Below are 288358 nucleotides of genomic sequence, written 5' to 3'. Positions count from 1 at the left end.
CCCATTCCCTAACAAGTCAGCGCGTGTGAGCGGCGGACCCGATGTCCGCCAGTCACTCGCGAGCTCCCTGTGGAGAGGGGAAAAAGGCAGGCGGCTGATGTAAACAAAGCCGCCTTTCATTCTCCCTGATCTAACTGCAGAGATCATACAATCCTGCTATGTAGGATCGTATGTCTCTGTGGTTACATCACTAGCCACACCCCTTTACAGTTAGAAGCACGCCCCGAAGGACACACTTAACCCCTCCTTCTCCAATAAAGTTAACCCCTTCCCTGCCAGTGTTATTTTTACAGTAACAGTGCATATGTATTGCACTGATTACTGTAGTAATGTCACTGGTACCCTCAAAAATGTCAGTCAAGGGTCCGATCTGTCTGCCGCAATGTCGCAGTCCCGCAAAAAAAATCGCAGATCGCCGCCATTACTCGTTAAAAAAAAAAAAAAACACCAAAGATGACAGAAATCTTTCCCTTAGTTAGTAAACTCAATAACTTTTGCGCAAACCAATCAAAATACGCTTATTGCGTTTTTTTTTTTTTTACCAAACATATGTAGCAGAAAACAAATTGGCCTGTTATTAAAAAATTTTGATTTTTACATTTTTTGGGGGGGAATTTCATATAAAAAAAAATTTGAAAAATATTGTTATTTTTTCAAAATTGTCGCTCTTTTTTTGTTTATAGCGCAAAAAGTAAAAATCGCACAGGTGATCAAATACCACTAAAAGAAAGCTCTGTTTGTGGGGAAAAAAGGATTCATTTGGGCACAGCGTCGAACGACCGCGCAATTGTCCGTTAAAGTCATGCAGTGCCGAATCGCAAAATAGGGCCTGGTCAGGAAGGGGGTAAAATCTTCCGGGGCTTAGGTGGTTAAAAGAATTGAACAATGTATGAAATAAAATTGGACTTAAAGGGGTTGTAAAGTCTGAAGGTTTTTTATCCTAATGCATTCTATGCATTAATATAAAAAGCCTTCTGTGTGCAGCAGCCCCCCTAACACTTACCTGAGGTCCCTCTCTGTCCAGCGAGGTTCCACAAGTGTCTCAGCTGTCCAAGATTCGCCCTCCTGATTGGCTGCCGCTGCTACCAATCAAAGTCAGCTAGCCAATCAGGAGAGAAAGGAGCGGGCTCCATGTCTGAATGGACATCAGGAGCTGTGACTCAGCTCGGGTGCCCCCATAGCAAGCTGCTTGCTGTGGGGGCACTGAACAGGAGGGAGGGGCCAGGAGCACTGAAGAGGGACCAGAGAAGAGGAGGATCCAGGAACAGAGCAGGTAAGTATAACCTGTTTGCTATTTTTATATGACTTTACAATCACTTTAAGTTGTGTGTCACAAGCTAAGTAGTTGTCATAGGTTTCTATCAATCAAGTATTTAGGAATATAAAGATAACTCTATGTAGTCCTTTTTTTTTTTTTTTTTTTTTTTTCAATAATCTGTTCCCTCTAATTTGACACTGATGCAAATATATTTTCTCTTTCGTTCATCGACGGACACTTCGCTCTATTAATCATAACTACTGGGTTTAATTGCCTCCTCCAGGAGTAGGACTAAGCAGAAAAAAAACACCCGGCTACACCCATAGGCCATCCTCAGCTGGTATATGACTCCCCCCCCCCCCCCCCCCCTCTCTCTGCTCTAGGTAGTCAGTTTTTAATCTGTCTAGTCAGGAGTAAGGACCTAGGTTCCCGGCTGGCCATAGTCTGACTGGTCTCCAGCTGTCAGCCATGTTTGTGTAGCCTGATTATGTCACAGGGGACATTTTCCCTTAGTCCAGGAGACGCTGGAGATGACTGAAAGCCTTGTGGGGATGCCAAAGCTCCTCCTGTTCCTCCTCAGTTTCCTCTTCCTGTGCCTGGGACATTTGAGTAGGGATGGCGTCCATAGTGATGCTGGGTTCGAATTCTCGGCGCTCCAAGCCAAGCTTTTGCGCTAGAGCCTGGGGGGGTGAGCAGATCCCCGCCGCTTATGTTGAATTAGCGGACCAGTTGGTCCATAGGCTGCAGCTTTGGATATAGCTCCTGTGCTGTCCAAGCTTTGTTTCAGCGGTGGGGATTAGAAGCGTTCTGTGGCTTAAGGGTTGGTCTGCAGACCAAGCCTATAAAAAAGCTCTCATTGATCTGCTCTTTCAAGGCGATTGCTTGTTTAGGGCTACCCTGGATGACCTCATTAAGGGTATCACAGGGGGGGGGGGGGGGGGTGGGGAGAGTACCTTTCTGCTATAGTCTAGGAAAGGAAGGAACCTTGTCGCAGACGGCGGGGGCCCCCCTCCTCAGACCTTAGAAAATTATTTTGTGCTTCTGGGACAGAGAATAAGGGAAATAGATCTTTCAAATCATCCCTGAGAGGTTCCAAGCATCCTTGGTCTGGTAAGCCTAGAGCTAGCTTCTCCAGACCTGCAGATAAGACCCTTTCAGCATGAATGTCTGTCCTCACCGATTATTGGGGTGGGGGGACATCTTCGCTGGTTTTCCGCCTTGTGGACCTCCTTCATGAGCGTCAAGGTGATCCACGAAATTATTCTCTTGGGGGTACCCAGAAAGGACGACAAAGCTTGTCCTTTTCAGTTTTTTTAGGTCCTGAGTCTCCTGGAATTAATTCCTGCAAAGGCTCAGTTGATGTCCAAACTACCTAAGGTCCCCCCTTCCCCTGTCCAGGGAATTGATTTACCTAGGTCTGATTTTTGTTTTCTGACCGGGATGGTCCTTCCTCTGGACATACTTCAGGAACCACAGGCCATGATTCACCGGCTGCTGTCACACAGATAGTTGTCTTTCCAAGTTTGCATACAGGTTCTGAGTTTGGTGGTATCCATCTTTGTGACAGTTCTGTTTGCATAATCCTACATGCAGCTCCTTTAGCAGGTTTGGCTCCACAGGAGGATACCGAGGTTCGTGGCGAGATCACGGGTTCATCTGGCATACGCCGCAGGCGTCCAAGGGCCACGGTGAGGCCAGTACCATCCTCGCTTCAGGCTTCTTTCGTACTTCCTGCGAGGAATCAAGGACGAGGATCTTCCAATCAGTCTGGTGGCCCTAAACGTCCCTTCAGGGCTTCCTCTCAGAGAAGATCAGTTTTCCCAAGGGCTGATCTACCATCCTGCTTTACAGTCGCTGGTTTTATTGGCATAGCTATTGAAAGCCAGGTACTGAGGGATAGAGGTCTGTCTAGATCGGTGATCCCTACTATGGTGAAGGCAAGAAAGTCGTTTTCCTGCAAGATATGCCATTGTACGTGCAAAGGGTACATTTCTTGGTGTGAGTCAATTGGCGCTCATCCTCGATCCTTTTCTGTGGCTTCGATCTTAACCTTTCTTCAACAGGGCGTTGATCAGAATATGGCCTTGAGTACCATTAAGGGCCAGATGTCTGCCCTGGCAATCTTCTTTCAGCGACCCCTAGCCACGCACTCTTTAGTTCGTACCTTCATTCGGGGGGTTCGACATGTGGCTCCACCGGTACAATCTCTTTTGCTGCCATGGGATTTAAATTTAGTACTTTCGGTTCTCCAGAAACCTCCATTTGAGAATATTTGGGAGATTCCCTTGCCTACGTTCTCCCAGAAGGTGACATTCTTGGTGGCTATTACCTCGGCTCACAGGATATCAGAATTGACGGCATTATCCTGTCAAAGTCCCGCTTTAGTGGGTCCTTGGATAAAAAGTGGTTCTTCGTCCCTAGGTGTATCTGGCAGCTACTGAGTCCTTTCGGAGGTCAGACTCGCTTTTTGTCTTTATGGACGAACCAAGGAAAGGGCTGGCCGCTTCTTTGGCTACCATCTCCAGGTGTATCAGGCAGACAGTGACTCAGGCCTATTCCATTAAAGGTCAGGTTCCAATTTACCCTGTCACAGCACATTCTACCTGGGCGCTGACTACTTCTTGGGCCTTCTGTCATCAGGCAGATACTTTGGCATCTTTTTGCCAAAAAATTTTGCAGGCGCTGTTTAAGAGGGGCTGTTCCCTCTTGAGGGGTGTTTTTCTTTTAAACTTTTTTTTTTTCAGGTGGGGCTCCTGTGATTCAGTTAAGGCTCCTGTGTCCTGGATAAGGGCTCTTATGTTCAGCCTTGAGTTATTTTCCCCACCCCTCATTTTCCTTTTGGCACTGATTTTGGACGTCCCAGTAGTTATGCTTTATGGAGGGCTGTGTCCGTCGATGAACGAAAGAGAAAATGGGATTTTTGTACTTACTGTAAAATCCATTTCTCTGAGTTCATCGACGGACATAGCACCCACCCCTCTATGGAGTTCTGATACTTCTAATACTGCTAGCTACTAAACTGATTACCTAGAGCAGAGAGAGGGATTATACACCAGCTGAGGACGGCCCATGAGCGTAGCCAGGGGTTTTTTGTTCTGCCCAGTCCTACTCCTGGAGGAGGCAATATAACCCAGTAGTTATGTTTTTATGGAATGCTGTGTCCATTGATTAATTCTGAGAAATTGATTTTACGGTAAGTACAAAAATCTAATTTTTTTTTTTTTTTTTTTAAAGCCGGAGAAGTATACATCTTTTCAGCAATCTTCTGGGGAATTTTATAGGTATTAACATATAGTTCTGCTAAAATAATACTGATTGTTGAAGCAACAGTAGTGTAAATCTGCAGAAAACATCCTATGTTTCACTGTAAAGGTATCACTGATAAGCTGTATTGAAGAAATAAAATTTACACCAAGTAAAGTAATGAGAACAGTGCATTAGATGGTATTTATCAAACCCCAGCGCATTGGATTTAACTGTACATTTAGCAGCACTGTTGTTCGTATGAAATACTGTATCCTATTATATGCCTTCTACAGAATCCTACCAATCTAGCTAATGAGTAACTGTCATAAGCTTCTAATCTAAGAAATCAGTATGCATCTTAGAAAAGAAGCTAACTTTGGTCTGTTAATTCATATACCAGTTACATCAAAGCCTTCATGTGTAATGGACAAATATGGCTGTCTTTGTGTACATCTATAGTTGCAAACTAATATTTTTATGAACACATATTGATAAGATTATTTTCATTAAGTTGATTTCTTTTATATATAAAGTATTATCAAAATACTTTAAAATTCCTTAAAGGAGTGCTTTTCCATACACAGGTGGTCTGGCCGTAATCATCGTGAGAAAATTGGAGTTCATGTGTTTTTTGACCAAGTGCTGAACATGGAGCCATACTGTAGAGGTCCACTATCTCCATCAGATCCTGGGACTTATCTTTATGACCTCTCTGCAGTGGTGATGCATCATGGCAAAGGATTTGGTTCTGGCCACTACACAGCATATTGCTACAACACAGAGGGTGGTAAGTTTAACAGTTTAATTGCTTATAATGCTGGCACCTAAATGTTTATAGTCTTGTTTTATAAAACTGTTACTTAAAGAGGAAGTAAACCCTCCTCTGCAACTTTTACCTATAGGTAAGCCTATGATAAGGCTTACCTATAGGTACTGTAAATATCTCCTAAACATGCACCATTTAGGAGATATTTACCTTACATGCAGCCAGTGACGTCACTGGCGCATGCGCTCTGAAGGAACGGCCGCTGGTGCCATTCCTTCAGAGTCCCGTGCCGTGACCATCGGCTCGCGCGTGCGTGACGTCACCGCGGCTCCAGCCAATCAAATGGCCGGATGCCGCGATCCCGGAAGACAGGCGACTGGACATGTCGCTCATCATACAGGTAAGCGGACGGCACGGCGGGGCTCGTTCTAAGGTAAGTATTTCATAATGAGCTAGTATGCGATGCATACTAGCTCATTATATGTTTCTCTTTCAGGTCGAAAAAAAAAAAATGTTTGTATGGGTTTACAACCTCTTTAAGTAGGAGTGAATTTCTTCTTTTATCCTTTGTTTATTTTGAGACACAGCACTCTACATTTGGGTGTCCAATCTGTGGCCGAAGACGGCTATGAATGCAGCCCAACACAAAACTGTGAACTTAAAAATGATGATTTTTTTTTTTTTTTTTTTTTGGGGGGGGGGGGTGATTTTTTTGTAAAAATGCATTAATACTTGGCAAACACATGTGGCCAAAGAAAAATTTTGCAAGGTCTCTTTACTGGATTTTTATAAGTTTTATCTTCCTAAAGAAAAATATCCCAGTCTTCACGATCACACCTTGTCATCAGTTTTCGGCAGCCCCTCTATATTTGTGAGCAATTATTTTCAAGGTTGAAGCACAAGAAGGGGCAAAATTAGAACCAAAATATCTGATGAGCACCATAGTAATTAATTTAGAATTACAACTACATCCATTCAACCAGATATTGATGCATTCATTTATCAAAAACTGTGTCAAATATCGCACTCGTTTTGTTGCCCTCTTTTACTTTGATAATAAAAATATTTAAACAATTAAGTTTTATTACTCTTTATCTACATCAGTACATTATCTATATAGAAATTATATATCTTATGATCTGCCTGACTTCTTCTGCTCACCTGCTATCCTGGATTTTATGTGTGGCCCAAGACAATTCCTCTACTTTCAATGTGGCCCAGGAAGGTCAAAGGGTTGGACACCCATGCTCTACATCGGGGGTCTTCAAACTATGGCCCTCCAGTTGTTCAGGAACTACAATTCCTATCATGCCTAGTCATATCTGTGAATGTCAGAGTTTTACAATGCCTCATGGGATGTGTAGTTCCGCAACAGCTGGAGCGCCGTAGTTTGAGGATCCCTGCTCTACATGTTTGTACAAAACCACATTCAATAAACAGCACTTTATTGTATTTGGCAATACCAGACACAACATAAATTTCAATTGCAAGCTACCTAGATTCATTTAGAAACAAAACCTCCCTATATGGAACGTGCCCTTAGATGAACAAAAAAAAAATGCACCTTTTGGTAACACGAGTTGATTTACTAAAACTGGAGAGTGCAAAATCTGGTGCAGCTCTTCAGAGAAACCAGTCCACTTTCAGGTTTATTGTCAAAGCTTATCTCCAGTTTTAAAAAATCAACCCCACAGTGTCTTACAGCTGCATGTGCAGCACCTTTTGGTATGACATTTAATTACTGAAGATGTCAAAACACCTGTAAAATTTGGCCTAGTAGTTTTAAAAGCTTGCTACAATATTTGTTTAGTCCTTTATAGGTGTGTTACTAGAATTTTGGCACAGGCACAAACAAATTCCAGTCATAGTGGCACATTGACCAAAAAAAATTATTTGGCTGCATAGTGCCACATAGTGGGCATAGAAAGATGGTTCCTATTGGTAGGAGTGGCTTAAGGGGTAGAGGTTAAACAGAACCTGAGCCTATTTGCTGTATACCCTGCGCACACATTCTGCAGAACCTACAAAATACTCCTTAACCACTTAAGCCCCGGAAGATTTTTACCCCCCTTCCTGACCAGGCCCTATTTTGTGATTCGGCACTGCGTGAATTTAACGGACAATTGCGCGGTCGTGCAAAGCTGTACCTAAACTAATTTGACGTCCTTTTTTTCCTACAAACAGAGCTTTCTTTTGGTGGTATTTGATCACCTGTGCGATTTTTTTTTTTTTATTTATTTTCTTTTTGATCATGCGCTATAAACAAAAAAAGAGCGACAATTTTGCAAAAATAATATTTTTCACATTTTTTTATATGAAATTCCCCCCAAAAAAATGTAAAAATCAAAATTTTTTTAACATTTTTGGCCAATTTGTTTTCTGCCACATAAGCGTACTTGATTGGTTTGCGCAAAAGTTATTGCGTTTACTAACTAAGGGAAAGATTTTTGTCTTTTTTGTTGTTTTTGTTTTTTTTAACAAGTAATGGCGGCGATCTGCAATTTTTTTTTTTTTTTTTTGCGGGACTGCGACATTGCGGCGGACAGATCGGACCCTTGACTGACATTTTTGACACTTTTGGGGGTACCAGTGACATTACTACAGTAATCAGTGCTATACACATGCACTGTTACTGTAAAAATGACACTGACAGGGAAGGGGTTAACTTTATTGGAGAAGGAGGGGTTAAGTGTGTCCCTAGGGGCGTGCTTCTAACTGTTAAGGGATGTGGCTTGTTGTGTGACTACAGAGATATACGATCCTGCATAGCAGGACCGTATGATCTCTGCACTTACACAAGGGAGAATGACAGGTGGCTTTGTTTACATTAGCTGCCTGCCTTTCTCCCTCTGTAACGGACTACCGTGAGTGACCGGCGGACATCGGGTCCGCCGGGCACATGCGCGGGGGTGTCCGTGAATGAGCGGGGGCGGGAGCCTATTGGCTCGCAGGCGAGTGACGTACCCATACATCACTTTGCCTGCACAGGGCTGACCGCCGCAGTATATGTACTTGCGGCGGTCGGCAATCGGTTAATTACTGTGCCACAAGCAATAGTCTCGCAGTCACCCAAAGCTCAGAACAAAAGATCCTTTTTATTTCAAAGAAGAAAAAAATCTCTTCAATAACATGCTTTTCTGCACATAAAATATAGATATGGCGCTAATCCTTTTTGGCTGAGCCTAATATAATGGAGATCCTCATTAAAATACCTGGACTATTTTGAAACTGGCATCTTTTAAGACCTATAGGGCTTTATTTACTAAGAGAAAATCCACTGTGTACTACAATTGCACTTGGAAGTGCACTCCAAGTGCAGTCACTATAGATCTGAGGGGGACATGCAAGGAAAATAAAAAAAATATTTTTGATTGCATATGATTGGATGATAAAAATCAACATAGCTTCCCCTCATTTCAGAGCTTCCCATCAGATCTACTGAGACTGCACTTCCAAGTGAACTTGCAGTGCACAGTGGATTTGCCTTAGTAAATCAACCTCATAGTGTAGAGGACACAGCAAGACTCTGCAGTTTATAACATATGCAAAACCAAACTAAATAAATTCCCAGCTCAACTTACCAACCAGCCTGCAAGCAAGCAAAATATCCTGTCCCAACAGTATGAGTTAAACTGGTTTAATTTGCACACATTTGTAAATACATGTGTAAGCTGCAGAACCCCGTCAAGGCACCCCAGTATTTTTTGTAGTCCTAACTCATGCATTGTACTAGCACATGCATTGTAATGGATAGTACAAACAAAAAACAAAGAAAGGGCGCACCAGCCTAGCGCATTATCCTCAGTAAGGCTTTATTTAATGCAAAATAAAAATGTCTACTCACAAACAAGTGATGTAAACCAGCATGTCGGATTTAAATGTGAAAGTCCATAGTAACAGAGTCCACAGTCTTTGATGAAATGACGGCTGACACATTTCGAGGCATTGCCTGTTCCTCGGAGGCTCTGAGGAAGAGGCAATGCCTCTTAACGTGTCAACTGTCATTTCATCAAAGACTGTGGACTCTGTTACTTTGGACTCCGACATTTGAATCTGACATGCTGGTTTACATCACTTGTTTGTGAGTAGACCTTTTTATTTTGCATTAAATAAAGCCTTACTGAGGATAATGCGCTAGGCTGGTGCGCCCTTTCTTTGTTTTTTGTTTGTAGTATTTTGTTGACCACCCCGGTCCTAGAGGGCAGCAAAGCCTAGCCATTGGGGATGCCAAGTATGAGTCCTGTGATAGGACTGGTCTGGGAGCCCTGTTTCTGAGCACAGGAGAAAGGTGCTAAGCATTGCAAATTTCTTTTGGAGCAATTGTAATGGATAGGCAGAGGGCAGGTTAGCCTGGGGGGAGCCCACCCTTAAAAAAACAGGGATGCACTGGACCCCCAGCATATAGCACCATGGCAGCAAAGGTGTCCAGTGCGTACAAACGGTCACTGCCCTCACCTATAACTGGTCTTTGCAGCAAGAAGCACATGGAAGGGCAATGCATGCATAACAAAACCAAGGAAAATCCAAGTTAAACTTACCGACCAGCCTGCAACCAACCAAATTATCCTGTTGAACCATATGCATTAAAATCAGGGGTTTAGTTTACACACATACGCAAATATATGCGTAAGTTACAAAGCCCCGTCAAGTCACCCCAGTATTTTTTGTAGTCCTAACTCCAAATTTTGAGAGCCTCCACCGTGAAAGCACATGTATTTTAATGGATAGGCAGAGGACAGGTGAGCCTGGAGGGAGCCCACCCCTCCTTAAAGGCACAGGGGTGCACTGGACACCAAGCATTTAGCACCATGGCAACAAAAGTGTCCAGTGTGTCCCCTCACCAATATTTGCAGATGTGTGCAAACTAAACCCTGTTTTTAATGCATACTGTTAGCCAAGATAATTTGGTTGGTTGCAGGCTGGTCAGTAGGCTGAGCTGGGTATTTCTTTGGTTTTTGTTTTGCATGCGTTGCCCTTCCATATGCACCTTGCTGCAAAGGCCAGTTTTAGGTGAGGGCAGTGGCCATTTGTTTGTACAGTTAACATCATAGCAGAGTGCAGTAGTCAAAAGAAAGTGCCCCTTACGATGGTGGTCAGTGATGATCGCCCCTTAAATGTTAGTGGCTAGTGCTCCCTTAAGGCTAAACATTGAGCAGATGTGATGAACACAAAAGAATGCAGCTCTGTAATCAATAATGCATTTTTAGGTTAATTTTAAAATACAGGCAATGTAAATCCCTTATTTTTATGTGCTTGCTATGAGTCTCTTGCAATCTACTGTACAGTCTAAGCAGCAGAGCTCAGAAAGGTGGAGGCAGAAGTCACACAAGGAGCCAGTTGCACATACTGTAGTGCAAAGCGCATACTGATAGGAAGAGAGAGCAGAGTGGCAAAGAGAAGAGCTTTATTGAGGTCCAAACTGAACAGAGACCGCTCCAGGTGAGATGGTATCAGGTGCTGGTCGGATCCGTAATCCAGAAACTGTTAGATCAAGAAGAAAGTGACCGCACTCCGAAATGAAAATCAAACAGGAGTGTATTTATTCCACATCAAAAATAGGCATCAAAACTTCAAACTGTGAGACATAGGACAATAGGTAGACGCATTTTACGACTAAGACTGTCGCTTACTCATTACCAAGGTGTGTTGCTCCTCTGTTCACTGTCCCGTCACATAGTGGGGGTGGTGAGGAGACCTGCAAATGAAGGTATATTGCACCAAAGCCCCTTACCTGTAAATCCTAGAACTGAATGGACCGAAATACAAGTCCTATGACGTAGAATTGAACCAAAAAGAGTGATCATCCCTAAGCAACTGCTGTCTGCACGCAGCCCAAACCAGCTGCTCAAAGTCCATGATGATTTTCAGCACTGACCAGTTAACCACAACACATGATTCTCAGCAATGACCAATTGCTCACGCGACATAATCCACAACACATGTATGTTTTAGTCCTTCCACCTGCATAGTATACAGAGAAATTGTAACTTTCTCTTTCACTTCCGAAGGATTCTGCTGCTGTAGAAAAGCACACACAACTATTCTCAGCTATCCCCCACTGTCTACACTATGTCTTCTTCAGCTCTGTCATAGTATGCAAACGACACCAGTTGATTAGTCGCTTTTTTATATATGAGACACATTTGAATGGCGATTTTTCTGCCAATTGCAGTGAACGAACTAAACAGTGTACTCTTGTTTTTTCCTTGTAGGGTTCTGGGTTCATTGTAATGACTCCAAACTGAACATGTGCTCTGTCGAGGAGGTGTGCAGGACACAAGCATACATCCTTTTCTACACCCAGAGGAGTAAGCCACAGAGTGGAGTACAAAACAGCAACAAGCCGAGTGATGCAGGAATTCCTGATCTCTTTTTCTCACCTCAGGCTCCATCCAGTACAGAGGAGAGCAACAGGCAGATCATCATACCCTGACACCACTAGCACTAGAAAAAATCCTGGCTTTTTTCCTTTTTTGGGGGGGGGGGGGGGGAGGGGGTGTTTTTAAATATGTAGACTGGTTCTTAGCTGTGTTTTTTATCATCTTGTAAGAGTAGCACCAGAAGACTTACAGTGTGACCAGTAGGTCCTCCTATAGGAACTTGGCATATGGCTCCAATGTGTGTCTGCATGGCAGGGAAATGGCACCATCCTTCAAACTGTCTTTAGAGCAGAGTTTATTTCTAAAGATCTAGGGTTGTTTAACTTTGTATTGTTAAAACTTGCTTTTTTTATCCCTAGAATTTACAGGATATAGAATGGAGCCTCTCGAGCATTCATCAATGTGAGGGGTGTTGTGCTAGACTTTTAATTAAATTATTAGCATCTATAGTGATTATGTGGGGTAGCATTCAATGCCTGTGAAAATGTCTGCTTCATAGCAGATGCTGGTCTTTTAAAATCCAAAACCTCTCCATTATGATGGATTTTTATTTGGCTATATCACAGTTCATGATATGCTTCATAAATCATACCAAGTACAAGTTTTTCAATGTAACATGCAGCAAATTATACCCAGTTAAAGCCTGTTTAGTGCCTTCATGCTGGCATCAGGATGATGGCATCTATCATAAACATTGCTCAAAAATATCAAATCTTCTAGGAAAACTGCCATTAGGGAAAATGTGTAAAACATCATGGGCATAAAATGCAGACATGACCAGTACACACCATTTTCACTGAGAACTGAGCAATTGCATGACCACTGCCACCTTCTGGAGGCTCCCAAACTTCTTCTGCAATAGAGTTGGGCTCAGGCGTGTTTGGATTCCCACATGCCCGATCCCGCCAGGAAGCTGACTCTGCACTCTGCTAATCACCGGCAGTGAGACATTTCCTGATCTGCCGCTGCACAGATCGGGAAATGTCCCAGTGTCGGCTTCTTGGCAGGATCAGGCACCTGGGGACTCCAACACGCCCAAGCCCATCTATACTTTCCGCAATATCGAGTCGACCAGCCCCCATTTCACAATGCATTGCTCTGCGAAGTCCTGGTATTTACAACCCAAGTTGAAAAGAGGGCATGCATAGGACTTTTAGAAAGTCTGTATTTGCATGCTGATTGTTTTGGGTTTCTGGAAGTGGCCTAGAGTGCCAGGGAAAAGACTTGAAGTATGAAATACCACCTTAAGTGCCTGCACTTTTATGCCCTTGTTTTACACTCCCCTTAATTCTTTCTAGTGAAATCTTCAAGAAATTCAGAAGTCCTGATCACATTTGATAAAACAATGTGTGGAAAGTTTAAAACTTTTAACTGGCAGAGCAATGTCAGATGGGCACAAAACTATTTTATTCGCTTGCATTTTATTTTTATTTTTTTGCTATTAAGGCCCTATTTACCCATGTACATGCGCCTTAGGTGCAATGCAGTAAAAAATTCCTGATTGCTGCACCTTTCACATGCTTTTTTCAAAAAGCACATATAGAGATCAGTGCTAATGCACCTAAAGTGCCCTGCACAGATGTGAACCCAGCCTTAGTGGCCCTTTCATGTGGGAACCTTCGGTTTCCGATCAGTAGGGGATCTGTCAGCTGATCCCCTGCTGATCAGAGCGGGGCGGAAGACAGGTCCATGTCTGCTCAGTTTCTTTGCTCTATCGGCAACTGGGAGTAAATGGCAAAGTCCAAAAGTCTGTGTACACCCAGCTCTCTCCGATCTTGGCTACCCAAACAGAAGAGGACACTCAGTCCTCCTCCATTGCTGGAGGGCCTGATCAGATTTAGAGGTAGGTGAGTTTAAACAGACAGTCCATTTACATCCGCCGATCCATAGGAATGCAGGAACCTTCCGATCAGTGCCACCTGAAAGGGCCCTTAATCATGTAACATGCTGCCAGATAAAAATGTTGGATGACTGTTTTTGTAAACGTGTAGCATACTGTCCTAGAAACATGAAATGTCACGTTTTTGCTTTCTTCTTTTTTTTTTTTTTTTCATTTAGATGTGTTTATCTGTGTTAAGATGTGTGAAATTGCCTCGAATGGAGCTTTTATCATTTTTTTCCCTTACCACATGCAATTTGATTGTTCTGTATAATAATACAAGTGCATGGGTGCTGCAAACCTTAAACCAGCCATGTCCAAACTATGGCCCTCCATCTGTTCACAAACTACAATTCCCATCATGCCTAGCTATATCTGTGAATGTCAGATTTACAATGCTTCATGGGAATTGTAGTTCCTGAACAGATGGAGGGCCGTAGTTTGGACACCCCTGCCTTAAACAGTCAGCTGGCTGGATCAAATAGAAGGGTTTATGCCTATTGGCAACATTGGGCTGCCAGGGATGAGCCAGATGTTCTGGAGCTGAAGTACAAGTACTAAATTTGTGCTCACAAACCTAGAAGATCTTACAAGAACATGTTTTGTTCTAGTAGTGGATACTTTCCTTGTTAGTATTTTACTTCTTACATCATGAGGAATCCCCTGCTTTGTGTGTGGACATAGCTGGTATGCTTCTACACAATTGTCCTAACAAATGACACATTGGGCAAGCAGTAAGAAGCTAAGCAAGTAGCACATTGAAGAAATGAAAGGATTGGAAATGTGTGTTGTTTTTTTATTATTATTTTCAGGCAGCGAACACATTTTAAAATCATGTCAAAGAGGCATTGGTTGTTCTTTTTATGACTAGAATTTAATTTAATTATTTTTATTAGTCAGATGTGAATCTCGTACAACAGGAGTCCGATTTCTGTTTGTAAAGTAGTAGACTTATTAGGCAACAGTACTGAGTTCCTCAGTATTGTGTGTTTAAGAAGTTTCTGTTCCTCTTCCTGTTGTCTGGCACTCTGTTTTTAGTGGCTTTTTTTTTAAGCAATCTAAGCCTATGTTTTAAATGTAGAGTTTTGTTCAACTTCACCCCCATTTTCTTAAGCTAGAGAGGCAGCTGAACTCAGGGGCTAAAGCCATCTCTCCAAAGCCTCTGTTTGCTATGCTTTGTGCAGACAAGATGGTGGTTAATATACAGTGAATTCAATTTTAAGCCTAACTCGACCCAATTTTTAATCTGTTAAAAAGTTCAAGGGAGCTCCGTGTTCCTGTCACTGCTCTCTTCACCTGCCAAACTCAGGAGTCAGTCCACACCCAAGTCCCATACGTGCTGGCACAAAATGTATTCATTTTTATTTTGTACAATATTGACCCAAATCTTCAAAGCTTAATAAATATCTGGAGTCTGGTATATTTTGATCTGCATGTTTTGTTTTTAGATTTGTAAAGGTTTTGCTATAACATATTCAAGATTACGGTTTAGTGGAACACTGTGGGCAGTGTTAAAAAAAAAAAAAAAAAACTGGTATGATTCAACATCTTTCCTTATTACTTTCCTTTGTTACTCTATGGACTTCTGACAGCCAGTGGTCCCTTCATCTTCTGTCTGTCACTGGAATGTAGGCAGGCACTTATGTGTCATTGCATACAATGCAGGAGCAGCATGGGATATGTCTGAGGAGGACTGGTTTAATGCCGTAGCAGCATGGGATATGTCTGAGGAGGACTGGTTTTCACAAAACTGAAATGGTTCACTGCCTAACACAGATTTAGGCTTTGATCAGTTACCAATTCACTTTAAACTTCAGCATGCTCAATTAAAGTGTTACTAAACTCAGGACCCTGCTTTCACTAGATCTGGTCTCCCATAGTACACATAAAATGGAAATGCAGATACTTTAGTAAATATAAACTGCCTTTTCTCATCAGCAGTATATAGCAGTGTTGTGACTCTTATTAGTGTCTGGCTGAGTACTGGTTAAAGCTTGTAGGAGATGTTTTCATTCTCCTCTGACTATTCTATGAGGCTGCATGACTCTGGACAGTGCTGATTGGGCCTGTGCTGATCACATGCACCCTCCCCCCCCCCCCCCCAAAAAAAGAAGAAAAGTCTAGCATACGCACCAAACTGAGTATGCAGAGTGCCCCAAAGGCTCTGTCTGTACTAACAGCGGATGGATTGAGGACAGTAAAAGAAGGGGAGTATCAGAGAAGACAGGATCAAACAGTCTTTGTACACAATGCGGAGGATTTACCCCTTAGGTTCCACAGTGAGTATAACAAACTTGCTTTACTATGTATACAGTCTGATTTTACTGTTGTGGGTTTAGTAACACTGTAAGCTTTGACAAGGAAACATAGAAACTAATTGGTTACTTACTATGCACAGCTGCACCAGTTTCTGTATTCACCAGTTTTAGTAAATCTCTCCCACTGTGTCTAATGTGAAATGTTAAGATCCAAGCTCATCATAAACTTAAAAGGGTGTTCCAATTTTACATACATGTACCCACCGCTTGCCGACCGCCTCAAGTACATATCAGCCCCCTGCAGGCAAAGTGACATATGGGTACGTCACTCGCCTGCAAGCCAATAGGGGGCAAGCGCACGCCGCTGGAGGCGCGCTCCCGCTCGTTCACTGTGATCCCAGCGCGTGTGACCGGCAGACCCGATGTCCGCCGGTCACTCGCGATCGTCCGTTACAGAGGGAGAAAGGCAGGCGGCTAATGTAAACAAAGCCGCCTGTCATTCTCCCTTGTGTAAGTGCAGAGATCATACGGTCCTGCTATGTAGGATCGTATATCTCTGTAGTTACACAACAAGCCACATCCCTTCACAGTTAGAAGTACGCCCCTAGGGACACACTTAACCCCTCCTTCTCCAATAAAGTTAACCCCTTCCCTGCCAGTGTCATTTTTACAGTAACCGTGCATATGTATAGCACTGGTTACTGTAGTAATGTCACTGGTACCCCCCAAAAGTGTCAAAAATGTCAGTCAAGGGTCCGAAATGTCCGCCGCAATGTCGCAATCCCGCAAAAAAAATCGCAGATCGCCGCCATTACTCGTTAATAAAAATGACAAAAATCTTTCCCTTAGTAAACGCAATAACTTTTGCGCAAACCAATCAAAATATGCTTATTGCGATTTTTTTTTTTTTTTTTTTTTTTTTTTTTTTTTTTTTTACCAAACATATGTAGCAGAAAACAAATTGGCCTAAAATGTTTAAAAATTTAGATTTTTACATTTTTTTGGGGGAATTTTATATAAAAAATGTGAAAAATATTATTTTTGCAAAATTGTCGCTCTTTTTTTGTTTATATCGCATGATCAAAAAATCACACAGGTGATCAAATACCACCAAAAAAAAGCTCTGTTTGTGGGAGAAAAAAAGGACGTCAAATTTGTTTGGTACAGTGTCGCACGACCGCGCAATTGTCCGTTAAAATCACACAGTGCCGAATCGCAAAATAGAGCCTGGTCAGGAAGGGGGTAAAATCTTCCGGGGCTTAAGTGGTTAAGGCTTGTCAGTTGGCTGCAAGTATATAAAATTGGTTCTACTGAGTGTAAATGTACAGTAGATGGAATGCAGAGGGAGGATCGCGGAAAGCACCTCCAGTGACGGCTTGTTTGAAGAAAACAGCCCTTGGATGCAGTTCCCTGCTGCCTATAGACCGGAAAATCGACAAGCAGCATGTCTTTGGCAACCACTCTCCTGGCAGCATGGCATTACTTTGGACAAAGATGTGTATTTATAATTCTTTGTTACAGCTCAGGTCTAACCTTGTTAAAGCCGAGTCCTACAACCAAAACCAAGTACCCGCTCCCCCCCCCCCCCCCCCCCACAAAAGGTGCCAAATGGGGCAGCAGAGGGGTTGGGGAGGCAGACAAGCGGAGTGGGTAGAGCTCCGCTTTAAATCCTCTGTTCTAATATTTGTATTGCAGAGATACTAGCTCACTTTATTTCATCCTTTTTTTTTTTAAAGAGGTTACAAGCACCTTTTCTCTTCTTCACTGATCCAATAGTTCTGTTCTTGAAAGTGGAGTTATATGACTCATCAATTTTAACTGACCTGAATGACAGATGCACTCAGAGTTTTTTTTTTTTTTGTTTTCTTTTTAGATAAAAACCTGTTCTTGGACGATGTTGATCATTATTTACTGCTGCTCACACAAGTACACAGATTGCAATGGGAAGTGTATATATTGTTTACCACTAATTGGTGAAGGTGTCATTGGAAGATCAATGTGCAGTTGTTTTTAGAACAATCATAGAATTTATATGCATTATTGCAGGGTGTAAATGAATGCTAAACTACTGTGGAAAACTTCAAAGACCACTTTGTATTGGAGAAACTGTAGGGACTGATGAGGGGAATCAGGTCAGAGGCTAGCTGGTGTTCATAGGTAATCTATGGTACATATATATTTGCCAGCACACCATGGATCTTGCAAAAGCAGTCCAAAAGCTTTATTGCAAAAAAGATCACATCAAAAACAGTGCAACGTTTCAGAGCCACGCAGGACCCATTCGTCAGGCATGTGATGATCACATGCCTGACAAAGGGGTCATGCATGGCTCCGAAACGTTGCACTGTTTTTGATGTGATCTTTTTTGCAATAAAGCTTTTGGACTGCTTTTGCAAGATCCATGGTGTGCTGACGAATATGTATATACCGTATATACTCGAGTATAAGCCGACCCGAGTATAAGCCGAGGCCCCTACTTTTACCACAAAAAGATGGGAAAAATGATTGACTTGAGTATAAGCCTAGGGTGAGAATGCAGGGCGGCGGGCATGGTACAGGAGAATGCAGGGTACTGGCATGGTACAGGAGAATGCAGGGTACTGGCATGGTACAGGAGAATGCAGGGTACTGGCATGGTACAGGAGAATGCATGGTACTGGCATGGTACAGGAGAATGCAGGGTGACTGGCATGGTACAGGAGAATGCAGGGTGACTGGCATGGTACAGGAGAATGCAGGGTGACTGGCATGGTACAGGAGAATGCAGGGTGGCTGGCATGGTGCAGGAGAATGCAGGGTGGCTGGCATGGTACAGGAGAATGCAGGGTGGCTGGCATGGTACAGGAGAATGCAGGGTGGCTGGCATGGTACAGGAGAATGCAGGGTAGTGGCATGGTACAGGAGAATGCAGGGTAACTGGCATGGTACAAGAGGATCCGGGGTTGTGGGCATACTACAGGAGATGCAGTGCTGTGGGCATGGTACATGTGGACCATGCCCGCAGCACTGCATCCCTTGTAGTATGCCCGCAGCCCTGCATAATGGCAGGTAGTGCAGCTGTTTCACTTACCTGTTCCAGAGGCGCCTTCATTTTAAAAATGGCACCGACACGTCATTGCGCACGCGCCGCCGGCGCTCGTATACTTTCGGCTATTCCCGGCCTCTCCCGAACGGCGGCGGCGTGTGCGCAATGACATGTATGCGCCGGGCGGCGCCATTTTTAAAGCTTAAGCATGTCGGATCGGCCAGGGACTTTTTTTTTTTTCTTGACTCGAGTATAAGCCAAGGGGGACGTTTTCAGCACAAAAAAATGTGCTGAAAAACTCCGGCTTATACTCGAGTATATACGGTACCTGTGATAGATCCAGTGTCCAGCTGGTGATGGCTTCAGCACCCAATATATATGTGCCTATATCCAGGAAGGTGTGCGATGGAAATATGAACTTTACTTTATCATAGGTAATCTATCCCTGTACAAATTTATCAGCTGATAACGTCCTGTGCTCCAATTTTATAAGTTACTTTGTTCCCAACTGTCTTTGGGAACTACAGGACTCCTGCCCTCTATTTCAGATAGGGTTATGTTGTGTTATATAGTGACAATGCTGTTTCTCCACAGATACATTATGACGCGTGAGCATATCACCCTAGGACACAAAATGTGTTTCTGTCCTGATTACCGGATAAAATGCCATGAATCCTAATGGCACTCGCATGCACTGGGAAACCACACTTCACTTGTGGTTCCTGTGCGGGCTGCCAATTTATAAATGGTGCAGGGACCTTTTCCCTGTGTTTTCAGGAGGCACAGCAGCCTATTCAAATAAATAGTCTGCAGTGTATGCACAAAACAAGGCTCGCAGAGCCGATAAAGTGTGAACCAGGCCTTGTGCAGCACTCCAAAATTGTAAATCAACAAAACCTATAAATAAGCTGGTGTTACTGATAAGCAGTGAATAATGCATAAAAGCACAAATTAGATAATTTATGCTTAAATAAAACCTTGCGAATAATCTACAAATGCATACAAAACTAATTGGAAATAATTGTGAAAATAAGCCTGAGTTCACACCTTTACGTGTTGTGCAGGCTGCGTTTGCACGGGCACAGCAGTCCATTCATGTGAATAGGCTGCCGTGCCTCACAAAATGTAGGGAAAAGGTCCCTGCACTTTTCTAGAAATCGCAGCTCGCAGGGGAACCACACTACAGAGCGATTCCCTGTTGGGGTGCAATTTCTAGTGCGGGTTGCTTGCGTTTTTGTGTGTGGATGGTTGCAGCTGCTGGACAGAGTGCGGGTCCCGAAGTGCCTTCCAACCGCAAAAGTGTGAACTGAGCCTAAAACCTTAAAGTGATTGTAAGGTTTTCTTAAAAACATATTAACTATTTGGGGACCGCCCCATGCACATTTATAGCGATGGGGCGGCCGCTCTGCGCTGGATCACATACATGTACGTGATCTGGCATTTCTAAATGGGGGACGTGCACCCGTTGCACCCCCCCCCCCCCCCATACATTCTGTGATTCACTACAGCACAAGTCGGTTAGCACATCCTGGCCAATGATTTATGGGTAAGACCTGCTGAATGGCTTAGCGAATCACAGTACAGAGCCCTGTGTTTAAGAACAACATAGGGCTCTGTACAGGAAGTAATGATGATTTTTTTTTTTTTTTTAATCCGCTACTTCTACTAGTAAGGGTAGCGCATATCGTACACATTACACTTGTTAGGCACACGGTTAACCCTATCATTGCCCTAGATGTTAACCTCTGCCCAGCCAGTGTCATTAGTACAGTGACTGTGTATAGTATTAGCACTGATCACTGTATTGGTGTCAGTTTCAGTTAGTCAGTTCCCATTCAGTGTCAACATCAGATTGCCCACCATCAAGGTCCCAAAAAAATGAATAAAATTCCACTATATATATAATCATAGTTTGTGGTAGGGATGCACCGAAATGAGAATTCTGGGCCGAAACCGAAAATGCAGGATGCCCTTGGCTGAAAACCGAAACCGAAAAGGACTCTTCCCCCCAAATTATATTAAAATAGATAGAACAGGGGCATACGCCAGAAACAGGCAGCGACGTACACCTGTAGCTGCCACCCTGTCGCAGTATATGTACTGTGACAGGTTGGCAAGTGGTTAATTTAATTAACAATGGTATTTGTATTATGCAGCATGAGGGGGTTAATGTATTGCCACTGCTGGTCACTGATGCATTCGTGACCGACCAGTGGCAGTGTTAATTAACACTGGTTGCACTGCTACTGGTTGCACTAATGCAGCACAAAGGGGTAAATTAACTGCCACTGGTCGGTCACTAATGCATCAGTGACCAGCAGTGGCAATACCTTAACCCCCTCATGCTGCATAATACAAATACCATTGGTAACCTCGCCTCAGCCCCCCCAACCTGTCTCAGCCCCCCCAAACCTGCCTCAGCGCTCCCCCCACCTGCCTCAGCGCCCCTCTCCACCGCAATGATGCAATCTCCTTACTTGTCGGCACCTCCATGTCACAGGCAGGCAAACTCTCCGCTCCTCCTGTGTCCTTCCTTTCAAAAGTTCCGCCTCTGGCCGGCGGCCCGCCTCCCGTGGATGTCACTACTACGACTATGTGTATGAATGAACTAACACCCCGGGCGGGCGAGCGGCCGCTAATAGCTATAACTATGCGAACCCTTCACTTCCCTATCAGGCGGGTATCTCTGCTGACAGGCGGGAGGCGGGTCGCTGGCCAGAGGTGGGACTTTTGAAACCTGCGCTGCGCCCGCGGCGGCCATCATTAATATCGGCATCTTTAACCCATTTTCGGCTGAAATGGAATAGGCCCATTTTCGGCCGAAAATTTCGGTTGCCGAAATTTCGGTGCACCACTAGTTTGTGGACATTACAACTTTCACGCAAACCAATCAATATACTCTTATTGGGATTTTTTTTTTTTTTTATCAAAGACGTAGTAGAATACATTTTAGCCTAAATTTATGAAGCCATTCGATTTTTTTTTTTTTTTTTTTTTTTTTTTTTTTTTTTTTATTGGATAGGTTTCATAGCAGAAAGCAAAAAAATATTGTTTTTTTTTTTTTTTGTTTTTTCAAAAATTTCAGTCTTTTTTTCGTTTACATACAAAAGAAAGCTTTGTGAAAAAAAAATTATATAAATTTTGTTTGGATACAGTGTTGCATGATTGTGCAATTGCGAACCAAGATGTGTATGAGCCCCTCAGGCTGTATGGGAATTAAGTCCTGTGCCCACCACTGTGAGTGCTGGCCAAGAAGGGAGCTTGTCTGTGCTTCAGGCAATGGTACAGAGTAAGAGGTGTCCCGCACATTAAGTCAAAGCTTGCTGTGTGATAGTGAATGGCAGTCTTAGCTTGGCCACACTCCAACGCATTTCACTTCACCCACCGGAGCTTACTTATAGGTATTAAGTCTCCAGGTGATAGGGGGCGATTAAATGCATCGGCCCCACTCAGTGAAAGAATGAATGAAAGCGATTGTGAAGGGCTGGTCATAGAGGTTGTGTGTTTAAGGAAGTGCATACACAGAGCAACCATAGAAGATCTGATTGCAAGGAGGTTTCAAATGGCTAGCCTCTTGCAAAGCGTAATCAAAGAAACAAATGTGCAGGAGTTTGATAATAGGGCTAAAATGCAAATCTACTTCCCCAGCCCCCTCCCCAAAATTGTTTAATAATTTATCTCATGAAAAACATTGAGAAATCTACTGAAAAAATCCTAATGAATAAAGATAACCTTATAGGGCTATTTACGAATGTCTACACAAAATTGAAATTAAATGAATAGAATGAATTAAAGGGAAACTCTGCAAGACACTGTTTTTGAGAATAATGTAATACAAAAGAAGGGGCAGACATTAGGAATAATGAAATGTTGATCAAACTTCAAACATCACAAAGCAAAAGAACCTAGTTATATCCAGGAGAACGGAAAAAAGGAGAGATTGCATAACAAGGGTAATGGATATTATAGAGGAAGTGAACGTATAATCAATATATTGTCAAGACTCTTGAATAAAGAGAGAAAGGGGTACTGGAAAATCAGATATTGGTGACTCTGAATACAAAATTATGGAAACTTTTCATATCAATGTGAGATCCCATTCATAGTTTCTCTAGGGATGCGAGTATCAAGCTTACCTCCCTCCTACAAAGGAGGGAGAAATGATCGCTCCCCACAAGGAGGGCAATTGACCCTCTCCACAATCTGTGCTTTGAAAGAATGTATATTTTGATGATGGAATTGGTTGAAATGTCTAGCTATAATAGATTTTATTTGTTTGTTCTAATGTCTGAAAAGTGATCCCTCATTCTGTCAATCAGTCTTCTACTTGTTCTTCCGACATACTGGATATTGTATGTGATCTGATATGACAAACCTAGTATGGCAATTAACTAGTTGTGCAATAGTTAGGGCAAAACCATCGGAACAAGAGATGACAGTATGAGGGTCACCTAGGTGGCTACAACTCAAACATCTTGGCGCTCCACATCTGTACATGCCTGTGGTGTTGAGCCATGTACGTGTTGGTGGATTGAAAACATATGCACAAGGAGACACATATTTAACACCCTGACTTATAACCTTCCTATAGGAATCATCAATGTATAGAATTGGGGGATTTTTGAAAATAATGCGTTTTATGTCTTGGAATTGTGAGCTGTATTGTGTGGGGAAATAAATGGGCAAATTAGTAGTTCTGACCTGCTTGTGGAGGTTAATTTGTCAAAAGATCACTCTTGTTTGAACTCCTGGCATGGAGAGGGGCCTGTTTAATGCATGCTCTGTTGTAACCCTGATCACAGATTCTCTGTTCAAGTAAAGCAGCCTCTCTCTATCAAAACCGCCAGGCTTGAGCATTCCCTCTAACCCGGATGAATTGCCCCCCGTGGGATAGCCCCAATAGTATGGGGGGGAAGTGACAACTAGACACGTGAAGAAGTGTGTTTATGGAGGTGGACTTTCTAAACACACATACCGTAACTATACTGTTCTGGAATGGTTACGGCATGACATGGGAGGTCAAGATAATTGATCCTAACAAGGTGTTCTTCTGAAGTGAACCTCAAGTTTAGGAACTCCGTCCTGGGTGCACTGCGGTCAATAATGAAGACCGGGTCATCAGTGTATCAAAAATATGCCATGATGGAATCCCTAAATGGGTTGTTTACATTGTTAATATATTGTTCTAACCACCAGCCCATATATAGGTTAGCGTAGGTGTTTCTGTATATACCATTTCTCATTGAATAGAAAATAGTTGTGATGTAAAAGATGCACCTTCTAAGATAAACTACTTGAGTTCAGATGAATACTCAATACCTATGTGTATAGGTCCATATGACGTTTTAATGATTGTAGACCAAGATTGTGGAGTATGCTGGAGTAAAGGCATTTGACATCGCAGGTTAACCATTTTTTTGTCTTCGTCCCATGGAAACCCTACAAACTCATGTATGATGTGTTTGAGTGTCCCATAGATGAGAAGGTATTCTGGAGACTAAGGCCTCATGCACACAAGGCATTAGAAAAACCAAGCTGCAGAGCCACTGCTAACGCCAGGAAAAAGAGGCTTTTAAAACATGCTTTTAGTAGCTTTATCCATTGACATTAATGCACGTTTAGCAACGTTAGCTTTTAACAGCGTTTTTCTGCCTATATTCAAAATCAATGTTTGCCTATGAGCCGTCTTTGATAGGCTTTCAGCCCATTGATTTGAATAGAATTCGCATCCTGATCCGACTTGTGTTGTGACTTGCACTCTGAGGATCTTGAGGGGGAACTCCACGCCACTCCACTTGCAGTCTGAGGATCTTGAGGGGGAACTCCACGCCAAAATGGGGAAAAAACCGGAGTGGGGTCCCCCCCCCCCAGGTTCCAAACCAGGCCCTTCAGATCTGGTATGGATTTTGAGTGAAGCCCCATGCAAAAAAAAAAACAGCGTGGGGTCCCCCTCAAGATTCGACCCTTATACGAGCATGCAGGTCAGGAAAAGGGAAGGGGATGAGCGAGCAGCACCACCCCCTCCTGGACCATACCAGGCCACACACCCTCAACATGGGGTGGGTTCTTCGGAGCAGGGGGGACTCTGCACCCCCCCACCCCTTAGCACCTTGTCCTCATGTTGATAAAGGCCAAGGGCCTCTTCCTGACACCCCTGGGCGGTGGTTGTGGGGGTCTGCGGGCAGGGGGCTTATCGGAATCTGGACGGCCTCTGTAACAAGGGGGGCCCCCAAGATCCAGGACCCCCTCCCTATGTGAATGAGTATGGGGGTACACTGTACCCCTACCCATTCACCCCAAGAAAGGCAGTGTAGTGGAAATGACGAGACGGTTTTGAGAAGTCCTTTATTAAAAATCTTCCTCCGATCTTCTTCCTCCGGGCTTTTCTTTCTGTTCTTCTTTCTCCGGTCTTCTCCCTCTGGTCCTCCAATGATGTCTCCCGTGACACTTCTTACATAGCCATTGTCACCCGGAGACCCCGCCCCCCTGGTTTCATCTGACGATGCATGGTGACACAAGTGGGTGGGGTCTCTGGGGGACATCACCGGATGGCCACGCACCCATGGCTATATAAGAAGCTGCAAAGAGTGGAGCTGGGATCATCACAGGAGACATCGTTGGAAGAGGGCCGGAGGGAGAAGACTGGAGAAAGAAGAATTGGGGGAAAAGATCGGAAGAAGATTTTTAATGGAGGACTTCTCAAAATCATCTCGTCATTATTTCCACTACACTGCCTTTATGGGGTGAATGTGTAGGGGTACATTGTGCCCCATACTCATTCACATAGGGAGGGGGTCTGGGATCTGGGGGCCCCCTTGTTACAGGGGGCATCCAGATACCGATAAGCCCCCTGTCCGCAGACCCACACATCCACCACCCAGGGTTGTCGGGAAGAGTCCCTTGCCCTCATCAACATTGGGGACAAGGTGCTGTGGGGTGGGGGGGTGCAGAGCCCCCCTGCTCCAAAGCACCTACCCCCCCATGTTAAGGGCGTGTGGCCTGGTATGGTCCAGGAGGGGGTGGGGCCGCTCGCTCGCCTGACCTGCCGGGCTGCATGCTCAGATAAGGGTCTCGTATGGATTTTGGGAGGGACCCCACACTGTGTTTTTTTTTTTTTCATGGGACTCCCCTCAAAATCCATACCAGACCCGAAGGGTCTGGTTTGGAACCTGGAGGGGACCCCCCTAGCCGTTTTCTTTTTTTTTTTTTTTTCCATTTTGCAGTGGAGTTCCCCCTCAAGATCGTCAGAGCGCGAGACGGATCATCCTGATCCGACTTGGATGCGACTTCCATATAAATCAGTGTGCTCCCATAGGGAACCATTGATTTTCACATAAAAAAAAAAAGTATAACGTGGCTCAACGCTGTATAAGCAACGTTATGCAACATTAAGCAGCCTTTAGCAGCATCAGATGTTTTTACAGCTCTAACGCTGGTCCTCAGAACGCACTGGCCCTGGGTTTTTTTTTTTTTTTTTTTGCAGCTTAAAAAAGCCTATGCCACTTACAGCTGCAAAATGTCTGTGTGTGCATGAGGCCAAAAGATTACATAGTTACATAGTTAGTGAGGTTGAAAAAAGACATCAGTCCATCCAGTTCAACCTATGATGTGTGTGTGTGTGTGTTTGCTTTTAACCGTACATTGTATACCCCTGTATGTTGTGGTCTTTAAGGTGTCCATCTAATAGTTTTTTGAAACTATCAATGCTCCCTGCTGATACGACTGCTTGTGGAAGAGAATTCCACATCCTTACCGCTCTTACAGTGAAGAACCCCTTACGCACTTTAAGGTTAAACCTCCTTTCCTCTAGTTGTGAGTGGCCACGTGTCTTATTGTATCTCCTTTCTCTGAATAGTTTGTTCCTTATGCTAGGGTCACCAGTACAGTATTTGTACATTGATATCATATCCCCCCTCAATCGTCTCTTCTCCAGAGAGAATAGGTTCAGTGCTTGTAGTCTTTCCTCATAGCTGATGTCCTCCATTCCCCTAATTATTTTTGTTGCCCTTCTCTGGACTTTCTCCAGTTCCAGCACATCCTTGCTGAGGACCGGTGCCCAGAACTGGACAGCATACTCCAGATGTGGCCGGACCAGAGTCTTGTATAGTGGGAGAATAATCTCTTTATTTCTGGAGTGAATCCCCTTTTTTATACATCCCAGTATTCTGTTGGCTTTGCTTGCGGCGGCTTGGCATTGCATGCCACTGCCAAGCCTGTTGTCTACCAGTACCCCCAAGTCCTTTTCCATCCTAGACTCACCCAGAGGTCCCCCCCCCCTAGTGAGTAGCTTGCTTTCTGGTTTCTGGCCCCCAAGTGCATTACTTTACATTTTTCAACATTAAATCTCATCTGCCATGTAGTTGCCCACCCCGTTATTTTGTTCAGGTCCGCTTGCAAGGTTTCCACATCCTGCATAGAAGATATTGGCATGCCTAGTTCAGTATCATCCGCAAATACTGAGATTGTACTCGATATCCCCTCCTCTAGATCATTTATGAATAAATTAAACAGGATTGGTCCCAGGACAGAACCCTGGGGGACCCCACTTTCCACACCCGCCCAATCCGAGTACTCCCCATTAATCACCACCCTCTGTACTCTCCCCTGGAGCCAGTTCTCTATCCAGGTACTCACCTTATGGTCCATACCTACCTTCCTTAGTTTGTACAGTAAGCGTTTGTGGGGAACGGTGTCAAAGGCCTTTGCAAAGTCCAGATACACCACATCCACAGGCTTTCCTTTATCTAGGTGGCAGCTCACTTCATCGTAGAAGGTTAATAGATTGGTTTGGCATGAACGATTTTTCATGAATCTGTGCTGATTACTACTTATAATACCGTTTTCATTACTAAAGTCTTGTATGTGGTCCCTTAACATCCCCTCCAAAATTTTGCAGACTGCTGATGTTAGGCTGACCGGCCTATAGTTCCCCGGGATATATCTCGGCCCCTTTTTAAATATTGGTACCACGTTGGCTTTTTTCCAATCAGCTGGCACCATACCCGTCTGTAAACTATCCTTAGAGATCAAGAATAATGGTCTGGCAATCACCTGGCTGAGCTCATTAAGAACCCTCGGGTGCAAGCCATCTGGTCCCAGGGATTTATTTATGTTAAGTTTCTCTAGTTTAGCTCTAAGTCTATCCTCTGTTAGCCATGGCGGCACTTCCTGAGGTGTATTATTTAGTTCGGCCTTACAAGCTAGGTTCGTGTAGCCCCCCGATTCCCCCGATAACAACATGGAGGGGCATTTTTAAGCTGCAAAAAAAAAAAAACATCTGACGCTCCTAAAAGCAGCTGCAAAAATGCCCTGTGTGTATGAGGCCTAAGAGTTGCAACAAGGTATCCATGAGATTACCAAGTATTTCACATAGGGAACCATTACTGGCCACAATGGGCCTGCCTTGGAGTGGGGTGTTTTGTGTGTGTCGTAGGTAAATGGAGAAAAATGTTTGCAACAGGCTGTGGAGGTATCAAGTTGTTGGCTTCAGTACGGCTCAGGATCCCCAACGAAAACTGCCTCATTGATAATAAATACTAAAGTGTTGATGGGGGTATTTATGTTGTTGGCTAGGGTCACAAGCTCACGCGTGACAGCTTTTTGTAAGGAATCGAACTGTGTACCCCTTGTGTGTATGCGGTTATCCACTTAAGCCCCGGAAGATTTTACCCCATTCCTGACCAGGGCCTATTTTGCGATTCAGCACTGCGTGACTTTAACGGACAATTGCACGGTCGTGCGACGCTGTACCTAAACAAATTTGACGTCCTTTTTTCCCCACAAACAGAGCTTTCTTTTGGTGGTATTTGATCACCTGTGCAATTTTTTTTTTTTTTTTATCATGCACTATAAACAAAAAAAGAGCATCAATTTTGAAAAAATAGCAATATTTTTCACATTTTTTTATATGAAATTCCCCAAAAAAATGTAAAAATCTAATTTTTTTAACATTTTAGGCCAATTTGTTTTACGCTACATATGTTTGGTAAAAAAAATTGCAAAAAGCGTATTTTGATTGGTTTGGGCAAAAGTTATTGCGTTTACTAGCTAAGGGAATGATTTTTGTCATTTTTGTTTTTAACGAGTAATGGCAGCGATCTGCGATTTTTTTTTTTTTTTTTTTTTTTTTTTTTTTTTTTTTTTTGCGGGACTGCGAAATTGCGGCGGACAGATCGGACCCTTGACTGAAATTTCTGACACTTTTGGGGTTTCCAGTGACGTTACTACAGTAATCAGTGCTATACATATGCACTGTTACTGTAAAAATGACACTGGCAGTGAAGGTGTTAACCTTTTTTGAGAGGGAGGGGTTAAGTGTGTCCCTAGGGGCATGATTCTAACTGTGATTGGATGTGGCTTGACGTGTAAGAACAGAGATCAACGGTCCTACATAGTAGAACCGTATGATCTCCATTCTTACACAGGGAAGAATGACAGGCGGCTTTGTGTACATTAGCTGCCTGCCTTTCTTCCGGTGTAACGGACGATCGCGAGTGCCCGGCGGGGTCCGTGACCGAGCGGGAGCGCACCTTCAGCGGCGCGCGCTCGCTCCCTAGAGCCTCAGGCTAGCGACGTAACCCTACGTCGCTTTGCCTGTGAGGGACTGACCGCCGCAGTAAATAGTCGTGCGGCGGTCGGCAAGTGGTTGAAGTCGGATTTACGTTTATCACTAGATTGTCCAGTGGGGTAATTTTTTCATTAATATGGATACCTGAGTATCCTGAAATGTCTAAAGTGCTCATATCGTTAAATAAACAAAAATCCTGAAAATCCAAATTTGAAGGTGAAGATGCAGAGTGAAAAGAGGATGTGTTGAGTGAAGAAATTTGCAAATGGGAGTTCAGAATATGTTTCTTCAAAGTGAGACGCAAGCAAAATTTGTTAACTAAAGTAGAAAATAAAGCAAAGTTAGTGCACAGTGCAAAATTCAATCCTCGGGATGAAACTTCTAATACTTCTTGTGATAAATTCTGATTTGGGAGATTCAGAACATTTGTGGTTTGAGAAGATGCGATCAAACTGCACCAGCGACATTTCTTAGCTCTCCTTGTTTTCTTATTTCAAAAAATTACAGTGTAAAGGGACCCATACCCCTGAGTAATATATATAACACAAAATAGAAAAGATGGGAGGAGAAGGATCAATTAGGAACACAAATTTAACTAAAATATAATTTTATTGTACATATTAAAACAATGCACAGGAATGGTTACCCATGTCTAACAAAACTAAAAACAACAAACATTTAAGAATCGCATTGTAGAAATACTTCCCAACACGGGAGTGCTGATAACTTATATCCGAAGATGGCGTGAGAGTCTCAGGAGGAGCATGGTCGAAAGGTCCCAAGCAAGCTGACGCGTTTCACACAAGGCTTCCTCAGGGCCAGAGAGACCAGAACAGACCAATATTTCCGATGCGACTCAAATAATGGCAGGCAAGGCAGAATGCATAGTGATGATGAAAATATTCCAAGACCAATAATGGTATAATATTGTATAAATGCCCAGGATATCAACAATAATTCCGTAGGGAAGAATACATGTGTACGTATCCATATTCATATTCAGGGCCTAACTGGCTACTTCATATATAATAATGATGACCTGCGGCCAAGATACATGGGAACATCCCATACTATAGGCTATAACTGCAGATTACATATATCAGACATGAGGCAGGTAACGCTTACAATAAGTCCCAGCTAGTCCATATAAACGCCAGGCAACAGCAAGCCTGCAGCATGTCCCAAATCTACATGCCTGCCTCGGCAAGTATTTCTACAATGCGATTCTTATATGTTTGTTGTTTTTAGTTTTGTCAGACATGGGTAGCCATTCCTATGCATTGTTTTAATATGTACAATAAAATTATATTTTAGTTAAATTTGTGTTCCTAATTGATCCTTCTCCTCCCACTGGCCCGTAAAGCCCCATCTTTTCTATTTTGTGTTATATATTTCCTTATTTGTGACTACTTGTCACCGTCCCTTTCCCTTTGGGGGTTCCTGACTTTTATGACACCTCTGAGTCACCATCATCAGAAAAGGTGTCCCCAAGTTTCTGTTTTTTTTTTTTCTCATGGCCACTTGTAGTTGATGTTAATGAGGGGATTGAAGTTTCCTCCTCCGTGTCAGAAAAGCTGACTCTTTTGGGTGTGCTAGTGTTCTCCTAGAGAGTGTTGGTTAAAGGTTGATCACTTGTATACTATTCCTTCACTGCAGTTTTGTCTCTAAGGAACTTAGATCTTTTTATCTGTAACCTCCTCTTCCAGGGTGCTGTCTATGCTGTTGGTAAGTTATTTTAATTTAAAGTCTGGTAAGTGATGAAGTTTTTCCAGGTCCTGTTGTGTTTTGTTTATTTCAGATTAAGGCTCCTTTCACACACTCAGTCCGTTGGACGGAGTCCGTTTTTCTCAGCGGGGAATCGAGCCGCCGATCCCCCGCTGAGCAGCAGGAGGACAGCTGTGTCTCCGTGCTGTGTGCGGAGACACAGCTGTCAGTTCCCCATGCATCTCTATGGGGGAAATCGGATGGGAACGGACCGTTTGTCCGTTCTCATCCGATGCCATCTGATCCGATCCACTGGACGGATGGAAAATAGGGTTTCCATCCGTCCAGATTTGACGGATCGGGTCGGATGTCAGCGGACATGTCTCCGCTGACATCCGATGCCCCATAGGAATGCATGGGGGACCGTTCAGATCCGCCAAAAAAACGGACAGGCGGATCTGAACGGTCCGTCTGTGTGAAAGGGGCCTTACGAGTTTCCTTGAATTGAGTCTCAGTCCTCTGGAGCCCTTCATTTAACCACTCAAAGTCCAGGCCTTTTTCAGTCATTTGTTGTTTACAAGTAAAAATCTGTATTTTTTGCTAGAAAATTACTTGGAATCCCCAAACATTATATATATTTTTTTAGCAGAGACCCTAGAGAATAAAATGGTGGTTGTTGCAATATTTTGTTACTCTATTTGCGCAGCGGTCTTGCAAACGCAATTTGTTTGGAAAAAGAACACTTTTTAATGAATTTTTAAAAAACAAAACTGTAAAGTTAGCCCAATTTTTTGTATAATGTGAAAGATGATGTTACACCAAAGTAAATGGATACCTAACATGTCATGCTTTAAAATTGCGCATGCTTATGGAATGAAGACAAACTACAGTACTTAAAAATCTCCATAGGTTACAGTTTTAGAGTTAGAGTAATAATTCTAGCACTAGACCTCCTCTAACGATCGTGCCAATACCTCACATGTGTGGTTTGAACACTGTTTACATTTGTGGGCTCGACTTACATATGCATTTGCTACTGCGCACGAGGACAGAGGAATGGGGTGCTTTAAATTTTTTTATTTATTTTACTTTTTATTCTTACACTGTCCCTTTTCATTTTTTTTTTTTATCACTTTTATTGCTGTCACAAGCAATGTAAACATCCCTTGTGACAGTAATAGGCAGTGACAGGTACTCTTTATGGAGGGATCTGGGGTCTATAAGACCCCCAAACCCTTCTTCTGCACTTGAAAGCATTTAAAATGTCAAGATCTGCATTTTTTTTTGATTACCTAAAATAAGTTTTAAAACTGGCAACTTTAGGACTCCAGTAAACCGGAAGTGGCGTTGCTTCCGGGTTACTACTGCCAAGACCCAATCAAAGCCGGTTCTGGCTTTGTTCGGGGTCTCCAGCCAGCCGGAAATGTCCAAAACTTGTGATAATCAAAGTTCAACATTGATACTCTGATCAGCATTAGAAACATTAATTATCTTATCAGTAAACCATTATCAGGACACAGGGAGTAGGTCATCATGACTGCAGCTTAAACAAACGCTAGCCAGTGTTGACTTTACAAGCTGTGGACTTGTGGAAAATTATTTTGTGTAATATTACAGAGCATATAGGAGAACAAAAAATAGTTTAACCCCTTAATTCCCACAGGTACGTGATTTTGCAGCAAGTGGCTAGAAAACTAGTCCACTGGGATCTGAAGTCTGCATCTTCTAGCTCCAAGGAGGGAAATTTCTTTATCCTAAATCCCCTGGGGATTCTTTTTTCTTTGAAATATTCCCCCAGAGATGCTGCACCCCACCAAAACCAAGTTTCAGCCAACATAAGTCTCTTGAGTTTATGAAAGATTGAGTGTCTCGTGGTCACCTGTCTGTTCCGTTGAAAACCACTGTTCTGCTTTTATTGGCTCTTTACAGATAGTCTAGTAGAGGGTCTATTGGTGTTTGGTGGTACTGTCAAAAAAAAGCGACTGCAAAATATTGGTGTGAAATAACAAAACAATGTAAAGCAGTGACCTAACCATATGATATTATATAGAAAAAGCAAAATCTAGAAATAATACATTTATAAATTATAGTAAATCATAAATCTAAAAAACTCTGACTGGGAACAACCTTGTTCAAGGCTCAGTCCTGGGTCCAACCTTGTTCAATTTATTCATAAACAGCATTGAGGTCGGGGTCAGTAGTTCAATAGCAGTTTTTGCAGATGACACAAAATTGGGCAGGGCAATAACCGCACAGCATGAAGCAGATATCCTACAGGATGACCTGGACAAAATAACGGAGTGGGCAACGACTTGGCAAATGAGGTTTAACGTAGAGAAGTGTAAGGTTTTGCACTTGGGGACTAGAAACATAAAAGCACAATACACGTTAGGAGGGGAACCCTTGGGGGAATCAAAAATGGAGAAGGATCTGGGAGTCTTGGTTGATGATAGACTAGGCAACAGCATGCAATGTCAAGCGGCAGCTGCCAAGGCTAGCAGAATATTAGCATGCATAAAGAAAGGGATGTATTCCAGAGATAAGACTATAATCCTTCCACTTTATAAAACTCTGGTCCAGTATTCTGTCCAGTTCTGGTCGCCAGTCCTCAGAAGGGATGTGTTGGAGCTGGAGAAAGTCCAGAGAAGGGCAACTAAACTAATTAGGGGATTGGAGGACCTTGATTATGAAGAGCGTCTGCAATTGCTTGATTTATTCTCCCTGGAGAAGAGACGCCTGAGGGGGGACATGATAGCAATTTTTAAATATCTCAATGGGGATCTCAGCTTAGAAAAAAAGCTGTTTAGTCGAAGGGATTGCATGAGGACTCGGGGCATACAATGCGATTAGAGGAGAACCGTTTTAACCTCAGGCAACGTGGGGGGTTCTTTACTGTTAGGGCTACAAGATTGTGGAATTCTCTACCACAAGAGGTGGTTTCTGCGGGAAGTATGGTGGCTTTCAAAAGACTATTGGACGTGCATCTCAAGGATCAGAACATTCAGGGGTATGTGAGATGATTACAGCCACACACACCTACACAGGTTGAACTGGATGGACTATTGTCTTTATTCAACCTCACCTACTATGTAACTATGTAACCTCCCCCATTCTCCTTTTTTGTCAAGATCTACACCCGAAAGACCGTGATGTTGCGATAAGTCCCTACCTGCTGACTGTGTAAGTGTCTGTCTAGGTTCAGCCTCTCCCAGGCGCAGTCCCACATCCTAGGTTGCTAAATGCACCAACAAGGTGGGGAGCCCCATCTGGTGGTCTTTTGGGGCTGAGGAGTTCACTAACAAGAGATGTCAGAACCTCCGTGTTTGGTTGCTGGAGTCCATAATGCATGTATTTTCTCTGCACACCTGAGCTGGTGTTTGACTGCTGGAGTTCATGATGCATGTGTTTCTCTGCACACCTGAGCTGGTGTTTGGTTGCTGCAGTCCATGATGCATGTGTTTCTCTGCACACCTGTACTAAATTCTGCTGCTGGTGTTAGTGCTGTATTTTCTTTTCTCCTACAGGTACAGTATGTGCTTTCCCTTTTTTTCTTTTCCTCCCTTGTCTCTTTATTAGGCTTTGTCATATTTTTTTTTTTTTTTTTTTGTGGGAGCAATTTGGGTTTTTGCCTTTTTGTCTGCAGTTTTTTCCTTTCATCTGTGGCTTTTCCTGTGACCAGTGTGCAAGCTCCACCCAGTCCAGGTTGTGGGGCTATTTCCAGTCTCAGGGCTGGCTATGGCATCCATGCGTGCACTGTGCAGAGGGCCTCGCGTGGCAGCCATCTTTGCTATGTCATGTCCAGGTTCTCACATTGCTGAGGTGTTTTTTGCACTCGAAACATCTTCTGTTTTCCTTGCTTATGCTGCAGGCGAAGAGGGAGGGGAGGGAGGTGATTCAGGCAAGTCTATGATTTGTTTCTTTCTGAGTCTCCTGTTTTTTCATTTGTGTGCAGTGCTGACATTCTTGCTCCAATAGGAACTTTTTGACACGTAGCCAAGACCTCCATGTGCTCAGGTAGGGACCATCAGTCTGGTAAGTAATGAGAGGAAAAAGAATGCCTTTCCATGAGTGTGGCCTTCGTGTTTTGGTGCAACCTAGCCTGCTCTCGCGCTTGCTTAAGGTCAAGCAAAAAGAGTGTTTCTATGTCATGACAAGTCCAGTGTGGACAACGGCTCACCCAGCCCCACAGTGAAAGTTACAAGTGAGTGTCAGTATTCCTCCTCACCCGAGCACTAACAGCGTCAAAAGGGCATTAAGTGCTGGGCCTGCGGCGCGGAGCTATTACCAGACTAATATGTTTGTGGTTATTGCAGCAGAGACATCTCTATGGACAAAAGGTACTGTAAGCCAGCAAGTCATATCCATTCCGGGGCAAGTAGTTAGTGAATCTAGGAGTTTTCCAGCCACTTATGCATGTGGACTCCGAGTACAACTTCAAGGATGCAGCCCTGCAGATGATTTCAGTGCATCACATTTAGCCCTTCTAAGAAGGCCCTGAGCCCATTACAACCATCTTTGTTCCCAGGGCACCTTTATCTAAGCCATTCACCCCTGGCTTAAATCTGGCTACACCAGAGATAGAAGAGGGTTGTCCATCCTCCTTAAAGAGGCTAAGCAGGTTTTGAGTGTCTCTTGCATCCAGTCATTCATTAGGGTGGTTGAGCAGGCCCAGAATAGAATGACCCAGATGACTGCCTTCTAAGTCAGAACATACTTCACATTTTTAAGGCACGGCCTTCCATAATCCCCAAAGAATGGAAGGCTGAGAAGGCTGATTAACCACTTGCCAACCAGTTGCCGTAGTTTCCCTGCTGCAGGTAAGCTCTATTACGTGAAAAGACATACCTGTACGACGCTTCGTGTAACAGATAGTGGGGGCCCAATTGGCCAGAGGGGGAGCCAATCAGCGGGCGTCCCAACGGCCATCCACAATTGCCGCCCCATGGAGATAGAACAGTGGTCTGTAAACTAGGCAGACCAATGATCTGTCAGAGATGAACACAGGGATCCTGTGTTCCTCCTATTTAGGAACACAGGTCTCTGTGTTCATCCAGTGAGTTCAATCCCTATACAGTTTAAAAGCACTCCCTAGGACCACACTTAACCCTTTGATTGCCCCTGGTGTTAACCCCTTCCCTGCCAGTGTCAGTACAGCAACTGCATATTTTTAGCACTGATTACTGTATTAGTGTCACTGGTCCCCTGAAAAGTATCAGGTATATTATCTGTCTGCCGCAATGTCGCAGTCCTGTTAAAAATTGCTGATCACCGCCATTACTAGTAAAAAAATAAATGAATAAAAATAACATTTTATCCCCTAGTTTTTAGACGCAATAACTTTTGCGCAAACCAGTCAATATACACTTATTGGGATTTTTTTTACCAAAAATATGTGACAAAATACATATTGCCCTAAATTGATGAAAAAATTTGAGTTTTTAATTTTCTTTATTGGGAATGTTTTATAGCAGAAAGTAAAAAATATTGTGTTTTTTTTTTTTTTTTTTTTTTTAAGATTTTTTTTCTTTTTTTGTTTATTTGTTTATAACCACAGAGGTGATCAAATACTACCAAAAGAAAGCTCTATTTGTGGGAAAAAAAGGACATCAATTTTATTTTGGTACAGCGTTGCACGACAGCGCAGTTATCAGTTAAAGTAACACAGTGCCGTACCACAAAAAATGGTTAAAGAGGAGTGGCAGTAGTGATCATGGGATTTTTGACTTAACATAAAATCCATTTCTCCGATGTTCATTGATGGACACAGCACTTCATCTTCTTGACCATAGGGTTATACTGCCCCCTACAGGATTAGGACACTAGGCAGAGAAAAAAGCTTGAGCACACCTATGGGGCAGTCCCTGGGAGTATACTCCCACTTCCTGCTATAGGTATTCAGTTTTGTAACCAGCAGTGTCCGAAGAAACAAACCCAACTCCATAGAGGGGCTGGTGCTGTGTCTGTCAATAAATATCAGAGAAATTGATTTTATGGCAAGTCAAAAATCCCATTTTCTCTTTCGTTCATTGACGGACACAACACTTCATCTTTTTGACCGTAGGAACGTCCCAAAGCATTGTCAAACATGAGGGGTGGGAACAGCAGAACAAAACAACTTCCCCAAGGCTAAACCTAGCCAACCAGGTAATTTGGAGCTTAAATGTCACCAACTGGAGCTCACCTGCAAAAATCACCCTCAAAGTCCTCTAAACAGCAGCCTGCAAAACTTTGCAGCCAAAGGAAGCATCCACAGATGCCAACACTTCCACTTTATAAAACTTTGTTAATGTGTGTACAGACGACCAAGTGGCCTCCTTGCAAACCTGCATCACTGACGCCTTGTGATGAAAATCCCAGGAGGCACTAAGCACCTGTGAGTAGAGTGCGCCCTGGGAAAGGAGGAACCTGACCCTTAATAGAATAAATCTGAACCACAGTCTGTCTGATCCATCTGGAAATGCTTGCAGCAGAGACAGCCAGTCCTTTGCGAGGTCCACCTGTGAGGAAAAACGCTGAGGCAGACTTCCGTAAAGACACTGTAGCTGCCAGATACACCCTTATTGCCCGAAAGGAGTGCAATGCAACTTCCTTAGGATGCTTAGGCTTGGGACACAGGGAGGGCAACACAATGTCTTAATTTAGATGAAAATCAGAGATGACCTTTGGAAGGAACGACGGACATGGACGAAGAACCACCATATCCTTCTGAACCTCCGGGTAAGGTGAATGACAAGACAGCGCCTGTAAAGAAGGATGAAAGATTGGCACTTGGGACAGCAGATCTTCCCTGAGAGGACGTCTCCAAGGAGCATCGGCGACCAGCTGTACCAGATCGGCGTACCAAGACCAGCGAGGTCAGTCTGGAGCCACTAGAATGACCGCAATCCCTTCTGCCTCAATCAATCCTGCGTAGGAGTCTCGGTAGAAGCTGAAGAGGAGGAAAGGCATAAATCAGATGATACTGACTCCAAGGAGCCACTAGCTTGTCTGTAGCGTCAGCTTGAGGATCCCGAGACCGTGCCACAAACCTGTGAACTTTTCGGGAGTACCCCACCAGAGACACAACTGATGAATCACCTCCAGATGAAGTGACCATTCTCCCTGGTCTAACGCCTGTCGACTGAGATAATCCGCTTATTAATTCTTCACCCCTGGAATGTGTACAACAGAGAGGGCTGGAAAGATCATTCTGCCCCACTTAGAACTTCCCGAGCCGCCAGGACACTTCTTGCGCCCCCTTGGTGATTGACATAGGCCACAGCCATGGCATTGTCCGATTTAATCTGTACAGGACACCCCTGGAGACGACGTGTCCAATGATCCAGACAAAGTCTGATCGCTCAATGCTCCAGTACATTGATTGGTAGCCTGGACTCTTCCAGAGACAAGACCCCTTGGACACACTCTGTGCCGAGGACGCCTCCCCATCCGGATAGGCTGGCATCCGTGGTGACAACCGTCCAGTGGAACTGGAGCAATCAACCCTTGTCAACCCTTGTCTTGCACTGCGCCATAGAGATCCTTCAAGCGATCTGAGCACAGGTGCCGGTTGGCAGGGAACAACCCTTCCAGAGGATATGATCAAAACTCGATCTTGCAGCTGGAGTGAATGACTTTGTGGACCCACTTGTCCTGCATCAGGGAGGTCCAGGAAAACAGCGAAGATGTCCTCCCACCCCAGAAACGGGTGAGGGCGCCCCTTCATGCGGAGGAATGTTTGTCCTCAGGTCTGGCAGGACCCGCTTGTGGTTTGCCTGACCAAGACTTCCTTACCCTTGGAAGCCTGTGGAAGAAGAGTACTCTTTCCCCCTGTGAGGCCTTTCCCAAGGAAGCTCCAAACAGGCGATCCCCCATGAATGGAAGATTCGGACAAGGCCTTTTTAGAAGCCTGGTCCGCAGACCAGCATTTCAGCCAGGTAATGCGCCACAGGACCATTGCTGAGACAGACTGTCTAGAAAGCAGGGGAGCAGCATCCAAAGAGGCATCACAGACAAACTGTAGCCCTTGGACCAACTGATACGCCAGCTCCACAAAGGCAGGGGGGAGTGGTTTCTCTTCCAGGTCATGGCGTAGAATTTTAGCCCATTCAGTCAGCTTGTGACACTAGGGCAATAGTAAATACCGGCCTAAGTGCTGACCCAGCCACAGTGAACATATGACGGGTCAAGGCCTCCGACCGCCTATCAGCTGGGTCTGAGAAGACCAGGGACTCTTCAACTGGAATTACCTGGAAACTGGGGAGTCCACTACAGGAGGTACCCTCCATTTTTTAAGGAGGGACTCCTCGTAAGGGTACTGCATTCCAAAATGCTTAGGGATTGCAAAGGTGTGTTTTGGGCACCCCCACTGTCAAACAATATTGTCAAAGAAGGCGGGAAAGGGGAACACCCTCGCTGCATTTGAGGTCCTGTGGGTGGCAAAAGTGACCCGCACCGCTGATACTGCGTTAGTCGCATCTTCCATATGCAAAATTTCCCGTGCTGATACAATTAGTGCATCCACTAGCGCCATTTCATGTGGGACTAGAGGACCAGAGGAATCATCCTTACTATCCGAGGGTAGTGGATAACTTGCGTCTGCAACGGCCGAATCAGACTCTGGATCTGAGGAGACAGAAGAAGCAGGTGAAGGTGGGGGTGCTTTTTGCTAGCCCGTTTTGCCCAGGACCAAATCTACTTTGGACACCAAAGACTCCAGGACCACCATTAGTGCAGATAGTTGTTGGGCCCCTGAGGACCCGCAGCCTCTGAGAGGGGGTCAGGTGGTGAAACGTGCTCCATGAATGAAGAGGGGAACCCACAAAAAGGTGTAAAACACTGCAAAAGGGACACCCCACCGCGCTATGGCACTATAAGGCCCAGCACAGAGCACTACCGCTGTAATAGCAGGAAGAGGGAGGGAAAGCCCCACAATAGCACTCACCACACTGGTTAGGTACTCACAGCCTGAAGTATTTGCACACCATGCGGCGATCAGGAAGAGTAACATCGCTGTATCAGCACTTGAGGCCGACCGTTAAATCACCGCCCATCTGACTTCAAAAACATGGCTGCCGATATTTGCAATGGGGAAACCATAGGAAAATGGCCGCCGAGGCTACGCAAACATGGCAGCCGATCTGTAGCACATAAGGCTACAAGAAAATGGCGGCACCATGCGGTTCCTGGGGGCCCCGGGGGAGGACCCCCAAGCACAAAAAAACAACCCACAACAGGAGGGGGTCCCCAACAGACCCATCCCCCTGTCGAGGAACGATCGTTTGATTGTGTCGGTGTGTTCCCCCCAACCCCATTGCCAGTGCAACACCCTGTGTAACTTAAAAAGGTATTTCCGCCCCAGGGGGGGGGTGTTGGCAGATGGGGGGCACAGGCTGCAACAGACCACTGAGACAGGGGGGAACGCAAACTTGAAGGAAGGGCAGCCCGGGTGTCCGACCCATGCCAGGGAGGGGCCCACGTCCACCCCAAAATCCACCAGGAGCAGAGGGGGGACAGCTACTTGCCACACCAGGAACAGGGTGGGCACCGCTCCGGACAGGACACCACTCCATCGTAATGTGGGTGCTGTCGGACAGGAGGAAACGCTGCGACTCAGGCGGAAGGCAGTTCATATGCGCCCTCGCAGGCCAGTACCTGTTCAGAGGGGCTATGTTGCGGCCGACCTAGCACAGAGCTGCAGTCTGCATGCGCTTGCTGGCCGGACTGGGGGGACCCTTAGGATCTAATTTATTCAGTGCGTCGACCAGTCGGGCACTTGATTGTAGATTCTCACAGGAACAAAACAATAAAAGGAAGAAAAAATTATATTTAAAAATATCCCAGAGATCCCAGCAAGGAACTAGGTCCTTACTTCTGACTAGGCAAAAAAGAACTGAAGAGAGCAGTATACCCTACGGTCAAGAAGATGGAGTGTTGTGTCTGTCAATGAACGAAAGAGAAATGAAGTTTTACATAAGTAAACAGCAGCAAAACTATACCCTATCCCGGAGGGAAGTGTCGATTCTCTGGTAAAAAGAATAGCATTGCATGGAGCTAACGCACTTCACGCACTTTACAGCACTGAACCCTACTGCAAAGGTATGGAAGCTATCATTATGCATTTTGTCAGGATTGTTATTCTTCCCAGGGAAGATTCAGTTCCTGTTGGCTGTATCAACCATCGATGAATTGATGGATATCTGAGAGATTCATGGTGGGAGGCAGAGGGGTGCTTGTAAGCCAGTGATTGCAGGATTTTGTGGCAATACCTTTTGAGAGTTGAGGTCTCCATCATCTGTGAATCACTAAAAAAAAGCAGATTATTAGTGCTCTTGGTGAGTTTAAGTGCTCGGCAAATGTTGTGGATGAAGTAGCATTTGTTGTTATCAGTGTTCCCCTAAGGCAGTGTTGCATTCAGTGACAATGAAGAAGGTGTTAAAGCCCAGCACAGTCCTTGGTCAACAAACCTGTCCTCAGGCAGGGTGGTCGTAAGTGCCTGTCTGATGACAAATTATTCCCTCTGAATAGAAGTTTTGACTATTCCAGGAGACCCACCACTGCTCAACCTTGGATGTCCTCAGTTTGCTGTGCAGATGGATGATGCTCGCAGTCAGCTCCTTTTCAAGCACTTCATCTCCTACTTGGGTCTGGTTGATGGGAGACCTGCCTTGGCTAGTGTGGTGAGGGTCATGGTGGTTGATTGTGCGCAAAGATAGTAAAGCCTTTTTTTTTTTTTTTTTTGGCCCCCATGGGTGCCTTCTACAGTAAAACTCTGTTACATCAATATTATACGACTGCAATGGGGAATGATTGGAAGTCCTCCCTCAGAGAGATTTACAGGCTTTTATTCTCCTCTGTGTCTTCTGCAAAAAAGACTGGTGCTGAATTTAAAGAAACTGAGTCTCGATGGTAGATGGACTTTTTCATTTCAGTTTGTGTGTCTTCCTTTCAGGGCTCTCCACCTCACTGATGACCTTTTATGGAAGTCCTAATCTCTGTGTAGCCCCTCTGAGGCAATGGGGTTGCTTCAAGTCCATCATTACTTGGATGGTATTCTACTGTTGGCTCAGAGTCCAGATGACCTACTAGTTCAAAAAGGGATTCTTCTGGCAAGCCTGAGAAATTTTAGCTAGATAGGTGTCAAGATATTTGGAGCAGACCTGGCTAGTCATCGATATGGAGGCCCAGTTCAACGCTCAAGTGAGTATTTTTTCCTCCTCCTTTGAATAGGCCATGCAGTTGTCAGCTTCCCAATGCAAGGGTCGCCTTGAAACAATGTCTTGCATCCCTTTGCTACCTTGGATTCTCTGGATGTTCCAAATTTCCTTTTTGCTACGCAAAAGTGCTTCTCCTGCACGCGTGCCTCTGGTGATGGGTATGTCAGGGGACCCTGACTTGATCCAGTAAAGTCGGTTCATTATCTGGGATCATTGTCACCACTGATGCCAGTACTTGGTTCCCAATGAATGGGTCTTTAATTGGAGGATCTTGCCCATATAACTAGTATGGGGCCACCCTCTGCTGAGTCTGTTTTCATCACCATCCAGTCACAAAGTGCCTCTTTTTCTACCCTCACCCGTTGGTAAAGAAAGTGAATGCCCTCACCCACCCAAGAAATATTCACCCAGCAGATGCTTTTTCTCTACTGCCTTTGGGCATGAAGTTTCAGGGGAGACTGTTGTCTGAGGGCCCTTTCTGTGATAGCAAGCATGCCAACACTGTGATAGAAAGCATGCCAGTTGGCCCGCAGGCCTTGGGTTTGCCTTAGCCATGGGACCTAGACAGGACAAAGCAATTCAGCTTCCAATGTTTCCATGTTTCCCCAACACCTGTCCTACGATGGACTGGAAATTTGAGGGGGAAAGATTTGGAAGTGGTTTAATCCTGGCAAGGTTTCAGAAAGGACATAGACTAATTTAGTTACATACATAGTTATATAGTAGGTGAGGTTGAATAAAGACAATAGTCCATCCAGTTCAACCTGTTTAGGTGTGTGTGGCCGTACTCATCTCACATACCCCTGAATGTTCTGATCTTTGAGATGTACGTCTAAGAGTCTTTTGAAAGCCACCATACTTCCCGCAGAAACCACCTCTTGTGGTAGAAAATTCCACAATCTTGTAGCCCTAACGGTAAAGAACCCCCCACGTTGCCTGAGGTTAAAACGCTTCTCCTCTAATCGCATTGTTCGCCCTCGAGTCCTCATGCAATCCCTCTGATTGAATAGCTTTTTTTCTATGCCGAGATCACCATTGAGATATTTATAAATTGCAATCATGTCCCCTCTCATAATTAAGGTCCTCCAATCCCCTAATTAGTTTAGTTGCCCTTCTCTGGACTCTCTCCAGCTCCAACACATCCCTCCTGAGGACTGGCGACCAGAACTGGACAGAATACTCCAGATGTGGGCGGACCAGAGTTTTGTAAAGTGGAAGGATTATAGTTTTATCTCTGGAATACATCCCTTTCTTTATGCATGCTAATATTCTGCTGGCTTTGGCAGCTGCCGCTTGACATTGCATGCTATTGCCTAGTCTATCCTCTACCAAGACTCCCAGATTTTTCTCCATCTTTGGTTCCCCCCCCTAAAGTATTGTGCTTTTATGTTTTTAGTCCCCAAGTGCAAAACCTTACACTTCTCCACATTAAACCTCATTTGCCATGTTGTCGTTGCCCACTCTGTTATTTTATCCAGGTCATTCTGTAGGATATCTGCTTCATGCTGTGCAGCTATTGCCCTGCCCAATTTTGTGTCCTCTGCAAAAACCGATATAGAACTACTGATCCCGATCTCAATGCTGTTTATGAATAAATTGAACAAGGTTGGTCCCAGGACTGAGCCTTGGGGGACCCCGCTTACCACCTCAGACCAGTCTGAGTATGCGCTGTTTATTACCACCCTTTGGACACGCCCTTTTAGCCAGTTCCGTATCCAAGAGCAAACCCTGCGGTCGATGCCTGCAGACCTTATTTTATAAATTAAGCGCTTGTGGGGAACTGTATCAAACGCCTTAGCGAAATCCATGTACACCACATCCACTGGTCTCCCCCTATCTAGCTCACAGCTCACCTCCTCGTAGAATGTTAAGAGATTGGTCTGACAAGAACGCCGATTTGTAAACCCGTGCTGATTACTGCTGATGATGTTGTTGTCTTTAGCAAACTCTACGATATAGTCCCTTATCATCCCTTCCAGAAGTTTACCTACTATCGATGTCAGACTAAAAGGCCTATAATTTCCTGGGACATGCCTCTGCCCTTTTTTGAATATCGGTATCACTTTAGCTTTCCTCCAATCCCCTGGTACATTTCCTGTCATAATACTGTCCGCAAAGATCAGGAACGGTGGTCTAGATATAATCTTACTGAGTTCTTTGAGTACTCTCGGATGTACGCCATCCGGGCCTGGTGATTTATTTGTGTTAATTTTATCCAGCCTTTCCCTGATTTTACCCTCTGTTAGCCATAGCGGCAAGTCCTGTTTATTACTACTAACCATACAGTCATGGTCAGTGTACCCCTCCTTTTCCTGTGTAAAGACTGACGAGAAAAAAGCGTTCAGCACTGTTGCTTTTTCAGTGTCCTCTGTAACCAATCCCCTCATCATCGTTTAATTATGTGTGCAATATGCTCTCCCCTAGCTTTTTTTTGTGCTGTTGATATATTTAAAGAATTTCTTTGGATTCTTTTTACTATCCTCCGCTATTTGTCTCTCAAAGTTGATTTTAGCCATTTTGATTTCGTATTTACTTTTTCTTATTTGCCTCCTTGTATTGCTCGAAAGCCGATACTGTGCCCCCTGATTTATATTTCTTGAAGGCCATTTTTTTCCCCCTAATAAGTTTTTTAACATTACGGTTTAGCCAGCCAGGTTTGGCTTTGTCTCTTCTAAATTTATTTCCCATAGGAATGCACTGCAAGATGCATTTGTTTAATATGTTCCAGAAGCATTCCCATTTTTCCTCCGTGGTCAGTGTTCCCAGGGTTTGGTCCCAGTTTACCCTTTCCATCATTGAGCACAATTTTGGAAAGTTTGCCCTTCTGAAGTTTAGGGTTCTTATGTTCCCCACTTGCCTTGTTATATTGTTATTTACGCTAAATGTGATCATCTTGTGATCGCTAGAGCCCAGGTTGTCCTGGACTCCCACCTCCAGACTCCAAAGTCTAGAAAAGATTCACAGCCTGAGCAGAATTGTGATCCTTGTAACCCGGAGGTTGTGGAGTTGCTATCAATTCTTCACATGGATCTGGATTTGGACCTCAGCTTAGTTCCTTAGGGGCTTAAATTTCAGCCATTTCCGTTTTTTACTAGAGAAAATGAGCATGTAAGTTGCCAGGGGAATGCTTCACAGAGTCGTACCTTAAGCCTGGCCCTGAGGTGGAATATTGTTCCCCAGAAGGTTGTTATTCTGGTCCCGGATTTTCTTGCCAGGACTCTGCATCATCAGAAAGCAGTCCTCAGTGGTACATCACTCGAGAAGCAGTGTCCCTCAATAACTTGAAGGGGCAGAGTATCAGATTGGTAAGCACTTGGAGCTACAGAGTACTTCATCTTATTCCTTCTGGATAAGTTGGGGCCTATGCCTCTTGAGCACCTTTGTTCCCAGGGCGGCTTCTGTTTTCATCTTACAAAGTGGTGGTTCCATCCTTACCTAAACTATACTGGATGTACCAAGTGTCTAAAATGCTTACCTTCGAACAGCTTCCTAGTTCTGGCATTTGCCTATGGAGACATATGCAAGGTGGCAGGCTGTTTGGCGCAGTGCACCTGCTTCAGGGGCTACAGTGAAGATCCAGGGGCTTGTACATCAATGGATGTCAACAGAATGACGGTCCAGGCTTTCATCTCCATTTTTTTTTTTTTTTTTTTTAAATAATCTTTATTTAACATATTTATAACAGTACAAATACATACAGAGCAAAGGTAGAAACCAAACAAAGTTCCAGACAGTAGAAACAGAAAAGAGGCACAATTGGCTTACATTACAACCTGGATGTAAAATGATAAACATGAATATCCACAAGAGGGTAATTTTTGTCTTTGTGGGGAGTGTGCCATTTTGGCCAAACAAAGAAAAAAAACCTCAAGACATTGTCAGTCACAGCTATTCGGCAGAACCCCCACAGGGGAATCGGCTAGCCGGCCAGACATAATGGAGACCCAAGGGAACTAAATACTAAGACATCTACACCATAACGAGTATTAGAAGAAAACGGTGAGAAAAGCCTCCGTAGAAAAAAGAAGAAAGAAAAAGGAGGGGAAGAAGAATAGCATCCATTGGAGCTAGCCAGGGAAAGAAAGACAGATGGGAGGAAGGGAAGGAGAGGGAACAGACAGAGGGAGACCTGGAAAGGATATGGATCCTAAGGAGAAGGCATCCTGGCAGGGAGACACGTCGCCCAATATCAGTCAGAGGCCCTAAACAGAGAAACCACAGACTACACATCTGGGATCTCGTCCAAATAATACATCCACCCAGTCCAAGTGTCCCTAAAGCGTTCCTGCTTACCCTGTGAGGTCAGAACCCATCGTTCGCCTCCATCACTAAGTTAACCTCCCTCTTCCATTCGGACAACGTAGGGCAGGTAGACCGGCGCCAATGCCTTGGTATCAGACACTTGGCTGCATTCAGCAGGAATGGTAGGACACTGCGCTTGTAACGCTTAATAGATGAGTGTGTGTCGTGAAACAAGTATTGTAATGGAGTGCGTTCAGGGGGAGTGAGTGATAACTTCGTTACCCAGTGATGTATAGAGTCCCAAAAGGGCTGCAGCAGATGACACTTCTACCATATATGGAGGAACGTGCCCACTTGTCTGCAGCCCCTCCAGCAATGGGGATCCGAGCCTGGGAAAATACGGCCAATTTTGCAGGGGTCCTATACCAACGAGCCATAAACTTGTAGGCAGATTCCTGTATTCTGATACTAATGGATGAGACATGGGTCAAGCGAAAGATTCGAAGCAGCTGCGGGGGGGGTGAAGTCCACCCCCAGCTCTCTCTCCCATTCCCGTACATAGTAAGGGGGCTTGCCGGAAACCGTGCTCAAAATCAATTTGTACATATGGGCAGTAGATGTCGGGAGTCCGGGGGATCCACAAACCACCTCTCCAATACCGAGAGTTGATCAATCGATCGGGGGGCAGTCGGAAGCTTAGCTAAAAAGTCACTCAATTGTCTAACGCCAGTCGGACATCAGAAAATCCCCGAAGCGGTCTCGTAAAGTCGTCAAGGACAAAAAGCTGCCCGTAGGAGCAAACTTGCCACAGTATGTCTTGCCATCCGCACCCCAGGAGCGGAAAAAGCGGACATCCTCACCCGGGGAGAACCAGGGAAACCCACCCAGGGGCGCTAAGGGGGACACGCCCAAGGAAAAATCATTGGTCGCGTTAAGGCCATCCCAAACATGAAGAGTCGCCCTCGTCAATGGTGAAGTCCATTCAGAGAGCCCTCGATCACTCTTCGGAATCCATGGACCCCCGGCTAAATTCCGTCCCGCCAACGTTTTCTCTAAGGGGACCCAGGGTTTAGTCGTAGTGTCGTGCGCCCATTTCAACATGCGAACCAAGGCCATCACTTTATAGTATAGAGCAATGTCTGGGAGACCCACCCCGCCATCCGCCTTCGTTCTCTGAAGGATAGAGTAGGCCAATTGAGGGCTCTTCTCTCTCCAAATGAACTTTAGAAAAGCCAGACGCAGGCGTTTGAAAAAAAGTACTGGCAGATGCATAGGAACCGTATTGAACAGGTATATCAACCGAGGGAGAATAGTCATTTCAGAACATTGATGCGGCCAAATCACATAATGGAGTGAGACGCCCAAGATTCCAGATCTAGGTGGATGCGTGTGAGCAAGTCCCTAAAATTCTTGTCGTACAGTATTTTCAAGTCAGGGGAAATGTTCACCCCCAAATAAGGAAGGTAGCCCTCCCGCCAGCTAAAGCTGAAAGATCGTTGCAGTGTCTCTGACATACCCGGGGGTATATGAATGGGTAGCAATTCAGACTTGTCATAATTGATCTTGAAGTTGGAAAGTTTGCCAAAAAAGTCCAACTCACGCACCAATACCGGGAGAGAGAGCTGAGGCTGTGAAACATAAAACAACAGGTCATCGGCATAAGCTGATAACTTGTGTTCTATAGAACCCACCATGACTCCAGCAATATCAGAGGCAGCCCTCACTCTCCTCAAGAAGGGTTCCAGGGCGAAGAAGAGGGGTGACAAGGGACACCCCTATCAGGTGCCATTAAAAATAGGAAAGGGGTCCGACAACAACCAGTTCACCCTGACCCTAGCACTCGGGCCATGATATAGAGCCAAGATCCACCCCAACATGCGTGTCCCAAGCCCCAAAGAGTGGAGGACCTCCGACAGATAGGGCCAGGCAACCCTGTCGAAGGCCTTCTCCGCATCCCAGGAGAGGACCAAACATGGACTCCTATCTGGGCCGTGCTGTGCCCAGTGAAGAGCTCGGATGGTATTGTCATGAGCCTCTCCTAGGGGCATAAAGCCCGCCTGGTCAGGGTGGATTAAGGCTGCAACATGGTCCTGCAATCGCAGTGCCATAACTTTGGCCAAAATCTTGGTGTGAGTATTGAGGAGAGAGATAGGCCTGTAACTGGCACAGTGCTGGGGGTCTTTACCTGGTTTAGGTAACACCACGATGTGGGCCATCAGTGCCTCTGGGGGGGACGGGGTTGCTCAGCAGAAACTGCATTAAAGTAGGTGCACATCTGGGTACCAAGGACAGGGAGCAGGGCCTTATAATATTGATTTGTGAAACCGTCCGGGCCCGGACTTTTGCCCGAGGGCAGGCTTGATACCACCCTGCTCACCTCGTCCGCCAGGACCCCATCAGGGAGCCGGGGGAGGCGGAGTCCGTCACATACGATTGGATATCAAGCAACCGACTCCCCCCCCCCTGAGGAGGGAAGATGGTATAGGGATTCATAAAATTGCTGGAAGCACTTGGCGATCCGGGGGGAGCTAACTAACTTCCCCTCGGGGTCTCCAAGGCATGGACATGACGTGCCTCAGTACGCTTATGCAGCATATGGGCCAACAAGTGTCCACACTCCTTACCGTGGTCGTAAGGAAATGTAACTTATCCCGTGCACACTGTTCCAAACAAGACGTCAGGGCACCCCGTAGCGCCTCCAGGGACTGTGCATCCTCCGGGGCCAGGGTGCGTTTGTTTGATTTCCAGATCGTGGATCTGTTCCAACAGATCAGAGATCTCTTGCTGACGTTGCCGCTTCAAACGGGAACCATGTGAAATAAGAACCCCCCTGATCACTGCCTTGTGGCCCTCCCAAACTGCGGACGGGGAGACCTCCGAAGAGGAGTTGAGCTCAAAGTAAGAGCGCACCTCCTCAGTGACCTGTCCCAAAATTGAGGGATCATCCAAAAGTTTTTCATTAAGACGCCACGTCCGGGTCACACGGTGAGCACCAGGGGGCGTAAAGGACAAAGAGACCGGGGAGTGATCAGAGAGGGTGATCGATCCTATTGAAGCGGCACGTACAGAATCCAAGTGGAACTGATCAACCATGAGCAAATCCAGCCTAGAATACATATCATGAACCTTGGAATAGTAACTGTAGTCCTTGACCCCTGGGTTGAAGATCCGCCAACAATCCACCAAATGTAGGGCCCTGAACAACCTCCGGAGGTGCCTCTGAGCCCGAAAAGAAAGAGGAGAGCAACCCGAAGAGGAATCCAGGGCGGGGTCAAGAACCACATTAAAGTCCCCCCCCCCCCCCCCGAGAATAACTATACCTTCCCTAAAACCCTTCAGTTTGGTGAGGGTGGAGGACAGAAAAGAGACCGTTCTAGAGATTGGGGACGTAAAGGTTAGCAAAAGTATACATATGGCCGTAAACGGTACCCTTCAAAAAAAGGAAACGACCCTCGGGGTCCATAAGGGTGTCAGACAGCACAAAAGGACACTGTTTAGGAATAGCAATGGCTACACCTCTGGCCTTAGCAATTGGGGACACACTGTGAAACCACTGAGAAAACATCTGGGTAGGCAAACGAGGAGTAGATGAAGCAGTGAAGTGTGTCTCCTGGAGGTAAAAAACATCAGGACGTAAATGACGCAGTTCCTGCCACATCCGTCCCCGTTTATTAGGAGAACATAGCCCTTGCACGTTATACGAGGTCACATTTAACACATCAGCCATAATGAAGCATGAGAGAACGTAGGTGTACACTCAAATAATTGGGCAAGCAGATTTCCCAGCACCAAGTAGCAAGCCGGGCGAGTGAATCTCCAAGATACATTGCTCCACTCACCTGCCATAGGTCCAAAGCCTCCAGGAAACCAGATGAGGAAAAAAAGGGGGGAGAGGGACATAGAAAAAACGAGAAAAAAGAAAAAGGTCCGGGTTAAAGAAGAAACCCAGAAGGAGGAGACAAAAACCGTCTCCACTATGGAGGAACATCCCAGAAGGATGCTCCACTGTAGCCACAAAAAAACAGGCTACTCCAAAAAACAAAACCATCGAGGTCACAAAAAAAAACCCTCGGGGCCGCCTACTGTGGGGTTGTGACTGAGCCGCCAGGGAGAGGAGCAATGCATCCCCGAGCCTATAACAGTGATAACAGATTTAACAAGACCTGCAGCATGTCCGGGGGAGACCCAGGGCCGCAAAGAACCCTGAGTCTGCCCCAGACCGCAAGGGGAGTCCCCTTGCAGGGAAACCAGCATAACTAAAAGCAAAACAAATCAAGGATATAGTGCAAACACCACCGAAGTGGTATATGGACATGTCCGAGCACCCCTATAGCAATAAAAGGGGGGGGCCTCCATTCGGAAAGACCCCAATAGAAGCAAGGAAAGGTCAGTCTGGCTGGGAGGACGTGTGGAACCACGGCGTGAGCCTCTCCAATGTCCACCCGTTTTAGGGGTGACCTGCTGCCACCGTTCAGGACGTTGCGGGAGCGGTATTTTGCTCTGCAGTCTCCAATCGGGAAAATCCGTCAGGGGAACATCAAATGCGGCACAAAAGCGCTGGAGATCATCCTTGATCCTCAGGACAGCCGACTTGCTATTCCTAGATGCAGTGAGGCGGAAGGGAAATCCCCACCGGTTAAGAACTTGATGGGAGCGCAGTGTATCCAGTAAGGGGCGCAGGGAGCGCCGTTGCATGAGTGTCCGATGAGACAGGTCAGGGAACAAGGAAAGCTGGGCTCCATCAAAATCAATGACAGGCATAGGTCTAGCTGCTTTCATAATGGCCTCCTTCAGAGCATATTTATGAAGCTTGCAAATAACATCCCTGGGGGGCTCCCCATCTTGTGGCTGAGGGAGTAGGGCCCTGTGCGCCCTGTCAATCTCTATGACATCCGGTGCCATGTCCCCCAGGATCTGGCGGAATATGCCCTGTACAGAGGGGCTTCAGGGAGACCCCTAATGCGGATGTTCTGATGCCTGTCCCTGTTCTCATATTTATCAAGCTGGTCCATAAGTGTGGTTAGGACAGTGTCATGAGTAAATGCGGTCTCCTGAAATGAGGAAAGGGAGTGTACAAGCTCATCCTGACCGCTTTCCAGGGAAGCCACCCTATGTCCCAAGGCCTCAGTATCTGCCTGCATCCCACCTCCATTTTAATTTAGTTTGATTTATACATTTTAGCCCTCCCTGTTTAGCTCATTATTTATCATATGTATGCTGGCATCAGGAAAAAGGAAAATTGTATATATATTGTGACAGGAAGTCAGGTAAATCCTGTGGGTGTTGTCACAGACAGGAGATACATTTCTGCCTTGTTTAGACAGTTCACCAATTACTACCAGGTCCCGGCTGCGGAGGTAGCCAGAAAGGTTTAGGATGTTGGAAAGCTTCAGCTATTCAGAATGAGGCAATTAAGGCCTCTATAAGTTATCCAGAGGATGACTACTGATTGCTGCATCCTGAGGCTTTTTGCGTTAAGGAGAGCAGTGAGCTGAGAAAGACTTCTGAAGGTGAGGTGATTTGACTTTTTCTGTGTGAAAAGAAAAACAAATAGACTATTGGTTTTCTGCTGTATGACCAGCAGTGTCTGCCCAGCAGTAGGTTGTGACAGACTCCATAGGAAGGTTCCTGTGTTGTGAAGGTAGACGCTCCAAGTGGCCAGGGTTTATTTTATGTTTTGTTTGATTTATGCTGTTTGGATGCTTGCACTTGTTTCCAGCAAATTGGAAGAATAAACCATAGACCGTTGTTTTCAACCACTCCTCGGCTGTCTCTCTGTGTAGCGAACCTACCCAGGGGGTCACCCACACCCGCTACCGAGCCAACCCCTTACACATGGTGGAGTATGCAGGCAGATAAAGTAAAACCAAAATGGAGGAGATACTGAGACAACTGGCTATAGCAAATGCAAATCCACAGCAGACATATGCGGGTTTTCAGCGGAGCCTTGCAGCTCAACATCAGGCTCACCAAGAGAGCATTGAAGACTTGGAACAGAGACACCAGCAGCAAATGGAGGCCATAGTGAAACAGCTTCAGAGACAGCAGACCGAGGCTGGGAGTCAGGCCAGTAACATACCGACTTTTCGGGTAAGCCACTTATTGCCAAAGATGACTGCAGATGATGACCCTGAGATGTTTCTGACCACGTTTGAAAGAACAGCGGAGAAAGAGAGTTGGCCTAAAGAACAGTGGGCTGGACTAGTGGCCCCCCTATTATCTGGAGAAGCCCAAAGGGCATATTTTGATTTGGAGCTTGCAGATGCAAAAAACTATGATCGATTAAAAGAGGAAATATTGGCACGTTTTGGGGTAACCTTGGATGTCCGTGCTCAGCAGGTCCACAATTGGAGTTATCAGCTGAGGAAGCCACCTCAGTCGCAGATGTATGACCTCATCCATTTGGCTAGGAAATGGCTGCAGCCAGAAATTCTGTCCGGACCAAAAATTTTGGAGCGAGCAGTCATGGACAAATTTCTTAGGTCTCTTTCTAACACCCTGCAGAAATGGGTGAGCCATGGTGGTCCGGAAACCGCAGACAAACTAGTAGACCTGGTCAAAAGGTACCTAACAGAGAATTTTACCTCTTTCCCCAGAGACTCACAGACTTTTCACCCCAAGACCAGTCCCTCCCCACCTAGAGGTAAGACTGCATCAAGGGATGGGGGTGGAGAGAGGGACCAAAGAGCAACTAGAGGTATTATCGGGACTACTGATAATGTTTGGCGAGAGAGGCCTGGAAGACCCATCCCACAGGAGAGGACCAGAAGGATGATTTGTTACCATTGCCGGGAAGAGGGACATGTAGCAGCGGTTTGCCCAGCTGGTGATGAACCCATGCAGTGTGACTTTCTGATAGAGAGACGACAGTCCCTTTTTGCAACCACATGCACTGCAGTAAAGGGGAATGAGAAATCTTTATATAGAATGTGCTTAGATGGTAAAGATGTTGTGGTATTGTTGGATTCAGGTAGCCTGCTCACCTTAGTGAAAAGTGATCTAGTGGTGGGAAAAACCTTACATCCTAGGAAAATGGCTGTAGTTTGTGTACATGGGGACACTCGAGAATATCCGGTGACTATGGTTTCAGTTGAAACCTCCCTCGGTAACGTGTCACCAAGTGGGTTTAGTTCCCAAACTGCCACATGACGCCATTATGGGAAGGGATTTCCCAAAGTTCTGGGATTGCCCAGATTCCCCAGTAGGTGGTTCTTCTGAACCTGAAACATCTACTCCAGAATCCTCTAACTGGGAGGATTCTCCTGAGTTTCCATTCTCAGTCTTAGCAGGGGAAACACCAGTCCCTAGGGAGGAGCCTGCTACCTCAGAAGAGGAACAGCGGCCGATGGGGTTTGATGACCTCGAGGTGCACAGAGAAAATTTGATCACTGAGCAATTGAGGGACCCCACATTGCTAAGAGCCCGGGAGAATGTAGTGAAGATAGATGGGGAGTTAGTTAACCCTGACGAGAGGATTGCCCTCCCTTCATTATTGAAAGGGATCTGTTATATCGAGTGTCGCAGAGGATAGAGGACACCCTTGAGCAACTGGTAGTGCCTAAACCGTACCGCAATATGGTTTTGGAACTGGCCCATGGGCACATTCTTGGGGGACATTTGGAAACAGAAAAAACCCGGGAGAGAATCACCCAGAGGTTTTATTGGCCTGGGATCACTAAGGAAGTGGAATTGTACTGCTCTTCCTGTCCAGTGTGTCAGATTACTGCACCCACGCCACATTTCCGCAGTCCGTTGGTACCCCTGCCCATTGTCAAGGTCCCTTTTGAGAGGATCGCCATGGATTTGGTTGGCCCCTTACTGAAGTCCACTAGAGGGCACCAGCACATCTTGGTGATAATGGACTATGTCACCCGTTACCCAGAAGCGATTCCTCTCCGAAATACCTCTGCTAAAACCATTGCCAAAGAGCTATTTCAGGTCTTCAGCCGTGTGGGTCTTCCTAAGGAAGTCCTAACTGACCAGGGCACCCCGTTTATGTCTAGGGTGACCAGAGAACTTTGTAAACTCCTGAAAGTGACCCAATTATGTACATCAGTATATCACCTTCAAACAAACGGGTTAGTGGAGAGGTTTAATAAACATTTAAAACAAATGTTGAGGAAGGTGGTGGATAAAGATGGAAAGAATTGGGATTATCTGCTCCTTTATCTGATGTTTGCCATAAGAGAGGTTCCCCAATCATCCACAGGGTTCTCTCCGTTTGAGCTACTGTATGGGAGGCACCCCCGGGGCCTATTGGACATTGCCAGGGAAACATGGGAGAGTGAGAGTTCCACTCATCGAAGTGTGATTGAACATGTGGCACAAATGCAAGATAGAATTGCCCAAGTGATGCCGATTGTGAAGGTACATTTAACCCAAGTCCAGTTGGCTCAACAAAAGATTTACAATCGTGGGGCCCAGGTCCGTTCTTTTGCACCTGGTGATAGGGTGTTGGTGCTGGTCCCCATGGTCGAAAGTAAATTCCTAGCCAAATGGCAGGGTCCCTATGAAGTGTTGGAGAGAATGGGGGTGGTGAATTATAAAATTAGCCAACCGCGAAGACGAAAACCTAAACAGCTCTATCACGTGAACTTGTTGAAACCATGGAAGGATAGAGATTCCTTGGTCGCTAAGACTACCCGATTTTCTGCTCCATTTAACCTGGCGGTCCCTAAAGTTGGGATAGCGGAGACTCTGTCCAAAACTCAGCAACAGGAGGTTAAAGAATTTGTGCTCCGTAATAGGGAGAAGTTTTCAGACCTGCCAGGTTTGGTCTCCGGAGTTAAACATGACATTATCACCACACCAGGGGATAAGGTCAAGTTAAAGCCTTATAGAATTCCAGAAGCCTGGCGAGAGGCAATTCGACAGGAAGTAAAAAAAATGCTTGAGCTGGGGGGTGATAGAAGAGTCAAATATAGATTGGTCCAGTCCCATTGTCTTAGTGCCTAAACCAGATGGAAGTTGGCGGTTTTGTAATGACTTTCGCCACCTGAATAAAATCACTAAGTTTGACACCTATCCTATGCCCCGCATAGATGAACTGATTGATCGCCTAGGCACTGCCAGGTACATGACGACGTTGGACCTGACCAAGGGTTATTGGCAAATTCCTCTCTCGGGGTCAGCCAGGGAAAAAATAGCATTTGTAACTCCAGACGGATCTTTCCAATATCGGAGGATGCCTTTTGTGTTACAGAATGCTCCCGCCACATGTCAACGCACCATGGATAAGACCCTTTGGCCTCATCGAGCCTATGCTGCTGCATACCTCGATGACGTGGTCATCCACAGTGAGGATTGGGACTCGCACTTACCAAAAGTTCAGGCTGTGTTGGATTCCATCTGGAAAGCCGGGTTTACAGCCAATCCGAAAAAATATACCCTTGGGCAAGAAGAGGCGAAGTATCTGGGGTATACCATTGGAAGAGGTCTAATCAAGCCCCAAATAAACAAAGTTGAGGCTATTCAGGATTGGCCACGTCCCACCAACAAGAAACAGGTTCGTGCATTTTTGGGGATCGCAGGTTATTATCACCGTTTTATTCCCCATTTTGCCTCACAGGCTGCTTCCCTGACCAATTTGACCAAAGGGAAGGAGTCTGTCATGATCAAATGGACTCCCCAAGCAGAAACAGCTTTTCAGGCTTTAAAACAGGCCTTATGTAGTCAGCCAGTTTTAAATTCGCCTGATTTTTCACGGGACTTTGTGGTTCAGACAGATGCGTCAAATGTGGGTTTAGGAGCTGTACTGTCCCAGATTATCAAGGGGGAAGAACACCCTGTTATGTACCTCAGCCGAAAGTTGAAGGCCCATGAGGAGAATTATGCCACCATTGAGAAAGAGTGTTTGGCGGTGAAATGGGCTTTGGATTCTCTCTGGTACTACCCAGAGAGGGTAGACAGTTTGAACTGGTGACGGATCATGCCCCTTTAAAGTGGATGGCACAGAACAAGGAGACCAATAGGAGAATAAATAGGTGGTTCCTGGCCCTTCAGTAATTTAGTTTTGTGGTAACGCATCGCCCCGGTGTTCAAATAGGGAATGCAGATGGTTTGTCCCGAGTGCATACGTGTCTGGCAACCTGTGTCCCAACCCTAGGGTTGAAACAAGAGGGGGGGTATGTGATAGAAAGTAAGGTAAATCTGTGGGTGTTGTCACGGACGGGAGATACATTTCTGCCTTGTTTAGACAATTCACCAATTACTATCAGGTGTCGGCTGCGAAGGTAGCCAGAAAGGTTTAGGACGTTGGAAAGCTTCAGCTATTCAGAATGAGGCAATTAAGGCCTCTATAAGTTATCCAGAGTAAGACTACTGATTGCTGCATCCTGAGGCTTTTTGCGTTAAGGAGAGCAGTTTGATGGCGTCCATTCAGGGGTATTCCCTTTATCGCAGAGATAGAGAGGGTAAAAAAGGGGGAGGGGTATGTTTGTATATTAAGAACAGTATACAGGTAAATATGAGGGATGATATTAATAATGGAGCTATGGACGAAGCAGAATCCCTATGGGTAGAGCTTCAAAGGAAAGGCACGGTGGGGAAGGTAATATTGGGCGTATGCTATAGGCCCCCAAACCAGAGGGAGGAGGGTGAGGTGGACCTCATGTTACAGATAGGATTGGCAGCAAGGATGGGAAATGTCATTATAATGGGGGACTTTAATTATCCTGATATAGACTGGGCAGAAGGAACCGCGCATTCAGCCAAGGCTCGGCAGTTCCTAAATGTTTTGCAGGACAATTTCATGGGTCAGATGGTGAATGCACCGACAAGAAACAATGCGGTACTTGACCTACTGATTACCAACAATACAGACCTGCTCACGGATATAGAAATACGGGACAACTTAGGGAACAGTGACCATAGGTCAATTGGTTTCAGTATTAATTACAGTAATAGGAAACACAAGGGTAATATAAGGACACTGAATTTCAAAAGAGCCAATTTCCCTAAACTGCGCTCGCTGCTAGAAAATATCAATTGGGATAGAACCCTGGGAACAAAGAACACGGAGGAAAAATGGGAGTGCTTCAAGAGCATACTTAACAAGGGGGTGGACCAGTGCATTCCACAGGGAAATAAATTTAAAAGAGCAAAACTAAACCCTGGGTGGCTAAACTCCAACATAAAAATGTATATTAGAGCTAAAGAAAAGGCCTTCAAAAAATACAAGACTGAGGGGTCATTGGCAGCATTTAAGCATTACAAAGAGTGTAATAAGAAATGTAAAGATGAAATCAGGGCGGCTAAAATAGAACACGAGAGACATATAGCGGAGGAGAGTAAAAAGAACCCCAAGAAATTCTTTAAGTATATAAACAGTAAGAAAGCGAGGCCAGAACACATTGGCCCCATAAAAGATGATAAAGGAAAAATGGCCACTGAGGACAGAGAAAAGGCGGAAGTGTTAAATAATTTCTTTTCTTCAGTCTTCACAAAGGAATCGGGGGGCTACACGAACCCCGCTTGTAAGGCCGAACTAAATAATACACCTCAGGAAGTGCCGCCATGGCTAACAGAGGATAGACTTAGAGCTAAACTAGAGAAACTTAACATAAATAAATCCCCGGGACCGGATGGCTTGCACCCAAGGGTTCTAAATGAGCTCAGTCAGGTGATTGCCAGACCATTATTCTTGATCTTTAAGGATAGTTTACAGACGGGTATGGTGCCAGCTGATTGGAAAAAAGCCAACGTGGTACCAATATTTAAAAAGGGGCCGAGATATATCCCGGGTAACTATAGGCCGGTCAGCCTAACATCTGTAGTCTGCAAAATTTTGGAGGGGATGATAAGGGACCACATACAAGACTTTAGTAATGAAAACGGTATTATAAGTAGTAATCAGCATGGATTCATGAAAAATCGTTCATGCCAAACCAATCTATTAACCTTCTACGATGAAGTGAGCTGCCACTTAGATAAAGGTAAGCCTGTGGATGTGGTGTATCTGGACTTTGCAAAGGCCTTTGACACCGTTCCCCACAAACGCTTACTGTACAAACTAAGGAAGGTAGGTATGGACCATAAGGTGAGTACCTGGATAGAGAACTGGCTCCAGGGGAGAGTACAGAGGGTGGTGATTAATGGGGAGTACTCGGATTGGGCGGGTGTGGAAAGTGGGGTCCCCCAGGGTTCTGTCCTGGGACCAATCCTGTTTAATTTATTCATAAATGATCTAGAGGAGGGGATATCTAGTACAATCTCAGTATTTGCAGATGATACTAAATTAGGCATGCCAATATCTTCTATGCAGGATGTGGAAATCTTGCAAGCAGACCTGAACAAAATAACGGGGTGGGCAACTACATGGCAGATGAGATTTAATGTAGAAAAATGTAAAGTAATGCACTTGGGGGCCAGAAACCAGAAAGCAAGCTACTCACTAGGGGGGGAACCTCTGGGTGAGTCTAGGATGGAAAGGGACCTGGGGGTACTGGTAGACAACAGGCTTGGAAGTGGCATGCAATGCCAAGCCGCTGCAAGCAAAGCTAACAGAATACTGGGTTGTATAAAAAAGGGGATTCACTCCAGAAATAAAGAGATTATTCTTCCACTCTACAAGACTCTGGTCCGGCCACATCTGGAGTATGCTGTCCAGTTCTGGGCACCGGTCCTCAGGAAGGATGTGCTGGAACTGGAGAAAGTCCAGAGAAGGGCAACAAAAATAATTAGGGGAATGGAGGACATCGGCTATGAGGAAAGACTACATGCACTGAACCTATTCTCTCTGGAGAAGAGACGCTTGAGGGGGGATATGATATCAATGTACAAATACTGTACTGGCGACCCTAGCATAAGGAACAAACTATTTAGAGTAAGGGAATACAATAAGACACGTGGCCACTCACTAAAACTAGAGGAAAGGCGGTTTAACCTTAAAGTGCGTAAGGGGTTCTTCACTGTAAGAGCGGTAAGGATGTGGAATTCTCTTCCGCAAGCAGTCGTATCAGCGGGGAGCATTGATAGTTTCAAAAAACTATTGGATGGACACCTTAAAGACCACAACATACAGGGGTATACAATGTACGGTTAAAAGCAAACACACACACATAGGTTGAACTGGATGGACTTGTGTCTTTTTTCAGCCTCACTAACTATGTAACTATGTAACTATGTAACAGTGAGCTGAGAAAGACTTCTGAAGGTGAGGTGGTGTTGACTTTTTCTGTGTGAAAAGAAAAACAAATAGACTATTGGTTTTCTGCTGTATGACCAGCAGTAGGTTGTGACAGACTCCATAGGTAGGTTTCTGTGTTGTGAAGGTAGACGCCCCAAGTGGCCAGGGTTTATTTTATGTTTTGTTTGATTTATGCTGTTTGGATGCTTGCACTTGTTTCCAGCAAATTGGAAGAATAAACCATAGACCGTTGTTTTCAACCACTCCTCGGCTGTCTCTCTGTGTAGCGAACCCACCCAGGGGGTTTCCCAAATCCGCTACCGAGCCAACCCCCTTACAATATAAATTTCTCCTGAATGTGTGACACTCTACACGAAGCAAGTTAAAAGTGAAAAACCACAGTACTTTATTCATCAGTTAAAAACAACCAGGCAAGGGTTAAACGGCACTGGATCACAATAACAGATTGGATGTCAGGCTGAGCCTGTCTACTTGCCCCACAGCTGCCAGATCACAAAGAGGGGACGTAGTGTGCCGTGAATGTCATCTGCAACAGCACTCAGCTGTATCATAGAAGCAGAGCGGCATGTAGTCCTGATGGTAGGATGGAATTCAACCAGCGTGGGACACGATGTAACCAATGGAGGCGCCGGTGATGACATCAGTCGCCTTCGCCCAGGAGGCAAGCTTCAGCCGGGACCAGCTGTCAGTGAAAAGCAACCTGGAAGAAGAATGGTCCCATCACCATAACGACATATTTCGCGCCTCCGCATCTTGTCAAAGTCAGGTGACGGGATGGACCGATCTGTCTAATTTATAGGACATGGGGGACGGCCAAATTGAGCTGTATATTCTCCTCTATGTGAAACTGCACAGCTGTGGGTAAAGACAATGGGAGGCTTCCTGGCACAGTAATGGAAACCATTAAAGAGACATCCTGTAAATACTGACTAAATAGTATATACAAAGATTAGGCAATAAAAAATAAGATAAAAAAATATTAATAATTGAAAGCATTTTAAAAAATCAAAAAAAATGAATAAATATATATACAGGGAGTGCAGAATTATTAGGCAAATGAGTATTTTGACCACATCACCCTCTTTATGCATGTTGTCTTACTCCAAGCTGTATAGGCTCGAAGGCCTACTACCAATTAAGCATATTAGGTGATGTGCATCTCTGTAATGAGAAGGGGTGTGGTCTAATGACATCAACACCCTATATCAGGTGTGCATAATTATTAGGCAACTTCCTTTCCTTGGGCAAAATGGGTCAAAAGAAGGACTTGACAGGCTCATAAAAGTCAAAAATAGTGAGATATCTTGCAGAGGGATGCAGCACTCTTAAAATTGCAAAGCTTCTGAAGCGTAATCATCAAACAATCAAGCATTTCATTCAAAATAGTCAACAGGGTCTCAATAAGCGTGTGGAAAAACCAAGGCGCAAAATAACAGCCCATGAACTGAGAAAAGTCAAGCGTGCAGCTGCCAGGATGCCACTTGCCACCAGTTTGGCCATATTTCAGAGCTGCCCAAAAGCACAAGGTGTGCAATACTCAGAGACATGGCCAAGGTAAGAAAGGCTGAAAGACGACCACCACTGAACAAGACACACAAGCTGAAACGTCAAGACTAGGCCAAGAAATATCTCAAGACTGATTTTTCAAAGGTTTTATTGACTGATGAAATGAGAGTGAGTCTTGATGGGCCAGATGGATGGGCCCGTGGCTGGATTGGTAAAGGGCAGAGAGCTCCAGTCCGACTCCGACGCCAGCAAGGTGGAGGTGGAGTACTGGTTTGGGCTGGTATCATCAAAGATGAGCTTGTGGGGCCTTTTCGGGTTGAGGATGGAGTCAAGCTCAACTCCCAGTCCTACTGCCAGTTTCTAGAAGACACCTTCTTCAAGCAGTGGTACAGGAAGAAGTCTGCATCCTTCAAGAAAAACATGATTTTCATGCAGGACAATGCTCCATCACACGCGTCCAAGTACTCCACAGCGTGGCTGGCAAGAAAGGGTATAAAAGAAGAAAAGCTAATGACATGGCCTCCTTGTTCACCTGATCTGAACCCCATTGAGAACCTGTGGTCCATCATCAAATGTGAGATTTACAAGGAGGGAAAACAGTACACCTCTCTGAACAGTGTCTGGGAGGCTGTGGTTGCTGCTGCACACAATGTTGATGGTGAACAGATCAAAACACTGACAGAATCCATGGATGGCAGGCTTTTGAGTGTCCTTGCAAAGAAAGTTGGCTATATTGGTCACTGATTTGTTTTTGTTTTGTTTTTTAATGTCAGAAATGTATATTTGTGAATGTTGAGATGTTATATTGGTTTCACTGGTAAAAATAAATAATTGAAATGGGTATACTGTATCTTTGATTTTTGTTAAGTTGCCTAATAATTATGCACAGTAATAGTCACCTGCACACACAGATATCCCCCTAAAATAGCTAAAACTAAAAACGACTTCCAAAAATAGTCAGGGTCACTTGATAAGGGATCAAAGTCCTTCAAGGCCCCCTTGGGTGGCTCCAAGCGACCCTGGTCTGGCAAACAAAAATAGAAATCGTGTTTCTCCAGACCTGCGAATAAGACCCCTTCGGCCTGAAGGTGCGCCCTCATTCGTATCTGGGGTGGGGGGACGTCCTTGCCAGTTCCCGGACCTGTGGCTGTCTCGGATACAAGATAAGTGGGAAACCGGCTGATGCCGCCCGACGTTTTGGATAGTGTGTACTAGGCATAATGGTAGCCCCCCCCCAACAGTCCCAAGGAACATGGTCATTTGGGGAAGCCAAGTTTCCCATCAACTTTTTGGCGCTGAAGAGCGATCAGGTTGACCCTGCAGAACTGGACCCCTCTTCTAAAGGGGCACCCTATCAGGGTGTAGTCAGAAAATGCAAAGGTCTACATCAACCATCAAGGGGGTCATCAGGAGTCTGGCTACCAGATCATCGCACTGTCAACGATATCTATGGGCCACCTCACAAGAGTGGACAAATGCGAAGTGGATTATTGTAGCCATCATCGCCTGGATTAAGGGGAACAGGCCCTTCACCCAGATTTCTATTGGCTATGTTAAAAATGGGGGATCCCGGATGTGAACAGCATGCAGTGTCAAGCGGCAGCTTCCAAAGCCAACAGAATATTAGCATGCATAAAGAAAGGGATGCATTCCAGAGATAAGACTATAATCCTTCCACTTTATAAAACTCTGGTCCGACCGCATCTGGAGTATTCCGTCCAGTTCTGGTCGCCAGTCCTCAGGAGGGATGTGTTGGAGCTGGAGAGAGTCCAGAGAAGGGCAACTAAACTAATTAGGGGATTGGAGGACCTTGACTATGAAGAGCGTCTACAATCGCTTGATTTATTCTCCCTGGAGAAGAGACGTCTGAGGGGGGACATGATAGCAATTTATAAATATCTTAATGGGGATCCCAGCTTAGAAAAAAAGCTGTTCATTCGAAGGGATTGCATGAGGACTCGAGGGCATACAATGCGATTAGAGGAGAAGCGTTTTAACCTCAGGCAACGCGGGGGGTTCTTTACTGTTAGGGCAACAAGATTGTGGAATTCTCTACCACAAGAGGTGGTTTCTGCGGGTAGTATGGTGGCTTTCAAAAGACTCTTAGACTTACATCTCAAGGATCAGAACATTCAGGGGTGTGGGAGATGATTGCGGCCACGCATACCTGCGCAGGTTGAGCTGGATGGACTATTGTCTTTGTTCAACCTCACCTACTATGTATGTAACTATGTATGAATAGGCTAGCCTACAGCTTTTAACAACAAACTACTTTTTATCAATATTAAAATGTGTGATCGTGCTGCTTCAAAATCAAGGTATAAAAAACTAGAAAGCGACAAGAAAAAATGGCTAAATAGGTGTTTCATATATATATATATATATATAAAGTGCCAGTGCAAAATAAATCCATAAACAATTGTTGCCTATGACCTATGTGTGAGCTGTGTGGAGCCCTCTTGGAGAGGGAATTTTATCGTTCTTAAAGGAACCTAAACACCAGAGTTTGGTCCATCAGATTGATTTGCGTTTATGCGTTGTTGACCCTTAGGAGTTTATAATGGAGGTGAGCTTGCACTTCACCTGGTGAAAGGAGCACAAGTGGAAAATTGTCATTACACTGTGGTGTCACCCCTTTGAAGCACCATATCAAATAGACACTTTTTTGATTGCACAAGCTATAAGAAGTTTTATTATTTATATATATATATATATATATATATATATATGAAACACTTACCTAGTCATTTTTTTCTGTAATTTTTACCTTGATTTAGAAGTAGCTCGATCACACATTTTAATATTGATTTATTGCGGATGTAGGAACACATTTGGTGATCGCAGCAGCTGCACCCTGTAATTTCCTAATTTCTACCAATAGGTGGCAGCATGCTACTACCACATTCATAAACAAACTACTTTTGTTGCCCAAACCAAGCTCTAGCCTCAGTTGCCTCGATAATTCCCTGTTTTCAGTTCAGGATAATTTATTCCTTATCCCTCCAGTGCAAATCGTACCTTGTCTGCTCAAGAAAACAGAGCAAAAGAGGACAATGGTAATTCTAAATGCACCATTACAAGAGCCTACATTCTCAGAGAGAAATCTCTCTATTCAACCTGATCAGTGGTTGTTTCATGGGCATTTCAGGACCAAGCCTTGGTAATCTAGTTGTGGCCACCACCTGGTCTTCATATTTTTTAAATTTTACCCACCATTGTTGCCCACCCTTCCTATTCTTTGTTTGGTGTATGAATATTCAAGCCAGCATTCTGTACTGTAAAATAAGAGGAAGTTTGACTTACCTGTAGATCAATATCTTTAAATGCAGTACATTACAGGATCAAGGCTACCCTTCCTTACACTCTTTTTTTTTTTTTTCATTGCTTGCTAAAAAAAACAAAAAGACTCACGGAGTACTCCAGCAATGCATCCACTCCACGGCTGAGTCTTAAGGCATCTTGACTGGGAGGTGAGAGATGACATAACTTCTGCCGTTAAGATCCTGCCTGCTTGCAATTTGTACACTTTTTTAATTTTAACAAAGAATTTAACTGCTGGTACATTTCATGCAGGAGCTGCAGTCAGTACTCTGTCCTGGCAACTGAACCAACCAGCTAGGGTGGGAAGCACTAGGCATTTAAAGCGGAGTTCCAGCCATTTCACTCACCTGTCCAACGGTCCAGCGATGCGGCCGCCCGAAGCCTCCATCCTCTCCCTCGACACCGGCATCACTGCTGTGGGCACCCGGCTGTGACAGTTTGCGGCTTCACAGCCGGGTACGCACTGCGCATGCGCGAGTTGCGCTATGCGCCGTGATTGGCCGGCAATCTTCTGGGACCTTTGACATGTCCCAGAAGATTGCAGGGAGGGAGGGGGAGAGGAGAACTTCCACTCAGGGCGCCGCGGCTCTCCGAGCGGAAGTGGGAGCGGGTACCTGTCAAAACTAGGTACCCGCTCCCCCCCCCAAAAAATGACATGCCAAATGTGGCATGTCAGGGGGTTAGGACCACCTAAAGCGGAAGTTCTACTTTTGGTATGCCCTGCTTTTCAGAAGAAATCTTTAGAGTTGTAATGGAAGGGGTTGGAATTAACATTGTATACAGCCATAAAAAAAAAGTACAATTGGAATGTGGAAATTGTTTACTTTTTTTTAACATATTAGAAACATTAGACCTTCAGTATTTTTTTTTTTTTTTAAAAAGATGATCTACTTAAATAAAAAAAGTTTAACAGCAGCAAAAACACATTTATGTGCATTCCCGCATCTGCCAATAATACATTCTACTGGGCTGAATTCTGGTCATTAGAGTGCATTAACGTAGGAACGCACCTAGCTTTGGTGTGTTTAGGTGCTTTTGAGCAATTTTTTTTTATGCTCAATCGCTCCTCTTCTAAATGCAAAAGTGGTGTTTTTTTTCCCCTATATCTAAACTCCTATGTGTGCATGGACACATAGGTTAACATGGACAGGCAGGAAAAAGAAAAAAAAAAAAAAAGGTCAAACGCCTGTAAAAGCAGCATTTATGAGCTCAGGTGTGCATGAGGACGTAACTCCATTGTTGATTCAATCCACAGCACCTTGGCCTGGTCTGTAGCCTTGCTAAAATGTTCTTTTGGGACAGCAAAAGCTTTTTCCTAACATACTTTCCATATCAATTAATTTAGTGAAATCTTCTAATTGCAGATCCAACCACTTTGATATCAACTGTTGCACAAGTTACCTGTAGATCCTCCGATTACACTTTTGCACACATCCTTTAACCTTCCTAGCGGTATTCCCGAGTGTGGCTCGGGGGTTAAAATTCAGTGCCAAAAGCGGTAACCCCGAGCCACACTCGGGGTACCGCTAGGAAGATCGCTGGATCCTGTAAGATAGGGTACTCCCCTTGTCCCTGGGATCCAGCGATGTATCCCGGCAGTGTGCGGCGGCCGGATCTTCCTCCCAATGCTCTGTGCCCCGGCTTCCGTCTCCTGCGACGTGACGCTCGCAGGGGGGTGGAACCGGCGGCAAATTCAAATAGTAAAACACACCAAACACAAAATAAAATAAATTCACGTTAGTTTGCCACCCAGTGCCCTTTCCTGCAGTTTTACTGCACTTTTATATATATATATATATATATATATATATATATATATATATATATATATATATATATATATATATATATACACAGTGCTTTGCAAAAGTATTCGGCCCCCTTGAACTTTGCGACCTTTTGCCACATTTCAGGCTTCAAACATAAAGATATAAAACTATCATTTTTTGTGAAGAATCAACAAGTGGGACACAATCATGAAGTGGAACGAAATTTATTGGATATTTCAAACTTTGTTAACAAATAAAAAACGGAAAAATTGGGCGTGCAAAATTATTCAGCCCCTTTACTTTGTGCAGCAAACTCGCTCCAGAAGTTCAGTGAGGATCTCTGAATGATCCAATGTTGACCTAAATGACTAATGATGATAAATAGAATCCACCTGTGTGTAATCAAGTCTCCGTATAAATGCACCTGCACTGTGATAGTCTCAGAGGTCCGTTTAAAGCACAGAGAGCACAGTAAAAAAAAAATCATATGTAAATAGTTGGTTTGGGCTGCTCATTCTCAAGAATTACATGCAAAATAATGATACCGCTTTCAGCGCCTAAAATCGGAAACAATCATACCGCCAGGGAGGTTAAAATCAAATGTTTAGCTCTTAGGCTAAGTTCACATGTAGGCGTTTTTGGGGAGTTTTTCTTCTCTAGGATCAGCTTAAAAAACGCTCAACAAGACAAATCCTATTCATTTCAATAGCCCCTGTTCACATCTGAGCGTTTTGACGTTTTAAGCAAAACCCCCAACGCTCAAAAAAGTAGATGAGCTTCTTTTTGGGCAGATTACAGGCATTTTTATTTTTTTCCATTGGTTACTAGTCAACCTAAAAACGCCTGAAAAAACGCCCATAAAAACGCCTGTAAATAGCAACGCCAACATGTGAACGTAGCTTTAGACTGAGTTTGCTGGGCCAGCCATTCTAGTACAAACTAGCAGCTATTTTAAGTCTACACCATTTGCAGATTACTTTGCTTACAGTGGAATAATGAGTTTCACATAATTTGGTGATCATTTTAAAACCCTTGCCAGACTCAACCTTCTTTCTGAGGGTTTTAGAGAGCTATATTGATCTTGATATACAGTGATACCTTGGTTCACGTACAATTCGGTTCACGAAAAGAAAAGTTCATAAAAATATGCTCCGGTTCACGAACAGGAGCCGCGGCCATTTTAATGCTATTTCCAGGCTGTCACATGGTCGTGACTTCCTGTAGGAAGATCGTGAAGAGAAGAAGAGACACAGAAAGAAGTACTGTGAAGAAACTTTTTGATTTTTGGTGTACTTTTTAGCACATACAGTACTGTACAATACTGTATTGTATTTCACAGCCTCCCACCTGCCTTCCTCCATGCCAGAATTCATCTCAAGCAAGGTTAGTGTTCTCTCTTTATACATTACTATTCTGTACTAATGTGTATTGTAATTTGTTTCATATTTATGTGCGTCAAAAACCAAAAAAAAAGGGCAGAACGGATTAACCGGATTTACATTGAACCCTATGGGAAAATGTGCCTCAGTTCATGAATTAAGTTAGTGAACCGAGGTATCACTGTATCTCTTTGGTTTGAAATAGAATTTCACTTGACTGTAAATATTTTGTTTTGGGCCATTCAGGAGAAGCCTTGTATTTTTGGCAATGAATACAAGGCTTCCTTTTATTGGCCAAGGTGGAAATTGTATCATCCACCCACCTCTCCACGTGCGCTAATCAGAGGAAGCTTTGTATTCATTCATAAAAATACAAGGCTTCTCCTGATCAAAAGAGGAGCATTCAGTCCATCTCATTAATTCCATGAGCAGATGAGAAGTCACCAAAATTGTGACCCATACACAGCCCTGCTTAATCTATGTAACTAATGCTACTACAGTATTATTACAGCACACAGAGCGGACGCATAATTAGGTAATGAAAATAGTCTGTCAGGGCCAATTAGGCCCAAACTTTTTGAAGTCAAATTAAACCTGCAATTTTGCTTTTAATAGGACAGGTTCCATCCCGCAAAGGAGGTTACAATTTATTTTTTTGCACTTAATATACACAGATTCTAGCTTCATGCATTTTTGTTACTATATATTTAAAAATATATATAAATACACACACAATGTAAATTTTATTTGCAGTTTGTTCTAATATAATCACTTTTATCTATCTGTTGGCCACTGTTTCAATGAAGATCTAATGTTCGCCTGTTCAACAATGTTGAAGAAAAAAAAAATCTATTTTCCACCTGCCTGTAACTTTACTCTGCAATTCAAAGCCATATGACAGGAGTGGAACACAATTAAACATTGAGGTCACTTGGACCTTTTGTTGAGGATACTGTGAGTGACTTCATACCAACAATATTTGCACAGGGCTTCCATCTTGTACATTTTTTCTGGCATTTTGAACACCTTAGGTTGAGACTTATATAAGAAAATAATTAAGCAAAGCAACACTGATTGGATAAATCATGAATAGGGCTGCAACTAATAAATTTTTTCATAATCATTAGTTGGCCGATTATGGTTTTGATCGGATAAAAATCTCAAAAAAAAAAAAAAAGATCGGTGTATAATTTAGATAATATTCTTGAATATTTATATGCAGTGATGAATATAAATATCCAGCTATAGAGCTGGATATTGAATCCACTCTGAGACAGATAAATGTATGATTAGAGGTTTAAATATGGTACATAGACTCAGAGATCAACATTTTTAAAATTTGAAAAGACCTTAAACACTGTTTTGCAAATTTTCAGACTGGATTGTTATAGAATATTCATGACAGACTCCCTCATAATAGGGAGGTAGCTTTATATAAGCTCCCTGCACCTGCTGTCACTTTTGCTGGCCATACACCAACAAATTTTTCTTTAGAAAGTTTTTAAGAACATTCATCCGATTTTCTAACCATTAGTGGGGTCCATTCGGTGTTCATTGTCAACTACAGTGACAGGAAAATTCGAAGGAGCAGAATAGAAAACTTCCCGATCAAATGAATCTTCAAATAGCGTATGTGGTTTTTGCTCAGAAGTTATATTCATTTTAAAATGGAATGTTAAAAGCAAGTGGAATTTTCAAACATTCGCCCATTCAACGAATAAACAAATATTCATACAAATATCCAAAAATCAATATATGTTTGAGCAGCATAAGACAACTAGTGGCAGCAGCATGCTTTTTTTGTTTTTCTCACCTGTAATAATGGGGTTTAAAAAAAAAAAAAAAAACCCTTCATAGTACAAAAACAGCAGATAATCACACATGTTTATGTATATAATAAATATGCCCAAAAGTCGGATATGCAGGGTACTTTAACTGGGAGTCAGACATGAAGCTATATGAAGGGTGGAAAATAACATTTTTATATTATAGTACTAAAAGCTGAGATTTTTTTCCATGGATATAATCATTTTAAATATAATGGACAGTACTGGTAAACTTTTACTTTACTTTTAATTGCAATGCCTTATATCAGCCCTCAAATTTTCAACTCGCCTGCTCGCATTTTGCGAGTGATAAATGATTGCGGGCGAGAGAGAAGAGGAAAGGCGGCTGGATAATCAGAGCGGGGATTGCTGCACTGTAACATCTTTCATTTGAATTGCCGGGCGCTCAGCTTCACAGGTAGTCCCGCCTCCTGGCTCGGCTAGTTTGATAGACAGAACACTGCCGGAACGTGTGACGTCTATCATAGGAGCCGAGCCAGGAGGCGGGACTACGTGTGAAGCTGAGCGCCCAGCAATTCAAATGAAAGATGTTAGAGCACAGCGATTCCCGCTCTGATTATCCGGCCGCTTTTCCTCTTCCTCTCTCTTCCCCTGCACAGGCGAGGCTGCATTGAGGGGCACAGGCGAGACTGCATTGAGGGGCACAGGCGAGGTTGCATTGAGGAGCACAGGCGAGGCCGCATTGATGGACACTGATCAGGCTGCATTGAGGGGCACACGTTAGGCCGCATTGAGAGGCACAGGTGAGGCCCCATTGATGGACACAGGTGAGACGACATTGATGGGCACTGATCAGGCTGCATTGATGGGCACTTGTGAGGGGGCATTGATGAGACTCCATTGATGGGCACAGGTGAGGCTGCATTCATAGGCACTAGTGAGGATGCACTGATAAAGTTGTTATTATTTATTTGTGCAACTTCTGCATTTATGCAAAAACATTTAACAGTGTCTTTTTATAAATTCATTTTTTGAGGGCACATTTAGGGGCAGGGTAGGGGTTAGGTGGGGCAACTGGTGGCGAGTAACCCTTAAGGCCTGGCTAGTAGCTCAGGACTTGAAATTTTGAGCCCTGCCTTATATCACCTCTAGTCTATCAGCCTCCAGCTTCTCTGGGTTCAGATGCGGATCTTCCCTGCACCGAGCCCTTAGTGATTGTAAACTTTGGATCTTTTTTTTTTTTTTTTTTAACAACAAACTTGTCATACTTACCCCCTCTGTGTAATGGTTTTGCACACAGCAGCACTGATTCTCCTCTTCTGGCTCCTCCTGCCTTCACAGTGCCCCTATAGGAATCAGCATTAGGAAGTCCTTCTTAATGCAGGTTTTTAGTCCTGTTTTTTTCCACATTTTTATGGGATAGGGCCCCCATCTCCATATTCACTGGGGGAAGTGTACGTTGATGTCTGCCCAATCGCACCTGCCTTGGGTAAGGTTTCTATGGGGATCATGCTCATTTGGGGATATTTACCCTTGTCGTACCATACATTTTTGCCATTATTTGTATTTACAATGTACTTAATCATTGCATGTGCATTTTTTATTGATATCTTTAGTGTACGTCCACATCCAGTGTTTATGGTACCATCAAGCCTTTAAAATTTCCTTCTATATATAGATTAGGACGTAGGTACCTTCATTTAAAATCAGACACCTTAGATTTTCATTAGTTTAAACCGTAATCATGAAATCACATTACAAATAAGAGTGTTTTTTTCAGTATCCTTTTTGACTACATTTTTTTCTTCACACTCTCACCTTTTGTGCACCAAATTAGCCTCATTATAGTTGTATTAAAAACAGACAAAGAAGCGTATGTTTGTGGAATATATTCTACAATTCAGTTTATAGATTGTAAAATTAACTTTACTTAAAAAAAAAAAAAAAAATAAGTAGCGTCATTTATTCAGTTAAGGGTATGTTGATCCCCTTTAGAAGTAAAAAAAAAAAAAAAAAATTAAATACAATATGCCAAGGTCTTCACTGATGTTCCAATTCTGCCAGTACCACAACAACCAGTCCATCTCACTATTGCCATCCTGGCAGCCCATACACAAACGTATTTGATAGCCATGGAACTGCAAAGTAGGGAATCATGGAATTGCAATTGGGATGCAACACCTGCAGAAAAAAAAAATATGAATAGATATTAAAATTGCCTTTGAACTCTTTAAACTACAATTTTTACACAATATAATCCTGGTGTATCAAGTGGATGTGGATTTTGAAAACAGTATATTTTAAGATTGTTTTTCCTTTCAATATCGGTCATGAAATGCACCAAGTCATCCAATTTACGCATCACATACCACAAGTATAAAGATTGCTGTGTTGCAAGAATCAAGCTTAACCAGGAAAGAGAAACTAGAAATCATTGTAAATCAGAAGATTGGTCTCAATACATCTCCAAATAATATACAATGGCACAATTTCATATTGTAGAAGCTATGGTAGTTCTAGTATGAGAATGTAATTCTATTAGAGAGATTATTCTCCTAAGTGTGGCAGGGGAGGGGGGGAATGATAAACTGACCAACTGCCTACCAACTACCAAATGGAGCTGCAGAGCATTTGCTTGGGTGGGAAATGATGTGCAGGAAGCAGAAGCTCTATAACTCAGGGAAAATGAACTCTGCTAATGGGGGGCTGAGAATCTGCTTGCTGCTTGACCCATTACTGGGACCTGTGAGGCAAGTATGAGATGTGGTGGGTGTATATGCACGGAGGTGAATAGTGTGGGATGACCAGTGTATTAGTGTTAATGGCAGTGTCCCTTGTGCGGGGTGCCGGCTGAGTGGTGTGGTGCAGAGTGACACATGCACCTTGCACAATGCCAAATGTATTATAATAAACACTGCTATGTAGCCAGTTTATTGAAAGCATGATGTGGTCTGTTGAACGTATTACAGCACAGAAGGTTCCGTTTAAAAAGCCTAAAGCTACAATGATTCATTTCTTTTGCCACTGAGCGATAGAACAACTTGTTGCTGATCTCCTTAGCAACACATTGATTTCCATCAATCACTGCTGCAAATGATAATGCTGACTGTTAGATCTCTTAATAACAGAGATTAAATTACCAGTGCAGCACTAGTCTAAGTGCCGGTTCACACTGAAGCGGCACGACTTCGGGGGCGACCTGTGAAGTCGCGTGCACCGTGACTTCGGCACGACTTGCACGGACTTGATAAAATGAATGTCTATGCAAGTTGCTCCAGGTCGCCCCCAAGTAGTACAGGACCCTTTTTCTAAGTCGGAGCGACTTGTGTCGCTCCTATTAGAACGGTTCCTGTAGCAGTCAATGGACCGCGACGGTGCGTGACTTGTCAGGCTGACCAAGTCGCCTGACAAGTCGTACTAGTGTGAATGGAGACTTAATGTTTAAACTGCATTTACCATATTTTAAATTTAAAGGGAAATGGTCACCTGCCCATTTAAAGGAAAGTGACCATGCTTCCAGATAGCCCACCGACTCAAGCTTCCTTGCCATCTCCTCAATGCAGAAGGCTACCCTGAGCAAGTGCCATTGCTGGAGCTTACCCTTGTAAATATTAATGACCTCAACCCCAAATGTGGTGACCGAGCTTCTGTATAGCAATTGGCCACTTAGGCCAAGCCTTGACACATGGGGGAGGTCACATGCTTCTCTGTATAAAAGCCCCAGCAAGTGCTTTACTGTCAGGCATCACTGAAACTGTAAATAATAAAGAAAGAGCAGCGATTCTGGAAGTGTCATACACCTCATAAAAAAGAGTTAACTATTTGGTACCCCGCACATTTTAAATGAACAATGTTGGCCTAGAATTCTCTATATGTATCTTAGGCCCCTTTCAGACGGGCTTTCTGATCAGGACCGGCTGTCCGTTTTTCAGGCGGACCTGATCAGACACTCCATGCACCCCTATTGGGCAGCGGATGTCAGCAGTGACATGTCCGCTGACACCTGCAGCTATCCAATCCTATCCTGTACGTGAAACTCATATGGATGGTAACTCGATTCTCCAACCGTCTGGGAGGACAGACAGGGGGTCCGTTTTCATCCAATGTCCCCATAGAGGAGAGCGGGGCTCTGACAGGTCTGTCTCAACACAGTGAGCGGAGACAGACCTGTTATCTGCCTGGCTCAGCGGATCGATCTCCCGCTGAGCAAAGCAGAGTGCGCCGGGCGGAAACCCCATGTCAAAGAGCCCTTTCACACTTGTGCGACGACTTGGAACTGCAAAATCTCATAACAAGTTGTACTCCATGATTTCCAATGAGTACCACTCATTTCTATGCGACTTCAAGTCGTTACCAATTCAAAGTAGTCCCTGCACTACTTTGGTCTGACTTTAAATGCGTTTTGAGGTCCATTGACCTCAATATTACACAGGCATTGCTTCAAGTCCAGGCAAAATTGCGACAAAAAGTCACAGCAAAATTGCACAACTTTTAGGTTGCATAAGTGTGAATGGGGCCTTAAAGTAGACCTTTAGGCCCCTTTCACACATACGGATTGTTCATTTCATCAGTTCAGTTACGTCAAAATGGATGAAGTGTTCATCAGTTTTTCATCCGTTTTTTTTAATCATCCATTTACATCCATTTTACTATAGAGATGCATTGATGTCCGTTTTTCATCCGTCAACAGATGGATGAAAAACGGATAAACGGACCTGTGTGTGAAAGGGGCCTTAGTCTTAAAAGAGATATTTCCTCCTTACAACCCAGCCACTCCTTCAACAGTGGTGGTCAGTGGGGAGAATGCTGTCGTCCCCCACCACCGTACTGTGGCGATCGGTGGGAAGAATGCCCCACCCTCCAGTGGGGAGAATGCACCCAACACCATCCTATCCCCCCCTTCCAATGGCGGTCGGTGGGGAGAATGAAACTGCAGCCATGACCATTTTATAACCACTGAACAAATGCATCTGCACAAAGATGCAAATACATGAACCTGGCTTTAGAAGCTCTGAAAATCATCCCTTGTTCACACTTGAGTGTGAGTGTAGCTGGACGATTTACAGGTGATTTTGCACAAACAACCTATAGTAAGTACAGGAGCCTAGTCGTGTATTTTTCGCCCCATAGACTTTGAAATTGGTGCGCCTGAGAAAGGCATGTAAAGAGGGGTTTTTCAGGTGCTCCCTTTATTAAACCCTTGTACTAGTGAAGAAAATGAAGAATTATCATTTATAAACCTGATCAATTGATGTTTATTATTCGCCTCAATGCTCTCGTTTTAGAAGAAAAAAAAAAAAAAAAAAAAAAAAAAAAAAAAAACACAGATTATCCTAGTTACCACAGTTATACCTAAAGGATATCTCCCTTGCCTTGAAGCCACCCTTATGTACACGCACCTAGCACTACGGAGGTACACAAACCTTCAGCAGGCCTGATTGAGTTAAGTGCGAATTGACAAACATATTTAACCACTTCCAGCAGAGGCCAATTCTGGCATTTCTCTCCTACATGTAAAAATTATCTTTTGCTGTTAGAAAATAACTCGACCCCCCCCCAAACATATTTTTTTTCTTTAGCAAAGAATAAAATGGTGGTCGTTGCACTTTATGTCACACAGTATTTGTGCCACAAAAAGATTTTTTTAATTGCAATATTTTGGGAGAAAATTCACTTTAATGAATTTGAATGCAAAAAAAAAAAAAAACACTATATAACCCATTTTTTTGGTAAAATATAAAAATATATTGTTCCAACAAGTAATTGAGCACTCTCGTGGAATGGTGCCAAATTACTGTACTTAAAATTCTCCATAGGCGATTTTTTTTCCTTAACCACTTGCCGACCGCCGCAAGTACATATACTGCGGCGGTCAGCCCCTCACAGGCAAAGTAACGTATGGGTACGTCACTAGCCTGTGAGGCTTCTGGGGAGCAAGCGCGCGCCGCCGGAGGCGTGCTCCCGCTCGGTCACGGACCCCCCACCCCCCGCGCGTGTAACCCGAAGTTCGCCGAGCACTCACGATCGTCCGTGACAGCGGGAGAAAGGCAGGCGGCTGATGTAATCAAGCCGCCTGTCATTCTCCCCTGTGTAGGAATAGTGATCATACGGTTCTACTATGTAGGACCGTTGATCACTGTTCCTACAGCTCAAGCCACAGCCAATCACAGTTAGAATCATGCCCCTAGGGACACACACCACCCCTCCCTCTCAAAAAAAAGTTAACTCCTTCACTACCAGTGTCATTTTACAGTAACCGTGCATATGTATAGCACTAGGAGGTGCACCGAAATTTCGGCCACCGATAATTTCGGCCGAAAATGTGAGTATCCAGTTTCGGCCGATAAGGGGTTAAGGATGCCGAAAATGTATGGCCGCTGATATCAGTTAAAAGTGAGTCCTTCACTTCCCTGTCATTTGCGGGTATGTGTGCTGACTGCTGCGATCCTATGCTGGTTACATCGGCGCTTCATTGTGAGCTACAGTGTTTGCTAGACGGCCAGCCGATTGCCGTCTAGCAACAAGTGACATCTCGGGGGGGAAAGGGACTCGGAATGCAAAGGATCTTATCCTCCTCCGCGCCTAATGCTGACTCGTTGCACCCACCTCCTCCCTTCCTGTGCTCTTCGCTGTAGAAGAAGGTAATGTGGATGTCTGCTGCTGTCTGTAGTTAGAACGGATCATAAATCACAGCCTAGAGTCAGTCTCTCTCTCTCTCTAAATGGAATGTTACGTTTTGACTGCAGAAACACTTTGCAACATTCTCTCTCTCTCCTTAAGTTTTGACTGCAGATACACATTGTATACACTTTGTAACATACATCAAATCTGTGAAAAAGGCACTGTATGTTAAAGCTTTACTCCAACCAAACCTTATTACTGTTGGGGAAATTTCCCTGACTTTCTGTCCTGGTGACATACACAGAGTCGTAGTAGTGACATCACCGGGAGGCGGCACTTTTGAAAGGAAGGACACGAGAGGAGCGGAGAGGTGCCGACAAGTAAGGACATTGCATCATTGAGCTGGGGGGGCTGAGGCGAGGTTACCAATGATATTTGTATTATGCAGCATGAGGGGGTTAATGTATTGGTCACTGATGCATTAGTGACCGACCAGTGGCACTTAATTAACCCCTTTGTGCTGCATTAGTGCAACCAGTGTTAATTAACGCTGATACTGGTTGCACTAACGCAGCACAAAGGGGTTAATTAACTGCCACTGGTCGGTCACTAATGCATCAGTGACCAGCAGTGACAATACATTAACCCCCTCATGCTGCATAATACAAATATCATTAGTAATTAAATTAACCACTTGCCAACCCGTCACAGTACATATACTACATACTAGCTACAGGTATACATCGCTGCCTGTTTCTGTCGTATGCCCCTGTTCTATCTATTTTAAAATCATTTGGGGGGAAAAAGTCATTTTCGGTTTTCGGCCCAAAATTTTCATTTCGGTGCATCCCTATATAGCACTGATTACTGTAGAAATGTCACTGGTAACCCCAAAAGTGTCAAAAATGTCAGTCAAAGGTCCGATCTGTCCGCCCCAATTTTGCAGTCCCGCAAAAAAAAAAAAAAAAAAAAAAAGATCGCCGCCATTACGCGTTAAAAAAAAACCAACAAAAATGACAAAAATCTTTCCCTTTGTTAGTAAACGCGATAACTTTTGCGCAAACCAAACAAAATACGCTTTTTGCGATTTTTTTTAACAAACATATGTAGCATAAAACAAATTGGCTGAAAATGTTAAAAAATTTTGTTTTACATTTTTTTTGGGGAATTTCATATAAAAAAAATGTGAAAAATATTGTTATTTTTGCAAAATTGACGCTCTTTTTTTGTTTATAGCGCATGATCAAAAAAAAAAAAAAAAAAAAAAAAAAAAAAAATCGCACAGATCAAATACCACCAAAAAAAAGCACCGTTTGTGGGAAAAAAAAAAAAAGACGTCAAATTCGTTTAGGTACAGCGTCGCACGACCGTGCAATTGTCCGTTAAAGTCACGTAGTGCCGAATCGCAAAATACCCCCTGGTCAGGAAGGGGGTAAAATCTTCCGGGGCTTAAGTGGTTAAAAGCAGAATTCAATTGTGGGGTTTTTTTTTTGTTTTTTTTATTAGTCCCCGTTCACACTGGGGCGACCTGTGAGGCGACCTGTTCGCCTCACAGGTCGCCTTCCATAGGGAAGCTGCGGACCCGTTCTAATAGGAGCGACGCAAGTCGCTCCGACTTAGAAAAAGGGTCCGGAGCTTCTTTGGGGCGACCCGGAGCGACCGTCATAGACTTCAATGTTAGTGGTTAAACTCAGTCCCATTCTATGAGCTGGGTTTTATAAACAGTGCTATTACACAAGTGGTAAAAAAATAAAAAAACACACCTTTTAACTAGTGCAGCTAGTAGTATTGTTCTAGAGGGAAAGGGGTTAATTTATCTTTACCCAAAAACTGCCTATGCAGATAAGGGGTGTCTGTAGATTAACTGCTTGCCGACCGCCGCAAGTAGATTTACTGCGGCGGTCAGCCCCTGCCAGGCAGAGTGACGTTAATTAACGTCACTAGCCTGGGAGGGTCTGGGGAGCGAGCGCGCGCCCGCGGAGGCGCGCTCCCGCTCCCGCGCGGTCACGCACCCCCCCGCGCGTGTGACCAGCGGACCCGATGTCCGCCGGCCACTCGGCGATCGTCGGGGGAGAGGGAGAATGTCAGGCAGCTTGTGTAAACAAGCTGCCTGTCATTCTCCTCGCTGTAAAGACACTGATTACATGGATCTAGTATGTAGATCTGTTGATCAGTGTCCTTACAGCTAGAGCCACAGCCAATCACAGTAGAAAGCACGCCCCTAGGGACACACACAGCCCCTCCCTCCCAAATAAAGTTAACCCCTTCACTGCCAGTGTATTTTTACAGTAACAGTGCATATGTATAGCACTGATTACTGTAGAAATGTCACTGGTAACCCCAAAAGTGTCAAAAATGTCAGTCAAGGGTCCGATCTGTCCGCCGCAATGTCGCAGTACCGCAAAAAAAAAAATCGCAGATCGCCGCCATTACGCGTTAAAAAAAAAAAACAACAAAAATGACAAAAATCTTTCCCTTTGTTAGTAAACGCGATAACTTTTGCGCAAACCAATTAAAATACGCTTTTTGCGATTTTTTTTACCAAACATAGGTAGGATAAAACAAATTGGCCAAAAATGTTAAAAAATTTTGATTTTTACATTTTTTTTTGGGGGAATTTCATATAAAAAAATGTGAAAAATATTGCTATTTTTGCAAAATTGTCGCTCTTTTTTTGTTTATAGCGCGTGATCAAAAAATCGCACAGGTGATCAAATACCACCAAAAGAAAGCTCTGTTTGTGGGAAAAAAAGGACGTCAAAATCGTTTAGGTACAGCGTCGCACGACCGCGCAATTGTCCGTTAAAGTCACGCAGTGCCGAATCGCAAAATACCCCCTGGTCTTTTAGCAGGAAAATCCTCCGGGGCTTAAGTGGTTAAAATTGTGTAACTCTGACTAAAGTTAAACAATACCCTTGCTATATGTGTAGGCCATTTATGTAAGTCATGAAGCCTGACTGGAATACTCAAAGGATGTTGCTAAGTGATACCTCACCATCATTACAGGAGTGAGCTCTCAAACGCTGAGCTCAGAGTTACTGGACCAGGGGAGAGAGAGCATGTGAGTGGGGTTGATTTAGAGAAAGAGCTCACCCCTGTAATGGTGGAGGTGAACAGTAATAGCTAGGCCTTACTTCACAAAACCCTGTCTTCCAGACAGGCTTCATGAGGTACGTAAATGGCCTACAGCGGGGCTCAACAAATCCCAGACACCAGGTCACCATGGCGACTAGAAATTGCATCCTGGCGCCTGGACTTTTGTCAGTGACAGGTGCTTCAGCTACTATTACAGGGCGGGCTGCAGTATAACACCATCATGGGGAATGCGATTAGCGGCAGCAGCGAGGATGAAGACAACCCGGGGGTGGAGCAGGAAGAAAAGCGAGCATTCAGCAGAGTGTGGTTTAGCTGGGGATCCCCAGAAGCCCGTCATCTGCGCTGCTGCTGCCGCCCTCCCCCAGAGTATTGCTGAAGCTAGTGGGATTCCCAGTGGCAAGTCATCCGCGCTGCTCCTGTTGCCAGCCTCCCCCAGGGTATTGCTGGAGCAGGCCGAGGGAGGCAGCGGCCCAGCTAAGGCCTTTCCTGGCACCAAGCGCCCTTCTCTAGTAGCGTGGTAGTTAAAAGTGGCTAATGGAAAAAGAAAGAGCAGATGCTGGGAGCGGAGCCGCTGCCCATGCCATGCAGGCCAGGGGCCTGAGGGAGCTGGCCATCCCTCCTCTACTGCAGAGAGGAGAGAAGTACCTGAGCTCTGATATCTGGGGAAAATTAGGAGATTAATGCAGCTCCTAATGAGAAGAAAGGGGGTTATCTCCCAGGTAAGATATTATGATGGGGGGGGGTTGGTGAGAAGTGCTATTACCTAAATCATGCCATCTGGGGGGGGGGGGGGGTAAGGAGAGGACTGACAGGTGCTGATGTTCTGTGCCAAGGGGGGCAGCTCCACCTGTGCCTTCCCCTGGCCGTGCCTGCGCACCTGAGATCTCCTCCCTGCCCCTTCTGCGCTTTATACACAGCACATAATACCTGGGGCACCAATTATATAAACAGTGTACAGTATACACCAAGAAAAAAAAAAGGCTGTGGGCAGTCAATCACAGGCTCAAGCCTATAACCAGCAGTTTCTTTTCATTCAACCTAGTGGGCTGGAAAAAAAACTGAGGAGCTTTAGCTTGCTGTACTATCTGATAGTGCAGCGATCTTCCCACTGAGCTATTGTGTTCTCCCTTCCCCCCGGACACATCGTTCTGCGCTCTCAGCAATTTTTTAGGGGAAGGTGAACCAACCCTGTAAAGTCTAGGAGGCCAATATGGGTGATCTGCAAGTTAACTAAAGCGGACCTCCAACCAAAAGGGTAAGCTTACTCCCTCCAAGGCCACATTGTGACAGGTACCTGTTCTGACTTTTACCTGCAGTCTTCTGAGACACATCACAGGTCCCAGAAGGACCTATTCACAAGGCACAGGCTGGACGGGTGAGTGTCCTTGTATTAAAAGTCAGCAGTTACAGTATTTGTAGCTGCTGACTTTTAATTTTGGGGGGCTGGAGCTCCTTTTTAACTTTTTCCAGCTTCATGTAACAGGCAAAACTGTCAGGTGTGAACAGGCTAATTGAGAATAATGGGATTCTTCAACCCCAGCACTGTCAGGCTGCAGGAATCTAAGGGGGGGGGAGCTCTGGTGTGAGATAGAGGTCAGCCACACAGCTAAAACAACAATCAACTACAGATCACATGACAGGATGTCAGCCCTCCCATGGGGCACACTCTTACCTGCCATTGCTGGTCCTCTATACGCCCGGCTGTGGAGCCATCAAGTCAATATCAGCCATGTTTCTAGCCACCCAGACTCCAGCTGCAAACAGGCCGAGGTTCACAAGGAGATTCCTGCCAAGAGAAGACATGTTGACATTATCCCTAGCGCCTCGCGCAGGCTCTGTCCTGACACACCTGTTTACAAACGCGCACATTCATACCGGCGAAAGTCATTTTTGTCGGTGATAAAGCGGCACATTCCACGAATCCATCCACGGTTACCTCCACCCGGACTGCCAGCTCCCCTCTCCACATTACTGGCCGCCATGCTGTCCAGACAAGGACTTCCAGGTGACCTGACTGTGTACTTCCGTCCTTGCCGCAGAGGACACACACTTCCGCTTCCTCCCCTCACCACGACTGGAGTCTTCTGCCCATGCGCACAAAGCTGATTCTGACTTGCGCTGTGAGGTATTTGCTTAGAAATGCCTTACACCACAAAGCAGAATATTGCATTCGGTGGGAGGTGTATATATTTATAGTGACCTTTGCTGAAAATCTCCTCTAGCTTTCCCGTACACACACTGCCTGCTGGCTTCCCATTGTGTTCATTTATTCATTGCTGTAGACATATATAGAACAGACTACTTTCTTTCAAATTATTTATTTATTATTATTATACAGGATTTATATAGCGCCAACAGTTTGCGCAGCGCTTAAGACCCCATTCAGAATAGCGCGACTTGTCAGGTGACTTGTCAGCCTGACAAGTCGCGCTCGGTCATTCGCCATTGATTAGCACAGGACCCGTTCTAATAGGAGCGACACAAGTCGCTCCGACTTAGAAAAAGGGTCCTGTACTACTTTGGGGCGACCTGGGAGCGACTTGCATTGACTTCCATTATGTGAAGTCCCTGCAAGTCGCGCCGAAGTGCCCCTCGAAGTCGGATCGCCTCAGTGTGAACCGCCTCTCACAGTGTGGGGAAGACAATACAGTTACAGTACAATTCAAAACAGGAGGAATCAGAGGGCCCTGCTCGTTAGAGCTTACAATCTAAAAAGTAAGGCACATAAACAACACATTACTGGACCGTCAATACGGTTCGAAGAACAACAATAGAAAGAAAACAACCAAAGTTATAACATGTAACATCATGGCATACAATTCAGATACGAGAAATAAGTATTACCAACATCAATATGTAGTCCAACGGACTGAGTTAGGTTTCTTTCACACAGGCGGACCGTTCAGATCCGCCTGTCCGTTTTTTTTTTTGGCGGATCTGAACGGTCCCCTCATGCATCCCTATGGGTCATCGGATGTAAGCGGAGACATGTCCAATGACATCCGATCCGATCCGTCAAAACTGGATGGATGGAAACCCTATTTTTCATCCGTCCAGCGGATCGGATCAGGTGGGAACGGACGGACGATCCGTTCCCATCCGATTCCCCCATAGCAATGCATGGGGAACTGACAGCTGTGTCTCCGCACACAGCGCGGAGACACAGCTGTCATTCTCCTGCTCAGCAGGGGATCGGCGGATCGATCCCCCGCTGAGATAAACGGAGTCCGTCCGACGGACGGACAGTGTGAAAGGGGCCTTAAGAGCGGGTAGCAAGGATCATAGTGCAGTCATGTGTTGCTATACAAAAAGGGCTCAAGTCAGAGCCGAGCTATGGGGTTTTCTTGTAGTGGGGGACCGGAGGAAGGGGAAAGGAGGGGGAGAGGAAAAAAGGGCCGGGTCGTGGAACAGGAGAGAAGGGGAGAATAAGGGGAAAGAAGGTGACCGGTGAGGGGTACCAAACCATGGGCTCAATCTTCAGGAGCCCTCCCATGCAGAGCCTGTCCCTCATCCGAGAAGGCAAAAATTTTCCAGCAATCCCAAGTCTTGGAGTATATTTCCCTCCTGCCCTGCGAAGATAACACCAGGTCCTCATATGTGTTGATCACCTTCACTTTGTTTAACCACTAAGAAATCGAGGGTGGCACTGAATCCTTCCAATGGAGGCTGATGCAGGCCTTGGCAGTATTAAGGAGATGGTCGGAGTACAGATTTTTTATAGTGTTTGAGTGGGAATACGAGAACAGTGCAGTAGAAAAAAGGCCAGATCATCTGGGATGGGAAAGTCTGTCATCTTTTGGGAGATTCTCTGTACCTCCTTCCAAAGTTTTCGAAGTTTGGGGCAGTCCCAGAACATACGGAGTAACGTGCCCTGTTCCCTTTGACACCGCCAGCACTTATCTGAAGCTTCGGGAAAGAAGCGCTTAAGTCTAGTGGGAGTATAGTACCAGTGCATGAGTAACTTGTAGTTAGGAAAAAAAATGAGAAATATATGGTTGGAAGGACCAAACCATTATTTCACAAAAAATATGGACTTTTGGGGGCACATGGTAGAATGAACCAAAGCGACTCACAATTGATTTTATTACAAAGAAATTAAAATAGTGAAGAACAAAGAGGGGAAACAACATTTAAAAATAACCCAGACAGTTTGTTAGCCCACTATGTAACAAGTCAAGTATTTCCTTGTCAGTCTAAACCACTTGTTCTTTCGAACATAGTGGGCTAACAAACTGTCTGGGTTATTTTTAGATGTTGTTTCCCCTCTTTGTGTTGTATATGTCAATCGAGTGAGGATTGTCTTTGTTCTTCACTTTTTTCATTTTAATTTTGATTTCTTTGTAATAAAATTATATTTTTTTATCAATTGTGAGTCGCTTTGGTTCATTCTACCATGTGCCCCCGAAAGTCCATATTTTTTGTAAAATAATGGTTTGGTCCTTCCAACCATATATTTCTCATTTTTTTCCTCAATGTTATTATTTGGATGATGGCACTTGTTGGGTAGTTTCATTTCTTTTCTTATTAACTTGTAGTTAGCTTCCTGTATAGGGGTAAATATAGAGGATCGAAGCGCTAGGTGGATAATATTAATTTTTTGGGCTGAGGAGAATGTCCTATTCAGCTCGCGCTCTCATTTCAACAGGCCCAGGACTACAAAGTCCTCCGGGGAGGCGTGGAAAGGAGGGAGTACATCTGAGAGAGTGCGTTGGGAAGAGGGTCACCCCCCCAGAGTAAGTCTTTAAAAGACATGCAGGGCCTACCAAATAACGAGGGTGAGCCCAGGCCACATAGGAAATGCGTAAGCTGGAGCGCCTGCCAACGAGCAAGGGCAAAGGGTCCCCGAGGGTCTGTCAGGAGTGAGAGGGAGGGCCACGCATTGGAGAAAAGAAAATTTGAAGCCTGGAAGCAGCCCCTCTCCATTAGGTCCTGGAACCTACCCCTCTCGCATCCCGGGGGAAAGGCTGGGTTGCCCAGGATGGGGAACATGGGCGAGTGTGGAGGCAATAAGCCCCGTCTGGAGAGAGCAGCGGCACAAGTCCGGAGGGTAGGTCCAATAAATGGGTGCTGTTTTACTTTTCCAGGAGGGCCCGGAAGCATCACGGAGCTCTGGGGAGAAAGACCGGGAAGAGAGAGAGTTCCAGGTCGTCCATAGTTTTAATCGCTCATGTCTACACCAGTTCCCCCACCTGTTAAGTTGGGCTGCCTGGTAGTACCTCAGGGTAGAACGGACTACTTTCATTCAATCCAATCATAGCTACAGAAAAGCCTTTTTTTTTTTCTTTTTTTTTTTAGTAGTGGTGAGGGATTAGAACCCCTGTCAGGTTTTGAATGCTGTGTCCTCAATAGGTAGATTGTTCCTAATTTTTATGGGCAGCCTACTGACAGGAATGGTACTAACTGATTGGAGAAAAGCCAATGTGGCACTAATATTTAAAAAAGGGCCGAGATGTATCCCTGGAAACTTCAATAACATCAATAGTCTGCAATGCTATTGGAGGGGATAAGGGACTATATACAAGATTTTAGTAATGAAAACGGTATCATTAGTAGTAATCAGCATGGATTCATGAAGAATCCTTCTTGCCAGACCAATCTATTAACCTTCTATGAAGAAGTGAGCAGCCATCTAGATAAAGGAAAGCCTGTGGATGTGGTATATCTGAATTTTGGAAAGGCCTTTGACACCGTTCCCCACAAACGCTTACTGTAAAAACGAAGGTACATAGGTATGGACCATAGGGTGAGAACCTGAATCGAAAACTGGCTTCAGGGGTGAGTCGAAAGGGTGGTGATAAATGGGGGGTACTCAGAATGGTCTGGTGTGGAAAGTGGGTCCCCCCAACTTGGGAGTCGGGACCAATTCTGTTTAATTTATTCATAAACGATCTAGAGCAGGGATCCTCAAACTACGGCCTTCCAGCTGTTGCTATACATCCCATGAGGCATTGTAAAACTCTGACATTCTAGGACATGACTAGGCATGATGGCAATTGTAGCCCTGGCACAACTGGAGGGCCATAGTTTGAAGACCCCTGATCTAGAGGATGGGATAAACATCTCAATTCAGTATTTGCAGATGATACAAAGCTAATCAGGGCCATAACTTCTACACAGTATTTGGAAACCTTACAAGAAAACCTGAACAAAATAATGGGGTGGGGATCTACATGGCAATTGAGGTTTAATGTTGGAAAATGTAAGGTAATGCATTTGGGTGCCAGAAATACGAGCGCAAGTTACTCACTAGGAGAGGAACCTTTGGGGGAATCTAAGATGAAAAAGGACCTGGGGGTCCTAGTAGACGACACGCTTAGGAATAGCATGCAATGCCAAGCTGCTGCAAGCAAAGCCAACAGAATACTGGCATGTATAAAAACAAGCAGATTCACTTCAGAGATAAAACGATAATTCTCCCACTCTATAAGACTCTGGTCTGGCTGCATCTCGAGTATGCGGTCCAGTTCTGGGCACCGGTCCACAGGAAGGATGTGCTGGAACTGGAGTGAGTCCAGAGAAGGGCAACAAAGCTTATAAAGGGAATGCAGGATTTCAGCTATGAGGAAAGACTACAAGCATTGAACTTATTCTCTCTGGAGAAGAGACGCTTGAGAGGGGATATGATATCAATGTACAAATACCATACTGGCGACCCTAGCATAGGGAACAAACTTTTCGGCAAAAGGGAATATAAAAAGGACATTCGACCATTCACTAAAATTAGAAGAGAAATGGTTTAACCTTAAACTGTGTAAAGGGTTCTTTACCGTCAGAGCGGTAAGGATGTAGAATTCTCTTTCACAAGCAGTGGTATTAGCAGGGAACATTGATAGTTTCAAAATACTATTAGATGGGCACCTTTGACCACAACATTTATTCGTTATTTTTTTTTTTTTTAAAGAAACTTTACAATCACTTTAAAGGCTAAATCCACATTTTGGAATAAAAATGGTTGTAAGACTAGAAGTTTTTTTTTTTTACCTTAATGCTTTCTCTGCATTAAAATGTTACTGAACCCAGGACCCTGCATTCACTATATCTGGCCTCTCAGTACACAGAAAGAACATGAGAATGCAATTATTTTAGTAAATATAAACTGCTAAATATCTTTTCTCATAAGCAGCATATAGCAGTCTTGTGACTTCTTGAAGTGTCTGGTTAAAGCTTGTAGGAGGAGTTTTCATTCTCCCCCATTATTGTCCTATGAGGATTCAGGACCCCTGACCCTCTGTCTGGACAGTGCTGATTGGCACTGTGCTGATCACATGCACCCTTCCAAGAAAAAGCTCTCTAGCAATACCAAACTGAGCATGTGCAGAGTGACTCTAAATCATGGGTCTCCAACCTTTTGGCTTCTCTGAGCCACAATGAGTGTAGAGAAATTTTTTTCGGGCCGCATATAAAATATATACTATAGCTAATTTAACACAACTAGAGGATAATTACATGGAATCAGTATACAGAGGCTTACTTCTTCTGAGAGATAATAAAGGAACATTCTAACCACCATGACCACTTCAGTGATTTGAAGTGGCCATGGTGGTAGGAGTCAGAAACACTGCACATGCTCGACCCCCTCCCCTCCGAGGCAGCCTCTGCCTACCGTTAGTTGGAAGTTGCTGTGGCCATGCCCGACCTGACTTTCTTCCTCCCCAGCAAAAAAAAAAATAAATTGCCAGGGGGCAGTGGGCCTCATTGCCTGCGGTTCCTGGCCGCAGGTTGGACATGCCTGCTCTAAAGGCTTTGTTCTATTAGCAGATGGATTGGGGACTGTGAAAGAAGGGATCAGAGAAGACAGGATGAAACAGCCTTTTTTACACAATGCATATGATTAACCCCTTAGGTTCCACAGTGAGTATAACAAGCATGCTTTACTGCATATTCAGACTGATTTTACCATCGTGGGTTTAGTAACACTTTAAGGTAAAAACCCTTCTATGAACAGAATCCCTCCAAATTCTCCCTAAATACTTACCTAAGCCCGATCTCGATCCTGCTCTGTGTTCAAGAGCAGTGGCTAACTCTGCTCTCTCTCTCCTCACTGGGTATGGAGGCAGCAACGACAACCTGTAAGGAGAGAGCAAGGGTGGAGCCCAGCAACACTGTGTGTGCCTATAAACAAACACAGCGTGGCTCAGGATCCGGCCCGCATTAGTGTCTTCATAGCAAGCATCTTGCTATTGGGGCACTGAGCAGGGAGGAGGAGCCAGGAGCGCCGATAGTGGACCCCAAGAGAGGAGGAAACCATTGCACAGAGCAGGTAAGTATAACATGTATATTATTTAAAGAAAAAAACTACTTTCATAAACAGCTTTATTAAATACACCCATATTGATTAATAAAAATGTATTTAGAAAGTTTGAAAATCCCTAATCTACTTTGGGCTGAAATCCTCAGTGCTAACTGCCCCTCCTCAGTAAGCCCAATAGATTTGAATGAGGCATGCTCCAACCATCTTTGGCCTTGGAGAACAGTCATTTTTTAGTCCATGGGTCACCAAACTTTATAAACAAAAGGCCTGTTTACTGTCCTTCAGACTTAAGGGGGGCCAGACTGTGGCCAGCGGGAGTAGACAATGCTTCAGGCTTAGTGATTAGTGGGAGAAAAAAAAAATACACAGCGCCTGTGGTCAGTAGGAGTGGAAGGTAGGAAGGATAGTGCCCCATTGCTGGTGACAGTTGCAGGTATTAGGCCCCCTTGTTGGTGTCAGTGAAAGGATTGGTGCCTCATTGTTGGTGTCAGTGGGAGGAATAGCACCTTATATAAGGGGGAGAACAGTGCCCCAAGGGCCAGAAAAAGGCAAGCAAAGGGCTGCATCCGTCCCGCAGGCCGCAGTTTGGAGACCACTGTTCTAGTCAATAATGGCTTACTGCGCAGGCATAGCCAGCCAGACAACAATTTCGGCCTAGAGCTGGCTACTGCTGTTAGGCTGAGGTCATTTAGCAGTCAGGCGGGGGGGTTTCTAAATTAAATTAGGAAAACTAAGGTCGGTAGACTAGTGCACTTTCTAGAAGGAAGGACTTGTCTTTGGTACATCCCTTCTAAACACGTGTCACAAGGTTTCCCAACATGGATCCAGCACATTATAAAGTGCTAATATATTTCACATATTCAATTATATCATGTTTACAGTGCATATAACCCCCCCCCCCCCAAAGAAAAAAAAAGGAAACTGTTATTAGATTTTTCATAGACAAAGAAAACAGGAGCATAGCATGTACATAGAAAGAACATGTAACACATGTCCACATAGCACATCATTTGAAAACAGGATTGTACCAACCAATCATACATCATATGTCTGGTTATCACATGCCTAATAATCACATACACTGAATGTGCCCTCTTAGTGCCAACCTGTATTTTAGACTGTAAATCCAGTCAAGGGGACCAAAGTTTTTCAAATTTCTTCAGACATTCACAAGCCTCATATGTCAACTTCTATATGGAAATTATTTGGTTAGTAACTCCGAGCCATTCATTCAAGATGATAGGGACCTGTAAATTCGATTGAATTGCTATAAGTTTAACCACTTGCCGACCGCTCACTCGACCTCTACTGTGGCAAAGTGGTTAGTTCCCGTCCAGCGACGTAGACCTACGTCGCTGGACTCCTCCCCTTGTGGGCGTCGCACGCCGCCGGAGGTTCGCTCCTGCTGTATTCAGTCACATCGGGAGTCGGGGAATCGAGTTTGGAGATCCGCCCGCTTGTGTAAACAAACCGGGCGGATCTCCTAAGTGACATACAGCAGGACCTGCGATCTGTCCCTGTGTCACTCAGTCACCTCCCCCCACACACGCTAGTAAGCACCAGGCATACATTAACCCCTTCCCTGCCAGTGTCATTTTTACAGTAACAGTGCATATTTATAGCACTGATTACTGCAGTAATGTCACTGGTACCCCAAAAAGTGTCAAAAATGTCAGTCAAGGGTCCGATCTGTCCGCTGCAATGTCGCAGTCCCGCAAAAAAAAAAATCGCAGATCGCCGCATTACTCTTTAAAAAAAAAACACCAAAAATGACAGAAATCTTTCCCTTAGTTAGTAAACGCAATAACTTTTGCGCAAACCAATCAAAATACGCTTATTGTGATTTTTTTACCAAACATAGGTAGCAGAAAACAAATTGGCCAAAAATTAAAAAAAATTTAGATTTTTACATTTTTTTGGGGGGAATTTCATATAAAAAAAATGTGAAAATATTGTTATTTTTTCAAAATTTACGCTCTTTTTTTGATTATAGCACAAAAAGTAAAAATCACAAAGGTGATCAAATACCACCAAAAGAAAGTCCTGTTTGTGGGAAAAAAAGGACGTAAATTTTGTTTGGGTACGGCGTCGCACGACCGCGCAATTGTCAGTTAAAGTCGCACAGTGCCGAATCGCAAAAAGTGGCCTGGACGTAAGACAGCAAAATCCTCCGATGGTAAAGTGGTTAAAAAACAATCATTATACAGCTGCAAGAAGTATGTGGACCCTTTGGAATGATATGGATTTCTTCACAAATTGGTCATAAAATGTGATCTGATCATCATCTAAGTCACAACAATAGACAATCACCGTCTGCTTAAACTAATAACACACAAAGAATGAAATGTTGCCATGTTTTTATTGAACACACCATGTAAACATTTACAGTGCATGTGGAAAAAGTATGTGAACCCTTGGATTTAATAACTGGTTGAACCTCCTTTGGCAGCAATAACTTCAACCAAACATTTCCTGTAGTTGCAGATCAGATGTGCACAACGGTCAGGAGTAATTCTTGACCATTCCTCTTTACAGAACTGTTTCAGTTCAGCAATATTCTTGGGATGTCTGGTGTGAATCGCGCTTCTTGAGGTCATGCCACAGCATCTCAATCGGGTTGAGGTCAGGACTCTGACTGGGCCACTTCAGAAGGTGCATTTTCTTCTGTTTAAGCCATTCTGTTGTTGATTTACTTCTATGCTTTGGGTCATTGTCCTGTTGCAACACCCATCTTCTGTTGAGCTTCAACTGGTAGACAGATTGCCTTAAGTTCTCCTGCAAAATGTCTTGATAAACTTGGGAATTAATTTTTCCTTCGATGATAGCAATCTGTCCAGGCCCTGACACAGCAAAGCAGCCCCAAACCATGATGTCCCCACCACCATTCTTCACAGTTGAGATGAGGTTTTGATGTTGGTGTGCTGTGCCTCTTTTTTGCCACACATAGTGTTGTGTGTTTCTTCCAAACAACTCAACTTTGGTTTCATCTGTCCACAGAATATTTTGCCAGTACTGCTGTGGAACATCCAGGCGCTCTTGTGCTTCCTCTGTGGTATCCTTCCATGAAATCCATTCTTGTTTAGTGTTTTACGTATTGTAGATTCGCTAACAGGGATGTTAGCATTTGCCAGTGACTTTTGTAAGTCTTTAGCTGACACTCTAGGATTCTTCTTCACCTCATTGAGCAGTCTGCGCTGTGCTCTTGCAGTCATCTTTACAGGGCGGCCACTCCTAGGGAGAGTAGCAGCAGTGCTGAACTTTCTCCATTCATAGACAATTTGTCTTACCGTGGACTGATGAACAGCAAAGCTTTTGGAGATACTTTTATAACCCTTTCCAGCTTTATGCAAGTCAACAATTCTTAATCGTAGGTCTTCTGAGAGCTCTTTTGTGCGAGGCATCATTCACATCAGGCAATGCTTCTTGTGAAAAGCAAACCCAGAACTGGTGTGTGTTCTTTATAGGGCAGGGCAGCTGTAAGCAACACCTCCAATCTCAGCTCACTGTTTGGACTTCAGTTGGCTGACATCTCACTCCAATTAGCTCTTGGAGATGTCATTAATCTAGGGCAGTGATGGGGAACCTTGGCACCCCAGATGTTTTGGAACTACATTTCCCATGATGCTCATGCACTCTGCAGTGTAGTTGAACATCATGGGAAATGTAGTTCCAAAACATCTGGGGTGCCAAGGTTTGCCGTCACTGGTCTAGGGGTTCACATACTTTTTCCACCTGCACTGTCAGTGTTTACATGGTGTGTTCAATAAAAACATGGCAACATTTCATTATTTGTGTGTTATTAGTTTAAGCAGACTGTGATTGTCTGTTGTTGTGACTTAGATGATGATCAGATCACATTTTATGACCAATTTGTGCAGAAATCCATATCATTCCAAAGGGTTCACATACTTTTTCTTGCAGCTGTATATTCTATATTGCATCTCTAGATGTGGATTTAGATGTTTAGGCTATATATTGCAGTCTTTAAATGTAGTGCCTCCATTTATTTTTCTTTTATTTTGTTTTTTTACTTTCACTTGGTGATCCAGCTAGCAACACATTCCCTGGTGATAATGCTCAATAACTGTTTGTATCTATGGAGGAGCAGCATTGTTACTCTAAGGCTGGCCATACACACAGATTACTACGTGGAGGGTAAAAAGGGAATTGCTTCCAATGGGTTATATTCCAATAGTAGGGGGTAGGTGACAGACGTTGGGGTCTAGGTTTGGTACCTTTCTGATAACGACAATGGTAGAGTTACCGCAGGGAACATCTGGGTGATCGGAGAGGAGCGCCTGATGTCTAAAAAAGTCTCCCTTGATGATTTTGTAGTTTATTGAAGATAAAAGTAACAAGTAGATCCAACATGTTTCAGGGGGAATTGCATCCCCTTTCTTGGAGAATGCTTAGACTCTGAGAGGGTTAAATATATTTATATTTATATCAGCGGCTCTGCAATATGCTGGGGTTTGAGGCTGAGACTACAGGGCTCATCTACCCTCCAGTCATTTAGTTTTTTTGCATGATTTCTCAACCCCCCCCCCCCCACAGCACCCCCCCCCCCCCACACCTTCACACGCACCCTGATAGTCAGTTGGTCCCATCCATGGCATCTTCGCTGGTTCATGATGATAACGTTATCACAACGGTTTCCAATGAGACAGCAGACTCCTCTAGGGGAGTTGTTTGTCAGCAGAGGAAACATCAAAATGCAAATCGCAAACATATCTTTTACCTTTTGATGATAAATTACTAAAAACAGTTCTTGCCACTTTCATGAATTCATGAAGAACCCAAACAATTATCAGTTGCAGGAAGTTCTACACTTTTCCAGTTACTGATTCTCTTTAAGGGTCTCAAACAGAATAGAAACAGTTGGAAAAGAGGCTGTTTTTCCCTTCCATTCCCCCTTTCTGAAGATGATTCTAAACGGTGGGACTAATGTCTTAAAGTCAATGCGTCTTTATCACAGGTTTAACCACTTAAGCCCCAGGAGATTTTACCCCCTTCCTGACCAGAGCCTATTTTGCGATTCGGCACTGCGTGAATTTAACGGACAATTGCGCGGTCGTGCGACGCTGTACCTAAACGAATTTGACGTCCTTTTTTTCCCACAAACAGAGCTTTCTTTTGCGATTTTTTGATCATGCGCTATAAACAAAAAAAAGAGCGTAAATTTTGCAAAAATAACAATATTTTTCACATTTTTTATATGAAATTCCCGAAAAAAAAATGTAAAAATCAAAATTTTTAAACATTTTTGGCCAATTTGTTTTCTGCTACATATGTTTGGTAAAAAAAAATCGCAAAAAGCGTATTTTGATTTGTTTGCGCAAAAGTTATCGCGTTTACTAACTAAAGGGAAAGATTTTTGTAATTTTTGTCTTTTTTTTTAACGCGTAATGGCGGCGATCTGCGATTTTTTTTGCGGTACTGCGACATTGCGGCGGACAGATCGGACCCTTGACTGACATTTTTGACACTTTTGGGGTTACCAGTGACATTTCTACAGTAATCAGTGCTATACATATGCACTGTTACTGTAAAATTACACTGGCAGTAAAGGGGTTAACTTTTTTTGAGAGGGAGGGGTTATGTGTGTCCCTAGGGGCGTGATTCTAACTGTGATTGGCTGTGGCTTGAGGTGTAGGAACAATGATCAACGGTCCTACATAGTAGAACCGTATGATCACTATTCCTACACAGGGGAGAATGACAGGCGGCTTGTTTACATCAGCCGCCTGCCTTTCTCCCTCTGCACCGACGATCGCCGAGTGACGCGCGGGCGGGGGGGGGGGTCTGTGACCGCGCAGGAGCGCGCCTCCAGGGGGCGCGCGCTCGCTCCCTAGACCCTCACAGGCTAGCGACGTAGTACTACGCTCTGCCTGTGAGGGGCTGACTGCCGACGTAAATAGTCGTGCGGCAGTCGGTAAGTGGTTAAGGGATATTTACTTAAGTAGCAGCCGCTGATGGTATGCCTTCCTTTAAGAGAGCTGTTCCGCGAATGCACATGCATGTGGGAGTGATGTCATCGGGGCTTCTGTGTCTCAGCAAATGAGGAGGCAGAGGCTCGGGAGAGGTGCTGCTTTCGTTCACATCGCTGGATCGGGATCAGGATGGGCCCTGGGTAAGTATGGGGGGGGGGGGGGGGCTGAGTGGGTGCTGCACACTGAAGTTTTATTCCTTCTTCTGCATGAAGGTAAAAATCCTCCACCCTCTACAACCAATGTAGGGTAAGTCTGTCATAATGTGCTAGTGTGCAATGCATTGTTGATAAATGTAAAGTTATGCACTTGGGAGCTAAGAATATGCATGTATCATTTATACTAGCGGGAGTACAACTAGGGGTATAAATGGTGGAGAAAGGATCTTGGTGTTCTGATAGATCATAAGCTTAATAATATCATGCAATGCCAAGTTGTTGTTTACAAAACGAGCAGTCCTTTCTTGTATTACAAGAGGTATTGACTCCAGAGAGAAGGACATCTTTTTACCCTTGTACAATCATTAGTAAGACCTCATCTGGAGTATGAAGTTCAGTTTTGGGCACCAGTTCACAAAAAGGATATTGGGGAACTGGAGAAAGTGCAGAGAAGGGCAAACAAGCAGATAAGAGGCATGGAGGAGCTCAGCTATGAGGAAAGATTAGAGCAACTGAATTTATTATCTTCTGAGAAGAGGAGATTAAGGGGGGATATGACCAACATGTATAAATACATAAGTGGTCGATATAGTGAACTTGGTGTTGAGTTATTCGCTTTAAAGTGATTGTAAAGTCTTGTTTTTTGTTTTTTTTCTAATAACAAACCTGTTATACTTACCTGCTCTGTGCAGTTGGTTTTGCACAGAATGGCCCAGGACCTCCTCTTCTCGGGTTCCTCTTTTGTGCTCCTGGCCCCTCCCTCCCGTTGAGTGCCCCCAAAGCCTAGCAGTATGTTATGGGGGCACCCAAGCCAAGTCACAGCTCCACATATCCATTCAGACACGGAGCCGCGACCTGACCCTGCCCCCTCTCTCTCCTGATTGGCTGACTGACTTTGACAGCAGCGGGAGCCAATCGCGCCTCGCTGCTATCTCAGCCAATGAGGAAAGGAGTCCTGGGCAGCTAAGAAATTCCTGCAACATCGCTGGATAGAGATAGGCTCAGGTAAGTATTAGGGGGGCTGAGGGGGGCTGCTGCACACAGAAGGTTTTTTTTATCTTAATGCATAGAATGCATTAAGATAAAAAAAAACTTCTGCCTTTACATACCCTTTAGAGTCATCACACAGGACATGGGGTCACTCTTTACACCTAGAGGAGAGAAGATTTAATCTCCAAATACGGAAAGGCTTCTTTACAGTAAGAGCTGTCAAAATGTGGAATATGCTCCTTTAAGAGCTGGTTCTGTAAAATGAAAACTCACATGGATCATGTTTAATGAAAAGATTTTGAGTGGTTTATGAGATAAACAATCCATTTTCGACAAAATATGGTCCTCTTGGCTTGCCTTTTTGCAGGTCCCGGATGAATGAATCTAATCGTACGAATAAGTTGATACAGGATACCCAGACTAATCCTCTTCTCTTCTTCTTTTTTTTAATCTCTCTTACTGTCTCCTTAAATCCTGCCAGCCTTGGCATCACGCTGTATTAGCTTTCTTTACCCTTATTTAGGTTATTGATGTTTACATCTGGGGGGCCCAGAGTTACGGCGCATGCGCGGAGGGCTTTATGAGGCCGGGGAACCGGCATCTCTCCTCACTTCCCTCGCAGAGAGGGAACTGGAGAGACTGAAGGACTGCGCTGCCTGGAACCACCCTGGAAACCCAGTACCCACCAAAAATGTAAGTTACAAGAGTGGAACCACCATCCACCTAATATACAAGTATGCCTTTCAGAAGTCTCAAACTCAAATAAAACTCTGCACAAATCATGGAATAATCAACCTGCCTTTTACACTTACCAATATATTACCATTTTTAGTACCCTGATTCAAAGAAGGGAACCCCAGAAGATCCTCTCCTTTTGGAGCACCATTGTGACTGCCACTTTGCAGCACAAATCTGTGAGTCCCCCAAATTTATTTATTTTTACTCCATGTATACTTACAATCGACCAATTTAATAAAATAATCCATCTATATATACTATCTACAGGCCGCATCCATTGGTTCCTGTTGTGATTAAGGGACAAAAGGAAGCACACATGAACAGGCAAACAAATGTATGTATATTCATATGACTACTTAATACCACTGGCATATTGTTTGAATGACTGTGGTAACTATAGCTAATAATTGATTTATTATTTGCTACCCTTACAGACTTGGTGATAAATCCTTGAAAAAAGCTATAAGATAGCCTAAACGCGTCGGATACCCATTGGGGATCTCTGTGAATACCTTTGCAAGCCCTCAAGCATGGAAAAACAGAGACAACATCCCTATTAAGTCACCATATTTACACCTGTCACGGAATTTTCCGAAACCTTTCTCTTCACCTATTCACCTTTGGGTCTATAACCCAACACATACCAACACAGTACCTATATGTGTTGTTTGGAAATCTATGTTTAAACGTATTATTCAATAAAATATCTTTAATTTTATGTATAAACCTTGTACATGATCATTTGCCCACAAAGTCCAATCCCCTTGGCTTGAGGCACCAAATCAACGCCTTGTTATACATTAAGGGACGGAGGCAACCCATATTGTTCTAGCTATCTAGAGATCAACCCCCGCCCCCCCCCTTCTGTGGGACCGTTACAATGCTTGGTAATGAGTGGAACTTCGGGAACCGTGTTCACTGGATGTGGGCTTTCCAACCTGGTGGGCCTACTTCCAGTGATTATGTTTTGGGATAGTCTCGACCTTAAAGTCTTGGGCTTTATTGTCCCATATTATGATTCAAGGGATGATCGTATGGATGACCACCTCTTAGTGAGTAGAATATTCTTGTTGTTCTATATCCATTTTATAACACAAAACTTGTTAATCCTGTTCACGTCCGTTGGTGGCCAGATGCTCACCTGTGATCTTAGAGAAGAGCTAACCCAATTGCCAAGATTTTTCTGTCGTTCTGTTTCCCCTCACTTATGTACCATTTCTAATTGTCTACACAGAGCATGAAAGGATTGTTCACTGCTCCTTTTACTTTTATTATTTTCAAAATATTAATACAAACGATTGAACCCGAATGTCAAATGCTGGATTTCCTCATACCTCTACTGGGTACAGTAAAACAGTCTATTATGGTGGAGAAGAGACTCTAACCTGTCACGGGGCAAGTACAAGGCCAGATTAACGTAGGGGCTATTGGAGCTGCAGCTCCAGGCCCCCACCTTAATATAGGCCCAGTAGGGGCCGAATGACTATTCAGCTCAGGGCCAGTAGGGGGCCACATAAGAGGCTCCCGGAACCTCCTGCAGCAGGGGAAATATGACAGTTGGGGGTAATTACAAGCACCGATCTCCCTCTTTGACTCTCCATGAAGGAGTTGAAAGCTGCTTCTCCTCCTTTCCCTCCCAGGGCTTTCAGCTGCTTTCTTTGTGAGCCATAGAGGGAGATCAGTGTTTATAATTGCTCCCCCCCCCCCCGCACCATTCACCCCAGACTGTCCACCAGTTTCCCCCTGCTCTCTGGGTACTGATCCTTACCGATCACTGACTGTGTCCATTCATACCTGAAGCCCTGAACCACCAAAATCTTCAGTACCAGGCCCATGATGTTCTTAATCCAGCCCTGGGCGAGTACATCCTCTCTGCATCCCAACAACAATTATAACTGATACGAGTTAGTGGGGGGTGGGGAGCCCAGACAAATCAGTTGCTTAAGGGGAAAGTAGGCCGCAAGTTCCTCAAACTGCTTTCAGCCACAGGGAAAGTCCTAACAGTATTTATTCCTCAAAATTGCTCATGAGTCTTTTCAGACAACAGCAGTATTGTGCATAAACAAACAGGGAGGCATCTGATCAATTCAGCTGATGTCCATTGTGGAGGACATTCTTCTATTTACAGAGGATCATCTCATCTCCCTATATACAGTACACCTAAAAGGGAAATTCGATTTCTTTGCAGAGCGCGTAAGCTGGAAGGAACTAAAACAGTTGGAGTGGGAATTGGAGAATTAAATGAGAATATATGAAAAGAACAATATGTATTATACATTTATTCTGAAAAATATAAATGCTCTATAAAGTGCTAAAGAATTTGCTAGTACAATATAAACTAACCTATTTGTGTACTGTTTACAAACTGACTTGCAGTAGCCAGTAAAAGATGCAAACATAGAACATTCTACTTAACCACTTAAGCCCCGGAGGATTTGGCTGCCAAAAGACCAGGCCCTATTTTGCGATTCGGCACTGCGTGACTTTAACGGACAATTGCGCGGTCGTGCCACGCTGTACCCTAATGAAATTGACGTCCCTTTTCCCCCACAAACAGAGCTTTCTTTTGGTGGTATTTGATCATCTCTGCGATTTCTACTTTTTGCGCTATAAACAAAAAAAGAGCAACAATTTTGAAAAAATAACAATATTTTTCACATTTTTTTTATATGAAATTCCCCCCCAAAAAAATGTAAAAATCAATTTTTTTTATCATTTTAGGCCAATTTGTTTTCTGCTACATACTTTTGGTAAAAAAAATCGTAATAAGCGTATTTTGATTGTAGTTTTTGGTGTTTTTTTTTTTAACGAGTAATGGCGGCGATCTGCAATTTTTTTTTGCGGGACTGCAACATTGCGGCAGACAGATCGGACCCTTGACTGACATTTTTGACACTTTTGGGGGTACCAGTGACATTACTACAGTAATCAGTGCTATGTGCTATAAATATGCACTGTTAGTGTAAAAATGACACTGGCAGGGAAGGGGTTAATTTTTATTGGTGATCAAGGGGTTAATGTATTCCTGGTGCTTACTGACGTGTGTGGGGGGAGGTGAACTAGCTGAACCCTAAAGTATGCTGAACCCTGCAATCTGACCCTGCCTGTCACTTAGGAGATCCGCCCGCTTTGTTTACACAAGCGGGCGGATCTCCACACTCGATCCCCGACGATTGGGGAAGAGCGGCGGTGATCACCGCCGCTCCTCCCCTGGCCCGACTCCCGCTGTGACTGAATACAGCGGGATCGAGCCTCCAGTGGCGCGCACGCGCCACTGAGAGAGGGGAATGTCTGGCGACGTAGGTCTACGTCGCCAGACGTTATCGAGCCACTTTGCCGCAGTAGAGCTCTAGTGAGCAGCGGTAAAGTGGTTAAAATCCAACTGTATTTATTAAAAGTAAACCACTCACAACTCAGGCACTGGAGCAGCGGGCTGTTTGGGTATTACAATCTCTCTCTCGTGGCTGTGATCTGATGCCGATGGACAGACTCCCCCCCTATACACGTTACGTCAGGCATTGACTTCCTCAGCAGGGGTGGAGCCGGGCTGTCGCACCTCAGATTAAATTATGATGGCTAAATTCACCTTTTTTAACATGCTACATGTTACACCCATATTCGGGCTTTAACATGTGTAGCGCCCTTCCAACCTCCAGAGGCCTGGTGGTGACCCCCCAGAGACAGAGAGGGCCGACATTCCTTCTCAGGGTGCAGGTTACTAGGCATTGTAGGTGGTGTGCAAGGTAGAAAGATTGACGCCAGTCACTTTTATGCTTGAATTATTATTAATTCATTCAATTATGAATTGCTTATTAGTCAAAAACTGCAGCAGACGTGCAGATTGGCAGACTCCTTAGACAAAAGTGTAGAAAAAGTAGACAGCAGTACAGGAAAAGAGCCTTTAAGATGGAACCAGCAATCTGTACTTTGTAGAATAAGCTGTCTCCTATAGCAACACAATTCAACTCACAGAAGGTGAAGGAACTCTCTGGATGATTCCATCTTGATGCTTTCCCAAGCTCTCCATTAATCCCCGATCCATGCAAGAGTGACCTCGGGTACTTCATCTCAGGTCCCCATCGTTTCATCTTGTGCTTCTAGGTGGTGAGCAGGCTCTCCCTTGCAGAGCCTGAAGCACATGGCTAGGCCTCAGGCTTCAGGCCTACCCAGCAGCAGCTGTTCCTCACACAGGGTCTGGGTGGAAAAGGACACAGATCATCTGACTTCCTCCAAATAAATACTTTCTCCCAGCATGATCAGAGACCAGTAGGATTGTCTGAGAAGAGTATACATATCCTTAAAGCGGAGTTCCACCCAAAAGTGGAATTTCTGTTTAAGTGCTCCTGACCCCCTGACTGGCCACATTTGGCATGTCATTTATCTTTGGGGGGGGGGGGGGGTACCTAGTTTTGACAGGTACATAGTTGCCAACATTTGAAAAAAATTTCCAGGGACACTTTGCAGCACAGCTATTAATTTCTTACCACACCCACCTCCCTGAAGCTCCGCCCACTCCACATAATTAATCTCCGCCTACTTATCAGATTATAGGGTCTACTCAATAAAGAGAGAATTACAGGAAATTGAAAAGGGAATTTCAAACTTAAGGCCAAAGTAGCAGAGTTGGAATAATTCTCCCATTCAGCTGCACTACTTCTGCCTAAAGTTTAAAATTCTCATCACAATTCCCTGTAATTCTAAAGTGTGAAATGTGCTCAGGTGTGACCATAGAAAAAATGTAATATGTAAATATAAATAAAGTGCAAGGGACAATGTAAATTACCCGGGACAGGCTCCTATTTGCCGGGACTGTCCTGGCAAAAACAGGACAGTTGGCAAGTATGCAGGTACCTGCTCCCACTTCCGCTTGGGCCGCAAGCAGAAGTTTTCCTCTCCCTCTCCCTCCCTGCAATCTTCTGGGACACGTCACAGATCTCAGAAGACTGCCCAGCCACTAAGAAAGAGCAACGTGACTCGTGCATGGCTGTGAAGCCGCAAGCTGTCACAGCCAGGTGCCCACACTTGTGATGCCGGTGCCGCAGGGAGAAGAGGGAGAGATCCGAGGCTCCCACTGGCCGCATACCTGGATCATGGGACAGGTGAGTGTGTGTTTATTAAAAGTCACTAGCTAGACTTTTTGTAGCTACTGACTTTTAATAAACACAAAAACGGGTGGAACTCCACTTTAACCACTTCTTCCACCCTCGGCGGCCGTCACTTCCGGTTTGCAATGATTCCTGGGAGCTGAACGTCATCGCTCCCAGGAATCAATGCGACGGCACCGGCCCCTCTCGTCACTTCCGGTGCGACGCCGCATTCCCTGCTAAACAGCTTCTGGGCATGCCCAGAAGCTGTGGAGGAATACAGCCCCGCACCGGAAGTGACAAGAGGGGCCGGTGCAGGCGCATTCTGGGAGAAGAAGACACGGAAGAGGACGCATAAGAGGATTGCGCTGGCTTCAGCTGCCCACAACAGAGATGGCAACGCTGGGGAAGAAATTTTAAAAGTCAGTATTTCTTCTTGCAGGTAAGTGCGAACCGGGACAGATCAGAGGCTAGCCATTGTGGAATGTACTAGCCCTGACTGTCCCGGGGGTATGTTCATTGAAATTTTTTTTTTGTGGCCGGAACTCCGCTTTAACGGACAATAAAATTGATGTCCTTTTTTCCCCCACAAATAGAGCTTTCTTTTGGTGGTATGGTGGTATTTGATCACCTCTGCGGTTTATTATTTTTGCGCTATAAACAAAAAAAAAACAATTTTCACTTTCTGCTATATAACATCAAAATCAAAATTTTTTAACATTTTAGGCCAATTTGGTTTCTGCTACATATTTTTGTTAAAAAATAAAATTGCAACAAGCAAATTTTTTGATTGGTGTGCGCAAAAGTTATCGTGTCTACTAACTACGGGAAAGATTTATGTCATTTTTATTGTTTTTTTTTTACTAGCATTGGCAGTGATCTGCGATTTTTAGCGGGACTGCAACATTGTGGCGGACAGATCGGACCCCTAACTGACATTTTTGACACTTTTGGGGGGACCAGTGACATTACTACAGTAATCAGTGTTAAAAATATGCACTGTTACTGTAATAATGACACTGGCAGGGAAGGGGTTAACACTGATCAAGGGGTTAAATGTGAGCCTAGGGGATTGATTCTAACTGTATGGGGGTTGGGCTTTTGAAAGGATCAGAGACCTGTGATCCTATATAGAAGGATCACAGGGGCTCTGTGATCATTCCAGAGAGAAGAACGATCAGCTGTGTTTACAATAGCTGACCATTCTTCTCTCTCATCGGGGAGCGATGGCAGGTGGTAGGCGGCAATCGGAGCCCCCTGCCCCGTGTATCAGAGTCCCCGCTGACGAGTGGGGGCGGGAGCGTGCCACCGGCGGCTCACCCCCTAGCTGCAGGCGCGCGACTGACATATACCTACATCGGTTCACGCAGGAGGGGCTGCCTGCTGCAGTAAAACTGCGGCGGGCGGTCCGGAAGCTGTTAACTTAGACGCACTGTAATTCTTCACACAAATGCCAAAGGTAGCCGTGCCAACTATTGACAAAAGGGAGAAACCACAGCTAAACCAGGCTTAGGAAGAAAATCCAATGATCACAAAGACTACAGATTAGCCAGGCTAGCTACCACCTAGCACAGCTAAATTTATTAGCAGTTCTGTTTAGGACAAGGGTGCTACACACGTAACATGTTAGGCTGCATTCACATGTCAGCGCATTGATCGCGGGCAGAATCGCAGCGATTCCGCCCGCGATCCGGAAATCATTGCAAATCGCGGGACACCTGTGCATTGCCCGTGATTTGCAATAGCACCCCAAACGCTGTGCGATGTTGCCGCGATTTCTGCATGCCGAATCGCGGTAACATTGCTCAAAAAAAAATTGCGGGACGCATTACGCCCAAAAAAGTACAGGAGCTTCTTTGGAGCGTAATGCGTCTCGCGATTTTTTTTGCGCGATGTTACCGCGATTCGGCAGGCGGAAATCGCGGCAACATCGCACAGCGTTTGGGGTGCTATTGCAAATCACGGGCAACGCACAGGCGTCCCGCGATTTGCAATGACTTCCGGATCGCAGGCGGAATCGCGGCGATTCTGCCCGCGATCAATACCGCTGACATGTGAATGCAGCCTTATAAATGCACCAGCCCCTGCTGTGTGGGGCTCCACATACCCGGCTTGTCACTTTTTTACAGCGCTCTGTGAATGGAAAGTTACAAGGTCTGGCAGCCTTTGCGACTGTCGGCTTGTAGTTTTCAGCGCTGTGGTAGTTCATTCATTCTTCCTGTCAGCATGTATCAGCTTCCTGGAACGAGGAAGCAGATACACTGACAGGTCTGCAGGAGACCTCCATGGCATCAGCGATCTGCTGATCACTGGTGCAATGCTTTACAGGCTCCAAAAACAAAAAATAATACATGCACATTTTTTACCTGCAAAAAAATGTGCATTTATTCTTTTTTTCTGAAAAGGTGATCTTATCCTTTAAAACAACATATATCCTCCCAGCCCCTTCTGAAAAGTGTTCTCTCTTTCGTATTGATTATCCGAGAGGCTGCAAGGGCTGTCTATGCTTTGAAAATGAAAGCTAGACGCTGATTGGTTGTCAGATTCTGTTTTTTTTATAAACTCATCCTATGGATTTTTCTTTGTTCATGCATCTTGGAAAATGTAATAAAGAGAAGTTCCAGCCACCTGTCAAAAAAAAAAAAGTCAGCAGCTACAAAAACTGTGGCAACACCCCCCCCCCCTCAAAAAGTGCAAGAGGAGCGGGGGACAAGGCCTTAAGAGCCAGTTCACATATATGCAATGACAGACATCTCATGTGATTCGCTGCGCACTGCTCTGCAAATCACATGCCTGTGTCTGTGCGATGCAAATTCAGCCATACAAATTGTATGGCTGAATTCTCACTCACACAGGACCCTTTTTGGGTCCGCACCAGAATCGTATTATATGGCTGTTCACACCATGTGATCCGATTCATGTCCGAACTGACAGTTCGCATTACGATATGTGAACTGATCTGGGGGTGTCGTTAACTTTGTATTGACACCCCCAGCGATTCGCATATGGCAGTGGGATCCTGCAGTGGACCGGGACTATAGCGGCTCTTCAGTCATTTTGTCATCTTTCCATCTATTAAATCCTTTGCCCATTTAAGTAAATACCTTATACAGCCAACTTCCTCTTTCTTGTCTGGTAAAAAGCCTAGGCTAATGACACCATGCACAGCTCTCGTGAGAGTTTGCCAGCAAGGGAGGAGGAATGAGTCAAAGGAGGGCCAACAGTAGCAAAGCTCTGTGTGTCTGTGTATATCCAGGAAGTAAACAGGCAGCAGCTTCAGTTGCCCACAGTGAAAATGGCTGCAGCCAAACTTAAAGCGGAGTTCCGGTGTAACGTTAAAAAACCATACCTCGTTAGAATTCCATACCCTCGTCACTTCCGGTCTGAAACAGCTGAGCGGCGCAGCAGTGCGCATGCTCAGAGCCCCGGATACGTCATTGCACAGCACAGAAGTTCACAAGTACGCATGCTCGGAGGGAATGAAATTATTACGGAGTGAGTGTAATGTTATACTTGCGGCGGTTACATTAAAACAGTTCGGCGGCAACATGGGGCATCTCCTCTCCTATCCCTGACACTTCCCTCATCTCGGCTAATAAATATAAAAGCGGCGGCGGGTGTATGAAATGTAAATGACGGAGATGTCGGCTCCGTGATCCGCTTTTATATTTATTAGCCGAGATGAGGGAAGTGACAGGGATAGGAGCGGAGATGACTCATAGTGCAGAGGAGCTGTTTTAATGTAACGGCGGCAAGTGTAACATTATATACACTACTGTGAGAAATCCATACCCTCCGTAGGTGCACCGGAAGTGACGGGGTATGTTTTTCTCACGGGTATGGTTTTTTCACGGAACACCGGCCTCAAAATCGATTTTGGGCCATCCGCTTGCTAAGGGGAACCTGAAAAAGAAATGGATACTTACCTTATTATAGAAGAAAATATACTCACCTTCCTTCCACTTCCTCCCTCTGCGGCCGCGGCCCGCGCAGTCACTTCCGGTTTGCGATGATTCCTGGGAGCTGAACGTCATCGCTTCCAGGAATCAATGGGCCTACACTGGCCCCGCTCGTCACTTCCGGTGCAGGCGCGGCATTCACTGCTAAACAGCTTCTGGGCATGCCCAGAAGCTGTGCAGGCATGCCGCGCCTGCACCGGAAGTGACGAGCGGGGCCGGTGCAGTGCATTGTGGGACTCTGAGGTCACGGAAGAGGACACGAAAAGGGACGCTGCGGCTTCAGCTTCCCACACCTGAGATGGCAGCGCTGGAGAAGAAATTTTCAAGGTAAGTATTTCTTCTTACAGGTAAGTGCGACCCGGGACAGTACAGAGGCTATCCATTATGAAATGTACTAGCCCTGACTGTCCCGGGGGTATTTTTAGCTCAAATTGACCCCCGAGGCAGGAACTCCGCTTTAATTTGCGGGAGATTTCTGCAGCATATTTGGCAAGTACTGAATCACAGTATATATAAAAAAAATATGCAAAGTGGTTGGAGGGAAACTTCAGAGTGGCAAATATGTTTTTATTGCACATGATGTGTGGGCAGACTGCAGTTACTCCTTAACCACTTAAGCCCCAGCCCTATTTCGGACACTTTTTGTTCACAAGTTAAAATCAGTATTGCAATATGCAGTGACAGGTACACTTTATGGAGGGATTGAGGGTCTAAAAGACCCTAGACCCCTCCACTACACTTCCCTGTATGCAAAACGCCGAAAACGGCGTTTTTGCATACAGCCGTTTTTCAAATTTGCCGCCTTTTGCAGCACAGTAACCCGGAAGTGACGTCATGGACGCCGCCTCCGGGTTACGTCATCGGAGACCCGATCAAAGCCGTTTCCGGCATTGATCGGGACTCCATCCAGCCGGCGGACGTGCCGGCTGGGTGCTCGGGGCTCCCGGTGGGACGGGAGCCCCGGTAAAAGCCACGGAAGGCGGCGGGAGGGGGGGGACATTCCCTCCCACCCCCCGGGTAACGATCAAGCGGCTCCCGAGCCGCATTGGTCGGTACCGACGGAAAGCCAACCGTCGGCTCTAAACCACAGTACCGGGATGATGCCTCCAGCTAGAGGCATCATCCCGGTACACTACCGCAAAGTTTACCGACGTATCCATACGTTAGTATGTGGTAAGTGGTTAAAGCAGATCTTCCCATTTTGGGTAGAGTTCCGCTTAAAGCGGAGTTCCACTAAAAAGTGGAACTTCCACTTATCTGTCTCCCCCCCCTCCGGTGCCACATTTGGCACCTTTCGGGGGGAGTGTGTACCTGTTTTTGACAGGTACCCTGTCCCCACTGCCGTTGGATCTCCCCGCGGCGAGTTACGTCAGCAGTCCAGCCCCCCTCCTCCTTCTTCCTCTGCTTTCTGTCCAGTAACCGAGCGCAGCGCTCTTCGCGCATGCACAGTAGCTTCCCTGGTGGGTTCCCTTACCGGCAATGGTGGCGGCAGCATCCGACAGAAACATCGGCTGCGGTGTCGACATCGCTGGATTCCAGGATGGGTAAGTGTCCTAATATTAAAAGTCAGCAGCTACCGTGTATGTAGCTGCTGACTTTTCATTTTTGGAGGGGGAGGCTGGAACACCACTTTAACCACTTGCCGACTGCCGCATGACTATTTACGTCGGCAGTCAGCCCCTCACAGGCAGAGCGACTTAGGGCTACGTTGCTAGCCTGTAAGGGTTTTGGGAGCGAGTGCGCGCCGCCGGATGCGCGCTCCCGCTCGGTCACGGACCCCCCCCCTCGCATGTGCCCGGAGGACCCGATGTCCGCCGGGCACTCGCGATCGTCCGTGACAGCGGGAGAAAGGCAGGCGGCTAATGTAAACAAAGCCGCCTGTCATTCTCCCCTGTGTAAGAATAGTGATCATACGGTTCTACTATGTAGGACGGTTGATCACTGTTCTTACACATCAAGCCACAGCCAATCACAGTTAGAAACACGCCCCTAGGGACACACTTAACCCCTCTCTCTCAAAAAAAGTTAACCTCTTCACTGCCAGTGTAATTTTTACAGTAACAGTGCATATGTATAGCACTGATTACTGTAGTAATGTCACTGGTAACCCCAAAAGTGTCAAAAATGTCGGTCAAGGGTCCGATCTGTCCGCCACAATGTCGCAGTCCCGCAAAAAGAATTGCAGATCGCCGCCATTACGCGTTAAAAAAAAAACAACAAAAATGACAAAAATCTTTCCCTTAGTAAACACAATAACTTTTGCGCAAACCAATCAAAATATGCTTTTTGCGATTTTTTTTACCAAACGTGGTAAAAAAAAAATTGGCCTAAAATGTTAAAAAATTTTGATTTTTACATTTTTTTTCAGGAATTTCATATAAAAAAATGTGAAAAATATTGTTATTTTTGCAAAATTTACGCTCTTTTTTATAGCGCATGATCAAAAAGCCGCACAGTAGTATACCGCTTTTTTTTTTACTTTTAACTACAGGTAAGCCTATAATAAGGCTTACCTGTAGTTACAATTAATATCTCCTAAACCTGCACGGTTTAGGAGATATTTGCAGTGCATGCAGCTGCTGACGAGTGCGGCGCATGCGCTCTGAAGGTCCGGCGGACCTTCCGAGTTCCTTGCCGGGAATTGCTGGAAAATTACTCCTGCGCGCATGCGCGGGAGTGACGTCATCGCTGCTCGGCCACTCACAGCGCCGGAGCTGCGAAACCCGGAAGAGACGCTGTGGGATCATGTGAGCTCCCACAGCGGTGTCCGTGTCGGGCTTCGTTCTAAGGTAAGTAATTCATAACGAGCTAGTATGAGATGCATACTAGCTCATTATGCCTTTGTCTTGCAGGGTTTTTTTTGTCATTAGTGTTTACTACCGCTTTAAGCAACAAAGCTTTGCATTTGCAGGGGGGGGGGGGGGGTGAAGAAAATCCTGTCAGCAGACCAAGCAGTTGTCTTTATTTGCTCCTATCTACCTTCTCTTGGCATTTAGTGCTGGGGACACATTCCTATGGGCAGAGCTGGTCCCAGTGTTTTATGTGTGTGGTGAGCAGTATGAACCATAGCAGTGTGTGTAGAGGCAGGAAGGAGCTGTGCTGGGGAGGGGTCTTAGATAAGCAGCTGGCCTTGGATGGGAGGCAGTGAGGAATGTGAGAGTGGCCTTTCAGCTGTTCACATCCAGCTCTCATGTTCAGGTGGGTGCATTTCGTAGCCTGTAGCGGCCAGTGGGATTATTGTGCTGCCAAGGAAGGGTAAAGCAAAGCAAAGCCTGCGGGTTGGTGCTGAAGGTCCCATACAGGCAGTGATATAACGGACTGAGCGCCGTGTACTGCAGAGGTGAGTGTGCGCTGTGCTAGACCCGGGGAGGATGTGGGGGGAGGGCCCCTTGTAATACATCACAGGAAGGACGAGCTGTGTACACAAGGGGAGACAGACCATTCCATAACAGCCTGAGAGAGAGAGGAAGGAAAGGAGGAACACAGCTAAGGACTGGCCTGCTCCTAGGTAGGCACATGGCCTCCTCATTGTACATTTCTAGGGCGAATGTTTAACCTTTGTGGAATTGGTGGAGCTAGACAGGCGTACTTCCTAGGAGCACAAGGCTCCAACATCCTGAAACTAGCTCCAACTTCCACCTAGGATCTCTTATTCATTAGATCTCACAGAAGATTTCATATCACTCCCATCCTATACACATCTGCAACACTTCCTAATGCCAGAGCTTTACTTCTCACTCCTAGAAACCCCATCTATGCATGCTTGGGCTGCCATGTCTTGTTTATCTTCTATATATTTATTTTTAACCACTTGATCCCTGGAAGGTTTTACCCCCCCCCCTCCTTCATGACCAGACCATTTTTTGTTATTCAGCACTGTGCTACTTTAACCGCTTATGGATCGGATGGTCCCCCCCTCCCCCCCCTTAATGACCAGGTTATTTTTTGCGATACAGAACTACGTTACTTTAACCACTTAAGCCACGGAAGATTTTACCCCCTTCCTGACCAGGGCCTATTTTGCGATTTGGCACTGCGTGTATTTTACAGACAATTGCGCGGTCGTGCGACGCTGTACCTAAACTAATTTGGCGTCCTTTTTTTCCCACAAACAGCTTTCTTTTGGTGGTATTTGATCACCTGTGCAATTTTTTGATCATGCGCTTTAAACAAAAAAAGAGCGTCAATTTTGCAAAAATAACAATATTTTTCACATTTTTTTTTATATGAAATTCCCCCCCAAAAAAATTTAAAAATCAACATTTTTTAACATTTTAGGCCAATTTTTTTTTTTTTTTACCATATGTTTGGTAAAAAAAATTAGCAAAAAGAGTATTTTGATTGGTTTTCACAAAAGTTATTGCGTTTACTAACAAAGGGAAAGATTTTTGTAATTTTTTTTTTTAACGCGTAATGGCGGCGATTTTTTTTTTTTTTTTTTTTTTTTTTGCGGGACTGTGACATTGGGGCGGACAGATCGGACCCTTGACTGACATCACTGCAGTAATCAGTGCTATACATATTCATTGTTACTGTAAAAATGACACTGGCAGTGAAGGGGTTAAGTGTGTCCTAGGGGCGTGTTTCTAACTTTGATTGGCTGTGGCTTGATGTGTAAGAACAATGATCAACGGTCCTACATAGTAGAACCGTATGATCACTATTCTTACACAGGGAGAACTGACAGGCGACTTTGTTTACATTAGCCGCCTGCCTTTCTTCCGGTGTAACGGACGATCACGAGTGCCCGGCAGACATCGGGTCCGCCGGGCACACGCGCGCGGGGGGGGGTGGGGGGGTTCCGTGACCGAGCGGGAGCGCGCGTTCGCTCCCAAAACCCTTACAGGCTAGCGACGTAGCCATACGTCGCTCTGCCTGTGAGGGGCTGACTGCCGACGTAAATATTCGTGCAGCAGTCGGCAAGTGGTTAAGGCCTCATTGCACACAGGGCTTTTGAAAAAACCAGTTCTGACGCCAGGAAAAAGCAGCTGTAAAAACGTGCTTTTAGAAGCATTTTGTGTTGGCGTTAATGCACGTTTTAGCCCCAGTTCACATCAGTGCAATGGCAAGACATTGCATGTGATTCGGAGCGCACTGCTCTGAAAATCGCATGCAATGCTAATTCAGCCATATAAATTGTAAATTGCGTTTTTTTTTTTTTTTTTTTCGGGACTGCGACATTGTGGCGGACAGATCAGACCCCTAACTGACATTTGACACTTTTGGGGGTAACAGTGACATTACTACAGTAATCAGTGCTATAAATATGCACTGTCACTGTAATAATGCCATTGGCAGGGAAGGGGTTAACAGTATAGGTGATCAAGGGGTTAAATGTGACCCTAGGGGAGTGATTTTAAATGTATGGGGGTTGAACTTGCGAAGTGATCACAGAGACGTGCGATCCTATATAGCAGGATCACATGAGCTCTGTGATCATTCCAGGGAGAAGGACGGATGGCTGTGTTTACAACAGCAGACCGTCCTCTCTCAGCGGAGAGCGATCGCGGGTGTCAGGCGGCAATCGGAGCCGCCTGACACCCACATCTGCTTCCCCGCTGACAATCGGGGGCAGGAGTGCGCCATCGGTGGTGCGCACCTGCCCCCTAGCTCCTCCCAGACCAGCAACGTATCCCTACGTCGCTTTGCCTGTATGAGCCAGCTTGCCGCTGTAAATATAACGTAAGCGGTCGGCAACTGGTTAACGCTGTATGCAGCCTTTAGCAGCGTCGGGTGTTTTTACAGCGTAACTTTGCTGCTCCAGAACGCACTGTCCCTGGGGTTTTTTTTCACAGCTTGAAAACGCCTATGCCACTTACACCTCTTAAAAGCCTGTGTGTGCATGAGGCCAAAGAAAAACATGGAGGGGCGTTTTTAAGCTGCAAAGAAAAACATCTGATGCTCCTAAAAGCAGCTGTAAAAAACACCCTGTGTGCATGAGGCCTAACTGACAATTGCACGCTCATGCGACGCTGTACCCAAACAAAAATTGATGTCCTTTTTCCCCCACAAATAGAGCTTTCTTTTGGTGGCATTTGATCGCCTCTGCGGTTATTTTTTTGCTCTATAAGCAAAAAAAAGAGCAACGATTAAAAAAAAAAAAAAAAAAAAAATATATATTTTACTTTCTGCTATAAATCATGGCCAATAAAAAAAAATTAAAAACATGTTTTCATCATTTTAGGCCAATATGTATTCTGCTACATATTTTTGTTAAAAAAATCCCAATAAGAGTATATGGATTGGTTTGCGCAAAAGTTATCGCATCTTCAAACTAGAGTATAGATTTATGGCATTTTTATTTATTTATTTATTTATTTTCTACTAGAAATGGTGGCAATTAGCGATTTTTAGCGGGATTGCGGCAGACAGATCAGACCTCTAACTGACACTTTTGAAGGGACCAGGGACATTACTACATAGTTACATAGTAGGTGAGGTTGAATAAAGACAATAGTCCATCCAGTTCAACCTGTGTAGGTGTGTGTGGCTGTACTCATCTCACATACCCCTGAATGTTCTGATCCTTGAGATGTAAGTCTAAGAGTCTTTTGAAAGCCACCATACTACCCGCAGAAACCACCTCTTGTGGTAGAGAATTCCACAATCTTGTAGCCCTAACAGTAAAGAACCCCCCACGTTGCCTGTGGTTAAAACGCTTCTCCTCTAATCGCATTGTATGCCCTCGAGTCCTCATGCAATCCCTTCGAATGAACAGCTTTTTTTCTAAGCTGGGATCCCCATTAAGATATTTATAAATTGCTATCATGTCCCCCCTCAGACGTCTCTTCTCCAGGGAGAATAAATCGAGCGATTGTAGACGCTCTTCATAGTCAAGGTCCTCCAATCCCCTAATTAGTTTAGTTGCCCTTCTCTGGACTCTCTCCAGCTCCAACACATCCCTCCTGAGGACTGGCGACCAGAACTGGACAGAATACTCCAGATGCGGTCGGACCAGAGTTTTATAAAGTGGAAGGATTATAGTCTTATCTCTGGAATACATCCCTTTCTTTATGCATGCTAATATTCTGCTGGCTTTGGCAGCTGCCGCTTGACATTGCATGCTGTTGCCTAATCTATCATCAACCAAGACTCCCAGATCCTTCTCCATTTTTGATACCCCCAAGGGTTCCCCTCCTAACGTGTATTGTGTTTTTATGTTTTTAGTCCCCAAGTGCAAAACCTTACACTTCTCCACGTTAAACCTCATTTGCCATGTCGTTGCCCACTCTGTAATTTTGTCCAGGTCATTCTGTAGGATATCTGCTTCATGCTGTGCAGTTATTGCCCTGGCCAATTTTGTGTCATCTGCAAAAACTGATAACGCACTACTGATCCCGTCCTCAATGCTGTTTATGAATAAATTGAACAAGGTTGGTCCCAGGACTGAGCCCTGGGGCACCCCGCTTACAACCTCAGACCAGTCTGAGTATGCGCTGTTTATTACCACCCTTTGGACACGCCCTTTAAGCCAATTCCGTATCCAAGAGCAAACTCTGCTGTCGATACCTGCAGACCTTATTTTATAAATTAAGCGCTTGTGGGGAACTGTATCAAACGCCTTAGCGAAATCCAAGTACACCACATCCACTGGTCTCCCCCTATCTAGCTCACAGCTCACCTCCTCGTAGAATGTTAGGAGATTGGTTTGACAAGAACGCCCATTTGTAAACCCGTGCTGATTACTGCTGATGATGTTGTTGTCTTTAGCAAATTCTACGATATAGTCCCTTATCATCCCCTCCAGAAGTTTACATACTATTGATGTCAAACTGACAGGCCTATAATTTCCCGGGATATGCCTCTGGCCCTTTTTGAATATCGGAATCACGTTAGCTTTCTTCCAATCCCCTGGTACATCTCCTGTCCTAATACTGTCAGCAAAGATCAGGAACAGTGGTCTGGATATAACCTTACTGAGTTCCTTGAGTACTCTCGGATGTACGCCATCCGGGCCTGGTGATTTGTTTGTGTTAAGTTTATCCAGCCTTTCCCTGATTTCACCCTCTGTTAGCCATAGTGGCAAATCCTGTGTATTACTACTAACCATACAGTCATGGTCAGTGTACCCCTCCGTTTCCTGTGTAAAGACTGACGAGAAAAAAGCATTCAGCACGGTTGCTTTTTCAGTGTCCTCTGTAACCATCCTCCCATTATCGCTAATTATGTGTGCAATATGCTCTGCCCTAGTTTTTTTGCTGTTGATATATTTAAAGAATTTCTTTGGGTTTTTTTTACTATCCTCCGCTATTTGTCTCTCAAAGTTGATTTTAGCCATTTTGATTTCGGGTTTACTTTTCTTATTTGCCTCCTTGTATTGCTCGAAAGCCAATACAGTGCCCTCTGATTTATATTTCTTGAAGGCCAATTTTTTTCCCCTAATAAGTTTTTTAACGCTACGGTTTAGCCAGCCAGGTTTGGCTTTGTCTCTTCTAAATTTATTTCCCATAGGAATGCACTGCAAGATGCCTTTGCCTAATATGTTCCTAAAGCATTCCCATTTTTCCTCTGTGGTCAGGGATCCCAGGGTTTGATCCCAGTTTACCCTTTCCATCATTGAGTACAATTTTGGAAAGTTTGCCCTTCTGAAGTTTAGGGTTCTTATGTTCCCCACTTGTCTTGTTATATTGTTATTTACACTAAATGTGATCATCCTGTGATCGCTAGAGCCCAGGTTGTCCTGAACTACTACCTCCGACATTATGTCTGGGTCATTAGTGATCAATAGATCCAGGACTGCATTTTCTCTAGTCGGAGAATCCACCAACTGTGACATGCAATTATCCAGTAAGGTTTCTGTGAATAGACGGGCCTTCTTTGAGTGTGCAGTCCCCTCATCCCAGTCAATGTCAGGATAATTGAAGTCCCCCAATATGATGACTGATCCCAATTTTGCCACTTTACTCATTAGTTCTAAGGATTCCAGCTCTACCTCCTCCACTTGGTTAGGTGGCCTATAGCAAACCCCCACAATTACTTTCCCCTTTTCTCCTTCCCTATGGAGTTCAACCCACACAGATTCTAACTCCATGCTCATCCCATCCGTAATGTCACTCCTTTCTATCACCTTTATATTGTTCTTGACATAGAGACATACCCCTCCCCCTCTTTTTCCTACCCTGTCCTTCCGGTACACCGAATACCCTTGGATATTGGCCAGCCAGTCATGTGAGGGGTCGAACCAAGTCTCTGTTATTCCCACAAGGTCTATGTCCTCCTCATGTACTAACATTTCCAACTCATCCATTTTATTAGCTAGGCTCCTGGCATTAGCATATACCCCTCTTAGTTTTACGGAAGTTGAGCGCAATTGGTGGTTATGTTTATTCCTGTTTGGTCTGAGGTTTTCCCGCACAGACCTACCGATTGGCTACAGTAATCCAGTGTTAAAAAATATGCACTGTTGCTATACTAATGGCACTGGCAGAGAAGGGGTTAACACCAGGGACGATCATAGGGTTAAGTGTGTCCCTAGGGGATGCTTTTTAACTGTGTGGGAATGGACTGGCTACACTAGATGAACACAGAGACCAGAGCTCCTAAATAGCAGGAACACAAGATCCCTGTATTCAACTCTGACAGAACAGCGTTCTGCCTTGCTAACATTGTCCAACTGCTGGCAATTGTACAGCCATGCAACACTGTACACAAATTACCTTTTTATATCATTTTGCTCACACAAATGGAGATTTCTTTCGGTGGTATTTTTATGCCACTGGGTTTTTTATTATATAAACAAAAATTTTGAAAAAAAAAAAAAAAAAATTTTCTACTTTCGATTATAAAACCTCCAGTAAGAAAATCACATTTCTTCATAACTTTAGACCAAAATGTATTCTGCAACATTTTTTGGTGTGTGTGTGTGTGTGTGTGTGTGTGTGTGTATATATATATATAATGTGTGTGTGTGTGTGTGTATGTATATATATATATAATGTGTGTGTGTGTGTGTGTGTGTGTGTGTATATGTATATATATATATATATATATATATATATATATATACCGGAACAGACTGCGCCATCCAGCCTGCCCGTGCTGCCCTGCCTACAGTAAATGTACTGTGGCCAGGCGGAAAGCAGTTAAAATGGTACTCTTAGAAAATGCATGCAATGTTCTGGCTGCTCTAGGCGCCTATTTTTTATTTCACCATAAAAACTCGAAGGCCATAAAAACTAACATAAACCTTAAATTGCAACTTCGGGAATGATCTAACTAATCTTAAACCTGCTCCCACCCCCCCTTCTAGAACCTATACTAACTCCCCAGGGAAAGAAAGATGAATATACCTACCTGTTCTCAGGCCACTCCAGTCCAGTCATGTGATCTTCTCTGTGTCAGTCAGCATCGGACACAGGGGAGAGCAACAACAGAGGTGACATCACCCATAGGCTTACAATGGGCCATCCATCTGTTGTCGGCTGTCCTTCCCTGAAGCTGGCTGCTGAGAGCCAATTACATGACTGGATTGGAGTGCTCTGAGAATAGGCAAGTATACAAATCTTTCTACAGAGTAGTTGGGATAGGTGTTAGAGGGTGGGAGCAGCTTATAGATTAGTTAGATCAGTCCCGGAATTCCACTTTTAAGGGCTTGTTCACACCAGGTGCAGAGTAGGAACGTGTGCAGAATCTTGTGTTTTCCCACACTGCACAAAAGCGTGCTGCCGCATGCATGTACCATTAATTTTCATTAGCACGTTGACGCATTTTAGAAAATGGGTTTGTGCCTGCTATAATTGTGCCTGCACCATCATGCGCATAGGGCAGCCCATTGAGATTAATGTGCAGCACAGGAACATACAAAAAGTGCACATGCTGACACGCACCCTTGCTGAGAAACTTTCCTGATAAAACTTTCCTGATATGTAGTATGCTATTTTTTCCCCCTTTTTTTGCACTATTAAAAATTCTAGTGTCCTGGCTGCTGTGCGAATTTAGGACACATTCGCACTTGTGCGGAGACCTTTGTTTTTCTGCATTCGTGTGGAGCAGAAATCTGCAACAGATCTACATTTTTAAAACCACATCTGTGTCCTTGTGTTTCTTGACACCACGGCTGACCAAGACAAGGCATACTCCCTCAGTGCCTATACAAGAAAATAGACACAGGACTGTGTTGGACTGAAGTGCACTTAGTTGCTCAAATCAAGCATGCAGGTTAGAAGTCCTGACTTGTTCAAGGAAAGCAAGCGTCGGAGGATCTGAAGAATGCTAGGCAACAACATTTTCAGGGAGCGATGCCATGGCACTGAGTGTCGCATGGGTCTGCACGCTACCATACTTCTCCCCCAACTAAGAATCCACAAAGGAAACTTAACTTAGGCAGTCTAAGATATACAAAACATTTGAGAAGAAGTACAGAACAAGCTGAGTTACAATGTGACCTCCCAAAATAATACATAAATTGATGGCGAGAACAAGACGTATGAATGTACTCGTTATCTGACTGTGAATCTGGTATACTAGTATACAGCTGCTATAAAGGTCAAACAGAGGGGAAAGTAATACCAACATGGATAATTAAAGAAAGAAAAACGGCCACTGTAAGCAAATTCAAACAAAGGGTATATTCCATAACAAAAAGGTAACTAAATCCGAGTACCGTAGCAGGAAAAAAGTAGGCACCACGTGTTGCCAACTAGATTTATAAGTGGACTAAGTCCCGGTTCACACTAAGTCCCGGTTCCCGCATCGCAAACGCACATCTGGCAGTTCACACTGCCATATGCGATACGCAGGGGTTTCAATTAAATGTTAACGACACCCCCAGTTTGATCGCATATCGCAGTGCGATCTGACAGTTCGCACAGGATCGGATCGCAGAAGTGTGAACCACTGTGCGATCTGATCCTGATGCGGCTGAAAAAAAGGGTCATGTGCGAGTTTGGTGCGGATACCGTGTGAATTCAGCAATACAAAGTGTATGGCTGAATTCGCATTCACACATGCGATCGCAGTGCGCTCCGAATTACATGCGATCGCCGCACTTGCAATAATGTGAACCGGCCCTAAGGGCCCATTCACAATTGCATGACTTTAAAATTGTGCGATTTCCAAATTTTTTGTAAAGAATAGCTGATTAAAGAGCGGGCCGGGAAGCTGGGCACCACGTCCCTAACAACAGATGATCCATCAGCTGGTAAAAGGTTTTCACACTGACAGCTGAATGTAAACAATAGAATTCATGCTTCATAGTTCACATCACTGCAGATTGATAATCCTTTAAAAAACGGGGCTTCCAATGTCAGGACGTTGCAGCTCCACTGGGTGGTAGACAATCAACTATGCAAGAAAGAAACAAAGAGTGCACGACCGCCCTAGCGTAATACCGTTTATTGAATGAATAAAAGCTGAATAATTACAGACTCACATTTGGGAGTAAATTTCAAATGAGTACACATCATGGTTGTAAATCGGTATCCCTCTCCCGGATCGCCGCCATGTACCGCCAAAAGCCTTCTCCCCAGACACTTTCTTCTATGTAATTCTTCCAGAAACGCATTTGTGAGGCCAGGCACTAATGTTGGACGAGAAGGCCTGGCTCGCAGTCTGTGCTCTAATTTATCCCAAAGGTGTTCTATTGGGTTGAGATCAGGACTCTGTGCAGGTCAGTCAAATTCCTCCACCCTAAACTTGCTCATCCATGACTTTTATGGACCTTGCTTTGTGCACTGATGTACAGTCATATTGAAACTTTCCACAAAGTATAGATTCATTACACACAGAGTGATATATTTCAAGCATTTCTTTCTTTTTGATAATTATAGCTTACATCTAGTGAAAACCCAAAATTCAGTTTCTCAGAAAATTAGAATATTGTGAAAAAAATAATTAATGGAAAGTTGAGTGGAAAGAAAACGAGTGGTAGAAAAAGGTGCCCAAGCAACAGGATAACTGCAGCCTTGAGAGGATTGTGAAGCGAAGGTCATTCAATAATTTGGGGGAGATTCACAAGGAGTTGATTATGGCTGGTATCAGTGCTTCAAGAGCCACTACACGTATTCAGGCCATGGACTACAACTTTCTCATTCCTTGTGTCAAGCCACTCCTGAACCATAGACCCTGTCAGAAGCATCTTACCTGGGCTAAGGAGAAAAAGGATTGGAGTGTTGCTCAGTGGTAAAGTAAATTTTGAATTTAATTTTGGAAATCAAGGTCCCAGCATCTGGAGGAGTGGAGAGGCCCAGAATCCAAGTTGCATGAGGTCCGGTGTGAAGTTTCCACAGTCTGTGATAATATGGAGAGCCATGTCATGTGCTGGTGTTGGTCCACTGTGTTTTATCAAGTCCGAAGTCAGCACAGCCATCTAGCAGGAAATTCTAGAGCCATTCATGCTTCCCTCTGCTGAACAGCTTTATGGAGATGCTGATTTCATTTTCCAGCAGGACTTGGCACCTGCCCACACTGCCAAAAGTACCAATACCTTGTTTAATGATCATGGGATCACTGTGCTTGATTGGCCAGCAAACTTGCTTGACCTAAACCCCATAGAGAATCTGTGGGGTATTGTCAAGATGAGGATGATAAGGCACAAGATCCAACAATGAAGACGAGCTGAAGCCCGCTATCAAAGCAACCTTGGCTTCCATAACACCTCAGCATCGCCTCCATGCCACGCCAAATTGATGCAGTAATTTATGCAAAAGGAGCTCTGACCAAGTATTGAGTGCATAATATACTGTACGTGGACATACTTTTCAGTAAGCCAACATTTCTGTATTTTTTTTTTATTGGTCTTGTGTAAGAGATAATACATTTAGGATTTTCACCTAGCTGTAAGCCATAATCCTCAAAATTATAAGACAAATGCTTGAAATATAGCACTCTGTGGAATGATGTGATATGTGTTTCACTTTTTGAATTGAATTACTGAAATGAATTACCTTTTTGATGATATTCTAGTTTTTAGAGATGCATGTGTGTGTGTTACATAGTTAGTTTGAAAAAAGTCCATCTAGCTCAACCAATAAAAAAAACAAAAAAGAAAACCCAACCATACAATCCTATATACACAATCCTATACCCACAGTTGATCCAGAGGAAGGCAAAAAACCCCAGCAAAGCATGATCCAATTTTTGTTACTGCAGGGGAAATAAATTCCTTCCTGATCCCCTGAGAGGCAATTGAATGTTACCTGGATCAACTTTTCCTATAAATATTAGTACCCAGTTATATTATGTACGCTTAGGAAAGAATCCAGTCCTTTTTTAAAGCAATCTACTGAGCTGGCCAGAACCACCTCTGGAAGGGAGTCTATGCCACATTTTCACAGCTCTTACGGTGAAAAAAACCTTTCCGTATTTGGAAGCAAAATCTCTTTTTTCCTCTAGATGTAAAGCATGCCCCCTTGTCCTCTGTGACAACCTTAGAGCAAATAACTCAACACCAAGTTCACTATATGGACCCCTTATGTATTTGAACATGTTGATCATATCCCCCTAAATCTACTCTTCTCAAGATAGAATAAATTCTGTTACTCTAATCTTTCCCCTTAGCTTAGCTCCTCCATGCCTCTTATTAGTTTGGTTGCTCTTCTCTGCACTTTCTCCAGTTCCCAGATTCCCAGATATCCTTTTTTGAGAACTGTTGCCCAAAACTGAACTGCATATTCCAGATGAGGTTTTACTAATGATAGGAGCAAAATGTATCCCCCCCCCCCCTCCTTTTGCTTGCTTTGGAAACCGCAGCTTGGCATTGTATGCTATTATTAAGCTGACCCAGATCTTTCTCCACTACGGATACCCCCAGTTGTACCCCCCCCCCCCAGTATGTATGATGTATGCATATTCTTCGCCCCCAAGTGCATACTTTTTACATTTTATCAACGTTAAACCTCATTCGCAACAAAGTTACCCAGTGAAACCGTGCATTGAGGCCGGCTTGTAAGTTGGAGACATCCTGTAAGGAAGTTATTCTACTGCACAGCTTGGTGTCATCTGCAAAGACTGAAATAATACTTTTAATCCTACACCCTATATCATTTTATAAAGATATTAAAAAGTAAGGGTCCCAACACTAAACCTTGAGGTACACCACGGATAACCTTTAGAACATTCAGAGTGAGAATCATTAACCACTACTCTTAATTCTACTTACAAACTGATCTTTCTAAGCCTGTAGACTTTACCTTACACATTAGCCGTGTGTGGGGAACTGTGTCAAACGCTTTTGCAAAATCCAAGTATACTACGTCCACAGCCACCCCTCTGTCCAAGGTTTTACTTACCTCGTCCTAAAAAGAAATCAGATTTGTTTGACAACTTCTGTCTTTCATGAATCCATGCTGTTTGTTGCTTAAAATATTTTTTTCCAGCAAGAACTCATCTATACTGAACAAAATTATAAACGCAACACTTTTGTTTTTGCCCCCGTTTTTCATGAGCTGAACTCGATCTAAGACTTTTTTTTTATTTACACAAAAGGCCTATTTCTCGTAAATATTCACAAATCTGTGTTAGTGAACACTTCTCCTTTGCGGAGATAACCCATCCACCTCACAGGTGTGGCATATCAAGATGCTGATTAGACAGCATGATTATTGCACAGGTGTGCCTTAGGCTGGCCACAATAAAAGGCCACTCTAAAATGTGCCGTTTTATCACACAGCACAATGCCACAGATGTCGCAAGTTTTGAGGGAGCGTGCAGTTGGCATGCTGACTACAAGAATGTCCACCAGAGCTGTTGCCCATGAGACTGCAGACCACGTGTAATCACACCAGCCCAGTACCTCCACATCCAGCATCTTCACCTCCAAGATCGACTGAGACCAGCCACCCGGACAGCTGCTGCAACAATCGGTTTGCATAACCAAAGAATTTCTGCACAAACTGTCAAACGGTCTCAGGGAGCTCACCTGCAGGCTCTTTGTCCTTATCAGGGTCTCGACCTGACTGCAGGTCGCCATCAGCGGCGTAATCGACTTGAATGGGCCAATGCTCACATTCGATGGTGTCTGGCACTTTGGGGAGGTGTTCTCTTCATGGATAAATCCCAGTTTTCTTAGATCTTTGAGTTCAGCTCATGAAAAATCGGGGCAAAAACAAGTGTTGCATTTTTTATAATTTTGTTCAGTATATGTGGTCTTTTAAACTCTCCATTATCTTCCCGACTATAGAAGTTCAACTAAAAGGTCTATAGTTACTTGGCAAAGACTTTGATCCCTTTTCAAAAATAGGCACCACATTGGCCGTACGCCAATCCAGCAGTACTATTCCAGTCTTTAACAAGTCCCTAAAAATTGGAAACAAAGGCTTTGAATTAACAGCGCTCAATTCTTTTAGAATGTGTGGGTGGATGCCATCTGGTCCAGGTGCTTTATCCACCTTTTATTTTAGCTACCGTAAATATTTCTGGACCATATCACTTTTTGAACTATTGTGGATCATTTGGGGCGGTGTCAATACCATCCTTTACCATTATGGTCATGTGCTCCCCATGCTCCTTTTGTATACACAGAGATGAAGAAAGTATTTAATACATTTTGCCTTTTGTTTGTCCCCAGTACCCATTCCAGATTATTTTGTAAAGGGCCTACATGCTCAGACCTGACCTTTTTACTATTAATATATTTGAAGAATTTTTGGGGTTTTGTCCTATCTTTTGCAATCTGTCTGAATTTTTGCATCCTTGATTTCCTTTTTACATATTCTGTTATATTCTTTGTAACAATTAAACAATTATACTGTAGTGTTCCTTCATTTTTAACATTTTTAAAAGCACTTTTCTTATTATGCTATAGCTTCTTTTTAATTTTGGCCGTGAGCCACATAGGTTTGATTTTTAGCCTTTAAAATGTATTGCCCATGGGAATATACTTTTGCAGTGAGTTCACATACAGTTTTTTTTCCTTAGAATTGCCATTTCTGTTCTGTGTTCATCAATGTCAATATTTCCCCTCAGTCTAAGTCTTGGAGAGAGCAGCCCTCATCCTTGGAAAATTTGCTCTCTAAGGCCCCATGCACACGGGGCGTTAGAAAAAACGTACGTCAAAGTTAGTTCTGACGCCGGAAAAAGCAGCTGTAAAAACGTGCTTTCAGTAGCTTTTTCCATTGGCGTTATTGCACGTTTTGCCACGTTGCTTTTAGCAGCGTTTTTTTTTCTTCCATTCAAAATCAATGGTTCCCTATGGGAGCCTATTGATTTGAATGGAGGTCGCACCGCAACACCGCAAGTCGGATCCGACTTGCGGGGCGACTTGCGCTGTGAGAATCTTGAGGGGGAACTCCACGCCAAAATGGGAAAAAAACGGCGTGGGGGTCCCCCCCAAGGTTCCAAACCAGGCCCTTCGGGTCTGGTATGGAATTTGAGGGTAGCCCCATGCCGAAAAAATGGCGTGGGGTCCCCCCCAAAATCCACACCAGACCCTTATCCGAGCATGCAGCCTGGCAGGCCAGGAAAGGGGAGGGGACGAGCGAGCGGCCCCACCCCCCCTGGACCACACCAGGCAACATGCCCTCAACATGGGGGGGTGTTGGTGCTTTGGGGCAGGGGGAGCTCTACACCCCCCACCTCAAAGCACCTTGCCCCCATGTTGATGAGGACAAGGGCCTCATCCCCACAACCCTGGCCGGTGGTTGTGGGGGTCTGCGGGCAGGGGGCTCATCGGAATCTGGAAGCCCCCTTTAACAAAGGGCCCCCCAGATCCCGGACCCCCTCCCTATGTGAATGACGTCATCTGTGACATGAGGGGGCGGGGCCTCCCGATGACGTCATCGGGGCCACGCCCCTAATGGCTATATAATAAGCTGCAGAGACCTGAGATAGGCATTAGGCATAATCAGCGGAGACGTCGTCGGAGGAGGACCGGAGGAAGAAGAGCCGACAGCCGACACCCGACAGCAAAAGAGCAGAAGACCGGAGAGGAGAAGAAAAGAAAAGAAGAGAGGACAGCAGAAGAGGGGACAGCAGAAGACCCCGGAGAGAAGAACACAAGAAGAGGGGGACAGCAAAAGAGCAGAAGACCCCGGAGAGGAGAAGACAAGAAGGGCGGACAGCAAAAGAGCAGAAGACCCCGGAGAGGAGAAGACAAGAAGAGTCGGATGAAGATTTTTAATAAACTTTCCAAAACGTCTCTTGTCGTTATTTCCATACACTGCCTTTTATGGGGTGAATGGGTAGGGGTACAGTGTACCCCATACCCATTCACATAGGGAGGGGGTCCGGGATCTGGGGGGCCCTTTGTTAAAGGGGGCTTCCAGATTCCGATGAGCCCCCTGCCCGCAGACCCCCACAACCACCGGCCAGGGTTGTGGGGATGAGGCCCTTGTCCTCATCAACATGGGGGCAAGGTGCTTTGAGGTGGGGGGTGCAGAGCTCCCCCTGCCCCAAAGCACCAACACCCCCCCATGTTGAGGGCATGTTGCCTGGTGTGGTCCAGGGGGGGTGGGGCCGCTTGCTCGTCCCCTCCCCTTTCCTGGCCTGCCAGGCTGCATGCTCAGATAAGGGTCTGGTGTGGATTTTGGGGGGGACCCCACGCCGTTTTTTCGGCATGGGGCTACCCTCAAATTCCATACCAGACCCGAAGGGCCTGGTTTGGAACCTTGGGGGAGACCCCCACGCCGTTTTTTTCCCATTTTTGGCGTGGAGTTCCCCCTCAAGATTCTCACAGCGCAAGTCGCCCCGCAAGTCGGATCCGACTTGCGGTGTTGCGGTGCGACCTCCATTCAAATCAATAGGCTCCCATAGGGAACCATTGATTTTAAATGGAAGAAAAAAAAACGTATAACGTGGCTTAACGCACGTTAAGCCACGTTATAGCAAAGTTATTCAGCTTTTAGCAGCGTCAGGCGTTTTTAACGCTGTAACGCTGGTCCTCAGAACGCGCAGGTTGTGGGTTCTTGTTGCCGCTTAAAAACGCCTAGGCCACTTACAGCTCAAAAACGTCTGAGTGTGCATGAGGCCATAGAATAACATGGAGGGGCGTTTTTAGGCTGCAAAAAGAAAACGCCTGACGCTGCTTACAGCGGCGTTAAAAACGTCCCGTGTGCATGGGGCCTTAAAGTTAAGTGTTTTTATATTTCCTGTATGAGTTTGTTGTTTACAGCTAATTTTAAATTAAATCATATCTACTACCCAGATGTTCTTCTTTTTTTTTTTAATATTGGTAATAAGCTCTGCATGGTTTGAGGTTACCAGGTCCAGCAGAGCATCATTTCTACTAGTCGGGGTCTCCATAAACTGCACCATAAAATTGTCATAGGTTTGTAAAATCCCCCCCCCCCCCCTTTTTAACTGTTCCAGTAGTGCCATTACGCCAGTCAATGTCTGGGTAGTTAAAATCCCCAATTATTATCACTGTCCCAGCCCTTGCATCCCTTCCCTTTCTATCTGTGCACAGAGCTGAGTCTTCACCTCCTTATTAATACTGGGAGGTCTAAAACAAACTCCAATGATAATCTTTTTATTATGCACCATGTACATTACTACCCATACTGCTTCAGACTCCTCACACTCTCCATCAACTAGGTCCTCTTTCACACTTACTTTGAGATCCCTTCTCACATAGAGACAGACACCTCTACCCCTCGGTTTTACCTCGTCTTTCTGAAAGAGAGCATAGCCAGGAATATTAATAGCCCAGTCATGTTGAAGAATGAAGCCAAGATTCAGCAATACCAATTAAATCATAGTTCTCCTTTTTTGCTTGGCAGACTTCTGGGTTTGATGAACAAACACTTTAATTCATTTATATAAATAAATGTACTGCGCTCCTAGATATTTTCTACTCCTGAATATATATGTATGTGATAAATCTAGTTCAAGAATAAAATATTTGGGTACAGACTTGTATCTTAAATTTTGACAGAATTGCATCTGCTACAGACTAAATTTAAGGTGATAAATCAAAGTGCATCTGTGCAATCACGTTTTGGTGTACCATAAACAAACAATAATATAAAACAAATTAATTCATATTTCAAATTCTGTGAATCGCATCCATAAAAGTAGGTTGTACTATGCTGTATAAAAATTCATATATTAATAAGCTGTGCTGAATCAGAAAAAAAAAAAAAAAGGAAAGTGCAATATAATCCTTTAGTGTACAACCAATTAAGGTGCTGATCAAATATTTTGTGCAAAATAAGCAATATTGTGCAATATATTACTTATAACGTGCCAAAGTATGTGTAAATGAACAGATATAAAACCATAAATAATAACACTTAAATATTCTCTGTGCATAAAAAAAAAAAAAAAAGTTTTTAGTAGTGAAGTGATGTGCAAAGTAGTATTCCTTCAGAACTGTTCTGCAGCTGTATATGAAAACCACCTCTACCTCCAATATTGTGCTCCAACCGGTGTGTGCTCTTCAGTGAATTCACTTCTATGTGTGCTAGCCTCTCACCTCTAGCCACATATGTCAGAGCATATGGGTGTTATAGGTCAGGGTTGCCTCCAATCCTTTCCCTGTTTGTATCCTCTCTGTATGTATATGAATCCCTCCCGTGGCTCCTTTATGCCTTGACTGGTCACCTAGCTCTTCCATAGAAATGTAGCCATGTCTGAGATGCATAGTCGCGCTGTTATGGACTCCATAATCTCTACATCCTTGATCATGCATAAAGCTCTAATGATGTTGGTGGAGAACGTGTCTTCCATTGAAGGGCTATCAAGCATCTGGCCACTGTCAAGATATGACTATCCAGTTTTTTTTTTTTTTATCTAGAGCCCTAGTAGCCCTAAAAGGTACGTTTTTATGGAGGAGGGGGAGATCAACCTTGAAAAGCTGGTGGAGGAGGTCCTGGACCAAGCGCCAATAGGGTTGCAAAAATGGACACTGCTAGTAGATATGGAGTAAGGTACCTTGGTCCCTACAACACCTCCAGCAGCGATCCGAGGATGACAGGTATATGGCATGTAGGCGGGAAGGTGTCATGTACCAAAGTAACACTTTATATGTATTTTCTTTGTAGAGAGTAAAGATATATGGTCTCGAGCTCTATTTTACCATTGGGCAGTGGAAAGTTCCTCCCCAAGAGCTCGCTCCCATTTGGTCATATAGCTATGTTTGCTCTGAGTGTCCATGTTGTACGAATTCAATAATATATAAATATAGATAGACAGATATACAGTATCTCACATTTTTGAAAAACTTATATCTTTACATTGTAGCAAAGTGTCATTTCTTCAGTGTTGTCACATGAAAAGTAGTTAGTGTACAGCTTGTATAACAGTGTAAATTAGCTGTCCCCTCAAAAGAACTCAACACACAGTCATTAATGTCTAAACCGCTGGCAACAAAAGTAAGTACACCTCTAAGTCAAAATGTCCAAATTGGGTCTAAAATGTCAATATCTTGGGTGGCCACCATTTTTTTTCAGCACTGCCTTAACCCACTCGGGCATGGAGTTTAACAGAGCTTCGCAGGTTGCCACTGGAGTCCTCTTCCACTCCTCCACGACGACATCAAGGAGCTGGTGGATGCTAGAAACCTTGTACTCCACCTTCTGTTTGAGGATGCCCCACAGACGCTCAACAGGGTTTAGGTGTGGAGACATGCTTGGCCAGTCCACCACCTTTACCCTCAGCTTCTTTAGCAAGGCAGTGGTCATCTTGGAGGTGTGTTTAGGGTCGTCGTCATGTTGGAATACTGCCCTGGGGCCCAGTCTCCAAATGAAGGGGATCATGCCCTGCTTCAGTATGTCACAGTACATATTGGCATTCATGGTTCCCTCAATAAACTGTAGCTCCCCAGTGTCGGCAGCACTCATGCAGCCCCAGACCATGACACTTTCACCACCATGCTTGACTGTAGGCAAGACACACTTATCTTTGTACTCCTCACCTGGTTGCCGCCACACAAGCTTGACACCATCTAAACCAAATACGTTTATCTTGGTCTCGTCAGATCACATGATATGGTTCCGGCAATCCATATCCTTAGTCTGCTTGTCTTCAGCAAACTGTCTGCAGGCTTTCTTGTGCATCATCTTTAAATGAGGCTTCCTTCTGGGACGACAGCCATGCAGACCAATTTGATGCAGTGTGCGGGGTATGGTCTGAGCACTGACGGGTTAACCCCCCCCCCCCCTTCAATCTCTGCAGCAATGCTGGCAGCACTCATACGTCTATTTCCCAAAGACAACCTCTGGATAGGATGCTGAGCAAGTGCACTCAACTTCTTTGGTCGACCATGGCGAGGCCTGTTCTGAGTAGAACCTGTCCTGTTAACCGCTGTATGGTCTTGGCCACCGTGCTGCCGCTCATTTTCAGGGTCTTGGCAATCTTCTTATTAGGGATAGGCCGATACCGACATTTTGGTCACCACGTACCGGTATTGGCCGATATTTTGTACATTTAAAGTTTTGAAAAATCAAGACAATTTTTGACACAAATCTGGTACTAAACATGTTAATTTTTGTTTAATGCTTAATGGCTGGCTTGCTGGAAAACCTGTGGTGGGTGGCTGGCTTGCTGGCAACCTGTGGTGGGTGGCTGGCTTGCTGGCACCCTGTGGTGGGTGGCTGGCTTGCTGGCACCCTGTGGTGGGTGGCTGCCACCCTGTTGGTGGGTGGCTGGCTGGCTGCCAACCTGTTGTTGGGTGGCTGGCTGGCACAGGGGCTGTGGGTGGCTGCCTGGCACAGGGGCTGTGGGTGGCTGGCTGACTAGTACAGGGCCTGTGGCTGGCAGGTACAGGGCCTGTGGGTGGCTGGCTTGCTGATATAGTGCCTGTGGCTGGCAGGTACAGTGCCTGTGGATGTGGGTGGCTGGCTGGCTCACTGGTACAGTGCCTGTGGGTGGCTGGCTGGCAGCGGGCTGCTGTGGGTGGGTGTATGGCTGTGATACACTACCGCAAGGCTAGTCCCAACTCCAGACAAGGCTGTCCAAGGCGAGGGAGGCGGCCTAAGAAGGCAGAATGACGTCACAAAAATATTGGCCAGTTCCAGGGCCGATACCGATATATTGGGGAAAGTGCATATCGGCCTTGCCCTACTTCTTATAGCCTATGCCATCTTTATGTAGAGCAACAATTCTTTTTTTCAGATCCTCAGAGCGTTCTTGGCCATGAGGTGCCATGTTGAATTTCCAGTGACCAGTATGAGAAAATGAGAGTGATAACACCAAATTTAACACACCTGCTCCCCATTCACACCTGAGACATTGTAACACTAAAGAGTCACATGACATTGGGGAGGGAAAATGGCTAATTGGGCCCAGTTTGGAAATTTTTTCACTTAGGGGTGTACTCACTTTTGTTGCCAGCGGTTTTTGTTGCCAGCGGTTAATGGCTATGTGTTGAGTTATTTTGAGAGGACAGCAAATTTACACTGTTATACAAGTTGTGCACTCACTACTTTACATTGTAGCAAAGTGTCATTTCTTCAGTGTTGTCACATGAAAAGATATAAAATATTTACAAAAATGTGAAGGGTGTACTCACTTTTGTTAGATACTGTGTATGTATGTGTATGTGTGTATATGTGTAATATATATATATATAGTGCATTGCGAAAGTGTTCGGCCCCCTTTGAACTTTTCGACCTTTTGCCACATTTCAGACTTCAAACATAAAGATATAAAACTGTAATTTTTTGTGAAGAATCAACATGTGGGACACAATCATGAAGTGGAACGAAATTTATTTGATATTTCAAACTTTTTTAACAAATAAAAAAACGGGAAAATTGGGCATGCAAAATTATTCAGCCCCCTTAAGTTAATACTTTGTATCGCCACCTTTTGCTGCGATTACAGCTGTAAGTCACTTGGGGTAGGTCTGTATCAGTTTTTCACATAGAGAGACTGAAATTTTTGCCCATTCCTCCTTGCAAAAGAGCGCTAGCTCAGTGAGGTTGAATGGAGAGCGTTTGTGAACAGTAGTTTTCAGTTCTTTCCACAGATTCTCGATTGGATTTAGGTCTGGACTTTGACTTGGCCATTCTAACACCTGGATATGTTTATTTGTGAACCATTCCATTGTAGATTTTGCTTTATCTTTTGGATCATTGTCTTGTTGGAAGACAAATCTCCGTCCCAGTCTCGGGTCTTTTGCAGACTCCATCAGGTTTTCTTCCAGAATGGTCCTGTATTTGGCTCCATCCATCTTCCCATCAATTTTAACCATCTTCCCTGTCCCTGCTGAAGAAAAGCAGGCCCAAACCATGATGCTGCCACCACCATGTTTGACAGTGGGGATGGTGTGTTCAGGGTGATGAGCTGTGTTGCTTTTACGCCAAACATAACGTTTTGCATTGTTGCCAAAAAGTTTGATTTTGGTTTCATCTGACCAGAGCACCTTCTTCCACATGTTTGGTGTGTCTCCCAGGTGGCTTGTGGCAAACTTTAAACAACACTTTTTATGGATATCTTTAAGAAATGTCTTTCTTCTTGCCACTCTTCCATAAAGGGCAGATTTGTGCAGTATGCCACTGATTGTTATCCTATGGACAGAGTCTCCCACCTCAGCTGTAGATCTCTGCAGTTCATCCAGAGTGATCATGGGCCTCTTGGCTGCATCTCTGATCAGTCTTCTCCTTTGTATGAGCTTAAGTTTAGAGGGACGGCCAGGTCTTTGTAGATTTGCAGTGGTCTGATACTCCTTCCATTTCAATATTATCGCTTGCACAGTGCTCTTTGGGATGTTTAAAGCTTGGCAAATCTTTTTGTATCCAAATCCGGCTTTAAACTTCTCTACAACAGTATCTCGGACCTGCCTGGTGTGTTCTTGTTCTTCATGATGCTCTCTGCACTTTAAACGGACCTCTGAGACTATCACAGTGCAGGTGCATTTATACGTAGACTTGATTACACACAGGTTCTATTTATCATCATTAGTCATTTAGGTCAACATTGGATCATTCAGAGATCCTCACTGAACTTCTGGAGAGAGTTTGCTGCACTGAAAGTAATGGGGCTGAATAATTTTGCACGCCCAATTTTTCAGTTTTTTTTTTTAACAAAGTTTGAAATATCCAATAAATTTCGTTCCACATCATGATTGTGTCCCACTTGTTGTTGATTCTTCAAAAAAAATTACAGTTATATCTTTTATGTTTGAAGCCCGAAATGTGGCAAAAGGTCGCAAAGTTCAAGGGGGCTGAATACTTTCGCAAGGCACTGTGTGTGTGTGTGTGTGTGTGTATATATATGTATGTGTGTATGTGTGTGTGTGTATATATGTATGTATGTGTGTGTGTGTGTGTGTGTGTGTGTGTGTGTGTGTGTGTGTGTGTGTATGTATATGTATGTATATATATATATATATATATATATATATAATCTCTATCCGAGGTAAACCTTTCTGTGAAGGACCAGAGAGGATTAAATGTTCAAATGGGGATAATTTGGAGAACTGGAGATTGTGGGAAAAAGTTAATGCATAGGGGCGTATTTGGAGATAGCCGAAGAAAGTGCTGTGGGGGAGATCATGTTTCTCCTTAAGTTCTTTAAATGGAAGTAGTGTTCTTGACACTGGGTTTAGCAGATTTTCATAGTGGAAGAGATTCCTCTGGAGCCATGGGGAAATCATCTAGTGGGTAAAACTATCTGGCAATTTAGGATTGTAGAGGAAGGATGTCAATAAAGAGGCTTCAGATTGGAGGGAGTGAGTATTCCTAAACTGTTGCCAAATATTACGTAGTAAAGCCATGGTGTGCAGGAGAGTGGCAGAGGGTATATTGGCATCAGTATTCCATAGTAAATGTATTCCGATGAATCTGGGCTAGCCAAAGTTTATCTATTTGTGTACAGTGATTAAACACTGGGAGGATGGTCCACGAGGCTATAGCCTGTAATTGAGCAGCGTAAAAATAGCATATAAGGTTAGGGAAAGCCAGGCCCCCTTCATTCCTTGAGGCAAAAAAGGACAGAGTGGGCTATTCTATGTTGCTGATAGTTTCATACAAAATTTAAAAGATCTACCTGAAGCCCCCGAGCTGGGCCAGGGGAATGGGTACCGGTAGAGTCAGGAAACTGTACAGAATCTTAGGCAAGATCATCATTTTAATCAAAGCTATCCTACCCAACCATGAGATCTGTTAGTGTCTCCATTTGTCTAGAAAGGATCTAATAGACGTGAATAGGGGTTTGTGTTAGCTTTATAAAAAGAGTCCTATCTGGACGTGATGTAAGTCCCAAGATATTTGATAGCAGAGGTTTTCCAGATATAAGGAAAGGTCCCTGAGAGATATTGTACTTCAGAGCAGGGCATGTTGAGCGGTAAGGCCTCCGATTTAGAGGGGTTGACCTTATAACCAGATAGGGATCCAAGCTCCTCCAACAGCTTATGAAGGTTGGGAAGGGTTATTCGGGGGCGTGTTAGTAGAGAGGATGTCTGGAAATAGTGAAATCTTACTCGCAAACCCTGATCGAGACCCCAAGGACATTGGAATCCTTACCAATCTGAGCTGCTAAGGGTTCGATGCATAGAGCGAAAAGTAATGGAGAGAGCGGACATCCTTGTCGTGTACTGTTTGAGATGGTAAAGGAGGGAGAAGCAGCCAGCTGGGTTTTGATATAGGCAGAAGGAGCCGCATATAAATGATTAATGGCTCTAAGAAATGGCCCCCGAAAGCCCAAATGCACAAGGGTTGTGAACATAAAAGGCCAGCTGAGCCTGTCGAAGGCTTTTTCGGCATCTAAGCTGAGGAAAAGCGCTTCTGAGTTTTGTCTGTTTTGCTATATCTATTATATTGATAACCCTTCTTGTGTTGTCTCCAAGGTACAATGCCCCCCTGATCCTTATGTATTAAAGAAGGGAAGACCCCTTTTTAAGGTGAAGGGATGGTAGCTTCGTAAAGATTTTCAGGTTGGAATTTAACAAAGCTATGGGTCTATAGTTCCCACATAATGTGTGGTCCTTGTCCGGTTTAGGTATGAGGGTCAAATAGGAGGTCTGCATATCTTTTGGGATCTCATCCTTGTGCGTAAATCTGTTAAATAGACAAGTCATGTATGGGAGAAGGATTGGTAGAAAAGTTTTATAGTATTCATATGGTAGACTATGAGGTCACCCGGGGCCTTACGATTCGGTAAAAGTTTTAAGGTTTCCGAAATCTCTTCCTCAGTGATTGGGGAGTTAAGGGACTGTAGAGCAGACGTTGGTAGTTTAGTTACGCCACTACGCGTAAGTTAAGTCCGAACACTGTCGCAAAAAATTTCCTTAGCGGGTAATTGGGGTAGGGATGGATTGTTGTAAAGGTCAGAGAATTAATCACGGAAGATTTGGGTGATAGGTTCGGGGTGGGATTGCAAGACCAGCATCCCGGAGGGTTTGGGGGGGTCGTTGCATGGGCTTGTTCTCAAAGTTTTTGGGCCAGCAGGGTGTGAGCTTTATTGGTCAGGTAAATATATTTCTAAAGGTGCTATTGACATGGAATTTTCACCACATGTCGGTAACAACCCATGCAATCCATACATAAAAAAAAAAAAACAAATAAGTTCAGAAATGTATAACACAAGATACAAGAAGTACGAGAAACCTCTCCTAATGGGTAAAAGCAAAGAGCTCTCTCAAGACCTTTGAAACCTTTTTGTTGCAAAACATACTGATGGCATTGTACAGAAGGATTCCTAAACTTCTGAATGTTCCGTTGAACACTGTTGGGGCCATAGTCTGGAAGTGGAAAGAACATCATTTCATCATAAACCAGGACCAGGTGCTCCTCACAAGTTTTCTGACAGAGGAGTGAAAAGAATTATCAGAAGAGTTGTCCAAAAGCCAAGGACCACTTGTGGAGATCTTTAGAAAGACCTGGAATTAGCAGGTACAATTGTTTCAAAGAAAATAAGTAATGCACTCAACTGCCATGGCCTGTATGCACGCTAACTACGCAAGACTCCATTGCTGAAGAAAAAACATGTTGAAGCTTGTTTAAAGTTTGCTGCACAACATTTAAACAAGCCTGTGAAATACTGTGAAAATATAGTCTAGTCACATGAGACCAAAATTGAACTCTTTGGCATAATGCACACCATGTTTGGAAGTCAAATGGCACTGTACATTACCCCAAAAACACCATGCCAACAGTGAAGTTTGGAGGTGGGAGCATCCTGGTGTGGGGCTGTTTTTTCAGCATATGGTACTGGCAAACTTCATAGCCTCTTTAATGGAAGGATGAATGGAAAAATGTACCAAGACATTCTTGATAAAAATCTGCTGCCATCTACCAAGATGATGAAGATGAAATGGGGTCGGACATTTCAGCAAAACAATTATTCCAAACACAAAGCCAAGTAAGCTCAGAATTGGTTTCAAAGCAAGAAAATAAAGCTACTAGAATGGCCCAGCCAATCACCTGACTTGAATCCAATAGAAAAGCTATGGAAAGAACTAAAGATTAAAGTTTGTAGAAGAGGCCCACAGAACCTTCAAGATTTGAAGACTGTGGAAAAATGGGCCAAAATCGCACCTGAGCCATGCATGCGACTAGTTTCTCCATACAGGAGGCATCTTGAAGCTGTCATTACCAACAAAGGATTTTGTACGAAGTACTCAATTTCAGTTATCGTGTTCAATACTTTCCCCTATATCACTCCATTTTATTACACCTAATTTCTGATGTTAGTTTCTGAATTGATTTGTTTTGGTTAGTTTGTATGTATGGAATGCATGGGATGTTGTGGACTTGTGGTGAAAAATGTCATGTGTCTAGCAGCTTTTTAGGGGGGAGAGAGAGATTTATATGATTATATATATATATATATATATACACACACGCACGCGCGCGCGCACACACACACACACACACAAAATGTTGGGACTCCTGCCTTTACACGCACATGAACTTTAATGGCATCCCAGTCTTAGTCCATAAGGTTCAGTATTGAGTTGGTCCACCCTTTGCAGCTATAACCGCTTCAACTCTTCTGGGAAGGCTGTCCACAAGGTTTAGGAGTGTGTCTATGGGAATATTTGACCATTCTTCCAATAGCACATTTGTGATGTCAGGCACTGATGGAGAGCAGTAGTTTGTGGTAAATTGACGCAAGTGGAAGTCTCAGTGTGGGCTGGTCCTGGGGACCATGAGGGGGGAGGTAGGAGAGGGGAAAAAAGCCAAGGGGGTCAGGGGATAGCTGTCCACTGCCTCGCAGTTTGCGCTCAAATTCATCCCAAAGGCGTTCTATCGGTTTGATGTTAGGACTCTGTGCAGTCCAGTCAAGATCCTCCACCCCAAACTCACTCATCCATGTCTTTATGGACCTTGCTTTGTGCACTGGTGCTCAGTCATGTTGAAACAGGAAGGGGCCTTCCTCAAACTGTTCCCCCAAAGTTGGGAGCATGAAATTGTCCAAAATGTCTTGGTATTCTGACGCCTTAAAAGTTCCCTTTTACTGGAACTAAAGGGCCAAGCCCAACCCTGAAAAACAACCCCACACCACAACCCCCCCCCCCCCCACCAAATGATTTGGACCAGTGCACAAAGAAAGGTCCATAAAGGCACGAATGAGCGAGTTTGAGTCCTAACCTCAACCCGATTGAACACCTTTGGAATGAATTGAAGCGGAGACTGCAAGTGGGCCTAGTTAAGAGTGGCAGAAAAAAGCAGCAGCACTTTGAAACCTCACTTTGATAGTAGATTAGGAGGGGCACAGCTGGAAAAGAAAATGTGAGCAAAAAAGCGGCCTCAATAGGGCCTGCTTCTGTGCGTTCTTGCTTTCAGGTGGCACCCCTCCTAATACCCACCAGGAAGGTGAGACTTAAAATTGCCTCATAGAGCTCTGCTGAGATATAGATATATATATATATATATTTTTGTAGTATACACTAAAGCATTGTTAAAGACCTGGGAAACTTTTGGGCTTTAAAGGGGCATGGTTAAATAAAGCAAATACTTTCTTTACCCATAAAATCTGCTTAGATTAATAAAACAAATGTCTCTGTAAAAGTATAAACTTGGTCTACCTTAAATGTCCAGTGTCTGGCGTCGGTATTAGAACACTGAGGAGGTTGCTAAGTCTTCAATAATATTGGAGCCATATCCTCCTTCCACAGACATCCAGTTCAGGTAGGTGAAAACACACTGGACTGATAAGCAAATGTTCAGATTTTAATTTGTGGCACTTCCTCTTGCCCTTTGCCTGCTCATTTTTTTTTCAGCCTCTAGCAACAGTGCTCCTCCTGGTACCATGCCTCTTTCCATCTTGGGTAAAGAAATCACAGCCACTTAACACAGCCTCTCTTTTCTCAGGCACCACCCCTATCCTCCAGTGCTGTTCTCCTATGTGGTATTCCTGTCTTACTTACAAAGCCATGACTCTTGATAGGACACTCAACTCGCCAAGGAAATCAGGCAAACTTCCTCTTTGCTCACGTGACTTCCCGGCAGTCAATAACGGCACCGTCCTGGGTTTCTAGAAGGGATGGGACATATGTTGTGAGGCGGGCTGGGGACATAGCTGGCAGTCCACTGTGTGTGCCTTCAATGATCTATCTACGCCGCCAGTCTGTGAAGGAAGAAAATGGCTCCTATATCCCAGGACACCCGATCATTGCGGCAACTCTAGCTATTTTGATGTGGGGGAACATCGGACCAGGGATGCTGCTGGGGGGGGAGGGGGGGGATTGGATGAGCCTGGCGGCGCCCCTCTCGATTTGCCCCCCCCTCCCAGTTTCTGGCCCTGCTGGTGACTACCAGGGTTTCCTTTCCTTGGAGGGTTTCCCTCTCACTTCCTCTTTTGGCTATTGGACGCAAAGTGAAAATCTCCCCAATGGGACACAGCAAAAATAACCCTTCCTTCCTCTAACCAAAATTGAAAGGTTTCTTTTTTCTTCTTTTTTTAGTTCTGTTTTTAACTTTTCAAGTTTAAGGTCTCTTGCACACGGGAGGAAAGAAGCGTCAAGTTTCTTACTGGTTTGTCTATGGAACAGTGCACACAGCTAAAGGTCAAGAATACCGAGATGAGTACAGAGCAGTAAAAAAATAAAAAAAGAGCATGTTCTGTTTTGAGTGCAGTAATCTTGCGCTCTTATATTGCAACAATGGCAATTGGAGGATGGAGAATTTTACACATGTATACACACCTTTTACACTTGTATATAGATACCCAAAATGTCAAACCTTAAATTTGCATCTGTCCATGAAATAGTGACAAATTTCAGTACCCTATATTTTCCATAGTCAACGCTTTAAAAGCCCCTACAGGTCATCAGTTCATCGTTACGGAGGAGTTCTGGTGCTAGAACTATTGTTCTAACTATGGTGTGTGCAGCAATATATGGCATGTATCACAATCAACGATTTTGTGTGTAGGCGCCCCTTGAAAGTGCGTTTACATGTGTGCAAAAATTTGGGATGGGGGCCTCCAAAAATTTATTGGGTGGGGGGGGGGGGAATTTATGTGCTTGGGTGCAACTTTCATATTTTACTAGTTTTTTTTTTTTTTTTCCATCACATAGGGGACGAAAGTTAGAGCAGCTGTTCGGGCGCAGTGTTCTGTGAAAGAATAAACTACAAGTCGCTTCTGCTAAAGTGGCTTGCAGTTCTCAATGGGCTTTGAGTGCACTGATTAGCGTGCTCGTAGTCCATAAACAAAACCTCCAGCTTTCTTAGAAAGTGCCCATACAGAGGTACAGGAAGAAAGATGGAGGACTTGGATGTAGAAGCCTGACATTGCACTAGCAAACACCTAATCGCAGGTATAATGCTTTGCAGGCTCCTGTGAGGAAAAAAATACACTTTTTTTTTTTTGTAATGGTTACATAGTTTGTCAGATTAAAAAAAGGCACAAATTCATCTAGTTCAACCAATTTAAAAAAAAAACAAAAAACATAGTCACATATACACAATCCTATACCCACAGTTGATCCAGAGAAAGGCAAAAAAAAACAAGCAAAGCACGATCCAATTTGCTACAGCAGGGGAAAAAATGAATCCTGATCCCCTGAGAGGCAATCGGATATTCCCTGGATCAACTTTACCTACAAATATTAGCACCCATTTATATTATGTACACCTAGGAAAGAATCCAGGCCTTTTTTTTTTAAGCAATATACTGAGCTGGCCAGAACCACCTCTTGAAGGAGTCTATTCCACATTTTCACAGCTCTTAGGGCTCTTTCACACGGGCGCTCCGTGTGTCCGCAAATCATCCTATTTTTTTGCAGATGATTTGCGGACATAATGTAAGTCTATGGCATTGCGGATGTCAGCGGAATACCATCCGCTGACATCCGATTTTCCTCCTTTCAGTTCTGTTCCGTTTTTTGGAACGGAACAGAACCCTATTTTTCCTCCGTTCAAAAAACGGAAAGGAAGGAAAATCGGATGTCAGCGGTGTCATCCGCTGACATCCGCAATGCCCATAGACTTACATTATGTCCGCATATCTTCCGCAAACGGATGGGATGATATACGGACTTACGGAGCGGATGACACAAATGTCACCCGCTCCGTGAAAAAAAAAAAAAAAAAGTCCCGCAGCGGAGCTTTCACATGGAGCGGCCGTGTGAAAGAGCCCTTACTGTGAAGAAACCTTTCTGTATTTAGAGACAAAATCTCTTTTCCTCTAGACATAAAGAGTGCCCCCATTGTCCTTGTGGGTTCGTTTTCTGTAAAAATATGTGAATTTAATTTCTCTAAAGATTAACTTCTCCTTTAGGCACAAGACCATACATTTTGTATAATTGTTTTTGTTATGCCTCAAATAGTGGCTCTATAATGCAAAAAATCGGAATAACCACACAGCGAACTTCAGAATGCGGATAAGAAAGCAAATGAATTTTAGGTCCTATGTGTTAACTTTTTACTTTTACATTTTAGGTCAAGCTGGCCTGGTTTGTAAGAAATGTACCATCGTGGTGGAGACAGGGGGTGGCATCAAAGACATCGGAGAGATGTAAGTGGTCCTAGTATTTTAGCACATGTTGAACCAAGGATTAGAAGGAAATGATTGCAGACATTCCTCACAGATTATAGGAATAAAATTACCACACAAATACTTAAATTATTGTGAAGGTTCAAGTACACTATGGGTCTGATTTATAACAGAGAGCCGATTATTGCTTTTTGCTCTTAAATCTACGCCGCTGCAGCCCACATTTTATAGCCTATTCTTTTTGTCCATTGCTCCACATTTAAAAAAGCACAGATATGTGCTCTGAGTCCAAAGTTGGTGAGGCACAATGGAAAGCTGTGCAGCAAGAAAAAAAAACATAGCACAAACCTAGAAGGAAAACCTTAGAACTATTTCCGGCCTGCTGGGTAGATTTATAGGTAATAACACCAGGGATTGTTAATTAACCACTTCTGGACCGGAAGGATCTGCCCCCTAATGAACAGGCCATTTTTTGAGATTCGGCACTGTGTTTAACGGACAATTGCGCGGTCGTGTGACGCTGTACCTAAATAAAATTGATGTCCTTTTATTCCCACAAATAGAGCTTTCTTTTGGTGGTATTTGATCATCTGTTTCCATTTTTATTTTTTGCGTTATAAACAAAAAAAGAGCGGCATTTCTGGAAAAAAAAATATATAATATTTCACATTCTGCTATAGAACATTCCCAAAAACAAAAATTAAAAATCTAATTTTTTTCATCCTTTTAGGCCAATTTGTATTATGCTACATATTTTTTGGTAAAAAAAATCTCAACAAGCGTATTTTGATTGGTTTGAGCAAAAGTTATCACGTCTACAAACATATTTGTTCATTTTTTACTAGTAATGGCGGCGATCTGCGATTTCTAGCGGGACTGCGACATTGCGGCAGACAGATCGGACCCCTAACTTACATTTTTGACACTTTTTTAGGGGGACTAGTGACATTATTAGAGTAATGAACTCTAAAAATATGCTCTGTTACTGTAAAACTACATTGGCAGGGAAGGGGTTAACCTAGGGGTGATCAAAGGGTTAATTGTGAGCCTAGGGGAATGTTTACTGACTGTATGGGGGATGGGCTTGTGAAAGGTCCACAGAGACCTGTGATCCTATATAGAAGGATCACAGGTGCTCTGTGATCATTTCAGAGAGAACAAAGGTCAGCTGTCTTTACAATAGCTGACCGTCCTTCTCTCTTAGCGGGGAGCGATCGCGGGTGCCTGGTGGCAATCTCGACCGCCGGCCCCGTGGATTGGCAGCCCCGCTGCATAGTGGGGGCAGGAATGCGCCGCCGGTGGCACGCGCTCACCTCCCCAGCACCCTGCGCACGACCCGACGTAGAGCTACGTCGGTTCATGCAGGAGAACCAGCCTGCCGCAGTAAAACTGCGCCGGGCAGTCGGGAGCCAGTTAGGAAATATCTTATTGCCTCCTGGGTGATCTCCTTTAAGGGGTCTGACGTGGGGGTGTCCTATGCCTACATACTTTAATGCTGCTAATAGATGTCCTTTGCTCCCATCTTAAAGATTAAACCCAAAAACAATAAAATGTTTATATTGAAGCCTACCAAACCTTAGATGTGGTGGTTGCTTAAGGTTTTTTCTTTTATGTTTATTTTCTCCTTTTTATTTTTCCTTGTCACCCAGACATAACACACAGCAACGTTGTCTGAGGGGGGGGGGGGGGTAGTGTTAGACGAGCAGATTTAGATGGACTTCATTAACATACCGAAACTCAACTCCAGCTAAAGCTGGCCATAGACTGTTTAAATCTTGGATACAACCAGCATGTTGGATTTTTCATGCAATTCTTGCCAGTGGCTATAGCTGCTAGCAATAATCACTGTGTTCTCCCAGCAGGGATGGCTCCCCGTACCCCCCACCCCCCATCTACTGGGGAGAGCACATTAGTTCTGTAGGATGGATTTCCACAACACTGACCCGTGGTTGCAGAAAAGAAAATCGCACCATCTATGGTCGACTTAACACTATAATCAGTTACAGCAAACAGTTTGTTCTTTTTTGGGATAAAGGTTTTACATAAATGAATTAAAGCTGAGCATTGTAAGCAACCCTGTTAGCGTTAAATGGTTTGTCTTAATCCTCTAACCTAACTGCTAATTTATCTCAACAGCATGCTTTTGTTAAAATACATTGAAAAAAAAAAACAGGCTTACTGGCCAGATCACCAGGTGAAAATATTAAGCAAAAAAGCCTAAAAAAATGTATGCAGGCACCACATCTAAGAATTGGTAAGCTGCAATTTTACTAAAAAAATATTGGGGAGGTTAATGCTGCTTTAAGATACTTGTTGGGTTTTGCTTCTGGTTACCCCTGAAGTAAAAAAGCCGGCAGAGGCATAGGACTAGTCACCCGCATGCATTGCCCATGTTCTTCCTACAATTGATCTTTCCCCATTATTGACTTTCTGAAAACTGTCTTTTGTGTGGAGGTGGCCATCATGGTAGAAGCAGGGTTTAGGGTTTAGGGTTCTCATGCCAGAGCTTTCACCAGAAACTACAATGAGCAGCACAGTACAGAGCTCACCAAATTTCAACAAATCTCACGAGGCTAGCAGTCCAAGACAGAAAGTGCCTTATTCTCATATCGCAGCTATAAAGTGATGAGGCAGAGGAATGCATAGGCACCTTCACAAACCAGGACAGGAGGTGCTCTGTTATTTTTCCAGAGGAATTAGAGACCAGAGGTATTTCTTTGGTATATTTCTAAAATAAAATATTTAAATAATAAATGCATACACCCTTCGGCTTCAAACCAGCATCAATTCCTCTAGGTACATTTGCACACAGTTTTTGAAGGGGCTCAGCAGGTAGGTTGTTCTAAACATCTTGGAGAACTAACCACAGATCTTCTGTGGATGTAGGCTGCCATTAATCCTTCTGTATCTTTATAAAATCCCAGACAAACGATATTCAATATTGATGTTGAGATCAGGGCTCTATGAAAACTGTGTGCAACTGTACCTAGATGAATTCATGCTGTTTTGAAGGCAAAGAGTGATCATACTAAATATTGATATGGATTTCTCTTTCGTTCATTGACAGACACAGCTCCTGTCATTCTTGACCATTGGGTTATACTGGCCCCTAAAGGAGTCGGATGCTAGGCAGAAAAAACTCCCAGGGGGTATACCCCTCTCCTTGCTATAGTCAGTTTTTTTCCTGCCTAGGTAGGAGTAAGGACCTAGTTCCTGGCTGGGATCTTTGGTCCTGGCAACATTTTTTAGATAGAACATTTTTTCCTCCTGGATTTTTCCTGTAAGCTCTACTATCAACTGCCAGACTGGGCGACGAGCTGAATAATTTAGATCCAGTGGTCACCCCAGTCTGGCCTGTGAGCGTGCGCAGGCCTCAGCTCCGCGATAGGTCGGCAGCGACATAGCCTTACTGGATGGTGGCTGGCCCTGCAAGTTAAACGTCTTGTGAGGTCGCATATGACCTGGCCTCGGCCTGAGTCGCAGCGTTCCTCCTTGCCGACAGCCCCCCCCCCCCATTTCGATGCCCCCCCCCATTTCGATGGAGAGGAGCATCTGTCTGGAGCAGTGCCCACCTGGTTCCTGGTATGGTGAGTAGCTGTCCCCCCCCCCCCTCTGCCCCTGGAGGGTTTTGGGGTGGATGTGGGCCCCCAGGTTCACCTCCTTCCCGCAGGCACCCACCCCTTTTTTTTTGCAGATTCCTTCAGCCTGCCCCCCCCGTCCACATACACCGGGCTGTTTGGGTGGTCTGGTCACTGGCATGGGATGGGGGCACGGCGCTAACTGGCAATAGGGGCCGGAGGATGTGTGCCGCTGGCGCTTGGACGATTGACTGTGCGGGGGGGAGGGGGGATTTTACCTGGTGGTGGCTCCTACTAGGGCCCCCCCTTCTGCCTGGATCTGTCCTTAAGGCCTAGTCTCCCAGTTCTGGGTCTCTATATGCATTATGGTGCCGCCATTTTGTTCTAGCCTATGTATTCCTATATACGGCGGACATGTTTGCGTAGTCCGGCGACCATTTCACTATCGTTGATTGACGGACGCAGTCTTCTGTTCTCAATAGCAGTAAGGTTATGCTGCCCCCTACAGGAGTAGGACACTAGGCAGAAAAAAGTTCTAGCTACGCCTATGGGCAGTACCAGGGGGTATACCTAGTCAGGAGTAAGGACCTAGTTCCTTGCTGGGATCTCTGATCCTGACAAAAGTTTTTTTTTTTTTTTTCTAGTTAGGTTTTTTCACTGGATTTTTTTTCCTGTGAGATCTACAGGCAACTATGCCGGATCTGGGCGACGTGCTGGATATATAGATCCAGTGGTCACCCAGCCTGCCAGCGAGCGCACGCAGACCCCAGCCCCGCGCTAGGTCGGCCGTGACATAGTCCCACCGGACGGGGACTGGCCCTGCAAGTTAAACGTCTTGCCAGATCGCATACGGCTGGGTCTAGGCCCGAGTCACAGCATTCCTATTGGCCGACAGCCCCCCCACTTCAGCGGCGAGAGGTTCTTTCAGGAGATAGCGCCTGCCTGTTCCTGGTATGGTGAGTAAACTGTCCCCCCCCCCCCGGCAGTTTTTTTTGGTGGACACCGGCCCCTCCTTTGGACAGTTGGACCCTCGCATTCCCGGGTTCACCTCTGTCCTATCACGCACCCCCCCCCTCCCAGACCTGTCCACCTCCCACCCACCCACTCACTACTGGGGCTATGGGGCAATTGGAGCTACTCCTAGGGGCTGAAACCATTCATAGGCTGATGGTGGGGACGGTGCCGGACAATCAATCGTGCGGGGGGGGGAATTTACCTGTTTCTCACAGGGCTCTCTTCCTGTCGATCCAGTGCAGGAGGCTGGGGGTCCCCTCGAGGACCCCTAGAAGCTCCATAGGCTGCGTGGGGGCTGCCATTTTCTTGTAGCCTACATGTGCTGAGTAGATTGGCGGCCATCTTGGTACCTCCGGCATGGCCATTTTGCAGTGAATCCCATTGTAAATCAATGGCGGTCATGTTTTTGGAGTCCCTAGATGCGTTTTTTGTGGTGGTGGAGCCCCTCCCTATACCCTAGAGCTGACGCTCTTCTTTTTTTTTTTTTTATGATAATCGAGATTGCTGCAGACACGTGCTGTGCAGATGTTCTGGGCCTTCCTGGTGCATCTTTGGTGGGGTGGTGAGTCTGGGGGCTCTCCCCCTCTGCTGGGTGTCTCTGTGCGTTCTGCCTGACCTCTTGGGGGCACTTTAACGCGGTGGGATGTTTTAAAAAAACCCCATCTGACCCCCCCAAGGAGGCCGCAGGCCCCCCTGGATCCCAGCTATCCGGCGGTCTTGGAATCCTTTGTGTCCCAGGGGGAGGTGGCCTGTAAAGGACGGGGTGCCAAAAAACGCCCCATGCCTACCCCTGCCTCATCTGATGTGTTCGATTTTGAATCTGATTCAGCCACCGCAGATGTGGGTCTCCCTGCCTGGTCTACTACCTCGCGCCCTGTCTCCTCTGATAGGATGACTCCTCTCCCTCCGCCACTGTGCAAGAAAAGGCGCTGGTAGACGCACTGGTTGTTTCTGTGCGTGAGACCCTAAAAATGGAGAATGCAACTGAGGTGCATGTTACGTTTGGCACTCACAAGCCATCCGAGCGGTTAAGGTTTTCCCCTTTCCACGTATATTGACGACATGGTCAAAAAAGAGTGGGACCGTCCAAAGCATCCCCCTGGGGTGTCTAAGCGGATTGCTAGGCACTATCCCTCTTGAGTCCCTTATTAAAAAGTGGACTGTGCCGCCTACGGTGGACCCTCAGGTCTCCAGACTGAATAAAGCTACCATGATTCCAGTGGAGGATTCCCCCTCCTTTAGGGATCCGGAGGATAGAAAGGCTGAGTCTGTGGCCCGCAATATTTACTCTCTTTGCGGGGTCTGCACTAAGATTTATATAATAATTTTGACTGAATGCGCTAAGTTATTACGCCGTGACCTGGAGGGGGTACAACTTTCCTCTGCTTTTAAGGAGCTGACGGACCTTTTTTTTCAAGGTGATCGCCTGTTTGAGGCTACCCTTGATGACATTATTAAAGGTCTTACAGGGGGTAAGAGTACCTTTCTCCCACAGGCTAACAAGAGGAAGAACCCTCGTCGTAGACGGGACCTCTCCTTTTCAGCACATGAAAAGTTTTTTTTTTTTTCGTCCCTCAGGGACGAGTGATATAGGATCAAAGTCCTTCAGGGCCTCCTCGGGTGGCTCCAAGCGACCCTGGTCTGGAAAACAGAAATCGGAATTCTCCAGTCCTGCGGATAAGGCCCCTTCGGCCTGAAGATGCACCCTCACCCGTATCTTGGGTGGGGGGACGTCTTTGCCGGTTCCCGGACCTGTGGTTATCCCGGATACAAGACAAGTGGGTTCACGCGGTCATATGGTCTGGTTACAAGATTTGAGTTTTCAGACATGGTAGTAAGTCGCAAGCAATTCCCAAGTTACTGTGGCTAAAAGCAAGCAAGTCAAGTCGAGTCCCTGCTAGAAGTCAAGTCAAGTCACAAATCAAGTCAAAATACTGATCTACCCCAATTTTCACCTTTTTAAATCAGTTAAAAGTCAGTGGTCTGGAAAGGTTTTGTTTTATTTGTAACATTAAAAAAAAAAAAACTGCTTAGTGCTTTTTTCTTGGCATAATAAAGAAACACTTTGAATGCCCAAACAGCTCAAAATCCTTCGCCCGGTCATGTTTCAACACCACAGTCACTAAAAACATGTTAAGTATTTCCATTGTTAAACATCAGAACACCCTGAGGTGTTTAAGTGACTGTGGTGTCAGAAACATACAGGCACATTCATTTTACTTTAACACATCTTGAGAAAATGCAAATATTTAATAACTTAAAGTAAAGTCATTTCAAGTCACATGTCTCAAGTCAAAGTCAATTTTAAAGTCATGAATACCAAGTCAAAGTCAAGTCGAGTCTTTTATTGATTTTAGTCAAGCAAGTCTCAAGTCCTCAAACTGGTGACTTAAGTCTTACTCAAGTCAAGTCATGTGACTTGAGTCCCCCACCTCTGCGAGCTTTGCCCTCCGGTAAGGTTTTTCCCTTCCAATGTACGACTGTCCCCGGATCGCTTACAGGCTCTGTTTTGGAGCGGTACAGGACCTGTTACAACAAGGAATAATAGTTCCAGTTCCGTTCTCGGAACGTTTTCAGGGCTTTTGTTCAAACCTGTTTACGGTCCCCAGGAAGGAGGGCAAGGTGCGTCCTATTCTGGACCTGAAGGCACTGAATTGCTTTGTGCGAGTTCAAAACTTCAAGATGGAATCCGTTCGCACGGTGGTGGCTTCCCTACACCAGGAGGATTTCATGGCCTCCATAGACATTAAAGATGCCTACCTTTACATCCCAGTGTGTGCAGGACATCAATGGTTTCTGCATTTTGGCGTGAGAGGCGATCACTATCAGTTTGTGGCGATACCCTTTGGTCTCGCCTCTGCTCCTCGGGTCTTCACAAAGGTGTTGGCTCCGGTCCTGGCTTTATTACGCCAGGGAGGAGATCCGTCCTGGATTACCTGGGTGATCTGCTTCTCCGTGTGGAGTCTCCCACGGCGCTGGTGACAAACTTCACCATGAGAATTCTCCTAACCATGAGAATTCTGGAGGAGTTTGGGTGGATCTGAATCTCCAGAAGTCGTCCCTGGTTCCTTCCATGAGACTGAACTATCTGGGCCTGACTTTGGATTCGTCCTCAGCTAGGGTGTTTCTTCCTCCAGACAAACTTCAACAACTCCAGTCTGCGATTCAGCTATTGCTGCCCAGCAAATGGTCGTCCCTTTGTGGACTTGTATGGGACTGATGGTGTCGTTCCTCGAGGCTGTACATTATGCTCAATTTCACTTGAGAATACTCCAGTAGGAATTTCTTCTCAAATAGAACAAAGATCCAAGTTTTCTGGACAATCAGATCCAGTTGTGCCAGGTGACCAGGGTGTCCCTGTTATGGTGGCTTAGGTCCCAGACGCTCAAACAAGGAAATGTAATGGATAAATGTTCTGGAGCTGAGAACGATCAGGCTTTGCTTAGTCCGCTGGCCAGAGTACCTTCGGGGCTGTCCAGTGCGCATTCAATCGGACATTGCCACGACTTTGGCTTATGTCAATCACCAAGGGGGCACCAGGAGTGTCCTTGCGGCCTTAGCGGTGACGAGTATCCCTTGATGGACGGAACGCTTTGTTCCAGCTCTTTTTGCTGCTCACATTCCAGGAGTTAAAAATTGGTTGGCGGATTACCTCAGTTGGCAGACCTTGGCTCCAGGAGAATGGTCTCTCCATCTGGAGGTGTTCCAGCAGTTGTGCCTTCGATCTGTTGGCATCTTAAAACAGGAATCCTTGTGGCTCCGGAATTGCCTCGCCGGGCTTGGTAGGCTGACCTAGTCAGGCTTGTCACAGTCCTTCCTTGGAGACTCCCCCCCCCCCCCCCCCCTCAGGGAGGATCTGCTGTGTCAAGGATCAGTCTCCCATCCTGCTTTACGGTCGCTGGCTTTGACGGCTTGGCTATTAAAAGCCAGGTGCTGAAGGACAGGGGATTGTCTGCTTCTGTGATTCCCACTCTGCTTAAAGTAAGAAAAGCAACTTCTAGAAAGATCTATCTTTGCATTTGAAAGTCTTATATTGTGTGATGTGAGTCTCTTGGGGTTCCCCCTTGCTCTTACTCGGTGGCTCGGATCTTGGTTTTCCATTGCCACCTTGGGATCTTAATTTGGTGCTGTTGATTCTCCAGAAACCTCACTTTGAAAAATTTCGGGAGATTACCCTGCTTACTTTATTTCACACGGTAGCCTTCTTGGTGGCTATTACTTCTGCACGCAGGGTGTCGGAACTGGCGGGTTGTCCTGTTGTTCTCCCTATTTGGTGGTTCACAGGGATAAAGTGGTACTTCGTCCGGATCCGTCCTTCCTTTCCGAAGGTGGTTTCCAGTTTCCGTTTCTGAGGACATTGTGTTACCCTCCTTGTGCCCGAAGCTTAAACATCCTAAGAAATTTGCATTGCATACTCGGGTTGTACTTGGTGACTACTGAGTCTTTTCGAAGGTCAGATTTGCTCTTTGTTCTCACGGATGGACCAAAGAAAGGGCTGTCTGCGTATGCTGCGACTATTTCCAGATGGATCAGACAGACGGTTGTGCAGGCTTATTCGATTAACCACTTTAAGACCGGAAGGATTTGCCCCCTTCATGACCAGGCCCTATTTTGCGATTCGGCACTGTGTTATTTTAACGGACAATTGCATGGTCGTGCAACGCTGTACCCAAATAAAATTGATGTCCTTTTTTCCCCCCACAAATAGAGCTTTCTTTTGGTGGTATTTGATCACCTGAGCGATATTTTTAATTTTTTTTTTTTTGCACTAAAAACCATAAAAGAGCAACGATTTTTGAAAAAAAAATATAAATTTTTTTTTTACATTCTGCTATGACATTCTCAAAAAAAAAAAAATTAGAAATCAATTTTTTTAGGCCAATTTGTTTTCTGCTACATATTTTTGGTAAAAAAAATCGCAATAAGCGTATTTTGATTGTTTTGCGCAAAAGTTAGCGCAAATTTCAAGGGTAATAACCGCGCTAGGCTCCTAATAAATAAGCAGCAACTTAAAGTGTGACAAACACAAAATCAAATAAAGTAAGCTGCGCTGAGTTATGACTGTTCCATCCCTGATACTCAATCAGTAAAAAACATATGAATAACAGCAATTGACAGTAAGTCCCAACACAACTCAATGTGTAGACAAATAATGTCTTAGGTGATGAAATTTAAATATGCAATAGGGTATAAGTTCCTAGTGAATTTGAAAGAATCAATAAAGTCTTTGTAGAATCCGGGACAATCTCCACTTTTTGACTTATGGGTCAATAGGTGTATAAACTGCTTACCAGATCCTCATAAATTTGAAGCAAGGTTCAGAATAAAGATCTCCCCACTCCAAACCAGGATGACCCTCTTGCTATATGGTCCTCAAACGATACAGGGATCATGGACCAAGTGCATGTAAAAAATAATAATCCTCATAGCGTGATACTGTCTATGAGCTCAAATGGTCACTGTTACACCTTATGTGCAATCATGGAAGGAAAACTAAAGGTGCTCAAAAGAAAGAAACCTCCACCGACAATAAGGCTGCTTACCAGATGGAAAATGTGTATAGCCAAAGAATGAAGGGAAGACCGTCACCCTTATGCCCAGTCTGCTTACCAGATGGAAAAAGTTTAAATGCAGAAATAAATAGGGACAGGCTCCCAAATCCACTTCAACCAACACTCGGAGGAGAAACCGCCACCAATATCACAGCTGCTTACCAGATGCAATATGTATTATAGCCAAACATCATAATCAATGGATTCCAGCAGAGGATGCGCTCCAACCGAGATCCCCAACAGGCAATCGATCACAACGTTATATGTAAGAAATAAATTGCCCCATAGCGTAAAACCATCAAAATTGATTGGAAATAAAAGAAAACAACTTACAAACAGTAAAAGAACACGAGCATGGGATCTTGTGAGCCGCCGGCCGGCTCTTCCGCCTGTCCTCAACCCTCGTAATCCAACTTTAACTTTAACTTTGTTCCATTTCAAACACTTGCTGCAGCTCTTCAAGAGACTAAAGACCTTTTTTAACTGTATAAAAGGATCACCACGGGGTGCAGATCCAAGTGAAGCCTAAAATTGCATATATTACATGAGAGAAAAATGGCAACTGACTATAAAATGCAGAGCACATGTCACGGTCCTTTTAACATGTTCTCTGCATTTTATAGTCTGAGTTGCATTTGTCTTTCTTATTTAATCAAGGTGATTTTAAACTACACTTAGATATGCGTTTTCGGGTGTTTCTTTTTCACTATTGCTGAATGCATGTTAGCGCTGCAGGGTAGTGCCCCTGCTGTTTGCCCAGCCTCTGAAGCTCTTCTGCAGGCAAAATGTTTGTGGCTAACTTCAGCCTAAATTTTGTCCTTTAGGGGGGGGGGCTCTGGAGCAAAATTATGTTCATACATAATAGTTCATACATTTTGAGCTGTGCCTCTGCAAATGTTATGTAGAATTATATTATTATTTTATTATATGGTCATCTGATTTTGCATATATGTTTGACGGTGTTCATTGGTGGAATACAGTTAACCAGTTGTATTTCTATCTTCTGGTTTTGTTTTGTTAAGGTTTTTCCTCCTAGAAATCACCAGTCCGCTCCTTACAGAGGTGGCTACCAGGATCATCGGTAGGAGTAATAAAATATATTCTTTGCTGGCTATTTGTTCTTGCATGTATGAAATGTCTCTCTAGGAATGTTTTTTTTAAAAAAAAGAGATACTTATAATTTATAATGTTCGTATGCTCATATCCACATGCAAATTCAGAGGATTACAGCTAATGTTAACATGGCAGAAAGCCAAGTAGCAGGGAGCAGGAATTAGTGAACACACATCCCACTTTAAAAAAACACGATGGGTCTTAAAGCAGACCTATTACATTGGCACCCCGTAACTCTGACGTGGTTTGGCCGTTGCAGCGCTCTTAAAATGACAGTGCTTCTTTGAGTCCTCTACTTGCTGCAAGTCCTTCCTATACATCTATATACAACTATAGTTCTGGAATTTCATCTGTTCTCACAAGAAACCACGTCAGACGCTGCAGAGTCTATCTTTACCCAAGTCTTCTGGGGGGCCTTACCCTTCTGGATATTAGAGCTTATTATCAGGCCATCCATCTCACTAGGATAGTTGACTGGCACTGCCACGGTGAGGCAAAGGGATGGGTTTCCATGGAATTGGAGGATTCTCAGGGTACAGCCATGAGTTGGCCTTGGATTGCATGCCCCTTGCCCAGGGAGCTGTGTGTACATTCTACTCTTGATAGCACTTTACAGGTCTCTCAGGAAAGCTGTCCGAAGCTCCTCAGTTTTTCACAGTTTTCCATGCCTTTGATTCCTGTACTGGGCAACTCTGAATTCACTCCCGGCCTCCACTATGGGCAATTTCATCACCTTTAAACTTAAGGCTACACTCACTTGTCAGACTTTCTAACCTTAGAGTGGACTTTTATCTCTTCAGATCTCACCCATCTTGCCGATCTTCCCTTGGACTTCAACTATGCCATTCTCTTTGCCGGTGCTCCCGCAACCCAGGCATTGCCTGTCCGCACCGGCTTTAAATCCCTGTGAATTAGGGGGGAACTGGTACGTTATTCTCTCTCCCTGCTTTATGCTTCCTTGTCCCACCCCTGGGAGGAATATACAGTTGTGCTCATAAGTTTATTTACCCTGGCAGAATTTATGATTTATTGACCGTTTTTCAGAGAATATGAATGATAACACAAAACCTTTTATTTTACTCATGGTAAGTGTTTGGCTGAAGCCATTTATTATCCGTCAACTGTGTTTACTCTTTTTAAATCATGACAACAGAAACTACCCAAATAACCCTGATCAAAAGTTTACATACCCCAGTTCTTATTACCGTGTATTGCCCCCTTTAACATCAATAACAGTCTTTTGTGGTATTGGTGGATGAAGCTCTTTATCTTCTCAAATGGTAAAGCTGCCCATTCTTCCTGGCAAAAAGCCTCCAGTACCTGTAAATTCCTAGGCTGTCTTGCATGAACTGCACGTTTGAGATCTTCCCAGAGTGGCTCAATGATATTGAGGTCAGGAGACTGAGAGGGCCACTCCATAACCTTTTGCTTTATTCTGCTGTAGCCAATAACAGGTCGACTTGGCCTTGTGTTTAGGATCATTGTCATGTTGGAATGTCCAAGTACATCCCATGTGCAGCTTCCGGGCTGACGAATGCAAATTTTCCTCCAGTATTTTTTGAGAACATACTGTATTCATCTTGCCATCAATTCTGACCAAATTTTCTGTGCCTTTTTGTAGCTCGCACATCCCCAAAACCTCAGCGATCCACCTCCGTGTTTCACAGTAGGGATGGTATACCTTTTGTCATAAGCCTTGTTGACTCCTTTCCAAATGTAGCATTCATGGTTGTGGCCAAAAAGCTCAATTTTAGTCTCATCCCTCCAAATGACTTTGTGCCAGAAGGTTTGAGGCTTGTCTCTGTGCTCTTTGGTGTATTGTAAGCAGGATACTTTGTGTCATTTGCGTAGTAATGGCTTTCTTCTGGCGACTCGACCATGCAGCCCATCTTTCTTCAAATACCTCCTTATTGTGCATCTTTAAACAGCCACACCACATGTTTTCAGGGTCCTGTATTTCACCTGAAGATATTTGTGGGTTTTTCTTTGCACCCTGAAAAATTTTCCTGGCAGTTGTGGCTGAAATTTTAGCTGGTCTACGTGACCTTGGTTTGGTTCCAACAGAACCCTTAATTTTCCACTTCTTGATTAGAGTTAGAACACTGCTGATTGGCATTCTCAATTCCTTGGATATCTTTTTTTTTATCACTTTCCTGTTTTATACAGTTCAACTACCTTTTCCCGCAGATCCTTTGACAATTCTTTTGCTTTCCCCATGACTCAGAATCCAGAAACGTCAGTGCAGCACTGGATGAAAGATACAAGGGTCTGTCAGGAGTCCAGAAACTCATTGACCTTTATATATATATATATATATATATATATATATATATATATATATATATATATATATATATATATATATATATATATATATATATATACACAGTGGGTATGGAAAGTATTCAGACCCCCTTTAATTTTTCACTCTGTTATATTGCAGCCATTTGCTAAAATCATTCAAGTTCATTCTTCTTCCTCATGAATGTACACATAGCACCCCATACTGACAGAAAAACACAGAATTGTTGACATTGTTGCAGATTTATTAAAAAAGAAAAACTGAAATATCACATGGTCCTAAGTATTCAGACCCTTTGCTGTGACACTCATATATTTAACTCAGGTGCTTTCCATTTCTTCTGATCATCCTTGAGATGGTTCTACGCCTTCATTTGAGTCCAGCTGTGTTTGATTATACTGATTGGACTTGATTAGGAAAGCCACACACCTGTCTATATAAGACCTTCCAGATCACAATGCATGTCAGAGCAAATGAGAATCATGAGGTCAAAGGAACTGCCTGAAGAGCTCAGAGACAGAATTGTGGCAAGGCACAGATCTGGCCAAGGTTACAAAAAGATTTCTGCTGCACTTAAGGTTCCTAAGAGCACAGTGGCCTCCATAATCCTCAAATGGAAGATGTTTGGGACGACCAGAACCCTTCCTAGAGCTGGCCGTCCGGCCAAACTGAGCTATCAGGGGAGAAGAGCCTTGGTGAGAGAGGTAAAGAAGAACCCAAAGATCACTGTGGCTGAGCTCCAGAGATGCAGTCAGGAGATGGGAGAAAGTTGTAGAAAGTCAACCATCACTGCAGCCCTCTACCAGTCGGGGCTTTATGGCAGAGTGGCCCGACGGAAGCCTCTCCTCAGTGTAAGACACATGAAAGCCCGCATGGAGTTTGCTAAAAAACACCTGAAGGACTCCAAGATGGTGAGAAATATGATTCTCTGGTCTGATGAGACCAAAATAGAACTTTTTGGCCTTAATTCTAAGCGGTATGTGTGGAGAAAACCAGGCACTGCTCATCACCTGTCCAATGCAGTCCCAACAGTGAAGCATGGTGGTGGCAGCATCATGCTGTGGGGGTGTTTTTCAGCTGCAGGGACAGGACGACTGGTTGCAATCGAGGGAAAGATGAATGCGGCCAAGTACAGGGATATCCTGGACAAAAACCTTCTCCAGAGTGCTCTGGACCTCAGACTGGGCCGAAGGTTTACCTTCCAACAAGACAATGACCCTAAGCACACAGCTAAAATAACGAAGGAGTGGCTTCACAACAACTCCGTGACTGTTCTTGAATGGCCCAGCCAGAGCCCTGACTTAAACCCAATTGAGCATCTCTGGAGAGACCTAAAAATGGCTGTCCACCAATGTTTACCATCCAACCTGACAGAACTGGAGAGGATCTGCAAGGAGGAATGGCAGAGGATCCCCAAATCCAGGTGTGAAAGACTTGTTGCATCTTTCCCAAAAACACTCCTGGCTGGATTAGATCAAAAGGGGGCTTCTACTAAATACTGAGCAAAGGGTCTGAATACTTAGGACCATGTGATATTTCAGTTTTTCTTTTTTAATAAATCTGCAACAATGTCAACAATTCTGTGTTTTTCTGTTTTTCTGTCAGTATGGGGTGCTATGTGTACATTCATGAGGAAGAAGAATGAACTTAAATGATTTTAGCAAATGGCTGCAATATAACAAAGAGTGAAAAATTTAAGGGGGTCTGAATACTTTCCGTACCCACTGTGTGTGTGTGTGTGTGTGTATATATATATATATATATATATATATATATATATATATATATATATATATATATATATATATATATATATATATATATACACACATTACAAGCAAACCGATCACAGGTAAGGATGGTTACCTTTAATAGCCATTCAAACTCCTTTGTGTCAACTTGTGTGCATGTTATCAGGCCAAAATCCCCAGGGTATGTAAACTTTTGATCAGGGTCATTTGGGTAGCTTCTGTTGTCATTAGGATTAAAAAGAATAAACATAGTTGATTGATAATAAATGGCTTCAGCCAAATGCCAACCATGAGTGAAAGAAAAGTTTGTGTTTATCATTCATATTCTCTGAAAAATGGCCAAAAAATCCTAAATTTTGCCAGGGTATGTAAACTTATGAGCACAACTGTACGCCCTTGTTTCTCACAAAATGCTTTATCCAAAAGTCGTCTAACGCCACCTGAGTTCAGGGGACTCGCTACAAAATACTCACCAGATGGTACAGGGTCCCCACCCAACTTCACAGTATTTTTTCACAGATCCCCTGGTGTGGTGGTGCAGACTGTGGGACCATGCTCCACGTTTTCTGGGAATGTCTGAAAATCCAGCTGTTTTGGCAAGATGCAACCACTGTCATTAAACAACTTACCGCTGTTGACCTGCATGACAACCCTGCCTGTTGCACTTGACGGTGAGGCCTGTCAAAAGATACAAAAATTATCTTACTATGCAACTCCGAAATGCTGCTAAGGCCTGCATTCCTCTTCGCTGGAGAGATGCTGACCCTCCTACGAAAGCTCTCTTGGCCACACCTTCACACCATATCTACTCAAATGCACTGCCTTCCGTACTCACTATCTCTCCTTACCCCCTATCTGCCTTTTCGAGTGACAGCCAGTACCATACATGATAATCTGCTATGCCCTTTTGTGGTTTTTGGCCCTATGTCCACCCACAGGGCCGCTGATAAGCCAGTACAGCCAGCCCTCCTGTAGGGGGCCCGAGCTCTGTTACTTCAGAAGAGGGGCCCGGGCACCTGCAGGAAAGGAGAGCCGGCTGTACTGCCTTGGGTTTGTGACTCCTGTGTTTCTTTCTGTGTGTGTCAGGGACTGCTGCAGAGTCTCTCTCTGCCCTTGCTTTGAAATCGGTACACTGCTGGCCAGGTCCTGAAACTCCCCCTCCCCTCCCCCTGTGATTGGCAGTGTTATCTATTGCAAAGAAGAAAGATCGAGGAGGTAAGAAGCTCTCTGCCTGCTCCACCTCCTCCCTGAGTCCTGAGCTCTGCTCTGCCATTCTCCACAACGTTCTCTGTGTGCAGACACTGTAACCTGCAGTGGTTGTAGGGTCTGAATGGAGTAGTCATTCTGCTGGAAGGGTGTGAGTTGGAATGTAGCTGCAGAAAGTTGAGAGAAGGGGGGAAATGTGCCAGCTGCAGGTAGACACTGGCAACCACTGTAGTGCTGGAGCTAGGGGCCAGTTAATACACCTCTCCCTCCACCTGACAGACATTTCTATATGGCACCCCTGAGGTCCCATTCACATCGTAGTGGGAATGCATGTTCCTGCACACATTTTTTTTAGCCTGTTTTTCATACATAAGGCAGGCTATTTATTTAACTGGACAGCCCTACATTTGACAAATGCACAATAGAAGCTCTAGAACATTTTTAGGTATCCTGCTTTAAGTTTGCCACATGACAAAACGCAAGTCTGCTAACTGTTTTTGGGGTGACATTAACAAATAATGGCACCACAAGCACTATGCAAATTGCAGTGCATTTTTAAAATGCGTGCACAGCGTGCATTTCCTGTGCACTTTGTCACACGTTTAGGAAATGCACAGTGTGCATTCGGCCTAAGGACTCTTTCACATGGACGGCTGAGCCATTGATTTACCATTATCCCTGGCTGCATACCCAAATTCTAACTATACAGTCAGATAGGGCTGTATACAAGCTGTGGCTACAATGTTTTACTACACAGCTGCAGCATTTTTAATGCAGGCTGCAGAGTTTGACAGGCAGCACCACCGATCAAATTCCCCGTTGAGTTCAGTAGGGCCGCTCTGCAACTGCAAACCAAACACTTGGCTCACAGTTGCAGCGCAGTGTCGCAATGTTAAATTACCATTCAGCAATTCAAAAATGTATAACAAATTGATATAATTTTTTTGCATGGCTGCAAAACAGCATTGCGACCATCGCATTTTTAAAAAAAATGTAATTTGATATTTTCGTGGGAGGGCCCTGTCAGGTAGGCTGTACGGGGCCCCGTGATTTCTAACAGCAGCCCTGTCCACCCACTCTCTTAATTTCCAGCTATTGGCAGCATCGATCCACTTTGTTTTATGTTCTAAACGGATGTTGTGTTTGATACTGTAGCTTATGCTACCTCCTTATTTAAATTTTAATTCCCAACAGTAAGGCTCCATTCACACCTAGGCATTCCTGATCGTGGGCGAATTCGCCGCAATTCTGCCCGCGATTCCAGAATTGCCTCAAAATGTGCGACGTGCTAGCGATCTTGTTACTTTCAATGGCACCCCAATCCTGGCGCAATTTGGCCACGATTGTCGCTCGAAAAATCGCAGTGAAATTGTGCAAATAGAGTAGCAGGACACCTGTCGCCCAAAAGAAGTTCTGAAACTTCTTTTGGGCGACAGGCATCCCATGATTCTGTTTGCGTGATTTTGCCGCAATTTGTTGGGCGACAATCGTGGAAAAACTGCGCTGTGATTGGGGTGCCATTAAAAGCAACAGGATCGCGCTAGTGTGTTCCGCATTTTGCGGCGATTTGGGAATCACAGGCAGAATCCTGGTGATTCTGCCCGTGTTTCGGAATGCCTAGGTGTGAATGGAACTCCTTCTTCCTTCCTGCTGAAGAGCTTCCATTCTAAGCTGGTTAGGATGTTGGACCAGGCCTCAAACGAATAACCTTGGCCTTAGGGTTTCAGAAAGGGGCCTCAGCTGTTGTGCACAGTTCTTATGGAGATTCCTTTTCTTCCCTAAGTTGAGTGAAATTGTCAGATACAACTCTTCCCCATCTCACCCCATAGATGTAGATACTCTATATTGTCAAAAGTATTGGGACACCTGCCTTTACACGCACACAAACTTTAATGGCATCCTAGTCTACTTCGCCTGTAAGGTTCAATATTGAGCTGGCCCACCCTTTGCAGCTATAATGGCTTCAACTCTTCTGGGATGGCTGTCCACAAGGTTTAGGAGTGAATCTATGAAAATATTTGACCATTCATCCAGAAATGCATTTGTGAGGTCAGACACTGATGTTGGACGAGAAAGCCTGACACACTTCTAATTCATCCCAAAGGTGTTCTGTCGGGTTAAGGTCAGGACTCTGTGCAGGCCAGTCAAGTTCCTCCACCCCAGACTCCCTCATCCATGTATTTCTGGACCTTGTTTTATGTTGGAACAGGAAGGGGCCATCCCCAAACTGTTTCCACAAAGTTGGGAGCATGAAATTGTCCAAAATGTCTTAGTATGCTGACGGCTTAAGAGTTCACGTCACTGGAACTAAAGGGCCCAAGCCCAACCCCTGAAAAACAACCCCCACACCATAATCCCCCTCCACCAAATGATTTGGACCAGTGCACAAAGCAAGGTCCATAAAAACATGGATGAGTGAGTTTGGGGTGGAGTCCTGACCTCAACCCGATAGAACACCTTTGGTCTGAATTAGCGCTTAAACTGCATGCCAGGCCTTCTTGTCTAACATCAGTGCCTGACCTCACAAATGCGCTTCTGGAAGAATGTTCAAACATTCCCATAGACACACTCCTAAACCTTGTGGACTGCCTTCCCAGAGAAGTTGAAGCTGTTATAGTTGCAAAAGGTGGGCCAACTCCATATTGAACCGTAAGAACTAAGACTGGGATGCCATTAAAGTTCATTTGCATGTAAAGGCAGGCGTCCCAATACTTTTGAGAATATAGTGTAGTTTGATCCCAGCTGACTGCAGCCAAACTATTTGGTTTCCATAGGCATCCTTTGAAACTTTCCATCTAATAATCATTTTAATTAGATACTGGTTAGAGTAGAAACCGCCTGACAAAGCCTTCTCTGTTCTATATTTCTTTACCGTTTTATCCATTCTCTGAGGGACAGGTGAAGAAGTGAACACGTTTATCCACAATGAACCCACCTGTATTTATTCTTAACAAGGCAAACAATGATTTCTGGTACAGGCATTGCCAATTTAAACTGCCACTAAAGCACTACAGAAAAGCATCTCCAGATGACATCACACATGAAAACTTGCACCTTCACTGGAAGATCCTTCCCATGCATGTAAGGCTCTCTGGAGAGAGTGTTCTCTGCCCTGTCAATACAGAGTTGATGGATGCAGGAGGAGCCCAAGTTGTCCAACACATTGGAAATTTGTCCTTCATTAATTGGACCTTACAACTCTAAGGCCACCTGTTGAGGCTACTATGTGAGGAAGCCACAGCAGTGGTGTGCATTACCATCGAGGAGGCTAAAAGAGTCCTACCACAGCACAAACTAGGAAACCTCTTTTATTGGGCAGACCATTATGTTCCTGATTTCTCAGTGATTCACATACTATAATATCACCCAAAAATCTTGCACACACAATAAAATAAAGTTATTGCGCTGCAAGAATAAAATACAATTATGGAGCTGCAATTATAAAGTGACAAACACAAAAAAATATATTAAAAAAGAAAATAATACAGTGCCTCCAAATATAGAATATTCCAAACTTTAAGCATGTGCTATCAACACAGAATTCAGTGCAAAAAGCATCTACAAATTATTAAAATAATGATAAAAAAAAAAAAATTTGTGTGGATAAAGTCAGATGCAAAAGAGTCCAAATTTTTTTTTTTAAATCTCACCGCAGAGTGTCTGCCACTAGCTTTTGAAAATCCTCTCCACCACGTGTGAGCAACAGAACTAAAATGCACTCACTAATTAAAGATGCCAATCAATTAAAGCTGCCAGAGTAAAGCGGCAACATGTGCGTTTGTGTCAACAGGATGCTTCAAATGTGGTCAACCAGCTCCATTCTCACAATGGGGACACCCCACAGTACCACTTCTCACCACTTGAGACAGTCAGAAGGTTTGCTTGATGCTGTCTTGGAGAAAAAAAAGCACTTACCACACAGAGCCACAAGCAGGGGACCACATATAGTGTAGTATATTTATTAAAAAGTATAGATCACATAAAAAAGTAAAAGGCTTCATCCAAATGGCAGTAAAACAATTGACATGACAAATAAAACCATGCACTTACAAAGAGAGCCTGCAGTTCCAAGCATGGAAGTGGCAAGAAAACGCTGGTGTGTAGCTCCTGCCTCAACCCATTTCATGCGAATGTATGTCTTCAGGGGACGCTAGTACCAAAATAATATAAATGGATGCTGTGCTGTTTTTTAAAATGAGGAAGAAAATCATTTGCATTATCAACCACTAACTAATTATATGCTAATACCATCAATGTGCTTAGTGTTTCAAGCTCAAACAAATAAGTGCATACAGGCACTTATAGGTTTATATATATATATTTTTTTTTTTTTTCTTAATGTCCATGGACAACTGATCAAAAAATTCCACCCGTAATGCACTCTTAACCACTTCCATACAGAGCAGTTACACCCCCTTCCTGCCCAGACCAATTTTCAGCTTTCAGCGCTCTCACATTTTGAATGATAATTACTCAGTCATGCAACGCCTGTACCCAATCAAATTTTTTATCATTTTTTTCACACAAATAGAGCTTTCTTTTGGTAGTATTTAATCACCACTGGGTTTTTTATTTTTTGCGATATAAGTGAAAAAAGAGCGAACATTTTGAAAAAAAAAACCCATTTTGTTTTAGTTTCTATTATAAAATTTTGCAAATAAGTAATTTTTTTTCGTAAATTTGGGCCAAAATTTATACTGCTACACATCTTTGGTAAAAATAACACAAATTAGTGGTTATTTAGTCTGTGTGAAAGTTATAGAGTCTACAAGCTATAGTGCCAATCATTGAAAATTGATCACACCTAATCACACCTGATGTACAGACGGCCTGTCTCATTTCTTGAGGCCCTGAAATGTCAGGACAGTACAAATACCCCCCAAATTACCCCTTTTTGGAAAGTAGACATTCCAGGGTATTTAGTAAGAGGCATGATGAGTTTTTTGAAGTTGTAATTTTTTCCCACAGTTCTTGGGAAAATGAAGAAATAATTTTTATTTTTTTACACAAAATTGTCGTCATAATAACAAGTTATTTCTCACACACAGTATATGCATACTTGCAATTACACCCCAAAATACATTACGCTACTCCTCCTGAGTATGGCAATACCACACGTGTGAGACTTTTACACAGCCTGGCCACATACAGAGGCCCAACATGCAAGGAGCACCGTCAGGTGTTCTAGGAGCATAAATTACACATATAATTTCATTACAACCTATTACACTTTTGAAGGCCCTGGTTCACCAGGACAATGGAATTACCCACAAAAAGACCCCATTTTGGAAAGCAAACACCCCAACGTATATTGTATGAGGCATAATGAGTCTTTTGAACATGTTATTTTTTTCCCACAAGTTTTTGTAAAATGTGGAAAGAAAATGAAAACTTTTTTTTGGCAGTGCTGAATAAATAAAAGCACACAAGTGCTGTAAATATATAAATGAATGAATCAATAAATAGATGGCAGTCACATATTGACAGTCCACTAATCCATAATTGGCAACACACCATGTGATACAGCAGTGATTGAAGAAAACAAACTGGAGGGATGTGTATGGCAGGAGACAAACTTGACCGTTACCACACCTCGTGGAAATCCTCCCCCTTATGGTAGAAAACTCGCCGCTAGTCAGAATCAGTAAGGCATTGATCTCATAACACCAGACACCGGCCACCATCTCTTAGCAGGCTGATCTTGTCCTCTCCAAATAGAGTAACAAACGGTCCCAGCATCATAAGAAAAAAGGACAGCTCATAGTGTAGGCTGTAAACTTCATAAAAAAATACCACAGAAAAACAAATACAATGGTCCCCTGCGCTCAGAATGAACAAAATACAATATCCCTCAATGTTATGTCTAATCACAGACAAGTCGCAGCTACTTAAAGGCAAAACATTTTAAAAAAACACCATTAAATCTAAAAGAACATAATTGGTATTAGTAGCGCAGACGAAATATGGTCCAGGGCAACAATAAAATGATCCCATCAAAACCACAAAGATTGCACAGGCCATCAGATAGAATAGAGTGTCTTGACAGAGTCTTAATAATGATTACATAGTTACATAGTAGGTGAGGTTGAATAAAGACAATAGTCCATCCAGTTTAACCTGTGTAGGTGTGTGTAGCCGTAATCATCTCACATACCCCTGAATGTTCTGATCCTTGAGATGTACGTCTAAGAGTCTTTTGAAAGCCACCATACTTCCCGCAGAAACCACCTTTTGTGGTAGAGAATTCCACAATCTTGTAGCTCTAACAGTAAAGAATGATGGATAAACTAAATTACAGATCACACCCACAGGAATCCCAGTGTGCAGCCAAGACCACCTCACACACCTTCACCGCTGTGAAAACAGAGTGAAGATGGTAACTCACCAGAACCCACTCTCATGGATAAGGCAGAAGGGCATAATAGATAATCACCACAGTGGCCTGGATCCTGATCTCTGTGTCCAGCGCTGATAGTATCCACTTCGGGTCCTTTAAGCTACAGCACAACCCTCTCCTCCGCTCCTCTACAGTCTCCCAATAGATAACCACGGTTGGGGGAAAAAACAGACAGAAAGGGCCGCACTAGTGTGATACTGTTTTGAAACTCTAATTTTATTAAACCAAAAAAATATCCACTCACAAAAATAAATGATGACAATGCAGTAAATATATTGAGCGAGGACACTCACGGACGATCCTGGCTTCCCTCACCCGCTCCACGCCGGTGTAGAGACTCCTAAGCCGCACCGTTCGTGACCTCCAAGAATTTCCGGTTGCCGTATGTTCGCGCCCTCAAGACACTCTATTCTATCTGATGGACTGTGCAATCTTTGTGGTTTTGATGGGATAATTTTATAAGTCTGTAAACGTTATTGATCTACACAGAACTCCCCTTCTCGTTTTGCACTTACATAGTGAATAAATATAAAAAGCAATGCATCAAATATCAAGGCTCAAGGAACGCCCTCTGACAAAGTTAATGCCAAAAAGCGTTGGGCGTGACCACGCAGCTACGTCACAAACGGCTTCCAGCGGCTGTCTTCAGTCCTCTCCGCCGGCGGTGACCGCATGACGGCCAAACGGTGAGAGACACGGACAGTGTGAGCCTTTAGCCTTGATATTTAATGGTCAAGTTTGTCTTTCTCTGGGTCACAGATGTCCCAGACCTGTGAGTTCAGTTGGTGGTTTCTATCCCTCATTGCTTACGTTTTCTTAAATCAAGCAGCATGTTCACACAGGTTCTGGCTATTCTTCTTGCCTTTCTCAAAACTCAGGGCATCCAGGTCTCAGTTTACTGAACCTTCTCCTGGAGGACTTGTCTTCCTTCCAACTGTCAGCAAACATTGGGGTTTTTGGCTAGGTGATCACTTTTAAAAATCTGCTCCGTGGAAAAAAAAAAAAAATACATACACATATATAATGCTACAAGATTGTGGAATTCTCTACCACAAGAGGTGGTTTCTGCGGGTAGTATGGTGGCTTTCAAAAGACTCTTAGACGTACATCTCAAGAATCAGAACATTCAGGGGTATGTGAGATGATTACAGCCACACACACCTACACAGGTTGAACTGGATGGACTTTTGTCTTTATTCAACCTCGCCTACTATGTATGTAACTATGTAACTATAATTATATAACTATAATTCTATAATAATATAACTATAATTATATTGTTATATATAATAAATGTGTGTGCAGCGCTCTCATACATAAACCATAAAATACATATACGTATGTACAGTGCATCTGGAACACATTTTGTTATGTTACAGCCTTATTCTAAAATGGATTACATTATTTTCCTCAAAAATTCTACAAACAATACCCCACAATAACAACGGGAAAGAAGTTTGTTTGAAATCCTTGCAAATTTTTTAAAATGAAAAATCACATGTACATACTATTAAGTATTCACAGCCCTATGTGCAAAACCATTGCACAGAGCAGGTAAGTAAAAAAATATGTTTAAAATTAAAAAAAAAAAAAAGTTTGAACCTTTACTATCACTTTAAGGCCACTACCTGGTCCTTTGTTGATGCTTCTTCAAAGTTCTTCCAGGTGGACATCCAATCTTCTGTGGATGCAGCTGTCATTTGTAGGGTTCTTGCAGCAGCACTCTGAACTTGGGTCTTTTTGACCCTTGTTGTTGGGCCTGTTGGCACAGTTCAGTTTTCCTAGTTGTTGCCCACCCTTCTCATTCATTGCATGGGGATATCCCAGGATCTATGAATATACTTGGTCTGTGTCCTGTTATGTACTGTATGAATTTAAAAAAGGGTAATTTTGACTTGCTTTTAACGTCAATATCAATACAGTGCAGAACACCCTCCCTCCCATTAGTTACTCTGCATTGCTTGCTTGCTACAAAACTCGTGGTGTAGGGTTATAAGGGAAGCACCCCAAGCATGTCCTCAAATGCTTCCTAGTGTCCAGTCACCTAAAGGTACTAGCCTATGGAAAAACAAGATGGGACTAGCCTATAACCCAGGGTCTATAAATATTCTGCCTGTGTCCTAAACTATACCCCGAAATGGAAGTTACTGGGAAGTCAAAATCCAAATTTTTCTAATTGGTACAAGAAGCCATATTTTATTCAGAAGAATCCAAAGCTGGATAAAATAGATCATTTTTATTTCGGCATGGAGTCCAGCTTAAATTTTTCTATATCGCACTCTTAACTGCTTGCCGCCTGCTCACAGTATATTTACTGCGGCAGTCAGCCCCTCACAGGCAGAGTGACGTAGGTCTACGTCGCTCGCCTGTGAGGCTCTGGGGAGCGCGCGTGCGCCCGCACCCCCCCGCGCGTGTGACCAGCGGACCCGATGTCCGCCGGTCACTCGGCGGGGGAGAGGGAGAATGTCAGGCAGCTTGTGTAAACAAGCCACCTGTCATTCTCCTCGCTGTAAAGACACTGATCACACGGATCTAGTATACAGATCCGTTGATCAGTGTCCTTACAGCTCAAGCCACAGCCAATCACAGTAGAAAGCACGCCCCTAGGGATACACACAGCCCCTCCCTCCCAAATAAAGTTAACCCCTTCACTACCAGTGTATTTTTACAGTAACAGTGCATATGTATAGCACTGATTACTGTAGAAATGTCACTGGTAACCCCAAAAGTGTCAAAAATGTCAGTCAAGGGTCCGATCTGTCCGCCGCAATGTCGCAGTACTGCAAAAAAAATCGCAGATTGCCGCCATTGCACGTTAAAAAAAAAACAACAAAAATTACAAAAATCTTTCCCTTTGTTAGTAAACGCGATAACTTTTGCGCAAACCAATCAAAATACGCTTTTTGCGATTTTTTTTTTTTTTTTACCAAACATAGGTAGCATAAAACAAATTGGCCGAAAATGTTAAAAAATTTTGATTTTTACATTTTTTTTGGGGAATTTCATATAAAAAAATGTGAAAAATATTGTTATTTTTGCAAAATGTACGCTCTTTTTTTGTTTATAGCGCAAAAAGTAAAAATTGCACGGGTGATCAAATACCACCAAAAGAAAGCTCTGTTTGTGGGAAAAAAAGGACGTCAAATTCGTTTAGGTACAGCGTCGCACGACCGCGCAATTGTCCGTTAAAGTCACGCAGTGCCGAATCGCAAAATACCCCCTGGTGGTTTAGCAGGAAAATCCTCCGGGGCTTAAGTGGTTAATATGTATACAGTCCAATATATATCCATAGTGATTTACAAATGTTTTACATTAGAAAGATCTAGGCCAATTGTCTCAGAGGTTGTCTAGTATACAATTGTGCATTACAGACTGGTTAAAGGGTGCTGTTGAGCATACACCTTAACTATGCTGCTGCATGGCACAAATTTTGAACATTATGATGTATATTTTTTCAAAATATGCATATAAATACTTTTTGATTACAGTGGCCTTTTGCAGCTTAGATAAATCCTGCCTTTTTAGTCACAATATGCAAGAGACATTTGTTACCCTTTTTATTCTGTCTTCTAGATTGTTTCAAAGTCTTGAAACAAACCTCAATTTTTTTTTTTTTTTTTACCACTTCTGGGTCGGAAGGATTTGCCCCCTTAATGACCAGGCCATATTTTGCGATTCGTCAGTGCATTCATTTAACGGACAATTGCGCGGTCATGAGATGCTGTACCTAAATAAAATTGATGTCCTTTTTTCCCACAAATAGAGCTTTATTTTGTTGGTGTTTGATCACCTTTGCGATTTTTAAATTTTTTGCGCTATATACAAAAAAAGAGCAATTCTTAAAAAACAAAACAAAAAAAAAACAATATTTCTCTGTCGCTCATTGACAGACGTAGTCCTCCTTGATTAATATCAACTCGGGTTATACTGCCCTCTACAGGAGTAGGACTAGACAGGAAAGAAAACGTTCTGGCCACACCCTAGGGGCAGTCCCAGAGGGTATATCCTCTCACTTCCTGCTACAGCAAATCAGTTTTTTTCTGTCTAGTTAGGAGTAAGGACCTAGATTCCTTGCTAGGATCTTCGGTCCTGGCAGGATTTTTTTAGAAATACTTTTTTAGACAGCTTTTTTTCTCCAGTGTTCCAGTCCGTCGCCCAGTGTCAAGCAAGTACGCTGAAACTGGGCGACGGGCTGGATGTTGAGATCCAGTGGTCACCCCAGTTCAGCCTACGAGCGCGTGCAGGCCATAGCTCCGCGCTGGGTCGGCCGCGACATAGTCCCACTGGACGCGGACTGACCCTGCGAGTTAAACGTCTCGCCTGGACGCCAATGACCAACAGAGTCACGGCGTCCGTATTGGTCGACAGCCCCCCCACCCCGGTGGAGAGGGGTTCTGTCAGGAGTTGGCGCCCGCCTGGTTCCGGTATGGTGAGTAGAATGTTCCCCCTCTCCCCCTGTCGGGTTTGTTGGTGGACGCGGGCCCCTCTCTGAGACGGTCGGACACTCAGTTTCTGGGTCTCCCCTCTATCCTATAACAGGTCACAGATCCCCCAATTTGAGTGTGATTTTTGTGAATAGAAACCAGGAGGCTTGGTTTGGGAGCTGACTATCTAAAGTCACTATATGACTGTAAGGGTGACTGAAGTCAGTGGCAGACTACTAAAAGGCATTACTATTGAGGTATAGAGGTATCCTTCCTGTCTAGTGTGTACACAGGCCGATGCCTATGCCTGAGTTACTGCAGCCACAGATCGCCATCCCTCCAGAAAGCCGGTCACTTCCACAGGCCACACAGCCTCCCGCAGACCGAGGACACCTCCAGCAGGCCGAGGCACTTCCGCAGGCCGCACAGGCCGAATGCACACATCCCGCAGGCCGCTGCTAGCTGGCAAGCCGCCGCTATCCTACACAGGCCGCCGCCATTTTTCTGCAGATCGCACAAGGCCGCCATATTGGCGTAGCCTTGTGTCTCCAGCATGGGGGCGGCCATGTTTGAGGTGACCAAACACCTCGTGGAGTAATTGGGAGGCGCCAGAAGGTGTGTAAAGGGGCGGAGCCGCCTCCTTGGCCCAGGGAAAGCAAGCCAAAGACTTCCTGTCTGTAACAGACAGTGCTGGAAGCAGGTTGATAAGAAACTTCTGTGCATCAGGTGAGCCTTGGGGTCTCTCTCTCTCTCTCTCTCTCTTTCTGAGGGGTCCAAGCAGGTAGACTGAGGGGCGCTACTGCGCTGGGGGACTAAGTTAAAAAAAAAAAATGTTTTTTTTCTTGCAATTAATTTTTTTGTGTTTGCTGGCAAGTGTCTTGTTACATGAACCCTGCCACACATGTATCCCCACCTGATCCCCTCAGGGTGGCCGCAGGACCCTCCAGTACCCCACTTGTGATGATGCATTATCAGCAGTTTTGGAGTCTTTGGTATCCCGGGTGGAGGTAGCCTGTCAGGGACGGGGGTCAAGAAGAGCGACCCCCGCCTACCCCTATGTCATCTGATACCTCAGATACGGATTCTGAGCTGGTCATTGCAGTCCCTTTTCTGGGGTTGTTGTCTCAGGTACGGTCTCCTCAGACAGTAAGGAGGACGCTTCTGCCTCCGCCATAGCACAAGAAGCGTTGGTGGAAGCACTAGTTGTGTCTGTCCGGGAAACCTTAAATCTTGAGGTTACACCGGCAGAGGTAGCTGAGACTCATATTCCTTTTTAGGGCAAGCCTACCAAAATGGTGAAGGGTTTCCCTTGCACAAATAGGGTCGTCCGTAAATGAGCCCTGCTATTTCCAAACGCATTGCTAGGCGCTATCATTTTGAGGAATCCCTCATTTCAAAGATGGACGGTACCACCAATAGTGGACTCACCGATTTCCAGACTAAATAAAGCCACTGTTATCCCGTTGGATTGACAGAATGGGCCCCACCCATCTCTAGGGTGGGGGGACGTCTTCACCGGTTTCCGGATCCAGGGCTTTCCAGAATCCCGGATAAAGGGGTTCGCAAGGTCATATGATCGGGATACAAGATCGAGTTTCGATCACTTCCACCGGTGCGATTCTTCCCTTCCAATATTCGACATCCCCGGGTCGCTTAAAAAGCTTTGCGGGGGACAGCTTGATACAACAAGCAGTGGTAGTTCCCATTCCTTGGAGTAGTTCTAGTCGAACTTGTTCACAATGCCCAGGAAAAGGGGCTAGGTGCGTCCAATTCTGGTCTTGGAAGAGATGGAGTCCATCCATACAGTGGTGGCCTCCCTGCATCAGGGGGATTTCCTGGCCTCCATAAACATTTAGGATGCCTATCCTCATATCCCTATCTTCGCAGGACATCAGCGTTTTCGTTGCTTTTCCCAAAGATCATCCCTGGTTCCCACCAGGAGACTGAACTATCTGGGCCTAATTTTGGATACATCCTTGGCAAGAGTGTTTCTCCATGCGGAGAAACTCCAGAAGATTCAGTCAATGATTCGGATGTTGCTGTCCGTCAGCTGGCTGGGATTGATGGTCGCCTCCTTAGAGGCAGTACCATTTGCCCAGTCTCATACCCAAATTCTCCAAAGAGGAGATTCTTCTCATATGGAATCGGAATCCCGATTCCCTGGACAATCGGATCCGATTGAGTGAGCGGACCAGGGAGGCTCTGGTCTGGTGGCTTCGGTCTCCGATGCTCAGCCAGGGGAAGTAATTTCTTCTGATAAATTCCAGGTTACCGATAAATGTGTTGGAACTGAGAGCGATCAGACTTTGTCTGATTTACTGGACCGAGCAGCTCCAGGGCAGCCCGGTTCGGATCCAATCGGACTATGCCACGGTCATGACTTATGTCGATCACCAAGGGGCACCAAGAGTGCCCTGGCGGCCATAGAAGTGGCCAACATTCTTATTGGGGGAACAGTTGTTCCAGTTCTCGCCGCGATATTTATCAGGGGGGTGGACAGGCAGATTATTTCAGCCGTCAGATTCTGGATCAAGAGGAATAGTCTCTTCATCCAAAGGTATTTCACCAGCTGTCCCTTCATTGGGGCACCCCGGATATGGATCTGTTGGTAGGTTGGCTCAACAGGGCTCGCACCCACGATCCTCTAGCGGACGCAGCCTCTCAAATTGCTGCTGAGATTTCTCCGCAGGATAGAGGTGGAGGGAACTCCAGTTATCCTGGAAATTCCAAGCTGGCCTCGTCAAGCCGGGTACGCCGACTTGGACAGGCTAGTCGCGGACGCTCCTTGGAGACTTCCTCTCAGGGAGGATCTGCGGTCTCGAGGACCGATCTTCCATCGTGCTTTACAGTCGCTGGTTTTAATGGCCTGGCTATTGAGACCCAGGTACTGAAGGACAGAGGGTCGTCAGCTTCAGTTATTCCTACTCTAATTAAAGCAAGGAAAGCGACTTCCAGCAAAGTCTATTATCGCACATGGAAGACTTATATCGCGTGGTGTGAATCTTTGGAATTTCCCCCACGTACCTATTCGGTGACCCGAATCTTGGCTTTTGTAACGCTTCTGCGTTTCTTATATGGTGTGGATTTTCAGCTGCAGAAATAGTTCCACGTCAGTAGTCATGTAAGAGATATGCTGAGATACCATTCCCAACCTCAATGACTCATCATGTGTGGAAGGTCTTATTTCAGCCAGTAAATACACACAATTAGCAAGCTGGTTCCTAGAATGACTTTATGTATGTGGTAACACAATGATGAAGGTTGAGGGATAGGTTGAGTGGAGGTGGTAGGTGATAGACACTTGAAGGTGAGACAGTAGCAGATGGATGCAGGAAGGTTTAGCAATGTTGTATGGTAGCAGATGACAGAATAGCAGGTGGACATACAAAAGAGATCAACCCAGTGCAGAAAAGTAGCAGTAGTCTCAAGAGCTAGCAATCTAGTTATGCAGATGTGATAAACAGTCTTTACTATGCAGAGCTAGATAGTGTAAGCTTAGTATAAGTTTATAGAGAATTCCCCTGCGGGGTACTTAGCACTATTAGCGATACAGCCGAAGGGTGGTTCAGGAGTGGCGGATGATCCAGTAGCGGGATACAGGGATCAGCGCGGCGAGGTTCCGTCAGCGAGGTAAGCTTGCAAGCATGGAAGCTTCAAGCAAGGTTAGCATCCAGGTAAAGGTGTTTGAACGAACACATGTGAGTGAGAACCGGCGCTTTAAATAGCCATCTAGTCCGGCGCTGGGTGATGACAGCTCCAGTCTTAAAGGTGTATGCGCACCTTTCCAAAAGTAAATGGTGGGGCGCATACACTTGTGGAAAGTGTAATTTAGGGTACCAAAGGTACCGGAACATTACAGCTTTTCTGCAAAAGGGGGTTGAGCAGAAACTATCCTTGAGCACTATCAAGGGTCAGGTTTCAGCATTAGCAATCTTCTTTCAGAAGCCTTGGGCTACTCATTCCTTGGTGTCCAGGGGGTGCTCCACCAGTGCACGCGCCCTTACCGCCCTGGGATCTTAATTTGGTGTTGGTCGGTTCTTCAGAAACCTCCCTTTGAAAATATCAGGGAGATTCCCTTGCTTACATTATCCCAGAAGGTGGCCTTCTTGGTGGCTATCACTTCTGCACGCAGGGTGTCAGAACTGGCTGCATTATCATGCCATTCCCCATATCTAGTGGCTCATAGGGATAAAGTAGTTCTTCATCCGAAGCCATCCTTTCTTCCTAAGGTGGTTTCAGATTTTCATCTGAATGAAGATATTGTGCTACCTTCCTTGTGTCCTAAGCCCAATCATCCTCAGGAATATGCGTTGCATTCCTTGGATGTGGTTCGGGCAATCAGGGTATACCTGAAGACTACGGAATCGTTCCGTAAGACGGATTCACTTTTTGTGATCACGGATGGCCCCAGAAAGGGGTTGCCTGCATCTGCCGCGACTATCTCCAAATGGATTAGACAGACGGTTGTACAGGCTTATTCTATTAAGGGTCGGAATCCTCCGTTCCCTGTTAAGGCGCACTCCACTCGAGCGCTCAGTACTTCCTGGGCCTACCGCCATCAGGCGTCAGTGGTCCAGGTGTGCAAGGCGACTACCTGGTCGTCGGTTCATACCTTTACAAAATTTTATAAAGTTGATGTGATGGCATCGACGGATGCCTCATTTGGCCGCAAGGTTTTGCAGGCCGCAATTTGAGGAGACCGGTGGTCTACCTCGAGGGTTTTTTTCCGTTGGAATTTCAGTTGAGTCTCATCGTGTGATTGATGAGCCTTTATAACTTCCAGTTGGCACCGGTTGGGCCTTCTAGATTGGATTTTGATTTCCATTTTCCCACCCCTCATTTGTGGCACTGCTTTGGGACGTCCCGAGTTGATATTAATCAAGGAGGACTAGGTCTGTCAATGAGCGACAGAGAAAAATGGATTTTTGTAAAATCTTACCAGAAAATCCTTTTCTCTTAAGCTCATTGACAGACGTAGTACCCCTCTGTTTTTGAGTTGGGTTGGGTTAAATTCTCTAAACACTGCTTTGTGACATAACTGATTTGCTGTAGCAGGAAGTGAGAGGATATACCCTCTGGGACTGCCCCTAGGGTGTGGCCAGAACGTTTTCTTTCCTGTCTAGTCCTACTCCTGTAGAGGCCAGTATAACCCGAGTTGATATTAATCAAGGAGGACTACGTCTGTCAATGAGCTTAAGAGAAAAGGATTTTACGGTAAGATTTTACAAAAATCCATTTTTTTTCACATTCTGCTATAGAACATTCCCAAAAAATAAATGTAAAAATCAAAATTTTTTTTAACATTTTAGGCTGATTTTCTGCTACATATTTTTGGTAAAAAAAATTGCAATAAGCGTAATTTGATTGGTTTGCGCAAAAGTTAATGCGTCTACTAACTACGGGAAAGATTTTTCATTTTTATTTATTTTTAAAATTTGTTTTTACTGGTAATGGCGGCGATCTGCGATTTTTTTTGCAGGACTGCAACATTGCGATGGACAGATCGGACCCCTGACCGGCATTTTTGACACTTTTGGGGGGACAAGTGACATTACTACAGTAATCAGTGCTAAAAAATATGCACTGTTACTGTAATAATGACACTGGCAAGGAAGGGGTTAACATTGTGGGTGATCAAGGGGTTAAATGTGAGCCTGGGGAAGTGATTCAATCTGTGGGGGGGGGGGGCGTGGCTTATGAAATGACCATAGAGACCTGCGATCCTATATAGAAGGATCACAGGGGCTCTATGATCATTCCAGGAAGAACGGTCAGCTGTATTTATAACAGCTGCCCGCCCTTCTCTCTTAGCAGGGAACGATCGCAGGTGTCAGACGGCAATCGGAGCCGTCTGCTCTGTGCATCGGCTTCCCCTCTGACAAGCAGAGATGGGAGCGCACCGCCGCTGGCGTGCGCTCACCCCCTAGCTCCCTGCGTATACCTACGGCGGTTTGGGCAGGAGCGGCTGCCTGCCGCAGAATAACTATGGCGGGCGGTCGTAAAGCGGTTAAATTGATATATTATTCTCTTTACTAAGGCATTTTAATTCATATTCCTATTTATATAATGTATATTTGATGCTAATTCTGGCATTTATTCTACTCTGGGCTTTTTCATTGATGAATAGATACGGGAGCTTGCCAAGAGCGCCCCCTTCTCCCCCACACACCACACCACAAAGTGCAGGGTTCAGGAGTGCAATTTCACACAGGGTTCAGGAGTCCATATTATAAAGAGTGGAAGGGTTCTGGAGTGCATTACACACAGGGTGCAGGGCTGAGGAGTGCATTGTGCACAGGGTTAAGGAGTGCATTGCGTGTATGGTGCAGGGATTGCGCTACGCACAGGTTTCAGGATTGAGCTATGCACAGAGTTCATGAGCGCGTTGCACGCAGGGTGCATGGTTCATGAATGCATTATTATGAACTGGATATAAGAGTTGACAGTGCAGAGTTGAAGAAGGTGCATCTCTCACAGGCCAGTTTACCACTAAAAACTACCTTCCCCCAAACTCTGCCTGTACAGAGATTCCCTCCCCCTCACAAGTCGAGTACCAGAGAGATGGGCTGCTGCAGAAGAGCAGCTACAACTTACAGCAGGAAAGTGCAGGCTGGGGGGCAAGGGCTTCAGGAGACTAGTGTGGCTGTGTAAATCCTCCGCCTCTCCTCACCTGTCATAGGGATAGTGCAGGGCAGTGAGGGTTCTGAGGGAGCTGCTGGGAGAGGTACGCTGTTACTTTTAAACATAGAAGCCGGTTAATGTGTTTACATGTGACAGTAGTGAGCACAGTGCCAGAGATGGCAAGTTAAATCCCTTATTCTACTTAAAGTAATCAATTTATTTATTTTTTCAGAGACCATAACAGTTATGATGAGTATAATCATAATACAAGCCATGACAGAAATTACGACGACGGTCAGTATATGGAATATCAGGAGCCCACATACCATGATTATCATGAAGAAAACCGACCATATCGTGGAGAAAATCGACCATATCGTGGAGAAAAGCGTCCATATCGTGGGGAAAACCGACCATATCGTGCAAAAGACCGACCATATCGTGGAAAAGACCGACCATATCGTGGAAAAGACCGACCATATCATGGAGAAGACCAACCATATCATGAAGAAAACCGATCATATCACGACCAGAGAGAACCCAGAGAGCAAGCTTATCACGTGAGAGGCCGTCCTGAAGGTGGTTATCAGAAGGATTTTCGTGGGGAATATCAGCAAAGTCATGGAGAATCGGGTCAATATCCTCATTCAAAATCTCAGAAGTATACCTATAAGGGTACCTATAAGCCACAAATAAAAGAAAATGATGATAGCATGGAGACTAATATGGCAAAACCTGTACATTCAGGTAAGTACAAGCAGGTATTGCTAGAGTAATGAGCACATTGAGAATCATATGCTGAAATTATAGGGGTCATTTTGTTTTAAATTTCCTTTATCAATGTGGAGAACCAGGGAAGTGGGTTTATTATCCAGAATAGTCAGAGTGATTCCAATATTCCATTAATTTCCTTTCTAGTGCAGTTATGAAAATGAACGTGGTTGAGACAGGAAAACTCTTGAAGTGGAACTCCTACCTCCCATAGTTTTGTGTAGAGTGAGTGAGCCATTTTTTCCCTGTGGTCTGTGAAACTCTACCCTAGATATGGCACAGTTGGCAAGTTTTTGCTTTGAGCTGAATATCCTGTTTACCTTTTAAGATCAACATTCTATATACATCTCACTGAGGGATCAACTGAAGAGTCTATGATACCAGAATTTGTGTCATAAAACACTGGTAATTAATGGAATAGATGGAGAATACTCTTCAGGGCTGGGGAACAGGAAATTCATCTTACAGCAAAAGTGTGGTTTCTATAGAAGAAGAGAGAATACATCTTTCTCTTACGTCCTCTGACAGTCGCTGCCCACTCATTGTCTTCACCAATGGGTATTGACCTCTTATCCATAGGAGCAAGCTAGGCATAAGACTTGTTAAAGACAAAGTAATTTACATAGACACACCTATGGGGGCTGTCCCACTGGTCCAATACCCCCCTGCTATCAGCCATTCCCAACTCAGTTTGTCTTCTGCCTAGTTAGGAGTAAGATAGGCTCTCCCTGTGCTGGGGCTACGGTCTCGGCCTTTTCTTCTGTTTTATGATTTTATTTTCTCAAGTGTGTTTTCTTACACTACTAGCTGTTTATTTTTCAGCATTTAGTTAGTCGATTCTTCGGATGACGACGGCGTTGCGGAGCTGGGAGTCGCACTGGTCGTCCTGGTGTTCCAGGACAGAGGGCCTTATGGAGTCCCAGCCCGCCATCGAGCGTTTAGCGGGCTATGCGTACGCCCTGGCCTCGCATCCGACCTGTCTCTGTCCTCAGGGATCAAAGCCTGCGAGGTGGCCACTTCGCTTGGACGTCTCACCCACAATTCCGTGCGTTGCTAGCGTCCTGCGTTTTTTGGCTGACGGCACCCCCACCACCTGGGGTGGGAGGCTTCCCGTCGATGAGAGGTCCCCACGCCATCAGGTACTGGTAAGTACATTCTGTGTGGGGCCTCTGTCTGGGGCTGGCAGTCTGATGGTCTGTGGTATCCCCTCATGTCTGTGTGTTTGGGGCTCCCTTACTCCCGGTCCCTGCGGGGGCTCTATCACAGCGGGATCGCTATGTGGGGGGTTTGTGGGGGTCCCTCTCCTGAGTGACACTGTGTATGTGGTTGGAGGTGCAGAAATGTGTGGCGACCGCTGCGGGTTGAAAAACCGCCGGTCCACCATTTTAGGTGTGGGCGTGCTGCTGGCTTCACTGTGGGCACTTCTGCAGCAATGAATGTAGTGTGTTTTGGCATCTTACGGCGCCATCTTGTGTGTGGCAATGTGTTCTTCTGTGCATATGTCGGCGGCCATTTTCCCGGAGCCTCCCATTACTTTCTATGGGCAACCATTTTTCCTTAGACTGTTTTTCCTAGTTCAGCCTCATGCAGTGACATCACTTCCTTTTTCTCTGCAGTGGAGATCGGCTGGCATGTGGCAACACTTGTGGGGTCTGTCTTTGCTGTTTTTTGTGGGGAATATCTCTGGCTGTCAGCTCATTCCTACTTGTGGGGTCTGCTTGTATAGTTCTTCATAGCGGTGTACTGCGGTGGGATCGCCGTGCGCTTAAAGGGCCAGTACCTTGAAAAAAAAAAAGTTTTTTTCCTGATGGAGTCCCAGGACCGCAAATTTCCCCCAGCCTTAGTGGATGATTCAGGTTCCTCTGGATCTTCTGCGCTGCCTGCTCTGAATGCTGCACTTGTGACTTCAGCGTCCAAAGTGAATCTTTTGATGGCTGAACGGGATACTAAGAAGAGGCCTAGGCTTTCTCTTTCTTCTGATTCAGATTCTGATATGGTTGCCGTAGACAGTGTGCCCCTTGAGGGGTCTCGTTCTTCCCAGTCTGATGGGGAGGGGGAGGATGAGGAGGGAAATGATTCCCCCCTGGTTGCCCGAAGAACGCGCAGCTATGGCTGAGCTGATTACTGCTATTAAGGATACACTACGTTTAGAGGATGGGCCCAATCCTCCGGGCAAGCGGCCCTCTTTTGGTACCCGCAGATCCCGTAAGGCGGCGCAGGTGTTCCCTTGCCCCGCTGAGTTCCACGAAACCGTGAATGAACAATGGCGCAATTTGAAGCGCAATTTTGTGGTGCCTAAACTGTTTCAAGTCCGTTACCCTTTTGCGTCTCCTACGGATTCGCACTGGACTGTGGCTCCTAAAGTGGATCACACTGTGTCTAGCTTGGAACAGGGCCACTCTGGTACCCACCGAGGATTCCCCGGTGTTCCGGGACCCTATGGATGGGAGGCTGAAATCCCTTGCCCGCCATTCCTATCTGGTGGCGGGTTCCAAACCTATTTTCGCCTCCGTCATGGTGGCTCAGGCTGTGGCAGATTGGGCTAAGGTGCTCAAACGCACCCTCGTGACTGATTCTGCCCCTCCTACTACCTTGGAGATGGTGGACCAGATTTACCATGGGGTCATGTATCTGTGTGATGCGGCCTTGGATGAGGCCCCATTGGCGGCTCGCCTATCGGGGGTCGCGGTACTTAACCGTCACTTGATTTGGTTAAAAAGCTGGTCGGCTGACCAGACTTCCAGGAAGACGGTGTCTGACATCCCTTATGTGGGGAATCGTCTTTTTGGGGATTCCCTGGATGAATTGGTTAAAGGTGTCACTGGGGGCAAGAGCACTCTGCTGCCCCAGAATCCTAAGGGTAAGTTCTTCCGCGGTAAGCGGGGCCCTTTCTTTAAACCGAATCAGGGGTCCTTTCGTGCCTTCAAGGCGCAGGACAAGGGGAAACCCTTCAAGGGCCAGGGTGGCCAGAGAAAGCCCCGGGGGGGCAAGCCAAAGGCTGCCCAGGCTGGTGCGGCGGCTCAGTCCGCCACTGCCTGAAGGGGCGCCCTCACCCGTTTCAGGGGTGGGGGGACGTCTGCGCGGTTTCCTCCAACCTTGGCTGCTCCGGATTCCGGAGAGGTGGGTTCAGGAAATCATTTGATCGGGCTACAAGATCTAATTCCTTTCGCAGCCTGGCGGATCGGTTGCTCGATCTTCATCGGGCGGTGCAGGATCTCCTCGCCCAAGGGGTTGTCGTCCCGGTGCCTCATCGGGACAGATTTCGGGGGTTTTATTCAAATCTGTTCACTGTGCCCAGAAAGGAGGGCAAGGTGCTTTATGCGCATTCAAAAATTCTGCATGGAATCCCTCCGTTCGGTGGTGGCCTCCTTGAGTCCGGGAGATTTCCTAGCTTCCATCGACCTAAAGGATGCGTATTTACACATCCCCATATTCAAGGGTCATCAGAGGTACCTCCGATTCGCTGTCGCGGAGGAACACTATCAGTTTGTGACGTTACCTTTCGGTCTCGCTTCTGGTCCAAGGGTGTTTACCAAAGTGCTGGCTCCTGTTCTGGGCCTGTTACGGGCACAGGGCATTGCGGTCTTGGGATATCTGGACGATCTCCTGTTAAGGTCCAGTGCCAGTCAGATCCTGCTGCGCGATCTGTCCACTACGACACTCCAGGAGTTCGGATGGACCATCAACACTCAGAAGTCGACTTTGACTCCTTCGGTTCGTCTCCCGTATCTGGGGATGGTCCTGGACTCCGCCCAAGCGAAGGTGTTTCTGCCGGAGGACAAGTTCCGGATCCTGCAGGACGAGGTCGGGTCCCTCAGGGACAACGAGTCCTCGTCACTCAGGACCTCAGGGTGTCTCTGAGTCGCCAAACCAGAGTGGATCTTCTGTGGTGGCTCCAGTCCCCGGCGGTGGGGGAGGGGAAATCCTTCCGGCCATTGCTGTGGACTGTGATTGCCACGGATGCCAGCCTGTCGGGCTGGGGTGGCGTTCTGGGCAACCTGTCGGCCCAGGGCACTTGGTCGGTGGAGGAATCCTCACTACCGATAAACATCTTGGAATTGCGAGCGATCAGGCTGTGCCTGATCCATTGGTCGGATCGTCTTCAGGGCCGCCCTGTACGGGTGCAGACGAACAGCGCCACTGCGGTGGCTTACATCAATCACAAAGGGGGCACCAAGAGTGCCCGGGCGGCCCAGGAAGTGTCCAGTATTCTGTCTTGGGCCGAGACTCACGTCCCGGCGATTTCGGCAGTTCACATTCCAGGTTTGGAGAACTGGCAGGCCGATTATCTGAGCCGCCAGACCCTGGACCAGGGGGAATAGTCCCTGCACCCAGAGGTGTTTCAGATGCTGTGTGCGAAATGGGGATCCCCGGATGTGGATCTGTTCGCGTCCCGGCTAAACAACAAGGTGGGAAGAACGCGCGATCCGCTGGCAGACGCCTCGGATGCGCTGGTGGTGCCTTGGCATCGGTATCGTCTGATATATGCCTTTCCTCCGATTCAGTTGTTGTCCAGGTTCCTGCGCAGGTTGGTCTGGGAATCGAAGTTGGTGATTCTGGTGGCCCCGGACTTGCCACGCCGGTCCTGGAACGCGGACATCATTCAACTGGCCGTCGAGCCTCCATGGCGGCTACCGTTACGAGACGATCTACTGTCTCAGGGACCGATCTTCCATCCTGCTTTACAGTCGCTGGCTTTAACGGCATGGCTGTTGAAAGCCAGGTCCTGAGAGAAAGGGGTCTCTCATCGGAGGTCATCCCTACTCTGCTCAAGGCTAGGAAAGCCTCATCCGATAAGATCTATTACTGTACTTGGAAGGCTTATTTTGCCTATTGTGAATCCAGAGGCTTCCCTCCTCGTGCCTACTCGGTGGCGAGGGTGCTGGCCTTCCTACAAACTAGTGTGGATCAGCGCCTGACGTTGACCAAGATTAAGGGCCAGCTGTCTGCACTGGCCGTCCTTTTTCAGCGCCCCTTGGCGTCTGACTCTTTGATTCGCACCTTTATTCAAGGTGTGCGTCACTTGGGCCCTCCTTGGAGGGCGCCTCTACCTCCTTGGTACTTGAACTTAGTTCTGTCCGTTTTGCAACGTCCTCCCTTTGAAAACATCAGGGAAATTTCTTTGCCTCTGCTGTCAAAAAAGGTTGCTTTTCTAGTGGCGATCACTTCAGCACGCAGAGTGTTGGAATTGGCGGCTTTGTCTTGCCGCTCCCCTTACCTGGTGGTTCATAGGGATAAGGTGGTCTTGCGACCCAACCAGTCCTTTCTTCCAAAGGTGGTTTCTGATTTTCACCTTAATGAGGACATTGTTCTGCCTTCGCTTTGTGCGAACCCTAAACATCCTAAGGAGTTTGCTTTACATTCCTTGGATGTTGTCAGGGCGATCAGGGTTTACCTGTCGGCCACTGAATCCTTTCGGAAGTCGGATTCTCTTTATGTCCTTCCTGAGGGACCTCGGAAGGGTATGGCTGCATCTGCGGCGACCATTTTGAAATGGATCAGACAGACGATTGTGAGGGCCTATTCTCGATTAAGGAATGGGCACCTTCCCTGTCAAGGCGCACTCTACCAGAGCGGTGAGTGTGTCCTGGGCCTTCCGGCATCAGGCTTCGGTGGCCCAGGTGTGCAAGGCTGCGACTTGGTCGTCAGTGCACACCTTTTCAAAGTTCTACAAACTGGATGTTCTGGCATCGGCAGATGCCTCCTTTGGCCGCAAAGTTCTGTGTGCGGCAGTGCCTTAAGGGGACCCTGGTTTTGCGGGTCCCTGGCTGTTGGGGTTGTTTCCCCTTGTTTATTTGCTTACCTGGGTTGTTGCTCCAGTTAAGCTTTTCTGTTGCCCAGGAGGATACCTTTCTGTTCATGTAAGGTTCCTTTCTCTGATGTGGGAGCTGCGTTGCCTTTGTGACGGTTACATTTCCCACCCCTCATGTCTACACTGCTTTGGGACATCCCATTGGTGAAGACTGAATGAGTGGATGGCGACTGTCAGAGGACGTAAGACAAAACAGATTTTTTGTAAAAAAATTCCTTTCTCTGAGTCCTCTGACAGTCGCCGCCCCCGCCCCTCTATTGGGGTTCTGTGGACTTTAACTGCTTGCTATCACACTGAGTTGGGATGGCTGATAGCAGGGGGGTATTGGACCAGTGGGACAGCCCCCATAGGTGTGTCTATGTAAATTACTTTGTTTTTAACAAGTATTAGGCCTAGCTTGCTCCTATGGATAAGAGGTCAATACCCATTGGTGAAGACTGAATGAGTGGGCGGTGACTGTCAGAGGACTCCGAGAAAGGAATTTTACGGTAAGATTTTCCAAAAATTCAGTTTTTTGCTTGTGTTAGGAACAGCTGTTAGGACATTGGAGTGAGTGTAGCCACTCTGGGACAATGCAGTGTGTAATAAAATAAATAATAAAGGATACAAATCCTGAAAAAGGCTTAATCATCTGCAACATATTTTTTTTTTTTTTTTTATCCTAATCGTCCAGTACAGGTCACAGGACTTAGCTGCATATAATCCCTGGCCTATGAATATATCATTGGGTAATTTGACAATGGTAGTCAATGTTTTTTGCTAGTGTCCTGTGATAGACCTGGTTTCCTTTTTAAACCATTGGATTTTTATACGCAGACCAGATCCTTTACCCTCAGGTTGTGTACCCTGGGTCTTGTAACTAGACCCAACTATGTAGGGCCGGCCCATAATGTTTCCTTTGGGCATGGGATCCTGCATTAGACGTTCACTTTGACACGTATAGCAACATGTGTAGTTAGCTACAGGGTGCTTTACAGGCCCAGAGCCGTGGGTCATTTCTGTGTTTTCCCAGATCCTGAAGACCCCTTTTGAGGGTATGCTTGCCATGACAGGCAAAGTCTGGACCCTTAGTAGGTCCAACGTCATGGATAAGGTAAGACAGGGTTTCCCTGTATATGGGCATTGGTTCCTGGTTTTTAATAATATCCGTTGTGCGTAGCACACTATGCAATTTTATTGCCAGAGGGATTAGGTGATATTCATTTTATTGTGGTAACCCCTGCCATTTTGCTTTTAATGTTCCTTGGTGCGAGCAATTTGAAATGGGTTTTTTGTTTCTCTTCCTAGCTACACTTGGCCTCAACAGTATGAGGTGATTGCCTCAGACATCCTAGATGACGCCTTCCCACCTACCTTTTGCCCCACTGTACCCCCCCATATTCAGCAAGGGAGCGAGGACAAAAGAGCCAACTAGCATGCATTTTGAAAACTGCCTATGAGCAACTCAAACCACCGTTCAGGGTGACAGCAGCGAGTTTGTTCATGAGGAATGTTTTAATATAACACTGCTCCTGTTATCTGACCCTTGCTCCCTCTCAGGCAAGCATTATGCAGCCTGTCAGACAAAAGCATTTCTCTACCACTATGTCTACCACTATGTCTGAATTCTTTGGAAATGTCTTGCTCTTCTGGAAACTTTTATTTCCAGAGGCCTGAAAGGCTACAGCTTCTCCATTCCCCCTAATCCTGTTCGGGATTCAGGAGAGGAACCTCCTTTCCTTGAGGATGTGATGGAGGAAGGTATTGAAGTTACTGATTTTGTAGCTGAGGCTGCAGAGGATTTCCCTTTCTCTGCATTTTATGAGGTACAAGCTGTGGCTTCAAGCCACATGCTGTGTACTGTGGACACAAAAGTTTACGTGATGCCTACTAGAGTTTGAATAGCAGCACCTAACTCTATGGTCACTAGAAGAAAAAAATTCAATACACGCATAGCACAATTTGAGGACTAGCCCAGTCATGAAAGGGTATTCACTCCTAAGCATTTCACTGAAATGAAAAATGAAATGACATGGTACACAGACATACTCAGACTTCTGATTTATGAGCCTTGGCCTCTTCCAAACAGACCAGACCTACTGGCCCAAGGTCCCCTATTCTTTCCCACTTCTCAGTCTCTTGCTTTAACGACATGGCTGTTGGACCCCAGGTCCTAAGGGATATTGATATTTCTGACTTATTTTCACCTTACTCAGAGCAAGAAAATTCAACTCCCACAAGATTTCCCAATGTACGTCGAAGGCATAATTTGCCTGGTGCCAACACAGGAATTTGAGTCCAGGGGAGTACTCAATCACTCGTATTTTGGCTTTTCTTCAGTCTGGTCTTGACCAGCATCTGGCCCCAAGTACCCTTAATGGACAGGTTTCTGTTTTATCCTAGTATTTACTGTATTCCAAAAAATTCTTGCCTCTTAATCCCAGTCAAGAGTTTTCTTCAGAAGTTGCTGGTAGAAATCCCCCAGTTTGACTTCTGTGTCACATTGGAATCTTAACCTGGTGCTCCTTGTACTATCTTAGAACCAATTAGAGATATTCTGTTGGAATATCTTACATGTAATGTTGCCTTCTTGGTCGCCGTTACATCTGTTTTGCACAAGGGCAGAGTGGTTCTGTCCTTCCCCAAAACAGGACAAGAAAATTGCCCTTCATTGCCTGGATATGGTCAGGGTCTAGCTAAAAACTACACTACAGCCTCTATGCGCAAGACTGAGTCCTCCTTTGTCCTGTCTGTGGGCCCTCACAATGGGCATCACGCTTCTGTTCCACCATTGCTAAATGGGTCAGGCAACTAATTTCCAGGGCATATGCCTTAATAACAAATAGGTTATACTTTACCTGCTCTGTGCAATGGTTTTGCACAGTGCAGCACCGATCCTTCTTTTTTTTTTTTTTTTTCTTTTTCTGGAGCCTACAGAGCATTGCACACATAATCAGCAGGGAGAAGATCCCCCCCCCCCCTCTCCGCCCGCAGTCACAGCAGGGAGTTGGAGAGGCGCAGACAAGTGCTCTTTGGTTGCATAATTCCCAATAAATATGGGTGTAACATGTTACCAAAGGTGAAATTATCCTTTAAGGAAAGGGTCCCTCTATTCTGTAGCAGAGCCAATCCTACCATGGCTGTTGGTCGTTGGTTGTGTCTTTAGGTTTTTTAGAATCAAGCATCTGCTTCCAGGTTTTAAAGGCTGCCAACTGGTCCTTTTTATTCTCCAGATTTTATCAGATGTTCAGGCCTCCGCTTCAGCCCCAAGGTGCTTCAAGTGGTCATCTGATTGCTTTGGGGTTTTTTTCTGGTTCTTGAACACTTTTTTCTTTTTTGGGGGGGGGGGGGTTTGCAGGCCTGCTTGCAGTTCTGTGTGCTATGTTACCCACTGATCAGTTTACTGCTTGATTAGGTCCCATGGTCTACGAATACAAATGGGGTTATGTGGTGTGCTCTATGGGTGGCTCTAGAAAGAGGGATTTTTTTCCTTTTTAACCAGTGTCAGTTAACCCATGGTATATACATAGTCCTGTGTCCTGTCCTGTTCTGCACTCAAAGATAAGAAATTTACAGGTACATTTTTTTTTTGCATTTAGATACGCTTTAATGAAATGACAACATAATTTGTCTGTTTGTTATTTGCGGTATAGTGTTGCCATTAGAACACACACTGGAGAATTATTAAAAATGTAGGATACTTGACAGCTAAATTGAATCGAAAAACAGTAACTGGTTCAGGATGTTTTTGTCATTATGCTTAAGAAATGTAAACCAATTCTAAATGTTTTGGAAATTAGTGGAAACTTTTTATAAACCAACCTAGACCAGGTTAAAAGGCCACTGCTTTTAACTTAAAATTGAGTGGACAGGGTAATATTGCACAATATTTTATATGTAGAGTTAATGGATATGCTAGAAACATCAGTTTCTGATTTCTTCTTTTTTTTTTTAGTGATCCATAATCCAGGGCACAGTGTTATAACTTTAGTAGGTGGCAGCCCTCCGGTGAGATTTCTCTTTATCTTCCAGTTTGTCTTGCAAGACCGTAAACTTTAATTGTTGTGATATGTTATAGTTTATTTGATTTTAAACAGAATCCCAGTGAAACTAGGACTTTGTCCTCACAGGATAAGAGTCTTTCACAGGAGACTGCAAAGCCTGCCCAGCATGATGCAATGGCTGTACCAGTAGATACAATACCTGAAGAAAACAATAAACCTACTCAAGATGTTACAAAGCCTGTACAGAATGATGCAAAGGCTACAAAGGACGGAGAAAAACCTGCACAAGTCAGTGCAGAGCCTTCAAAAGAAGATATGAAATTTTTTAGTGAGAATAAGAAGCCTTCAGAAGAATGTATGAAGCCCTTAGATAAAGGGACAAATCCTGCCAAGGAAGGTGTGAAAGTAGAACATGAAGATATAGAAATTAATAAACCAAGTAAAGAACCATTATGTCACACTAAACCAAGCACAACAGAGATGACAACACAGCCTAAGTGTTTGAAGGATACCAAAGAGGTAATGTAAAACAGAAATCCTTTTAAATATTTGTATATCATCAAAATAATTTACATACACACACTTCAATTACATTTTCTTTTTTTACCTATTAACCACTTTACCACTAGAGCATTTTGCTGTCTTACGTCTGGGCCACTTTTTGCGATTCGGCGCTGTGCGACTTTAACTGACAATTGCGTGGTCATGGGACGCCGTACCCAAACGAAATTAACGTCCATTTTTTCCCACAAACAGTGCTTTCTTTTGGTGGTATTTGATCACCTGTGCGATTTTTTTTTTTACTTTTTGCGCTATAAACAAAAAAAGAGCGTTTATTTTGAAAAAATAACTATTTTTAAAAAATTTTTATATGAAATTCCCCCCAAAAAAAGATGTAAAAAAAAATTTTTTTTTTAAATTTTTGGCCAATTTGTTTTCTGCTACCCATGTTTGGTAAAAAAAAAATCACAATAACCGTATTTTGATTGGTTTGCGCAAAAGTTATTGCGTTTACTAACTAAGGGAAAGATTTATGTAATTTTTGGTGTTTTTTTTTTTTAACGCGTAATGGCGGCGATCTGCGATTTTTTTTTTTTTTTTTTTTTGCGGGACTGCGACATTGCGGCGGACAGATCGGACCCTTGACTGACATTTTTGACACTTTTGGGGGTACCAGTGACATTACTGCAGTAATCAGTGCTATATATATGCACTGTTACTGTAAAAATGACACTGGCAGGGAAGGGGTTAATTTCATTGGAGAGGGAGGGGTTAATGTATGCCTGGTGCTTACTAACGTGTGGGGGGGGGAGGTGACTGTGTGACACAGGGACAGAACCCTGAAATCTGACCCTGCCTGTCACTTAGGAGATCCGCCCGCTCTGTTTACACAGGCGGGCGGATCTCCAAACTAGATTCCCCGATGATCGGGGAAGAGCGGCGGCGATCGCCGCTGCTCCTCCCCTGGCCCGACTCCCGCTGTAACTGAAGACAGCGGGAGCGAGCCTCCGGCGGCGCGCGCGCCGCCGAGAGAGGGTAATGTCTGGTGACGTAGACCTACGTCGCCAGACGATAACGAGCCACTGTGCTGCAGTAGCAGCACAGTGACCAGTGGTAAAGTGGTTAATCAAGAATAAGGATAAAGGTTTTTTTTTTTTTAAATTTAAGTAAATATAAAATATGCTTACATTGTTACTAAACCCAGGACCCTGCATTCACTATATCTGGTCTCCCACAGTGCACAGAACATGGAAATGCAATTATTTTAGTGAATAGAAAACTGCTAAATACCTTTTCTCATCAGCAGTATATAGCAGTCTTGTGACTTTTATCAGCACAGGGTTAAAACTGTAGGCAGTTTTCATACTGCACTGTCTGTCTTATCAGTATACAGGACTCCTGACCCTCTGGACAGTGCTGATTGGCCCTGTGCTAAACACATGCACTCTCCCAAGAAAAATATTTTTTCTCTAGAGATTCACACCAAATTGAGCACATGCAGCCAGACTCCAGTAACTGTCTTATTTGGACATGCTATGGGGACACTGCAAGAGGAGGAGGATTTGTGCATACAGGATCAAACAGCCTTTTCTCTTATTTTCATTGACGGACACCCTTGCTGCTTCTTCATCCATGGCAAGACAGTGTTTTATAGCCCCATCTTCAAGAGTAGGACACTAAGCAGAAAGAAAAGACTCTGCCCCCTTCTATGGGCAGTCCTCTCTGGGCATAAAACCCTATCTGCCTTTTTTCTTCAGGAAAATTGACTTGTTGTTTTCTACTGGGACTTGTGGTCCCACGGCTTTTTTCCTTTTTTTTATGGAATTTTGGCTTTTTTCCTGCAGAGGTCTTCTACTAACAGTCGGGCTGGGCAACGGGCTGGATAATATAGATCCAGTGGTTACCCCAGTCTTATCAGTGAGCATGCACAAACTGTTAGCTTTGGGGTGGCCAGCGGGATAAACGTCTCGCAGGGACACATATGAATGGGTGCCTATAGTCTGTGTCACAATGCTACCCCTGCCTGACAGCCCCACCCCCTACTTCAGTGTAGAGGAAGATATATCACGGGAGCCTTACTGGCACGCTCAGCTTGATTGGTAAGTAAATACCCCCTCCCTTCCATCTCTGGACACGGTGTGGTGTAGGTCCATTGTTGGGAATGCTCAAGGAGCACAGCGGTGGTGCTGGAAGTGTCTCACATCCTGCGAGGGGCAGAAAGGTTTTCTTTCCAGGTCTGTCCACAGTGCCCACTCCAAGTGTCAAAATCTGGCACCAATCTCATCTATGCCTTTCTGTCACTCCGCCTCATACCTCATCTGTTGTGCAGGATAGAGGCCAAAAGGATTCCCAGTCATCCTGGTAGCTCCAGACTAGCCTTGTCGCCAAACTGGTGCAGTTGGTGGCAGACACCCCCTGGCGGATGCCTCTTGGCAAGGACCTGCTGTCCCAGGGGCCATTGTTCCACCCTGCTTTATTGTCGCTGGCTCTGATGGAGTGACTTTTGAAAGCCAGGTTCTGAAGGATAGGTGGTTGTTTGCTTCGGCTATCCCACCTCTGTTGAAGGCTCTGAAGTCTACCTCACCCCAGTCTTGGCATCTAGAGAGCCTATATCGTTTAGTGGGAAGCCCTGGGGTTCCATCCTCGCTCCTTCTTGGTGGTTTGGGTGTTGGCTTTACTGCAACTTGGCGTAAATCAGAAGCTTGCTTTGAGCCCTATCAAGGCTCAAGTCTCTGCTCTGTCTGAGCTTCCTTTGGCCACACACTCTTTGGTCTGCACTTTCATTCAGGGGGGTTTGTCATGTGGTGCACTCTGTGCGTTCTTTGTTGCCACCATGGGTCTTTAAATTTGGTGTTGTCGGCTCTGTAGAAGCCTACCTGCTCGCACTTTTGCAAAAAGTTTCCTTTCTAGTCACTATTCCTTCGGAAGGTGTCAGAGTTGGCAGATTTGTCCTGTAAGCCACCTCCCATTGATTTTGCATAAGGACTAGGGTGGTGCTTCAACTTTCCCCTTTCACGCATACACAGCCTGCTGGGAAAGCTGGCTGTGCTGATGCTTGGAGTGATTGAATAGACAGCCCTGGTTCTAGACTAGCACCACATGAAAGGCTTCCAGCGTGACTATCATTCCCGTGCAACTTTGAGAGATCAGTGTTCTTTTTTTTTTTAAGCCTCACCTCTCCTTCCTGGTCATTCTTCCTGCCTAAAATTTCCTTCCAAGCACATTCCATTCACCTCAGCATAGTGGAAACGCATGTTCCCACTCACGCATTTTTCAAGTGTAAATGTGTACTTAAATGGGCTGCCCTACATGAGACAAATGGCCAAAGTAGCACTAGAACATGCACAAAAAATGTGTGCTTTTTCTTGTGTATTTCCCTGTGTTTGGGAAAGTGCAGATGTGAATGAATGCTAACGCAAGCACAACGCGCATTGCTGCCTGCTTTCAAAATGCAAAGCACGCGTTTTTGTTGCCGCTCGTTTGAAAATGTGCACATGCAAATGCAGTTACGCAAGCATGACGCACATTGTCACATTGAAATATGTGTTTTCGAAACATGGCAAAGCATGTGTTTTCCTGTGGCTTGATGTGCTTTTAGAAATGTGCAGATAAGAACGATTGGTAATGCAAGTGCACTGCGCATTTCCACGCGTTTTCTAAATGCATGAAAAAGCATACATATTCTTGTGGGTTGCTGTGCATTCGGAAACACGCAGATGCAAATGAATGGCAACTCCAAGCATGCCATGCATTTGTAAATACGCAGATGTGAACGCAAATGTGATCATTTTGTCCTTTTTTGTTTTTGAAACATTACAAAGCATGAGAACACCTAAAGCCTAAATGGTAACATTGATATGACACACGTTTTTTGAAATGCATGGCAAAGAATGCATTTTTTTTTTATTGCAGGTTGGCGTCCGCTGGGAAACACACAGATGCAAACGAATGGTAATGCAAGCAAGCCACATGTTGCCAAATGTTTCCGAAACGCTCACCAAAGAGTGCATTTGCTTGCAAGTTACCATGCATTCAGAAACATGAACGAACGAATAGTACCAAGCGTGATTCACGTTACGGTGCATTTTTAAAATGTGTGGCAAAGTGCGCTGCCTTTTTGTACGGGTTGCTGCACATGCGTTGCTGTGGGTTTTGAAAGCACAACAATGTGCATGTTTTCTGTGCTGCTTGCATTCATAAATGGGTAAATGAAAATGCAGCCTAAATGTTAACACAAGCGTGACATGCAATGCTGCACATTTTCAAAACACATGCCAAAATGCGTTTTTTTTTTGTGGGTTGCTGTGCTTTTGGAAACAGGCAGATGCGAACAAATGGCAAAGCAAACGTGAAGCGCATTGCCAATCGTTTTCCAAACACATGTTTGGTGGGCGTAGCCATGCATTTTCTGTGTGAAGTGCATGAACTAGCAAGTGGTGGTGGGGGAAGAGGAGGATCAGGGCTGCTCTCTGCAAAACCATTACACAGAACCGGTAAGTATAACATGTTTTTTTTTTTTTTAATGAAACTCATAGCTTGCCCTGAAACTACAGAGGCTCAAAGGACCATGGCACAAATAGTATCAGGACTGGCAAAGGAAGGAAACAGGAAGTCAGAGAACTTTAAAACTCAGCCATGAGGAGGAGTGACATCACAGACACAGAAACCTGCTGTATACAGCTAAAGGAGGCAAGTTACACATAAACATGCTGACAGTGGGGTTGTGATTCTTTTTTATGCACAATGCATTTGTTATGGGGAGGTGAAGCTGGAGTCCTTCTTTAAAGATCCTACAAGTGTTGTCAAATAATTACAAATACTTGTTTTAAGTGCACTCACTGTCTCAAAATAATAAAATGATTGTGCCACACTTTACAATTATATAAAAATAAATCAAAGTAAAGTCTGTAAAATATACGTGACTCTGTACTTACTTTGATTCTTTTAATCTTTCAACACCGTGTGCTCAATTTTCGTGCTTAGAAGTTGTTTGACCTTACTAGATATTCAGCTCAAATGCATTTTAACAATCCTCTCCTTCATTCTATGAATGTTCATCCACTATGTTCTATGACAGTACTTTAATTGCTACATATCCTCTTAAGCAATGTAAAAAACACATAAAGCTCCACATAGCAATATGCTGATCTCACTTTCTTTTAAATCAAAAACCACAAATTGCATTCACATATAATGGTGCTAGAAACCGCACCAGTTTAGAATGGCAAGCTTAAAAGAATCAGGGAAGATAGACATATATATATATATATATAATTTTTTTTTTATATATATAAATATACAGTATAGACATATATTTGACAGAGAGGTTAGTTTGATACAGTTTGTGTTGTATTTTGATTCATTTGTATATAACTGTAAAGTGTGGTGCTTTAATCAAAAATTTTAAAGATCCTAAAATTGTTGATTTTGTTAGAAATGCACTGAGCTCTTAAGTTCTGTTGTGGACTGACACTCCGACACTTAGTACAGTCTATAAAAAATAGGCTAATCATTCTGTAGTCTATAAGAAGAATTGCAAGGACTAAATATCCTTCTTTGAGATGACACAGGAAGTATTCAGATGATAAGACAGCTCAAACTTTCTGCTGCAGTTAGGGAACGGATGTCTGAGCCTTGACACATCTGTCTGCATCCAGGGTCGCTCATCCATCCCTAACCTCTGGTTGCGCGAATGCATGCTAACGACCAAGGCTCTTCTAGCTGTCATCATTTTGTACAGGCTGAGCAGCCACCGCTGTTTGCATAGAACTGTCACCCCCGCTCTATAAACCCACTGGTACATTTTTCAGTGATGCATACAACCTAAAAAAACCTGCAGATGAAGTTTGTGAAGGGTTTAACAAAATTCTGTCATTAAAAAAAAAAAAAAAATAGGGGAAAATCATGTGTTGGGAGAATGAAACCGAAAAATATGCTGGGAAGAACAAAGCAATTATTTTTCCATTTTTTAATGGAGATGTACCCCTTTTACTGATGAGAGTGCAGATATTTATACTGTGTGTGTGCGAGGAGGGGCTTCTGTCGGGCCACTCTGCCATAAAGCCCTGACTGGTGGAGGGCTGCAGTGATGGTTGACTTTCTACAACTTTCTCCCATCTCCTGACTGCATCTCTGGAGCTCAGCCACAGTGATCTTTGGGTTCTTCTTTACCTCTCTCACCAAGGCTCTTCTCCCCTGATAGCTCAGTTTGGCCGGACGGCCAGCTCTAGGAAGGGTTCTGGTCGTCCCAAACATCTTCCATTTGAGGATTATGGAGGCCACTGTGCTCTTAGGAACCTTAAGTGCAGCAGAAATCTTTTTGTAACCTTGGCCAGATCTGTGCCTTGCCACAATTCTGTCTCTGAGCTCTTCAGGCAGTTTCTTTGACCTCATGATTCTCATTTGCTCTGACATGCATTGTGATCTGGAAGGTCTTATATAGACAGGTGTGTGGCTTTCCTAATGAAGTCCAATCAGTATAATCAAACACAGCTGGACTCAAATTAAGGCGTAGAACCATCTCAAGGATGATCAGAAGAAATGGAAAGCACCTGAGTTAAATATATGAGTGTCACAGCAAAGGGTCTGAATACTTAGGACCATGTGATATTTCAGTTTTTCTTTTTTAATAAATCTGCAACAATGTCAACAATTCTGTGTTTTTCTGTCAGTATGGGGTGCTATGTGTACATTCATGAGGAAGAAGAATGAACTTAAATGATTTTAGCAAATGGCTGCAATATAACAAAGAGTGAAAAATTTAAGGGGGTCTGAATACTTTCCGTACCCACTGTGTGTGTGTGTGTATATGTGTGTATGTATATGTGTGTATATATTATATATATATATATTATATATATATATATATACACTGCCTGGCCCAAAAAAAGTCACCACCAAAACAAGAGGTCACACAGGTTGGACCGGCTTTAGCTTTGAATACGGCATGCATTTGCTGTGGCATTGTTTTGATTCTTGCAGTTTCTGCAGTGTCACAAGATTTATTTCTGTATTTCTGTACAGTGTTGCATTCATTCTTCACCAAGATCTTGTATTGATGATGGGAGAGTCTGACCACTGCGCAAAGCCTTCTCCGGCATATCCCAAAGATTCTCAATAGGATTAAGTTTAAGATTAAGTGAAAATGATGTCTCATGCTCCCGGAACCAATCTTTCACAATTTGAGCCGATGAATCCTGGCATTGTTATTTTGGAATATGCCCGTACCATCATGGAAGAAAAAATCCATTGATGGAATATAACCTGTTCATTCAGTATATTCAGGCAGTCAGCACACCTCATTCTTTGGGCACATGCAGTAACTATCCAATTAGTTAGTTACTTAGTTATTCCAGGTGGTGACTTTTTCCTTTGACCAGGCAGGGTATATCTGGTAAAATAAGTATTGAACACGTCACCCTTTTCTCTTACGTCCTCTGACAGCCTTCACTAATGGGTAATGGCGCACTCTGCAGGAGCAGGCTAGGCAGATAATTAATTACCTCAGCACGCCACTAGGGGGCCATCCCACAGCCATTACCAGAACCCAATCTGATATTACTCCAGTTTCAAGCTGCCTAGCCTCAGGAGCAGGGCTTTAGGTCTTTCCCAGATAAGACCTAGCGTCTTGGCTTTCTTATATATTTTTTTTTTCTGAATTTAAGTGTTTTCACTGGTGAGTACTGAACCCCCTTGTCCCTGGGGACGTTTGTGGAGTTGTGGGCCCACTCCCAGGGGATAGCAGGGCTGGCGGTCTCTGTAGGATCCTTCTTCTGGCAGGGTTGGGGGTTTTTTCCCTCCCCTCCCTGCCCCTGCTGGGGGAGCTGCATGGGAATGCTGTGGGGGTCTCCCTGGGGTCCCTGCTAATAGCCAGAAATGTGTTTGGTGCATTTATTATGCAGCCGTTTGGAGCGGCCGCCACTTTAGGGGTTTGCAGATTACTAGCTCTGTGTAATACAGCAGCCATGTGAGATTTCTGCTCAGGCTCATGTTTGGGTGCCATCTTGGATGTGGGCAACATGCCTAGTAAGGGCAAGCGGCCATTTTCCCTGTGACTCTTGTCATTGACTTACAATAGGCACCTTTTCTCTGGGCCCGAGGGCTGGCCTCTAGCGATGTGAGGTCACTTCCTCCTCCTTCTCCATTTTTTTATCCTGTGTAACATGGGCTGACAGGCTGGGGATTTTTGCCTATATCTCGGCCATTCGACCAAATCAAATTCTTTTTTTTTTTTGCTAGTGTGTTTTCTCAAGGGGCTCTTTCAGTTAGTGCAGATTGCGGGGGGGGGGGGGGGGACCACAGATTTAAAGGGCCAGCGTCCCTTTTTTCATTTAAGGCAAAAATGGTCTCCCGTGATAATAAATCCCCCGCAGACCTGGTGGGGACTTCGGGGACACCTGAATCCTCTCCCCTGGCACCCATATCTGCTGCTCTGGCGACTTTGGCGTCCCAGGTGAATCTGCTGATGTCGGCACGCTCCTCCATAAAAAAACGGCCTGTGCCCTCCCAGTCCTCTGACTCTGGTGCTGACTAAGGCCAAGGGTCCGTTGTCGGCCTTGGCCGTCTTGTTTCAACGACCTTTGACGTCGCTTTCTTTGGTCCGCACCTTCATTCAAGAGGTGCGGCATTTGGCTCACCCCGAGGGGAGCTCTCTTGCTTCCAAGGAACCTGAATTTGTTTTTTGTCAGTGTTACAATAAACCTCTCTTCGAAAACATCAGGGGGATGTCTGTCTGTGTTGTCACAGAAAGTTGCTTTTCCGGTGGCCATCACGTCTGCTTGCAGAGTGTCTGAATTGGCTGCCTTGTCCTGCCGCTCTCCTTATCTAGTACTTCTTAGAGATAAGGTCGTTCTGTGACCGAGTCAATCTCTTCTTCCCACGGTGGTTTCTTCCTTCCACCTCAATGTGGATATCGTGTTGCCTTCGCTGTGTGCACGGCCCAAGGATCCTAAGGAGTTTGCTTATCTTTCTCTGGATGTGGTCTGGGCGGTCAAGGTCTACCTGTCCGCCACGGAGTAGATTCGGCAGTCTGATTCTCTATTTGTTCTTCCTGAGGGACCTCGGAAGGGATCGGCCGCCTGCGCGGCGACCATTTCTAAATGGATCAGACAGGCGCCTATTCCATCAAGGGTCAGGTTCCTCCTTTCCCGGTAAAAGCTCATTCTACTCGAGCCGTTAGTGCCTCTTGGGTTTTTTCGCCATCAGGCGTCTGTGGCTTAGGTGTGCAAGACGGCAACATGGTCGTCAGTGCACTCTTTCACAAAGTTTTACAAACTTGACATTTTGGCATCTTCAGATGCTTCTTTTGACCGCAAAGTTTTAAGTGCGGCAGTGGTTTGAGGGGACATTGTTTTTAATGTCTTTCCTTGTTGTGGTGTTTTTTCTGGGTTTGTTCCAGTTTTTTACTGTGGGCTCAGGTTGTTACTAGCCCGGTTATTTGCGTTACCTTCTTATCTGGTTGCGTTGCTTTCCCACCCCTCATACCTGCACTGCTTTGGGACGTCCCATTAGTGAAGGCTAATACCATCGAGCGGCGACTGTCAGAGGACGTAAGAGAAAATAGAATATATGTAAGAACTTACCGTAAAATTATTTTCTCGGAGTCCTCTGACAGTCACCGCCCCACCCCTCTGGTTTTTGGATCTGGGGGTTGTTTCCTTCCGGTACTGCTTGCTACCAAACTGAAGTAATATCAGATTGGGTTCTGGTAATGGCTGTGGGATGGCCCCCTAGTGGCGTGCTGAGGTACAAACGTTTTTTGTATTAACCTGATAATTATCTGCCTTGCCTGCACCTGCAGAGTGCGCCATTAGTGAAGGCTAATACCATTGGGCGGCGACTGTCAGAGGACTCAGAGAAAATAATTTTACGGTAAGTTCTTACAAAAATTCTATTTTTCTAGGTAAATATATTTCAAGAAAAGGGGTAAAATTGTAGCACTTAAAAAACAAAAAAGTTTGTATAAAAAGGAAAAGTCCTTTAAAATCAATCCAGGCTATGGATAACCGCGTGTGGACGGAAATTGTAGTGTACAGTCCGCTTCCCCTTTAAGGCCACGTGACATAGACCACCACCAAGAGAGGTATCTTATATACCCTTACCAGATCTCACCATGTATTGGGCCGTATACCACTATACACATCAAATGGACATAAGATCGGTTCCCAGCAGATATCCAAAATGCACCAGATCATAAACGCTGATATCCTCCTGCACTTAATCTCAGAAAGACAGAAGAGGAGCCTCTCATGGTGGTATTTGATCACCTGTGCGATTTTTACTTTTTGCGCCGCGCATGCGCATTCCATCCGTCCCATTCACACTAGAGGTCATTCTAGGTCAAACTGCCTTTCCTCTAGTTTTAGTGAGTGGCCATGTGTCTTATTGTATCTCCTTTCTCTGAATAGTTTGTTCCTTACGCTAGGGTCGCCAGTACAGTATTTGTACATTGATATCATATCCCCCCTCAATCGTCTCTTCTCCAGAGAGAATAGGTTCAGTGCTTGTAGTCTTTCCTCATAGCTAAAGTCCTCCATTCCCCTAATTATTTTTGTTTCCCTTCTCTGGACTCTTTCCAGTTCCAGCACATCCTTCCTGAGGACCGGTGCCCAGAACTGGACAGCATACTCCAGATGTGGCCGGACCAGAGTCTTGTAGAGCGGGAGAATAATCTCTTTATTTCTGGAGTGAATCCCCTTTTTTATACATCCCAGTATTCTGTTGGCTTTGCTTGCAGCGGCTTGGCATTGCATGCCACTGCCAAGCCTGTTGTCTACCAGTACCCCCAAGTATTTTTCCATCCTAGACTCACCCAGAGGTTCCCCCCCCCCCCCAGGTGAGTAGCTTGCTTTCTGGTTTCTGGCCCCCAAGTGCATTCCTTTACATTTTTCAACATTAAACCTCATCTGCCATGTAGTTGCCCACCCCGTTATTTTGTTCAGGTCTGCTTGTAAGGTTTCCACATCCTGCATAGAACATATTGCCAAGCTTAGTTTAGTATCATCCGCAAATACTGAGATTGTACTAGATATCCCCTCCTCTAGATCATTTATGAATAAATTAAACAGGATTGGTCCCAGGACAGAACCCTGGGGGACCCCACTTTCCACACCCGCCCAATCCGAGTACTCCCCATTAATCATCACCCTATGGACTCTCCCCTGGAGCCAGTTCTCTATCCAGGTACTCACCTTATGGTCCATACCTACCTTCCTTAGTTTGTACAGTAAGCGTTTGTGGGGAACGGTGTCAAAGGCCTTTGCAAAGTCCAGATACACCACATCCACAGGCTTTCCTTTATGTAGGTGGCAGCTCACTTCATCGTAGAAGGTTAATAGATTAATTAGTTAATAGATAATAGATGGTTTGGCAAGAACGATTTTTCATGAATCCATGCTGATTACTACTAATAATACAGTTTTCATTACTAAAGTCTTGTATGTGGTCCCTTAACATCCCCTCCAAAATCTTGCAGACTACAGATGTTAGGCTGACCGGCCTATAGATACCCGGGATACATCTCGGCCCCTTTTTAAATATTGGTACCACGTTGGCTTTTTTCCAATCAGCTGGCACCATACCCGTCTGTAAACTATCCTTAAAGATCAAGAGTAATGGTCTGGCAATCACCTGGCTGAGCTCTTTAAGAACCCTCGGGTGCAAGCCATCCGGTCCCGGTGATTTATTTATGTTAAGTTTCTCTAGTTTAGTTTTAAGTCTATCTTCAGTTAGCCATGGCGGCACTTCCTGAGATGTGGTGTTTAGTTTGGCCTTACAAGCTAGGTTCGTGTAGCCCCCCGATTCTTTTTTGAAGACTGAAGAGAAGAAATTATTTAACACTTCTGCCTTTTCTCTGTCCTCAGTGGCCATATTTCCCTTGTCATCTTTTATGAGGCCAATGTGTTCTGGCCTCGCTTTCTTACTGTTTATATACTTAAAGAATTTCTTGGGGTTCTTTTTACTCTCCTCCGCTATATGTCGTTCGTGTTCTATTTTAGCTGCCCTGATTTCGTCTTTACATTTCTTATTACACTCTTTGTAATGCTTAAATGCTGCCAATGACCCCTCAGTCTTGTATTTTTTGAAGGCCTTTTCTTTAGCACTAATATGCATTTTTATGTTGGAGTTTAGCCACCCAGGGTTTAGTTTTGCTCTTTTAAATTTATTTCCCTTTGGAATGCACTGGCCAATCCCCTTGTTAAGTATGCTCTTGAAGCACTCCCATTTTTCCTCCGTGTTCTTTGTTCCCAGGGTTCTATCCCATTTGATATTTTCTAGCAGCGAGCGCAGTTTTGGGAAATTGGCTCTTTTGAAATTCAGTGTCCTTATATTACCCCTGTGCTTCCTATTACTGTGATTAATACTGAAACTTATTGACCTATGGTCACTGTTTCCTAAGTTGCCCCGTATTTCTATATCCGTGAGCAGGTCTGTATTGTTGGTAATCAGTAGGTCAAGTACCGCATTGTTTCTTGTCGGTGCATTCACCATCTGACCCATGAAATTGTCCTGCAAAACATTTAGGAACTGCCTAGCCTTGGCTGAGTGTGCGGTTCCTTCTGCCCATCGGCCTATCTCATTTTTTGAGACCCCAACAAGCCAGGAAAGTAAATAATACCCCCCAAGTTACCCCTTTTTGGAAAGAAGACATTTCAAGGAATTTAGTATAGAACATGGTGAGTTTTTTTTTTTTTTTTTTTTTTTTTATTTTTAAAGCTGTAATTCCTACAGTTCTTTGCAAAATGAAGATTTTTTTTTTTTCACAAAATTGTCATTACCAAGTTATTTCTCACAACAATGTGTGAGAAATAACTTGGTAATATGACAAATTTGTGAAAAAAAAAATCTTCATTTTGCAAAGAACTGTGGGAAATACAGCTTAAAAAAAAACTCACGTGCCCTATAGGCATACTTGCAACTTCCCCCCCGAAAATACATTCAGCTACTCATTCTGAGTGTGGCGATACCACATGTGTGATACTTTTTCACAGCCTAGCCACATACAGAGGCCCAACATCTGAGTAGCAACTCTAGGCGTTCTAGGAGCATAAATTTACACATATAATTTCCTGACAGCCGATCACACTTTTTAAGGGCCTTGGGCACCAGGACAATGTAACACCCACGAAGTGACCCTATTTTGGAAAGCAAACACCCCAACACATAATGTAGGAGGCATAATGAGTCTTTTAAACATGTAATTTTTTTCCACAAGTTTTTGGAAAATGTGGATAGAAATTTAAAATGCCTTTTTTTTTATTTTACACAAAGTTGATGAGGCATGGATTAAGCACGGATGAGCACTGATGTGGCACAATATGAGGCACGGATGGGCATGAAAGAGGAAGGTGTGAGCACTGCTGTAGTCTCACGCCTCTCCTCACACGCAGTACCTATTGGTGTGTACAGCATGCGAGGAGAGGAAGGAGAGAGAGCTGAACCGGACATGAAACCAGTTTGTTGACAACTGATCGCTTTGTCATTGTTGGAGCCATCACGTGATAAATGACCGCTGTCATTGGCCCTTTACCATGACCTGTGATGCAGGTCATTTCTCAATTCTGGGAGGACGTCATTGTACGCCCTCTCAGAATATGCCAACTGCGCTGCAGCTGTCATTCGGCTATGGCCCAGTCGGCAAGTGGTTAATACTTTGTACAAAATCCTTTGTTGGTAATGACAGCTTGCTTTGCTCAGGTGTGATTGTGGCCCATTCTTCCACACAAACAGTCTTCAAATCTTGAAGGTTCCCTGGACCTGTTCTATGAATTCTGAGGTTTAGTTCTGTCTATAGATTTAGGTTAGGTGATTGGCTGGGTGATTCTAGCAGCTTTATTTTCTTTCTTTGAAACCAACTGAGAGTTTCTTTGGCTTTGTGTTTGGGATCAGTGTCTTGCTGAAATGTCCACCCTTGTTTCTTCTTCCTTATCCCGGTAGATTGCGGCAGATTTTTATCAAGAATGTCTTGGTACATTTTTACATTCATCCTTCCTTCAATGTCATGAAGTTTGCCAGTACCATATTCTGAAAAACAGCCCCACACCAGGACTTCCTAGAGTAGGCCGCACAGCAAAACTGAGTGTTTGGGGGGAAGGGCTTTAGTCAGGAAGATGATCAAGAACCCGATGGTCACTCTGACAGAGCTCCAGCATATCTCTGTGGAGAGAGGAAAGCCTTCCAGAAGAATAACCATCTCTGCACCACCAGTCAGGCCTATATGGTAGAGTGGCCAGACAGAAACCACTCCTAAAAGGCACATGACATCCCACCTGGAGTTTGCCAAAAGGCACCTTAAGGACTCTCTGACCATCAGAAACAAAATTCTCAGGTTTGATGAAACAAAGATTGAACTCTTTGGCCTGAATGGCAAGCGTCATGTCTAAAGGAAACGAGGCACCGCTCATCACCTGGCCAATACCATCCCTACATTGAAGCATGGTGGTGGTAGCATCATGCTGTGGGGATGTTTTTCAGTGGCTTGAACTTGGAGACTAGTCAGGATTGAGGGAAAGATGAATGCAGCAATGTACTGATATCCTTGATGAAAACCTGCTCCAGAGTGTTTTGGACATCAGACTGGGACGAAGGTTCATCTTCCAACAGGACAATGACCTTAACCACTTCCACCCCGAAAGGTTTACCCCTCTTCATGACCAGGCCATTTTTTTCGATACGGCACTGCATTATTTTAACAGACTTTATGCTATAAAACCTATCCAATAAAAAAAAAAAAAAATCAAATTTCTTCATCAATTTAGGCCAATATGTATTCTGCTAAATATTTTTGGTTAAAAAATCCCAATAAGCATATAATGATTAGTTTGCGCAAACGTTTAGCGTCCACAAACTATGGGCTAAATATTTTTATTTTTTTACTTGTAATGACACCGATCATCGATTTTTAGCGGCACTGCGCCATTGCGGCAGAAAAATCTGACACTAAGTGAACTTTTTGGCAACCAGTGACACTAATACAGTGATCAGTGCTAAAAAAAAATGCACTTTCACTGTATTAATGACACAGGCAGTGACGGGGTTAACGTCAGGGGCAATCGAAGAGTTAATTGTGCTCCTAGGGAGTGCTTTCTAACTGTTTGGGGATGCTTTGGCTGGGGGAAGGCACAGATCTGTGTTCCTTAGCAGGAACACAAGATCTCCATCTTACCCTCACAGAACAGCGGCTTGCCTCTCCTAAGAATGGTCAGCGTGTCCCAGCGGACATAGAGTCTACCAGATCCACTGTGTGGCTCCAATTGTGTCCAATCACAGTGCACGCCTCCCAGACCCAGTACCACAAACTCTGGTAAAGTTACGTGATTTCACGCAGGAGGGCCGCCCTGCCGCAGTAGATCTGCGTGGGGGGGTCCATAACAGGTTAAGCACACAGCCAAGATATTAACCACTTGCCGACGATTATTTACTGTGGCAGTCAGCCCCGTACAGGCACAGTGACGTAGTACTACGTCGCTCGCCTGAGAGCCTCTAGGGGGCGAGCGCGTGCCACTGGAGGCGTGCCCCCGCTCGTTCCCTGACATGTCCGCGCGTGTGACCGGAGGACCCGATGTCCGCCGTTCATTTGCGGTCTCCCGGTGCAGAGGGAGAAAGGCAGGCGGCGAATGTAAACAAAGCCGCCTGTCATTCTCCCTGATCTAACTGCAGAGATCATACGATCCTGCTATGTAGGATCGTATGTCTCTGTGGTTACATCACTAGCCACACCCCTTTACAGTTAGAAGCACGCCTCTAGGGACACACTTAACCCCTGCATCACCAATAAAGTTAACCCCTTCCCTGCCAGTGTCATTTTTACAGTAACCGTGCATATGTATAGCACTGATTACTGTAGTAATGTCACTGGTACCCCCAAAAGTGTCAAAAATGTCAGTCAAGGGTCCAATCTGTCCGCCGCAATGTCACAGTCCCGCAAAAATAATCGCAGATCACCGCCGTTACTCATTAAAAAAAAAAAAAACAATAAAAATGACAAAAATCTTTCCCTTAGCAAACGCAATAACTTTTGCGCAAACCAATCAAAATACGCTTATTGCGATTTTTTTTTTTTTTTTTTTTTACCAAACATATGTAGCAGAAAACAAATTGGCCTAAAATGTTAAAACATTTTGATTTTTTACATTTTTTGGGGGAATTTCATATAAAAAAATTTGAAAAATATTGTTATTTTTTCAAAATTGTCGCTATTTTTTTGTTTATAGCACAAAAAGTAAAAATCACACAGGTGATCAAATACCACCAAAAGAAAGCTCTGTGGGAAAAAAAAGGACGTCAATTTCATTTAAGAACAGCGTCGCACGACCACGCAATTGTCCGTTAAAGTCACGCAGTGCCGAATCGCAAAATGGGGCCTGATCAGGAAGGGGAAAAAATCTTCTGGGGCTGAAGTGGTTAAAGGAGTGGCTAGGAGACAACTCTGTGAATGTCCTTGAGTGGCCCAGCCAGAGCCCAGAATTGAAACCGATTCAACATCTCTGGAGAGATCTGAAAATGGCTGTGCGCCAACGCTCCCCATCCAACCTGATGGAGTTTGAGAAATGCTTCAAAGAAGAATGGGAGAAACTGCCCAAAAATAGGTGTGCCAAGCTTGTACTATCGTACTCAAAAAGACTTGAGGCTGTAATTAGTGCCAAAGTTGCTTCAACCAAGTATTGAGCAAAGGCTGTAAATACTTGTGTACGTGTGATTTTTTTTTTTTTTTTTGTCTTTTATTTTTAATATATTTGCTAAGATTTCAAACAAACTTCTTTCACATTGTCATTGTGGGGTATTGTTTGTAGAATTTTGAGGAAAATTAATTTAATCAATTTTGGAAAAAGGCTGTAACATAACAAAATGTGGAAAAAGTGATGCGCTGTGAATACTTTCCAGATGCACTGTCATTTGCACTGACAAGGGGCAGGATTGCTTTCCATGCTTTTTTGCACCTCCCTTTCTTCAGGTGTTCAATACTTTTTCCCTGTGTCATTCCATTTTTTTACACATAACTTAATTTCTGAACTTATTTGTTTTGGGTTATTTGTTTTGGTGTGGCTTGTATGGGTTGTTACCCAAATGTGGTGAAACTTTAATGTCAATAGCACCTTTAGAAAAATATTTACCTAGAATAATGGTGACCTGTTCAATACTTATTTTGCTCGCTGTGTGTGTATGTGAATATGTGTGTGTGTGTGTGTGTGTGTGTGTGTGTGTGTGTATAAATACTGTGAACCCTGCTATGCCTCCAGCTACCGGTCTTCTCTGCAGTCAGATTTTCAGCGTGGACTCGTGGTCTAATCTATCCACTATCATGTCATTTTTTTGAGTTACTGGCCAGGAAAACTCTGGTCTGTCCCGTCCACACTTGCTTCACACTGTGGCTGACAGACCAGGAGTCTCTGGGTCTGTCATGCCTACAACTGGCAGACTATGCAAATTAGTATACATCCAGGCCATCCACAACTACAATTCCCATGGCATTGCCCATTGGTGCTGCACTAAGAGGGGATATAATACCTCCTCCAAGTGCCTAGCCAGAGCTGCATTTTCATAAAGGGAGCGATGATGTCGCAGTTTTCAAAGGTAAAGTTCTATTAAGCAGGGCAGTTTTTTCATAAATACTTAGAATCCTTGCAATTATGGAGGAAGTTTTAGGATATACCAGAGTTCACCTTTCAGACACCTAAACAACATGCACTGCTTTGTCTTCCTTTATGTACCATTTTTCTTTTCATCCTCTAAAAGCTTATTTCTTTTCCAATTAGAAATAATGAAGGAAATATGCCTTCAGACAGCAGCAGTCTGAGCATATGGAGAAAATACTAATAGTGCCAAATCCCTAATTGACTTAAATATGGAAGGATTGGGAGGCAGGGATTTTTTGGCACACAGGAATTGTAAAATCAATTTTTATTAATAAATTCTTATAAAACCAAAGAGTACAATAAACTCTATAAATTGGCCTTAAACAAGGCCCAGGTGCATTATTGTAGCAGCAGAGTTAATATTTACTTAATACAGAATATCCAACTATATATAAAAGAGAATTTTTTGATATTAGGTGTAAGTAAATACTTCACATCAAAGAGAGCTTAACGAAGGGTGACAGAAGATGAGACTGTCGGCCAACCAGATCAGTTGATGCTGTATTGAGTTGTTCACAATATTAGCATTCACATTGCTCGACATGTTTCGCCATAATTAGCTTCGTCTGGAGCGTTATAGTAGAGTATTCTGTATATTGCTGCAGAGAAAGAAAAACGCAATAGCGTCAATTGTAGCTAACGAGGAGGGTATCATGGATCACAGAGGGAGTGGATGGAGCATATAATGAGATAGAGAGTAAGCCATTGGAACTATATCAACCAACGGTTAATAAATGCCTGGCTGACATCAATAAGCCATAGTAAGCATAGGTAATGTGGCTCAAATCCAGCCTGTAACTTCATACAGTGGGTACATCCATATGCTCCTGTGTGAACATCCATAGATCCCTCCCCGGATGGGGAACCGCCGCCATTTTAGCCTACTGGTAGCCAAAGCGACTTCCTGTGTTTGCTTTGCTTACAGTACACATGAGAAATATATTACCCACAGTGTGTTAGACTTCAGACATAAAAATATTGGCTCTTGGGATATGTATTTTATTCTCTCCTTCCCTGAAATTGTATGCCCTTCTCTGTTGCTGAGTGTGTACATTTCCAACATTTATACAGTAACATGTAACTTATAGCATAACATTGAACATGGTTTTTGTTATCTTTTTCGTGGCCTGTTGCACATTTTCATGTTGCTTTAAAAAAGGTGTAAAGAACACATCTTAACCACTTAAAGTGATTGTAAACGAACACCTTGTAAAACAACCCATTGAGTTTAAAATATTAATGAAAGGCAAACCATTTTTGTATAGATATAAAAATGTATTATACCTTTTTTTCTTTTTTTTTGTGATCACATTCCCTCTGTTCTCAGCTGCATAGGAGCTTGGGGGAGGTGAAGCCATAGCACACCGAGCTTCCCAGTGAATGGCTGTGCAGCGTGGGTGTGTAAGGACAAGTCTGATCATTGGAGGAGAGCACACGGAGTTCCCAGCATAGCTAGCGAACTGACCTCGGTGCTCTCCTACTTAGCATGGTCAGTTTTCAACAGGAAAGCAGAGGGACTGGCAGGAACATCAGGGAGAAGCATGCAAAGTGAACAGGATACTTTCTCATACAAATACATGGTACAGCAGGCATATATAAGGAATATGGAGTAACGGGGTAAAAAAGCTCTTTGCAGTTCGGCACTGATCTACTTTAACTGGCGATTGTACCATCATGCAATGCTGTATGCAAAAAAAATTTTATATCATTTTTTTTTTCACTCAAATAGAGCTTTCTTTTTTTTTGGTGGAATTTGATCACCACAGGGTTTTTTATGTTTTACTATATAAATGAAAAAAATATATATTTTTTACTTTCTGCTATAAAACATCCTATAAAAAAAATACAAAATGTATTCTGCGACGTGTCTTTGGTAAAAAAAAAAAAAATCCCAATAAGTGTATATTCATTGATTTGCCTGAAAGCTAGCATTCACAAACAATGGTATAGATAATGGAATTTCTATTTTTTATTTTTTTTTTATACTAGTGGCGATCAGCTTATAGTGGGACTGTGATAGTGCAGCAGAATAACTGACACTGAATGGGAACTGACACTGACCTCTGCAGTGACACTAATACTGTGATTAGTGCTAATAATATGCACCGTCACTGTACTATTAACACTGGGTGGGAAGGGGTTAACATCTGGGGAAATCAAAGGGTTAACTGTGTGCCTAGCAAGTGTTTATGTATATAATATGTGGTGCTTTTACTCAGGTTGCTTTTCAGGGAGATACATCCCTGCTGTCAGTAGAGAGATCTGTGTTTACATACACAGATCCCTCCCCTGTCATCCGCTCTGCTAATGAGTTGGAACACGCCGATCGGCATGTGCTGGAGCCAATGACCGTACAGCTGGGTCACCCGCTCCCTACCCGGAAATGCAGAATCACGTTATATATATATATATATATATATATATATATATATATATATATATATATATATATATACTACAGTGCGCGCTCGGCAAGTGGTTAATCTTACAGCACAGGACGCATGCAGAATATCCATAGACCCTGGGTTATAGGCTGGTACCTTCAGGTGATTAGACACTGGCAAGCTTTTGAGGACATATTCCCTGGGCATCCCCTAAAACCCTATCCCACTCCTTGAGTCCTCAGTTTTTTCCCCTAGTGTCCAAAGGTGATGGACCTCTTCTCCTTCTTCATCACTTATAGCTTAACTATGTAAAAACTAAATAATTAAAACCCGCGCTAAAAGAGTGTATAAATTTATATAAAATGTGTGTCCTGAAGCTGCTGCTCACTAAGTAAAAAAACAGAATGTGCTAAAATCAATCAAAAGGCAGCGCTAACAGGTATACATAAATACATATATCCGTGTATACTGTGATCAAAATATTAAAATGCATATAAAATAAAGTGCATATTGTGATCAATAAATATAAAATTAATACATATTAAAGTGCAAGAATATATTGCAATCATGTGTCCATTGTGCAACCATATGTAAGGTGCAAAAAAATGTATATTAGGGTGCAGTCCAAAAAAGGTTTCCTTCAGAGTAACTAAAGTGCTGGAAAGGTGCTCAGGTAATCCACATAGGTGCCCAGGTGCTCTCAGGAAGAAAAACCCCCTATGGGGATGCACTCACCAAATTAAGGATAAACACAAGCCTTAAAGCGGAGTTCCACCCATTTTTAATATGTTGGAATACATAGCTGTATGTAATCCCCTTTAAAACGGCTTTTACCAATGGAAACTTTTTTTTTTTTTTTTTGCTAGTAAGTACCTTAATTTCGGCTTTATTCCTCCTCTCCTCACTTCCTGGTCCGATCGGCGATGACGTCATTCAGCGATCCGCAGTGTCTGCTGGGATGTATTCAATTCCAGAAATCTCGGAGTAGCTGTATCTGTACTGAGCCGTGCCTTCCCCGCCTCCGCCCCGCCTCCTCCCCGCCTCCTCTCATTGAGTTGCATTGTATGAATGTATTAAGGCTGTTCTCTGCCCCGCCTCCGCCCCGCCTCCTCTTACAAATCAATGAGAGGAGGCGGGGCAGAGGCGGGGCAGAGAACAGCCTTAATACATTCATACAATGAAACTCAATCAGAGGAGGCGGGGCGGAGGCGGGACAGGCACGGCTCAGTACAGATACAGCTACTGCGAGATTTCTGGAATAGAATACATCCCAGCAGACACTGCGGATCGCCGAATGACGTCATCGCCGATCGGACCAGGAAGTGAGGAGAGGAGGAATAAAGCCAAAATTAAGGTATTTACTAGCAAAAAAAAAAAAAAAAAAGTTTCCATTGGTAAAAGCCATTTTAAAGGGGATTACATAGATCTAAAGTTCCGAAAATGGGTGGAACTCCACTTTAAGCAGACACAGTATCCCCTGGACGGATAGATGGATCCAATACAGCCTCTTATGAATAGCTTTCTTAATGACTCCTCTCCACTCTCTCCCCAACAGTATGTTTAAAAGAAGGGGAAGAAGCCAAACATAGTGAAGCCCGTAGGTATTTTATTGTATCAAGTAAAAGAATAGTACTCACAAACATAACGTGGTAATCAGCATTGGTTTGCAATCACTGTTCCACGGTGGTTTCAGGAAATGACGTTGTGATGCTCCGCTGCCCGGAAGAAGAAGAAAAAGAAACGCACTTGACGCACTTCCGGGCAGCGGAACATCACAACGTCATTTCCTGAAACCACTGTGGAACACACGCCGGCAGCGTACGCGGAAGTGGAGTGACTTACAGTGATTGCAAACCAATGCTGATTATCACGTTTGTGAGTACTATTCTTTTACTTGATACAATAAAATACCTACGGGCTTCACTATGTTTGGCTTCTTCCCCTTCTTTTAAACATACTGTTGGGGAGAGAGTGGAGAGGAGTCATTAAGAAAGCTATTCATAAGAGGCTGTATTGGATCCATCCATCCGTCCAGGGGATACTGTGTCTGCTTAAGGCTTGTGTTTATCCTTAATTTGGTAAGTACATCCCCATAGGGGGTTTTTCTTCCTGAGAGCACCTGGGCACCTATGTGGATTACCTGAGCACTTTTCCAGCACTTTAGTTCCTCTGAAGGAAACCTTTTTTGGACTGCACCTTAATATATATTTTTGTTGCACCTTGCATATGGTTGCACAATGGACACAATATATTCTTGCACTTTAATATGTATTAATTTTGTATTTATTGATCACAATATGCACTTTATTTTATATGTATTTTAATATTTTGATCACAGTATACACGGATATATATATATGTATTTATGTATACCTGTTAGCGCTGCCTTTTGATTGATTATATCTTAACTAGTTCATTTTTATTTTCTTTGGACTTCCTAATAAACTCTTCATTGTCTTCTACTACAAGATTAGAAGCAGTGCATACAGTTTGGTAAAATCTTGGAAGCCATACCCAGACCCTATGTCCTTTGGAACAACCTGCAATGTTGCTTCGGTACTTGATCACGGTCATTCGCCTCAGCAATGCGTGGAGTTAACAGCAGAGTGCTATACTGGTCCAGAGCCATGGTCCATCCCTATGGAACTCTGGTGTATGCCCACCATAATGGGTGAGAGAGAGAGAGCCCAGCGCCGATCTGAGTGTAGCACAGCAGTACTTTAATGACACACAAATTACAATGCTACTCACAAGAGGTGGATAAAAGCAGGCATCTTAAAATCAATGGGGGGAAGTCTCTGTAGTCACATCCACGGTGGAAGGTCCGGTCAGGCGGGAGGGCAGCCGATGACCTCATGTGGGAGGCGGGGGACGTGCCGATCCTCTTTGATGTTGATGCAGCGTGGGACCGCCGGTCGGATGGGTGCAACGTCACTTCAGGAGACACCAGGGGATCAAACGGCGACGCGTTGCGGAGCTCAGCTCCTTCTTCAGGCCGTGCGGGGGCCATGTTGGTTGTGGTATTTATGCCAGTAGTCCGGGGTAGGCAGTATGGTGGCTCGGGAGGGACAAAATTGGGAAAAGCAAACCAGCAATGTGATAATATGTTGAACGAAGGGGGGAGGAGGCTTTGTTCGCGGTAATCCTGTTGTTTTGTGCAATTGCGTTTCAAGCGGCAGAATTGACTCTTTGGGATGTTGGAGATCCACCTGGGATGGTGGCAACTATGGATTACCGACAACAGGATTGCACAAAACAACAGGATTACCGCGAACAAAGTGCCCTCTTAACCCAAAAATTCGTAGATAAAGGATATCCCGCATCCCTGATCCAACAAGCTCACTCAGATTATCTGTCAAAATATGACCCTAGTGCTCCCCAGGCCTCACCACGACCAAAGAACTCATTGCCCCAACCACTCCGTTTTACCACACAATTCCATACCAAACACAGACAAATGGAAAAGATCTTACGAAAACACTGGTCCATCCTATCAGAGGACCCCCATCTAAAATCCTCCATCCCACCTGTACCCAAAGTCTCCTACAGAAAATCCTCAAACATCAAAAATCTCATTGCCCCAAGTAAACTCAAACCCAACACTCCCCACCCCACCACCACCATCTGCCTCATCCCCCTCATAGGGATGTACCAGTGCCGGAAACCTCTGTGCCTCACTTGCGCCCATGTCCAACACGGCCAGACTGAGTTCACCGTGAAAGGCAAAACATACCCCATCAAACAATTTTACAACTGCTCCACAGAATATGTAATCTATTGCCTAACCTGCCCATGTGGACTATTCTATGTAGGCCGCACCATCAGGCCCCTCAGAAAATGCTTCGGCGAGCATCGCAGGCTGGTCGAAAAAGGGAAGGACAAACACAGTGTCCCCAGACACTTTGCAGAGTCCCACAACAAATCTTCCTCTGGACTCAAGGTGTGGGTAATCGAATCAATTCCGAACACCTTGCCCAGGACAGAGCGTTTCAAGCGGTTGTGCCAGAGGGAAACCTTCTGGATCTACTCCCTTGAAACGCTCTCGCCTGGGGGCCTGAACGAAGAAATTGAAATTAATGTGCTGCTGTAGCCCATCTCCCCAAGCATTAACCCTTCTACTAACATGACCATTTTTTGCCCAGGTTCTTCCCTCCGCCTTCCAGAGATCTTTGTGAACCCTCCTACATATGCTTCTCCTACACCAAGCCTACTCCAAAGTAAGTACCGTATATAAGTCACCCCCTTCATACAGTTTCTTTGCCACCATCCCATTTCCAGCACGACTCTCTTTTGTATATGCCCCGCTCGGTAACCGCCCGCGCACTGGCACAACGATTCCCATGGGTGTGCTTGTGCGTGTGTGGTTGGACTTTTAATTCTGTATCTGTATGCAAAATGCGCCACGTACATGCTTGCGAGTGTGCGTTTCTATATACACATACATGCAAGCCTGTGGGCTGGCATCCCCAACTTCCGACCTTGAACCAGAACCTGTCAACATGCGTGCATAGTTATGCATGCTAGCACGCACACACATTTTCCATCCTTCTCCCCCATGTATGCCTCCAAGCGTAGGTCCATATACTTCACTAATATCACTTGGATCCCACCCATCCTATCATGTTAAAAAACTCCTAACATTCCCTGACACCCTGTACATACCCATTCACATCATAACAACATTCTTAATCACAGACACCTAGACAAGTGCGCTCCCATCCCACGGGTTGCTCTATACACGCACCCGAGTGCACCCAAAAGAACATTTGGCCCCTTAATGCACATTATTCTCCTCTCCATACAGTTTCATTCTGTATGGCTACACCTACATTGTCTCTAATTCAATAACATCCATTTCCCTTTCCCCCCCCCCCCTCCCCCTTTCCCACACATCCAAACCTCCCCCCCCCTCCGCCCTCTAGCCTCCTCCCCCCTTCGTTCAACATATTATCACATTGCTGGTTTGCTTTTCCCAATTTTGTCCCTCCCGAGCCACCATACTGCCTACCCCGGACTACTGGCATAAATACCACAACCAACATGGCCCCCGCACGGCCTGAAGAAGGAGCTGAGCTCCGCAACGCGTCGCCGTTTGATCCCCTGGTGTCTCCTGAAGTGACGTAGCACCCATCCGACTGGCGGTCCCACGCTGCATCAACATCAAAGAGGATCGGCACGTCCCCCGCCTCCCACATGAGGTCATCGGCTGCCCTCCCTCATCACAGCGCTCCCGCCTGACCGGACCTTCCACCGTGGATGTGACTACAGAGACTTCCCCCCATTGATTTTAAGATGCCTGCTTTTATCCACCTCTTGTGAGTAGCATTGTAATTTGTGTGTCATTAAAGTACTGCTGTGCTACACTCAGATCGGCGCTGGGCTCTCTCTCTCTCTCTCTTCTTGGTATCTTACAGGGTTACTTCACCCTCTACAAGCCTGCAGCCATCCCAGTGTACAGCCACCGGATCGCCCCCCATTATCTGCCCACAGTTGACACTGCTGCAGTTACCCACACTGTCTGATTGCGCCAACTTTTTTCCCCCATCTGCCACCATAATGGGTGAAGCCTGGACCCTATATAGAGACCAGCAACATAAACAGGTACATTTCCTGATAGTTGTAACATGAATGCACACTTACTATTCAGGATTTTGTGGCTATCGTAACGGTACAGTAAACAGGCACCCTGTTTTTACTTATTCACTTTTACAGTGTAAACTTTTCAACCTTGGCGCTAAAATTCAAGCACTCTATCGCTGCTATTTCTGTCAGCTAACTGAACAACCAACAAGATCCTGCCTTTAAGGACTGTATTTTAACTGAACATTTAAAGCAGTTACCTTCTGCCTTGCTCTTTTGTGTGGATGCTCTGAAGCAAGTGTCTGATACAAATCTCCTGAATTGCTCTGGTTCCCATTTACATGCACAGAATCTAGTGGTCATCTGTGCCTGCCTGTAAAAGACACCTCACATGCATGCCCTTTTGAAGGAGGATGTCTCTTTGGTGAGGCACTTGAAGGAATGAATCAAAGATGTCAGAGGAGGAAGCTTCTCCTTCCACAGCAGAAAGATCAAACCCTCCTCCCATGAGCTTCTACCTCCACAAAATGGAGAGCACCTTGCTGCTCTACTCAGGCTTCAACTTCTAAGCCTAAATTCAGCCCTTTCTTCAAGCTCAAGACTTGGTTCACAAAGCCCACCAAAGTCTTCCCCACAGCCTTCTTCCAAAGGGCGGTATCACGCTTCCACCTTAATGAAGACATAGTCAAAACCATTAGCCACTACATCAACACAACAGCTTCCATCAAGAAGACTTATTCTTTATTTGTCTTCTTTTCAGGACTTTGCTTTCAAAGTCTACCATTGCTCAATGGAAAAGATCACTGATTACTAGAGCTTACCCTCAAAAGGATAAATCTTCTGTGAGCTTATGCACTCACTCCACAATATCGGTGGGAATTTTTCTGGGATTTCCAGCACTAGGCCAATTTAGTCCTTGTCTTCTGTTCATAGCTTTACAAAGTTTTACCAGGTGAACATCCAATCTTCTAGATACAATGTTCAGCCTCAAGGTTCTTGCATCGGCACTCTGAATTTGGGTCTGTTGACCCTTTTTTTTATTGGGCCTGTTGGCACAGTTTCTATTTGCCTTGTTGTTGCCGTCTCTTCTTACTCATTGCTTGGGTACATCCCAGGGTCTATAAATACTTCCTAGGCCTGTGTCCTGTACTGCACAATTGGGATACAAGCAGTTTTCACTTACCTGTAAATTCCATATTTTGAAGTACAGTACAGGGCACAGGCCAACTGCCACCTTCCCTTTCATTCCTTGGCTACTCTGGATTGCTTGCTGAAAAACGGAGATTTCACTAAGTGGTGTAGGGTTAATTTGGAGGCACTCAGTGAGCGTGTCCTCTTAAAGATTGCCAGTGTCCAATTACCTGAAGATATTTGCCTATAACACAGGGTCTATGAAAACCGTGCCTGTGTGTGTCTTGAAAATGTTGTTTTGTAAGCTACCCTAAATTGGAGTTCATCTTTATTTTCCTACTTGTAAGTTTAAGCGCTAGTGCACTCTTAAAATACATCTCTCAATAGGCGTTGGGTCTTCATTGTCCAAAAGACTTAACCACCCTTGTTTTCATACCAAACTCATTTTAATCAGTAGAAGATAATCACCACTCTAAGGTTGGTTTCCATTTCTACCCACATTGCACGCTAGCAGGTGCTGGCCCACATCATAAATGGCTTAAAATTCACCAACCTTTCATAATACACTGTATAATTGCTGCAAAAAGATTGATAACTGCTGCATGAAAAATTGACAGATAGGCCCGAATTTGCAAAGGGGCATTATTCTGTTCACAGTGGTTAGTCTAGACTCAACATAAAGAATATACAGTATGGCCAGAATGTAAGCGCTTCGATACCGCCGTACGTACATGTACATCCTTGTATTGACGCTACAGTCATGATTCTGGTATTGTTTTTTTAGGTTTGACGATTCTGCACATTGTAAAAATAATCCTAGCCGGTGGATTACTTTTACAGGTGGTGGAAGGGGGTCCCACTCCCTCCTGCCGTTGCCTTTACTGGGCTCTCTGGAGCGTTCCTCCCCCCCACTGTGTGATATAAGAAACCTTAAGCAACAAGGATTTTCACTTTTAAGGCAATCTATTCATTTGAAATGGGCTACCTATGTACCTCAACCACCAAACAATTTACACAACTTTTTTTTTTTTTTTTTTTTCGTAATGCTGAGCACCACATCGTGCTGCAGCGCTGGTGTAGCTGTGTATTGAGTTGTCCTAAATTTTATGGCATATTATCACAGCACATATGTCTTAATGGAGCCTTAAGGAAAACTGATGCCTGCCTAACCTGCAAGCACTGGTGCTTTTACCTGTTGTTGAAGGGTTCTGAACTCCTCTGATTTCTTTAGGACTTTCAGACAAGGTCAGTATTTAAAGAAGACAAACAAGAATTCAGCAATACTGAGGATGAAACACAAGAGGAAACCTTTTTGGGAAAGAGAATACGCAGACAAGATGAAGACCAGTTCTTCATGAATAAAACTGTAGAGATCCCACTACTGGTATTCGTTTGTTCCATTGTTCATGCTACTTCAATGTAACTTTATATTTAATTACTGCCCTTAAACAACACTTACAGCTAAACAGCACCTGTAATGCTCTTTAGATATGCACATGAAATCCTCTTCATGTAAATAAACTTTAAAACCCTGAACTTTGCATTGTTCTTATTTGTATTTATAGATGGGTTAGGGCCCTTTCCCACTGATGCTCTTTTGCTGCGCTGGAAAGCACCTTTTAAGCCAGACAAAAGCACATGAAAAATTTGCCTTTAAAGCCTTTGAGACTTTTCACAATGCTGCCCTGTGTTTGTGCTGCGGCTTGAAAAGTCCTGCATGCTACATATTTGGTGCTCCTTTAAAAAGCGCACCAAAGATGCATCTTTCATAGAAGTCAATGGGAACTGCAGCAAAAATGCGCCAAAAACACACCCATGCCAGCTTCCTTAACAATCAGTGGGGATGTAAACAGTAGCCCCATCCCAAGGAGCCAACCCCAATGGCTACCTTAACAACCAGCTGTTTATGGCTTATGTGCTGCATGCAATGCATTTAAAACGCGCTGTGCGTTTTAAAGGACCTGCAATGTAAAAATACATGCACTTTAGTAAATGTGGAAACGCATCAGCTGTTTCCAATAATATTGGCATCTTTTGGGTGGGCATAAAACAATAGTGGAAAAATAATTAGAGTTTTTGTGATAAGAAACTTAAGGTACCACCCTAGTATTTTTGTGCACAATTTGTCTGCACTCCCCTTTCTCTCAATGATTTACCAATAGTTTTCAGAGGTTATTTGTTGCTGTGTACATTGTAAAAAGAAAAAAACATGCATATAAGGCATCCTTGTTCTATGGAAAACTTGCTATTGTGTGATGGTTTCCACTGTTTTATTAAAGTATAACTAAAGGCAAAACTTGAGTGGAGAGGGATTAGAACACCTGTCAATTAATACTGCTGTCTGTGCCTCCGTTAAGGAGATTCACACTCTCCATTTGTCCTGTATACCATTATCATTAAAGGTGAAAGTAAACAAAAACCCCAAATTTTGGGTTGTCCCTAGAAAAGTAATAGATGGGAAATCTTCCAATGGGGACACTAGTTCTGGTGATCTGGGTGTCCCCAAGAAATTCCTTTAATTTAAAGAGATTTCCTCTCACTTCCTGTTTGGCTATGGAACATGACGTGAAGGGAAATCTCTGCAATGGGACAGAGATGGTGGAAATAAATCTGACAGGGGTTATAACCCTAACTTGTTCTATCCAAAATGAAAAAAAAAAGTTTTGTCCATAGTTCTATTTTAAATACAAAAAAATTATTTTTAGTAAAAATCACATGACCATATTCTCCCCTTTTTCCAAATTAAAACATGAGAAATTCATATTTTTCCTGGGAAAAGGATGCAGAAAAAATGTAGGATTGATTACAAAGACCATTTGGTGCATGATTGACAGAAATAGGGAAACACAAATAAAGCTATTTTGTTTTATATGGCTCTAAAGGCTTTGTTAATGCTTGTGTTTAAGATAACTACCTGCACAAAGTTAAAACATGGAATAGAAAAAAACAATCAGTTTATGTAGGACAATGAAAGAAGAACAGTTTGATGTTTTTTCATTATCTTTTCTACTTTTAGGGTGGTTGGGCAGATATGCCCTCAAACTCTATAGAGGCAGCTGGCACCAGTACAAAGAGACATTCGGAACCAGTTGTGAACTATGGGCTCTCTCATACTGCGCAGGAACTACGAAAAGCATTTATTTTGGCTAAGAAAGAAGAGATCGAGTTGGTGAGTTTCTCTTCATTAGTTGAGGGTTGAGTGACCTCACTTTCATTAAGGCTGTTGCTATAGGATGGGAGAGCACTTCTTATTGTACACTTCTTTAAAACACTCTTGCATCTTTTTTAGTTGAATGACACATATGTTACAGTGTCTTTGATGAGAACCAATCACGTGCTTGCTTACACAAGATTCATTTTTGCTCCCCAATTCGGCTTCCCTTGCTGTCTGACTTTTCGGATTTAGAGTCAGGCACAAGTCTTAATATTTCAGTTGCTGTCGTGTGAATTTCCTGACTTCACACATTCTCACATGAGCCATATGGGGCACTTCCATCCCCTTCCCTGCCAATGCCAATTTTCAACTTTGTATGACATTTGTGTGGTAATGCAACAATGCACCCATATAATTTTTTTATCTTTTTTTTAACACAAATATAGCTTTATTTTGGTGGTATTCAATCACTACTGGGTATTTTATTATTTACTTAATAAAGTAAAAAAAAAAAAAAAATTGGGTAAAACAAAAAAAGCGTTTTTCTTAGTTTCTGTAAAATTTTGCAAACAAATAATCTTTCTTCATAAATGTAGGCCAAATTGTATTCTGCTACATGTTTGGTGAAAATAACCTAAATCCATGCTTATTTATTCTGTAGGAAAGTTATAGGGTCCACAAAATATGGTGTGTATATATATATATGTGTGTATGTATATACGTATGTGTATATGTATGTGTGTATATATGTATGTATGCACCGAAATGAAAATTCTGGGCCGAAACCGAAAATACAGGATGCCCTTGGCCGAAAACCGAAACCGAAAATGACTTTTTCCCCCAAAATTTTTTAAAATAGATAGAAGAGGGGCATACACCAAAAGCAGGCAGCGACGTACACCTGTCGCTGCCACCCTGTCACAGTATATGTACTGTGATGGGTTGGCAAGAGGTTAATTTAATTACCAATGGTATTTGTATTATGCAGCATGAGGGGGTTAATGTATTGCCACTGCTGGTCACTCATCTATTAGTGACCGACCAGTGGCAGTTAATTAACCCCTTTATCGGCGGGGATACCCGCATGACAGGGAAGTGAAGGCTCACATAGTTACAGCTATTAGCGGCCGCTCCTCCCGCCCGGTGTCAGGTCAGTTCATTCACACACAGTCCCGCTGACAGGGAAGTGAAGGATCACATAGTTATGTCTATTAGCGGCTGCTCTCCTGCCCGGTGTCAGTTCAGTTCATTCATACACAGATCGTAGTAGGGACATCATTGAGAGGCGGGCGGTCGGCCAGAGGCGGGACTTTTCAAACTTGCGCTGCGCCCTCCTCCTTTCTCACGGCGGCCATATTAATTTCTGCATTTTTAACCCATTATCGGCCGAAATGGGATAGGCAAATTTTCGGCCGATAATTTCGGTGGCCGAAATTTCGGTGCATCCCTAATATATATATATATATATATAATATATATATATATATATTAATAGATCAATCCTGATGTACTGACGGCCTATCTAATTTCTTGAGGTCCCAAAATGCCAGGACGGTACAAATTACCCCCCTTTTTGGAAAGTAGACACTCCAAAGTATTGAGTAAGGGGCATGGCGAGTTTTTTGAAGTTGCAATTTTTTGTCATAATTTTTTGGAAAATGAAGAGATTGAAAAAAATATATATTTTTCACCAGTGCAGTGCAGCGTCCTCAAATAACTGGTGTGGCAGTGATCAGGGACAGTCTGGTGACAGTATGTGGAAAAAATAAAAATACAATATATAAATGTTTTTTTTTTTCTTTATTACATTTTTTTTTACAATTTGTTTTAATACACTGTGACCAGAGCAATGCAGTGTTACCATAACCACAGCAATGCATTGTTACCACTGTCCTACTCTCGGGAAGTGATCAGGATTTATTTTTTATTTTTACACTTTATGATGGCTTATACCCATGAATTTTACTGATCTAAGCAACCATTTTTACTAAATGAAACTGATTCATTCAGTTTACTATTGTGGTTAACTGTGATTGGCCACAGCTAATCACATGGAACAGATGGGCTTTGATTGGCCTTGTCTGAAAAATAAAAAAAAATAAGTAAACTGATAAAAATAAACTAATTATTTAGCAACAGCAGCACAGCTAGAGAAAAACTCAAAATAAAAAAACATTGTTCTTTTGAGTTTCTCTCTAGCTGTGCTGCTGTTAGTACTTGCTAGGTAGATTAGAAGAAAAAAAGTCTAATCTGCCTAGTAACAGGACGTCTGTCAAAAGAGATCATTAAAAAGTTGTATCTAGACACTGTAAGATGAATTCTCCATCATCACTGGCTGCTTCCAGTATTCCATTCTGCGAATAGGAGCCTGTTAGGGCAGCCTGAACTACCGACCCTGGCCCGCCTAGTCCATTTGGTCCCTCCCTGGGGGGACAAGATCTTCCTGTCTGCCCAGCCATTTTCCCACAAGTCACACTCTGACACTTGGTCTCTCCCTCTCCAGCAGTGTTTCCACTCTCCCCACGGGACCCCACCCCCTCCTACCTTCTTATACAGAGCAGAGGAGTACGACCGGAGCGATCGGTACCAAACCAATTGTGAGAATAAAACAACTCTCCTAATGAACAACCCAATAAAGCAGAGTTCCACCCAAAAGTAGAACTTCTGCTTTAAGGCCTCCTGACCCCCTGAATTGCCACATTTGGCATGTCATTTTTTGGGGGGATTGGGTACCTAGATTTGACAGGTACCCACTCCCACTTCCCACTAGGCGGCCAGAGCGGAAGTTCTCCTCTCCCCCTCCCTCCCTGCAATCGTCTGGGACACATTACAGGTCCCAGAAAATTGCCTGTCCACTCAGGACGCGTAACGCGCACCTGGCTGTGAAGCTGCAAGCTGTCACAGCCAGGTTCCCACACTAGAGATGCCGGCGCCGCAAGGGGAAGAGGGAGAGAACCTAGGCCCCCACTGGCCGCATCGCTGGACACTTTTTGTAGCTGCTGACTTTTAATAAACCCCAAAACGGGTGGAACTCCGCTTTAAGGTGGTGTTGGGATTGGTGCACAAATGTGAGACAGATTCTTAAAGCTAAACCCAAGGAAGTCCAGTAAAAACACATTTGTATTTAATTGTGAACTGTTTACACTTGTCTTCTGACATGTATGGACAGTGTACTGAGCTGTATGTGTGCTTCACTGTATTTCCTTGTATGTAAACAAATAATGCAATCGATGAGTTGTTTCAGCCCTAAACCTGACCATCTTACAGTAACAAAGGGAGACTACCCATTTAGTATCAGCTGTTGGTGCCCTGCTGCATCAAACCTTTTACAATTTTTTGGGACAATCCCGATTCAAATATGTGGCCTTATAGAATGGAAAAGCAGAGTTCCCCAATCCTTTCCAGAACAGCAGTGTTGGGGGCATGAGTTTTTTCCAAGGGAATAGGAGCGTAGAACAAAAGTACGCTCAGGAGGGCTCTATGTGCCACCTTGGCAGCAAGTCTCTCCACAAGGTCCAAAAGGCAGACCAGGATGGACAAGGGAACAGGGAGAGATTTAACCTCCAAGATATATTGAGTGATTCCAATCCAAAATTGTTAAGCTAAAAGATCAGGCCAAAAGGTATGTAAAAAATCAGTCGGGGTAAAGGTACAACTTCATCTTTCTGCAGGAAAAAACTGATCGATACCAGCTAATTTAGCAGATGAAACGTAAATACGGTGATGTGGTGGAATAGTCTGTCTTTAGCAGACACCAGGTGCTCAAATAGGTAGTCTCACATCACATCCCAGTCACCCCTCTGTAAACTGGGAACATCAGCTACCCACGTCATTCTCTAATGCTCAATGGAAGGAGGTCTGCCTGGACAACAATCCCGGTAGATTACAGAAAGTGGTTTAACCATACAATCAGAACATAAAAGCATTTCTAAGTGGAAGTGCTGAGTCATCAAAACACGCTACTAATTGTGACACACAACACACAAGCTGGACCAGTGGCGGCTGGTGTGTTGAGGGCGCAGGGGCGCCGCCCCCCCATCCGGCCCTCCTAATCTACATGCAGGGCGCCAGACACATGGAGTGCAATGGGGTTTTTTTTTTTTCAATCACCGGATTAGAGCCAGAGGCTCTAATAGGGCGATGGAAAGAGTGGTCCCGGGGTGCAGAGCACTGCGTCCCGAGCCCACCCATTGTGTGACAATAGCGTATGAAAATTCGCTATTGTCACACCGATCCTCCTCCTGGCCAATCAGGAAGCCGGTCTAATACCGGCTTCCTGATTGGCCGCATGGCAAACCCCATGCCATTGGCCGAGGAGGAGGTGGGAGCGGGAGGACCAGAGAAGAAGCCGTCCGCCGGAGTGAGAAGAAGCCGTCCGCCGGAGTGAGAAGAAGCCGCCCGCCGGAGTGAGAAGAAGCCGCCCGCCGGAGTAAGAAGAAGCCGTCGCTGGAGTGAGAAGAAGCCGCCCGCCGGGAGTTCGGGACCAGCTCCAGGTAAATGCATTAGTCTCGGGGGTGGCACACTACACTGCATTGAAGAGGGCATGCACGCTGAACTCTGCATTTATGGGGGCACGGCACAATGTTCATTGCATTGAAGGGGGCACAGCACAGTTGCATTGAAGGGGGCACGCACGCTGAACTCTGCATTGTGGGGGCACAGCACAGTGTTCATTGCATTGAAGGGGGCACAGCACAGTTGCATTGAAGGAAGCACGCACGCTGAACTCTGCATTGTGGGGGCACAGCACAGTGTTCGTTGCATTGAAGGGGGCACACACGCTGAGCTCTGCATTGTGGGGGCACAGCACAGTGTTCATTGCATTGAAGGGGGCACGCGTGCTGAACTCTGCATTGTGGGGGCACCACACAGTGTTCATTGCATTGAAGGGGGCACAGCACAGTGTTCATTGCATTGAAGGGGGCACAGCGTTCATTGCATTGAAGGGGGCACGCACGCTGAACTCTGCATTGAAGGGGGCACGGCACAGTGTTCATTGCATTGAATGGGGCACGCACGCTGAACTATGCATTGAAGGGGGCACAGCACAGTGTTCATTCCATTGAAGGGGGCACACACGCTGATCTCTGCATTGAAGGGGGCATGTACGCTGGTCACTTCATTGAAGGGGGCATCTACGCTGGTCTCTGCATTGAAGGGGGCATGTACGCTGCTCTCTGCATTGAAAGGGGGCATGTACGCTGATCACTGCATTGAAAGGGGGCATGTACGCTGGTCTCTGCATTGAAAGGGGGCATATACCATCTCCTGTACCATGATCTGTGACATGCCTGTACCATGACCAGTGCCATGCCTGTACCATATCTGTGCCATGCCTATACCATCACCTGTGCTATGCCCTTACCATCACCTGTGCCATGCCTATACCATCTCCTGTACCATGACCTGTGCCATTGCCTGTACCATGACCTGTGCCATGCCTATACCATCACCTGTGCCATGACCTCAAAGTCACCGTGTTTTTTCAAGCAAAGCAATACATATTACATTTTACTTTTTGTGCCCCCCCCCCCACAAAAAAAAGCACCAGCCTCCACTGAGCTGAACACAGTTGTAAATACCCAAAATATTCAGTTAGTGAGTGCGTATTTACTCTTTAAATTTTCAAATTTCAGCCGTTTACCTGCCATAGTCGCATCCCCACTTGTTTTAATCCCACCTATTTGCCCATATTGCTGGATCTAGCAGTTTCAGAAAATGGGGAAGCCGTGGGTTCAGCCACATTGGGGAATAGGGTGAAAACTCCAGGTCCCCTCTGGTACAGGATTTTGTAAACCTGACCCCATGTTTTTATGGTGCGTTTAACTAAGCCAGTGACTCAATGAGGTGTCGGAGATCCCCTATAGAGCAGATATATTAAGCCTTCATAAGATCCTGTTAGAGTGTTTTCAGTACTATAGCAGCATCACCATCCCCCCTCCATCAACCATTTCTGAGCAATGACCATTTCATTTGCCAAAAAATACTTGCAAATATCAGGTAGAACCAGGCCACCTTGACCCTCTGGTTCCTGTAAGTGCCAGAGTCCACAACAGGAGTGGGAGGATGGCCAATAAAGGAGCAAAACAACACATTAACCTTTTTGAAAGGGTTCATACTTAATTAGTTGTTTCTCTATCGTTCATTGACAGACGCAGCTCCATATTCTTCTTGACCATTGGGTTATGCTGCCCCTATAGGAATAGGACACTAGGCAGGAAAATACTTTACTACGCCTATGGGGCAGTCCCTGCAGGCATACACTCTCACACACTCTGCTATAGCCTTCAGTTGTTTCTGCCTGGTTTAGGAGTAGGACCTAGTTTCCTGCTGGGACTTTGGTCTTAGCTTTTTTTTTTTTTTTTTTCTTTTTGTAAGACTTTATTTTTTTAGTTAGTTGTTCCTGAGAGAACTACAAGCAACAGCTGGCTGTGTTTCGGACTGGATATGCTAGATCTTTAGGGTCTCCCAGCCTGGCCAGCAAGCGTGCACAGGTTATAGTCCAGCACTAGGCCCCGCCACGACAGAGCCCACATGGACGGGGGCTGGCCTGCGAGTGAAACGCCTTGTGGGGACGGACATGACCTGGGATGCCCTGAGTCGCAGCCTCCCCCCTGGCCGTCAGCACCACCACCCCAGGGGAAGAGGTGGTCTGTTTGGAGTGGTGCCCACCTGATGCTGTTGGGTATGGTGAGTAAGTGTCCCCCCTTTTCTCTGGCGGTCTCGGGGTGGACGTGGGCCCTCTCCCTGGGAAAGTCGGGCCCTCGGGTATCCCTCGGTTCCCCTGGCCTCTCGGTGATACCAGGCCCCCCCTTAGGCTCCCCCCCCCCCCCACAAGCAGGTTCCTACCTCAGGGGGGCGGATATATTGTCGCCTCTGCGGCGGTTCTGCGGGGGGGATGTTTATCCTGGGGAGCCCTCGATGCCACTGTCTAATGCCCCCCCGGGGGGTCCTGGAGAGTGCATGGTGCACCGTGGGGGCCACCATTTTGCTGTAGTTTTTGCTCTTCATCAATGTAAAAGTTTCTCATTGTAATGCATGGGCAGCCATGTTTTGGTAGTTCCCCCATAGGAATGCATGGGGCAGCCATTTTCTTGGAGTCCACGATCGCTGGACAGCAGGGGAGAAGCTAGGGTGACTCTAGCACATTCCTGTTCCTGTGTCAATCATTTTTTTCTCTCTGCACAGAACTATGGAAGAGTTTGGTTGGAACATCAATTTAAAAAAATCTGCCCTGGTACCATCCTTAAAACTGGATTATCTGGGCCTGACTCTGGACTCCGTTTCGACAAGGGTTTTTCTTCCCCCGGACAAGCTGCAAAAGTTGCAGCGGCGATTCGTTTCCTCTTATCCAGCAATTTGTCCTCTCTGCGGACTTGCATGCGGGCCTTGGGTCTGATGGTGTCAACGTTTGAGGCAGTTCCATTTGCTCAGTTACACACGAGACCCTTACAAAGGGAAATTCTTGTCAAATGGAACAAATATCCAAAGTCCTCGGACAGTGATTCGGTTGTGTCACAACGCAAAGACTGCTCTTCTATGGTGGCTTCACTTGTTAGCACTATGTCAGGGTAAGTCCTTCCTCCCATTGTATTAGACTATGGTAACCACAGACGCCAGCCTGGCCTGGGGAGTGCTGGGGAGGCTGTGCGTCCAAGGGTCCTGGTCCAGACTTCCGATCAGTATTCTGGAACTCAGAGCGATAAAGCTTTGCCTGAGTCACTGGACAAACCGTTTACAGGGTTGTCCAGTCTGGATTCAATCAGATAATGCCACGGTCGTGGCTTACATCAATTATCAAGGGAGCACCAAGAGTGTCTTGCGGCCCAGAAGGTGGCCCTGATCCTGGAATGGGTGAAAAAGTTTGTTCCAGCCCTTTCTGCAGTGCACATCCCAGGTGTGGAAAACAGTCGTCAGGTGTTAGATCTGATGGAGTGGTCCCTGCATCCAGAGGTGTTTCTCCTCCTGTGTGTCCAGTGGGGCACACCCGATGTCGACCGGTTTGCTTCTCGACTCAACAAGAAGGTTCAAAGGTTTGTAGCCAGGTCGCGATATCCTCTGGCCAATGCCACAGACGCACTGGTAGCTCTTTGGTGTCAAAATTGCCTGATCTATGCGTTCCCTCTGCTGAAACTCCTGCTGAGGCTTCTGCGCAGAATAGAGGTGGAAGGGATTCTGATCATTGTAGTGTCCCCAGACTGGCCTCGCCAGTCTTGGTACGCAGATCTGGTAAGATTGGTCACCAATGCTCCTTGGAGACTTCCTCTCAGGGCGGATCTGCTGTCACAGGGGTCGATCTCCCATGCTGCTTTACAGTTGCTGGCTTTAATGGCGTGGCTGTTGAAAGCCAGGTGTGGAAGGATAGAGGTCTTTCTGAATCGGTGATTCTGACTCTGTTGAAGGCAAGAAAGTCTACTTCAAGGAAGATCTATCATCGTACGTGGAAATCATACATCTCATGTTGCGAATCGCTGTAGGTGCATCCTCGCCTTTTTTCGGTGGCTAGGGTTTTAACCTTTCTTCAAAAAAGGGTTGAACAGCGGTTGGCTTTGGGCATTATCAAAGGCCAAGTGTCGGCTTTGGCTGTATTTTTCCAACGTCCTTTAGGTACGCATGCCTTGATTCGCACCTTTATACAAGGTGTTCACCATATGTCCCCTCCGAGGCGATTCCTGTTGCCTCCGTGGGATCTTAATTTGGTATTGTCTGTTCTTCAAACACCTCCTTTTGAGAACATTAGGGAAGATCCCTCTGCCTTTTTGGTGGCTATTACTTCTACCCTGCAGAGTATCTGAATTTGGCGGTGCTGTCCTGCCGTTCACCTTATCTGGTGGTCCACAGAGATAAAGTGGTACTTCGACCTAATCAGTCGTTTCTTCCTAAGGTGGTTTCTGATTTTCATCTGAATGTAGACATTGTGCTGCCTTCGCTCTGTCCTAAGCCCAAGCATCCCAAGGAAATTGCTTTGCATTCTCTGGATGTGCATCGGGCGATTAGAGTTTACCTGGCGGCTACTGAATCTTTCAGGAAATCAGACTCTTTTTCCTCACTGAAGGACCTCGAAAGGGATTGGCTTATTCACTGAAGGGTCAGGTTCCACCTTTCCCTGTTAAGGCGCATTCCACTAGGTTACTGAGTGCCTCTTGAGTTTTTCGCCATCAGACGTCAGTTATGCAAGTTTGCAAGGCGGCAGGCAACTTGGTCGTCTGTGCACACATTCACAAAATTCTACAAGGTAGATGTGTTGGTGTCCTCGGATGCCTCTTTTAGCCGCAAGGTTTTGCAGGCTGCTGTCTAAAAGAGAAAATATTCTCTTTGAGGGTGTATGTTGTTTCTAGGTGAGCTCCAGTTGTTCCATGTTACCTGGTTGGCTAAGTTTAGCCTTTGGGGAATTAAGTTCATTCTCTGCGTTTTTTCCCACCCCTCATGCAAATACTGCTTTGGGATGTCCCGATGGTCAAGAAGAATATGGAGCTGCGTCTGTCAATGAACGATAGAGAAAACTGGATTTTTGACTTACCGTAAAATCCTTTTCTCTGAAGTTCATTGACAGACGCAACACCCGCCCCTCTAATTATGAGTGGGCTTGGTTTTTTTCTTCTAAACATTGCTTGCAACAAAACTGAAAGCTATAGCAGAGTGTGTGGGTGTATTCCTGCAGGGACTGCCCCATAGGCGTGGTAAAGTTTTTTTTCCTGCCTAGTGTCCTACTCCTGTAGGGGGCAGCATAACCCAATGGTCAAGAATATGGAACTGTGTCTGTCAATGAACTTTAGAGAAAATAATTTTACGGTAAGTCAAAAATCCAGTTTTTTGTTGTGCTGCAATGTATGTGACTGCTGTCATCTTCTGTGCTGTACAATGTGACAAAGGATTGTGAATCTATATGCTGGTTGTTGCTGATACTTGCTGGACAAGAGACAGGTAGACTACATACAATCAGATTTAGGCATACCATATATCCAAACAAAATATAGATTATTTTAAACACAAAAGGATGTAAAACAAAGCATTAAACATACAGAATATGAAACAGATAGAATATAAGGGCAAAAAAGGAAAAGTCCCAAGAATCCTGTTTTGTTCATATAATGGTCACTGTAGTGCAGGGGAAAGCATTATACACAGCATTTAGAGTTAAGCGCAGTGTCCCCTGTTGCCATAATAGCTTATTGCCCTTTAGTCAGGTCCAGGTGGGATAGATCTTTTCTCTTCCTGAACAAGTAGATTGTACTTAACGTTTGACAGGATTTGATCAGTGGTTAATGATCATTTTTGTCAGCCCCCCCCTACACAGTCTACAGCCCCCTACTGAAGATCAGAGTGATCTCTAGGGGGAACTGGAGCTATAAATGCAGGACTTTTGTTAATAGCTGTTTATTTTCATTGGAAATAGGTAAGGGAATAATGATTAATTATATGCAGACAGGGTATGAATGCAGTTGGTCTACTGCAATTCTGTAATGGATTGAGGAACCAATAATCCAGTTTTAGAATCCTGCAATCCCCAAGTATCCACATTGTGAACAATGTCTAATGATACATGCAACCCATTATCCATTCATTGTCTCATAGGATACAGCCTTTGACCTGTATGGATTTATATCTAATTTGGAGTCCCAAAATCTCTCCATCAGTCATGTGTCTCTTGGACTGTAATGACTGCACAGCTCAAGTTTGTTTGTAATGGCCAGCAGGAATTCTTCAAAGAAAAATAATGTACAACATAAACTTCTATCATGTCTACAATGTTTTTTTTGTACTACTAGCTGCCCAAGCCATTTCTGGCACTTCGCTCATACATGTAAAAATCAGCATTTTTTTTACTAGACAAATTACATTATACGTTATATATTTTCTGAAATGCCCATTCCAATAAAAAATTGTAGTGTATAAGATTAGAAATTGCACCTGGACTAGACTTAAATTGTACAGTACTCCCTTTTTTTCTTTTTTTTTTTCAATTAATTTTTTTTTTAATTATCTGCTATCACCAATAAATACTACACTATAAGAGTTTTTCCTTTTGTGGTTGGTGATTCTCTTTGCTTGGGAGTGTTGAATTCCTTGGGACTAAGCATAGTTTTAAAGGAGAGAGAAAAATATTTTGTTGGATGTTTGACGGATGGATCAATCTTTTCCCTGAAAAAGGTGACATTCCAGTAATGAGCGCATTTTTCTGTTCTATTTCATAGACCGCAATATAATCTGGTGAGTTTACATTGCTATCTGAGGTGGAGGCAACACAATGGGTGGATCCATTATTGTGGTGAAGGGTTGTTTCAATATTTCCAGGATTACCTTATCACCGGACATATATACCACTATTTTATTTCATTCCATTTACTTTACATAGTTGGATATGTTATTTGTGCACGGGTGTAATATCCTTATGTTACTATATATTTTGTAAGCGCTACAATTTTCTGATTTATGTTATGTTAGGATGTTTTTTTGTATATCCACAAAAAATATGCACGCAGCTTTTGCATACAATGAAGCGCTGACATATTTTTGGGTTCTCTTTGTCAAGTCTTACTGCGGTCAGCCCACACTAATTTGAACAGGCTGTAAAAACTCACTGAAACACGCATGAAAACTGATGTTTCTGCAAGTGAAATCTGTGCATTTTTCCCATCAGTTTTCGTGCATGTATGGTGTGAACGAGCCATAAAAAACCGTCGCATGACAATAAAAATAAGTATCGGTCACTTGTATTCGCAAACACTTGAGAAAAAGTATCGGTACTTGGTCTTAAAACTGGTATTGATGCATCCCTAGTGAAAAAACCTGGCACCTTCTAGGTGTTTGTGAGCAAGTGATTTAATTACCCTCTCTCGTGATGGTGCTAATACATGCTTAGTTCTGCACTGTCAAAAAGAGCCAGCCCGGTTTAGGCTCTGACAAATTGGTTGGGAGCATATACCAGGCTTTCTTTCTCCAGTCTTGGATCTAAATGGATTGGCAGGATATTGTTAAAAGGTGAGTACAGTAGTGAGGGAAGGAGCAAAGTAAACCTTTAACTCTTTTGCTGCAAGGTCTGTATGACATATGGGCCTACAGCGGGCCAGGTCAATATGCCATATGTCCACTGCATTTCCCACTCTGCTATATGTTCATATTCACTTCAACTCATGGGCACTAGCATCTAATGGGGTCCTCATATCTTCATAGAATAAGGAAAATTGGGAACTATCAAGAGATCATGAGAGAGAGAGAAAACTAAAAGATGTAATGCTGTCCCCATATACATAGCAAATAATCGACCTTTATTGCACAAAACGTTAAAAACATAAATCACATGACACATTTAAAAACACTAAGCCCCACCACATCTGCTCCCAATGGTGGACTCATAGAGATTCCTGTGACACTTGAGATAAGCTAGATTGGTTTCTCAACATGGATGATCCTTCCTAAATGGTATATCTTACTAGTTGTAGAGGGTGGCCACCCCTATAATATAGAAGAAATGGAAGTCCATCCAATTGGCAGCTGTAGAGTAATAGACTTGTATAAATTCTAGAGAAAAAGGCAGGTCTTCATCATTGTTAATTTATATACAGTTCTTCCTTAAATAAACCACTTGTAATGAAAATGATCATTTATTTCTACACTGGTATGCATGCCTTATGTCCCTGCCCCTACAATGAAACTATAGGGGAGGATTGGTCATTCTGGTAAGTACTGTAAATGTACAAAGTCCAATCATGTTGGTTAATCCATTACAAAGTAACACAAAAGAAAAAAGGATTGGTAGCTTGTGAACTGTAGTTGGAATACCTGTGGTCCAGAGGAGGTAAACTGTACATATAAGAAGTTCCCCAATAGGGATATGTTAAACTCCCCACCTTCCTCGAACTGGTGCAATCTTATCCCAAGAATCTGACTTGTGCTCCTGGTCCAGAGGAGCTCATGGATGAATGTAGTACATGTAGTGTAGTCCTTCCCTCACAGGAACTATAGAAAGAGTTCACAGGGACACAGTGATGTATGTATTCACTGTATCAAACAGCCTTTTGAGAGTATAAAGGAAAACGTATTGGGGTATACTCTGATTGTGTATGTCCTTATACACGGGTACAGTGAATAGGTCCAAGTCCCATATCCTAGCAATATTTGTGTTTAAACGCTGAGCCAAATTTCATACATCCATGCAGATTGTTGGTGAATATTCCCCATGTCTAAGGGTACTCATACAAATAAACATCTTGTGTAGCACTTGGTACTTATCAGTATCAGAGTATGTGACCTCAAGTGTCCTCCTATCGATCATCATTTCTGGGAGACTCCCCGATTCACAAGCTTCTGGAACTCAGAATGGCAATTTTGGAGCAGGTGGATTGGCTCAGGAATGCAGCTTGACCAGTTTCGCCGGGTGTCACATCAAAACAATATTTGTAGTATCTTACTCTGTAAATTTGCCATCTCTTTCTATATACAAAAAAAAAAAAAAAACACATCACCCCTCCTTTAACCTCACTGGCGGTCTGATTATGTACAGATTTCTGTGCTAAAAGCGGTACATTCTTTTGCATGGAAGTGTGTTGTTTTACATTTTAAAACTCACCTTCCCCTGCGATGCCCCGCCGTCCTCCCCCGCTGTCCTCCCGCTGTGTGCTTGGCCGATGCCGGCACCTGTCTTCCAATTCCCTTCCCTGCGAGCATTGCGACGCAGGGGGGTGGAACCGACGGCAATTTAAAAAATAAGTACACTAAATGACATGATACAAAGTTGTGATCCTAACGGATTACACTGTATCATGGCATTTCACCACAGGATTGCACCTGGTGACTTTCCAGTGCCCAGCTTGTGCTTTTCCAGTTCTTTGTGCCTGGAAAATTGAGAACGACCATGGCGTCCAAAAAGCGTTCTTTTTGCGCAAAAGTTCTTTTAGACGAACTGGAAAACAGCGACAGCAAAACCGAGTTACTTGAAGAACTGGGCGATAGCGGTTCGTGGGAAAATTCATCATCCGGTACGGAAAGTGACGACAGCGACGATTCTGATGTCCCTTTCTGGCACATAGCTCCGTTGGAAATTCTGATATACTTCCCAAATTCAACAATCTATGTGCCAGAAAGAGACATCAGAATCGTCGCTATCGTCACTTTCCATACCTGATGACGAATTTTCCCACGAATCGCTATTGCTCAGTTCTTCAAGTAACTCAGTTTCGCTGTCGCTGTTTTCTAGTTCGTCTAAAAGCGCTTTTGCGTAAAAAGAACGCTTTTTGGACGCCATGGTCATTCAAATTTTCCAGGCACAAACCACTGGAAAAGCACAGGCAGGGCACTGGAAAAGTCACCAGGTGCAATCCTGTGTTGAAATGGCATGATACAGTGTGATCCGTTTGAATTTGCCACCGGTTCCACCCACCTGCGTCGCAACGCTCGCAGGAGGGAACCAGCAATCGGCCATGCACAGAGCGGGTAGAGACTGTCAGGATGATGAGGAGGACGGCGGGGGAGCACAGGGAAGGTGAGTAACATTGCGGGGTAATCCCGAGTGTGGCTCGGGGTTACCGCTTTTGGTACTGAAAGTCGGGAATACCGCCAGGGAGTTTAAGGCAAAAAAGTGAATGAAGCTCAAACTATTATTGATGCCCGGAGGTTTTGTTGCTTCTAATTCTCAAATCCATCTCGCTTCATGTTGTAAAACAAGGCAGTCAAAGTCACCTCCTCTCTTATTCGGGACCACTTCAATCACCAAACAACTTAAACTGCTCAGATCCCTATTGTGTTGTAAACTCACATGGCTTGCAATTGGAGCCTTCAGATGGTTTGTTTCAATCTCATAAATATGATCTGGCAATCCTTTGCGGATCGTCTGGATGGTCTTCCCAACGTAGAAGGACCCACAGGTGCATAAGATGACATATACTACTCCCATAGTGTCACATATCATTTGTTCATTGCACCTGAGCGTCCTTCCCGTCGGCAACACTAACCTTTCGCCCTCTATCATGTGTGAACAGAAATTACACAATCTGCACTTTCTTATTCCTACACTCCTTTGTCTAATAGGGGGTTTACACTGTATATCGCTGATTACCAGCAAATCACTTAGTTAACTGGCCTTTCTATATACAATTCTTGGACAACTGGGAATAACTTTATTATCGGATCATTGGTCAACAAGGACCAATGTCTCTCACATGTTTCCCTCACTTTATTTGCTAACTCCATATATTGTAAACGTAAGGGGACCTCCCTGTCTTCCCCCTGTGCCGTCCTTTAAGATTTAAACAGCAGTTCCTTCTTATCGGTCTCACTAGCCCATTTGTAGGCCCTGTTGGGCCATCTGTCTTTGTATCCCCTATTGTGGAATCTACTTCTTAATTCCCTTGTCTCTAGTTTGAAATCCACTGGATCCAAGCAATTTCTCCCTGGGCCCTAAGGTATTGGCCCCTTGGAAGGGCCCAAACCAATGGATGGGGATGAAAGCTATCTGCATGCAACAAGCTGTTGGTCGCTGTTGACTTCCTATAAAGTGTGTTTTTTTTTATAGTCTGTTGGCCAGTGATTTCAATTGTTAAATCCAGAAATGTCACCCTTTCACGGTGCCACTCACTGGTAAACTTTAAGTTAAAAGGTTTTGCTGCCAATTCGTTCACCAATACCCCTATTTCCTCAGGGGTTCCTGTCCAAAAAATCAGGACATCATCAATTGTACCTGTACCAGGATAAAATCCTGGACAGGCACAGCGACGATGTCCCTCCGGGAAAAAAAGCCAATTCTCCCAAATATATATTGGTGTAAGCTGGGGCACACTTGGTGCCTATAGCTATGCCCTGTGCTTGGCGATAATACTTGCCGTTAAATTGAAATGTATTATGGGTAAGAAGAAATTCCAATAATTTAATCGGAAAGGCATTCTGTTTGTTTTCACTGGTAGCTCAATACTCAATATGCTTTCAATAGCCTGGATACCATGTGGTATCAAGGAATATAATGCATATCCATGTTGAGAAACCCATCTAGCTTAAAGTGTCAACCGAAATTATCGGCCGAAAATGAGCCTATCCCATTTCGGCCGATAATGGGTTAACATTGCCGAAATTAATATGGCCGCCGTGAGGAAGGAGGAGGGCGCAGGGCAGGATTTAAAAGTCTCGCCTCTGGCTGCCTGGCCGCCCGCCTCTCAATGACGTCCCTACTACGATCTGTGCATGAATGGAGGTACATACCAGGCGGGAGGGCGGGGCGAGTGGCCGCTAATAGATAGAACTATGTGATCCTTCTCATTCACACACAGTCCCGCTGAGCTGACAGGGAAGGATCACATAGTTCTATCTATAGCGGCCGCTCGCCCCGCCCCTCCGCCCGGTGTCAGGTCAGTTCTCATACACACAGTCCCGCTGAGCTGACAGGGAACTGACCTAACACCGGGGGGGCGGGGCGAGCGGCCGCTATAGATATAACTATGTGATCCTTCCCTGTCAGCTCAGCTTGACTGTGTGTATGAGAAATGACCTGACACCGGGCGGGGGGGGGGGGGGCGGGGCGAGCGGCCGCTATAGATATAACTATATGATCCTTCCCTGTCAGCTCAGCGGGACTGTGTGACTGTGAATGAGAACTGGTCTTATGAAGGGGAAATACCACGGCAAGAGGGAGGGTCAGGCAGCAACAAAAAAATCAGTGTCAGATTCTACACCTAAAGGGCTGCCTTCCCCTTCCCCAAATCAGATATCATGTATTTTTGGGGAGGTATGTGTCCTTTTATGTTTTTTTGCTAGAGCCTTTTTTATTTTGGGGCCTCGGTGTGCACTTGTTGCCGACAAGTTTACTTTGTTTGCAGCAATTCTTTACATACTTGTGCTGCAAAGTAGTGTGCTCAAAAGTACCACAAGTTTATCCCCACTATTGCTTTAGCTGCCAATAAACTTTGTCAATCTACTTTATTTAAAAAAAATGCCAGGCAGGTCCATAGTGGGAGGCAGAACTTCTACGCGCATAGATAGTGCAGGGTCAATTAAAAACCGAATCTTCACAAGGCACTTAGGCAAGGTTCACACATGTCCCCTCAGTATTCACTGCAAATTTCTAAAGCAGCTGTTCAGATGTGATTTAAATGCGATTCAGATGCAAAATTTTGGAGCCAGCAGCCACCAGCATCTTAATGGGGGGCTGAGGTAGCTTACCAATGGTATTTGTATTATGCAGCATGATGGGTTAATGTATTGTCACTGTTGGTCACTGATGCATTAGTGACCAACCAGTGGCAGTTAATTAACCCCTTTGTGCTGCATTAGTGCAACCAGTATCAGTGTTAATTAACACTGGTTGCACTGATACTGGTTGCACTAATGCAGCACAAAGGGGTTAATTAACTGCCACTGGTCGGTCACTAATAGATGAGTGACCAGCAGTGGCAATACATTAACTCCCTCATGCTGCATAATACAAATACCATTGGTAATTAAATTAACCTCTTGCCAACCCATCACAGTACATATACTGTGACAGGGTGGCAGCGACAGGTGTACGTCGCTGCCTGTTTTTGGTGTATGCCCCTCTTCTATCTATTTTAAATTTTTTTGGGGGAAAAAGTAATTTTCGGTTTCGGTTTTCGGCCAAGGCCATCCTGCATTTTCGGTTTTGGCCCAGAATTTTCATTTCAGTGCATCCCTATTCAAAGGAATCTCATTGGGAGCAGATGTGGTGAGGCTTAGTGGTTTTAAAATGTGGCATGTGATTTATGTTTTTAACGTTTTGTGAAATAAAGGTCGGGTTTTTGCTATGTAAAAGGGGGCAGCATTACATCTTTTAGTTTTAGCTCTCTCTCTTGATCGTTCACAATTTTTCATTCTATGAAGTTATGAGGAGCCCATTAGATGCTTGAGTCCTTTATCTTTGCATATACATTTATATGAGTGGGTAGGGGTTGAGCTATATCCACTTTTAGATCGAAAGCTTTTTTCTTTCAAATGGGACAGCCGGCATAAGGATTCCTAGAACACCTATGTATCCCCGTGTGGTCAACCATAGCCCTCGCATGGGCATACGCTTTAGTACGCCCATGTGAATGAGGCCTAAAGGCTTATTCATATTTGTGCTCTGACCCATAGAGCGTGATGAGTAGTTTGTTTACGCAAGCTGTAGGAGCCTGGAGCTGCGTGCAGGCAGCCAATTTACCCTATGGGGACACAACAGCTGTACAAACACAACTTTTTATTCTACTGGTCCTATACTTTTAGAAAGTGTATGGTTTGGGGGTCTTTCACAAATAAACAATAACCTCACAAATAAAGTTTTGCCTACCTTTTTGATTTTCACAATTTTTGCAAAAAGACACATTGTAAAACTTACAAATATATTTTTGTACAGTTCTATGTTATAGTGGAAATTTAACTGAAGCATTAAGTTATTGTACGTTTAGCAAAAATATTGTTGTGATAAACATTTGCACAACTATTGCAGATCCTAAAAATAAAAAAATCAATAACACCTTTTTATTCTACCAGTTCTATACTTTCAGAAAATGCATGGTTTGGGGGACTTTTTACAAATTCTGAAAGTTGTAAGGGAAAAAAAACATTATGGAAAAATTGCAAAAAAGGTCCGGTCACCTGAGTGTGAAAGGATATTTAGCACAGGTATTTGTTATACATGTCAAAACTAACTATAACTTCTTTGCCCATCCCCATATGCAATATTGGGTTGGAATGGGATCACGTGGACAATATCCCTGTAAACCAATTTAGAATGTCAACATGTAAAAGAGACAAATAAAAGTGCATAACTACAGTTTTTTTTTTTTTTTTTGTTTTTTCCTTTTTTAGGCATTTTCCCAAGATTGCAGGACATTTGCATATGTTGCCAGCACCTTACTAAAAAAAGACCCATCTCTTGAGGTTGCTGTGTCAAATGCTTTACGGTCTACTCTGCAGGACATTGCTGGACGTTGTGTGCAAGAACTGAGCAAATTCATAGACCATTATGATAATATCCCTCTAAACATTTCAGAAAGACTGCAGAATTCCGATATATGAGGACTGATGCTGACCGTTTGTTATTATAGGAATCAGCAAGATTCGTTTTTTTTTTTTTCCATCTTGGACTTGTTTCTAGCACATCTAGAAATTTTTCATAGAAGCTGCACCCAAGTGCCCAAGATTGCCGCAGTCAAGGCATGTCTGAGTTGTATTCTTGATTGTGTTATTCTGGTTTGAAATAAACTCTCATTTTTCCAAAACAGTATTACATATGGGGAAAGGAATAAAACCATAAACCAAAAAAATGTGATTTATTTATTTGCTACACAAGCAGTATTGCAGCAGATCATACAGTGCTTTGCACCTGTATGTGTGTTATCTTTGTGTGTATACATTACATTAAATTAGAGCCAATGAGCAGGAAAGATGTCTCTTGGCTAATCGCAAATCTTTCCTGTTTGGCTGGCTTTCAAATTTTTACTCCACAAAACTCGAATCCTCTCTGTCCATTTTATGTATTGCAAGGTTTTTAACAGAATTCAGTGTAGACACCTGTTGCTGGTAGAAATGTGTATCTGCATTCCGCTCACCACTTCCTGTTTGCTGGGTAAGAGCGTTTTCCTATTGGCTAATAAGCATTCCTCAACATAATAGCTGTATACATTATTGAGCTTAAAGCGGTTCTTTACCCATTTTTTGACATTAGGCTCATCCTAATGCCCACCCATAGTGTATTATTTGGAATTTTTTTTTCTTTTCCTAAATCCTTTTTTTTTTTAACCACCGTGTCTTCAAGACCAAGCCTTTCCTGGCACTTTTTGTTTACAAGTTTAAATCAGTATTTTTTTCTAGAAAATTACTTGCAACCCCCAAACATATTATATATATATATATATATATATATATATATATTTTTAGCAGAGACCCTAGGGAATAAAATGGCGAGCATAGCAATTTATTATGTCAAACGATATTTGCACAGCAGTTTTTCAAACGCAATTCTCTTGGGGAAGAAATACATTTTTTAAGAAATAAGAAAAAAAAAAACTATATATACTCCATTTTTTTTTATAATATGAAAGATAATGTTAGTAAATATATACCTAACATGTCACTCTTTAAAATTGTGCATGATGACAGACTACAGTACTTAAAAATCTCCATAGGTGATGTTTTAAACTCCTTTAGGCCTCTTGCACACTGCAGCTTAAAAATGCTCAGTACAGCATTTTTTTTTTCTGTGCTAAAATAGAGCCCATTCATTCTTATGTGCCTATGCACACAGCCGCGCAATTGAGCGCCGCTTATTCTTCAGTAAGAACAAAATAGAAAAATCTGCATTTTTGGTCAGTAATTTACGCCTGATGCGCGCAAATGACCCTAAGGCACCTTGCACACGATACTCCTGTTAGAGCATCTACGTTTTCTGGCGTAATTGTAATGCGTGCATATTCGCGCTTACGCGCTCACGCATAAATTTATTCTAGCGTTCTGGATATTCAAATTGACGTTTTAGGGTCATTTGCGCACATCAGGCGTAAATTACTGACCAAAAATGCAGATTTTTCTATTTTGTTCTTACTGAAGAATAAGCGGCGCTCAATTGCGCGGCTGTGTGCATAGGCACATAAGAATGAATGGGCTCTATTTTAGCACAGAAAAAAAAAATGCTGTACTGAGCATTTTTAAGCTGCAGTGTGCAAGAGGCCTAAAATGTCAATTGAATATCCTGAACGCTAGAATAAATTTATGCGCAATTGCGCGCATTTACGCGAATTTGCGCGAGCGCGAAAATGCGCGCATTACAATTACGCCAGAAAACGTAGATGCTCTAACAGGAGTATCGTGTGCAAGGTGCCGGTTACCTGTTTAGAGTAATGGGCCATACACACCATAAGATTTTCTGAAGATTTTTCCTTTAGACTTACCAAAACCATATAATATGAGGTCAAACCTAAACACTTTCAATTGGTATGCAATCTGGCACGCCCTTGCTCTACATAGAAAAGGTAAATCTGAAGGAAAAAGTTTTCAGAAAATCTTATAGTGTATATCCAGCTTTAGAGTAAGGCCCCTTTCACACATACGGTCCGATCAGATCCACCTGTCAGTTTTTCAGACGGACCTGATCATATGCCCCATGTATCCCTATGGGGCAGCCGATGTCAGTGGAGACATCTCCTGTCCGTCAAATCCAGATGGATGGAAACCCTATTTTCCGTCCGTCTGGCAGATAGGATGAGAATGGACAGGCGGTCCGTTCTCATCCGATTCCCCCATAGAGGACAGCGGGGATCTGACAGCTCCATCTCCGCTCTGTGTGCTGAGACGGAGCTGTCATCTGCCTGCTCAGCGGTGATCTGTGGATCGATCCCCCGCTGAGCAGAACGTAGTCCGTCAGCGGAATGGACAGGTGTGAAAGGACCCCAAGTTTAGTGCTAGAATTATTGCTTTCACAGTAAAGTTTACATATGCGTGGGTGACTTGCGTATGTGTTCGCCTCTCCCTTTTAATTTTTTTTTTTTATCACTTTTGTTTCTATTACAAGGAATGTAAACATCCCTTGTAATAAAAATAAGGATGACAGGCGCTCTTTATAAAGAGCTCTGGGGTCAAAAGTGTCCCAAATCTCTTCTTTACCTTTTAAAAAGCAAAAGATAAAAAAAAAAAAAAAAAACGGAATTTTTGTAAAATCTTACCTGTAAAATTCCTTTCTCTGAGTCCTCCGACAGTCGCCGCCTCTTCATATTCGTCACATATGGGTATTAGACTTTGCTCCGAAGGAGTAGCTAGGCAACAGAATATGTTAACATTAAAGCTTTTAACATATCCCACCCTCAAGGGGTGGTCCCCTCAGTCAATACCCTCCTACTTCCTGCAACCATATCTCAGTTTTAGTGGAATAGCAGTAGAGTATACAACCAAACCCCAAAAGAGGGGCGGGGGCGGCGACTGTCGGAGGACTCAGAGAAAGGAATTTTACAGGTAAGATTTTACAAAAATTCCGTTTTCTCTTACGTCCTCCGACAGTCGCCGCCTCTTCATATTCGTCACATATGGGGACGTCCCAAAGCAGTGCAAACATGAGGGGTGGGAAACGCATCTGCGCCGAAAAGGCAACGCAGTCTCCGCATCAAAGAAAGGAACCTTACCAAAGGAAGGAACCCAGCTGGGCAACAGGAAAAAACAGGTGCTCAACAGGAGCAACAACCCAGGAAAAGACAAATAACCAGGGAATAAAAAACTTATCCCAACAGCCAGTGGTCCCCACAAGGGACCCTAGGGCAACGCCGCACTAAGAACCTTGCAGCCAAAGGAAGCATCCGCAGATGCCTGAACATCTACTTTGTAGAATCTTGTGAAAGTGTGCACGGTCGACCAAGTCGCCGCCTTACACACCTGGGCTACAGAAGCCCCATGACGACAGGCCCAAGACGTACTCAGAGATCTAGTAGAGTGCGCCTTCACAGGCACAGGGGGAACCTTCCCCTGCAAAGCATAGGCCTGTTCAATGGTCTGCCTGATCCATTTTGCGATGGTAGAGGCCGACGCCGCCATGCCCTTCCGAGGACCCTCTGGAAGAACAAACAAGGAATCCGTCTTTCGAAAAGACTCAGTCGATTTAAGGTAAACCCTTACCGCCCAAACAACATCCAGAGAATGTAATCTCACCTCCTTTGGATGTGTAGGCTTCGCGCACAGCGAAGGCAAGACAATATCCTCATTAAGATGGAATTCCGAAACTCGTTTCGGAAGAAAAGAAGGATTAGGTCGCAAGACCACCTTATCCAAATGAACAACCAGATACGGAGACTTGCAGGACAAAGCTGCCAGCTCCGACACTCTGCGAGCCGAAGTGATCGCCACCAAAAAGGCGACCTTTTTGGACAACATAGACAACGAGATCTCCCTGATCTGTTCAAAAGGAGCACGTTGCAACACAGACAGAACGAGATTCAAGTCCCAAGGGGGCAAAGGATCCCTCCTAGGAGGAACCAGATGCCGCACACCCTGAACAAAAGTGCCAACCAAGGAGTTGGAAGCCACGGGACATTGAAACAGAACGGCCAGCGCAGACACCTGACCCTTTATCGTAGCCAGCGCCAAGCGCTGATCGACACCCGTTTGAAGGAAGGACAGCACTCGGGAAACCGAGTACGTGCGGGGTGAAAACCCCCTGGACTCACACCAGGCAAAATAGGCCTTCCAAGTACGGTAATAAACCTTCCCCGAGGAAGACTTCCTCGCGTTGATCAAAGTATGAACGACCTCTGGGGAGAGACCCTTCTCCTTCAGGACCTCGGTCTCAACAGCCAGGCCGTCAAAGCCAGCGACTGTAAAGCAGGATGGTATATCGGTCCTTGAGACAGGAGATCGTCTCGAAGAGGCAGACGCCACGGGGCGTCGACCGCCAGATTCACGAGGTCTGCGTACCAGGACCGGCGAGGCCAGTCCGGTGCCACAAGAATCACCGTGCTGCGTTCCGAGTGTAACCTGCGAAGGAACCTGGACAGCAACTGAATCGGTGGAAACGCGTACATCAGCCTGTACTGATGCCACGGGGCCACTAACGCGTCCGACGCGTCTGCCCGAGGGTCGCGCGTCCTTGCCACGAACCTTCTCACCTTGTTGTTGAGACGAGACGCGAACAGGTCCACATCTGGAAGACCCCACTTCGCGCACAAAATCTGGAAGACAGCCGGGTGGAGAGACCATTCCCCCTGATCCAGGGTCTGGCGACTCAGATAGTCCGCCTGCCAGTTCTCCACCCCCGGAATGTGAACCGCCGTTATCGCCAGGACATGAGTCTCGGCCCAAGACAGAATGTCGGCCACTTCTCGAGCCGCTCGGGCACTCCTGGTGCCCCCTTGGTGGTTGATGTAGGCCACCGCCGTGGCATTGTCCCTGCAGCCGGTCCGTCCAGCGATGAAGACAGAGACTTATCGCACGCAATTCCAGAATGTTGATCGGAAGGGAAGACTCCCCCTCCGACCAAGTTCCCTGGGCGGACAGAACGCCCAGAACACCACCCCAGCCCAACAGGCTGGCATCCGTGGTGATCACCGTCCACGAGATAGGACGAAACGACTTGCCCCCGGACACCATCGGGGACTGGAGCCACCACAGAAGGTCTCTTCTGGTGCGATGACTCAACGAGATTTGAAGATCCAGAGATTGAGGTCGCCCGTCCCACATGGACAGGATCTCCGCTTGGAGACCCCGCGTGTGAAACTGGGCGAAGGGAATCGCCTCGAAGGCCGAGACCATCAATCCCAGACATCTCATGCACGTCCGCAGAGACGAGTGCGGAACGTCCCTGAGGGACCTGACTTCCTCCTGAAGAGTTCTGAGTTTGTCTTCCGGCAGGAAGACCTTCGCCTGCACCGAGTCCAGAATCATTCCCAGGTAGGGAAGACGAACCGACGGACTCAGTGTCGACTTTGGAAAATTTATCGTCCAACCAAACTCCTGCAGAGTTTGCATCGTGACAGACAGGTCCTTCTCCAGACCCTGGCTGGTCGCAGACCGAACCAGAATGTCGTCCAGATACCCCAGGACAGAAATGCCCTGGGCCCTCAATAATGCCAGAACCAGTGCAAGCACCTTGGTGAAGACCCGCGGAGCCGAGGCGAGACCAAAAGGCAACGCCACGAACTGGTAGTGATCCTCCGCAATGGCAAATCGAAGGTACCTCTGGTGACCCTCGAAAATGGGGATGTGAAGATACGCATCCTTCAAATCGATGGAGGCCATGAATTCCCCCGGAACCAGGGCAGCCACCACCGACCGCAGGGATTCCATGCGGAACTTGCGAACCCGCACAGAGCGGTTCAGAGCCTTCAAGTCCAGAATTGGACGAACCTTGCCCTCCTTTCTGGGCACGGTGAACAGATTGGAATAAAACCCCCGAAATCTGTCCCGATGAGGCACCGGAACTACCACTCCCTGAGCCCTCAGGTCCCGCACCGCCAGGTGCAGGTCCCGTAAACGCTCTGGAGACAGTTGAAGATTTGAGGGAAAAAATCTGCTCTCCGGCCGAGAGAGAAACTCGATCTTGTAACCAGATCGAACGATCTCCTGAACCCATCTGTCCCGCACGTGGGCCAACCAGGGCTGAAGAAAACCAAGCAAGCTTCCCCCCACCCCAAAACTGGGTGAGGGCGCCCCTTCAGGCCGCACTGTTATGGGCAGCGGATCCGGATTGACCGGACTTCTGTTTTCCAGACCAGGGCTTCTTCTGAGAGCCTTGACCTTTGAACGGTTTGCCCTTGTAGTGCGACCGAAAGGCACGAAAGGACCCCTGAGGGGGCCGAAAATTAGCATGCTTCTTCCCAGAAGCCCCCTTAGCCTTGGGGAAATGGGGCAAGAGAGTGCTCTTACCTCCGGTGATCCCCTTAATCAACACATCCAAGGACTCCCCAAAAAGGCGAGACCCATCATAAGGCAGATTGGCTAAGGTCTTACGTGAAGACTGGTCCACCGACCAACATTTCAACCAAACCAGGCGGCGAGACAACACCGCCACGCTGTGCACACGTGCAGCCAACGGGACTAGGTCCAAGTCCGCATCACACAGATACATGACACCCTGGTGGATTTGATCCACCATATCCAGGGTCGCCGGCGAGGCCGAATCGGCCACTAGGACGCGCCTAAGCATCTGCGTCCAACTTGCGACCGCCTGGGCCGCCATGAGAGAGGCAAACAGAGCCTTAAGCATAGAACCCGTAACAGAATAAGTATGACGGGCAAGAGACTCCAATCTCCTATCCGTGGCATCACGGAACACAGGGGAATCCTCTGCAGGAATCGCAGTGGATTTGTTTAAAACCGCAATTGCGTGATCCACTGGGGGTGGCACACACCACCTTTCATCAGTGGAAGGCGAGAAAGGATAACGCAGCTTGAACCTACTTGGTACAGCAAAAGGTTTGCGCAGATTGCGCCATTGTTCCTTAACAGCGCGCTGAAAATCATCATTGCAGGGAAAAACCTGCGGCGTCCTGCGTTTTCTCTGCGTCCCATAAGCCGCCAAGGCAGCGGAGGGACACACTTCATCCTGCAAACACAGCGTTTGTTTTATGGAAGCAATCAATTCATCCATGATTGCAAGCTCTTCAGGCGAGCCAGGGGGAGAATTATCAACCCCTTCAACTTCAGCCTCCACCTCGGACCCCACTAGATCCAGGGAGGAGCGGGACCCCGATAAGGAGGCCCCCGCCATAACAACCCCATCACCTTCACCCTCAGAATCAGAGGAAAGAGCAACTCTGGGTCTTTTAGTAGATTGAGCAGCCACCAACATCTGCACCTGAGCAGCAAGGCCAGCCACAATAGTGGCTAAATCCCCCCCTGGGGGGGAAACAGCGGTCCCCTGGCTTTCCACCAAGGCGGTAGGAAATTTGCCCTCCTGAGAATCCATTGCCCCTATAACAAATGCCGGATAATAAAGGGTTAACTGCCCCTTTAACACGCGCGGCGAGCGCAGCCCACCGCACCACACACAAGCACAATGAGACCCCCACAGGGACAATAAAACTGACACAGGCAATGGATAGGAAGGATATAACCTGAGAAGACCCTCGCCGCTGCTGCTGCCTCGATCGGTGTTCCTGGAGAAGAGGAAGTGATGCTGCCAGGGCGCTCTATGAAAGCCTATGGGAGGCTATAAGAAAATGGCCGCCATGCATGTAGAACATGCGGCCGGAGCGAGTGTAGGCAAAATGGCGCCGAAACCGCCGCTCCACAGTACAGTAATGCACACATGTCTGTATATAAAAAAACATGTCAGATCGCCGCAGCGATCGCTGTATAATGCCCAAACATGCCACAAAACATGCCCCACAGCACACAGCTTCTCACACTGACAAGGCTGACACACACAGTGTCACACAGCTCCCCCCCCCCCCCCCTTGCAGCCCACAGCATGCAGCCGAGAGATAGGGAGACAAACAGTGTGAATAGAGGCAGGTTACACAGTCCCAGACTGACACCCCCCCAGACAGACAGGTCCCCACATAAATACACTTACCTCACAGTGGCGTGGGGGACCCGCACAGGCGAACAAGCCGCTGCACATGAGGCAGGGAGAGTCGCATACAAGACGCACAGAATGGGGGTTAAGAAACCGCACAGCGTCCAGTGAGGTAGCCACCTCACCAATCATCCCTGCACCGAACAGGGATGGGTCGTTCACTGTGCCAGGAGCGTTACCTGGCTGAACGCTCGATGGCAGGCTGGGAAGCCACTGACCCACGACCTGCGACCAGGGGGATCAGCCCGAGACCCAGCCCGCATGATCCTCTTCATCCGAAGAACTAACTAAAGCTGACAAAAAGAACAGCTAAGTAAAGGTAGAGAGAAAACTCAAACAAAAAATCAAAAAAGAAGAAAGAGTCTGGGGCACAAAGCCCCAGCACAGAGAGAGCCACTCCTGACAAGCTAGACATTAAAACTGAGATATGGTTGCAGGAAGTAGGAGGGTATTGACTGAGGGGACCACCCCTTGAGGGTGGGATATGTTAAAAGCTTTAATGTTAACATATTCTGTTGCCTAGCTACTCCTTCGGAGCAAAGTCTAATACCCATATGTGACGAATATGAAGAGGCGGCGACTGTCGGAGGACGTAAGAGAAAAATCTTTTGCTTTAAACAAAAAAAAAAATGTTTACTTCCAGCCTAGACTGGAACTGAAATCATGATGTCACTCTGGTCCTCCAAGACCATAGAGGCGATCAAAGAGGATCTACTCTTTATTAACCTCTGTGACCAGCCAGCACATCGTTTCTCGGGCAAGCCAGGGAAAAGGGTAAGCCTGAGAGACACAGGCGAGTGGCGGGAGGGGACCCCCCCTTCTGAAAGCAGTCAAGCGAGAGCCAGCCGACAGCTGAAAAAAAAACAATACCAGGGTTATGGCTGATATCTTTAGCAAGAATCCTGGCAAAACCACAACGTACAGCATGTATATGTATTGGCAAGTGGTTACGTTTCTTGGTACTCCCGGTTGCCGCCACCTAGGCGTCTGATGCAATTAGGATATCCCATTAACTCCTGGGATATCAGGAGTCTTCAGGCATCCTAGGCGCAACGTAGGTATGCTTTTGCACCTGCGTGCGAAAAGACGGGGGTGCTTTAAAATATGTTTTTATTTATTTTTACTCTGTCCCTTTTTAATTTTTATGTTTTTTTTTTACTTTTATTCCTATCACAATAAATGTAAACACCCCTTGTGATTGAAATAAGGCATGCCAGGTCCTCTTTATGGAAACATCTGGGTTCCAGAAGACCTCAGATCTCTCCTCTGCACTGAAAAGCATGAGACAAAAAAAAAAAAAAAACTTTGATCTCTGCTTTGCAGGAAAAAATAAAACAGTGTTTACATTGCCAGAGCTGGAAGTGATGTCATTCTCCTTTTACAGGGCAATCATTCATAGTTTAATTATGCTATTATTTTTTTCCTTAAGATTCTTCAAGCAACTCTTCACTGTTCTCTAATACAACAGTAGAAATAATGCACCTGGATCAGTGCAATCTCTGTAAAACATAAGGAGCTGGACCCCACTCTGTGGGGATGACCTGTAATATTTCTTCCGGTACTGGATCCTGCATGGGAGCTCCCACTTGCCTTGGGAATATGCCTACCATGACAGGTAAATGAACAGGTAGTAGCCTGACCGTTACTGTAAAAAAAACTGCAATGATTAGAATTATTAACTTTAGAGTGTAAACTTTTCAAACTTAGTGCTAAATGTCAGTCACTCATTGCTTAGTCTCGTGTGGATGGCCAGTTGTTAAATCACACCACAGGTTGCAACATTTTACTGTCTACTTCTGACTAGAGCCCTTGATAAGATACTCAGGCGCTTCCTCCTGGCCTTTTTTTTTTAGGAGGACTTCACTATTGGATGGTTTGCACCCGGGATGCTGTGTATTCCTACTTGGACACACCCTATATTCCACACGCAGACAAACATTCAGTCTCCTGAAAGGCCCACACAACACTCAAACTCAGATTAACAGTGCTCCCCTTGAAATGGTGCAGGACCCGAATTTAACAGCCGTGTCTGCATCAGATTCTAGTTACGGTATATTTCAGGTATGCAACAAGCAGCCTACCTGACTAAGGCATATATTTCTGTAACTGTCATGATTTCTCAGAACATTGAAACTAGCACCTTTAATACAACTATTACTGCTCAGGGCTCCAAAATGCCAAGCCCCTATTCCAGTTCCACCATCTCTCCCTTATACCAGTATGAACTTCCTAGGAGAGGTGGACATAGAAGTAATGGAAGAGGATCCAGAGAAGTTAGAGTAGGCTGTGGAAGATTTCTCACTCCCAGACTCTTAAACACCTGAGGTTCTAGCCTTACCTAATATGCGTGACAAATTGGATATGCTCACTTCTGCTGTGCGCAAGCCTTGGCTTTGTTGCATTTGAATCTCTTCGGTCTTAACATTGCAATTTGGGTATAAAGAGACCTGCTAAATCTAAAAAGGCATTCCCTGTTCATGAACAAATAGCATGGGTCATTTTATGACAACCTGTTAACCCAAAAAAGTTTTTCACTCCTGAAAATCATTGCCAAGCTCTATCCAGTGGAGGAAGTGTTAACAAAAAAGTCACTTGTTCTGGGTGATGGTCCTGCAATCTCAGTTTTAAACAAAAATCTCACTGTACCAATTGAATATGTTCCTTCATTCAAATATTCTGCCGATAGGAAGTTTGAAACACTAGTTTCTGTTTATACTTGCAGGACCCAGCACTGCAACTAGCTATTGCTACAATTTTTTCACTAATTGAACTAGGGCAATGATCCGTATAGCAGGATTGTGCGTTAACTGAGCAATTAACGTCTGTTTTGCTCTTTTGTGTGGATGCCCTAAATCCAGTGAAACCCCCCCACACTGAACCAAGTCTTGTCTCGGGGAGTAGTTGTGCCAGTTCCCCTCCACAGGACAGGTCCAAAGAATTCTATTCAAACTTTTTTCATGATACCAAATCCCCTAGCAGATACCTTAAAATTCAAGATTTCACATGGAATCAGCAAGGCCATTTAATTTCTGAGACAGGGCAAAATACTAGGCATTTTCTATGTCTACTGATGCCAATCTGGTCCTAGTGACTTTTGACCTTTTTAAGAATTCATGACATCCAGGCCATAGGTTATCTAGTTAACTGTTTCATAAAATACACTTGTTCCCTCCAGCTATCTGTAGTCATCAACAGGCCAATTGAGATTCTTCAGGCAATTAGTTGTGTGATCAACTTTCGAAAATCTGATCTACAACCTTCTTTTTGTCTGGAATACTTGGGTCTGATCCTGGAAACATCCCAAGTAAAGGTCTTCATTCCAGAGCTGAAACTGCTTTCTTTTAGTTCACGCTTGGGACTTGACATCTAAGAGACCTCTCACAATGTGCTTCTCCACTAGAGTTTTATGTCTCATGGTAGCCTCCTTCGAGCTTGTTCCATTCACCCAATTCCATTTGAGACCTCCAACACAACATTGTGTTGACCTGGAACAATTATGCTCATTATCTCATCTCAACCTACCCATGCTGATGTTCAGCCAAGCACAGAATTTTCTAGCTCAGTGGATCTCCAGATCATCCTTGACAATATGGAAGTCCTTGCTTATCACTGGAGAGTGATAAGATGCCACTCTTTTAGGCTGAGGAGGAGTGTTTCAGTCCCTCATGGGTCAGGGAGCATGGTCGTCAGTGGAAGCCACGCTTCCCATCCGCTTCCTGGAGATCAGAGCAATAAGGATGGATTTGGAACACGGGGCCCCTCCTCTGCAAGGATACTCAATCAGGGTGCAATCAGACAAGGCCACTGCTATGGCCTACATCAAGGGAGCACCAGGAGTCATTCAGCATTGAAGAAGGAAAGTCAGATCATCTTATTTACAGAGACTCCCTGGCCAGCGCTCTTCCGTCTACATCCTAGAAGCGGACAACTGGAAGGCGAATTACCTCAGCCGCGACCAACTGGACCCAGGGCCCTTAACCCCAGCATTAACCTGAAATGTGTGAGACTTGGGGGACCCTGGACATGTTTATCCTGGCCTCCAGATTCAACAACAAGCTACCTCCATTTGTGTCCAGAACCAAAGATCCTCTAGCACTGGCATTAGATGCCTTGATAATCCCCTAGTCTCAGTTCAGGGTAATCTGTGCCCTCCCTCCAGTGCAAATGCTACCTCATCTGCTCCAAAAAAAACACTTTCCAAGAGGCCCAACATGCTGTCTCTGTGCCCTCAATACCATCCTGCTTCTCAGTCACTAGCTTGTTGAAATCCAGGTACAGAGGGGGGTTTCCTGCCTTGCTGAAAGCAAGAAAAGGCACTTTCAGAAAGATCTATTATAATACCTGGAAATTCTTCTTTGCCTGGTTGAACACAGGCACTTCCAGAAATTACTTACATTCTGGCCTTCCTACAATCAGGACTTGAGCAGAACTTGGCTTTAAGCACTGAAAAGACAGGTTTCTGCCCTGTACATTCTCTTTTAAAAACCTCGCCTCACTTTCCCCCTGACAACTTTTTCCAAGGTATATCTCAGATCAGGACCCTCTTGCAGCATCCTGTGCTTCCTTGGGTCCTTAACTTGGTTCTGTTTGCCCTGCAGAACCACCCCTAATGGAAATCCATTTGAATGCAAAGCAGCCTTCTTGGTTACTATGACGTGTTAGACATGTCTCTGAGCTGAGGGCTCTCTTGTAAGTTCCATTCCTCATTCGTCATAAAGACAAGATAGTCCTATCTATTTCTCCTAAGGCGGTATCAGACACAGTCCTTCCATCTTTGTGCCCTACACCAAAGCACCCAAAGAAAACGGTTTTTCATTGCCTGGGTGTAGTCAGAGCTATCAGAATCTACCTCAAAGGAAAAGCTTCTATCAGCAAGTCAGACTTATTTACCCTACCCTCAGGTTCTTGCAAAGGATATCCTGCTTCAAAGTCTACCATCACTAGATGAATGATAACTCATTGCCAGAGCTTACACTCTAAAGATCAAAACTACCCCTGTGCTTTTATGTGCTCACTTCACCGGGTTGGTAGGTGTTCTGGCACCAAGCCTCTGTGGTCTAGCTTTGCAAGGCCACCACCTGGTCATCTGTACACACTTTGTAGGTGGACATCCATTCTTTTCTACAGATGCAGCTTTTGGTTGCAACATTCTTCCTCCAGCACTCTGAAGTTGGATTTGTTGACCCTTGTTGTTGGGCCTGTTGGCACAGTCTCTGTTTGCCTAGTTGTTGCCTACCTTTCTCATTCATTACTTGGGAACATCCTGGGGTCTATGAATACTGAGTCTGTGTCCTGTACTGTACAATTAAGATTAATTTTGACTTACCTTTAAATTCTATATTCTGAAGTACAGGACACAGGCCACCCCCTTCTATTCCTAGGTTACTCTGCATTGCTTGCTACAAAACTGAGGACTCTCAATGTGGGGGTACCATCATGGCAAATATTAAGTTGTCCTTTTTTTTTCATAATTTTATACAGTTGAAAAAAAAAAATTGGACAGCTTGTTCAACCTATGTGTAAGTGATTTGTATTATCTAACATTTCCCATAGCCCTGTATATTTTTGGTCTTGGGGAAGATGACTAAAATAATTTTTTTAAGTTGTTCTTAAGCTAGTATCACATCCTAGTACAGAGAATTCCACAATTGAACTGCTATATTAGTAAAGAACCTCTTTTGACAATACAACCTCCTTCCTTATAACCTCAATTTGTGGCTGCGTGTCATCCTGTAGGACCTTAAATAGTTTTAGTTACTGAAGTCACCTTTGATATATTTGTGCATTGTAATCATCATATTCACTTAGGCGCCTCTTCTTCAGAGTGAATAACTGTAAATGGGATGGGATGAGTGGCAGCAGGGATGGGATGAGTGGCAGCAGGGATGGGATGGGATGAATGGCAGCAGGGATAAGATGGGATGGAATGAGCGGCAGCAGGGATGGGATGGGGACCTACCTGCTGAGTTCCTTCAAAAACTGAGTGCAAGTGTACCTAGAAGAATTGATGCTGTTTTGAAGGCAAAGGGAGGTCACATCAAATATTGATTTGGATATCTCTTCTGTCCATTTGCTTTCCATTTTGTTAAGTGATAAATATAAACTATTAAAACTTATATTCCATAGTCACGATAGTGAAGCCAACAAGCTTATGAAGACTGTTCTTGCAAAGGCATATAAATTCTGAAGGAAAATGTTGCATGCAGTCAGATTTTAATAATCCTTTATTTTTACTTTGCTCTATGTACATACGGGCACAAAATCTGATGAATAGTTTTAGTTATAAATATTTGTACAGAATACAGTAAACTTATGCATTTCATCCTTTAAATGATATATAAATCAAGGATAAAATTGTATACAAATGACAAAGCCACTTCAAAAAACAAAATTTCAGTTGCAATAGAGGGAAAGAAAAAAAAGTTATATTTACCGTAGCTTATATAGAATGGGTGAATAGTATGCGTTTACAAAAAAAAAAAAAAATTTTTTTACAAGTAATGCCCACATAAAATTTAACATTTAGCAAGGAACCTGGTAACACTTCTTCCCACCTTGTTATGTGGGAGAGGCCTTCTTTTTATGACACTTTACAGTTTTTTCCCCGTTGGCGTCTTTTTACGGAATTGCTTTTAAAGTGCACTGGTGAATCTGTTCCTCTGCTGAGTGAATAATTTGGAATTGGCCTTCCAAGGAAAAATCCCTCTGGCTCAGAGTCTGATGAGGAGCACGAGGTTTCATCTTTGGCATCAAGATTATATCTGTACCCTGAATGCCAGGAACTACTTGTCTCGCTGTCAGTTTCACTATACAGTCTTGGTAGCGCGGTTTGACATCTATTTATTGAGGATTCCTGTAAAGTGGGGTTTAATCTTCTACCTTTATAATCTTTCACGGAGTCATTCCAGCTTCTGCAGTTTAATTGACATCTGCTCCTTGGGGAGCTACTCTGGTGACTTGATGATCTTGGAACACTTTTCTGAGATCTGAAAGTGCAGTACATCTGAGAGTCATAGGTTAAGCAGCTTTGGGAGCAGTATAGATGATCTTTGTGAATGATAAACTCTGACCTATGGAGTGGTGCCCTGCAACAGGAGCAGCAGAAACAGGAAGGCAGCAAATGCCAGTACTGCCCTTTTGAAGTCATAAAATCTTCATTTGGATCTGTAGGAAGAAATAAATTTACAACAGACTTGAGTATGCTTGCCAGTTGGCATGCTTTTATTGCAGTACATTCACACGATACATTCTGAATGAAATGTTTTATACACTCCTTACAGGCAATTTTAAAGTGGTATTAAACCCAAAAACAAACATTTTATATGGTACCTTACCAATTATTACATGTGATGGCTGCATTAGTTTTCTTTTTAAGCTTTCTTTCCTTAATTTGCACTTGGTGATCTGGCCAGTAAGCCAATGTTTTTTCAAAAGAACAAGCTTTCTTGCACATATAGCAGCTACAGAGATAAGACACCATTTACTGCTCACAGGGGCACTTACATAGATCACTTTTCCTTTATCTAAAGCCCAAAAGGAAAAAATTTTGCTGCAACGGCTTATAAAGTGTGAGCTGGAGTTTGTCCACCACATCTAATGATTGGTAAGCTGCAATATATTTTATTTTTGGAATTGGGTTTAATATTACTTTATCATAAAACTGCAGGCAAACCGATTAATACACAGCTGAAACAGAAAATAAGTAAGCCATTGCTCCAGCCAAAAAAATTACTAAAGGTTTGTTCACACAAAACCACATGTTCCTAATGTTCATAAATAATTTTTTGGGATTTACTTGAATTGGCTGAAATGGTAAACTGCTGGTGAATGTCCCCATATGTTTTCTACTAGACTTCTTTCCAATGCACGGCACTGGAGTATACAGACATTGTTTAAAAAAATTATCCTAAAGATGTACAAGTACGGGTAACAGAAACTGATTCCTAAATCGTAGGTTACATGTCATTACCTTTAGAAGAATGCACACTGGAAAATATTTGCTGGGACAGCTGCCCAGTGTGCCAATATAACCCTACCCACTCCCATGAGGATAACGTTTTTGCTAGTGTCCTCAGATAATGAGCCATTTCCGTTGTAGATTTTTTATTTTCCACCAGATTTACTTTCCTCCTTTGAATGACACTTCCTTCAAGATCTGAGTAATTATTGCTTAATTGCTCAATAGCAGTTTATGGATCAGGTACCCTTGGTGTATACCTTGGGAACTCAACTTGGATCCTAGAACAGCAGGGCCGGTATGTAATGTTTGCTTCGGGCCCTAGATCCTGCATTAGGTGCTCAGTTTGGAACGTGGTGTAAAGAGTGTAGGTAACCGTGGGGTGCTATACAGGTCCAGGGCAATGGTCTAGTCCGATAGCGCCCAACGATGGTTGAAGTCTGGTCCCTGGTCAGAACCAGATGCATGGACAAGGCAAGATGGGGTTTTCCCCCATACCAGTTAATTGCTATACATCTTTTGTTGGAGAATTACTTGGATCTCTACTATACACCATCTCACATCCTTTTATCTTACAAGACACACCACAATTCTAAGCATGCAAGTGGCTTTGAAGACAGAGATTAAGGGGGTAATCTACACTTTGTTTTTTTCCTAGTTATTATTGTCCTGCTGTATTTGGCCTTGTAGGCAACATTGTTATAGTGTTTACCCCTTTAAATTTGGCAGGCTTTTTTTCTACCTCACTACCGGAAGTTTTTATAGCTAGTGCTAAGATTCCTAACTGCACACTTGTGATTCCCAATTTTTGCAGATGACTCAAGTCGATCATTTGTAGTCGCACCTGTTGCCTAATACCTTAGAGACACTGCCATTTTGTATCCATTTTGTGAGTACCCTGCAGAGGAAGAACCTTGGCAATGCAGATTACAGATGCTTGGGATCAGTAGCATAGGGGCAACTTTCGAGAATTCAGTTTCAGGACTGCGAAAAAAAATTCTAGTCAGAGGCAGGCAACCTTTAGGAGGTGAAGATCTAAAAACTCAACTGAAGTGCAAATATAGGCTAAAGTAAATGGTTTACTATGCAGATTAAATAAAATAGGTGTATGATCTACCAAAAGATTTAACCACTTGCCGACCGCTCACGTTGAGGGTACTGCAGCAAAGTGGCTCGTTATCGTCCAGCGACGTAGACCTACAGAGGCTCGCTCCCGCTGTATTCAGACACAGCGGGAGTCGGGCCAGGGGAGGAGAGGCGGTGATCACTGCCGCTCTTCCCCGATCGTCGGGGATCGAGTTAGAAAATCCGCCCGCTTGTGTAAACAAAGCGGGCGGATCTCCTATGTAACAGACAGGGACAGATTACAGGATTCAGCATAGCTGAACCTGCGATCAGTGTCACACAACCCCCTACCCCCACACACGTCAGTAAGCATGAGGCATACATTTAACCCCTTGATCACCAATAAAGTTAACCCCTTCCCTGCCAGTGTCATTATTACAGTAACAGTGGATATTTATAGCACTGATTACTGTAGTAATGTCACTGGTACCCCCAAAAGTGTAAAAAATGTCAGTTAGGGGTCCGATCTGTCCGCCGCAATGTCAGTCCCGCAAAAAAAAAAAAAAAAAATTGCAGATTGCCGCCATTACTAGTAAAAAAAAAAAAAAAATAAAAAAATGACAAATCTTTCCTGTAGTTAGTAAACCAATCAAAATACGCTTATTGTGATTTTTTTACCAAAAATATGTAGCAGAAAACAAATTGGCCTAAAATGTTAAAAAAAAATTATTTTTTTGGGGAATGTTATATATCAGAATGTAAAAAATATTGTATACACATATATACACACACACACACACACACATACAGTGGGTACGGAAAGTATTCAGACCCCCTTAAATTTTTCACACTTTGTTATATTGCAGCCATTTGCTAAAATCATTTAAGTTCATTCTTCTTCCTCATGAATGTACACATAGCACCCCATACTGACAGAAAAACACAGAATTGTTGACATTGTTGCAGATTTATTAAAAAAGAAAAACTGAAATATCATATGGTCCTAAGTATTCAGACCCTTTGCTCAGTATTTAGTAGAAGCCCCCTTTTGATCTAATACAGCCAGGAGTCTTTTTGGGAAAGATGCAACAAGTCTTTCACACCTGGATTTGGGGATCCTCTGCCATTCCTCCTTGCAGATCCTCTCCAGTTCTGTCAGGTTGGATGGTAAACGTTGGTGGACAGCCATTTTTAGGTCTCTCCAGAGATGCTCAATTGGGTTTAAGTCAGGGCTCTGGCTGGGCCATTCAAGAACAGTCACGGAGTTGTTGTGAAGCCACTCCTTCTTTATTTTAGCTGTGTGCTTAGGGTCATTGTCTTGTTGGAAGGTAAACCTTCGGCCCAGTCTGAGGTCCAGAGCACTCTGGAGAAGGTTTTTGTCCAGGATATCCCTGTACTTGGCCGCATTCATCTTTCCCTCTATTGCAACCAGTCGTTCTGTCCCTGCAGCTGAAAAACACCCCCACAGCATGATGCTGCCACCACCATGCTTCACTGTTGGGACTGTATTGGACAGGTGATGAGCAGTGCCTGGTTTTCTCCACACATACCGCTTAGAATTAAGGCCAAAAAGTTCTATTTTGGTCTCATCAGACCAGAGAATCTTATTTCTCACCATCTTGGAGTCCTTCAGGTGTCTTTTAGCAAACTCCATGCGGGCTTTTATGTGTCTTACACTGAGGAGAGGCTTCCGTCGGGCCACTCTGCCATAAAGCCCCGACTGGTGGAGGGCTGCAGTGATGGTTGACTTTCTACAACTTTCTCCCATCTCCTGACTGCATCTCTGGAGCTCAGCCACAGTGATCTTTGGGTTCTTCTTTACCTCTCTCACCAAGGCTCTTCTCCCCCGATAGCTCAGTTTGGCCGGGCGGCCAGCTCTAGGAAGGGTTCTGGTCATCCCAAACGTCTTCCATTTGAGGATTATGGAGGCCACTGTGCTCTTAGGAACCTTAAGTGCAGCAGAAATCTTTTTGTAACCTTGGCCAGATCTGTGCCTTGCCACAATTCTGTCTCTGAGCTCTTCAGGCAGTTCCTTTTGACCTCATGATTCTCATTTGCTCTGACATGCATTGTGATCTGGAAGGTCTTATATAGACAGGTGTGTGGCTTTCCTAATCAAGTCCAATCAGTATAATCAAACACAGCTGGACTCAAATGAAGGTGTAGAACCATCTCAAGGATGATCAGAAGAAATGGAAAGCACCTGAGTTAAATATATGAGTGTCACAGCAAAGGGTCTGAATACTTAGGACCATGTGATATTTAAGTTTTTCTTTTTTAATAAATCTGCAACAATGTCAACAATTCTGTGTTTTTCTGTCAGTATGGGGTGCTGTGTGTACATTCATGAGGAAGAAGAATGAACTTAAATGATTTTAGCAAATGGCTGCAATATAACAAAGAGTGAAAAATGTAAGGGGGTCTGAATACTTTCCGTACCCACTGTATATATATTAGGGCTGTTGAATTTAATCATCGCATCGATGCATCGCGATTCGACCACCCGCGATTCTGCATCGATGCTGGGACCGGCTTTAATCGATGTCCTAATGACGTCATGAAGCGCCGCCCCCTCCCTCTCCGCACAGCGATGGCTCTTTAAAATTCGTAGCTGCGCCCTCTTTTCCCGCCTCCCGCTGACGTCATCCCCAGCCGCCCGGCGTCGCTGCAAGAGGAGATACGAGGATCGAGTGTCCCTGATTGTTGGAGAGAATGAGATGGACTACGGTGTGCACTGTTCACACTTTACACATGCCTGATCCCTCCAGTAAGCCGACACTGCTCACCGCTAATCACATGCAGTGAGACACTTCCCGATCAGCAGCTGCACAGATTGGGAAATGTCTCACTGCCTGTGATTCCCGGAGTGCAGTGTTGGCTTCCTGGCGGGATCGGGCACGTGATGACTGTCATCTCTACTCTCGGACACTTAGTCTGCTGCGGGAGACTTGAGTGTCAGAGCAAATATCCCCAGCTCCCACATGCGTGCTGGTCCTCCTCCAGCGAGTGTCCTGACCATCCTCCAGCAAGTGTCCATGTCCATCCTCCTCACACAGGCCTCTGTGGGCAGAGGGAGACCCCCGAGTGAGCGTCCCGGACCCCAACTCCCAGTTCTCCTTGGCTCAGGCGTCTGCAGTGACTGTCATCATCACTGATCAGGTACTAATCTAAGTCTTCAAATACTATTACAAATGTTGTTGACATGACACAGAGGGAGCTGCAAAGCCAGGTGAGGGGGCGGACAGGGGGAGCACACTGAGGGAGAGGGGGAGAAGGACTATCCATTATGGTCACAGCACCAGAGATTCTCCAACCCGGATATTCTCCAGGAGACCCCCATCCAATGCCATGTATATAATATATATCACATCCCTGATATCCCTGATAAGACCTCCATACACCAGTGTATAGGGGTCTCCTCAGGGATGTGATATATACATGGCGGTGTATGGGGGGTCTCCTCAGGGATGTGATATATACATGGCGGTGTATGGGGGTCTCCTCAGGGATGTGATATATACATGGCGGTGTATGGGGGTCTCCTCAGGGATGTGATATATACATGGCGGTGTATGGGGGTCTCCTCAGGGATATCCAGGATGTGATATATACATGGTGGTGTATGGAGGTCTCCTCAGGGATGTGATTTATACATGGTGGTGTATGGAGATCTCCTCAGGGATGTGATATATACATGGCGGTGTATGGAGGTCTCCTCAGACCCCCATGCACCGCCATGTATATATCACATCCTGGATATCCCTGAGGAGACCCCCATACACCGCCATGTATATATATCACATCCCGGATATCCCTGAGGAGACCCCATACACCACCATGTATTTATCACATCCCGGATATCCCTGAGGAGAGACCTCCATACACCGCCATGTATTTATCACAACCCTGTGGACACCTCTATACACCGCCATGTATTTATCACAACCCTGAGGACACCTCTATACACCGCCATGTATTTATCACAACCCTGAGGACACCTCTATACACCGCCATATATTTATCACATCCCTAAGGAGACCTCCTATATGTTTGCAGTGCACTATGGGCTGGGCATGGGAATTGGGCAGTAATCGTGATGCATCGCGGAATCGAATCGTATCGAATCGCTGCCCTAATAATCGTAATCGAATTGAATCGTGAGGTAAGTGAAGATGCGCAGCCCTAATATATATTATATATATATATATATATATATATATATATATATATATATATATATATATATATATATATATATATATATATATATATATATATATATATATATATATATATATATATATAAATATACACACACACACACACACACACACACACACACACACAGTGTCTTGCCAAAGTATTCGGCCCCCTTGAACTTTGCGACCTTTCGCCACATTTCAGGCTTCAAACATAAAGATATTAAACTGTAATTTTTTGTGAAGAATCAACAACAAGTGGGACACAATCATGAAGTGGAACGAAATTTATTGGATATTTCAAACTTTGTTAACAAATAAAAAACTGAAAAATTGAGCGTGCAAAATTATTCAGCCCCTTTACTTTTAGTGCAGCAAACTCTCCAGAAGTTCAGTGAGGATCTCTGAATGATCCAATATTGACCTAAATGACTAATGATGATAAATAGAATCCACCAGTGTGTAATCAAGTCTCCGTATAAATTCACCTGCACTGTGATAGTCTCAGAGGTCCGTTTAAAGCGCAGAGAGCATCATGAAGAACAAGAAACACACCAGGCAGGTCCGAGATACTGTTGTGGAGAAGTTTAAATCTGGATTTGGATACAAAAATATTTCCCAAGCTTTAAACATCCCAAGGAGCACTGTGCAAGCGATAATATGACAACAATCAGTCGTATACTGCACAAATCTGGCCTTTATGGAAGAGTGGCAAGAAGAATGCCATTTCTTAAAGATATCCATAAAAAGTGTTGTTTAAAGTTTGCCACAAGCCACCTGGGAGACATACCAAACATGTGGAAGAAGGTGCTCTGGTCAGATGAAACCAAAATCAAACTTTTTGGCAACAATGCAATACGTTATATTTGGCGTAAAAGCAACACAGCTCATCACCCTGAACACACCATCCCCACTGTCAAACATGGTGGTGGCAGCATCATGGTTTGGGTCTGCTTTTCATCAGCAGGGACAGGGAAGATGGTTAAAATTGATGGGAAGATGGATGGAGCCAAATACAGGACCATTCTGGAAGAAAACCTGATGGAGTCTGCAAAAGACCCGAGACTGGGACGGAGATTTGTCTTCCAACAAGACAATGATCCAAAACATAAAGCAAAATCTACAATGGAATGGTTCACAAATAAACATATTCAGGTATTAGAATGGCCAAGCCAAAGTTCAGACCTGAATCCAATCGAGAATCTGTGGAAAGAACTGAAAACTGCTGTTCACAAACGCTCTCCATCCAACCTCACTGAGCTCGAGCTGTTTTACAAGGAGGAATGGGCAAAAATTTCAGTCTCTCGATGTGCAAAACTGATAGAGACATACCCCAAGTGACTTACAGCTGTAATCGCAGCAAAAGGTGGCGCTACAAAGTATTAACTTAAGGAAGCTGAATGATTTTGCACGCCCAATTTTTCAGTTTTTTTTATTTGTTAAAAAAGTTTGAAATATCCAATAAATTTCGTTCCACTTCATGATTGTGTCCCACTTGTTGTTGATTCTTCACAAAAAATTACAGTTTTAGATCTTTATGTTTGAAGCCTGAAATGTGGCAAAAGGTCACAAAGTTCAAGGGGGCCGAATACTTTCGCAAGGCACTATATATATATATGTGTGTTTTTGTACATACTGTCACCAGTGTCCTGATCACCACATACCAGTTATATGAAGACACTGTACTGCATTGGTAAAGTAAAAAAAGAAAAAAAAATTTTTTTACTTTATTAATTTTCCAAAAAATTGTGACACTAAGTTACTACTTCAAAAAACTTGCCATGCCTCTTACTAAATACCTTTGACTGTGTACTTTCCAAAAAGGGGTCATTTGGAGGGTATTTGTACTGTCCTGGCATTTTTGGACCTCAAGAAATGAGATTGAGGCTGTCACTACATCAGGATTGATCAATTTTTAGATATACAGTACACACACACACACACACACACATCGTAGTTTGTGGATTCTAACTTTCCTACAGACTACATAATGTACACCGATTTGGATTATTTTTCCAAAGGAAATGCAGCAGTATATATTTTGGCCTAAACTCATGAAGAAAAGTTTTTTATTTGCTAAATGTTGTAACAGAAACAAAGAAAATTTTATTTTTTTTCAAAACTTTGTCTTTTTTTAACAAAAAATAAAAAACCCAATACCACCAAAAGAAAGCTCTATTTGTGTGGGAAGAAAAAAAATAAAAAATAAAAGTAATTTCTGTACAGCGTTGCTTGACCAAGCAATTGTCATTCAAATAGGGACTGCGCTAAAAGCTGAAAATTGGCTTGGGCAGGAAGCGGGTGAAAGTGTTCGGTATAAGTGGTTAAAGTAGTCTGTAGGTTTTGTTACCATGGCATCTTTGATTTAAAACACTTACCAACAGGTTCACCACAACCCTCACAAGTCTCGGCATATAGACGCTGAAAGCAGCCATTGCAGAACGGTCTACCACCTCTCATTACATATCGGCCCCCACCAAGCACCACCTCGCACTCCCAGCAACAAAAGTGTTCCACGTGCCAGCAGTGACCTTCAGCTACTGTACATCTCTCTGTTAGAATCAACTACAAACATAGAAATTCAGAAATAGCAGTTAAATAAAAAAAAAAAAAAAAAAAAAGCAGCAGACATGACAAAAACAGAAGACTAACAAAATACCAAAGTAAATGCAATCATATAAACAAAGACCATGAATAAATATTATCATTATACAAAAAAAAAAAAAAAAAACTTTGGCTGTGGCATACCAGCATCAGTAGGATATTTTTAAGTTAAAAAACTAGACTAAGCCTGGCCACAGACAGTAGGAAATTTGGCCGGTTCAGCAGGAACTGGCCGAATTTTCGGTCCATGTATGGATAGGCTGGTTGTATTGAAGTCGATCCACTGTTTGATTCCAGTACAACCAGCTTGTTGGGTGTTTTTTTTTTTTTTTTTGTGCGATCACTGCCAAGGACTATTGCTGGGAAACCTCCCACTGTCAGAATAGCACAGTGGATGGGAATCAAGAATATTCTTTGTATAATGTATGACTTGCTTTATTTAACAGTCAACTAAAAAAGGTACGGTGAAACCATGAAACGCTACACACACTGGGTAAACTGCATTAGATCAGCAAATCATTTTTAAACTGAATTCCAGTAATTCAGCCAGTTTGTAAAAAGTAAAGGCACACTATGAGTTAAGTTCAAGGAGCTGCATGACATCTCCTGGGGTTATCGCTATTATTTATATCTGACAGGTTTATTGCTGTTCTGCTACTACACTCCAAAGTTAGGGGGTGTGAGAGGAGAACAGCAAAAAGCACACAGAACAGCAGTGCCCACTCCTCCCCTCTGCTGCTTATTTAGAGAAGCCATTGTATTTTGTGAACATGTTCAGATAATACAAAAGCTTCTGTGAATGGGCAGGAAGAGGGGAGGGACAAGCATAACAGCTACAGCGACTCTCCTGTTCAAGATGCATAGCTGAGAAAGATCTTTGTCACTCTCCCAAAACTACAGTGATAGTTGTTCCAGGATTACTATAAAGCAGTCGTCCGATATAAATAATGGAGATAAGCCCAGGAGGTGTCATGCACCTCACTGGACTTAACTCATTGTGTCTTCATTTTATACAAAAGAGCGGAATTCCTGGAAATGCTGACGCTTAGTTTTTTTTTATTTATTTTTTAATTGTGCAAACAGGCCTGTTAACCAAGGCTCTGTATAGCATGGGCCAAGACAGTTCCTGTGAGAACTACAATCAACTGACTGGATAGCCAAGATTCTTACAGTCTTCCCGGTCTGGCCAGCAAGAGCCACCCGACCTTAGCTCCGCGCTAGGTTGGCCACGACATAGCCCCACTGGAATGGGGCTGGCCGGTAAGTTAAACGCGTGCCTCTGGCCCGCAGCACCCCCATTCTAAGATGGTGCGGTGGTCTTCATGGAGTGGTGCCCACCCGGTTCCATGGTGTGGTAAGTAGTCTCCCCCTCTCCCTTGGTGGTCTTTCGGGGGTGGATGTGGGCCCCTCCCTGGGATGGTCGGACCTCTGGGTCCCCCCCATCCCCTCTAAACAGTCACCCCCCCCACTCGGGTGCGGTAGGAGCTGGCTTTGCCACATGCTCCAGAAGGGGGGTTGGATGTGGTTGTTGCTGACCGTGTTGCACAACAAGGGGTTTTGAGTGGGTTCCCTGCCTCCTGGGGGTTAGTGACTGGGGCAGGGATGTCCTTTGGGCTCCCTGCGGAGGTTGTTGGACTGGGAGAGTGGATGTTTTATCATCCGCGGGTACGCACCTGGATCGGGCCAAAAATTTAGGCCGTGGCATTTGTGGCCTACTCATGGCTGATGGACCAAGCCGTTGTAACGCTCCTGCATTTTATGTATGATGTGGATTTTCAGCTGCAGAAATATTCCACTTCAGTAGTCATGTAGAGAAACGCTGAGACACCAATCCCAACTCTCAATGACTCATCATGTGTGGATGATCTCAATTCAGCAAGTAAATACACACACTCAATAAGATGTTTCCTAGAGTGACTTATGTATATAGTAACACAGTGATGATAGGCTGAAGAGACAGGTTGGGTAGAGATGGTAGATGACAGACACTTGAAAGGAAATGTTCTTTAAAGTAAGATAGTAGCAGATGGGATGCAGATAGGTTTAGCAATCATGTATGGTAGTAGATGACAGAGTAGCAGGTGGACATACAAGAAAGATCAACCCAGTGCAAGAACAGGTGGTAGTAGGCTCAAGAGCTAGCAATCTTAGATAATGCAGATGTAGTAATAGTCCTTAGTATGCAGAGCTAGATAGTGTAAGCTTTAGTATAAAGGTTATAGAGGTTTCCCCTGTGGGGTACTTATCACTAATAGCAATGTAGCAGAGGAGAGGTTCGGCAAGAGCGGATGATCCGGTAGCGGGATACAGGGATCAGCGCAGCGTGGTTCCGACAGCGAGGTATGCTTGCAAGCATGAGAGCTTCAAGACAGGTTAGCATTAAGGCACAAAGCAGTTTGAACGAACACATGTGAGTGAGAGCCGGCGATCTAAATAGCCATCCAGTCCGGCGCTCAGTGATGACAGCATCAGTCTTAAAGGTGTATGCGCACCTTTCCAAAAGAGAATGGTGGGGCGCATACACTTATGAAAGAGTAATTAGGGTACTCAAAGGTACCAGAACATTACAGCCGTCCGAGCTACTGACCAAGCTGTCAGAGCTGCTGGCCAAGCTGGGAAGCAGATGTTTTATCATTCGCGGATGCACGCCTTACGCAGCCGGATCGGGCTAAAATTTAGGCCGCGGCCTACTCTTGGCTGACAGCAGTCTGAGCTGCTGAAGCTGAGAGCTGCTGACAGCATCTGCCTTCCCCCTCCCCCCACTGCCCTGGGTGAGATCCGTTCTGCTGGGGCTCGCATCCTGGTGGCTAGGCGCCTTAATAAATTTAGGTCGCGGACTGTGGCCTACGCGGCCGCTTTGGGTGCCGCTGCTGGGGGGGGGGCGGCCTTAGTGAGTTAGCTGAAGCCCCTAACTCTCTCCCTTGGCATCTGCTGGACTGTGAATCCGGGCAAATGCGGCTGGGCCTCCACTGAAATTTAGGCCGTGGCCTGTTGGGCCATATGGTCCGCCTGGCGCCTCCCTTGAACCAGGTTTTCTTTGGCACGTAGGGTGTCGGAGCTGGCAGCCTTGTTTTGTAGTTCACCTTACTTGGTGGTTCACGGAGATAAAGTGGTAATTCGTCCCTGCCAGTTGATCCTTCATAAGTTTGTCTCTGGTTTCCATTTAAATGAAGACATTGTGTTGCCTTCCTTGTGCCTAAGCACCCTAAAGAGATTGGGCAATCAGAGTGTACCTGGCAGGGACTGAGTCATTCCGAAAATTAAATTCCCTGTTTGTCCTTACAGATGGACCCCTGCTGCGACCATTTCCAGGTGGATCAGGCAGATGGTGGTGCACGCCTATTCCATTGAGGGTCAGGTTTCTCCTTTCCCTGTTAAGGCACATTCTACGAGGGCGCTTAATGCCTCTCAGGCCTTCTGTCATCGGGCGTCAGTGGTGCAGGTTTGCAAGGCGGCCACCTGGTCGTACTTGCACACTTTCACAAAATTTTATAATGTGTTGGCATCTGCGGATGCTGCCTTTGACTGCAAGGTTTTACAGGCCGCCGTTGGAGGGGGATTAGTCCTCTTTGGAGGGTGTATTTTTTTTGACAGATGAGCTTCAGCTATTTTCTGGCTGAGCACCTGTTTTACCTGGTTGGCTACGTTTAGCCTTTGGGAAGTATGTTTACTGCTGTGTTCTTCCCACTCCTCATGTTGACACTGCTTTGGGACGTCCCAAGGGTCAAGAAGATATGGAGCTGTGTCCATCAATGAACAAAAGAGAAAAATTTATTTTTTTCTTTCCGTAAAATCCTTTTCTCTGATGTTCATTGACGGACACAGCACCCACCCCTCTATGGAGTTGTGTTATATGTTCTTCTGACACTGCTTGTTACAAAACTAAAGACCTATAGCAGGAAGTGGGAGTATACCCCCTGGGACTGCCCTATAGGTGTAATCAAACTTTTTTCCACCTAGTTTACCTCCTGTAGGGGAGCAGCATAAATCCAAGGGTCAAAAAGATATGGAGCTGTGTCCATCAATGAACATCAGAGATTTTACGTTAAGACAAAATCCAGTTTTTATTAGGCTTCAGCAAAGATGCACATAATCAAAGTGATTGTAAAGTCTTGTTTTTGTTTCACTAAAAGTAACAAACATGCTGCACACAGGAGTTTTTTTTTTTGTTTTTTTTTTCTGTTAATGCATAGAATGCCTTAAGATAAAAAAAAAAAAAAAATGTCTGACTTTACAAACATTTTAAGAAAGCCTGTGCTGGGAAACATTTGATGGATGCCATTGTTGACCTCTCTGTTTATAAAGCTAGATGCTTGGCAGTCATGCTAAGCCAATACATTTTTGAGTTACTGGCCTAGAACAAGCATGCACTTTAAAGCGGTAGTATCCCGCTTTTGGACACTTTTACCTACAGGTAAGCCTATAATAAGGCTTACCTGTAGGTACAAATAATATCTCCTAAACCGGCACGGTTTTGGAGATATTTACAGCGCGAGTGGCGCATGCGCTCTGAAGGTCCGGGGGCACCTTCAATTATGCTTGCCGCCGGAAAAGTCACTCCCGCGCGCATGCGCGGGAGTGACGTCATCGCGGCTCCGGCCAATCATCGCGCCGGAGCCGTCTCTTCCGGCCAATCAGCGCGCCGGAGCCGCCGAATCCGGAAGAGACGGCGAGGGATCATGGCAGCACCCGCAGCGATGTCCGGGGGTCCGTGTTGGGGCTTCGTTTTAAGGTAAGTTACACATAATGGGCTAGTATGCGATGCATACTAGCTCATTATGCCTTTGTCTTGCAGGTTTTTTTTTTATAATTTTTTTTTTTATAGGGTTTACAACCGCTTTAAGTAAAAAGCCAACTCATAGGTGAAGGTAGACTGCTTTGTGTAGTCCAAACCGAGACCTCATGTTTACAGTTGGGCAAGATGAGTGAATCAAACGTATTAGATATCTGCAATGTTAATGCTTGATAAAGTTTATTCTCTGCTTGATAAAGTATTCCTTTCCTTGTTATTCAAAACATAAATATATAAATGGCTCTGCTAGTCTACCCTTGATCAAAACTAAGAAATTTAATTAAGCCTGCAGTGGCAACAACTTCCACTTGTGCTTGCTGCATGACATTGGCTGCCTTATTTTTCACATGAAAAGATTCTATACTTCACAGTACCTGGTCACAGGCTGCACAGCGTGATCTTGTCAGTTCTGCATGATGACGTCCACAGTAAATTCTGCGGTCTTGCAAGAAATAGATAAATTGTGACAGTGGCAAGTGGCATGTCTCACAGACAAAACATCCAAGGTGCCATTGAAAGCCTTCATCCTGAATCCTTTCTGCGTGGACTGCAACGTCACCCACCAGAATTTTTCCACCACACTAGAGATACAAAAAAAAAAACAAAAACATATTACTGATAACATTCTAACTTCGTGCTTCTAGCCATTTTTATAGCCACATAATGCATTAATATAGAGTAACACTGAGGAGATAACGTTCCAGGGGGCTGCACTGTGTGGGAAAGCAAAAAGAGAAAGAAAAATATAAAATCTATCTACCTAGATCTGGAACCCCTGGCAAAACACTTAATTTCTTTAAGTACATCGTGGGACACAGAGCAGGCTATAATCATGACCATCTAAGTTACACTGGCAGACCAAAACCAGACAGGAAGTCTTCTCCTATATAACCACTTCCACACAGAAAGCACACCAGTTGTTTCACCAATATCTTGAAGGTGGTGGTCACTGAAGTTTAGCTATCAGGGGGATTACTGGTGGCCGTTACAATAGAAATGAAGGGACTGGATAATTGGATGCATTTAGATGGCTGGACACTGAAATGGATGGTACCCTGCTGGAAGGGCTGTAAGACTCGGTGGGGATTGCCTGTAATGCGGCCTTTTGGAGTGGGACTCTACATTACGGAACCCTGTGCAATTTATTGGACCAAGGTGCTTTTCGGCAGGGTGCTGTACAGGTCCAGGGTGGTGAACCCCAGAGCAAAAGGGTCTTTTATGACAAAGCCCGCCATGATGGGTGAAGTTTGAGTTGCTGGCCACTGACCGGGTCCTGTGGCTGGATTGGTGAGTGTTTTGTTTTCTGAGTACATTACACTTCTTAGCTGCTGGGGGCGATGTATTAAACGGGTGCTCTTTGGCCAACTGATATCTGCTCTGTGCTCCTAGCGGTGTGCTTGGAAATGCTGACAGTACACTTGAGGGGGAAAAGGTCTTCCAGAAAGCGAAGTGGGGTGAGGAAGAAGTGCACCACCATCAGGTCCTGAAGACTCTAGTCATGATTCTGCTGTGTTAGTTTCCCCTGAGAGACCAGAGGCTACAGGTGCATCTGAGCCACTGCGTATGTCTGGCATTGTAACTACTGTGAGTGCATCTGCCTCAGCATTGGAAGGCAAGATTGGTGAGCTAATTGCTTCAGTAACGCAGGGTGGAAAAAAGCAGGAAAGATCCCCTTGACTTGATCCCCCTTCTGTGGTGGAGCAGGGGTGGGTGGAAGTTGAGGAGCAGAACTGGAAGGGGATCAGGCGGAAGATTCCGCATCTGAGGAGTCAGAGCCTGAAGACAATTAGAGGTGGTCTTTATCGAAAGCACAAAAGTTGCTAGTACAGTCCCTTTCAGAAATAGTTTGTTCCGATTTTAGGTTGCCTCTCGTAGGGACCTCAGTGGTTAAGTCAAGTACTTCTCGCTGGGATCTCTGCGGCCACTGCAGGGTTCCCACGCTTTTCCGTTGCACTCTCTCCTACAGCAGTTGGTGTATGCATACTGGGATCACCCAGAAAAAGTTTGTCCTGCCTAAAATATTTTCTCTTCTTTACCCTATAGAGTTCATTAAGAAATGCAGTATGTCAGCGGTAGATGCATCGGTTTCATCTCTTAATAAGAACTTGACTTATCCGGTGGATACCATTCATGTTTTCAAGGATCTGGGTGATAAAAAGCTGGAATCTCTTCTGAAGGCCTCATTTGCCTTGCAGCCAGCTGTGACAGCTATTGCCATTTGCCAAAGCTTGAAAGATCATGTTAGGTGATTGGTAAAGAAGGTCCCGGCTCAAGGGGAGGTTACTAGGGAGGAGTTTTCAGATTTGCCTCAGGCCTAATGATTTGCCGTAGATGCTCTGAAAGACTATTCGGCAGATCTCATCCTTCACCAGAATAAAATGGTGTTACTGCCACATGAATCTTTTTTTTTACCAAAAGTGGTTTCAAGTTTTCATTTAAATCAAGGCATTGTCTTACCTTTCGTTTTTTCTAGTCCACACTCACCAGGAGACAAAGCTGTTCACACTTTGGATTTAGTTTGGGCTATCAGAATTTTTTTAAGGTTATCTGCAAACATCAGGCAGTCAGCCTCGCCATTTGTTCTGCCAGAAGGGCCCAGGAAGGACGTAGCGTCCCGCATCACCGCCAGGAGTGACGTCAGGATCCCAGGACCCACGAGTGCCAGCGTTTCACCAGCTGACCGGAAGCCCACGGACACCACTGAGGCCGTCCCTGTACACACGGAGGAACCCCCCCTGCCGCTCTCACCGGGATCCACTGCCTCCACCACCAGGACCCGCTCCAGTGATGCTCCTGATGATCAACATTACTTGACTAACTGCATCTTATTCACCGACTAAATGTGAGTGTGATACTGCAGCACTTACTTCAATAAATGTCTTGCTGCACTTAGAAGGCGCTGCGCTGTCTTCCCTGTTGTCTCCCACGAAAAAGTAATACATGAACTACTTCTCAAATCTTACTACTTGAAATCGTATCTATTAACCACTTGATGACCGCCCACCGCAGATTTACTGCGGCAGGGGCAGCTCCTGGGCAAACCGACGTAGTACTACTCACTAGCTCGCTCAGCAGACTCTAGGGGGCGAGCGCGCACCACCGGCGGCGCGCTCCTAACCCCGCTCGTCAGCCGGGGAGCCAGTGCATGTGACTGGCGGCTCCGATGGCCGCCAGCCACTCGCAATCTCCCCCCGCTGACAGAGAAGGATGGACGGCTGATGTAAACACAGCTGTCTGTCCTTCTCCCTGAAGTGATCACAGAGGCTATGTGATCCTGTTATATAGAATCACATGTCTCTGTGATGATCTCACAAGCCACGCCCCTCCACAGTTAGAATCACTCCCCTAGGCTTACATTTAACCCCTTGATCACTAATAGTATTAACCCCTTCCCTGCCAATGGCATTATTACAGTAACAGTGCATATTTTTAGCACCGATTACTGTAGTAGTGTCACTGGTCCCCCCCAAAAGTGTCAAAAATGTCAGTTAGGGGTCCGATCTGTCCGCTGCAATGTTGCAGTCCCGCATAAAAATAAAAAATAAAAATGACATAAATATCTTTCCCGTAGTTAGTAGATGCAATAACTTTTGCGCAAACCAATCAAAATACGCTTATTGGGATTTTTTTTATACCAAAAATATGTAGCAGAAAACAAATTGGCCTAAAATGTTAAAAAATTTAGATTTTTACATTTTTTTTTTTTTTGGGAATGTTATATAGCAGAATGTGAAAAATATTTTTTTTTTGAGAATTGACGCTCATTTTTTGTTTATAGCGCACAGCACACAAAATAGCAATCGCACAGGTGATCATATACCACCAAAAGAAAGCTCTATTTGTGGGGAAAAAAAAGGACGCACGACCGTGCAATTGTCCATTAAAGTAACGCAGTGCCGAATCACAAAATAGGGCCTGGTCATTAAGCAGCAAAATCCTCTGGGGCTAAAGTGGTTAACTACTTCCGGACTGGCCGCAGCAGTTTTACTGCAGCAGGCAGCCCCTCCTGTGCGAACTGACGTAGCTGTACATCGGTCACGCGCCTGCAACTAGGGGGCGAGCGCGTGCCGCCAGCGGCACGCTCCCACCCCCACTCGGCAGTGGGTACTCTGATGCACGGGGCAGGCGGCTCCGATTGCTGCCTGCCACCCACAATCGCTCCCCACTGAGAGAGGACGGTCAGCTGTTGTAAACACAGCTGACCGTTCTTCTCTGGAATGATCACAGAGCGCCTGTGATCCTTCTATATAGGATCAAAGGTCTGTGTGATCATTTCACAAGCCCAACCCCCATACAGTTAGAATCACTCCCCTAGGTACACATTTAACCCCTTGATCACCCACTGTGTTAACCCCTTCCCTGCCAGTGTCAATATTACAGTAACCGTGCATATTTTTAGCACTGATTACTGTAGTAATGTCACTGGTCCCTCCCTAAAAGTGTAAAAAATGTCAGGGGTCCGATCTGTCCGCCGCAATGTCGCAGTGCCGCTAAAAATCGCAGATCGCCGCCATTACTAGAAAAAAAAAATATGTAGCAGACAACAAATTGGCCTAAAAAGTCAAAAAAATATTTGATTTTTACATGTTTTTTTGGGCATGGTATATAGCAGAATGTGAAAAATGTTTTTTTTTTCAGAATTGTCGCTCTATTTTTGTTTATAGCGTGAAAAAAAAAAAAAAAAAGGTGACCAGATACCACCAAAAGAAAGCTCTATTTGTGGGAAAAAAAGGACATCAATTTTATTTAGGTATAGCATTGCAGGACCGCACAATTGCCTGTTAAAAACAGTGCCGAATCACAAAAAATGGCCTGATCATTAAGGGGGAAAATCCAGTTCAGAAGTGGTTAAGACACACTCATAGAAACACATTAGATGCTACTTCAGATATGATTTTGTAAATCGTATGTCATACCTGAAGTCGTACTGGTGTGACTGAGGGCTAAAAGGCTAATCACTTCTAAAAAGGAATTCAGACCCTGTAACTCTCCTCATTAGGAGCACTACAAGTGCTTCAGCTGATCAATAATGAAAAAAGTCACTCCAATTCAGAATTAGTCCCCAAAAGACATTAGAGAAGAAGATTGTTTCTCAACAAAAATGAGATTACACAGTCTAGTGGATCATCAACATTCCTTTGTCAGCAATTTTGGTTTGTCTAGAAACATGAGGCATGCCGCATAGCACTGCACAGGTTAATAATTGACCTCTGTGTGTAGTATGAGACTATTTTCCTGTGAAGAAACTATATATCCCACAATATTTCAATCTAATGCTCTTCAAATTGAGAGCTAGCTGGATAATAATTAGATCTGCCAGACATAAACAGGCAGAGCATTCGCAGGTAAAGAGAGCACAATGATGTAGTTGGAAGATTTTTTTTTTTTTAATTGTATTAGCACTCTGATTTTATGATGTGACACAAAGTAGATGGAAATGCATGCAGTTGATGCTTTGACCTGGAACATGAAGTTGTGTTGTCCCTTCGGCAATTAAGGACAAATGTAGCATACCATAGACCAGGAGTGTCAAACTCAATTTAATCGCGGGCCACATGAGCATTATGGTTGCCCTCAAAGGGTCTGTTATATCTGTAAGACTAGATGTCCAGAGCAACCCACGCCCCCTTACATGAGATGTCAAGAGCCCCCCCACCATAAAGAGTCACCAACCCTTCCTTACATCACAATGCACCCCCTTACCCCCCGGAGTCAGCTTCCAGAGTCTGCTAAATGATGAGACCAGGGGAGGCAGAGACAAGGTGTTGTTGCGGCTGCACAGAGAGGTGCAGGATCTGTAGGAGGAGTTCTGCCCTCCTCTCAGCTGCGGACTGCTGAGAAGGGGGGGCAAAGACAAGCCTTTCTGCAGCTGCTCAGAGAAGCGCTGGATCTGGCAAAGGAGTTCTGTCCCCTCTGCTGCCGACTACTGAGACAATGTGGGGGCAGAGACAAAGGGTGGGGGGCTGCAGCTGCAGGAGAGGGGGTTAGGGCCACATGAAATCGCCTGGGGGGCCGCGTTCGGCCCGCGGGCCTTGTGTTTGACACCTGTGCCATAGACATAGGGGAATTGATCACCTGACACCTGAGCCCATCATTACCACGTAAAGCAAACAAACCCTTCAGGGAATATAACTACACCAATATGTACAAACCCAAAAAAGTTGGGACACTGTACAAATTGTGAGTAAAAATGAATGGACTAATTTACAAATCTCATAAACTTATATTTTATTCACAATATAATATAGATAACATATCAAATGTTGAAAGTGAGACATTTTGAAATGGCATGCCAAATATTGGCTCATTTTGGATTTCATGAGAGCTACACATTCCAAAAAAGTTGGGACAGGTAGCAATAAGAGGCCGGAAAAGTTAAATGTACATATAAGAAACAGCTGGATGATCAATTTGCAACTTATTAGGTCAATTGGCAACATGATTGGGTCAAAAAAGAGCCTCTCAGAGTGGCAGTGTCTCTCAGAAGTCAAGATGGGCAGAGGATCACCAATTCCCCCAATGCTGTGGCGAAAAATAGTGGAGCAATTTCAGAAAGGAGTTTCTCAGAGAAAAATTGCAAAGAGTTTGGAGTTATCATCATCTACAGTGCATAATATCAGAGAATCTGGAACAAAATCTGTGCGTAAGGGTCAAGGGCGGAAAACCTTACTTGATTCCCGTGATCTTCGGGACCTTAGACGTCACTGCATCACATACAGGAATGCTACTGTAATGGAAATCACAACATGGGCTCAGGAATACTTCCAGAAAACATTGTCGGTGAACACAATCCACCATGCCATTCGCCGTTGCCATCTAAAACTCTATAGGCCAAAAAAGAAGCCATATCTAAACATTAACCAGAAGCGCAGGTGTTTTTCTCTGGGCCAAGGCTCATTTAAAATGGACTGTGGCAAAGTGGAAAACTGTTCTGTGGTCAGACGAATCAAAATTTGAAGTATTTTTTGGAAAACTGGGACGCCATGTCATCCGGACTAAAGAGGACAAGGACAACACAAGTTGTTATCAGTGCTCAGTTCAGAAGCCTGCATCTCTGATGGTATGGGGTTGCATAAGTGCATGTGGCATGGGCAGCTTACACATCTGGAAAGGCACCATCAATGCTGAAAGGTATATCCAAGTTCTAGAACATACGCTCCCATCCAGACATCGTCTCTTTCAGGGAAGACCTTGCATTTTCCAACATGACAATGCCAGACCACATACTGGATCAATTACAACATCATGGCTGCGTAGAAGAAGGATCCGGGTACTGAAATGGCCAGCCTGCAGTCCAGATCTTTCACCCATAGAAAACATTTGGAGCATCATAAATAGAAAGATGGGACAAAGAAGACCTAAGACAGTTGAGCAACTAGAAGCATGTATTAGACAAGCATGGGACAAAATTCCTATTCCTAAACTTGAGCAACTTGTCTCCTCAGTCCCCAGATGTTTGCAGACTGTTATAAAAAGAAGAGGGGATGCCACACAGTGGTAAACATGGCCTTGTCCCAACTTTTTTGAGATGTGTTGATTACATGACATTTAAAATCAACTTATTTTTCCCTTAAAATTATACATTTTCTCAGTTTAAACATTTGATATATGTCATCTATGTTGTATTCTGAATAAAATAAATTTGAAACTTCCACAATCATGCATTCTGTTTTTATTCACAATTTGTACAGTGTCCCAACTTTTTTGGAATCGGGTTTGTATTTAAACAATGAAAACATTTGAAAGTGTACACTGCCTTTAAGTCAAATGTTACCCTTTTAAGCATACTGCACAGGTCCCTTCTATATCAGCATATTCATCCAAAATATGTTTGCATTGAAATGTCCTTTTCACAGCAACAGATGGCATTCCATAATCCCTAAAAAGAGTATGTTTATTTAAGCAACTCATTTCAAAGTTAGCTATAGTCATTATAGTTATACTGGGGGCTTGAGTGCACAGCAGCGAACATGTATGAGCCTTTTAATTAGTCACCGTTGGAGGAATTGTAGGATTATAATGATCTAGAGCCATGCTCTGTAGTAGCGACCTTGGAAACTACCTCCACAGCATATTAAACGTCATTGTATTCTTGCTGTACACTCTTGCTGTACACTGTTGACAGTGGGAAGTAATCTCAACAGCAGCTGCGTTAGTCATGGAATTTCACGAATCACTAAACACAGAAAACAAAAATGCCTGCAGAGACTGCATTGTGCATGTGAACACTTAAGTAAGAAAGCAAGATTGTAAGGGACACATATAACCAACTCAAGGAAATCAAGCTCAATGAGGTTACTCATAGCAATCGTTCGCATTCTGTGCAGGTATGAGAATAAGTGGTAACAGGTCGCCAATAGCAACCAATAAGTTTACATTATCAACCCATCCTCTTCAGTGGCTAAAAAAGTAAATACCATGCAGCGTTATTTTATGAATGTACAGTAAGTACTGTATACCTCTCAGAGCATTTTCTTTATTCACTTACCCTCATGCAGCAACTGTCAGGAGTGTCAGAAGTGACAGGCACAGTAACTCCGTGTCTCATAGAATGAAGTCTCCGGTAGGTACTGAGTTTCTTCAGCTCTCTCCTCTCTAGGTCTCCCAAGCCTGTGCAAAACTTTTCCTATTTAAGATCAGATAGGCTAAAATGAATATGCTTATTTAAACAGCACAGAAACAATAGAGAGCTATATGAGAACAAAACAAACCCTTAAAAAAATAAAACATAAATTTAAAATTACATAACTATAAATTGAAATTACAAATCTTACTGTGAAAAGGATATATTGCCATGTAGTCACCCCCCCCCCCCCCCCCCACAGCATGTTAAAGCTAGTCAGATGATAATAAGAAACAAAGTTTTAGGATACCACAAGAGCTCCCTCTCTCTTTTTTTTGGATGAGTTCTGCTGTTAACCAGAATAAACTGAGGGCATGGACGCTATTTTTGCCATTGTGATAAGTTACACTAAAAACCTTATTTATGTGATATCCTTGCATTTAGAAATCTTTGTTTTAAAGCAAATTAAGCTCAGGAGGATGTGTTTGTTAATGTTAGGGAGAAAAACATTTAAATAATATTTATTTTAAAATGCTCCTTTTACTGAAATAAAACCTAAAAAATATGAGATATGTTGAGGTTTATAAACAAGTAAAAACCCCATTGGTCAAAAAAAAAAAAAAAAAAAATTCCTAAAACAGACTACAAATTAAAAGAAAAAAACGCTCTACTCCTGTATAAAAGTTCAGAAATAGTTAAAGAAACACCACATAATACAAATGCTTATTAAATCCCCCAGGAGACCAAAATGCAATTGGTTTCATGCTTATCTGTGGCCCTGTTGCTGATTTAGCATGGTTGATAGCTTGCCCCCTTCCCTGCCCCACTGCTGTCTGACCATGCTACTAGCCAGGAGATGAATAACCAATGAGGGCAGATTGACAGAACTTTTCTCTGGCAGCAGGTGCACACTGAAGATGAGAGCTGCCATTAAGCAGTTTAATCAGTGCTGTGTGAACTTTCTGCTTGTGCTGTGTATGTTTACAATCAGGCAGCAGATAAATCACACAGCCCTGCCATCGCTGAATGATCCTAATAATCTTATGAATGAACAGTCATTGCGGTCGGGGCTGTGTGATTTAGCTGATGGCACAGTGTATGTTTATTAGCAGCCGTACTGTGCTGGCAGCTAGATTACACAGCCCAGACAGCGGGACTGTTCTTTCACAAAAGTAAAAGATCATTCAGTGCTAGCGGAGCTGAGCTATTTCTCTGATGGCTGCATGTAAACGTACACAAAAATGCAGGGCTATGTGTAGGGCTGTGCCAGGGCCAGATGTGCACAGTGCAGCCAAGGAGCCTGGGCTGTGAGCTGCAGAGGCAAAAGCCTCGTACACACGCAATGAATTTCCGCCGACCGGTCGTCCGTCTTTTGTCCAGAGTGGTGTCTGTTGGTTGGAATGTGCTCTAGACTGCACACTAATTTTCCCGCACGACAGAATTCTACTTCAGAAGTGAGGTCATGTGTTGGATTGCTTTCTTTCATCTGTGAGCATGCCTAGTCTTGCTCATAAGATTTTTCCCCATCGAAATCTGTACTAATGACGAAAATCAGACGTGTTTTGATGGTCGACAAAAATTATATAGCCTGCACACCAGAATTTTTTCGGCCGAAAAGTCAGAGTCGGTTGTTGGAAGCACCATACTAACAATCCGAAAATCGGCAGATCGGTCGGACGAAATTTCCCAGCCAAATTTCTACTCGTGTGTACGGGGCTTAACAGAGCAGTTGGAATGGTCCAACAAATTGTGAGGGTGCTGGAGCTGCTTGAAAGCTCAATGGCCATCAGGAGAGAACTGAGCAGTTTGGAGCAGGAGCAGCTGATCAGAGCATAAGCAGAAAGGAGCACCAACACAGGGGAACCTGTAACTGTACTAACCCTGTAGAACTACAAATCCAAGAGATGGCATTGTATTTCCATTGTGTGAAATACATTTTTACAGAGAGGGGAGGTGGCGATCAATTTGGTCGTAACTGTCCCATTGTAACGTCCACAAATTGGTCTTCAGCGTGGAGTGGAGAAGCAGACAGCACAGATCGGAACAAAAATTGGCTTCAAATACATATCAGGACCATGGATCAAAATGGAACCTAGTGCTACGTGCACTTGGTCCCCTGAGGGGTTCAACTAGGATAAAAATGTTGCGATGGTAGTTCTTGTTTTATTGAGTACCAGCAACTTTATATCAGTGTCAAATTAGCACCACAAAAGCTTTGATACAAATTACAATCCTTTTCTTTCCCCTCGCAAAAAAAATATAATTTTGTAAAAGTGTATTTGAACTGACAGGGATATGCAAACTGTGGCCCTCCAGCTGTTGCAAAACTACAAATCCCATCATGCCTCTGCCTCTGAGTGTCATGTTTGTGGCTGTCAGAACCTTGCTATGCCTCATGGGACTTGTAGTTCTGCAACATCATGAAGCAGATATCCTACAGAATGACCTGGACAAAATAACGGAGTGGGCAAAGACATGGCAAATGAGGTTTAACGTGGAGAAATGTAAGGTTTTACACTTGGGGACTAGAAACATAAAAGCACAATACACGTTAGGAGGGGAACCCTTGGGAGAATCAAAAATGGAGAAGGATCTGGGAGTCTTGGTTGATGATAGACTAGGCAACAGCATGCAATGTCAAGCGGCAGCTGCCAAGGCTAGCAGAATATTAGCATGCATAAAGAAAGGGATGTATTCCAGAGATAAGACTATAATCCTTCCACTTTATAAAACTCTGGTCCGACCTCATCTGGAGTATTCGGTCCAGTTCTGGTCACCAGTCCTCAGAAGGGATGTGTTGGAGCTGGAGAGAGTCCAGAGAAGGGCAACTAAACTAATTAGGGGATTGGAGGACCTTGATTATGAGGAGCGTCTGCAATCGCTTGATTTATTCTCCCTGGAGAAGAGACGCCTGAGGGGGGACATGATAGCAATTTTTAAATATCTAAATGGGGATCTAGGCTTAGAAAAAAAGCTGTTCAGTCGAAGGGATTGCATGAGAACTCGGGGGCATACAATGCGATTAGAGGAGAAGCGTTTTAACCTCAGGCAATGTGGGGGGTTCTTTACTGTTAGGGCTACAAGATTGTGGAATTCTCTACCACATGAGGTGGTTTCTGCGGGTAGTATGGTGGCTTTCAAAAGACTCTTAGACGTACATCTCAAGGATCAGAACATTCAGGGGTATGCAAGATGATTACAGCCACACACATCTACACAGGTTGAACTGGAGGGACTTTTGTCTTTATTCAACCTCACCAACTATGTAACTATGTAACATCTGGAGGGCCACAGTTTGCATATCCCTCACCTAGAGCAATAACATATTTTAGCAGGCCATACGTTCAGACTCATTTTCTGCTTCTCCTTGACATCTCTTTTTAAAGAGTAATATACATGCATTTGCAGGATCTTACATCACAGTCTTGTGGCGGAAGCAACTCTAACAGTGTTCGGATAAGCTTTAATTCTTGTTCTTCATTGTTCGATAAAGTGAAGCGCACATTACTGGGATGAGCCTTTAAAACAAGGGAGACATAAGTTGAATGTGAAAAGAATTTTTAAAAACCTATTCAGTAACTCCATACATATTCGTTCAACACTTTTTAGAATATATAGAACCACCTGTATCCATTTTAGGTCTCAACTAAAGTCACTTAAAAGATTGTTTGCTAAAGCCAGTTTGCTAAGAAGCATACTTTTCTCTCTTCATTAATATAGTATATAAAAAACTTTTCATTTTGTTGAAAGACTTTCTTCCTTCCATAGTATTATTCTAATCATCTAATGGCCAGTTATGTGCCCAACATATTACCCATGCAGCCTCTTCATAATTCTTGCCATTTTGCCTGTGTGCCCATCTTGATCATATACCTGCTCTGGTGCACCTCCTGTCTCCTTTGCTTTCTTGCATTTCGACCTGGTCCCGCAGTGCCTGAGGTCACTGATTATCCTGTCCCGTCTATCCTGCTATATTATATACAGTTTAGAGTAAAGAGACATATATCCGACTAACTCAGAACAGTTATGTTTAGGTCAGATAAAATAGAAAGATACGCATACCAGTGGCGGAACTACCAGGGTCGCAGCAATCGCACTTGCGACTGGGCCCTGGTGTTCTGCCAATGTGGAGGGGGGGCCCCCCCCCAAGACCCAGCATCTCCCGCTGTACCTCTGGCTGGCAGCTAACTATACAGTGAAAGGGAGCCCTTTGATGTCAGTGTATACAGTGGAGAGGGGAGGGACCTCTGACCCGGGCAGGCACCAGATTCAGTGCAAAAGTGAGTCGCACTGGTTGTACACTCTTGCCGATAGCTACCTGGGTCAGAGGCCTCTCCTCTCTCCACTGTATACACTGACACTCGGGAAGTGAACTGCTAGCTGGAGGGACATCCTGCGGACATCACAGGGAAGCAGTATGTACAAGGGCTGCTGCTTCTAGGCTTCTCTCCTGTAAGGTAGGCCCAGCACCTGAGCATGCTGTGTGTCTTACTGTACCAATGCCCACCTGTAACACTCCCCCCCACCTGTCATACAGCCCCCCTTTTTATTACACTGCCCATATCATACTGTCCCCCCATCTGTCACACTGTCCCCTGTCACACCGCCCCCTTGTGACAACACCCCCCCATCATACTGCCCCTCCACCATTCTGCCCCCTCTTCACACTGCCCCCTTCTGTCATATTTAACCCCCTCCTGTCACACTTTCCTGTCATACTTCCCCCCTCTTGTTAAAGTGCCCCTTCTCCGGCCTCTTTTTTTCTGAATGGACATCATGAGTGATCGGTTTACTATGCTTCAGTTTGTGAATGAATGGGAAGCTCTGTACAGAGCTATTCCTGTCCATTCATTCTGTACATCTGAGGCTGCAGAGATGGAGTTGGAGGACCCCGGACTCGGAGGAAAGGGCCCCTCCCAGGGTTAAGGGGCTCTTCATGGTTTCTTGCACCAGGGCACTGAAGGTTCTAGTTACGCCTCTGACGCATACTTTTTTTTTCCAGATCTAGATGGACTAGGAGCTAATCAGATATAAAGAGACACACATCAGTTCACATCCACCAGCCTACAGAGCTTCCTTTCAGATCCACCTGAAAGCTGACAGGGGTGGGGGTGGGATGCTTACCTTAATATCGAGGTAGTCTTCCAATGCACAACCTGAATCACTGTCAGATGAAGAAGAACTGTGCTCAGAAGATGAAGTCTCCTGGTCTTGATGTCCCGGTGCCATTTGAGAAGATGCTGAAGAGCATTCACTGAATGGAAGGGCTGCAAGCAAGCAAAAAAGGACACTGAAGTGACAAATCTATTGTAGTGACCAGACACATTTCAGTATGAACGGTTCCAATTATATTTGCTAACCTGATAATTTGTAATACAATTTTATTAACAGTAAACAGAATATTCTCAGAATATTATTTTTTCAGAACTTCACATAATCCAAACAATGGATCTTCAGAGTTCATATTATTCTGCAGATAAAAATGTAGTGGAAAGCAAACCAGTAACATTTTATTTGGTATACACCACCCTACTTATATTATATTGCTTCAACAGCTTCATTGTTTACAGGTGTGCTATGCAGTCCTTGATATAATATTTGCCAAACATGCCATAAAAACAAACATTAACTGTTAATGTGTCATTGGTTTACTTTGATCTGAAATACCACACCTTTCTCTCCTCCCCCCTCCATTCACCAGCTTTTCCAGCTGGGTGTCCATCACACACTCCCTTCCTGACTCAGCATGCCTCACAGATCTTGTCCTGCCAATATGAGAGGAAAAACTCATACAATAGCAGAGCAAAAACAGAGACTGAGCTATAATAAAGTTAAAGCTGAACTCTGGACATACAAGGTCTTGAAAAAGTATTCATACACCTTGAAACTTTCCACATTTTGTCATGTTGCAGCCAAAAACGTAAATGTATTTTATTGGGATTCTAGGTGGTAGGAAAATGATAAATGGTTTTCAAAATTTTACAAATAAATATGTGAAAAGTGTGTCGTGCATTTGTATTCAGCCCCCCCCAGTCAATACTTGTAGAAACTTTGCCTTTCGCTGCAATTACAGCTGCAAGTCTTTTTGGGGATGTCTCTACCAGCATTGCACATCTAGAGAGTAAAATTTTTGCCCATCTTTCTTTGCAAAATAGCCCAAGCTTTGTCAGATTGGATGGAGAGCGTCTGTACAGCCATTTTTAAGTCTCGCCACAGATTCTCAATTGTATTTAGGTCTGGACTTTGACTGGGCCATTCTAACACATGAATATGCTTTGATCTAAACCACTCCATTGTAGCTCGGGCTGTATGTTTAGGGTCGTTGTCCTGAACCTCCGCCCCAGTCTCAAACAGGTTTTCTTTTAAGATTGCCCTGTGTTTGGCTCCATCCAGCTTCCCTGTCCCTGCTGAAGAAAAACATCCCCACAACATGATGCTGCCACCACCATGTTTCATGGTAGGGATGGTGTGTTCAAGGTTATGTGCAGTGTTAATTTTCCACCACACATAGCGTTTTACTTTTAGGCCAAAAAGTTACATTTTGGTCTCATCTGACCAGAGTACCTTCTTCATCATGTTTGCTGTGTCCCCCACATGTCTTCTCACAAAAAGCAAATGGGACTTTTTATGGCTTGCTTTCAACAATGGCTTTCTTCTTGCCACTCTTCCATACAGGCCACGTTTGTGGAGTGGACGACTAGTAGTTGCCCTGTGGACAGATTCTCCCACCTGAGCTGTGGACCTCTGCAGCTCCTCCAGAGTTTCCATGGACCTCTTGGCTGCTTCTCTGATTAATGCCCAGTGTCAGTTTATGTGGACCTCCATGTCTTGGTAGGTTTGCAGTTGTGCCATACTCTTTCCATTTTCATATGATGGATTAAACAGTACTCCATGAGAGGTTTAAAGCTTGGGATATTTTTTTATTTATTTTTTTAAACCTAACCCCGCTTTAAACTCCACAAATTTATCCCTGACCTGTCTGGTGTGTTCCTTGGCCTTCATGATGCATTGTTCACTAAGGTTCTGTAACAAACCTCCGAGGGCTTCATAGAGCAGCTTTTTTTTTTACTGACATTAGTAAATAGAGTCCACCTGTGTGTAATTTAATTAGGTGACGTCTGAAGGAAATTGGTTCCACTAGGATTTTATTTAGGGGTATCAGAGTGAAGGGGCTGAATACAAATGCATGCCACACTTTTCAGGTATTAATTTGTAAAATATTTTGAAAACCATTTATCATTTTCCTTCCACTTCACACGTATGTGCCACTTTGTGTTGAGCTATCAACATGACAAAATATGAAAAATTTTAAAGGACTATGAATACTTTTTCAAGGCACTGTAGATCACCCCCCCCCCCCCATTGCTGGTTCAATAAAAAAAAAAAAAAATTTAAATGCGCAAAATACTCACCTAAACTTATGGCTACCTGACGGGTCTGGAGTCTTCTTTTTTATTTCCTCCCTTTCACTTCATTGCCTAGGTGATATAGACACTTTCTATTGGCTGATTGCAATTCGGTAATTTCAGCATACAGAGAACGGCAGCAGAAAACCGCTTTGAAATCCAGGGCAGAATTGCGGCAATTCTGCCTGCGTTTTTGAAACGTAGAGGTGTGAATGCACTGCACATGGGCTGCAAGAAGTTCTCACAGGGTCATGAAGACTTCAGTAGCGGTTTCATACCTTGACAACATGACTCATCTGATGGCCAGGAGTTCAGCTTCTAATTACAGCTGGTTAGTACCAGAAGAAGTGTCGTGGATCGCCAAGTGATATTTCGACTTAGACAAAGAGAGCGCCTTAGAAGTTTTTCCTTTTAGCCTAATTAAAGGCCACGATCATTGGGCCTCCACAATTCTGCTCTATCTTGGTTCTCCTCCTACCAATCACAGCACTCTTTCAGTGTTCACTACAACTCTATCTCCTCCTCTCCATTGCCCCTTTCTGTGGGGGTTCCCCAAGGCTCTCTTCTTGGACCCTTTCTCTTCTCTATCTACACCACCTCCCTTGGTCAATTGATAACCGCCCATGGTTTGCAATACCATCTATACACCGATGACACTCAAATCTATCGGTCTACTCCTCACCTCACTCCTTCAGTCTCCTCTCACATTACTAACTTACTTACTGACATATCAACATGGATGTCGCACCACTTCCTCAAACTAAATCTCTCTAAAACTGAGCTGGTAATATTCCCCCTCCATGACTTTTCCATCAAAATCAGTAATGCAACCATCAATCCCTCCCCTCATGCCAGGGTACTAGGTGTAATCCTAGACCCTGACCTGTCCTTTCAGCCCCAAATTCAAATTGTTGTCAAAAGCTTGTAGACTTCACCTCCATAACATCTCTAAAATTCACCCCTTTTTAAACAACTGAAACCACCAAGTTACTCATTCACTCCCTTGTTATCTTTCGCCTCGAATATAGCAAGTCCCTTCTCATAGGCTATCCCCTCTTCAGTCTATCATGAATGCTGCTTATCCACCTTACCAACTACCTTACATGAAGGCTTATCCACCACCCCTCTAAACCAATCACTACACTGGCTCCCATTGAATAAAATTAAAAATACTCAGCCAACATCAGTGCCTGACCTCACAAATGTGCTTCTGGAAGAATGGTCAAACATTCCCATTGACACACTCCTAAACCCTGTGGACAGCCTTCCCAGAAGAGTTGAAGTGGTTATAGCTGCAAAGGGTGGGCCAACTCAATATTGAACCCTACAGACTAAGACTGGGATGTCATTAAAATTCATATGCGTGTAAAAGCAGGCATTACAATACTTTTGGTAATATGGTGCATCTTACATGGGCTGAGAACTGGGCGCTTTGGTGATTATGCACATAGGCTGAGAAATTGCACTAAGGGGTGATTTATTTTATGGTGGGGAGACAGAAGGAGTTTCAGAAGGATTGATGCACACACTGCAAAAATAATCATTCGGACTTTTTTTTTTTTTTTTTTTTTTTTTTATTTTGTTTAAAGAGTTATGCTAAATAGTCACATAGAGAAGGAGAAAAATCAATAAAACCTTAAACTGGAACTTTTGGCAAACCTTTATGGAGTAGCCATCATTGATGCCATCAGAAAAGCCTTAACGCAGAAATTTATTTTCATTTTGGAAAGAGTAAGGAAAGGGTAAATCTTTCTAATCCCTCTCCACTGTATCCAAAACTAAAAAAGAAAAAAGTTCTTCAGTTATACTTTAGGAGACACATTATACCCTGCAACTGCAAAAAACCTGTAGATTGAGCCATGGGTAGAGGAGCCCATGTCCAAACAGACCTTGTGCAAAATCCCATACGATCAAAAACTGCTCTTTGGAAGTAATTGATATACATAACCCACCCAGTCTGTCAATCAACCTCATTATTTAGCTATGAGGAATAAGTTCACTTCCTAGCCTAGGGCTCCAGCCAATGTTAGTTTGTGCGCTCCTGCATTCCTGTTTCTCTGGTTGCTGCTTTTGGCTTGTATTTTGACCACACTTATTGCTGCCGGCCCTGATCTTTGGCTTGTCCCAGGTTCTAAAACTGCCTGTTGATTTTGTACTACACTCTGGTATCACTTTTTAGCTGCTATCTGCACAGATGTGCCTGAAGACCACAATCCAACTCACCCACTAGGAATGTCCATCACTTGTGCAATTCTCTGGTGAGGATCTGATGGTATTCACATATATTTTGCACATCAGCCTATTTAGGGTTCAGACCCTCTCCAAACTGCTCTCCCCTGCATTCTGGTGATTTATTAGCTTTTTTTCTGACGTGGATCTATTATTATTTTATGGCCGGACTGGCTAGCAATGCGGCCATAGAGATTGAGAGGAAACTTAGATTACCTAAGAGACTGTAATCAATACCATGCTGAAAGCAAGATAGTGTTATACTACTTTACAGCCAGAGAAGGAAAATACTAAATTTCTTCCAGATAGGTCTAGATATGAAGCCCAGGTTGAGTAAAAGTCTTAGCAGTTTATGTGGTCACTGTGCCATTTAATCTCCAATGATGCAGTTTCTAAAGGCAGTGCTTAAATTAAGCCATCAAGAAAACATACTTTCCCCACAGTGGGATCTCTCTCTCTCTTTCATTCTAAGCTACACTGCTCAAAAAAATTAAAGGAAAGGAAAATTAAAGGAATTATCAACCTACAGAGGGCTTAACTCAAAGACACCCCAAAAAAATCAAAGTGAAAAAAAATGCAGCAGGCTAGTTAATTTTGCTGAAATTTCATTGCAGCAACTCAAATGGTACTCAGTAGTTGGTATTGCCCCCCACGTGCTTGTATGCATGCCTGGCAACATCAGGACATGCTCCTAATGAGATAGTGTGCTGGGGTATTTCCTCCCAGATCTGGACCAGGGCATAACTGAGCTCCTAAACAGAATGAGGTGCAACCTGGCAGCAGGGCCATCTTTAACACAGGGCAAAAGGGGCAGCTGCCCCGGGCACACCCATTGTTGTGGGGCCCAAAGCAGCTGCCCCTTGAGCCCGAATTGCCCACAAATATTTGATAAGTGCATTTGGTAGGGCCCAAGAAAATATTTGCCCAGGGTCCATCCAATACTAAAGACGGCCCTGCCTGGCAGCGTCAGGTGGACCAGAAAATATTGTCCCTGAGGTGTTCAATTGGATTGAAATCAGGCGAACATGGGGGCCATTTAATGGTATCAATTCCTTCATTCTCCAGGAACTGGCTGCATACTATCGCCACATAAGGCCGGGCATTGTCGTGCACCCGGACGAACCCAGGACCCACTGCACCAGCGTAGGGTTTGAGAATGGGTCCAAGAATTTCATCCCGATTCCCAATAGCAGTCAGGGTGCCATTGTCTAGCCTGAAGAGTTTTGTGCGTCCGTCCATGGATATGCCACCCCAGACCATCACTGACCCACCAACAAACCCGTCCTGCGGAACAATGTTACAGGGAGCATAACGTTCTCCACAGCTTCTCTAGACCCTTTCACGTCTGTCATATGTGCTCAGGGTGAACCTGCTCTCATCTGTTAAAAACACAGGGTGCCAGTGGCAGACCTGCCAATTCTGGTGTTCAAAGGCAAATGCCAATCGAGCTCCACAGTGCCAGGCAGTAAGCACAGGGCCCACTAGAGGACATCCGACCCTCAGGCCACACTCATGAAGGCTGTTGCTGATTGCTTGGTTAGAGACATTCACACCAGTGGCCTGCTAAAGGTCATTTTGAAGGGCTCTGGCAGTGCTCATCCTGTTCCTTCATGCACAAAGGAACAGATACCAGTCCTGCTGATGGGTTAAGGACCTTCTATGGCCCCATTCAGCTCTCCTAGAGTAACTGCCTGTCCCCTGGAATCTCTTCCATGCTCTTGAGACTCTTTCTGGCAAGGGCACGTAATGATGTGCCTTTCTGGAAGAGTTGAACTGTCTGTGCAAACTCTACAGGGTCCAGGTATCGCCTCATGCTATCAGTAGTGACACTGACCCTAGCCAAATGCAAAACTAGTGAAAAACAGTCAGAAAAAAGGAGTAGGGAAACAAAATTCAGTGGCCTCCACCTGTAAAACAATTCCTGTTTTGGGGGTTGTCTCATTGTTGCCCATCTAGTGCACCTAATAATTTCATTACACCAAAGCAGCTGAAACTGATTAACCACCCCCTCCGCTCCCCAACTGACCAGATCAATAGCCCAGGAATTTAATTGACTTGATGCTATACTCTAATTAAAAAGCATTCCTTTCATTTTTTTTGAGCAGTGTATCTTCCACAGCCTCCCCTTGGACCCTACCCCACAATTTTGTTTTGTATACATTCCCATTATCCAGCTGGCACCATTCAGTGCAGCAGTACTGAAGTTCAGGGAAGCATGATGAGATCACAATTGGACCAGGCATCTGGATCTCAGTGCTCTGGGCTCACAGAAAGTGATCTCCAGCATATTTCAACCCCGATGATTACCGGTCAACAATGGCAAAAATGGCAAACCTCCAGGTTTCTCTCAGGATAGGTTTCATTTAACATTCACAAAAGTAAACTAATACTAGTACTGTGATTTTAAACCTAAACAGATAATGGGATTTTTTTTTTTACTAAAGCTGGAGAGTGCAAAATCAGGCTGACTTCTGCATAGAAACCAATCAGCTTCCAGGTTTTATTGTCAAAGCTTAATTGAACAGACTGAGGTTATAAACGGATTGGTTTCTAGGAAGAATGTGAGCCTAAATTTTGCACTCTCCAGCTTAGGTAAATAAACCCCAATGTGCTTACAGCTGCAAAAATATGCTGATAGTTTGTAAATTAGGTGGAAAAAGAGTAAATCAGGAGGTTGTTACTTTCTGTGTAGTTAATATACACATAAATTGATACATTTTCCTTGAAACGGAAACATACTTTGTTTGGTAACATCATGATGGTTAAATAAGCAAAATGCAATCTAGTACTTATAGACCAGGGGTCCTCAAACTATGGCCCGCGTGGCACATGCAGCCCGCCGGCCGGGATGTATCATTCATGTTTTTTTTTTTTTTTCCCTGAATCACCCAATTAGAGCCAGAGGCTCTAATAGGCTTAAGAAAAGGGTGGACCCGGGGCGCCCTAGCCCACCCATTTGTGTGACAATAGCGAATGAAAATTTGCTATTGTCACACGGATCCTCCTCCTGGCCAATCAGGAAGCGGGTCCCGAGACCCGCTTCCTGATTGGCCAAAAGGCAAACCCATGCCATTGGCCGAGGAGGAGGCGGGAGGACTCGAGGAGATGCGGGGGACTGAGGAGAAGCCGACGCTGCAGGTAAGTGCACTGACTAGTCTCTCTGCATTGAAGGGGGCACGGCAAGCTGGTCACTCTGCATTGAAAGGGGGCACGCTGTGGTCACTCTGCATTGAAAGGGGGCACGCTGTGGTCACTCTGCATTGAAAGGGGGCACGCTGTGGTCACTCTGCATTGAAAGGGGGCACGCTGTGGTCACTCTGCATTGAAAGGGGGCACACTATACCTTGATTACTGAAGGCCCCTTTCACACTTTTGTGACCTCAAAGTCATGCATTTTTTACAGCGTTTTTTGCCGAAAAGCAATGCCTATAAAATTTTTCTGTTTGCGCCCCCCCCCCCCCAAAAAAAAAAAATTTGAGCACCAGCCGCCACTATATAAATAAAACAATAAAAAATATGCGCATTGGAATTCGTTCATATTTTTTTTTCAAACTATAGTCCAGCCCCCAACAGTGTCTGAGGGACCGTGAACTGGCCCCCTGTTTAAAAAGTTTGAGGACCCCTGTTATAGACAGTCACCTAGCTGTTACCAGTATCCAGTATCTAAAGATGACTATACACTGAATTTTATTTTCATTCAACCTTTGGCCTGAACGACAGAAATCTACAAATTTCTCTATCCACGCTAAACAGAACGGATGGACAAACCTCCTACTGCGGACTATATTATTTTGACAGCCAGACTCAAAATGCACAAACAGTACCTGCAAATGACTGGATGCAGGCGCAGAGCATCTGACATGTCTCTGCCTGGCTCTTTTGTTTTTTCATTTGATGGTTGTTGGATGGGAAGGTGATGACAGGGCCATTCATAGTGGAAATTTTGGCCGGTTCATCAGAAATCATGATGAGCTCAGTTGTGTTCAGACTAGGATCCAAACCCATGTGTTTGAGCCCACTAGGAAGCGGTCAATTCTACAGCTCAATCACCTGTGGCAAGGGGCCTGTAAATGTGTGGCTGCTGGGCATGCCCCGTCCGCAGATAATTGCTTTGTACAGGTGAGGGCTTCTTGGCAGGCTCGTACACGTAGGTTTGGACTCTAGTCTGAACATGCCCAAGCTCATCACTAATCAGTAGAGATGAGCTCAGGCATGTTGGATTCTGGTACAAAGTCACCTGAGAGATTCCATCAGAAAGCTGTCACTGTACTTGATCAATCACAAATGGCCAAGGCATTCCCTGCCCCACAGTTGCACATATACACATCCCTTGTATACATGTGCCTGTGGGTGTGTATGGGAGACATTCAGCCCATGCGTACTAGAGACAGTCCAACAAAAATACAGCAGTTTGGCCATCTTCTGCCGAAGGGGCATCACCAAAAAAGGTCTGCGGATTGGCTCCCGATCAGCATTCTTGGCCAATGGCTGAAAGCGCCGACCGGAGTATTCTTACAGGGGGGCCTTCCCCTATCAGAACACAATAGCACAGCAGGGGAGATCGATGTACGAACATCAGATAGAAAGTACAGTGGCTTCTTCTGAGCGGTCAGGTTTTTTTTCTGCTTGCTGGGTTAAATTGAAAAGAAAAAAAACAAAAAAACTACTAGTGTGTACGAGGCTTAAAGCTCTTTTAATTTCTGTCTAAAAAGGCACAATCTTATCTACTTGCGATACAATTTAAGTTACAATTGAATAAACACAGCTACATCAACAATAAAAGTAAGCTTTGAAGGTCAGATGGCTCAAATTTACAAAAAAACATGCACAAGGATGGGATCTTTATTTTAACATACAATAGTATTTTCAAGGCTTGCTGGAAATAATTCACATTTAAGCCTAGTACACACGATAAGATTATTGTTTGTTTGTTTTTTCTTTTTTGCATGCTAGTCTCCATATCGAAAAATGAATACTAAAACTAAACTACGAAAACTCTCGTATGACAGAATAAAAATTCAGAAGTGCTGTAATGTATTTGTATCGTATTTTGGGACAAAACTGTACTGGTTAAATGAGAATCGTATGATCTAGTATCAGACAAGAAACATTTTCGGGTTTGTCCCTTTGGAAAATTTCTAATGAAAGCTGTATACAGGCGGTCCCTGGGTTACAAAAATCCAACTTACAAACGACTCCTACTTACAAACGGAGAGACAAAAGGAAGTGAGGAGAAATCTCCCCCTAGGAAGGGAAATTCACTCCTGTAAGAGTTCTCATGGGAAAAAGGTGTCTCCACTGAAGCTTTATCACTAATCCTTGTTTCCACAACAACCCCAAATTTTCAAAATCCAATTGTCATAGGGACAGAAAGGGAGGTGAAATCTTCTGAACAGGGGTACAGACAGCAAAACAAATGGTACAGGGGTGTTAACCGTTCCCTATGCTATCCAAAAAAAACTAAAAAATTATTATTTTGGCTGGAGCTACACTTACAAAATGTACCTGTTCCAAATTACAAACAAATTTGACTTAAGCTTAGGCCTTAGGCTTACCTATTGGTACTGTAAATATCTTTGCATGCAGCCAGTGACATCACTGGCGCATGAGCTCTGAAGGAACGGCCGCTCTGAAGGAGCGTGACCGTCGGCTCCCGCACGCATGTGCGGGAGTGACGTCATTGCGGCTCCAGCCAATCAGATGGCCGGATGCCGCAAACCAGGATGAAGGGCGACAGAACATGTCACCCATGAGAGAGGTGTGCGGTCGGCACTTTGGGCTTCGTTCTAAGGTAAGTATTTCATAATGAGCCAGTATGCGATGCATACTAGCTCATTATGTGTTTGTCTTTCAGGTGTTCGTTTTTAACCACTTGCCGTCTGAGTACCGTAGTACTACTGCGGCAAAGTGGCTTGTTATCGTCTGACGACGTAGTACTACGTCGTCAGACACTCCCCTTTCTCGGCGGCGCGCGCGCGCCGCCGGAGGCTCGCTCCCGCCGTATTCAGTCACAGCGGGAGTCGGGCCAGGGGAGGAGCAGCGACGATCGCTGCCGCTCTTCCCCGATCGTCGGGGATCTAGTGTGGAGATCCACCTGCTTGTGTAAACAAAGCTGGCGGATCTCCCAAGTGACAGGCAGGGTCAGATTGCAGGGTTCAGCATAGCTGAACCCTGGATCTGTCCTTGTGTCACACAGTCACCTCCCCCCACACACGTCAGTAAGCACCAGGCATACATTAACCCCTCCCTCTCCAATAAAATTAACCCCTTCCCTGCCAGTGTTATTTTTACATTAACAGTGCATATATATAGCACTGATTACTGCAGTAATGTCACTGGTACCCCCAAAAGTGTCAAAAATTTCAGTCAAGGGTCCGATCTGTCCGCTGCAATGTCGCAGTCCCGCAAAAAAAAAAAAAAATAAAAAAAAAAAATAAATAAATAAATAAATCGCAAGTCGCCATTACGCGTTAAAAAAAAAAAAAAAAAAAAAAAACCACCAAAAATGACAGAAATCTTTCCCTTTGTTAGTAAACGCAATAACTTTTGCGCAAACCAATCAAAATACGCTTATTGTGAATTTTTTTACCAAACATAGGTAGCAGAAAACAAATTGGCCAAAAATTTAAAAAAGATTTTGATTTTTAAATTTTTTTGGGGGGGAATTTCATATAAAAAAAATGTGAAAAATATTGTTTCAAAATTTACGCTCTTTTTTTGTTTATAGCGCAAAAAGTAAAAATCGCACAGGTGATCAAATACCACCAAAAGAAAGCTCTGTTTGTGGGAAAAAAAAGGACGTAAATTTCGTTTGGGTGTGGCGTCACACGACCGCGCAATTGTCAGTTAAAGGTGCACAGCGCCGAATCGCAAAAAGTGACGTAAGACAGCAAAATCCTCTAGTGGTAAAGTGGTTAAAAAAAAAAAAAAAAATTCTGAGGTTTACAACCTCTTTAAGAACAAACCTACAGTCCTTAACGATCAGATTATCGTACGATCACTTCGAAAGTGTTGGGAAAAAAAAAAAAAAAAGGGGGATCCTTATCCCGATATCATAGCTATAGTAATTGCACCTATAGAGAAAATAAAGTAGTGTTTTACAATGTTCTAAATAATCTATTAGGGGTTATTGTTTAATGGTGCAAGCTACAGGTCTACATCCAAAGGGCAGCAACCTATTGCACCAAAAAAGATTTTGCTACATTCAAATTACAAACGGTTACCTAACAAAGCACACATCATCGACAAGATATAAATGACCACACTTTGAAGCAATTACATTTTTCGATTACGTCATTTAGCTGCCTGTATTTCCAGTTATACAGCTGTAAAATTCAGTACGACTTTACCTTGAAGGTTCTTGCAGCTGAAATACCTGCCACTTCCTGGTTCTGCCATTTGTCCAGACTCAGAGGTTGTCAGTGATCTGGCCTTGACGTTCTGCTGCTTATCCACATAATAATGGCTGATTAGGAGTTACTGACCTGCTTCTAGAACTGCAGACAGGAGTTGGCACAGACCAATAGCAGTGCTGTCTGGTCACCTTTGAAAGCTGGAGTGCGGACAGCTAAAAAACAGGATCTGTGAAGAGAGCAGGAACTTGGCTTTACCTCCCTGACCCCTCCCCTCCAGGTTTTGTACTTCCCAACAGCCAATGGGAGCTGAACACTGGAACCCAGCTGAGCTGCTTTAATCACTGGCTTTCCACTAGGCTGCTTTCCTGTCTCACACTCACTTTCCCAGGCTATGTCTGCTTTGTCTCTTTTACACTTTGTGCGTGACAGCCACGTCCCACTGCGCAATCTGTAAATACCTGAAGTGTGCTTTCTGTAAACGGCTGGCTATTTTTACATTTTTTTTTTGTATGTTTTTATGAATACCGCACATCTAAACTTTTATAGTTATAATGAAATAACAATGGAACAAAAATTAAAAATAGTAACAAAAAACAAAAACAGTTTGAGACACTGCGTCACAAGTCAGCGTGACTTGGTTATTTCCACAGACATGAGTCTTCATGCACTACTGCCGTAACGGTATTAGAAAAGGAGATTTTCTTTTTTTTTTTATCAGGTGAACAAAGGCTCATACACACAGGCATACAGAGTAAACTTGGGGTGTATTTCTGCACTAGGATAATATTATTATTATTATACAGGATTTACATCGCAGTTGACGCAGTTATTTACAACATAAGGGCAGACAGTAGTTACATAGTTAGTCAGGTTGAAAAAAGACACAAGTCCATCTGGTTCAACCAATTAAAAAAAAATAAAAATTACAATACAATTTAAAGCGGAGCTCCACCATAAAGGGAAAGCTCTGCTTGTTTCCTTCCTCCCCCCTCTGCTGCCACATTTGGCACCTTTCGGAGGGGAGCGGGTACCCGTTTTTGACATTTACCCATCCCCACTTTCGGATGAACAAAGTCCACCAGAAGTTTAGCCTCTTCCTCCTTCCCCTGCCGCCGGGCCATTAAAGCGCAGCACGCTTCGCGCATGCACAATAGGGACCTGCCTATGAAGCCAGTTTCCCTTACAAGCAATGGCGGTGAAAGTCGATTGAAAAATTGGCTGAGATGCCGACACTGTGGGATCCCTGGACAGGTAGGTGTCCTAATTTCAAGAGTCAATATCTACAGTATTTGTAGCTGCTGACTTTTTTGGTAGGGGGGCTGGAGCTTCACTTTAATACAGTAGGAATCAGAAAGTCCTACTCGTTACAGCTTACAATCTAAGAGGGAGGGCAAAGAAATACAAAACAAAATAAGTGAGGGGATGGGCTGATGGAGAGCCAAGTACAGCTGGCCACAGTAAAGTCAAGTACACACGAGTCGAATGCTAAGCAACATTGTCCAGTTCAATAAAAAAACAGCCGACATTCCCCCCCCGTGTGTATGGCAGCTGACCCGACAGAAGCCGGCCAAAAGGCTAAGCCAATGGCTGAGAGCGCTGATTGGAGTGTGCTGGTGGAGGGGACTGTCCCACTGTCAAAACATAATAGTTCAGCAGGGAGATCGCTGTACTAACATGTTAATATAGAGGCTCCGACCTGAGCTGTCAGTTTATTTTTTTGTTCAACAAACTGATAGCGTGTACCAGGCTTTTGGCTTGGTTCCTACAGGTTTTGTTTTAATGGGCTGCCCTGTGTGCGAGAAATGCAGAAAATAAGTCCCAGACTGTTTTCCAAAAACACTGCAGGACCATTCGGCTTGGTGAGCATGAAAGCGCGGTGCGTTTGCAAATGTGTGGGGGTATCATTACCAATAATGGATGTTTTCAAAATGGCAGCATGTTTCTCTATGTGTCGGGAAAGCGTACAATTTTGCATGTATTTCAGACTCGCAAAAGGTCTTAACCTAGGCTACTGGTTGACTGTATGCAGCTATCTGCTGATCAACGCACCTACTTGTGTAAACCCAGGCATACTTAAAGCTAGGGTTGTACACATATCGTTTTTTTTTTTTTTTTTTAACCGGCAAGTACGAGTTTCGATACCTTCGGTCAAGTATTTTCTGATACCCAGTACCGATACCTTTGCAGTGCAAATTGAGCACATTCAATTTGTATGGGCGCAAATCGCACTACAAAGGTATTGGTTTCAGGTATCGTAGCATTTTCACGAGTGTGAGTACTTGTGCAAATGCTTAGTATCGGCACCGATATCGTTATCAGTATTGGTGCAACCTAACTTAAAGCCATAAGGCCCTGGATGTGTCTAGGGTTGTACACCCCTACACGGTAAAGATCAGTGTTTAGGCATACTTTACAGTACATTTTGCTGGACATATTTTTAAGGGATTTATTGACAGGTGCAAATTAGTCAAGATAAAACTTCTGCAAACATGTCTTAGAAAGTGTACTCAAGAGCCCATCCAATTCTCACTTATTAACTATATTGATCAGTATTTGGCTATACTGGTCAGAGCGCCACATCACACACATAGAGTGCATAGAGTGGTGATCTTTGATGTGAGCAGCAGCCCGATCCATCCCAGCGAGTGAGCTGTCAGCAGGACTAAGCAGTGACGGGGTGAGCTGCAGGGTGCATCCTACTATGCATGGCTGTGTTTGATGCCTGTACTGATTGTACCTTTGTTAAGTGCGGTTACATTTTTAATAAAAGGGATATATACAGAGAGCAGTATTTCTTTTTTGTTTTTGTATCCTTTTATGGCTGGATGTTTACTGTGGAATTGAGAAAGTGGGAGAAAGAAAAACCAGAGAGCCAGTGCATAACTGATCCCGGCTTTAAAGGGACCAGGCGCATTATGACCTTTTATAACTTAAATTATGGTGAGAATGCATCTATACCTCTTAGATAGTGGTGGAGATTTAGTGTGCTCATTGGGATTCATCTTGTACTTTGAGAAGGAGAATCATCACACACTTTTTTGAGCACAGATTATTATTATTATACAGGATTTATATAGCGCCAACAGTTTGCGCAGAGCTTTACAATGTGAGTGAAGACAATACAGTTACAATACAATTCAAAACAGGAGGAACTAGAGGACCCTGCTTGTTAGAGCTTACAATCTAGAAGGGAGGGTCAAAAGGCAAGAACCGTGGGGGGTGGGCTGAGGGATA

The 288358-nt window shown here is 44.4% G+C and overlaps 3 protein-coding genes and 1 long non-coding RNA gene across 9 annotated transcripts in view; 2 read left to right on the top strand and 2 right to left on the bottom strand.

Moving 5' to 3' along the window:
• The window catches only part of LOC309547228, a 20089-nt gene extending 8352 nt beyond the window's left edge, over window positions 1–11737 (top strand). The window contains exons 2-3 of the long non-coding RNA XR_014224962.1: window positions 5089–5291; window positions 11483–11737. This is a non-coding gene — a long non-coding RNA (uncharacterized lncRNA). The remainder of the gene's footprint in view (window positions 1–5088; window positions 5292–11482) is intronic.
• A 59663-nt stretch (window positions 11738–71400) lies between these two features.
• Window positions 71401–81172, bottom strand: TOMM6 (translocase of outer mitochondrial membrane 6). Its single transcript, XM_082247629.1, has 3 exons — window positions 81022–81172; window positions 80819–80932; window positions 71401–71610 (listed from the first exon to the last, which is right to left on the bottom strand). The coding sequence occupies exons 1-2, from the start codon at window positions 81126–81128 to the stop codon at window positions 80836–80838; spliced, it is 204 nt and encodes a 67-aa protein (XP_082103755.1). The 5' UTR covers window positions 81129–81172; the 3' UTR covers window positions 71401–71610; window positions 80819–80835.
• Window positions 81173–81220: 48 nt separating this feature from the next.
• On the top strand, window positions 81221–231187 carry LOC309547692 (uncharacterized protein). Of its 5 annotated transcripts, none has more exons than XM_082247615.1 (9): window positions 81225–81266; window positions 137016–137091; window positions 148237–148295; window positions 171261–171775; window positions 181546–181598; window positions 181688–182113; window positions 210055–210207; window positions 211840–211992; window positions 230767–231187. In XM_082247615.1, the coding sequence occupies exons 2-9, from the start codon at window positions 137041–137043 to the stop codon at window positions 230974–230976; spliced, it is 1620 nt and encodes a 539-aa protein (XP_082103741.1). In that variant the 5' UTR covers window positions 81225–81266; window positions 137016–137040; the 3' UTR covers window positions 230977–231187. The 5 variants fall into 5 exon arrangements, with proteins under 5 accessions (XP_082103745.1, XP_082103741.1, XP_082103744.1 ...); XM_082247618.1 differs by having other exon boundaries at window positions 81226–81266; window positions 181742–182113; XM_082247617.1 differs by lacking the exon at window positions 81225–81266 and adding an exon at window positions 107641–107653.
• A 14258-nt stretch (window positions 231188–245445) lies between these two features.
• On the bottom strand, window positions 245446–285374 carry PRICKLE4 (prickle planar cell polarity protein 4). Of its 2 annotated transcripts, none has more exons than XM_082247622.1 (7): window positions 285254–285374; window positions 273259–273401; window positions 271551–271652; window positions 268060–268197; window positions 259946–260152; window positions 254554–254740; window positions 245446–246118 (listed from the first exon to the last, which is right to left on the bottom strand). In XM_082247622.1, exons 2-7 carry the CDS (start codon window positions 273361–273363, stop codon window positions 245535–245537), a joined length of 1323 nt encoding a protein of 440 aa, XP_082103748.1. In that variant the 5' UTR covers window positions 273364–273401; window positions 285254–285374; the 3' UTR covers window positions 245446–245534. The 2 variants fall into 2 exon arrangements, with proteins under 2 accessions (XP_082103748.1, XP_082103747.1); XM_082247621.1 differs by lacking the exon at window positions 285254–285374 and adding an exon at window positions 285119–285247.
• Between the last annotated feature and the right edge of the window lie 2984 nt (window positions 285375–288358).

The sequence above is a fragment of the Pelophylax lessonae genome, assembly GCF_965119305.1.
Source record: "Pelophylax lessonae genome assembly, chromosome: 2".
In the NCBI taxonomy this organism is placed as follows: Eukaryota; Metazoa; Chordata; class Amphibia; order Anura; family Ranidae; genus Pelophylax; species Pelophylax lessonae.
The sequence above is the reverse complement of the archived record's forward strand: the minus strand, read 5'-3'. Positions and strand labels throughout refer to the sequence as shown.

Bases quoted from the DNA above. Each gene is read 5' to 3' on its own strand.
- TOMM6 (XM_082247629.1), bottom strand. From the start codon at position 81,128: ATGGCGGCCAGTAATGTGGAGAGGGGAGCTGGCAGTCCGGGTGGAGGT. The intron at 80,933-81,021 runs GTATGAATGTGC...TTCTCTTGGCAG, and splicing joins GACAAAAATGACTTTCGCCG to GAATCTCCTTGTGAACCTCG.
- LOC309547692 (XM_082247615.1), top strand. From the start codon at position 137,041: ATGTACCATCGTGGTGGAGACAGGGGGTGGCATCAAAGACATCGGAGA. The intron at 171,776-181,545 runs GTAAGTACAAGC...TTTTTTTTTTAG, and splicing joins GGCAAAACCTGTACATTCAG to TGATCCATAATCCAGGGCAC. The intron at 182,114-210,054 runs GTAATGTAAAAC...TGATTTCTTTAG, and splicing joins GTTTGAAGGATACCAAAGAG to GACTTTCAGACAAGGTCAGT.
- PRICKLE4 (XM_082247621.1), bottom strand. From the start codon at position 285,167: ATGGCAGAACCAGGAAGTGGCAGGTATTTCAGCTGCAAGAACCTTCAA. The intron at 260,153-268,059 runs GTAAGTGAATAA...TTGTATCTCTAG, and splicing joins CTGACAGTTGCTGCATGAGG to TGTGGTGGAAAAATTCTGGT. The intron at 254,741-259,945 runs GTACTGTGAAGT...CTATGTTTGTAG, and splicing joins GCTGTGCAGCCTGTGACCAG to TTGATTCTAACAGAGAGATG.